This window comes from Bufo gargarizans, chromosome 9, assembly GCF_014858855.1.
Source record: "Bufo gargarizans isolate SCDJY-AF-19 chromosome 9, ASM1485885v1, whole genome shotgun sequence".
In the NCBI taxonomy this organism is placed as follows: Eukaryota; Metazoa; Chordata; class Amphibia; order Anura; family Bufonidae; genus Bufo; species Bufo gargarizans.
This window is the reverse complement of record NC_058088.1, coordinates 114551566-114839923: the sequence shown is the minus strand read 5'-3', so window position 1 is coordinate 114839923 and position 288358 is coordinate 114551566. Positions and strand designations below refer to the sequence as shown.

Genomic DNA, 288358 nt, shown 5'->3' with positions numbered 1-288358 from the left:
TGTTGTAGTGAAGCAATACTATGAGTCAGTATAACACGCCGATAACAGGTGTCGCTCTTAGAATCACTTCCCACTTCACTTACAGTATTTGGTCAGCTACGGGGCCAAAACAGACCAAATAACTCAAGTGTGAACTCAGGCTTACAGGTCAATGTTAGCGCCAGTTATGAAGAACTGTGCAGCAACCCAATATTCTACTATAGTGTGAAAGAGCGCACTCCATTTTCACCATCATCAACTGATTCCAGAGATTTCGACAGAACCTGTTCTGTTACATAGTGGACAGAGTGTTACAGAGTCGACAGACTGGAGAGGGTGTCAGCAGTAAGTTTGTGTTGACGTCACTAATCATTTTGCCCTTTTTCTGATCCGTCAGAAGAACAACCCCCAAAAACTGATACTCTCTGTTGAGCATCCATCTTCACTCGGTCAGCATTTGGTCAGTAACCCATCAGTATTGCTAAGGCCAAAAAAAATTAAAAAACATGAGTGGATTCAAAACAGAGATGATATGTGAATTGAATATTTGCATGTCTTCTGTGTTTTGTACCCACTCGTGCTTTTGGCTACCTAATCATGAACCAATCCTGATGCAAAATAGGGACCATGTCATATAGGCCTTACAGCTGTTCTGAAGACAGAATCCATTATGTGTCTCATTTTTCTGTCCTTCTGACAGATCAGAAGAAGGGTAAAATAAATGGTGATGTCAACAAGGCCAAAAAGAAAAAATAGTGGCCCTGTCATGGAGTGGGGAGGGGGGGGGGGCAGCATGAGAAGACCACAGAGTGGTAAGGTGGCAGCAGCATGATGAAACCACAGAGTGGTGACGTTGCAGCAGCATGAGGAGACCACAGAGTGGCCCAGTGACAGAGTGGTGAGGTGGCAGCATCATGAGGAGACCACAGAGTGGCCTAATGACAGAGTGGTGAGGAGGCAGTAGCATGAGAAGTCCATAGAGTGGCCCAGTGACAGAGTGGTGAGTTGGCAGCAGCATGAGGAGACCACAGAGTGGCCCAGTGACAGAGTGTGGTGGTGGTGGGGGGGGGGGGGGCAAAAGCCTAGCCAGTACCAGCACAAGATTGTGGGTGGCAGTAGGATCACCTGGCAGCAGGTGTGTGGCATCAGGCAGGTGGCAGAATCAGAATAGTAGCTGAAGCAGGTAGCCAGAAAAAACAGGTCTCTTTTGACAAAGTTTGGGTGTGGCACCATGGATGATCTAGTCCAGTGATAGGAAAATTGTGGCTCTCCAGCTGTTGCAGAACTACAACTCCCAGCATGCAAAGACTGCCTACAGCTTTCAGCAAACAGCAGGGCATGGTGGGAGTTGTAGTTTTGCAACAGCTGGAGAGCCGCAGTTTGCCCATCACTGATCTTGTCCAAAGCATCAAGCACTGGTGTGTGGAAATCCTGGCTGATCCACGCCTGATTCAGAAAGAACAGTCTCTCCACATTTTGGGTGGAAAGGCGAGTTCTCCTTGGGTTAACTGTGGCCGCTGCCTTACTAAAAACCCTGCTCTAATGCCACACCACTGGCTGGGCAGGAAAGCTTGTCCATGGAAAACTTGGCCAGTTGCAGCCACAAATCAAGTTTGGCTGCCCAGGAGTCCAGGGGATCTTCGATTTGGAGTGAAAGAGTGCAGTCCAAGTATGCCACCACCTGCTGGTTCAGGTTCTGCTCTATGTCTAGCTGCTGCTGCTGGTAAGTTGTTTCTTGACTAGGCGGGTGAAGAAAACTGCTCATTAGTGACTCTAGATTTAAGTTGCTGCTGATGGAGCTGGTACTGTTCCTGCCCCCCTTCCCCAGCAGCCATGGCAGTGGAACGTGAGCGCAGAGGGCCCCCCGGTCAGACCTTTGAGAGGATGGGCGATGGCGCACATAGGAAGCGTCCAACTGACTACATAGGATGTCTCGAAAGTAGTTCAGTTCATTTTAGACCTATAGTGAGGGTCTAACATGGTGAAGAGCCAGTAGTCATTCCTCTGCCGAATGAGGACAATTCGTCTGTCACTACGCAAGCAACTGAGCATGCATCGGGCCATACATCTCCACTGCATGCTGCCATTCTGTGTCTGGGTAATCTGCCTAGTCTTCCTCATCGCCCTGTAGCTCATCCGGCTGCTCCTGCTTCTTATCTCCAGTCACCTGTGCAGAAAAAACACCAATTTCTCTACACATTGCTTTTGCGTGAATGTCCTCCTCCTCCTTCAGTTCAGCCCCCACAAGACTTATGTGGCTATGAGATGTAGGCGCCACATCTCTGTCCCCTGGCCAGCCAGATTTAGCAGCATCTGTTCCAGGACATGAAGCAGTGGAATTACGTTGTTCATCCCGTAGCCCTGGCGACTGAAAAATAAAGTGGTCTCCTGAAAGGGCCCGAGCAAATGGCAGGTGTCACACATGAACTGCCACTGGGTAACATAGAAGTTACACAAGGGGGTACACCTGTCCACCTGTATCATCAATAAATCGTTTATGGCAGTTCTCTGTTCACCATATGGAGGGTGGAGTTCCAACGGGTAGAAATGTCACATATAAGCCAATGTTGGGGAATGCCATTTCTGCCTTTGCAGCTCAATGAGGGTGTGCAGTGTAGAGTGGCTGAAGTACATGCACAGTTTCCTGGCCATTTTCTGGATTTCGCAAATGTGTGTAAGACTTCAGGAATCTCTTTACAATCAGATTAAACATGTGCGCCATGCATGGTTCCAATTTGGTGTTGGTGGGGAGAAAGCCAGGATTAAATTTCTTGATAAAGGACGCAGAGAAGTTCCTCCCCTGTGTGACTCAGTTCTCCCAGGCAAACTAGCAGAACAGCCTGACACCGCCGTGCCCTGCACATGTGGTTATGCTGGAGGAGCCCTCTGAATTGTCCCTGCAGCGGAGGCTGAGCACACAGTGGAGGATGAGTAGGCAGAGGCGGACATTGACGCAGGACCCACAGCTTGAGAACGTGGAGGCGGTAGTGACGTCACCTGGCCAAGTTGCTGGTATGGCTGGGCAGAAACCACATTTACTCAGTGGGCCATAAAGGACATATAATGTCCTTGACCGTAGTTACAGCTCCACACGTCGGCGCTGCCGTGAACTTTAGCGGATTCAGACAGGCTCAAGTACTCGCCCACTTTCTGTTCAACATACTTGTGCTGTGCTGGTACTGCCTTTTGCACTAAGAAATAGCGGCTTGGGACTCTCCACCTTGGCTTAGCACAAGCCATCAGTTCTCTGAAAGGTGCAGAGTCCACCACTTGGAAAGGGAGGGACTGCAGTACCAGTAACTTGTCCAGGAGCACGTTCAGCTTCTGCGCTGTTGGATGAGTGCACTCGTACTGTTGTCTTTTTGCAATTGCTTCGGTGATCGATTGCTGATTAAATAAATGACAGGGAGTAGGAGGAACAGGAGCATCAGGAGTAGTAGATGATAGGAAAGAAATACAGGTGCCTTCTGCTGAGGAGGTGGAAACTTGACGGAAAAGGGGTGCAGGCCACTGGGTGATGCAGCGGTTGCTGGACCACTACATAGGAGCCACGGTATTCCCAGGCCACTTTACGGCGACGCTGCATGTGTTGACGCAGGGCCGTGGTGCCAACACTCAGGCCATGCTTCACCTTCTGCCCACAGATGCTGCAAATGGACATGTTAACCTCCTCCAGCGGGTTGATGAAAAACTGCCACACTGACGAGTATGGGATTTTACCCTCAACACTCTGTGCTGACTGCCTGCTACCGTTGCCTCCGTGAACCCCTGCACCGCTATTTTGCCAGCAGATAGGCTCCTGCGAAGCGGGCGGGAGGTCTACCCTGGGCACATTTGGCTCCTGACCACGCACTGCTGCCACCCTGCTTACTCATGATTACGCTACCATCTTGCTGGCTCAGCCGCTGCCTCACACGCAAGCTGCTACCCTCTTTTCCTGATGATGATGAAGCCCCCTCTTCACCCGGCTCCCAAGTGCAATCGGCTACATCATCATCTACTACTGTCTGCACGTCACTCATATCCCCCTCAATGGTCTCTGACTGCTAGCAACAGCTCCCATACAACTCTCATCATCACTACTTGCTTGCCTACAGGAGGAAGCAGCAGATCTCTCCTCCAGATCTTGGCTGGGCAGTAGCTGCTGACTGTCCTCTAGAAGCTCATCCTTGCTGAAAAGTGGAGCCGAGTCTACCGCACATAATACTTCTCGAGCTGAGGGAACAGAAAATGACAGACGCAGGTAGAGGACAGGTGGGGGCACATGGCCTGCTCCTGGGCCATGCCAACTAAGCGTTGTGTCAAAGGAACCCACCGACTCTTGGCTGGGGGTGTCTGAAGTCACTTGCGATGAAGTAGAAGACCAAGTCAACCATTCAAGTACCGCTGGGTTGCTGGTCAAGACACGACCGCTGGAAGCTCAGGCCTGTCACTATGACTCTTACTGTCACCCCCCTTCTTCTGCTGCTACCTCTGCCTGTGCCAGAAACATTTTGGCCACTGTTCCCTTTGAAGGGCCTGTCACATGTCTGTCATACTGTACTGTAAATTAATATATAAATTTAATTAAAAGTAAACTAACCACCTCCGGACCGCCTAACGCAGATCCGCTGTCCGGAGGCGGCAGCTGCAGGCAGCGTGACGCATATACGCGTCATCTCGCGAGATGACGCGCTTAGCCAGCCCGCGCATGCGCAATGCGGGCAGGCATTTCTTCAAGGGGGGTCGCGTCATCAGCTTGCCAGCCAATGATCATGGCTGGCAAGCTGATGATTTTAAAAAAATCCAATCAAAGGCCAGATAACAGATTATATTAGTAAATATGATCTGTTATATGGCTGCCTTGCTCCTCTGCTGGTCCTTTTGGTCGGTTGGATCCAGCAGAGGAGCAGGCTTCACAGTGAGTACACCAAACACCACACACTAGCCCCAGATCACCCCCTGCACCCCAATTAACCCTTTGATCGCCCCTGTCAATCACTAGTGAAAGGAAAAAAGTGATCAGTGTAAACTGTCACTTTTTTTTTTCACTGGTATTGACTGTTAGGTTTTAGGATAGTTTAGGCCCCTTGGTTAGGTAGTTTAGGGATCAGTTAGCGCCCAGCCCACCGCACCGCAGTCCCTTATTCGCTGATTAGCGTATCGCTAATCAGCATTTGTACTTTTATAGTATCTGAAAGTGATCAAAACTGATCACAGTCAGATTTATAATAGTATTAGTGTCACTTTAGTTCGCCCTCCACCCAAAACGCAGTGTTTACCCGATCAAGCCTGATCGGTCGCCCACACGTGCGTTCGCTCACACCCGCCCCACCGCAGTGACAAAAAAATTTTTTTTTGATCACTGCACATTCACTTTACACGCACTGCGGCGATAAAAAAATCAGTTTTTATATTTTTTATCAATCGCAGCGGCCTCCGGTACTTCGCTAGCCTCCCATTTGTAAGACAGGCTTGCTTTTTTTCTTGGGTAGTCCCAGTTGGATGAGGACTGTGAATCCTCATCTGACGAATCTAGCGGGTCAGAATATGAACCTGTAGAAAGCAGTGGCACTCTGACCCAAAGTTCGGACGAGGAGGCTGAGGTCACTGATAGCACCAGGCGTACCCGGCCCCGTGTCGCTAGACCACAGGTTGCGCAGGATCCGCTTCAAGGGCAGCAGAGTGGGGCTGGCGCTGTCGGATTACGTGTTGAGGCATACACCAGCAGCGCAGCCCTCCCTGGACCTAGTACCAGCACTGCCGTACAACATGGTGAAGTGGCAAGCACCAGAAGGGCAGTTGAAGCTGGTACGGTGGCACGTGCATTAGTTACCCCGTCGCAGCCACCGCAAAGACGGGCCCGTAGACCCCCTAGAATCCCTGAGGTGCTGGCAAACCCTGATTGGCAGTCCCCAACTTCAGCCGCACCTGTAGTTCCCCCTTTCACCACCCAGTCTGGAGTTCAGGTTGAGACAGCTCAGATCGGTTCGGCCCTGGGATTTTTTTGAGCTGTTCTTGACTGCGGAGCTCTTAGACATAGTCGTGGCCGAAACAAACCGGTATGCCACACAATTTATAACCGCCAACCCGGGAAGCTATTATGCCCAGCCTTTCCGGTGGAAACCAGTCCAAGTTTCCGAAATTAAACTTTTCTGGGCCTTCTCCTCAACATGGGTCTAACTAAAAAGCATGAATTGCGGTCATATTGGTCCATGAACCCAATTCATCACAGGCCCATGGTCTCTGCTGCTATGTCCAGGGCACGTTTTGAGGCCATCCTGCGTTTCCTGCACTTTAGCAACAACACCACCTCCCGTCCCAGAGGCCACCCAGCTTTTGACCGGCTCCACAAAATTCGGCCCCTCATAGACCATTTCAATCAGAAATTTGCAGATTTGCATACCCCAGAGCAAAACATCTGCGTAGACGAGTCCCTAATACATTTTACCAGGCGCCTTGGCTTCAAGCAATACATCCCAAGCAAGCGCGCCCGGTATGGGGTCAAATTGTATAAGCTCTGTGAAAGGGCCACAGGCTATACCCACAAATTTCATGTTTATGAGGGAAAAGATCAGACCCTGGAGCCGGTCGGTTGCCCTGACTACCTGGGGAGCAGTGGGAAGACAGTGTGGGACTTGGTGTCACCCTTATTCGGCAAGGGGTACCATCTTTATGTGGACAATTTCTACACAAGTGTGGCCCTCTTCAGGCATTTGTTCCTAGAACAGATTGGCTGCTGTGGCACTGCGCGAACTAGTCGTGCAGGCTTCCCCCAACGGCTCGTTACCACCCGTCTTGCAAGGGGGGAGAGGGCTGCCTTGTGTAACAAAGAACTGCTCGCGGTGAAATGGAGAGACAAGCGTTACCTTTACATGCTCTCCTCCATTCACGCAGACACGACAATACAAATTGAGCGAGCAACCCGTGTCATTGAAAAGCCCCTCTCAGTCCACGACTATAACCTTCACATGGAGAGGTGGACTTCAATGACCAGATGTTGTCTCCGTATTTAGTTTCCCGCAGAACCAGACGCTGGTATAAGAAGGTGTCTGTATATTTGATTCAATTGGCTCTGTATAATAGTTTTGTTCTCTACAGTAAGGCTGGGAGAACACGATCCTTCCTCATATTTCAGGAAGAGATCATCGAGAACCTCCTGTACCCAGGAGGTTCCGTGGCCCCATCCTCCAGTGTAGTTAGCCATCTACACAAGTGACATTTCCCCAATGTCGTTGCCGATACCTCAACCCAACCGTCACCCCGAAAAAGATGTTGTGTCTGTAGCAGGAGTGGAATAAGGCGTGACACCCGCTATTTCTGTCCTGACTGCCCTGACCACCCTACCCTATGCTTAGGGGAGTGTTTCTGGAAGTACCACACACAGGTACACCTAGCATAGGGATCACATCTCACCCGGACAGACACACAGGGCTATTAGGGCCCATTCACACAGAGCTGCTGCAAATGTCTCCTTTCACCTGGGACAAAGTGCATAACGCACTTCGCCACATCTTTGGGCGATTTGCGCTTTGCACATTGTCCCATGGGGAAGGAGAGGTTTGTTCTATAAAGGTAAAAAACAAAAACAAAAAAAATAATCACCAGTAAGCAAAAAGGTTAATGTTTAGTTCAAAAAGTTAAAGTTTATATGTTCTGTTCCAAAGTTAATAAAATTATTGCGTTGCGGCCTGGTTTTTTCTTTTTACCTTCCAGGTGGACCAACCGATCGACTAGCTGCAGCACTGATGTGCATTCTGACAGAAGCATTGCGCTGCTGTCAGATTACACACAAGTCGGTGTATGTGGCACTGCAAGACAAGATTTCTCCTCTGCAGTAAAAGATACGTTTGCTGAGGCATATGAGCTGAGGAGGAGGTGGTGTTCATATGCTTTGGCAAACACTTAGTATATAAAAAATAAATAAAAAATCCCGGCAATGATTTATTCATCCACATCGATTGATGTGAATGGAGAAATCTGGTTTGCCAGGGCATACGAACTAAGTGGGTATGGATGTTGGGCGGAGCTCCTATGTCCTGGCAGACGCCTTTCCCCTAATTTTTTTTTTGGGCAGAGATTTTTTCATCCACATTGATCGATGCGAATGAAGAAATCTGTGCCGTTCAGTTTTTTCTTTCAGCCCAGAGGCTGAACGAAAAAAAAAAATCTCATTACCTGTATGCTTAATATAAGGAGAATAGCAGAAACTCCTAATGCTGGCCATACATGTAATGATTGCGGAGACCCTCAAATGCCAGGGCAGTACAAACACCCCACAAATGACCCCATTTTGGAAAGAAGACACTCTAAGGTATTCGCTGAGGGGCATATTGAGTCCATGAAAGATTGAAATTTTTGTCCCAAGTTAGCGGAAAGTGAGACTTTGTGAGAAAAAAAGATCAAAATTTCCGATAACTTATGCCCAAAAAAAAAATTGGATGAACTCGCCAGGCCCCTCATTGAATACCTTGGGGTGTCTTCTTTCCAAAGTGGGATCACATGTGGGGTATTTATACTGCCCTGGCTTTTTAGGGGCCCTAAAGCGTGAGAAGAAGCCTGGGATCCAAATATCTAAAAATGCCCTCCTAAAAGGAATTTGGGCACCTTTGCTCATCTAGGCTGCAAAAAAGTGTCACACATGTGGTATTGCCGTACTCAGAAGTTGGGGAATGTGTTTTGGGGTGTCATTTTACATATACCCATGCTGGGTGAGATAAATATCTTGGTCAAATGCCAACTTTGTATAAAAAAAATTGGAAAAGTTGTCTTTTGCCAAGATATTTCTCTCACCCAGCATGGGTATATGTAAAATGACACCCCAAAACACATTCCCCAACTTCTCCTGAGTACAGAGATACCAGATGTGTGACACTTTTTTGCAGCCTAGGTGGGCAAAGTGACGCACATTCCAAAGTGCACCTTTCGGATTTCACCGGTCATTTTTTACAGATTTTGATTGCAAACTACTTTGCACGCATATGGGCCCCTAAAATGCCAACGCAGTATAACTACCCCACAAGTGACCCCATTTTGGAAAGAAGACACCCCAAGGTTTTTTGTGATGGGCATAGTGAGTTCATGGAAGTTTTTATTTTTTGTCACAAGTTAGTGGAATATGAGACTTTGTAAGAAAAAAAAATCATCATTTTCCGCTAACTTGTGACAAAAAATAAAAAGTTCTATGAACTCACTATGCCCATCAGCGAATACCTCAGGGTGTCTACTTTCCGAAATGGGGTCATTTGTGGGGGTTTTCTACTGTCTGGGCATTGTAGAACCTCAGGAAACATGACAGGTGCTCAGAAAGTCAGAGCTGCTTCAAAAAGTGGAAATTCACATTTTTGTACCATATACTTTTACCCAAACCATTTTTTTATGCCCAAACATTTTTTTTTATCAAAGACATGTAGAACAATAAATTTAGCGAAAAATGTATATATGGATGTCGTTTTTTTTGCAAAATTTTACAGCTGAAAGTGAAAAATTTCATTTTTTTTGCAAAAAAAATCATAAAATTTCGATTAATAACAAAAAAAGTAAAAATGTCAGCAGCAATGAAATACCACCAAATGAAAGCTCTATTAGTGAGAAGAAAAGGAGGTAAAATTAATTTGGGTGGTAAGTTGCATGACCGAGCAATAAACGGTGAATATAGTGTAGTGCAGAAGTGTAAAAAGTGGCCTGGTCATTAAGTGGGTTTCAGCTAGCGGGGTTGAAGTGGTTAATACACCCCAAAAATGGCTGTATCACAATTTAATTTAATCGCAGAACTGCGAGTGGATTTACTTATATTTCCTATTACTACACACAAAAGCTGGCTGTATAAAATTTTTATTTTAACGCAGAACGGTGAGTGGACGTACTTATATTTCCTATTAATACACCCCAAAATGGCTGCATCAATATGTAATTTTACTGCAGAACTGTGACTGGATATTTCCTACTAGCGGAAAGACCCGGCTTCGCACGGGTATATTTAATCTATTTCATATAATGTTTGTGTGTGTCGTTAAAAGATATCAACAGTATCCCCCATAACAGTGACCTCTACAGCACCCTGCCCCTTTAACAGTGGACTCCACAGTCCCCCACCCCTTAACACTGACCCCCCCACAGTGCCCTGCGAATTCAAAATGGGACCTCCACAGCAGCCCCACCCCTTTAATAGTGAGTTTCACAGCACCCCACTCTCTTGACAGTGACCTCCTCAGGGGCCCACCCCTTTATCAGTGACCTCCACAGTACCCGCTCCCTTAACAGTGACCTCACAGTATCCTGCTGCCTAACCAGTGATCTGAACAGCATTTGCCCCTTTAAAAGTGGCCAAAGCCCCTTTAACAGTGACCTCCACAGTGTCTGCCCTTTAACAGTGACCTCCACGGCGGCCTTCCCCCTTAACAGTGACCTCACAGTACCCTGCTGCCTTAACAGTGACCTCCACAGCAGTTGCCCCTTTAATAGTGGCCCCTGCCCCCTTAATAGTGACATCCACAGCGCCCTTCCCCTTTAATGCTAGGGCTACATGACGACATGTGTCGCGCAACATTTTGTATCAACAATTTTTATAATGATAAGCTATTGCGTCGCACTGCTACATGTGACATGCTGCAACTGCGACAGGACAGTCGGAAAAATTTCCACCCAAGATGGATTTTTCTGCGACTTTCGCGTTGCAGTCGCAGCTGTCACATGTCGCGCGACACATGTAGCAGTGTAGTTGTGCCCTATGTGTCATGTGACTTATTGTTGTCGTGTAGCCCAAGCCTAAAGCTGACCTACAGCAGTGAAGAAAAATGGCTTGGTTGTTATGGAAACCTGAAGTAAAACTGTGTGTATGTGGAGATTAGGGGCCTTCAAGCTTCTATTGGCTGATAAGGGACATGTGACTGAGGTATGGTGGTTGGGATATGAAGAGAAAGACTTGCAGGCTTGTATTGGCTAATGCAGGTAATTTTTTGGGGAATATCTCAGGAACGGTACGTCCTAGAAAGCTGAGACCTGAAAACCTTCCCGGACACCTAATGTACCTGTGTTCCAAATTTGGTGAAGATCGGTCCAGTCGTTTGGTCGCGCAGGACAGACAGACGTCGGAACATACAGAAACTCATTGTGTACCGGCATGTTACCACCTCAGTTTTCTTTCCCAGATAGTAAGTGATATGTGTACCAAGTTTAGTAGAAATTGATCAATGAGTTTTTGAGTTACAGAGCAATATGTGTGTAGCAAAAACAGTTGGAGCATACAAACTCCATGCAGCTGCTATGTAGGGGTGTATGACCCCCATTCTTTCCAGGTAGCAAGGGATTTGTTGAAATCGATTGTTGCGTTTTTGAGTGATCGCGGGACATACATACATACACACATATATATATATATGTCCTTCTTTATATGTATAGATTAACACACAAAAACTGGCTGTATTACAATGTAATTTTACTGCAGAACGGCGAGTGGATGTACTTATATTTCCTATTAATACACCCCAAAAATGGCTGTATCACAATGTAATTTCACCGCAAAAACGCAGAGTGGATGTACTTATATTTCCTATTAACACACACATAAACTGTCTGTATCACAATGTACTTTTACTGCAGAACGGCGAGTGGACGTACTATATTTTGTGTATATACACGTGCTGGCAGCGCTTTAATCACAGCCCTGATCAGCACTGGGATTAAAGCTCCTGCAATCTAGCAGGTGTCTAGAGCATGGGCAGAGCTGCAGGGTCTAAGGAGACCCTGATCAGCTCTGCCTGTCTGTCATTCCCTCTCAAGAGGCTGTTTTCCCCTGTAACTGGGGGTCCTTTGGATGCCCGAGTTACAGTGAAAACTGTGAAAAAAGCTATAATAAAATAAAATAAAGCCTGGGGGCAGCAATGAGGATGCCCGGGGGACAGTATCCCAGCATTCACTTTCATCACAAACCACTATAAGGAATCACCACTGTTTGTGTTAACCATAGAGGGACATCCTATCCCTTTTCTTGTGGATTCTGGTGCTACTAGTAGTACTATATGTGAGGATTATTATAGTGGTCCAAGAGAGAATGCTGAGCCCTCTGTGGGAATTAATGGGATACTGACCAGATCTTAAAAAACTCCTCCCCTCTCGATCCAACATCCATACCAGCACCAGTCAATGTTCACACACTGTTTTAGGATTATTCCAAATTGTCCTGTGAATTTATTAGGGAGAGATCTGTTTGTTCTGTTAAGGTTGCAGTTGGGGATTAGCAAGAAGGGACACCTACATGTAACATCCTCAGTTATGCACATTCATGTACCAGGATCTGCTACTTGATCCAGTTCCTCCTGAGGTTTCGGCAAATACTGACCAAGATGTTGGCCTTATCTCTTGTACACCATATAAGGCAATGCTTAAGCCCGGTGCTGCAACTGTTTATATTAAACAATACCCCCTTTCCCCAGAAAAAGAAAAGGGGATTGAGTCTATGTTGATGGAATTCCTAGATGCAGGGGTTATTGAGGAAATTATTTCCCCCTATAATACACCTATCAACCTAGGGAGAAAGGCTGATAATACCTTTAGGTTTGTCCAGGATCTTAGAGCGTTAAATGCACAGATTATACCCATAGCCCCTGTGGTTCAAGACTTACCATCTCTGCTATCGGCTATTCCTGCCCATGCAGTGTTTTTCTCTGTTATATATTTAAAGAATGCTTTTTTTTCTGTCCCAGTTGACAAGGAGACATGGCCACTCTTTGCCTTCACATTTAAATTTTGCCAGTATACTTGGTGTAGAATGCCTCAGCGTTATGTAGACTCCCCAGTAGTCTACTCCATTGTCCTCCAAGTTACAATGTGCCCTTGGACTGCCCCTCATGGTTCTCTCCTTCTACAATATGTGGATGATCTCCTCATGTGTAGTTCTACTCGGGAGGCCTGCCAGGCAGACTGTGTTAGTTTATTACTGTGGTTATGTGAATGTGGTCACAAAGTTTATAGGAAGAAATTACAATGGTGCATGGAAAGTGTTGCGTAGTTGGGCTTTGTTCTCAGTAAAGCCATGCCAGAATTACTGCCCCGCCCACAAACCAAGAAAGACATGTTGACCTTTCTTGACATGATTAGTTACTGCCGCCAATGGATTGCTGATTGTTCCTACTATGATAATATTCTGAGACAAGCCACTAATACTGATATGCCTGAATTAATTAAATGGTCTGATAAAATGTTAGAAGCTTTTAGTCATTTGAAATGTGCAATGGTTTCAAGTCCTGGTTTGGGCCTACCCGACTGTGGCATGATGTTTCACTTATTTGCCAGGGACAATTGCAAAACCATGGCGGGAGTCCTGGCGCAAGATCATGGAGGCAAATCCCGCCCTGTTGCTTTTTTTATCAAAAGTGGTTCCCGTACAGGTTCAAGGAATGCCTGCGTCTCAGGAGTTTGGCAGTCTGTGCTATGGTCGCTGAGATGGCCACGCCTATCACCCTAGGTCATCCCACCACTCTGCATAACTCACACAATGTTCAGGCCCTATTGAAGAACATACATACACAGCATATGTCAGCACAAAGACTCAGTGGTTATGAAGTTTTGTTGCTATCTAATCCTCAACTTCATATCAAATACTCAGCACCCACATTCGGTCCAATGGCTATACTGAATGCCCTACTTGGCTACAAGGGAGAGCAGGATGATTCGCCTCCTCCCCATGCATGTACTGAACTTATACATGAACATACCTCACCTAGGCCTGACTTACAGTCCACACCCATTGAAGGAGCACCTGATATTTTTGTGGATGGATTCTGTTCCCGCCCTAATGACAACACTTATCATGCAGGATATGCTGTGGTTAAACTCCCTGATGTTATTATAGAATCAAATTCTATACCTTTTCAGTAAGCCCAAGCAGCTGAACTGATTGCCCTCACTAGAGCTTGTTGTCTTTTTGAGGGGAGAGATGTAACTGTATACACCGATTCCAAATATGCCTTTGGGGTTATACATGATCATGGGGTAATCTGGCAGAGGAGAGGCTTCATAGCTGCAGATGGGAGGCAGTAGTGACAAAAAAGAATGGCAGTCGGTAGGTGCAGTGCAAGACCCTGATACGGGTCTTATCTGCAAAGAGGGGCAACCATGTATTTCAGTTGCAAGAGCCCCGATTTTAATTGCACAATATCATGGTCTTGGCCATAGGGGAGCACAGACAACCACTGACCTCATTTGGAGAGATTTTTTTATACCAAGTCTCAGATCAAAGGTACAATCTTATGTTTCACAGTGTATTATAGGTCTCAGAAACAACTCAAGTAATTCAAAGAAGGCCCAACACCAGCATCTGAATTACCTGACTTTGCCATTCACTCACTTACAAATTGACTTCACCCATATCCCAAAGACAGGAAGAAAGCAGGAGTATGCCCTTGTAATTGTGGATATGTTCTCTAGGTAACCAGAGGTTTTTCCTACTAATAATGAAACCACACAAATTGTGGTAAACATTTTGTTACAAGAGATCATCCCCAGATGGGGGTGTCCTGTTCAAATTAACTCAGATAATGGCCCAGCTTTTGCATCCAGGGTATGTAAGGAACATTCCAAAGCCCTTAGGATTGACTGGAAGTACCACCCTCCCTTATCACCCACAGAGGTCCGGGGTAGTAGAAAGGATGAATAGAACAATTAAAGAAAAAAATAAGGAAAATTACTGGAGGCACGTTCACTAATTTGAAAAAGTTCTTGCCTATAGCTCTAGCAGAAATTAGGATGCAGCCTAATAAGAATACTGGTTACTCACCATTTGAGGTCCTAATGGGAAGACCCTTCGCTACTCCTTGGGGTCAAAAGGCCCCCATGATAGAAAAAGGGGATCTAGAAGTAGTACAGGCAGAATATATGTGAGGAAACTTGTAGAAACTTTAGATTAAATTGAACTAGATGTTGCTCCGTGCCTCTCCTTTCTCTCCACAGGAACCTATGCATCCTTTCCAACCAGGAGACATGGTGATAGTCCAGCGCCTGGCAAAAGGACGAAAACAGACTGAGTTCCCGTTTGGACCACCAACCCGAGTGGTAGCAGTCACCAGAACAGCGATTCTCACAGAAGAGGCTCCAATCTGGATTTACGCTAGCAGAGTGAAAAGGGTCCCTGAGGCTTCTTCTCCGGTGACGGACAAAGACAAAGAGGGTGAAGCAGGTGTGAAATCCATGAACAAAGAGGGGAGCTCAGAAGAAGTTTCCCTGAAAAGTGCCTTGCCACAGGCTGAAGATGATAACCCCACAATATTCTGGGAGATTTGTTTGTCTGCTGATAATTATTAATCTTTGTGTTTTCTTGCCAGTCTGACTTATTACTACATGTATTTATCACCCAGAGGAGCTGAGTTTCTTCTGTGGTGCACCAAATAATCAGGATGGCAAATGCCCTAAATGTTAGTTCATTGTGCCTTAAAGCTTACAGAGCCCACAGGATCTCATACAAACATGTATTATTGCTGTGCCTACACCCGATGAATCCCTTCTTGAAGTCTAGTCGATGGCTAACAATACACAATCTTTTATTCCCTTGTATGACTTCTGTGGGGCGTGTCAGATATTAGGAAATAGCAGGGATAATATTAGAATAATTACTATTAATGTGACTACGACAGAGACTTGTTTTACCTTTTCCCAGGATATGACTTTATATTGTGATAGTAGAGACATAAAAAGTGGATTAACTAAGAATAGTATATATGATTATATTGACGACACCTGTAAAAAGAATAGTAGACCTGCTAGCTCCCTGAATAATTCTATTAGTTGTAATAAGACCATTGTGACTCCCAGTTTTATCTATAATATAATGCTCCCTAAGGGATGGTTTCTGTCTTGTAGTAACAGCACTTACAATTACATTCCTGCTAATGTTATTGGAGGTCCCTGTGCGTTATTCAGGCTGACTTTGGCCCTTCCCAGTCAACCCCCTATCAGGAGAGCTTACAGATCGGTTACCAAGACTTTATCAGAAAACTGTGAGTCTACTTTACCCCTTCTCAGCTGTGCAGAATATACAAGTTTGGGTGCCTCTATATTAGAAATGCCTGGACTGGTTAAATATAATACTAGTACTATAAATTCTATTGCATGTGACTTGGCTAAATCTCTGAATCATACCTCTATAGCCCTATCAGACATTCTTTTAGATCTACAAGGCATAAGAGGAGTAGTCCTAGAAACTAGATTTGCTGTGGATTATCTGTTACTTAAACATAATATAGGATGTCAAGATTTTAAAGGAATATGTTGCTTTAATTTATCTGACCATTCCAGATCAATCCAGTCCCATATTCAAGCGTTACATGAAATTGCCAATAATATCAAGAAGGGTGTTGATTCATCCTCTTAGTGGGACTGGTTATTGAGCTGGCTGCCGGATTTGAGTTGGTTAAGAACATTATTTATCAGTATTATAATTGCTTCCTTGATTGTCATATGTTGCTGTATCCAATGTATCCCTCATACAGAACGACAATAATATGCTACCTAGCTCTCTATGAGAGAAAGAAGATAGGTCATATTCACTTAAGAGGGGATTGAAGTGTTAACCACCTCTGGACCGCCTAACGCAGATGTGCGGTCCGGAGGTGGCGGCCCTGCGCAGAGTCAAGCATATATGCGTCATCTCGCGAGGGCCGGGATTTCCTGTGAATGCGCGCACACAGGCGCGCGCGCTCACAGGAACGGAAGGTAAGCGAGTGGATCTCCAGCCTGCCAGCGGCGATCGCTCGCTGGCAGGCTGGAGATCCGAATTTTTTAACCCCTAACAGGTATATTAGACACTGTTTTCATAACAGCGTCTAATATACCTCCTACCTGGTCCTCTGGTGGTCCCTTTTGTTAGGATCGACCACCAGAGGACTCAGGTAGGTCAGTACAGTCGCACAAAACACCACACTACACTACACCCCCTGTCATTGATCACCGCCCTGTCATTGATCACCCCCCCTGTCAGGCTCCGTTCAGACGTCCGTATGATTTTTACGGATCCACGGATACATGGATCGGATCCGCAAAACGCATACGGACGTCTAAATGGAGCCTTACAGGGGGGTGATCAATGACAGGCGGGTGATCACCCATATGCACTCCCTGATCACCCCCTGTCATTGATCACCCCCGTCACTGATCACCCCCCTGTAAGGCTCCATTCAGACGTCCGCATGATTTTTACGGATCCATGGATCGGATCCGCAAAACACATGCGGACGTCTGAATGGAGCCTTACAGGGGGTGATCAATGACAGGCGGGTGATCACCCATATACACTCCCTGATCACCCCCTGTCATTGATCACCCCCCTGTCATTGATCACCCCCCTGTAAGGCTCCATTCAGACGTCCGCATGATTTTTACGGATCCATGGATACATGGATCGGATCCGCAAAACACATGCGGACGTCTGAATGGAGCCTTACAGGGGGTGATCAATGACAGGCGGGTGATCACCCATATACACTCCCTGATCACCCCCCTGTCATTGATCACCCCCCTGTAAGGCTCCATTCAGACGTCCGCATGTGTTTTGTGGATCCGATCCATGTATCCATGGATCCGTAAAAATCATGCGGATGTCTGAATGGAGCCTTACAGGGGGGTGATCAGTGACAGGGGGGTGATCACCCTGATCACCCCCTGTCATTGATAACCCCCCTGTAAGGCTCCATTCAGACGTCCGCATGTGTTTTGTGGATCCGATCCATGTATCCATGGATCCGTAAAAAATCATGCTGATGTCTGAATGGAGCCTTACAGGGGGGGTGATCAGTGACAGGGGGGTGATCACCCTGATCACCCCCTGTCATTGATCACCCCCCTGTAAGGCTCCATTCAGACGTCCGCATGTGTTTTGTGGATCCGATCCATGTATCCATGGATCCGTAAAAATCATGCGGATGTCTGAATGGAGCCTTACAGGGGGGGTGATCAGTGACAGGGGGGTGATCACCCTGATCACCCCCTGTCATTGATAACCCCCCTGTAAGGCTCCATTCAGACGTCCGCATGTGTTTTGTGGATCCGATCCATGTATCCGTAAAAATTATGCGGATGTCTGAATTGAGCCTTACAGGGGGGGTGATCAGTGACAGGGGGGTGATCACCCTGATCACCCCCTGTCATTGATAACCCCCCTGTAAGGCTCCATTCAGACGTCCGCATGTGTTTTGTGGATCCGATCCATGTATCCATGGATCCATAAAAATCATGCGGATGTCTGAATGGAGCCTTACAGGGGGGGTGATCAGTGACAGGGGGGTGATCACCCTGATCACCCCCTGTCATTGATAACCCCCCTGTAAGGCTCCATTCAGACGTCCGCATGTGTTTTGTGGATCCGATCCATGTATCCATGGAACCGTAAAAAATCATGCGGATGTCTGAATGGAGCCTTACAGGGGGGGTGATCAGTGACAGGGGGGTGATCACCCTGATCACCCCCTGTCATTGATAACCCCCCTGTAAGGCTCCATTCAGACGTCCGCATGTGTTTTGCGGATCCGATCCATGGATCCGTAAAAATTATACGGACGTCTGAATGGAGCCTTACCAGGGGGGTGATCAATGACAGGGGGGTGATCAGGGAGTCTATATGGGTGATCACCCCCCTGTCATTGATCACCCCCCTGTCATTGATCACCCCCTGTCATTGATCACCCCCTTTCATTGATCACCCCCTTTCATTGATCACCCCCCCCTGGTAAGGCTCCATTCAGACATTTTTTTTGCCACAAGTTAGCGGAAATTTTTTGTTTGTTTTTGTTTTAGTTTTTTCTTACTAAGTCTCATATTCTACTAACTTGTGTCAAAAAATAAAATCTCCCATGAACTCACTATACCCCTCACGGAATCCAAATGCGTAAACATTTTTAGACATTTATATTCCAGACTTCTTCTCACGCTTTAGGGCCCCTAAAAAGCCAGGGCAGTATAAATACCCCACATGTGACCCCATTTCGGAAAGACACCCCAAGGTATTCGCTGAGGTGCATATTGAGTCCATGAAAGATTGAAATTTTTGTCCTAAGTTAGCGGAAAGTGAGACTTTGTGAGAAAAAAACAAAAAAAATCTATTTCCGCTAACTTATGCAAAAAATATAAAATTTCTAGGAACTCGCCAGGCCCCTCATTGAATACCTTGGGGTGTCTTCTTTCCAAAGTGGGGTCACATGTGGGGTATTTATACTGCCCTGGCTTTTTAGGGGCCCGAAAGTGTGAGAAGAAGTCTGGGATCCAAATGTCTAAAAATGCCCTCCTAAAAGGAATTTGGGCCCCTTTGCGCATCTAGGCTGCAAAAAAGTGTCACACATCTGGTATCGCCGTACTCAGGAAAGTTGGGGAATGTGTTTTGGGGTGTCATTTTACATATACCCATGTTGGGTGAGAGAAATATCTTGGTCAAATGCCAACTTTGTATAAAAAAAAATAGGAAAAGTTGTCTTTTGCCAAGATATTTCTCTCACCCAGCATGGTTATATGTAAAATGGCACCCCAAAACACATTCCCCAACTTCTCCTGAGTACGGCGATACCAGATGTGTGACACTTTTTTGCAGCCAAGGTGGGCAAAGGGGCACATATTCCAAAGTGCACCTTTCGGATTTCACAGGCCATTTTTTACAGATTTTGATTGCAAGGTACTTCTTACACATTTGGGCCCCTAAATTGCCAGGGCAGAATAACTACGCCACAAGTGACCCCATTTTGGAAAGAAGACATCCCAAGGTATTCCGTGAGGGGCATGGCGAGTTCCTAGAATTTTTTATTTTTTGTCACAAGTTAGCGGAAAATGATGATTTTTCTTATTTTTTTCTTTTTTCCTTACAAAGTCTCATATTCCACTAACTTGCGACAAAAAATAAAAAATTCTAGGAACTCGCCGTGCCCCTCACGGAATACCTTGGGGTGTCTTCTTTCCAAAATGGGGTCACTTGTGGCGTAGTTATACTGCCCTGGCAATTTAGGGGCCCAAATGTGTAAGAAGTACCTTGCAATCAAAATGTGTAAAAAATGGCCTGCGAAATCCGAAATGTGCACTTTGGAATTTGGGCCCCTTTGCCCACCTTGGCTGCAAAAAAGTGTCACACATCTGGTATCTCCGTACTCAGGAGAAGTTGGGGAATGTGTTTTGGGGTGTCATTTTACATATACCCATGCTGGGTGAGAAAAATATCTTGGTCAAATGCCAACTTTGTATAAAAAAAATAGGAAAAGTTGTCTTTTGCCAAGATATTTCTCTCACCCAGCATGGGTATATGTAAAATGGCACCCCAAAACACATTCCCCAACTTCTCCTGAGTGCGGCGATACCAGATGTGTGACACTTTTTTGCAGCCAAGGTGGGCAAAGGGGCACATATTCCAAAGTGCACCTTTCGGATTTCACCGGTCATTTTTTACACATTTCGATTGCAAGGTACTTCTCACACATTTGGGCCCCTAAATTGCCAGGGCAGTATAACTACCCCACAAGTGACCCCATTTTGGAAAGAAGACACCCCAAGGTATTCCGTGAGGGGCATGGCGAGTTCCTAGAATGTTTTATTTTTTGTCGCAAGTTAGTGGAATATGAGACTTTGTAAGAAAAAAATAAAAATAAAAAATCATCATCATTTTCCGCTAACTTGTGACACTATGCCCATCAGCGAATACCTTAGGGTGTCTACTTTCCGAAATGGGGTCATTTGTGGGGGTTTTCTACTGTCTGGGCATTGTAGAACCTCAGGAATCATGACAGGTGCTCAGAAAGTCAGAGCTGCTTCAAAAAGCGGAAATTCACATTTTTGTACCATAGTTTGTAAACGCTATAACTTTTACCCAAACCATTTTTTTTTTTTGCCCAAACATTTTTTTTAATCAAAGACATGTAGAACTATAAATTTAGCGAAAAATTTATATATGGATGTCGTTTTTTTTGCAAAATTTTACAGCTGAAAGTGAAAAATGTCATTTTTTTGCAAAAAAATCGTTACATTTCGATTAATAACAAAAAAAGTAAAAATGTCAGCAGCAATAAAATACCACCCAATGAAAGCTCCATTAGTGAGAAGAAAAGGAGGTAAAATTCATTTGGGTGGTAAGTTGCATGACCGAGCGATAAACGGTGAAAGGAGTGTAGTGCCGAAGTGTAAAAAGTGCTCTGGTCATGAAGGGGGTTTCAGCTAGCGGGGCTGAAGTTGTTAAATAGAATAAGCTATATGATCTGTATGAATGACAGGATGTTGGGTGACATCATACTAGAGGGTGAATGTATTTACATTAGCCTTATTTCCATATAAGGAATTGTTTCTACTCAGCACCATTGTATATGTGAACCACATCTGTTTCCTTTATGTATGTAGGTATAAAAGGCCATATTGTTAAGATAAAATCTGATCTGTTTCAGAGACCATACTGTGTGTGTGTGTGTGTGTGTATGTGTCTCATTGACAGCTCTCCAGGCGCCTGTCATTGGGGATGAAGGAGGAATCAGGGTGCATACAGAAGCAGAACCCTTTCACTAACCCCTCAGGTGAACACTGTAAAAAAAAAAAAAAAAGTGTCAAAAAAGCCATTTTTTGTCACCTTACATCAGAAAAAGTGTAATAGCAAGCGATCAAAAACTCATACGCAGCCCAAAATAGTGACAATTAAACCGTCATCTCATCCTGCAAAAATCATACCTTACCTAAGACAATCGCCCAAAAACTGAAGAAACTATGGCTCTCAGACTATGAAGACACTAAAACATGATTTTTTTTTTATTTCAAAAATGAAATTATTGTGTAAAACTTACATAAATAAAAGAAAGTTGACATTTTAGGTATCGCCACATCCGTAATAACCTGCTCTATAATAATATCACATGACCTATCCCCTCAGGTGAATACTGTACAAAAAAAATCTAAGAAAAACTGTGTAAAAAAAGCTTTTTTTGTCACCTTACCACAAAAAGTGTAATAGCAAGTGATCAAATAGTTATATGCACCCTATAATAGTACCAATCAAACAGTCATCTCATGCCGAAAAAACGACCACATATGGGGTGTTTCTGTAATCTACAGAATCAGGCCCATAAATATTGAGTTTTGTTTGGCTGTTAACCCTTGCTTTGTAACTGGGAAAAAAAGGATTAAAATGGAAAATCTGCCAAAAAAGTGAAATTCTGAATTTCCATCTCTATATTGCATTAATTCTTGTGGAACACCTAAAGGGTTAACAAAGTTTGTAAATCAGTTTTGTATACCTCAAGGGATGTAATTTCTAAAACGGGGTCACTTTTTTGAGTTCATACTCTAGGAGTGCATCAGGGGGTCTTCAAATGTGACATGGCAGCTTAAAATCTGCTTTCCAAAAACCATATGGCGTTCCTTTCCTTCTGTTCAATGCTGTGTGCCCGTACAGCAGTTTACAACCACATATGGGGGGTTTGTGTAAACTACAGAATCAGGGCAATAAATATTAAGGTTTGGAAATAAAATAGCATTCACAAAATCTCGTAAACATGTAGTAGACATATGGGAAATGTAAAGTAATAACTATTTTTGGAGGTATTACTATCTAATAAAAAAACGGAGAAATAGAAATTTGGAAATTTTTGCAATTTTTTTGCATTTTTTTATAAATAAAAATAATTTTTTACTCAATTTCACCACTGTCATGAAGTACAATATGTGACGAGAAAACAATCTCAGAATGGCCTGGATAAGTAAAAGTGTTTTAAAGATATCACCAATAAAGTGACTCAGATTTGCAAAAAATTGCCTGGTCCTTAAGGTGAAAAATGGCAGGGTCCTGAAGGGGTCAACTTCTGTAGAGATGGAAGAACAGGAACACCAGAGGGGATCTCACACCAGCTCAGCCAAACCCAAATTAAGCTATCAACCGCATAGTCAGAAGGGTGGGGTGAGACTATAAAGGGTAGAAGTGATGACCACTGAGCAACAGCTGAGAAAAGGGAAGTGGTCCTCAACACTGAATCAAGAGAAATCAAGGAGGCTGTTAGATTCCTCCACGCTTAGCCAATCTCCTTGATTTCCTGACCTCAGCCACCTGAGGGACCATGACAGGTGCATGGTCCGCAATCCAGATTGATTAATAGGACCTTTACCTATAGGTAGTCGTTGCGCATTGGTGGTCTTCTCTAAATGGGTAGAAGTCATCCCTCAATGATTTGGCCACCACTACTGCCCGTGTTCTATGAGAACAGGTTCAGTCATGATGGGGTTTCCCCAGGGTGATATAATAAGACAGAGGAACCCCTGGTAAGGTAATGAAAGCACTTTGTGGTCTCTTGGACATAAAGCAGAGGTTCCATGTGCGTTACCACCCTTGGTCTGCAGGCATAGTGGAGCGGATGAACTGAACAATCAAAACAGGGCTTTCTAAAGCACTGCTGGTTCATCGTGGGCAAGCTCTCTACCAGCCGTTCTAGTGGATATCAGAGCTACCGAGGGTACCAGTACTGGCATCACACCATTTCAGATTATGACTGGACACAAAATGCCCCTTTGCCTGCCCAATCTGCCTCTAGTATCAAAACCTGAAAAAAATGCCATTGCTAGAGACATGTTTCTCCAATAGGTTCAACAGAACCTGAAGGAGTTACTGCCTCATACTGCTATATGGTTGCATAAACCATACCTGTCTCTCTCTGAGACACCGATGCCCCCTATAGGAGACCTGGTAATAGTAAAAGTCTTCTATCGGGCTGGACTTTGGGATGCAAGCTTGGAGGGATTTTATCAGGTCCTTGAGGTAATGGGTGACACAATGCTGAAGGTGCAAAGGCCAATGACGACAAATAAAAAATCATGTAGAGGATGGGACATTTTTTTTTGATCTACATCAACCAGGCTAAGGCGACCCAAGCCAACTCAATGACGTGTACTCGCTTAGAGTTGGTCAAGGGGGGTGGTATGGTGGATCCCTCGTACAGACATACAGATACAAATAATACTTTAATACATTAACCCTTCTACCCCGGGCCAGTTTTCACCCTTCTGCCCAGGTCATTTTTTACAAATCTGACGTGTCACTTTATGTGGTAATAGTTTTGGAACACTTATTTATCCAAAGCATTCTGAGATTGTTTTCTCGTGAGACATTGTACTTCATGATATTCATAAATTTGAGTCAATATATTTCACCTTTATTTATGAAAAAATCCCAAATTTACCAAATATTTAGAAAAATTAGCAATTTTCAATTTCTCTGCTTTTAAAACAGAGAGTGATACCTCATAAAATAATTACTTAACATTCTCCATACGTCTACTTTATGTTGGCATCATTTTGTAAATGTAATTTTATTTTTTAGGCCGTTAGAAGGCTTAGAACTTTAGAAGCAATTCTTAAAATTTTTAAGAAAATTTCCAAAACCAACCTTTTAAGGACCATTTCAGGTCTGAAGTCACTTTATGAGGCTTACATAGTAGAAACCCCCCATAAATCACCCTATTGTGGAAACTACACCCCTAAAATTATTCAAAACTTTACAAACTTTGTTAACCCTTTAGGTGTTCCACAAGAATTAAAGGAAAACGGAGATGAAATTTCTAAATTTCACTTTTTTTAAAGATTTTCCATTTTAATCTTAATTTCCTTAACACATCAAGGGTTAACAGCCAAACAAAACTCAATATTTATTACTCTGATTCTGCGGTTTACAGAAACACTCCACATGTGGTTGTAAACTGATGTAAGGGCACACGGCAGGGAATGCCATATGGTTTTTGGAATGGGAGATGTCATGTCCCATTTGAAGCCCCCCTGTTGCACCCTTACAGTAGAAACTCCCAAAAACTGAGCCCATTTTGGAAACTAGGGGATAAGTTTCCAGTTTTATTGGTACCATTTTTGGGTACATATGATTTTTTTATCATTCATTATTACACTTTATGGCAAGGTGACCAAAAATGTTTACATTTTGGCACAGTTTTTATTTATTTTTACAGCGTTCACCTGAGGGGTTAGGTTATGTGATATTTTTATAGAGCAGATCGTTACAGACGTGGCAATACCTAATATGTATACTTTTTCTTATTTATTAATGTTTTACACAATAATAGCATTTTTTAAACCAAACAATGATGTTTTAGTGTCTACATAATCTGAAAGCCATAGCTTTTTAATTTTTTGACCGATTGTCTTAGGTAGGATCTCATTTCTTGCAGGATGAGGTGACTGTTTTATTGCTACCATTTTGGCGTTGCACTTTTTGTGATGTAAGGTGACAAAAATGGCTTATTTTTACACGGTTTTTCAATTTTTTTCTATGGTGTTTATCGGACGTGGTGGATCATGTGATATATTTATAGAGCTGGTCGTTATGGACACAGAAATATCTACTATGTGTGTTTTTCCTTTTTTTTAATGAAATCTGGGGATTTTTTTTTATCCCCTCTGCAATGCATTGCAATACATCTGTAGTGTAATGCATTTCCTGTTAGTGTATTACATAGAGTAATTCACTAACAGGCTGCCTAGGAGACACAGCCTGAGGCTAGATCTCCTCGGCACCCATAGAAGGCAGGTCCTGATGCCGTGCAAGGCATTGGGCAGCCTCTGCACGGCATCAGGCTGCCTTGTCACCCATCGGGTCCCGCCACAGCAGCACAGGGACTCGATAGGCTCCCTCATCCGCAACAAACCCCTTCTATCTCATGGTCAGCGCTGACCGCGGCATGGAAGGGGTTAATCCTCCTGGCATCGCTATAAACAGCGACTGACGGCGGATACAGCAGGGGCCCGGCTATCAGGTGCTGCTGGACCCCTGCAGTGATTACTATTACGTCAAAATGCTGAAAGTCACAGACTTACAGGACGTAATAGTACGTTGCATGTCGGGAAGGGGTTAATACTTAACAGATCACAGGATGCCAACTCACCATGGAGCCAAATAGCCAGAAAAGATACAGATATCACCTGAAAAGGGCACATCTCCAGTTTGTTAAACTAGTGGTAAGCATAATAATGGCAATCTCAGCCTCTTTGGGGGAGGGCCTGGGAACTAATTATGGTATGGTTAACATATCATTTAGTGAACCAGGTCTTTTAAAGGGGTTGTCTGGGTTCAGAGCTGAACCCGGACATACTCATAATTTCACCCAGGTAGCCCCCCTGATGTGAGCATTTCATGCTCCAATGCTCTTCTTTTATTTACAACAACACTGTCATGCCTTCAGCAGTTTGTTATTTGTTAATTAAGGCATGGCTAGTATGCTTTATATTTATAATGTATAATTATCTGTTCATGGTGTAGCTGCACCATCTGGTGTCCATTTGCATACACTGCAGCTCTTCACATTAGAAGTTTGACCCATTTCAGCTTCCATAACTTGTATCCTATGAACTCTGATTACATCGTCAGCCAGGCCCATAGCAGCCATTTCCTCATCACAGCCATCATTCCAGAGGTAACTACTCAGCTTAGTAGGATCCTGATCCATCCTCTTCATCTAGCTTACGGTAGCATCGCTGTTTCACCTCATATATCCTTGCAATAAAGACGGTTAGACGTTGCTCCTTTGTCAATTCATTGCCGGGAAAGGTTTGGCTGTCTGTCAAGCTATGTACCTTCACACATAGGCAGGACAGCGGCTTCTTACAAGCTGCATACGAGAAACTGTGACTCCTTAAATCCTGGCTGCAGTGAGTCAGCACCCTCTGACAGGCTGGACCGCATGATACTGAACCCTACAAAGTGCTACAGCACAGCATCACCACCCGCAAGGGCTGAAGCCACTAAAATCAGCGCAACATTTGCCGAACAAGAAAGACAATAAAAAATTGAGTAAGCATGGAAGCAGCTCTAGCTGAACAACAGGCAACACTGGAAAAGCTAACTGTGGAAAAGGAAGTGGCAGCTACTGTAGCAGAGGCTTTAGAGGAAGCAGCAAACTCAACACGCGATAGACTCAGCAAAATAATTGAGCCTGAACCTGGTCTTCACAATAACTCGCAACGCACTTCAGATTACATACTGTAGCATGCCAAGTCAGGTGACAGCCTAAATTTAGGTCCAAAAGCAGCGTCAACCCCTGCTAAAGAGCACCAGCAGACTCCTGTCACACAACAAGCGACCTCAGCTAACCAAAAACCCTGCATGGAACGAGTCACCAGTTTCATAGCCCTCAATGCAACCTGCATTCAAACATACAAATGATCGCAGTATAGTCAAATCCTTTAAGAAAGAACAAGTAGATGGTGGTTATTAAAGCAACAATCCAAACAGAGATCCAGGTATGTCATGATTTTGTAAAATTCTTTGCCCGACGTGAGTTAACAACCAAGGGGGTCTCCAAGTTGGATGACAGACCTTAAAGCTATAGGTCATGGCGATCATCATTCAGGAATACTATCAGAGACGTGGATATGTCTGCATGTGTAGAAGTTGATCTTCTTGTCAAGGTTGTATGCCATCCTTGATGACCAAAGCAATAGATCTCTTGCTAACTCGTCTTTCTTTGATATCTTCAGTGTTAAAGGACACTGCTCTTCATATTCACTTCAAAACTTACACAGGTGTGAGTGAAGAAAAAGGACAGAAGAGCTACTGGTTTTCAAATCGAATCCATAAATGGTGAAGCATCCCTGCCTCTACCTACCTTGATCGAATGCAACCAGATCCCAAACAATAGAGAAGAGATTCCTACACCAAATAGTACTTCTGCTTGGAAGAGATATCATAAGAGTCCACAAGGTGAGAAAACAAATAAACGGTCCTCACGGTTCTCCATATGCTCAGAAGCTTGACCTAGGGTGGGTCATTATAGGTGATGTCTGCCTAGGAAATGTTCACAAGCCAACCACAGTGAATTCTCTTTACACGAAAACCTTGGAGAACAGACGTCCATACCTCTTTCAGCCTTGTCCTAACAGATTCTTTATTAGAGAGAAGCCGTCAAGTGTGCTATATCCTGACTTTACAGAAATCGAGAAACATTCTTGTGGTAAAGACCAAGATCACTTGGGGTGCACGATGTTCCAAGGGGACAAAGGAAGACCACCAGATAACCCCCTCTATTCAAGATGAGGTCTTCTTAAACATAATGGAACAAGGATTCTTCAAGGATAAAACAAACACCTGGGTTGCACCACTGCCTTTCAAAACACAGAGACGCCATCTTCCCAACAACAGGGATCAGGCCTTAAAACGCTTCTGTTCACTCAAACGCAACTTTCAGAAAAGACAAGAGATGATGGAACATTTTTTCTTATTCATGAACAAGATATTTGAGAACAATCATGGAGAAGTAGATCCACCAATAAAAGAAAAGGAAGAATGCTGGTATCTGGCAATCTTTGGTGTTTACCACCAAGAAGCCGGGACGAATCCGAGTAGTATTTGACTCCAGTTCACAATATGAGGGAGTCTCTCTCAATGATATTCTTTTGACAGGACCAGACCTCAATAACACACTTCTCTGTGTCCTCATCATATTTCGTAAATAATGAATTGCTGTAGTTGCCGACATACAACAAATGTTCTATTGTTTCCTAGTTAAAGAAGAGCACAGGAACTTCTTGAGATTCCTTTGGTTCAGGGACAATGACCCTACTCAAGACTTCATAGAATATCGCATGAAGGTGCATGTTTTTGGCAACAGCCCAACTCCTGCAGTCGCTATTTATGGACTCAGACTCTCTCCTCAAGAAGGTGAAAAAGACTATGGGAAGGATGTTAGGAAGTTTGTTGAAAGAGACTTCTATGTAGACAATGGCTTAAAGTTGCTTCCCTCACCAGAGGCCGCAATCAATCTACTAAAAAGGACTCAAAGTATGCTTTCCTGTTCAAACCTCAGACTGCATAAGATAGCTTCAAACAGCAAAGTTGTTATGGAGGCCTTCCCTACTCAAGTTCATTCCAGTGATTTGAAAGATCTAGACTTGGTGACAGACCCCAATACCAATGCAGTGCAGCTGGGACCTCAAGTCTGACACCTTTACCTTTCAGGTCGACCAAGAGCAAAAATCTTTCACACGACGTGGAGTCTTATCCACCATTAACAGTCTATACGATCCACTTGGATTTGCAGAACCTGTGATCATCCAAGGTAAGACTCTGCTCAGAGAGTTAACCACAGATACATGTGATTGGGATTCACCACTTCCCTCAGAGAAAGAGGTACTATGAATAACATGGAGAGACTCTCTAAAGACATTATCTAACTTACATATATATAGGCCATATGCCCACTTCTCTCCGGCAGAGGTTCAGTCGAGGCAGCTGTGCATATTTTGTATGCTTCAGTAAACGCAATCTCGCTTAACTTAGAACTATAGACATTAAAGGTCAGGTCCAAATTGGCTTTGTAATGGGCAAGGCAAAACTGGCACCAAGTCCTGAGCTTACTATACCAAGACTGGAACTTTCTGGCAGTAGAGCTAGAAGATCTTATTGTTTCAGAAATAGATATAAAACTTGATAGTACAGTGTTTCATACAGACAGCAAAGTAGTGTTAGGCTACATTTACAATGAGACTAGGAGATTTTATGTCTATGTTCATAACAGAGTTCAAAGTATTAGGAGGTCAAAACAGCCTACCCAGTGGCGCTATGTACCAACTTATCTCAACTCAGCAGACCATGCTACAAGAGCTGTTCCAGCAGCCGACCTTAAAGATACTACGTCCCTCACAGGGCCACCATTCCTCTACAAACCTGTACTTGACACTCTTGAGAAATACACATTTGAGCTCCTAGAGCCAAATGCTGATGTAGAGATTCGTCCTTACGTTTCTGTACTCACCACAAGAGTTTCTAACAGAGAGCTTGGATCCAAACAATTCAACAAGTTTTCTACGTGGAAATCACTGAACAGAGCTATAGCTGGCTTGATCCACATAACCAGATCCTTTACAGCCACACCTACAGGATTGGAGCACTGCAAAGGTTGGCATTACTGTCACAAGGCCCATACAGTGGATGAGCTCACACAGGCCAGAGATGTTATCATCCGTTGTATCCAACAAGAGGTTTATGCTCAAGAATTTGAACTCATCCAAAATCAAGAGTATTCATAAAGACAGTTCCCTCAAGAGACTTGCTCCCTTTATAGATGGTAATGGACTGTTGAGAGTTGGGGGACGTATTTCGAATGCAAAATATTCCCATACAATCATATTGCATCTTTACTTATGGAACACTACCATGAGAAGACTAAACACCAGGGATGTTTGTTCACTGAAGGAGCTTTACATACAGCTGGATTCTGGATAGTGGGAGAGAAGGCTTGCGAGTTGTCTTATTTTCAAATGTGCCCCTTGCCAAAAACTACATGGTATGTTTCAGTCACAGAAGATGGCTAGCCTCCCTGCTGACCGACTCAGTACAGAACCTTCATTTACTTATGTTGGTCTTGACATGTTTGGCCCCTGGTCTGTCACCACACGACACCCTAGAGGAGGCCATGCAAACGCTGGGCAGTCAAATTTACGTGCATGAGTATCAGGGCTGTGCATATAGAAGTTTTGAGTCTTTAGACACATCCAGCTTTATAAATGCTCTCAGACGTTTAATTTCCATTAGAGACCCAGTTAAACTAATTTGCTCTGATAGAAATACCAACTTCGTTGGAGCCTGCAAAGAACTGCATATCCACTCAAACATTGACCATGTAGGGAGATATCTTGCGAGACTGTAAATGGACATTCAACCCCCCACATTCTTCTCACATGGGAGGATCTTGCGAGCGTATGATTGGCATAGCCCACTGGATCCTTGATTCTGTCTTTCTATAGCTGGGACCTTCGAGGCTCACCCATGAGACCCTCTCAACCTTAATGGCTGAAGTAGTGACAATCATGAATGCCAGACCTTTGATTTCAATATCCAATGATCCAGAGGATCCTTTCTTGTTCACCACTTCCATTCTTCTCACTCAAAAAGTTTGTACAGCATCAGCTCCTCCTGGTGCATTTAGTAGGAGCATGAACTGCTCCGATGCTCAAGTCAGGGGGGCTGCCTCAGTAAAAATAGGGATATGTCCGGGTTCAGCTCTGAACCGGGATAACCCCTTTAATGGTAGAATGCTGGGGAGGCAAAATCCTGGAACCTTACAACAACTTCACCTTTACACCTGGACAGTGGTATCTGGTATAATACAACATTATACCCCAGTGGAGAATGTGTCTGCCATACCACATGACTTACATGCTCTCTGCCTCAAGGACTTTTCAAGGCTCAGACCAAACACCTATCCAGTCTTTAAGATGGGTGTCTACGAACACCGACTTGCACCCTTAGAAGCAAGTGAAAGCCACTACTAGTGTTGATCATGAATATTCGAATAGCAAATTTTTATTGCGAATATCAGCACTTTGAGAATTCGCAAATATTTAGACAATATTGATATATATTCATAATTTCGAATATTCAAGATTTTTTTTTAAATTAGTACACATGATCCCTCCCTGCTTCTAGCTTGTGGGCTAATGAGAAGGCTGCAATATCTTTGACTAGTAGTGTTGATTGCGAATTTTCATAATGCGAATTTTCGTAATGATAATCTAAGAGATCGTGAAAACTCAGATCCGATGGTATATTCTAACCCCCAGGCGTTCCCATGGTGACGGGGACGCTTGTCGGGGAGGGATATGCCAAAGTGGAACAACTGTACAGATAAAAAAAAAAGAATAATCTAAAAGAAAAACTAATATATTAGTTTTTTAGAATATTTGTGATATTCTAAAACAAGTATATATATCAATATAGCGGATATTCTGAAAAAAAAAAAAAAATAGAGAGCAATTTAGCTAATATAGTTCTACAATCTCCTTTGTCTAATAGTTGTAATTTTTTTTCATCTGAAGTTCAGATTGGAAAAAAATTACAACTATAAAAAAAAAGATTATAGCACGATATTAGCTAAATTGTTCTACATTTGTTTTTTTTTTCAAATATTCGCTATATTGCTATATATTCTTGTTTTAGAATATTCCAAATATTCTAAAAAATGAATAAATAGCACTATATCAAATATATTCGTTTTTTAGAATATTCATATTTTTTTCGATCTGAAGTCATGATTCCTCCCTGCTTAGAATCATGACTTCAGATGGAAAAAAAAGACGAATATTATTTAAAAAAATATATATATTCGATATAGTGCTATATATTTGTTTTTTAGAATATTCGTAATATTCTAAAACTAGAATATATAGCAATATAGCGAATATTCAAGATTTTGTTTTAATCAGTACACATGATCCCTGCTTCTAGCTTGTGGGCCAATGAGAAGGCTGCAATATCTTTGGAGTAGTGTTGATTACGAATTTTCATAAGGCAAATTTTTGTAGTGCGAATTTTTGTAATATAATAATTTGCTATATTGTTATATATTCAGGCCTTATAGAATGATCAGAGTGGTCTGCTAAAACTGGAACGCTTGTATCGAACAACAGTTTTAAATATCTGAAACAATGCTAAAGATCTGTGGTATACCTGGGTAGAGGGATCTCCATCCATACGGTCTTTCATAATCACCATCATGAGGTAATCAATGGACCTGCAGCATTCACCAGGAGCTGTGAGAGGTTCGTCCATTACCTGATGGTGTCCTTATATCGTCCCTAAAACGGCAAGTGTTTGGGTATTTTTGATATCACTTGTGTGGTGCAGTTGGGCCATGTTTTCCTACAATACTTGGGGAACATACAGTACAGACCAAAAGGTTGGACACACCTTCTCATTCAAAGAGTTTTCATTATTTTAATGACTATGAAGGCATCAAAACTATGAATTAACACATGTGGAATAATATACATAACAAGCAAGTGTGAAACAACTGAAAATATGTCATATTCTAGGTTCTTCAAAGTAGCCACCTTTTGCTTTGATTACTGCTTTGCACACTCTTGGCATTCTCTTAATGAGCTTCAAGAGGTAGTCACCTGAAATAGTCTTCTAACAGTCTTGAAGGAGTTCCCAGAGATGCTTAGCACTTGTTGGCCCTTTTGCCTTCACTCTGCAGTCCAGCTCACCCCAAACCATCTCGATTGGGTTCAGGTCCGGTGACTGTGGAGGCCAGGTCATCTGGCGCAGCACCCCATCACTCTCCTTCATGGTCAAATAGCCCTTACTTTCAAAGTGTTCCCAATTTTTTTGGCTGACTGACTGACCTTTATTTCTTAAAGTAATGATGGCCACTCGTTTTTCTTTACTTAGCTGCTTTTTTCTTGCCATAATACAAATTCTAATAGTCTATTCAGTAGGACTATCAGCTGTGTATCCACCTGACTTCTCCTCAGCGCAACTGATGGTCCCAACCCCATTTATAAGGCAAGAAATCCCACTTATTAAACCTGACAGGGCACACCTGTGAAGTGAAAACCATTTCAGGGGACTACCTCTTGAAGCTCATCAAGAGAATGCCAAGAGTGTGGAAAGCAGTAATCAAAGCAAAAGGTGGCTACTTTGAAGAAACTAGAATATGACATATTTTCAGTTGTTTCACACATGTTTGTTATGTATATAATTCCACATGTGTTAATTCATAGTTTTGATGCCTTCAGTGTGAATCTACAATTTTCATAGTCATGAAAATAAAGAAAACTCTTTGAGAAGGTGTGTCCAAACTTTTGGTCTGTACTGTATATCTGAATTGCACCTTCTGAATAGACAGGGTTCCCTTTAATGGTGGTGACTACATGGTACTTTTTACCACTATTTCTTTATTATGGCTCTCTGCCAGGCGAATAGTCATAACTGTGATTGTGTCAATATCATGAGAGACAAATGTGTAACGGAAGTGATGGGGTACTATTGTGATTGGGTCACCTATGCCCACTGGGAACTGGATACCCAGATGGTGATGTTGGACACTAACCCCTGGAAGTGGGACTTAGTGTGCAATGGGGTGGATACCCTATGAAACAGAACATCTCCAGCCAGTAAAACCGCATTTGGTCTCTTGCAACGCCCCTACCCATCAATTGGCTGATCCTATAACTCCTCAATTGTAAATTTTTCCTATACACTTGGAGAATTCCCATGGATGACTTCAGGATAGACCATTGGGATCACAGATGTGAGGAATTTGTGGAAAAACTAAATTAACATGATAAGAGGCTGGGTAGAGGCGGGGAAAGAGGTAAGAAAAGATGATCTTTGACACAGGAAATACAGGGGGTGAAGAGACCTGATTGCCATGGGTCTATGCAGAGGTGTATCGGAAATGGGAGCCCTGAACACTATGGATATGGAAGTCCTGAGAAATAAACTTGGGGATATCGCGGAACATGCCGGGGAAGGACTCAAAACCCAGCTTAATCTAAACCATATATTAGAGGGTTTACAGCATTCGCACATAGATGCCACTACCTAGTTTAGAAGTTTAGTTATGGGTCTATTGGAGGAGTGAGACAGGGCTTGGCTTGCCCTGACATGTACAATCATATTGTGTCGTCCTTGTACAGTGGCCACTACCCATTTAACCTCCGCCAACGGGTAAGCCCCTGATCTCCCCTCTTGCGGTCAACCACACCAACTGGTGGGTGGATCAGTGGCACAGATGTCAAAATGTTACTTGTACTGCATTATCCTTGGCACCTGTATTGGGTAATCTTAGACAAGGATACAGTGCCATTAACTTGGGGATGGTTATGAATAACCGGACGGTACTTCATCCACAGCTCCCCTTGGACATCCTAACCTATGAGGGGGCCATCCTTATATGTTTGACAAAGAGAGATGTTGGAGGAAAGCGGATGCCATCTTTTGTCAAGGTAACCAGGGTTGGGTGCTTAGACTAGGTGGTTAGACCGAGGGGTCCTGTGAGATGAAGGCCAACCCAGTAACTTCCTCCCGCCTGAAACACATGGGACAAGGGCATTGGTGTTGGTACCAAGGGCAAAATATGTCATATACAATCTACAGAACTAATTGCACTGAAAGAGTAAAACTCCTCCCAGGAGCATATTGTAACATTAGTCCCGTGCTAGGTTTAGACGTCGCAGAACAACAGGGAAGAGACTAGACATCTGCCCTGACACTCCCGTGAGACTTCAGAAAATCCCCCTTGGCTTTTAGCAACAAATTCAAGCCCCTCTTGCTAGATTTCAATATAAAAAAGATGGAATACTTAGGAATCTTCAAGAGGCTGATAATAGGGCTATTATCCAATTGGAACATGACAAGACCAAGATCACAGGGATTGCTAACAGTTAAGACAAAGACTACGTTTATTTGGCTACGGCCCGAAGGCTACATATTTTTTTCAATCTCCTCATACATCCTGTGATAGTTCTTCTGGTTCTAGTTATCATCATGTACCTAGGACTGTGCTTGATTTACCGGAGGGCAAAGGGACTTGCCGACCAAATACATCAGAACCAGACAGAACTTTTAGTTCCATTCTGTTATATGCAATAGACTGTGGAAACACTAGATTCGCTTGTATCTCCCCAATTGTTTTATCCTACAACAGGCCAGATGCGTTTCAGAGTCACAGACTCTTCCTCAGTGGCTATATTATTTTAAATATGGTTTCCTCAACCAAAATTGTAGAGTGGAGTAGATCCATATTCGGTGATAAACTCTGGTATCGAATGTGCTGAAAATAAATTTCTGTCTTGCTGAGGCAACCCCCATATTCCCAATCGGCAGCATATACTTAATCTCAATGGTATCTTTCACATCTGTATCACACATATTTAATATAAGTCCAATTATGATCACCCTGCGCTTTGTATGCATATTTTGGCTATAAATGCTTTTTTTTGCATTTTTGGATGCTACTCCATACATATCTGCATTTAAGTAACATCTCTCATACGGTATACATCTAAAAATGAGGGGGGGGGGAAATAAAAAAAATTTGAAAACATATAAAATATACAAACAAAATATAAACAAACCATCCTATAAATACACAGTCAGGTCCATAAATATTGGGACATCAACACAATTCTAACATTTTCGGCTCTATACACCACCACAATAGATTTGAAATGAAACAAACAAGATGTGCTTTAACTGCAGACTGTCAGCTTTAATTTGAGGGTACATCCAAATCAGGTAAACAGTGTAGGAATTACAACAGTTTGCATATGTGCCTCCCACTTGTTAGGGGACTAAAAGTAATGGGACAATTGGCTTCTCAGCTGGTGTGTGTTATTCCCTCATTATCCAAATTACAATGAGCAGATAAAAGGTCCAGAGTTAATTTCAAGTGTGCTATTTGCATTTGAAACATGTTGCTGTCAACTCTCAAGATGAGATCCAAAGAGCTGTCACTATCAGTGAAGCAAGCCATCATTAGGCTGAAAAAACAAAACAAACCAGAGATATAGCAAAAACATTAGGGGTGGCCAAAACTGTTTGGAACATTCTTAAAAAGAAGGAATGCACCGGTGAGCTCAGCAACATCAAAAGACCGCGGAAAACAACTGTGGTGGATGACCGAAGAATTCTTTCCCTGGTGAAGAAAACAACCTTCACAACAGTTGGCCAGCTCAAGAACACTCTCCAGGAGGTAGGTGTATGTGTGTCAAAGTCAACAATCAAGAGAAGAGTGAATACAGAGGGTTCACTATAAAATGTAAACCATTGGTGAGCCTCAAAAACAGGAAGGTCAGATTAGAGTTTGCCAAACGACATCTAAAAAAGCCTTCACAGTTCTGGAACAACATCATATGGACAGATGAGACCAAGATCAACTTGTACCAGAGTGATGGGAAGAGTATGGAGAAGGAAAGGAACTGCTCATGATCCTAAGCATACCACCTCATTAGTGAAGCATGGTGGTGGTAGTGTCTTGGCGTGGGCATGTATGGCTGCCAATGGAACTGGTTCTCTTGTATTTATTCATGATGTGACTGCTGACAAAAGCAGCAGGATGAATTCTGAAGTGTTTCGGGCAATATTTGGGCTGAATTCATACCCATCCCCATAACCTCTGTTCCCACTGAATAATTATTTTATTTTTAATTTTTTTTTCATTTCCCTATATTTATTTTTTGTTTTATTCGCATTGCAGGACCTACAAACATGTTTAAATTATTTGTTGTTATTATTTTGTTTTGTTTTTATTTCTGTATTTTTATTTTTGCAGATACATAACCTATGGCTACAAGCAGGATGGGGGCCTCCTGTCGAGGGGAGATCAGAGTGCTGGTTATCAGCCCGACTACGATGTCCCATCAGCACAGGACACCCAACCCTATATCTACAAAAAAAAGTTCAAGATCAGAATTATGACTCCCAGATATCAATGTGTCAAACTCAAAGATCTTTCTAGATTCAGCAAGGGACATGCATGTTATATGGTCCCCCCTCCCTCCAATTATTTTCTATTCTCTACAATGCAACAAAGGTAAGTACAATGGTATCCTTATTATGACATTATTTGAAATGCTTAGACAAAGAGTGCTTTTCAAAACGACTCAATGTTATAAACATGTTCCGCTATTTTTTAGGGGGTACATTTGGTTCTCGCAATATATTGTTTGTTACACGGACACTAAATCATGTACAGTATATCACATTTGAATAGTTATAGGGAGTCCTTAATCTCCCATTGCAAGGTATTCTGTGTGGAGCAGACCTTCATAGTGTTTTTTTTTTTAATGTTAATTTACAATTATTGCATCTACCACACAGATAGAATCCCTTTAGTCCCAACCACTTTGAGGTAGTTTCCATACCCAATTTCTGATATTTGATGGATGGAGCAATTTTGTAACGTAAATTAGGTGCTTTGGTATATGTAATCTGTAGTACATTCGGTAATAAAGGACTGACTAATTTAGCCTTACATACAGCATGACAATTTTTTATATATTTTTTTTCTGTTTCTTTATAGTGGGAGCTACAGGTAAATGGTAAAATAATCCGTATAGTGTCTTCCTTAGTTTGTTCACTTATTTTATCAACTGTTGTATCTGAATTAAAAAATGCAGCTCTATGCATTACTCTCACCTTTGCTTATGATGAATCAATAACGTCTTGAGGGTATTGTTTGGTCAAAAACTGATCTACAAGTTGATTTGCCTCCTCCTCAAATCTCTTATTTGTGCTTCAGTTACACTTTAGGCAACAAAATTGACTTGTGGGTATGTTGATCAGCCATCTAGGCAGATGGAAGCTTGAATATAAAATATTTTTGCAGTATGTACTGAAAACTATTTGCTAATTCTCTACTGAGAATAGTAAATCTAGAAACTCTACCTGATTCTTACTAATATGGAGGGAAAATCTTTTTTATGGTCATTGAGTTCTTTTAGAAAGATGTCAAACTCTTCCTCAGATATTTACCAAATAAATAAAATATCATCTATGTAGCGGTGCAAGAGTACCAGGCTCTCTCCCAGTCTGGATGTGATGGTGTCACTTTCCCACATAAACAAACTGGTATGAAGTGAACCTGGTATCCATGGCAGTGCCTCTCTCCTCCACATAATAATCGGATTCATAATAAAAATAATGATGTATTAATATATAACACCCCCCCATCGTTATAAACTCAATTTGATCCCTATGTAATTACCCATTGGCAATCAACCTGTTTTCAAGTGCTTGGATACCTTGTGTGTGATCCATTATTGTGTACAGTAATTCAATATCAATATGGCCAAAATCCAATGTTGTTGATATTCCAATTTTTCAATGATATCTACAATCTTTTGTAGTGTCTTTGATATATGAAGGTGCATTTTTGACAAATGCTGTAGAATCGTATCAATGTATTGTTAGAGATTAGAAGTGAGTGACCCTATACCAGATACATTAGTTTGAGCGATTTTTTTCAGCAAATTTTTCTCACAAAATTTTCCAGTCCTATAATGGGAAGAATACAAACAATTGAATTTTTATGCAACTCTCTACAGTCTCAGGGGGAATGCTGCAGAACATTCAGTTTCATTTACAGATAAAGTGGATACTTTTTAAAAATGCCCCCCTTAACACAATATGATAAAAACTTATTAATCTCTCCCATAAACTTAAAGCAAATGGGCATGTTTCTGCCCCTGAAGAAGGGGAGCAAAACCCGGGTTGGTCTGATTCTATGTGCCTTTTTTTTGGTGTATGGAGAAAGACTACAACTAAATGTTAATAAAGTGGAATTTTACCGGTATGTGCGACTAAACTTACAATCATGTGAGTAAATAAATGTCTTTTTTGTGCACCTCTTGAATACAGATCTTCACTATTGCTGATAACTTTGTGTAATAGGACTGTAACTACGAGGAGTATCATTCCCGTTGCCATATTGTTCCAGAGAGAAAGATGTTTTTGAACCAAAGAAAAATCTGCAGCCAGGAAGAAGTTTTAGAACTCCTAACTCTTTGTGATTTTCAACCTGTTCGAGGGACTGAGTGCAGATCCGGTATTGTAATTATTTGGTATATATTGGGAAGGAGGACCTATTCCCTATTGCAGATACAGCAGCTATTTTACGGATTGCACAGACAAGGGCGAAAGTGTTTAGCTACACAATGTACGGCCCAGTGCTTAAACCAGAGGACAGGTCATTAGGAAATAAAAATGACTGAATATTTTTAATAAAGACCAATTGGAAAAATGATTTTTTTAGTCCAAAATGAGTAAAAATCAATCATCCAAAATTGCTCCCAAAGGTGTACATAGCCATTAATCTTTTATTTTCGAAATCCTCTTTTTCAGGACGATTGTGGCATTGTCCACCAACTGACAATTCGTTTCTGCTAGAGGAGAGCCTCAACTTCAGCCCCTTCTAACTACGAGGAAGATAGATTTTATTTTCTACATCATGACATATCTGACATGAACGTAAGAAATGTATTGCTCCAATTTCAGTACAACCATGCGCCTACCACTTTTGAGAGTCTTCTGTTTGCATCAAAGTTGCCTTTGCATACAGTATCCTTTTATAACATGCTTGTTTCCTCTCCTATGGGTAGCAAACCTTCATACCTCATTTCCTGTGAGGAAGGAGCTGAATATGACCTTCTATAACTCAGAAATTGAAATCTATACTAGCTTTCTCACATGTTTTTTCCAAATGTGTTTTGTTAAAAGAACATGCTTATAAATTACTTTCCCGCTGGTACAAAACTTCAGAACTCTTGTACAACTTATTCCTTGTTGACTCGGTGCTGCGGTACCCAAATAGGCTCTCTGACCCACATATGGTGGCATTGTACTGCCGAATCATCTCTGGCAAGGTGTAGAGCCTTCCTTGCGACAAATGGGTGTTCTTAAGGTTACTGTGTCAGCAGAAGAGGTCCTTCTCTCTAAGTCTTCTAGCGATTATCCAAAAGTAATTTAACCACCTTACTACTGGCGGCAGCAAAGCATTTATTTCCCGATTATAAAGTTGCATGTACTTCAAAATAGAAACAATGATAATGACAACTCGGCCTACAAAAAAATAAGCCCTCACATAGCAAAGTTAAGAGAAAAAGCGTATGGTTCTTATAAAATGGCTGTACTACTAAACTCTATAAAGATCTGCACTGCAAAAGCTAAAAGGTGGTCTTTCCACATTCATGGCATTTTCGTACTCAGTATAATCTACCTGTAAGGCCTCTTTCACATGAACGGTTTTTTTTTTCCGTTTTGCGGTCCGTCTTTAGCGTTCCGTATACGGAACCATTCATTTCAATGGTTCTGCCCAAAAAACGGAATGTACTCCGTATGCATTCAGTTTCCGTTTTTCCGTTCCGTTGAAAGATAGAACATGTCCTATATTTAGTCATAAATCACGTTCCGCGGCTCCATTAAAGTCAATGGGTCCGTATAATACGGAATGCATACGGAAGACCATCCATATGTGTTCCGTATTTCGTGGATCCGTATGCTATGCCCTGCCCACCTAGCCATGTGTTTTGTGTTTATCAACTGTATCAGAGCACATGTGCGGGTGCTGAAACCTGCTCAAACCAGTTCGGCTTGTCAGGAAAGGCTGCCAAACATGGATGTGGCCAAGCTGCTGAGTTTAATTAAGGAGAGGCCCCAGCTATGGGACACCCGGACAGACAGCTACCACGACAAATTCCTAAAGGATCGTGGCTGGGAGGAGGTAACCCAGGAAATGTTTGCCAGACATTGGGAGAGGGCCAATCCCGCCAAACGGAAAAAAAAGGTAAGCCTACCAATGTGTATGTGTATTTCCTTGTGTATTTAATAAAAGTGTGTTATTCTCTATAATAACTTATTATTAGATGCAGTGTATTTATCTGAATGTCTAGAAACGAAGTAGGAATTCTGTTGGTAATGAAAGTCCGCTATGATGACGTAGGAATATGCACGAGTTGCAATCTGTATTAAGAACGCCAACTCTTCAAATGCATTGTAAATATTTTTTAACCCCATAGTGACTGTGCATAATGTTATTAATAATGAAACATATACGTCTGTAGCACTACGTTTGGGCCCTGTGACGTTTCCCTAGTTTCGAACAACCCTGCTAGGCAGCAGTAGTGGCCATGTGTTGCGAGTATTTATAAAATAAACATGGCTGCCTATATTGTGTCTCGGAACACTTGAAGTATATTTTAATTGTGTGTGATTTTATTATCGAGTACAATGCTAAAGTGTGGTCACAGCCGATGGATGTAGTGTTTGTATTGAACAATATAGTTTGATATGTGTTTTTAAAAATTCCTTCTGAGTTTTTATATTCATTTTTTTGTATTTAATTTAGTTTTTATGCAGTACAACGTGTCAAAACCAGATGGCAGTCCTGCAGGGACCAGTTTCGCCGTGAAATGGTGCAGGCTACTTTACATAGTGGTGAGGGTGCGCTGCGGAAAAAGCCATATGTATACACCCGCCAACTGAGTTTTCTGAAGCCTGTGCTGGATCTTCGGCCGTGAGTAAAATATAAATTTTTATTTCCTGTATATGTTTTCATAAAATGTAATTATATGTCTGGTGTTTGAATACTCTAACAATCTTGATATTTGGTACTACAGGACCGTGGACAGCCTGGACCAACAGAGGGATCCTGGTTTCACCAGCAGTGATTCAGAGCCGCCAGTGGCTGGGCAGGACTCCCCTTGTCCAGAGGATCCCCAGTTTGGGATTGAGCAGCAGCAGCAAGAGATGGAGGAATCATCGCCTCAGGAGGAACCTTCTGCACCACAGGTCGCCAGACTGGCGAGGAGGAGAAAGCAGGCAAATACGAACCCCGATATGGCTGCAAATACCCAAACATTGGTTCAGACCCAGGTGTTGGAATATCTTACAAAAAAACATCAGGAAGGACACGAAGAAAGAATCTTGAGTGGCTTTGCTCATCTAATAAAACATTTGCCATTATATAAGCAAGCTCTATTTGCTGATATAATGACCTCTGTGGCCACCATTTTACAAACCAATGTGGATCCACATGAGTTGGTCTGCTGCATAGATAATTTTAAAAATCGAGTCTTTACTTTCCAGGCCCAAACCCAACCTGGCCCCAGCATGCCACAGCCTCATCCTCGCCTCAGCTCTGCTTCTCCGGAGCCACCAATCATGCCCTTCTGCAAAATGTTTATGGATGCCCAACAACTTACCCACACCAAAGTCAAGGGTCTGACCCTCATACACAGGGACTGGGTCCTTTTACACGTGACCTATTCAACATATAATCTGTATTTTATGCTATTTTTTTGTTTTGGTTATGTCGGCTGAATATTAAGCCATTGTTTGTGTTTAACATTTTGTGATGTTGCATAAAAGTTATTAGAAACAAGTTTAACGTCTCACATGTCTTAATATATTTCACATATTTTCAATTATTGCATACATGCTTTGGGTTTATTGGCAGGCAAACATATCAGATAGAAACTATGTGTTTTCTACATTCCTACACATACCGACAAATAGGCCAGGGTGCATACGTTTGTACAGGGATGGCCAAGCTGTGCCTCTACAGCTGTCGGAAAAATCTCAACTACCACCATGGCCTGTTGTACACTGATAGCTGGAGTTTGTGGGGCCATGGTGGTATTGCCATTTTGTCAACAGCTGGCGATCCACTGTAGCCCAATCCATGCTTTTATAGTCCAACTATGCTCAACATACTGGCCACAAGATGTATGTAATTAAAAAAAAAAAAATCCATGCTAAATTTAATGGCAAACATTTTTGACAAAACAAGGATAAACATTTAGAGAAAAAAGCTTTGGTGCCACCGGTTGGTCCTGAAAACTACGTTTATAGTCTCCAAAAGGAACAATCCCGCGGCCATTCATAGGCAAGTGTTGTAAGTGCTGGTATCCACAGAAAATGCAGGACCTTGGACAGCGTCAAATAAGTTATCTGCAAGCGCCAAGAAAGAAAAAGAACTTAACAATGGTAACACACAATTATAGGCTACATATACTACATATTATAATAGGTAAGAAAAAATGTATACACATGAGAGGTATTAGAGGGTTATTGTAGTGACCACAAAAAAACATAATCATGAACATGGTTAAACATGGAACATCCTTCAGTACATGATTTGTGATTGTTTGTTGAGCCAACAATTTCACCCCAGCCCACAAGCCCAAGTTGTACGTTCATCAACCACGGCAATGCACCCTCAGGACTTGAAAAATATTGCTCATAGAGGGCCCGGACTGCAAGGCCTGCAGATCCTGGTCGTTCTATGAAGGGTCTGGTCCAACCCTCCAGTTGAAGAAGTTGATCCAGGAGGCAAATCCTCAACTTCTGAGGGAGCATCATGAATCCTGACAAAGTTGTGCAGGATCACACATGCTTGAATAACCAGGGTGGCATTGTCCGGCGACATCTGTATGGATGACAGTAATACTCTCCATTTGTGTGAGAGTATTCCAAATGCACATTCTACATAACGACGGGCTCGACTCCGCCGATAGTTAAACATACGTCTGCTGTCATCCAGGTTGCGTCGGGGGAAGGGTCGCATTACATGGGGTGTCAAAGCAAACCCTTCATCAGCCACAAAAACAAATGGAGCCGGTGGTCCCGCAGAACCTGGCAGCATTCTGGGCTCTGGTAGGGCAAGCTGGTTGGCACAAAGTCGGTCACACATTCTAGAAGAACTGAAAATGCGCGCATCTGCAGTGCTCCCATAGGCCCCAATATCTACAATTATAAACTTGTAGGTACTGTCGGCCAAGGCCATTAGCACAACAGAAAAATACTGTTTATAATTGAAATACCGGGACCCAGAGTGAGGCGGCTTCTTAACACGTATGTGTTTGCCATCCAGTGCCCCAATACAGTTTGGAAACTGCGCATTGACATGAAAACCCTCAGCAATTCGGATCCAATCCTCAGCTTTGGGCTCTGGCATCACCGTGCTCCGGAGTCGCTGCCAAATCACATCACATGTTTGACGAACAATGCCAGAAATCGTTGAGACTCCCAGCAGAAACTCAAAATGCAGAGAAGAAAATGAATTTCCAGGTTGCCAGAAATCAGAAAAACAGAACCAACAATAGAACAACAGGTGAACACACATATCCAATAACAAGTAGCTTTTAAACAGAATATACCTATTTTATTCATAACACATTACACATAGACAACCACAAATTACAACTAAATCGCAATATTTCTATAACGTTATATTAGCCAGAATCTGGTATATGTTAAATGACACCAATATTACATACCTCAACGTAACGATGAGCCGTTCCTCAGGAGAAATACAGCGCCTCATATTTGTGTCCTGGTGGGTGAGGCCAGGGCGCAGAGTCGCTAACAACAAGTCAAAACTGTTCACAGACATACGACAAAACCCATGAAATTTCTCAGGATGCTGTCGCAGGTCCATGTACAGCGTGTGGAAATGATCCTTCGTGCGTCGCTGAGAGACAATTGGGTGAACCCAATGCCTCCATCTCGGTTCCACGTTCACCATAGTAGGCTGATGTCTATGTTCCTGAGAAATCAGGCAGCACAAGAGAACCATTTCCTTCTCAGCCATGATGCAACAGAAAATTGTTGTCACAACCAGACAGCTGAGAAGCTCTGACAGAAGCCTTTCAGAACCTCCTCCTTGAGTTTTCTTAGTTGTAGTCTTCTCGCTCCCGGATACGTTCTCCGGGGATAGTGAGAATTTTGTGCGTTTTAGAGAGGCTTGCAAACTCCATTTTTGCCTTCTTCCCCAGTCCTCTGGTGATGAGGAACGGAGGGTGGGGATCATTATATCGCTGCTCTGGGGTAACGCTCAGTCTTGGGCCTTTTCGCTGCCGGAGGGGGATGAATTCTTTTTAGCCCTGGGTCAGATATATGATGATCCGGATCGTATTGCTCTGGCTGAGTCTAGACTACGTCTATTATGCCAGGGTAAACAATCCGCAGAGATATACTGCTCAGAATTTCGGAGATGGGAAGCTGATACTGGTTGGAATGATGCTGCACTCCAAAGTAAATTTTGCCATGGTCTTTCAGAGGGATTGAAAGATGCATTTGCCTTTCATGAGAGGCCTATTTCCTTGGACTCTGCTATGTCTCAGGCCGTTCGTATTGACAGGCGTCTTACAGAGAGAGGAGAGATATCTCCTTCCTGTCATACTCAGTCCCAGGACAGTGCAGCGGTCTCATTCTGTGCGCAGGGGTCTCGGTCACTGTCAGCTCCTTCTGAGCAGGAGCCCATGCAGCTGGGGTTGATTGCTTCTGACAATAGAAGATTCAGCTCGCATGGGAGGCTTTGTTTTTGTTGTGGAGGTATAAATCATTTGGCAAATGTTTGTCCCTCTAGGAGATTCAGGCAGTTTTCTGGGAGTAATAAAGAAACAAACAGGAAAAAATCTTTTAAAAATGTTCCATCTGTTACTATTGGCAGGGTTGAGGCGGAAATTGAATGTTTTCCGTTTGCTTGTAGTTCCGACCATAACCCCACCATTGATTGGCAAGCGAGGCAAATAAATGGTTGGAGTGACTTTTGCAGAGAGAATTGCCTCACGACATCTGTTTCTGAGGTTGCTACTAAGACTATACCATCTTTTCTCTCTGAATTTTCGGATGTCTTCTCTGAGTGGAGTTCAGGATTTGCCCCCGCACAGGGAGTACGATTGCCCTATTAATCTCATCCCAGGCGCCAAGCTGCCTAAATCTCGTTTATACAATCTTTCCCAACCTGAGAGGATCGCTATGCGTGCTTATATCTCTGAGAGTCTGAGAAAAGGACACATACGACCCTCGAAGTCACCTGTTGCCGCTGGTTTTTTCTTTGTTAAAAAAAAAAGATGGTTCTTTAAGACCTTGTCTGGATTTCAGGGAGCTGAACAGTATCACTATTCGTGACCCTTATCCGCTTCCTCTGATCCCGGACCTGTTTAACCAGGGTGTTGGGGCTAAAGTCTTTTCCAAATTAGATCTAAGAGGGGCATACAACCTGGTCAGGGTCAGAGAAGGAGATGAATAGAAGATGGCCTTCAATACCCCTGAGGGCCATTTTGAGAATTTGGTTATGCCTTTTGGTTTGATGAATGCCCCAACCGTTTTTCAGCATTTCGTGAACAGCATTTTTTATCATTTAATGGGAAAATTTGTATTAGTGTATTTGGATGACATTTAGATTTTTTCTCCTGATTTCAAAACTCATAAGGAACATTTACGTCAGGTCTTGCTCATCCTGCGGGAGAATAAATTATATGCGAAACTGGACAAATGTGTGTTTGCGGTTCCAGAAATTCAATTTCTGGGGTTTCTTCTCTCCGCTTCTGGTTTTCGCATGGACCCCGAGAAGGTCCGCGCTGTGCTTGAGTGGGAGCTTCCTGAGAATCAGAAGGCGCTGATGCGTTTTTTGGGCTTTGCCAATTATTACAGGAAGTTTATTTTGAATTATTCCTCTATTGTTAAACCACTCACTGATATGACCAGAAAGGGGGTAGATTTTTCTTCTTGGTCAGTAGAGGCGCGTAAGGCTTTTTCTAATGTCAAGGAGAGTTTTGCTTCCAAATGGCGACTGTGTGCCTTTTTCTCAAAAAAACTCTCCTCCGCAGAGAGAAATTACGATGTGGGAGATAGGGAATTGTTAGCCATCAAGTTGGCTTTTGAGGAATGGCGCCATTGGCTAGAGGGAGCCAGACACCCTATTACCGTATTTACTGACCATAAATATCTGGCCTACTTGGAGTCAGCCAAGCGTCTGAACCCGAGACAGGCCAGATGGTCTTTGTTCTTTTCTAGGTTTAATTTTGTTGTCATGTTCCGCCCTGGAGTTAAGAATGTGAAGGCAGATGCCCTGTCGCATTGTTTTCCGGGAGGCGGGAATTTCGAAGACCCGGGTCCCATTTTGGCTGAAGGTGTGGTGGTCTCTGCTCTTTTTTCTGAATTGGAGGCAGAGGTGCAGGCAGCCCAGTCAGAGGTTTGTGCCTCTCAGCTTTAAGACACAAGATTTTTAAGGAACACCACTGATACGGTCCTTGCTGGGCACCCGGGGGCAAGAGCCACACTGGATCTCATCGCTCGGAGATTCTGGTGGCCTGCGCTTCGTAAGTCAGTTGAGGGGTTTGTGGCAGCCTGCGAGACTTGCGCTCGTGCCAAAGTCCCTCATTCACGGCCATCAGGTCCTCTCCTTCCCTTACCCATTCCTTCCCGTCCTTGGACACATCTGTCCATGGACTTCATAATGGACCTGCCTCGTTCCTCGGGGAAGACTGTGATTCTGGTGGTGGTGGACCGTTTTAGCAAGATGGTGCATTTCATCCCTTTTCCTGGTTTGCCCAATGCTAAGACGCTGGCGCAGGCATTTATTGATCACATTGTCAAATTGCACTGTATTCCTTCAGACATAGTCTCTGATAGGGGGACGCAGTTTGTTTCCAGATTCTGGAAGGCTTTCTGTTCTCGCTTGGGGGTTCGGTTGTCATTATCTTCTGCTTTCCACCCGCAGTCGAATGGCCAGACAGAGCGCGTCAATCAGAATCTGGAGACATATCTGCGCTGTTTTGTGGCGGAGAATCAAGAGGATTGGTGTTCTTTTTTTGTCCCTTGCTGAGTTTGCTTTAAATAACCGTCGTCAGGAGTCCTCTGATAAGTCACCATTTTTTGGTGCATATGGGTTTCATCCGCAGTTTGGGACTTTCTCGGGAGAGGGGTCTTCTGGTTTACCTGATGAGGACAGATTCTCCTCGTCTTTGTCATCTATTTGGCAAAAGATTCAGGATAATCTAAAGAGCATGAGTGAGAGATATAAGCGTGTGGCAGATAAGAGACGTGTGCTTGGTCTGGACCTGAATGTTGGTGATCTGGTGTGGTTGTCTACCAAGAATATCAAATTGAAGGTTCCCTCCTGGAAGTTGGGTCCTAGGTTTATTGGGCCTTACAAAATCCTGTCATCAATCCTGTTGCCTACCGTCTTGATCTTCCTCAGACTTGGAAGACAGACTTGGAAGATCCATAATGTTTTTCATAAGTCCTTATTGAAACCTTATGTTCAACCCATTGTACCCTTGCCTTTGCCTCCTCCTCCGATTATGGTTGATGGGAATCTTGAATTTCAGGTCTCTAGGATTGTGGATTCTCGTCTTGTCCGCGGTTCTCTTCAGTACCTTGTTCATTGGGAGGGTTATGGTCCTGAGGAGAGGATGTGGGTCCCAGTGACGGACATTAAGGCCTCTCGTCTCATCAGGGCTTTCCATAGGTCCCATCCTGAGAAGGTGGGCTCTGAGTGTCCGGAGTCCACTCGTAGAGGGAGGGGTACTGTCACAACCAGACAGCTGGGAAGCTCTGACAGAAGCCTTTCAGAACCTCCTCCTTGAGTTTTCTTTGCTGTAGTGTTCAGTTCCTCATCTCGTTAGCCTCTCTCAGCTGTCATGTAGTTGGACTGATTGCTTCCCTTTAAATTCCTCCCCATAATGCATTACTGGGCGGCTTATACTTCTTCCTGGAGTGTGTGTGCATGCTGATCCTATTTCCCAGTCTGCTACTAAGTTAAGTGCTGTACATTTATCGGTTATTTTCTGTTTGCTGGATTCCAGGTGACCCTGACTCCCTCCAGTGTCTGGTGTAGGGAGCCGGTGGTCGTGTCCCCTCACTATTGTACGGTGTTCAGGTGTTATATAGTCGAGGTACGTGGATATGCAACCATCCACCTCTGGGATTTTTGCATAGGCTGAGCAGCCAGGGAAAGTGCCAGGTTTTGTGCAGGGGTCTCCCTTTTGGTTCCTTAGCTTTGGATCCAGTGAGTCATATATGCATGTTGCATTGTCTTGTTTCCTGTACACCTTCCGTGACAATTGTACTCAAAAACCAATGTCGCCAAAACACAGGATTCAAAGTACGCTCTCAATGCTGCACAAAGCTGAAGCTAATGGAGTCACAACGATCACATGACCAAGTTAAATAGAGGGAGTGAAAGGGGATGTGACCAAAAATGATGATGTCAAGTTCCGCTGATGGAGGGTCATGTGAACAGGCAAGTCACCTCCATGTGGTGTTTTCTTTATTCAAACACACAGCATCTGCACTAAACTCCCACCATTTCAAGAGCAAAGAGCAGGTGCAATGTATTTGAACAGAGAAGACATCACATGGAGATGATTTGCCTGGTCTCATGACCCTTCAACAGCAGCCATTTTGTGGACAGGACCTCTGTATGGACAGGCACAAAGACTTGGCCATCAAGGGGTAATACCTTATGAAATACAGAAAATTACACAGAATTTCCACAATGGCATTAGTAAGTGCCATATAATCATCTTACAAACACATTGGTCAACAGTAACCAGAAAGTGGCCAACCCCTTTAACTATTTTATGAGGTTTTTACTATCCGTTTTAAAAGCAGAGGAATTCAAATTTAGAAAGAAGCAAATTTGTCCTAATTTTCTGCAAATTTTGGATTTTATTTATAAATAATGGTATAACATATGAACTCATTTTCAGCTCTAACATGAAGTAGAGTCTGTCATGAGAAAACAGTCTCAGAATCGGTTGGATAAATAAAAGCATACTAAAGTTATTACTACATAAAAAGACACATAAAAAAATGCAAACTCTGGCCGTCAGGAAGGTGAAAAAGGGCTGTGCCTGGAAGAGGTTAAGAGTAGAGTTGAGCAGACACCTGGATGTTCGGGTTCGACAAGTTCGGCTGAACTTCACAAAAAAGTTAGAGTTCGGGACTGGAACTTGACCCCAAACCCGAACGCCATTGAAGTCAATGGGGACCCGAATTTTTGAGCACTAAAAAGGCTGTAAAAATGTCAACGAAAGGGCTAGAGGGCTGTAAATGGCATAAAAATGTGCTTTAGAACATGGCAACTGCTCTGCAAACTAATGTGGATAGGGAAATAACTTTAAATAACATAAAATACGTAAAAATAATAATCTTGATCTAGGAGGACAAGGTCCATATAGAGTAGGGGGTTAAGGAGGCGGTGGATGTGGTGATGTAGGTGGAAGTAGCGGTGGAGAAGGAGGAGGTAGCCTACAGTGCTTTTTGGTTTTACATTTATTTATATTTTTTTAAATTAGGATACACCCCAAAACATTGGGAAATATAACCTGTGATAACCCCCTCCAGTCATGCTAAACACACTTTCAGACAATACACTGGCTGCAGGGCAGGCCAGCACCTCCAAGGCGTAAATGGCAAGCTCAGGCCATGTGCCCAATTTGGAGACCCAGAAGTTGAAGGGGGCAGACCCATCAATTAGTACGTGTAGGCGTGTGCACACATACTGCTCCACCATGTTGCATGTCCCTGTGATGTCCAGGATTCAATTGGATATCTCTATCAACTTTCGATGTTCTTTTCTGAGCCTACCATGTTGATTACGGTTATCGGCGAATCAGGGTTACACGCTGGAGAGGGAGCATGGGAAATGGAGACCTCATCCAAGGGAGGTCAATGGCTGCATTTGGATGAAGCGGAAATGTGGGACAAGTTATTAAAGCAAAATAATCAAATGAAAGGACCAATTAAAGACGAATTTTAGGAATTTAAGTCCCTGTCACCTATGCAGAGCAGGGGTTTTTCATCGCCAGAAATGGGTTGTCACCCACCAATGGAACAGATTATTTTAAAAAATTTCGGTCCATGTCACCTATGCAGAGCAGGGGTTTATTCACGGCAAAAATTGTAAAATGTCAACCTAAGAATGTAAGAGAAAAATTTGTGAAATTTATTAACCTGTCTACTAGGTAGAGCAGGGGTCTATCACAGCCAAAAATTGTCGAATGACGCCTGAAAATGTAACAGAAAAATTTGTGAAATTTAGTAAGCTGTCAACTAGGTAGAGCAGGGGTATATCACAGTCAAAAATTGGCGAATTTCACCCGAAAATGTAACGGACAAATTATAGATTTTTTTTATTTATTTTTTACCTGTCTACTAAGTATAGCAGTGGTATATCACACCCACAAATTTGTGAATTTCACCCAAAAAATGTAACAGACAAATTAGTGATTTTTTTTTACCTTTCTACTAGGTAGAGCAGTGGTATATCACACCCACAAATTGGTGAATTTCACCCGAAAATGTAACAGACAAAATAATGATTTTTTTTTTACCTGTCTACTAGGTATAGCAGTGGTATATCACACCCAAAATTTGCTGAATTTCACCCTAAAATGTAAGACAAATTAGTGTTTTTTTTTTAACCTGTCTACTAGGTATAGCAGTGGTATATCACACCCAAAAATTGCTGAATTTCACCCTAAAATGCAACAGACAAATTAGATGGTGTTATTGGCACTAGCCATGTTGGTGGAGTACTCGAAACAGCGCAACAAGGCACACAGGTCTCGCATGGAGGCCCAGTCATTGGTGGTGAAGTGGTGCTGTTCCGCAGAGCGACTCACTCGTGCGTGCTGCAGCTGAAACTCCACTATCGCCTGCTGCTGGAACAGTCTGGCTAGCATGTGCAAGGTGGAGTTCCACCTTGTGGGCACGTCACATATGAGGCGGAGAGTGGTAAGGTCGAAGTTACTCTGCAGCGCTGACAGGCGAGAAGCAGCAGGGTGAGAACGCCAAAAGCGTGCACAGACGGCCCGCACTTTATGCAGCAGCTCTGACGTATCGGGGTAATTTTTAAGGAATCTCTGCACCACCAAATTCAGCACATGCGCCAGGCAAAGGAAGTGTATAAAACCGGCTAGTCCCAGAGCCGCTACGAGATTGCGCCCAACATCACACACCACCAGGCCAGGCTTGAGGCTCAGTGGCACCAACCACTCATCGGTCTGTTGTTCAAGGCCCGTCCACAGCTCCTGCGCGGTGTGGGGTTCGTCCCCCAAACAGATACGTTTTAAAACTGCCTGCTGTCATTTACCCCTGGCTGTGCTGAAGTTGGTTGGTGTAGGTGTTATGCTGACGGGATGAGGAAGCGGAGTAGGAAGCAACAGGAGGCAAACTGAAGTGCCCTGCAATACTCGGTGGTGGAAGGACATGCGCCAAACTGCTATCCGCCTCAGGCACAGCCGCCACTGCATTTACCCAGTGTGCTGTTATGGAGATATATAACGTCCCTGACCATGCTTACTGGTCCACGTATCCATAGTGAGGTGCACATTGCCACAGATGGCGTTGCGCAGTGCACACCTGATTTTGTCCCCCACTTGGTTGTGCAGGGAAGGGATGACATGCCTGGAAAAGTAGTGGCAGCTGGCATGAGGTACTGTGGGACAGCGACCGCCATAAGCCTTTTAAAACTCTTCGTCTCCACCAGACGGAATGACAGCATTTCAAAGGCCAGTCTTTTCTAAATGTTGGCGTTCAGGCCAGGGATCGTAGGTGGGTAGGGGGGTACTTCCTCTTCCGTTCCAGTGTTTGGCAGATGGAGAGCTGAACACTCTCCATCTGCCAAACATTGTTGAGATGCTTGGTGACCCAGATGGTGGTGTGGCTGGCAGATCCTCTGTTTGCGGGGTGGCAGGTGGCACTGTCACTCCAGAGGTGGATGAAGAGGCTGAGACTGCAGCAGAAGAGGAAGCAGGAGGAGCCAGAGACCTTTCTTGGTTTTTGAGGTGTCTACTCCACTGCAGCTCGTGCTTTGCACTTAGATGCCTGGTCATGCAGGTTGTGCTCAGGTTGAGAACGTTTATGCCTCACTTCAGGCTCTGATTTCACAGTATGCAAACCACTTGTGTCTTGACGTCAGCACATTGTCTGAAAAACTGCCACACCAGGGAACTCCTTGGAGCTGGCTTTGGTGTGCTCGGTCCTTTGTTGCGGTGGGCAGTAGCAGGCGTACTGTCTAGGGGACGACAGCTCTGCTTTTGCACCCTGCTCCCTCTTCTGCTGCGCTGTTGGCTCTGTGTGACCACCGCCTCTTCCTCCGAACTACACAGGTCACTTGCATGACATTGATTCCATGTGGCATCGAGGACCTCATTGTCCTCCACATCATCTTCTACCTAGTCTTCATCCCTGCCCTCCTTGTCGGTGTGCACACTTTCGAAAGCCACAGAAGTTGGCATCTGTGTTTTGTCATCATCCGAGATGTGCTGCGATGGTCCTCCCATGTATTCATCTTGAAACATAAGTGGTTGGGCATCGGTGCACTCAATCTCTTCCACTTCTGGGGCAGAGCTAGGTGGATGGCCCTGGGAAACCCTGCTTACAGAGTCATCAAAAAGAAGAAGAGATTGCTGCATGACTTGGGGCTCAGACTGCTTGGCTAATTTGCAAGGGGTGAGGTGAAAGACTGATGGACATCGGCGGCAGGTGCCAACTCTGATATTTCAGCAGGAGACAGGGTGGGAGACAATGTGAAGGAACTGGAGGCACTGTCAGCAACCCAATCTACTATCGCCTGTACTTGTTCTGGCCTCACCATTCGTAGAGCCGCATTAGGCCTGACCATATACCGTTGAAGATTCTGTCGTCTACTCGCACCTAAGGAAGGTGTTTCACTTGTGCGTGTAGCTGAAACACATCGACCACGTCCTCTCCCTGCAACAGGAGCTCCACCAGCAGCATCACGACCGGGGCCACGTCGCTTATTTGACACTCTTTTCATATTTCTCAAATTTAGGATCTTGCCCAAAATGTTTTTTTTTTTTTAATAACAGAGTAGAACAGTATCTAACGCGTGCATCTCATAATGACAGATGCAGCAAAGGGTGCAAAATTACATTTTTTGCCCTAAATAGGTGTTTTTTTAATAGCAGAATAGAACAACAGTATCTAAAGGTTGTATCTCACAATGACATATGCAGCAAGGGCTGCAAAATTAAGATTTTTGCCCAAAATGGGTGTTTTTTTTAATACCAGAATAGCACAGCAGTATCTAAAGAGTGTATCTCACACGTACAGATGCAGACAAGGCCGCAAATTAAGAATTAAGTTTTTTTTTTTATAACAGAATAGAACAACAGTATCTAAAGGGTGTATCTCATAATGACATATGCAGCATTAAGATTTTTGCCCTAAATGTGTGTTTTTTTAATACCAGAATATGACAGCAGTATATAACACTTGAAATGGGTGTTTTTTTTAATACCAGAATAGCACAGCAGTATCTAATGCAGATACAGATGCAGCAAGGGCTGTAAAATTGTGTATTTTGCCCAAAAAGCGTGTTTTTTTAACTCAGAAAATTATAGCTGTATTTCTAGCTTAAATTGCACACTGACTAATGCAGCAGAGACCCAAGATTGCCAAAAATGGGTCTTTATCCAAAGCCAGAAAAATTTTGAAGTTTTTTAAAGGGAATCTGTCACCTATTTTGACCATATAAAACCGTTTATAGCAATGTGCAATAAAGTACCTTCTTACCTACATGTGTCTTCTTTCTTTTATTCAACTTTTCATTCTTATAAAAAGCGATTTGTCTGATATGCAAATGAGGTTCCAAGGTGCCCAGAGGGGCGTTATTACTCTGCTCTAGTGCCCAGTAACGCCCCCCTGCACTGGCCAGCTGGCCTTTCTTCCAAGCCCAGCACGCCTCCTAAGAAATAAATGTCCTCCCACATACTTGCCGAACGGCGCCACCCCCTCCCCACTACATCATTTAATTTATTCATTGCACCATCGTGCTTCCTCCTCTCTTGGCCTACGGCGCCGCCCCCTCCCCATTACGTCAGGAGGAAGGGAGGTCCGGTGCAATGAATAAAATAAATGACGTAATGGGGAGGGGGCGGCGCCGTAGGCCAAGAGAGGAGGAAGGAACACCCAATTAAGTGAATAAATTAAATGACGTAATCGGGAGGGGGCGGCGCCGTAGGCCAAGAGAGGAGGAAGCACGATGGTGCAATGAATAAATTAAATGATGTAGTGGGGAGGGGGCGGCGCCTTTCGGCAAGTATGTGAGAGGACATTTATTTCTTAGGAGGTGTGCTGGGCTTGGAAGAAAGGCCATCTGGGCACTGCAAGGGGGGCGTTACTGGGCACTAGAGCAGAGTAATAACGCCACTCTGGGCACCTTGGAACCTCATTTGCATATCAGACAAATCGCTTTTTTATAAGAATGAAAAGTTGAATAAAAGAAAGAAGACACATGTAGGTAAGAAGGTACTTTATTGCACATTGCTATGTAAACGGTTTTATATGGTCAAAATAGGTGACAGATTCCCTTTAAGCTTGTTTTAACAATAACAGATGCAGAAAAGGCTGCAATATTAAGTACTCTGCCAAAAATGGGTGTTTTTTTACTAACAGAATATGACAGCAGTATATAACACTTGAATTTCACACGTACAGATGCAGACAAGGCCGCAAATTAAGTATTTTGCCCAAAATGGGTATTTTTTGAATAACAGAATATGACAGCAGTACACAAAACGCTTGAATTTCACACGTACAGATGCAGCAAGGACTGTAAAATTGTGCATTTTGCCCAAAAAGGGTGTTTTTTAAAACACTGAAAATTAAAGCTGTATTTCTAGCTTAAATTGCACACTGACTAATGCAGCAGGGGCCCCAGATGGAGGGTATTGCAAAAAAATTGTGTTTTTTAAAACCCAGAAAATGATTGTAGTATTTAAAGCTGGTTTTAACAATAATAGATGCAGCAAAGGCTGTAATATTAAGTACTTTGCCCAAAAAGGGTGTTTTTTTAATGACAGAATATGACAGAAGTATATAACACTTGAATGTCATACTGACAGATGCAGACAAGACCGCAAATTAAGTATTTTGACCAAAATGGGTGTTTTGTTTACTAACAGAATATGATAGCAGTATATAATGCTTGAATTTCACACATACAGATGCAACAAGGGCTGTAAAATTAAGTATTTTGCCCAAAAAGGGTGTTTTTTAAAACCCAGAATCATAAAACTATATTTCTAGCTTAAATTGCACACTGACTAATGCAGCAGAGTCCCAAGATGGAGGGTAGTGCCAAAAATTGGTGTTTTTTCAAAGCCAGAAAATTATTGAAGTATTTCAAGCTTGTTTTAACAATAACAGATGCAGCAAAGACTGCAATATTAAGTACTTTGAACAAAATGGGTGGTTTTTTTTTACTAAGTACTTAATATTGCAGTCTTTGCTGCATCTGTTATTGTTAAAACAAGCTTGAAATACTTCAATAATTTTCTGGCTTTGAAAAAACACCAATTTTCGGCAATACCCTCCATCTTGGGCCTTTGCCGCATTAGTCAGTGTGCAATTTAAGCTAAAAATACAGTTTTATTATTCTGGGTTTTAAAAAACACTCTTTTTGGGCAAAATACTTAATTTTACAGCCCTTGCTGCATCTGTACGTGTGAAATTCAAGCGTTATATACTGCTGTCATATTCTGTTAGTAAAAAAAAACACCCATTTTGTGCAAACAGAATATGACAGCAGTATATAACGCTTGAGTTTTACAAGTACAGATGCAGCAAGGGCTGTAAAATTGAGTATTTTGCCCAAAAAGGTGTTTTTTTAAAAACCCAGAAAATCATAGCTGTATTTCTAGATAAAATTTCACACTAATGGTGCAAAGGCAACAGATGTAAGATATTGCCAAAAATTGGTGTTTTTTAAACCCAGATTATTATTGCAGTATTTCAAGCTTGGATTTCAATGTCACAAATGCACATATGCAGTGCTGGCGCACTGAGATTGCATAAAATGTCCGCCGCCGCCACCTAACTAACAGACGGATAAAAGTTATTTTTCTCTGTCACTGGGCTCAGGGCGGGGTAAAAAGATTGTGCACTGATCTCACACCACTAAATCTATGTAGATCGCTGAGTTCAATTGCTGTTCTGATTAAAGTTTCTTTCCTATTCTCTCCCTCACAGCAGCAGCATCCTCTCCCTACACTAGTAACAGCAGAGTGACGTGCAGTGCTACGTGACTCCAGCTTATATAGAGGCTGGGTCACATGCTGCACTGGCCAATCACAGCCATGCTATTAGTAGGTATGGCTGTGATGGCTTCTAAGGGCACAGAGTTAAATGCTTGTTGACAGCCTTTCAAAAAGCGACAAGAAATCGCCAAACACCGAACATTAACTTTTACTGAAATGTTCGGGTTAGGGGTCCAAAAATCCTAAAATTCGGTACGAACCCGAACTTTACAGTTCGGGTTCCCTCAACCCTAGTTAAGAGCACAAGCTCTTGTATGCACTTGTTGCATATATGAGGTCTGCACACCTCAATATACTATACCTACATTGCTTTTGTGTGTAAACCTCTGCTTGGATGTGAACGGATTCTTGTTTGTCATAAAGTTGCATGAAGGTTTACATAGCTGTCAGCAGCCCTTCAAGGCAACTTCAGTCACCAGACTTACTTTCTAGAAGTATGTTTTGGGTCTGTACTCCCGGCATTTTATAGGTTGATACTTTTTTCTTCTAATTTCCAGCATAAAAACAGATTTTGGTCTTTCTAGTTCCGGTAATTTTATGAAGATATGTGCATGTAAATTTAGTATGTAGTATTTAGTGGTATGTATAAACTCTACACAGGTTGAATATTTATTTTTAGCAGGTGTGGTGCATATAACTTTCTGCTTGGGTCACACTTTTAATCATTAACAAACTTTTTGTCAATTTTTATGAACAATTACACTTTGATGCAAAATTGCATGAAGGTGTCTGTGTCTATAAAGTGCTGAGTGGCATTTTTACAGTGTGTCTACTTTCAAAATATATAAGGGTATGGCGGGTTAGTATGATTTTTTTTTTATTCTGTAATTTAGATTTTATTTGTACTTGTCAAAACTGCAAAAATTGTCCTGGCTACCAGAGGTGCAACATTCCCACGCACCCTGGCAGTGAAATACAAGAGCAAACCAGAGATCATGAAATGCAGCTAAAGCAAGCTCAGCATGGAACAAAAAAATGAACTGAATTTTGGTGCCAAAATCATCAGATATTGTATCAGATAATACATTAACCTGAGGCAAAAGTGGAAGCAAGAAATATTATGTTAACCTGTGGGTCTGGATCTATAGTATTCTGCCTACGGCTTCACCTCTAGGGTAAAGTGGTGTGATGTTCTCCAATAAGGAAAAAGCACAACACAGAGGGTTACTGATACCATTTTGGTGTACTGTATATGACTTTTTGGTCACTTTTTATTACATTTTTTGGGGAGGTGAAGTTACCAAAAAATGACAAATCTGACATTTAAATTTTTTTGTTATACCGCTCATTAATACCACTTTTCTATTTTAATAGCTTGGTCATATTGGGGCGCAGCAATATTAATCTTTATTTTTTTGTTTATTTTTAAAATGGGAATGATTTGAATGTTAATTTAAAAAATATTAATTTTTTTAAACTTTTTTTTTTTTTTACACTTTTCTTATGGCTTCTGTCATAGACTGCAATAGTTTACCATTTGCCACAGACAGGGCTTGATAGAAACTTTGCTATGGCAAACATCGAAGCCTTCAGAAGCAGTTCAACAGATCCTGCGATCTCGCTCCAGGGGAGCCATTTGGGCACCAAGAGTGCAATGCTCCTGGTGATTGACTGCTCAGATGCTGTAGTCACAATAAAAAATAAAAAAACTAAGAAAAAAGGCATATTTGGTATTGCCACTGCTGTAACGACCTGCTCTATAAAAATATCATAAGATCTATCCCATCAGGTGAATGCTGTAAAAAAAAAAAATATAAAAATTAAAACAATGCCATAATTACCATTTTTTGGTCAGATCACCTCCCAAAAAGTATAATAGCAATATAAAAGTCATATGTACAATAGAACGGTACCAATGAAAATGTCAACTCCCGCAAAGACCGAAAAGATCATCAACAGAAAAAAACAAAATGAAATTGGGATTGCAATTGTACTGACCAGCACAATAAAGTCAGTCGGAATTGCTGCCTTTTCTTAATCCTGCTTCCAAAAAACTGAATAAATAGTGATGAAAAAGAAGTATGTACCCCAACAGTACCAATTATAATGGCAACTTAATCTGCAAAAAATAAGGCCTCACACAGCTCAGTCGAAAGAAAAATAGAAAGTGTATGGTTGTCAGAAATTGGTTGTACCGGTTCCCCCAATTTTTAGGTACAGTATGGCTGTTTTTATTGCCTCTGCCATAGGACTTTATTGGAATGAAAAAGTAAACCTAGATATTTTTTCTGTCTTTCTGAATTTTTTGACAACAGTGAAAAACGTGGTTTGCTTCAAGCTATATGTAAAGCATTTTTTATTAAAGGTTTGAGATATTCTCTCTTTATTAAACCATCCTCGAAATCCCTAGCCTGTGATTCAAATTGGGCACTATTATTTATTCTACGGTAGCGACAGCTTCACATGTATTGGATGGTAACTATCAAAGTGCAATAGAGAGTTTGTTGCTGTTGGTTTTCTGTATTCAGTAGTGTGAACTACGCCTTCCTAATTTCAATATTCACATCCAAAAATGTTATACCTTGCTTTCCAAAATGACTGGTAAATGACATTGCAACTGTATTCCCATTCAGGTAACTCACAAATCTATAAAAGTCTGCTGCTGATCCCGACCAAACAATAAATATATCGTCAATAAATCGTAAATATAATTGGATGTATTTTATATATGGGTTCTTGACTGTGTAAAAAACCATATTGTCCTCTAGTTATATGGTCCAGGTTAGAGAAATGATCACTTGTAAAACAAAATGGATTATTGCAGTTTTTACTACATACGCAAAACAAAAAAGGCTATGGAAATGTGTTTGGGGAAACACGTACGTTCTAGTTGTGTGATATTCTCAAAGATGATATAAAAAGTATATGATTTATGGGTCTAAAGAAAATCCAGAAACCTAGATACGGAGGAGATAGACATAGGGAATTGCTACGAAAAGAAACAGAAATAATATAAACAAAAGCATTAAGACCACTTGGTCTGAATGACAGAAATGATATGAGCACATTCCTGGAATAAAAATTCTTGCTCGATACTTATTGTAAATATGGAATTGTTAAACTGTTTGTATTTACTGTATGTCAATTTGTAACTTTTTGTATAGTTTGTATCAATTAATCGTTTTACCACGTTACATAGATACAAACAGGTGTGAATCATAGGCCAGAGGAAGTGATGAAAACAGCCGTCGTCTTTCAGCTTGTTCCATATCTTGTATCGCGAATGCACAAAGAAAGAAAGATTTTACAACTGGTGATTGCCATGCTTCAAGTATATTTTGATCGACAAACTACTGCATATAGGAGGACTACTGTAAATGCTCAACAAATTATCTGGTGCTTTTTCTCCCATTCGCCCTTGTGAAAATGCAGTGAAAATGCAAAAAAAAAAATTTTTATGCAATTTTGCATTATCATGGCCTAATTCTACAAAAAAATTATTAACCCCTTCCCGACATGTGAAGTACTAGTATGTCACATATGGGTCTTTAAAGATGGTGCCCGCTCTGGAGCACAGCTGGTGCCATAGCAACCAGGTGCCTACTGTTTCACACAGCAGACACCCGGGACTAATGTCCGCGACCAGCGGTAATGCAGATAGCGGACTTTTAACCCCTCGGAAGCTGTGGTCAAATAGGACCATGGCATCTGGAGGCACAAAAACCCACAAGCGCACATTTCCGGTTGTGCCCTGGCTTACCCCGACGAGGATCAGGGGAGCCGGAGGCAGTGTGCGTCAGCCTCTGCGTTTCTGAGTGACAAGAAGCTGAAGCACATTAGTTCCTAAGGAGCCTTTCCCTGTGGCAGGGCTCCATGGAAACAAGGTAAAAAAAAGTTCCCAGATCCCCACTAACTTGTATGCAATATTAATTGGTGGCATTATAAAGCGCAACTTGTCTTGCAAAAAAAAAAATCCTCATATGGCTAAGGCTACTTTCACACTAGCGTTCGGGGCTCCGCTTGCAAGTTCCGTTCAAAGGCTCTCACAAGCGGCCCCGAACGCTTCCGTACTGCCCTAATGCATTCTGAGTGGACGCGGATCCGCTCAGAATGCCTAAGTCTGGCAGTGTTCAGCCTCCGCTCCGTTCAGGTACTCATTGGAATTTGGGCCCCTTTGTGCACCTAGGCTGCAAAAAAAAGTGTCACACATGTGGTATCGCCGTACTCAGGAGAAGAGGCGCAATGTGGTTTGGGTGTATTTTTACATATACCCATGCTGGGTGAGAGAAATATCTCTGTAAATGACAACTTTTTAAATTTTTTATACAAAGTTGTCAATTTACTGAGATATTTCTCTCACCCAGTATGGGTATATGTAAAAATACATGCCAAAACACATTGCCCTACTTCTCCTTAGTACGACAATACCACATGAGTGACACTTTTTTGCAGCCAAGATGCGCAAACTTGCAGGATGACAGGCCGAACTGGATGGACAAATGTCTTTTCGGCCTTATGTTATGTACTATGTTAAAGGGGCCCAAATTCCAATGAGTACCTTTAGGATTTCACAGGGCATTCTTACGCATTTGGATTCCGTGAGGGGTATGGTGAGTTCATGTAAGATTTTATTTTTTGTCACAAGTTAGTGGAATATGAGACTTTGTAAGAAAAAACAAAACAAAAAATCAATTTCCGCTAAGGGTACTTTCACACTAGTGTTTTTCTTTTCCGGTGCTGAGTTCCGTCCTAGGGGCTCAAATCTGGAAAAGAACTGATCAGTTTTATCCTAATGCATTCTGAATGGAGAGTAAACCGTTCAGGATGCATCAGGTTGTCTTCATTCCAGTCTTTTTGACTAATCAGGCTTTTCAAAAAACCGTAGCATGCAGTATTTTTACCTCCGGCCAAATATCCTGAACACTTTGACCGAACGCCGGATCAGGCCATTTTCCCATTGACATGCATTAACGCCGGATTCCATTTAGGAAGGCATTTTTAGACATTTGGATCCCAGACTTCTTCTCACGCTTTAGGACCCCTAAAAAGCCAGGGCAGTATAAATACCCCACATGTGACCCCATATTGGAAAGAAGACACCCCAAGGTATTCAATGAGGGGCGTGGCGAGTTCATAGAAAAAAAATTTGGGGGCACAAGTTAGCGGAAATTTTTTTTTGTTTTTTTTCTCACCAAATTCTCCCTTTCCGCTAACTTGAGACAAAAAATTCAATCTTTCATGGACTCAATATGCCCCTCAGCGAATACCATGGGGTGTCTTCTTTCCAAAATGGGGTCATTTGTGGGGTGTTTGTACTGCCCTGGCATTTGAGGGTCTCCGCAATCATTACATGTATGGCCAGCATTAGGAGTTTCTGCTATTCTCCTTATATTGAGCATACGGGTAATGAGATTATTTTTTTCTGTTCAGCCTCTGGGCTGAAAAAAAATTAACGGCACAGATTTCTTCATTCGCATCGATCAATGTGGATGAAAACATCACTGCCAAAAAAAGAAAAAAGGAGGGGAAAGGCGTCTGCCAGGACATAGGAGCTCCGCCCAACATCCATACCCACTTAGCTCATATGCACTGGCAAACCCGATTTCTCCATTCACATCAATCGATGTGGATGAATAAATCATTGCCGGGATTTTTATTTTTTTTATATACAAAGTGTTTGCCAAAGCATATGAACACCGCCGCCTCCTCAGCTCATATGCCTCGACAAACGTATCTTTTACTGCAGAGGAGAAATCTCGTCTTGCAGCGCCGCATACACCGACTTTTGTGTAATCTGACAGCTGCGCACTGCTTCTGTCAGAATGCACATCAGTGCTGCAGCTAGTCGATCGGTTGGTCCACCTGGAAGGTAAAAAAAACAAAACAAAAAAGAAAAAAACAGGCCGCAACGCAATAAATTTATTAACTTTATAATAACATTTGAACGGAACATATAAACTTTATTAAACTTTTTGAACAGAACGTTAACTTTTTTGCTTACTGATTTATTTATTTTTTTTACCTTTATAGGACAAACCTCTCCTTCCCCATGGGACAATGTGCAAAGCGCAAATCGCCCAAAGATGTGGCGAAGTACATTATGCACTTTGTCTCAGGTGAAAGGAGAGGTTTGCAGCAGCTCTGTTTGAATGGGCCCTAATAGCCCTGTGTGCCTGTCCTCTGAGATGTGATCCCTATGCTAAGTGTACCTGTGTGTGGTACTTCTGGAAACACTCCCCTAAGCATAGGTCAGGGTGGTCAGGGCAGTCAGGAAATAGCGGGTGTCACGCCTAATTCCACTCCTGCTACAGACACAACATCTTTTTCGGGGTAATGATTGAGTTGAGGTACCAGCAACGACATTGGGGAAATGTCGCTCGTGTAGACGGCTCACTACACTGGTGGATGGGGCCATGGAACCTACTGGATACAGGAGGTTCTCGATGATCTCTTCCTGAAATTTGAGGAAGGATCCTGTTCTCCCAGCCTTACTGTAGAGAACAAAACTATTATATGCAGCCAATTGAATTAAATATACAGAAACCTTCTGATACCAGCGTCTGGTGCGTCGGGAAACTAAATACGGAGCCAACATCTGGTCATTGAAGTCCACCTCTCCCATGAGCGAATTATAGTCGTGGACACAGAGGGGCTTTTCAATGACACTGGTTGCTCGTTCAATTTGTATTGTCGTGTCTGCGTGAATGGAGGAGAGCATGTAAACGTCACGCTTGTCTCTCCATTTCACCACAAGCAGCTCTTCATTACACAAGGCAGCCCTCTCCCTCTTGCAAGACGGGTGGTAACGAGCCGTTGAGGGAAGCCCCTGCGACTAGGTCGCGCCGTGCAACAGCAGCCAATCTGTTCTAGGAACAAATGCCTGAAGAAGGGCACACTTGTGTAGAAATTGTCCACATAAAGATGGTACCCCTTGCCAAATAAGGGTGACACCAAGTCGCAGACTGTCTTCCCACTGCTCCCCAGGTAGTCAGGGCAACCGACCGGCTCCAGGGTCTGATCTTTACCCTCATAGATCCGAAATTTGTGGGTATAGCCTGTGGCCCTTTCACAGAGCTTTTACAATTTGACCCCATACCAGGCGCACTTGCTTGGGATGTATTGTTTGAAGCCAAGGTGCCCGGTAAAATGTATAAGGGACTCGTCTACGCAGATGTTTTGCTCAGGGGTATACAAATTTGTTGTTGAAGTGGTCTATGAGGGGCTGAATTTTGTGGAGCCGGTCAAAAGCTGGGTGGCCTCTGGGACGGGAGGTGGTGTTGTCGCTAAAGTGCAGGAAACGCAGGATGGCCTCAAATCGTGCCCTGGACATGGCAGCAGAGAACATGGGCATGTGATGAATTGGGTTCGTGGACCAATATGACCGCAATTCATGCTTTTTGGTTAGACCCATGTTGAGGAGAAGGCCCAGAAAAATGTTTAATTCGGAAACTTGGACGGGTTTCCACCGGAAAGGCTGGGCATAATAGCTTCCCGGGTTGGCGGCTATAAATTGAGTGGCATACCGATTTGTTTCTGCCACGATTATGTCCAAGAGCTCCGCAGTCAAGAACAGCTAAAAAAAAATCCCAGGGCCGAACCGATCTGAGCTGTCTTAACCCGAACTCCAGAATGGGCGGTGAAAGGGGGAACTAATGGTGCGGCTGAAGTTGGGGACTGCCAATCAGGGTTTGACAGCACCTCAGGGACTCTAGGGGGTCTACGGGCCTGTCTGTGCGGTGGCTGCGACGGGGTAACTATTGCACGTGCCACCGTACCAGCTTCAACTGCCCTTCTGGTGCTCGACACTTCACCATGTTGTACGGCAGTGCTGGTACTAGGTCAAGGGTGGGCTGCGCTGTTGGTGTATGCCTCACCACGTAATCCGACAGCGCCAGCTTTACTCTGCTGCCCTTGAAGCGGATCCTGCGCAACCTGTGGTGTAGCAACACGGGGCCGGGTAAGCCTGGTGCTATCAGGGACCTCAACCTCCTCGTCTGGACTTTGGGTCAGACTGCCACTGTTTTCTACAGGTTTATATTCTGACCCGCTAGATTCGTCAGATGAGGGTTCCCATTCCTCATCCGACTGGGTCAGAAGCCTGTCGGCCTCTTCAGAAGAATACCCCTTGTTTGACATTTGGACTACTAAATTTAGGGGGTATTCCCTAACTGAATTTTTTTTTTATCACCGCAGCGCTTGCGATTGTGCAGTGATCAAAAAAATAATAATTTTTTGTCACTGCGGCTGGGTGGGCGTGGGTGAACGCACGTGTGGGCGACCGATCAGGCCTGATCGGGTAAACACTGCGTTTTGGGTGGAGGGCGAGCTAAAGTGACACTAATACTATTATCGATCTGACTGTGATCAGTTTTGATCACTTACAGATACTATAAAAGTACAAATGCTGATTAGCGATACGCTAATCAGCGAATCAATGACTGCGGTGCGGTGGGCTGGGCGCTAAACGATCACTAACTACCTAACCAAGGGGCCTAAACTATCCCTAAAACCTAACAGTCAATACCAGTGGGAAAAAAAAGTGACAGTTTACACTGATCACTTTTTCCCTTTCACTAGGTGATTGACAGGGGCGATCAAGGGGTTAATTGGGGTGCTGAGGGGTGATCTGGGGCTAAGTGAAGTGTTTGGTGGCTACTCACTGTGATTCCTGCTCCTCTGCTGAGACCAACTGACGAAAAGGACCAGCAGAGGAGCAGAGAAGCCATTTAACACCTTATATTTATAAATATAAAGTGTTAACTGGCTTCTGATTCTTTTTTTTTTTTTAAATCATCAGCCTGCCAGTGATGATCATTGGCTGGCAGGCTCATGATGTAACCCCCTCAAACTTTTGCCGGCCTGCGATGTGCATGTGCGGGCCGGTTGTGAGCGTCATCTCGCGTCTCGCGAGATGACGCATCGGCGCGTCAAGGAGGAATGAATCGACCGCCGCCAGGACGCATCCCTGCGTTAGGCGGTCGGGAAGCAGTTAAGGACCAGACTGATTTTTTGCAAATCTGATATGTGTCATTCTATGTGGTGATAACTTTAAAATGCTTTTACTTATCCAAGCCATTCTGAGATTGTTTTCTCGTCACATATTGTACTTCATAACAGTGGTAAATTTGAATAAAAATATTTCATTTTTATTTATAAAAAATACCAAATTTATTAAAAATTGGGAAAAATTCTCAACTTTCCAAATTTCAATCTCTCTGCTTTTAAAACAGATAGTGATACCTGATATTACTTTACATTTACCATATGTCTACTTTATGCTTGGATCATTTTGTGAATGACATTTTTTGGGGACGTTAGAAGGCTTATAAGTTTAGAAGCAAATCTTCAAATTTTTCAGAAAATCTCGAAACCCACTTTTTAAGGACCAGTTCAGGTCCAAAGTCACTTTGTGAGGCTTATATAATTGAAACCAAGATAACTGTTAAGCGGCTCACCCAAGAACCCCGTATGGATTAGGTGCACTCCTCTGGGTACACCGACCTCCAAACAGTGATAAATTCGCAAAAGGAGGGGCACCCAATTATTTGAGAACTGTGGGCAGCAAAATCAATGATATAGTTTAATCATCAAAGAACACCACATATGCATAAAATCGCATCAAAATAAACCACACACATAAAATCGCATCAAGTGAATCACACAGAATAAAATCAAACAAAATAAAAATTGCATTAAAATCACTAGGGATAAAAATATGCAGTTGGATAATGTGGTAGTAGGAGAGCATAATGCTGTAATGCTCTGGTATGAGACACACAATAGCGTATCTCGTTGATATAAGCCTCAAATTGGACTCGCAATAGACTGACTGGTATCGGTGACTCTAGTTATTATCCTAAAAGGCTATGACGGCAATCAGTTATAACCAAGATAGTCCTATAAGCAGGCAGTCACTCTATGTTGAAATATGTCCATCTAATGTGGTTGGAAGGATTCCCAAATTGGCCGTAAACTGGCGGTGTAAAAATATAATTAGGTAAGTACGTTACCACTGCGCTGTGAACTTTCAGCTTCTTACTTCTCCTACCGCCCGGACCTACTACAACGTCCCGTGTGGTCTCGCGGTCATAGCACGGTGTCCCACGCGTCTTCATGTGACTGAGTAGTCTCCATTTGATCCACATAAGTTACGTCGGAGATAGTCGACTGTGCGTTCCAAATATGCGCGATGCGTTCCACCAGAGGGCTTTAGTCCGGATCTTAGTAGACGTCTTTAGAATCCAATGACACTGCTAATATGTGGGTGCTAGCTGAAACTTCAGGGCCAGATGCGTTTCAGGGTACCTCCCCTTCCTCAGTGGCAGTATCGGTAAATAGTGAATTCACGTTTTTTTTTATACCATAATTGGTCTGAGAAGGATGATGGGATACGGGTATTTCTCAAACTCTGGCCTGGAATACTGATTGCCATATATGGACTACCAGAATGTCTGTAGTGCATATTGTATATTTATAACACCCCATATATTTGACCATGTTGTAAATACCTATATAGATACATGTTAATTAAAACATCATATTAAATAAAATGGCAATATGAGAGTGATCCTAGAGCATAAAATATATATATATGTTATAATATAATCATAACTGGATAATTTTTTAAATAAAATCTGGGCTAATAGTGCAGAAAAGAGAATGGGGTGGGGGGGGGGGGGGGTAAGTCTGATAGGGAAGCGGGGTCCAAGTGCTGATAAACAGCCAGACCTGGACTCCTCATCACCACCAGACAGCCCTCCCTTAGAGAAATCCAAACAGCTCCATCTCTGCATTATGTCCCTTAGGTATGAGGGAATCAAATTTGAATATTATGCGTGATTCTTATCTTGACATATTCATAATATGATTACCTCCTCTCCAAGATCTCCTAACTCTCTCAATAGCTACATATGTCAGAGTGGATGGATCACATTTGTGGATATCTTTAAAATGTTTGGAATGGAGCTCATATCCTTTACGGACATATTGGAAATATGTTCCATAATTCTCTTTTTTAAATATTGTTTCTGACAGCTACACTGTAGAAGGTATATTACATCTTTGGACTCACAGGTAAGGGTTTCCTTAATATTTATTGTAAAGTTATTCTGTGTGGACTCTACTTTTACAGTTTTTTTCAGAAAGGATGTGACTTTACACATTTGAACACCTCCCACATCTAAAGAAGTCCTTCATCTTTAGCCAATTGGACGTCTCTTCCCTTTGAGTGTATCTTTTCACTGTTGGTGCTATTTTAGAGGATAAGTTGGCAGCAGCTCGAGTATAAGTGATGAGTGGGGTTGCTGTGAGTAAGGGTCCCACAAGTTTGTCATCAACCAGAAAGTGCCAATATTTATTTATTATTCTTTCTTCCTGTCTATGTTGGGAGTGAAAGGGCAATATTAATCGTAGTGTTTCATCTTGCTGGGCTGAATTGCGTGGCCGAAAGAAATCATCCCTATTTATGTGTCGGACCTTCCCCAATGCATCTCTAATAATTTTCGTTGGTTATTCTCGATCTGTAAATAATTGACTTAGCTTATAGGCCTCATCCTCAAACTGCTCGTTGACCGAGCAGTTTCGTTTAAGCCGTCTAAATTGGCTCACAGATACATTAGTGAGCCATCTGGGCAAGTGACAGCTAGAGAAACGGATATAACTGTTCCTAGCTACTGACTTGGTGTATGTGCTACAGATGATTTTGATTTTCGAAGCATCTATTTTAATGCTGATATCCAAAAAGATGGCCTCAGTACCCTCTACTGTAGGTATAAATTGTAGATTCCTGTCATTTGTATTAATCTCAGCCAGAAAACAATCCAAAGATTCTCTACCGTCTTGACATATAAAGAAAACATCATCGACATACCGGCGCCAGAGCACCAGACTGGTCCCCAGCCTTGGCAGGATGACATCCTCCAAGTGGGCCAAAAATAAATTGGCATAGCTGGGGGTGATTCTGGTGCCAATGGCGGTGCCGGTTAACTGTAAATAGAACTGGTCCTCAAATAAAAAATAATTGTGAGACAGTATGTAATTCACAGCTTTCAAGAGGAAATCTATCTGTTGGGCCTCCAATTGATCCCTCTTTCTAAAAGGTTCTTCTATGGCTTGTAATCCTTTTTTGTGTTCTATCACTGTATACAGTGAGCTAACGTACCAATAATGTAATGGTCCTCCCATTTTAATGTTTCCAAGACCTGTATTATCTCAGTTGTAGAAACAAATCCCACAATGGGATTTGTTTCTGAAAGACCAATCTGAGAACCTGATAAAGATGATTATTGATAGGAGAACACAGATATTGGATCAATTAATTGAACAGATAGCCATTTTTAAACTAGAAATAGAACAATTTCCCGATTCTGAGGAAACACAGAAGTGGCAACATCGAATTTGCCGCAATCTAGATATTTTAGAAAAGGAGATAATGCAAAAGAAAATGAAGAAATTTAAGAATGTAGATAGACAGAATGAGGATATTAGAGATAAACAAAGATGTAATAGAAGAGACCGAGAGGAATCATAATCCAAATAAGCGACACTATAAAAACGATATACCAACAGCAAACAGATATGAGGCCCTATCATCACACCTTTTTTTAGATGTTACTCCCCCCCACCACAAAGTAAGAATGAGAAGATCACCAACTCCAACCCCGATTCCCACAAGACACACTAGGAATCCACCACATGAGAAATCAACCCCAACAACGCGATTACAATCTGAGACATCGTCACATAGATCACGAGAACAAACATACAAGGTATGCAACAAACAGACACCCTCAAAATCAGATGAACCAGAGCGAATATTTCAACGAAACAACACACAACAGAACACATTCAAAACAAAATAGATATGAAGGGGAAGACATTCACATAAGAAGAGACAATCACAGCCATGTCAAATGTAATAAACATTAGTCAATCACAACTCACAGAGGCACAAATGTCCCTCTTAAATAAAGGCTTTAAATTTACTCCAACTAAAAAATTGGATAAATTCTCCACATTTATAGGAGTGGAAAAATTTATGAGGAGACTATGTCTCAAAAAATATTTCTTAAAAAACCCTATCTGTCCTAATAATGTGGAAGTAAAAGAAATAGAGAAATACCCACACACTACCCTTAAACTAAAATCTAGAAGGTACCCTAAACAAGAAACAGGGGAACAATTATCAACATTCAAAAAGAATGTAGAAAGAGAACTAAGATTTCTTAAAAATGGCAGAATTCGAGATAACCTCAGCCGTAAAGAAATTGAGGCTATCCAGGAATTACAGCAAACACATGATATCACAATACGCCCAGCCAATAAGGGTGGGGCTGTTGTAGTAATGGACACTGAATCATATAGAAATGAGTGTCTAAGACAGCTAAATGATACTGTAACCTATCAAAAATAAAAAAAACAGATCCCACAGAAAATTATTATAAGGAACTCACTAGCTTATGCAATATGGGGTTAAAGGAAGGATTCATGACAGACAGTGAGGTCAAATTCATCCTGGGGACACAAAGGAGAATACCAGCATTCTATTGTGTCCCAAAGATCCACAAAAACCTAACGTCCCCACCTGAAAGACCGATTATCTCAGGGATAGAATGTATCTCGTCCAACTTATCAAAGTGTATTGACCAATGGTTACAACCACTGATCCAAGAGACCCAATCTTATATTAAAGATACAACTGAGATAATACAGGTCTTGGAAACATTAAAATGGGAGGACCACTACATTATGGGTACCGTGGATGTTAGCTCACTGTATAGAGTGATAGAACACAAAAAAGGATTACAAGCCCTAGAAGAACATTTTAGAAAGAGGGATCAATTGGAGGCCCAACAGATAGATTTCCTCCTGAAAGCTGTGAATTACATACTGTCTCACAATTATTTTTCATTTGAGGACCAGTTCTAATTAGAGTTAACCGGCACCGCCATTGGCACCAGATTCACCCCCAGCTATGCCAATTTATTTTTGTCCCACTGGGAGGATGATGTCATCCTGCCAAGGCTGGGGACAAGTCTGGTTCTCTGGCGCCGGTATATCGATGACGTTTTCTTTATATGGCAAGATGGTAGAGAATCTTTGGATTGTTTTCTGGCTCAGATTAATACAAATGACAGGAATCTACAATTTATATCTACAGTAGAGGGTACTGAGGCCATCTTTTTGGATCTCAGCATTAAAACAGATGCTTCGAAAATCATCTGTAGCACATACACCAAGTCAGTAGCTAGGAACAGTTATATCCATTTCTCTAGCTGTCAATTGCCCAGATGACAAATTTAGACGGCTAAAACGAAACTGCTCGGTCCACGAGCAGTTTGAGGATGAGGCCTATAAGCCAAGTCAATTATTTACAGATTGAGAATACCCAACGAAAATTATTAGCGATGCATTGGGGAAGGTCCGACACATAAATAGGGATGATTTCTTTCGGCCACGCAATTCAGCCCAGCAAGATGAAACACTACGATTAATATTGCCCTTTCACTCCCAACATAGACAGGTAGAAAGAATAATAAAGAAATATTGACACTTTTTGCTTGATGACAAACTTGTGGGACCCTTACTCACAGCAACCCCACTCATTACTTATACTCGAGCTGCCAACTTAGCCTCTAAAATAGCACCAACAGTGAAAAGATACACTCAAGGGGAAGAGACGTCCAATTGGCTAAAGATGAAGGACTTCTTTAGATGTGGGAGGTGTTCGAACTGTAAAGTCACATCCTTTCTGAAAAAAACAGTAAAAGTAGAGTCCACACAGAATAACTTTACAATAAATATTAAGAAAACCCTTACCTGTGAGTCCAAAGATGTAATCCACCTTCTACAGTGCAGCTGTCAGAAACAATATATAGGTAGCACCAAAAGAACTTTAAAAAAAGAGAATTATGGAACATATTTCCATTATCCGTAAAGGATATGAGCTCCATTCTCTCTCCAAACATTTTAAAGATATCCACAAATCTAATCCATCCACTCTGACATATGTAGCTATTGAGAGAGTTAGGAGATCTTGGAGAGGAGGTAATCATATTATGAATATGTCAAGATAAGAATCACGCATAATATTCAAATTTGATTCCCTCATACCTAAGGGACATAATGCAGAGATGGAGCTGTTTGGATTTCTCCAAGGGAGGGCTGTCTGGTGGTGATGAGGAGTCCAGGTCCAGCTGGACCCTGCCTCCCTATCAGACCGCCCCCCCCCCCCCATTCTCTTCTCTGCACTTTTAGTCCAGATTATATAACAATTTTTTATCCAGTTTTGTTGTCCAGTATTTAATATGATGTTTTAATTAACATGCATCTATATAGGTATTTACAACATGGTCAAATATATGGGGTATTATAAATAAACAATATGCACTACAGACATTCTGGTAGTCCATATATGGCAATCAGTATTCCAGGCCAGAGTTTGAGAAATACCCGTATCCCATCATCCTTCTCAGACCAATTATGGTATAAAAAACGTGAATTCACCATTTGCTGATACTGCCACTAAGGAAGGGGAGGTACCCTGAAATGCGTCTGGCCCTGAAGTTTCAGCTAGCACCCACATATTAGCGGTGTTATTGGATTCTAAAGACGTCTACTAAGATCCGGACTAAAGCCCTCTGGTGGAACGCATCACGCATATTTGGAACGCACAGCCGACTATCTCAGACGTAACTTACATCGATCACGTGGAGACTACTCAGTCACGTGAAGACGCCCGCCAGGTCACGTGGGATGCCGAGCTACGACCGCGAGACCACATGGGACGTTGTAGTAGGTTTAGGCGGTAGGAGAAGTAAGAAGCTGAAAGTTCACAGCGCAGTGGTAACGTACTTACCTAATCATATTTTTACACCGCCAGTTTACGGCCAATTTGGGAATCCGTCCAACCACATTAGATGGACATATTTAAACAGAGTGACTGCCTGCTTATAGGACTATCTTGGTTATAACTGATTGCCGTCATAGCCTATTAGGATAATAACTAGAGTCACCGATACCAGTCAGTCTATTGCGAGTCCAATTTGAGGCTTTTATCAACGAGATACGCTATTGTGTGGCTCATACCAGAGCATTACAGCATTATCCCCTCCTACTACCACATTATCCAGCCGCATGTTTTTATCCCTAGTGATTTTATTCTGTGTGTTTCACTTGATGCGATTTTATGTGTATGGTTTATTTTGATGCGATTTTATGCATATGAGGTGTTCTTTGATGATTAATCTATATCATTGATTTTGCTGCCTACAGTTCTCAAATAATTGAGTGCCCCTCCTTTTGCGAATATATCATAGAAACCACCCAAAAATGACCAAGGTTTTCAAAACTGATTTTACAAACGTTGATAACCCTTTGTTAGAAGAAAATTAATGGAAAATGGAGATAAATTTCAGAAATTAACTTTTTTTGCCAGATTTCGCCATTTTAATATTTTTTTTTTCAGCCAACAAAGCAAGGATTAACAACCAAACTAAACTCAATATTTTTTGTCATGATTCTGTATTTACACAAAAAAAAACCTTATGTGGTCGTAAACTACTGTATGGCTACACAGCAGGGTGCGGAAGGAAAGGAATGCCATATGGTTTTTGGAAGGCAGATTTTGGTGGACTGTTTTTTTTGACACCATGTCCCATTTGAAGCTCCCCTAATGCACCCCTAGAGTAGAAACTCCCAAAGAAGTGACACCATTTTAGAAACTACACTCCTTAAGGTATTCAAAACTGATGTTACAAACTTTGTTAACCCTTTAGATGTTCCACAAAAATTTATTGAAAATGGATATGAAATTTCTGAATATTTGGGCAGATTTTCCATTTTAATCATTTTGTTCCGCTAATAAAGCCAAACTAAACTCAATATTTATTGCCCTGATTCTGTAGTTCTGTGGTTGTAAACTGCTGTAAGGGCACACGGCAGGGCGCAGAAGGAAAGGAAAACCATATGGTTTTTGAAGGCAGATTTCACTGGGATAATTTTACCTTGACATGTCACATTTTAAGACCCCCTTAGGCAACCCTAGAGTAGAAACTACAAAAAAGTGACCCCATTTTTGAAACTACAGGATAAGGTGGCAGTTTATTGGTAATATTTTAGGGTACAGATGATTTTTGGTTGCTCTATATTACACTTTTTGTGAGGCCAAAAAATTGCTGTTTTGTTATTTACAACGTCCATCTGACAGGTTTATTTATGAGCTATTTTTAGGGAGCAGGTCGCGGCAATACCACATTTTTTGGTTGTTTGTTTCAGTTTTACATAAAGCATTTTTTATTGATTTTTTGTGTCTCCATATTCTGAAAGCCATAGTTTATTTTTCTTTTTTGTGCGACTGTCTTATGTAGGGGCTTATTTTATTTTGGGGTGCATATGAATTTTTGATCGCTTGCTATTACACTTTTGTGATGTAAGGTGACAAAATGGCTTTTTGAAACTTTTTTTATGGTGTTCACCTAAGGGGTTAAATCACGTGATATTTTATAGAGAATGTTGTTACGGACGCGACGATACCTAATATGTATCCTTTTTCTTTTTACATTTAACACAATAAAAGCATTTTTGAAACAAAAAAAAAACATGTTTTAGTGTCTCCATAGCCTGAGCTATATTTTTTTTTTAATTTTTTGGGTGATTGTCCTATGTAGGGGCTCATTTTCTGCGGGATGAGGTGACAGATTGGTACTATTTTGGGGGGCATACGCCTTTTTGATCGCTTGGTGTTGCACTATTTATAGAGATGGTCGCTACGGACGCGGCGATAACTAATATGTGCATTCTTTTTATTTTTTATTATAAAATCAGGGGAAAGGAGCGTTTTTTTTCTTTTTAACTTGAAACTTTATTTATTTTATTTAAAACTTTTTTTTACTTAATTTTTTTTAAACTTTACTTCTATCTCACTTTGGGACTTCAACTTTTGGGGGTCTGATCCCCTATGCAATGCATTACAATACATCTGTATTGTAATGCATTGCCTGTTAGTGTATGACACTGAGTCATACACTAACAGGTTGCCTAGGAGACCCATTGGCATTGGGCAGCGTCTGCATGGCATCGGGCTGCCTTCTGACACATCGAGTCCCCGTCACAGCAGCGCGGGGATTCGATGCGCTCCCTCACTTGCCGGAAACAACTTTTATGTCGCGGTCAGCGAGGACCTGTGGCATAGGAGGGGTTAATCCGCTGGCATCGGTGTAAATGGCGATGTTGCCGGATACAGCAGGGGCCCGGATACCAGGGACTCTCGAACCCCTGCAGTGAATGGGCTCCAGTGCCCGCCCAATCAGCCCGCTGGTAATACATTCCCCGCCGTACATGCACAGCGTTTTGTGTTAAGGGGTTAAAGGCTTCCGTTTTGCATTCCGTCATAATACAAGTCTATGGACAGTATAACAGATCCGTCCTAGTTTCCGTTATGCAGGACTGGACTCCTGTATAATGGAAACCCAGGACAAATCCGTTCTGCTGCCCATAGACTTGTATTATGAAGGATCATAAAAAACGGAATGCCTCTTAAAGGCTTCCATTTTGACTTCCGTCTTATGGATTCCATTATAACCATGTTATAACGGAAGGCCATAACGGAATACATAACGCTGATGTAAACTCATCCTAACAAAGTTTGTAAAATCAGTTTTAAGTAACTTGAGGAGTGTAGTTTCCACAATGCGGTTATTTATGGGGAGTTTCTACTATGTAAGCCCCACAAAGTGACTTCCGAACTAAACTGGTCCTTAAAAAAGTTGACTTTAGAAATTTTCTTCAAAATTAAAAAAATTGCTTCAAAAATTCTAAACCTTCTAACGTCCTAAAAAAAAAAAAAAAAAAAAAAAATATTATTACATTACCAAAATGATGCCCACATAAAAGTAGATATATGGGGAATGTTAATTAATGAATATTTTATGAGGCATCACTATCTGTTTTAAAAGCAGAGAGATTCAAATTTGCTGCATTTTTTTTAATTTTCATAAACTTTTGGATTTTTTTTTTAATAAATAAAGGTAAAACATATTTACTCACATTTACCATTAACATGAAGCACAATGTGTCAGGAGAAAATAATCTCTGAATGGCTTGAATACGTAAAAGTGTTCCAAAGTTATTACCAAATAAACTGACACGTCAGATTTGTAAAATTCGGCCTGGTCAGGAAGGGGGTAAATGACCCGGTCTGGAAGTGGTTAAAAAAAAGTCTCAGTGATAAATCTGGAGTGAAGCTCATTAAAATAGCTAACCACTCTAACTTTCCCACCCATATTTAAAAACTGGAGTGAGCGGTGTAAAAATGCTAAAAGTTGTAAAATGTTTTCACAAGTGAGTTCAAAAAGTCACAAAAGCCCATTTTGAGACTTTTTGAAGGCAGAATTCTGCAGTGAAAGAATGAAAAATCAGGGCCATAGAGTATTTCAATATGTAAAACGTCAGTTTTATGTAGCGTAGAAATCCTTGAAAACAGCCTCCTATTGTTTTCATTAGGAAATAACCAGCATAGCTCACTCTGGCACATATTTTTAAGCCGTGGTTTTCTGAAACACTTGTGGCATTTCGCCTGTTTAAAGCATTTTAGGCCCCTTTCACATGATCAATACGGATTGTGTCAGACTCTGTTTGGGGAATAACTGCTGGTTTTGCATGCAAGTTGTTTTTTGTCATCAGTGTGTGCGTTTTTTGTTAGCGCGGATGCAATCAACTTTAATGCGTTTTTCACGTACATGAAGAAAAACTGAAGAATAAAAGTCTAGATCTCCTATTCACCATCAGTGAAAAATGCATTGCATCCGGATGCCTTTTGTTGTTCACACAAGCCCCATTCACTTCTATGGAGACAGAGATGTGTGAAAAACACACACATAAAGCACAATAAAGAACATGAAGTTTTCCGAAACGCAAAGATGATGTGTGAAAAACAATGCTAATATACGCAGACCCGTTGAAATGAATGGGTCGGGATGCATTTCAGAAAACTCACTTGTGTGAAAGAGTATTTAGAAGCTGATTTTTCCAAAACATTCCTGTTTGCATTTGGCCTCTTTCACACGAGCATATTGTAAGTAATCAGTATTCTGGCTCTGGATTATGCACAGATTCCTGATGTTATACAATCAGTATTGTCATCAGTATTGCTTCAGGATTTCATCAGGATTTTCATGCATATTCTTTCCTCATTGCATTTTTGATGCAGTCCCATAGATTGTAATGGGTGTATTTGGGAACAAATACACACAAAACTTGGACATGCTGCGGATTTTAAATACTGACAAAAATGATACGCCTATGTGAATAGTCCTATTTATTAACATTAGCAGCGGATTCTGGTACATAAAATCCGGGCCATACACGAATTGCAATTACTCTTGTGTGAAAGAGGCCATTTGGTATTTACTGTATCTTGCAGCCATTTACACAGCTAAAATGTTACTGTTAGGGATGAGCGAATCGACTTCGGATGAAACATCAAGTCGATTTGCATAAAATGTTGTTTCAATACTGTACGGAGCAAGCGCTCCTTACAGTATTAGAATGTATTGGCTCAGATGAGCCAAAGTTATTACTTCGCAAAGTCTCGCAAGACTTTGCATAATAACTTCAGAGATTGATTTACACTGTAAAAAAACATTTCCCAAACTCTGGTTCAGTTCCAAGGAAACCACTTGGAACCAAACCCCTGAGTTCGGGAAATGTTTTTTTTTACAGTATAAATACATTTCTGAAGTTATTATGCGAAGACTCGCAAGACTTCGTGAAGAAATAACTTCAGCCCATCGGAGTTCCTACATTCTAATACTGTAGGGTCGCTCCATACAGTATTGAAACAAAGTTTTATGCGAATCGACTTTGGATGTTTCACCCGAAGTCGATTCGCTCATCCATTACTGTAGAAAATGAATACATAAAAAATAGCTCCAAATACAGAGGTTAACGTATCTTGAAATCAGCTGCATATTTTTCAGTTTCAAAATTATGCCTTGCGAACACGGCCTTACAGTAGAACAGTTAGAATTTGCAGCATGGGCTTTACCCCCAGAGTCACAACTTTTTTAGTCTAGATGTGGATGGTGCTTCTTGTTGATGCTGTCCTCTGCGATTGTGTCTGTGGCTTGTTTCCAAATGTATTTTCTGCATCTTGTGATACCTACCTTTCAAGAGCCAGCATGTTGATCAATCAGTAATAAGTCAAGGATCTCAGTAGACCTCATTTTGCCAACTGAAGCTCTGAACAAACTTTCTATCTAAGTAGAATTTAAGCTTAGCTGATCCATGTGTCTAGTTTTTTCTTTTTAGATTTGACCATTAACAAAAAAAAAAGCTCCACTATTCATTACTAAGATGACAGTTCCCACCATGGCGAACTTCCCTCTGGATTATTTAATATATACCTATCATTTTTCCATAAACCATTACAATATGTGATGATAAACTTTATAATATATCTTGTTAAAGGGGTTGGCCACTTTCTAGTTATTGTTGACTAATGCGTCAATTCTGCACCATTTTCTACATTTCATAAGGTGTGCCACTTTGTTTACAAAGTCTTTTGTGCTGTCCACAAAGAGGTCATGTCCATAAGATGGCTTCTAATGGAGGGTCATGTGATCAGGCAAATCGCCTCCATGTGATGTTTCATCCATTCAAGCACACTGTATCTGAATTAAATTCCCAACAGATCAAGTATCACATGGAGGTGATTTGCCTGATCACATGACCCTCCATCAGAAGCCATCTTATGGAACAAGACCTCTGTGTGGACAGCACAAAAGACTTCGCAAACAAGGGAGAATACCTTTTGAAATATAGAAAATGGGAATCAGAATTTCAACAAAGGCTATATTAGTAAGTGCCATATAGTAATCTTACAAACATATTGATCAACAGTAACCAAAAAGTGGCCAACCCCTTTAAAGAAAATGACATTTTCTCCAGTGTGGGGTTTCGCTCTGGTATATAGGGTAAGCGGACGCAGTACAGAGGCAAAAGACAAGTTCTTAATGCAAAACTTCAGTCTTTATTCACGAGGCAAATGCACAAAACAATGCATTAATTTGCATTCTTTGTGTTTACTTCACACACAATGGAAAGTACATCTTGGTGTTACTTCACACAAATTGGAAAGTTCATATAAGACAAGTCACCTTGATGTCAGTTCTGCCTCCAGCAGTCCACAGAAGGCTTTAGGGGGCCTGTTTCCTCGGCCCATGGGTCTCAACCATCCAACCTGGCACCAAGGCTCAGATCCCAACACAGAGATCCTGTTGAGCCCAGATGGCTAATTAAGGACAGCCAGAATAGCAATTAAAATCCAGTCCGGTATTTGACCCCACCTGGCTGCAAATCAGCCCAGCAGCACATGGTCTCGGCTGGGGTGAGCTTACGGCTGAGGAAGAAAACAGGATGCTCCTCCCCGTTGACTTCCTGAGACAGTACAGCACCGAGGCCTACTTCGGCATCGGTCTGTAATATAAATTACTTTTGAAATTGGGCATCACCAAAACTGGGGACCCACACAGGGCAGACTTCAAAGCAGAGAAAGCCTCTTCCGCCTGATCATCCCAGCGAACCATCATTGACTTTCGTCCCTTTAACAGCTCTGTCAATGGCGCTGCCACTGTAGCAAAGTGGGGGACAAACCTCATGTAATAGCCCACCATTCCCAAGAACAACTTTACTTGCCTAGTAGTAACAGGTCGGGGCCAATTCCGAATCGCCTCTATTTTGTACACTTGGGGTTTGATGACTCAGCGCCCAATGACATACCCCAGGTATTTAGTCTCCTCTAACCCCATGGCACATTTTATTGGGTTAGCAGTTAGTCCAGCCTTCCGAAGAGAGTCCACTATGGCCTGCCCTTTGGGTAGGTGACTTTTCCAGTCGGTACCATGTATGACGATATCGTCCAGGTAAGCCGAAGTGTACTGACAATGTGGACAAAGCACAATGTCCATAAGTCGTTGAAAAATGGCAGGTGCGCAATGCAGACAAAAGGGCAACACTATATTATTGGTACAGCCCCTCTGGTGTCATAAAGGCAGTTTTCTCTTTGGCAGCCTCCGTCAAGGGTACCTGCCAATACCCTTTGGTGAGGTCTGAAATAGAAAACTACCAGGCTTGTCCTAATCGCTCGATAAGCTCATCCACCTGGGGCATGGGATACGCATAGAATTTGGAAATCTCACTTAGTTTACAAAAATCTTTACAGAACCATAACGTCTCGTCCGGTTGGGGCATTAAAACTATCGGACTGGCCCACTCACTTTTAGACTCCTCAATAACGTCTAGTTGCAGCATTAGCTGCACTTCCTCTGAGATGTCTTGTCGCCGAGCCTCGGGTACCCGGTATGGTTTTAACCGGACTTTTGCCTGAGGCTCAGTGACAATGTCATGTTGAATTGTGGAAGTGTGTCCGGGAAGGTCTGAGAACACATCCATGTTCCTGCTGATAAACTCCCTGGCCTCCTGTTTAGGAGAGGCTGTCAGCAATCTTCACTGTGGCAACCGCTACCCTTGCATCAGACCGAGGGGCCGGAACCTCTTCCCCTAGAAAACTCGGCCACGGGCTGTCATAAGTACCGGTCTCCCTATCTTTCCAAGGTTTGAGAAAATTCCCATGGTACACCTGCTCTGGCTTTCACGACCCTGGCTGGTGTACTTTGTAGTTTACCTCTCCAACTTTTATGATTACTTCGTAGAATCCCTGCCACCTAGCCAGGAACTTACTGTCCACAGTCGGTACCAGAACCAAAACCCAATCTCCTGGGTTAAAGATCCGGACCCGAGCCTGCAGATTATAGACCCGACTTTGAGCTCACTAAGCTGCCTCCATATGCTCTCTTACAAGAGGCAACACTGTTTCCATACGTTCCTGCATCTGGGTGACGTATTCAATAATACTTTTATATGGGGTGGGTTGCTGCTCCCACCTGGGGCACCTCTTGCACTGCGAACATAAGATAGGGCAGAAGGAGGTCCCAGTCCTTCCCATCCCTAGACACCACTCTTTTAAAAAGGTTTTTAACTTTTGGTTAAACCTTTTTACCAGGCAGTCAGTTTGCGGATGATAAACGGACGTCCATAGCTGTTTGATGTGCAGCAACTTAGAGTTCCCTCATGACCTTGGACATAAAAAGAGTCCCCTGGTCAGTAAGAACCTCTTTAGGTAGCCCCACTCGGGAAAACATCTCCATTGACTTTTATAAGTTTGGCTGATGTATTTCGCAGTGGCACCGCCTCCGGATACCGAGTGGCGCAATCTAGGACGACCAAGATGTGTTGGTGTCCTCTAGCGGACTTCGGTACTGGGCCTATGAGGTCATAGCGATTCGTTCAAACGGTACCTCGATGATCGGGAGAGGTACTAAGGGACTGCGGAAAAGGTGCTGGGGGCTAGTTGTTTGGCAGGTTGGGCAAGACTCGCAAAATTCGTCCACCTCTCTAAATACACTGGGCCATTAAAAACGTAATATCTGGTCCTGTTTTCGGCATTCCCAGATGACCCCCAAGAACATGTTGGTGGGCTAACTCTAACACGAGTTTGCGATAAGCCTGGGGTACCACCAACTGTTCAATATGTTCACCCCGCAGCTGGCTTACCCGATACAGCATATTCTGATGAACCACAAAACGGGGAAACATCGACTCGGTCCCAGGTTGTTGTGATTCACCAATTATTACCACATTCTCCCAGGCTCGGGATAGGGTTGGTTCTTGGTGTTGTGCTGTACCGAAATTTTCCCGAAGACGTGAGGTATGCCAACTCAGGACCTGGTGGCAAGTCCTCCACGTCTCCCACCATTACACTCAGCGGGGTTGTCTCCCCCTCTTCCACCAAAGTGGCGGTCACCCCTACTGCTGGCCCTTCGGGCTCAGGTTACAAGGGATCTGGCTTTCCTCCTGAACAAGGCCAATCTCCTGGGTTTACCCTTGACTCTCGGGTATCAGTAACTCTCACAACCAGCCATAGGGCTGGGAAGCCCGGAAAGCCTTTCCCTATTATGAGTTCGTAGTAAAGATTTGTGGCTACTGCCACCTCGTGAGTCCACCTGCTGGCTACCGTCGTTAAAGACACCAGCACAGTGGGGTAGTCTTTTAGGTCTCCATGGATGCACATCTCCCCGACTTGCCGGCCAGTATACTCAATGTATCGCACTAGGGTAGCCCTTACTAGGGTCACCAAGCTCCCTAAGACCAGCAGTGCCTCAGCTTAAGTGTCTTCCACCTGGCATAAGTGGTCTAGAGCCTCCGGGGTACCTGTGGCACACAGTTTCATAGCATACAGTGACTGAAGGTAACCACAATTAGTGTCCATGGGCTCAACCCGATAGGGACACTCAGTCCTTATATGGGCAGGTTCCTGACACTGCCAGATTCCCAGGGTCCGGCCCATAGTGGGAACCTCCCAGGTTGATTTCACCGGCTCATACCGTTGGGCCTGGGAGTTCTGGAGGTTTACCTGCCCCCCTCCTGAAAGAACGCCCCTTAAGATCCTTAGTGGCCTCAGAGTTCCACCATCTCCAGGGCATTGCCAGGAGACAATCCAGTGCTGGAGAGGGGAAGGCAAAGCCCTCCAGAACATATTAGCTAATAGTTGATCCAGCATAGCCGTGGGACTCAGCACATCAGACTGTAGTCATTTTTGCAAGAGGTGAAATAAGTCATAATACTGGGGTCTCGCAGGCTCAGCCAGGTTAAACCCCCACTGATGTACCTGCTGGGCCCGGACCAACACATTCACCCCCAGTCTTGCCAGAATCTCACTCTTTACTTTCTGGTAGTCGGCTGCTTGATCGTCCGGCATGTCGAAATACACCCGTTGCGAATTGGATGCCAGGAACAGAGCGACTACCTCAGCCCATTGGTCTCGGGGTAGTTTCTCTCTTGTGGCCACCTTCTCGCACATCGCCAGGTAGGTTTCAATGTCATTTAATGGTGTCATCTTGGGGATTGCTGCACGGACCGCTTTCCAGACATCATGGACGCTTTGCGATGTTCCTGCTGTCTGTATAGCTGGTTTGTTTCTTGCTGCTGCCTGTTAGCCTCCCATTGTTGCAGGTTGGTTTCTCGCTGCTGCTGGTTAGCCTCCACAAGAGCCTTCATTATAGTCTCCATTTTGTCGAGGGTGACGGGTTGAAATTTAACGGGTTTAATGCAAGACATACAACCGTGCCCAGAGCAAAAATTTAAATAAAAAAAATACTTAAGTGATAACGCCTGCCTCACTGCGCTTGCCCGCATCCTCCACCAATTGTGGGCTTTCGCTCTAGTATATAGGGTAAGCGGACGCAGTACAGAGGCAAAAGACAAGTTCTTAATGCAAAACTTCAGTGTTTATTCACACTTGAGGCAAATGCACAAAACAATGAGTTACTTTGCATTCTTGGTGTTTACTTCACACACAATGGAAAGTACATCTTGGTGTTACTTCACACAAATTGGAAAGTTCATATAAGAAAAGTCACCTTGATGTCAGTTCTACCTCCAGCAATCCTCGGAAGGCTTTAGGAGCCCTGTTTCCTCGGCCCATGGGTCTCAGCCCATCAACCTAGCACCAAGCCTCAGATCCCAACACAGAGATCCTGCTGCTGAGCCCAATTGGCTATTTAAGGACAGCCACGTGCTGCCAAAAACCCAGAATGGAAATTAAAAATCCAGTCCGGTATTTGACCCCACCTGGCTGCAAATTATCCCAGCAGCACACACTGGGAGGAAAATACCTGTTTTCCCAGACCATTCCCCTGTGTCAAAACAGACACAGATTTCACTTATACCTGGTTAATGCACGTTTCATAACTGCTCAGAATCTCTGCACTCATGGAAAACAATGTCAACTACTATGCATTAAAGGGGTATTCTCATCTGAGACAATGGGGGTATATCACTAGGATACGCTCCCACTGTCGGCTAGGTGCGGATCCCATCTTTGGGACCTGCACCTACACCGAGAACAAAGCAGGAAAGGTGGTAGCCGGAGGACCATGGGTCCGGCCACCACCAAGCGCCCTGCCCATAATAGTGAATAGGAGAGCACTATTCATTTCTATGGGGCCAGCAGAAATAGCCGAACCAGCACTTGGGGCTCCGTTATCGGTGTAGGTCCTAGTGAGATGCCCCTATTGTCTGAGATGGGAAATTTTCTTTAACATTGAGCTGCCATTCTCAATAAGGGATCATATAACAGAGAGCAGAGCTGCAAATAAGGTGGTTGAGAAAGAGGGAGCTGGAAGAGGGGGCATGTCTACACATGTGTATACATAGAGACTTGTAAATCGTATACTATCTTACATCCGTGATGGCACTAATCATATACTGCATTCTAAAAATTTTAATCAAAAGAATATTTTTGCACTTATGGCAGTTTACCTTAGATAAGTCACTCAGTATCCAGCACTCGGGTGAAAACGGAATTACTACCCTCAATTTTTGGGTGATGAAATTCTGAATTGAACCCCAGTAGGCTTTTAGATCTGGACACAACCAAAGCATGTACAAAAAATCCGTCAACTGTGAGTCACACTGTGGGCAATTCAAAGTTTCTCTTGAACCATATTTATTAAGTCAACTCGCCATAATGTACACTGTATGTAAAATATTAAACTGCACCAATATATGATTCGAGTTGTGCAATACTAATCTTAAACAAGCAAATATATTTCCCCATTCCTGTAATGTAACCATAGGACAATCAATTCCCCAAGCCCTCTCACCCAGGGAGACAACCTTATTAAATAGTGCCTTAACTAATAATTTATATAAATTAGGAGATCTTACCCTTCCGCCCTAGACTCCCCATCACAACATTTAAGGGTGAAGAAGTGTCTATATCCAACAATAGAGCTTTTTTTACACTGAAAAGAATCTGAAAATACCTAAACCAACTGAAATTACCTAAATTACCCATTTGTGCTAAATCAGAGAAGGATAGTACCTCTCGGTTCCTCGCCACTTGTGAAAAATACATGATATTACTTTTCTGCCAAAACTTCCTGGGTAGTTTGTCCACATAATGTAAGTAAAAATTACGCCAAAGAGGAGTGCACAAAAGAGATCCCTTTATCCGCATCCATCTTCTAATAGTGGTCGAAGATCTAGAGAATAACTTTCCAGCCACTCTGTATTCTTGTTCAACATTAATTAATCGCCCAGATTCCAGCAGGGCAAATATATTATCAAATGGGGATCGTTTCACCACAGTCTTACACAGAGCACTTTTCTCCCATTCACAAAATAAACATAACTGCCCAGCTATAAAATAACCCTTGAAGTAGGGAAGATTCCTCCCTCCCTGCTCCAACGGCTTATAGAAATAGTCCAGTTTTAACCTCACTCACTTTCTTCCCGAAAGAAGATCATTAATCCAGTATTTCCCAACCAGTGTGCCTCCAGGTGTTGCAAAACTACAACTCCCAGCATGCCTGCACAGCCAAAGCCAGTTTTGCAACAGCTGGAGGCATGCTGGTTGGGAAACACTGCATTAATCGACCTCTCAATGAGTTTGAAAAACTTATCCTCAATCCAAATTGGGGAATAACTGAGAATATAGAGAAGTTAGGACAGAATCACCATCTTAACTAGGGAAATCCTATCAGATCTGGTTAGGGGTAGTGGAAGCCATATAGTGAATTTTTTTTTAATTTAAATTTACTTAACGGAATCAAATTAAATTCGATAAAGTCTTAAATCCTAGGCGATATCGTCATACCAAAATGAATCAACCACCTTTAGCATTATCGAAGGAGCCTCACTCAGATACATAAGGGTAGTTTTTGACCGGTTAATATCTAAACCAGAGACTTCACCAAAGGAACTGACTATACGAATAATTCTTGGGAGGGTCATATTAGTACGATTTATAAAGAATAGGACATCATCAGCTTATAGAGAACTCCGATCCTCTAGTCCCCGTACTCCAAAACCCTCAATCCTTGTATCTTGCCTAACACTAAGTGCTAGATGCTCAGTATAGATGTCAAACAATAACTGAGAAAGTGGACAACCTTGACATATACCTCTAGTCAACGTAAAACTCGAGGTAAGACTGCCATTAAGATTCAGCTTTGCGATAGGGGAGTTGTACAGAAGCCTTACCATACTTATGAATTTGGTAACGAATCCCCACATAGGAATTCCCACTCCACCCTGTCGAACGCCTTAGAGGCGTTCAAAGACTGGATGGAGTGAGAATTCCCCGCAGATGACTGTATATTCACAAAAAGTCGATGAAGGTTGTGATGGGTACCTTTATTAGGGATAAACCCATTCTGGTCAGGGTGTATAATGGAGGAGATAACTCTAGAAAGCCTTGGCCAGCATCCTTGCTAAGAGCTTAACATCTGTATTCAGGAGCGATATCGGTCTATATGACCCCATATCTAAGGGATCCTTCCCCTTTTTCAATATTAATACAATTACAGCTTCTGTCATTGACTCAGGTAAAATACCATCCTCCAACGACTCACCAATTACCTTAAAGTCGTATTTTTTTTAATTTTTTTTGTATTGGATTGTGGTTATTAATATCACCTTTGTGGCCTTATTTCAACTTTTCACTGTGTATTCAATTACCCCTTAATGCCACAGTTTTGTTCCCTGTACTGCCTATTTTTACCTGTGCTTAAAATCAGGTTGCTAGGCATGGTCCATCTATGTTTTGAAGGACGGAGGATGCAGAAGCAGGCTGCGTGCAAGGTCACATTACTGACAGCCAGGGACTGTAAGTAAATGATTAAAGCTAGGTCCTCCCCAGCAGCTGATAACAATGCCTGGGCTGTGTGCACTTCTCCCTGTCCCTGCGCTTGGCAGACGCTCCCTCACTCAGCAGAGCTGGAGAACGCAGAGTTGAAGCAGCGCAGACCAGGGAAGGGAGATCTGCCATCTGGTCAGTGTATAAATGAAAGCAACATGTGGTAAGAGGACCCCTTTGTGCTGCAGGAGATTAACTCTTTAGGGGGAGGGCTCTGGTTACTGACACTTTTGGGGGGCTATTGTTACTGGCTAGTGAGGGCAGGCGGGATTAGCTTCAGGGTGAGGGCAGTGGCAGCCATCTTAACTGAATAGTGAAATTGCAGTTTTATGCAGACTGGTTGCTAAGGGCTGAATCTTATTAAATATGGGGTAAGTCAGTCTAATAGTAACTGATTCTGGAATATCATGTTATTAGTAACTACATATATGGAAATTGATGTTAGGGTATAAATGTGAGTTATCCTTTAAAAAAACGTGGAACAATAACCTCACCGTACTTACGATAAAGCTCATATGGAAAGCCATCTGATCCAAGGGAAGAATTTCCCAAAAAGGCTTTTATTGCGGCCTCTAACTCCTGAAGTGTAAATTCTACTTCAAGGGATTCCCTCTGTGCTTCAATACATAGTAACATAGTGCATAAGGCCGAAAAAAGACATTTGTCCATCCAGTCTGTCATCCTGCAAGTTGATCCAGAGGAAGGCAAAAAAAAAAAAACTGAGGTAGAAGCCAATTTTCCCCACTTTAGGGGAATAAAAAATTCCTTCCCGACTCCAATCAGAATAACTCCTTGGATCAACGACCCCTCTCTAGTAGCTATAGCCTGTAAAATTATTACACTCCAGAAATACATCCAGGCCCCTCTTGAATTCCTTTATTGTACTCACCATCACCACCTCCTCAGGCAGATATTTCCATAGGCTCACTGCTCTTACTGTAAGAGCAGTAACACGGACACCGCGGATCCGCAAAACACGGACACCGGCAATGTGCTTTCCGCATTTTGCGGATCCGCACATTGCCAGAACTATATAGAAAATGCCTTTTCTTGTCCGCGGACAAGAATAGGACATGTTCTATAGACTCTAAAAAATACGCAGTGTTCGCCCCATCTGGCCTGATCTTGTGCGCACACTTGCGTTCAATCCACGCCACCGCAGTGACAGAATTTTTTGATCACTGCAAAAACACTGTAAAATCGCTGCGGTGCTATAAAGATCACTTTTGAGGGGCATGGCGAGCTCATAGAAGAATTTTTTTTTTCTTGGCACAAGTTAGCGGATACTTTATTTATTTATTTTTTTCTTACAAAGTCTCATATTCCACTAACTTGTGACAAGAAATAAAATCTCACATGAACTCGCCATGCCGCTCATGGAATACCTTGGGGTGTCTTCTTTCCAAAATGGGGTCACATGTGGGGTATTTATACTGCCCTAGCATTTTAGGGGCCCTAAAACGTGAGAATCCAAATGCCTAAAAATGCCCTCCTAAAAGATACTCATTGGAATTTGGGCCCCTTTGCGCATCTAGGCTGCAAAAAAGTGTCACACATGTGGTATCGCCGTACTCAGTAGAAGTAGGGCAATGTGTTTTGGGGTGTATTTTTACATATACCCAAACTTTGTGTGAGAAATATCTCTGTCTAATAATGAGAAAAGTTGTCTTTTAGAGAGATATTTCTCTCACCCAGCATGGGTATATGTAAAAAACCAAAACACATTGCCCTCCTTCTGAGTACGGCGATACCACATGTGTGACACTTTTTTGCAGCCAAGATGCGCAAAGGGGCCCAAATTCCAATGAGTACTTTCAGGATTTCACAGGGCATTTTTACGAATTTGGATTCCAAACTACTTCTCACGCTTTAGGGCCCCTAAAATGCCAGGGCAGTATAAATAACCCAGATGTGATCCCATTTTGGAAAGAACACACCCCAAGGTATTCTGTGAGGGGTATGGTAATTTCATGTAAAATTTAATTTTTTATCACAAGTTAGTGGAATACTGTAAGAAAACTGTATACTAGCTCGTACACAATGTGATACCTCTTGGCGCAAAACCACAATTGCGAGTGACGTCTTTTTAAAAGTTATTTATTCATTCACCTGATGGATAAATAACTGATGGTCATGGTCACCTGAATGAATAAATAACTTTTAAAAAGCCGTCACTCGCAATTGTGGTTTTGCGCCAAGAGGTATCATATTGTGTACGAGCTAGTACACAGTTTTCTTACAGTATTCTACATCACTCCTTTGGAGTGCTGGCAGCTTCAAGGATTGAAAGATACCGGCAGCATACCCCCTCCTGATCGACCCCCTCCCCCCCGCCTTTGCAAGTGTTGTACTGACATAAGCACAACGCCAGAAGGTGAGTGTAACAACTGACACAGCACTCTCTCTAAATCTGATACCCAAAATTTACTACCCTACGAGCGCCTTGTTTCTCGTTTATTTTGCCAAGTTAGTGGAATATGAGACTTTGTAAAAAAAATATAAATAAATTATAATTTTCCGCTAACTTGTGACAAAAAATAAAAACTTTCATGAACTCACTATGCCCATCAGCAAATACCTTAGGGTGTCTACTTTCCGAAATGGGGTCATTTGTGGGGTGTTTCTACTGTCTGGGCATTGTAGAACCTCAGGAAACATGACAGGTGCTCAGAAACTCAGAGCTGCTTCAAAATGCGGAAATTCTAATTTTTGCACCATAGTTTGTAAACGCTATAACTTTTACCCAAACCAATAAATATACACTTATTGGATTTTTTTTTTATCAAAGACATGTAGAACAATATATTTAGAGAAAATTTATATAGAAATGTAGTTTTAATTGAAAAATTTTACAACCGAAAGTGAAAAATTTTGTTTTTTTGCAAACATTTCGGTCAATTTCGATTAATATAAAAAAAAGTTAAAATGTCAGCAGCAATGAAATACCACCAAATGAAAGCTCTATTAGTGAGAAGAAAAGGAGGTAAAATTTATTTGGGTGGTAAGTTGTATGACTGAGCAAAAAAACGTGAAAGTAGTGTAGTGCAGAATTGTAAAAAAAAAAGGTCGGGTCATTAAGGCGGTTTAAGTTAGGGGGGCTGAGGTGGTTAAAATTCCTAGATCCTTTTCCATGTCAGTGTTACCAAGTGTTTTACCATTTCGTATGTACGGGTGACTTGCATTATTCCTTCCCATGTGCATAACTTTAGATTTGTCAGTGTTAAACCTCATCTGCCACTTATCTGCTCAAGCCTCCAATCTATCCAGATCCCTCTGTAGTAGTATACTGTCCTCTTCAGTGTTAATTACTTTACACAGTTTAGTGTCATCTGCGAAAATGTATATTTTACTGTGCAAGCCTTCTACAAGATCATTAATAAATATATTAAAGAGAATAGGGCCCAATAGTGACCCCTGAGGTAACCCACTAGTGACAGTGACCTAATAAGAACCGGAAAAGTGATAGAGTCCAAATAGACATCCATCATTTCATCCGTTTGTATATTTCTGCAAAGTGTTTTAAAAAAGCTCCTTTTATTGTATCTTGGTTATCAATAATTATACCCTCAACTGAATGAATACTAAGTATTTCTTATTTTTTTGGTCCTGATTAGATATCACCTTAGCTAGAAATATTCCCGGACGACCGAATTTACTGAATTGTTTTTGTCCCTTGAAGAAGAGTCTCTGCTGGGCCTTATCAAGGAGGAATTCAGAGTACTCCTGACTTGTATTTTGCATCACCCTTCTAGTCTCCTCAGTTTTTTTTTCCCTGGAGAAGCGATTCATCCCACGTAGCGCAGCTGTTTTTAAAGCCCTCTCTTTCATCCCATACCCCTTCTTAAATTAGAGATATTACTAGCAAATAGCCCCCCTAAAAAAAGGCCATAAACGCACCCCAAACCAGTTGGGTTTACCTGATTTATAATTAACATCCCAAAAGTACACCATCTCTTGTTTCAACCAATCATGGATGTCTATTACCGACAGCCAATAGGGATTCAGTCTAAAGGGAAGTACTACCCCCTGTCTAGCACCAAGCATACAAAGCTCAAGGGTTACTGGCACGTGGTCCAAGAGGGACTTGGCTTCATATTTTATTTGTTTAATATATCACAAGTATTTTTCATTTGCTAAAGCCAGATCAATCCTGGACATGCAGTTCCCAGATTTAGACACGCAGGAATAAACCCTTCTCCCCCGTCCTAGAAAACTCCAAGCATCTACAAAGCCGGACTCTTGACAGAATCATGCCAAGGGAGACCACTGGTTAAATACAGAACAATTAGTGTCTCCACTCCTAGAAGTCCGGTCTGTTTTGGGATTGATCACACAGTTAAAATCCCCATTTTCTAGAGTAAGGCAATCTGGCCGTTGTTCTATAAACAATAATAAGCAATTAAGTACATGAAAAGAGAAAGGGGGACGAATATACATAAAATCTAGAATACATGATATTCCAACACGTTTCTCATAAAGAAAAACAAGTCTCTCCTGCTTATCAATAGAGGACATCTCACAGACAAAATCGATCTTCTTATGTATAAACACCGTCAATCCTCTAGAGTGGCTGGTGAAAGTTGAATGAAATGCCTGTGAGACCCATCCTCTATTAATCCGCATCACAGCCTCTTCAGTAAAATGGGTTTCTAATAAAAAGACAACCGCTGGTAGATATCTCAGAATTAAATCAAACACCGCCTGTCTTTTTAGCTTATTCCCAAGTCCCCGTACATTCCAGGTGAGAATTCTTACCGACATATAATCAGTTAAATAAATTCACACAAAAAAAAAAAATAATGGAACCTTGACCCCACACTTATCCATCCTAAGAGACGCATCACAACCCATCTGAAACACCCCAATCCCCATGATCCACCGCTAACAAGGAGCAGACCTCTCTACTCAGACTATCCCTCCCCAATGAACCCGCCTCCGTGAAAGGACAAAAAGAAGAAAACAAAAAGAATACACCACTACTTAAACATAATTCCAGTCTAGCCAGTCCGTGACAAGGGCCAGAGTATCAAAAAAGTGGGTTACTCCATTAAACTATTATCCAAAATTTAGCTGGATACAAAAAGGAATACGGTACTTAATGTCTTTGCCCTGTAGAAGTTTTGTAACAGCGGCGTCTCTTATCTTGAATCTCTTTAGAGAAATCCAGAAAAAAAGACAGTACTACCATTATATAGAATAGGGGAACACTCCCTGGCCCTCTTTAAAATCATGTCTCTATCCCGGGAAACAAGAATCTTTGCCCGGAGTGCCTATGGCTGTCTACCATGAAACGGTTTACCTCCGGGAATCTGATGGGCTCTCTCCACGAAGAATAAAGGCGAGAAGTGTTCCTTTCCAAAATTCTCAAGAATTAAAGACTGTATCATTCCAATAGGGTTTCTTTCCTCTGCACCCTCAGGTAGCCCCAAGATTCTCACATTGGATTGTCTCGACCTGTCATCAATGCTCCCAGCATTAATTACTCCTGAGGGCATCAGATCATTATGAACCCAGCTAGGAGCCGTGATGAGTGCTCAGGTGGCCCCCTGGGCATCAGCCCAGAAGGGAAATTTCCCTGTAGGGTCTATGGCCAGTTTGCTCATGGACTGCAGCAGTCAGCTTTCCTGACATGCTTGGTTTAGTAAATACAGGTATTTCACATAATCTAACAATTCTAAGGATCCTTTGTTAGAAGTCTGTTGTTTTATTCCTCATCATGACAACCGCATTTAGTGTTGATAAAGAATTCTTGTTTTCATTTCGACAAACTCCACCACTCTTGTCCTTAGGCTTTGTCTGCAATTGTAGTTCAGTCCCATTCAAATGAATGGGACTGAGCTGCAGTACTGGACATGGCCCATACCATGGCTCCACACACCAACCTTTAATAGACTCTGGCTAGAAAATACAAATAGTAGAGTACTGTTTTGCAGCACATGACATTATTGGGAGGCTCATAAAATTGGAATTTGAAGTCTAAGTTCAGTGACAAAATAACACGTGAATTATAAAACGTTACAACAGTATAATATACAGTATACTATACATACAATAGAATTGCAGTCATTATACTGTTCGATGCTCCCTTTTGCTCCAAATTATGTCCTCCTGTCTGTATCTGTCAATAAAATAGCAACACTTTCTGTCTTAAGGACCAGAGTCTACTTACCCGTCATGGTCACAGACAATAGCGCCTGGGAGAGAACAGGGTAGAAATACCAACGTGCTTCACAGGAACACCCACAAACAGCTGGATTTCTGAACCTGACTTACTAACTTGTCACAGACTATTGCTAAACTTGGCTTACAAGTTACACGACAGAAAAGATGCAATTTTCTACAAAATAAAGACAAAAACAGTTTGATAAATCATGGCCCTGATGTTATGGAGATCAATATGACCCCAGAGTTCACTTACCTGAAATGTACCACTCAAGAGATTTCCTCTTTAGGCAGTACTCCAACTGCTACAGCGGCTGAAGTATCCTACCCCAGCTGGCTCACGACAGTGCGGCTCTGTGGAACAGACTGTAAGGATATTTTTGGATATTCTTCATTTACCCTCAGAAATCTTGACTGAAGATAAACCTTCCCGCAGGTTACAAATTAATTGCCCAGCATATAAAAATATGAGTTTTCTTTATTTGGAATACGTTTTCTACTCTCCTGTGATACAGTATAAATACATTCTATAAATACTGACCCCAGGTGCCCCTCTGTGTCACAAAAACTGTCACTTGAACCCATGGCATCCCTCCAGGTCACAAAACCCATGTCCAAAAAATCATGGCAAATGATAGAAAAGCTGAAAAGGCGTTGGTTCCCAGTTGGAGGAAGAAGTGGGAGGGGGAGCAAACATCTATGTGAGTATTCATATGTACAACAGTTTGTTAGTGTTCCTGTGTATGCCTATATATATGTATATACGTACACACATACACAGGTATATACGCATACATATACCCACATACATGCACAAACAATTTGTTCTACACCCATTTACAGACATACCCAAGGAGGCAGAGGTGGGAAACTTTATGTATGAAATACATATTTTTATGTAAAAATAGTATAAGGTGTCTGCTGCCATGTCAGTCGATGTATACAGCCAACCTTTTAAAATCTGATACATATTAAGCTTGAAGCTCTAACTCGAAATCCAAACAGACAATATTCTGTACACATCTCTTCCAGTGGGATTTAAAACCCCTTATATATCGTCGTTCATAATACATAAAGTCAGGAGAAATCGCTTTACTTCTAGTCCCTGTTCACATCTATGAATAAAAGGTAATAAAGAGAATAACAAAATAAGTCTCATCTTAAAGTATATACCCAAACTCAGAAAGACAGGCTATGTGACCAAACTAATATGTCTCACTGAAGACAAGGTTGGAGAATTTGGCAACTAGATTGTTTCTCAAGTATCTGAAAATCAAAGTAAATATTACAATGCCAAAGGTTTCATTCAGTGGTAGGACATTGATGACCTACACAGCTAAGGACTGGATACATTTGCTCGTAGTTCAATGGTAACTAGAGGGGATGGCTAAGCTGGGGATACAGACCAATGACTTGCATTTTTCAACGATGGCTGGCTTTCTATGTTTGGCACTGGGAGGATTAAGGTAGTATAAAAACTGGGTAGATTTTAAACCCCATTCCACAGCTGGTATGTGAATTTGGCACAGATCTGGGGCAGGTGAGGGAGGGAAAAAAATTAGGCCAATGAACGTAGTTCCTTTAATTTGCAACTAACTGTATGTTCTTTCTACTTTTTTTAAACATATTTTTTTTATACATTTTATGTCGTACCTAGGCTAGTAAAGAAGACATTTCTTCTGCAGCAGCTTATCTATACCATTTTTCCAGTTTCAAAGGCAGTATAGCTTTATAGTACACTCAGATGACATTTACTTCTGGGAAGGGATAGGAAAATACATTAGGCTTGTCTCCCTCCTGCCTCTTCTTCACTCACAATCTCCTGCTTCTCTTTATACATAGTTGCAGACCATATTCTTTAAGGTCAAATCCTTTTCTTTGCTAAGCTTCCTTAACTCTCGATGTGCCTCCACAAGGGTAAAAGCACTTTAGAAAACAAGAGCACAGAAGAAGTGTGTTCTTGACAGGTCTTGGCTGAACAGACCCTTTTCATCATCATAGAAGCAGAGCCCCACACTGGTCCCCCTTCCTCTTTGGGGGTATGGAATGTGTCATTTCAACCACTTCTCCCTTGCCTCAGACACCTCATATAGATCTAATGTCCAAGCAAGGAGGAAGTGCAACATGGTGGGGTGCTATACTCTAGTGGTGGAGTGTGAGTGGGGGAGGCCAGTGCTGTTGAAGCCTGCAGAAAATGTGTTGTATGGATGAAGGCTTTGCAGTCCCACCAGAGAATTTGGAATCATGGTAATGGTGTTAGGGGTCATGAGTGGAATATCATCTGGAGAACGACGTAAAGTAAGTGTGTAGTCAGGGAGAGTGGCCATACGTAGATTATCATGGCTGGTGACCCCTCCTCCCTCACAATCAGGGTGTCCAGCATTTATCTGTAAAGAATTGATTTCCTCAGGAGGTAACGGGCTGTGTGTTGGATCCCGCGTGGCTGAGGCACGCTGTGGACTAGGCTGCCGCTGTGTGTCTTGACGACGTTTATCATTACGGTAGTACAGTGCAGCAAAAGCCAGCACGTTGAGAAACAAAAGAGAGGCTCCCACTGCAATAGTGACACTAAGTTCAGTAGAATAGTCCCTTGGGTCCTGTATCACAACCGGGTCCACTGGGTCCAGGTCTGGGTTCCATTTGGATGCTGGACCATTAAGTGTGGGAGAAATAGCTGGTCGTTTAGTATCCGGAAACTTGGGCCGGCGAGTGATATGTAAATTCTGGGTAGTGTCAGATGGTGGCACCTTGGTGGTAGTTGAAGTATAATGAAACATATCATGTAGATTGTATAGGTGTGGAACCAGGTGTTTCCAAAATGCCACTTTGGTAGCACGGTAGTGATCACGTACACGTGGTTTTAAGCCAATGTGTAGATAGAGTTGATCCCGTGGACTGTATTTAGACCATGCTACTTCCTCAAAGCGGTTTGCTTTTGTGTGGATGAACTTGGTGTCTTGTGGGACAGGCTTATTGGGGTCCCTAAAAAAGAAAATAGATCAGTTTTCTAAAAAGTTATCTAAAATGTAACAGAAAGAAAATGGGCACATTCTTAATTTTTTTGCCACTATTACGGTGTTACGCAGTTGCAAATTATGATGCATGCCATATTTGTTCTACAATTTGTGACTTTTTACCCTTCTCACCACATGTCAAAAGTGTTGAAAAAGTGGGTGGGGCATAGTGGAAGGGGGCGTGGCCTCACAGGCCGACAGATTCAGTATAAATTCCACAAGAAACCAGCATAAATTGCACTTCATATTTATGTTAGCTCATAGTTGGTGTAGATTTGATTTTGTTGCATGCAGACTACCAGAAGATGAGCCAAATTAATTAGGAGGCATGCCTCTTAATACATTTGGTACGTCTTGCTGCAATGGCCTTTTTACACTCGTATCAAATGCCAATCTTAGTGAATCGATTTAAAAGGCATCTGTCAGCAGATTTGCACCTGTGGAACTAGCTGACTTGTTGCGTGTGCACTTGAAGTCATCTGTGTTGGTCCCATGTTCATATGTGCCCACATTGCTTAGAAAAATTATGTTTTAATATATGTAAATGAGCCTCTACAAACAATGGGGGCATTGCTGTTACACCTAGAGGCGCTGCTCTCTCTGCAATTGCCATGCCCCCTGCACTTTAACTGACTGGGCCAGGCAGTGAAAATGTCATCACACCCTGCCCTCCATATTTTTGCATATACTAAGGCCTCATGCACACAGCCGTTGTTGTGGTCCGCATCCAAGCCGCATTTTTGCGGCTCGGCTGCGGACCCTTTCACTTCAATGTGCACACTCCATGTGCTGTCCGCATCCGTTGCTATGTTCCGTGGCCCCGCAAAAAAAATATAGCGGACTAGAATAGGAATTTCTACAATGGGCCGCCTGATCCTTTCCGCAAATTGCGGAAGGCACATGGGCGGCTTCTGTTTTTTTGCGGGTCCGCGGTTTGCGGACAGCAAAAGACAGAACGGTCGTGTGCATGAGGCCTAAAACACAATTTTTCTCAGCAATGTGGGCACATATAAACATGGGACCAACACAGATGCCTTCAGCTGCCAAGCGCATATTCAACAGGCCAGCCAGTTTCACTGGTACAAATATGCTGACAGTATGACACCCAAAATTATGTCAATTACACTGCCACTTAGACCGCCACCTGTTATAAAAACCTCCATCTGCTCTCTGGAACCAATGGTGCAGATTTTAATGCCATGTATATGACTAATTTTTATTTTATGACAACAACAAGAAAAGTACAGAACATTAGGGGAATTATTCAATGCTATAAGGCAGTTTTCTGGCATCAAATATTTTTTTATACAAGTGGCATTTTTTTATACAAGTAAATATGTGACAAATTCCTGACCCCCACAACTTTTTTAGTTACATGTACAGAATTATATGAGGGCTCATTTTTTGTGGGGCGATCTATAGTTTTTACTAATGGAAAGTGGGGGTGACAAAAAAATTAAGAATTGGTCATTTTGATTTCTTTTTCCATTACGGCGTTCATCATACAGGGTAAATACATTTATATTTTAATAGTACAGGCATTTTGGGACATGGTGGTGCAAATAATCTATTTTTTATTATGGGGAAAGGGGGTGATTTGATTTTTTTTATATTGATATTTTTCAGATTTTTTAAAAAGTCCCCTTATGGCACTTGGATACGTGATCTTCAGAGCACTTCTCCTATACACTACAATGGATTATCACTGCAGCATTTTGTAGGAGATTTGCTATGTTCCTATGGTCCCTGCCCCTTGAAGGCCTCCAAAAGAACCACAGCTGCAATAGTCTCAGACTCTTCATAGAGACTGAGTCAGTTACACTAAAGGAACAGCTGCCCCAATCTATTCGAGGGGAAACTGGGCACTGAGAATAGAGGAGAGTTTGGGCACAAGGAGCACAGCGCCTGGGAAAGCAGCCTCAGATGCCATGGTCACAACTGATCACAGCATCTGAGGGGATAAGTGTGTGTGATTGGCGTTATCGCCAATCACAGACATTGCCTCCAGTTGTCTGCTGTTTGAAACAGCATAAATATGGCAGCTATGATGCCCGATCCACTCTGGAGCGACACCATGTTTAAAGACCCTACCACCGACATATATTTGTAGTGGTTGAAGTAGTTATTAATGTAAAGGAAAAATGGAGCAGCTGGCCATAGCAACCACTCAGGTTTAGTGTCTAAATAAAAGCTAGAGGTAACAGTTCCCTTCCCTTAGTTTTGATAAATCACCTTCATTCTTTATTGTAGACCACAAATCTATTCTTTGTTAAAGATATAAGAACCGCTGCTCTATTTTCTTACCCGGTTTTGGCAAAGTTGGTCCAGTAAGTCATGACCACAGCACTTAACATCACATCATTCTTGGAAAAATTGCAGGGAAACAAATCTGTTGGACCCACCATAGGGACACCAAACACATAGGGCACCTCATCTCCATGGGCTGCATCAGACCATGCTGGCTTCATCAGGCTCTGGCAGTGATGATAGAAGGCATAAAAATAGGTTGGAGAGCCATAACGGGCATGTAAATCAGCAGTCACTACAGATGGCTCTACCCACTGGTGGTCAGTGAACAAAGCAACTAATGTCTTTCGACGAGTCTCGGGATTGTCTCGGTCAGCCCAATCAGTGTACATGAACTTGATGGTCTCACGCAGTGTATCTTTGCCTTCTGGGTATCCATATAGGTTATCCACAAAGTTTGAAACAGAGTAATCAAAATCACTCCCAGATACGCCATCTTCTGCATCCACCACATTCTCAACAAACTTGAGTCCTTCACCTTGGTTGACCCCTAGCATTATATCATAGTTGAGAAATTCTCCTTGTTCCATGAGAATCTCAGGGTCATCTGGAATTACATCTCCATCAATAACTGGACCAAAGGCTACATGATAGCGGGCTGGTTGGATATCTTGCTCCACCAACTCTTTGGCATTTTTCTGGCGGAGGCAGTCAACCATATCCACAGTGTCTAGCACATTACATCCCACTTTCTCGGCAAGCAATCGTGTATACTTTACGGGTTGGTAGTTAACTGCCCAGCTGGAAAGAGCTGAACCACTCTGTATGATAGCTCTCTGGAACAGACCTGTTAAGAGACCAGATAAACTTATGAAGCAATTTGTATTTAACACTGCACAACATCCATTCAAAGTATGTAGCTTTCCATTTTATTCTACTGTGCACCTCTATCTCCATCTACAATCACTGATATAACCTCAATACAGTATACAGTACAGCATACAGTACTGTCTTTGAAGTAGGTGTTTCTGGTTTTCATCTCAGCATCAGACACTGTAATGCAGAAAGACAGACACAGATATAAAGAGATCAGCAGCCCAACTTCCTGCCCAGCTGGTCTCAGTGTGTGCCAGGGAAGAAACACAGCACAAGAGGAGCTTTCTAAAAAGGGGAGATGGAGAAAAAAGGAATCAGTGGATCCAGTGAAGAGGAAAGGGAGAGAGAATTTGAAAATGGGGAGTACAAAAATAAAAAAATGGCAGATATGATATTGCTTATCGCAGGAAGATTGCATTTAACTAGAAGTCCAAATCACAGAGAATAGATAGTCCTGGGTTTCAAATATATATATAAATATCCTCGCTGAAAATACTAAACTTGTAAAACGTAACATTGATTAAAGGGAATTTCTGGTAATAATCATATTTTTATCAAGTGCCTGCAGCATGCCCCCTGAAACAGAAGATTCATACTAACCTTCTCTGTGCCTCTCTGGTGCACTGCCCCCACCTGCTAGTCCCTGCGCAGTTTACATCCGGCCTGCCATGGACATGGACACATGCACTGCTCCAGCCAATGTCTGGCGTCAGCGGTGAAGTGGCCACAGGCAGCACTTGACCGCTGAAGCCAGTCATTGGCTGGAGCAGTGCATGTGGCCATGGCTGATGTAAACAGAGACTGGGAAGCATGTATGGAGACAGCGGAGGCATTGTGGAGGACCAGAGTGGTGTGGAGCAGGTAAGTATGATTCTTATGTTTCAGGAGGCATGCTGCAGGTGCTTGATAAAAAAAAAATATTAACAGAAAACCCTTTTTTGGTGTTTAAAAATAAATCCCGATAAGGTTAAAAATATAAAAAAATTATAAGTTAGCAATTTCCATTCTTCTGCTCCGTTAGAGGAGAAGAACAACGTAAATAACGGAAATGCTAGATTAGGCACGTAACTGAAATGAATGAGCCTAAAGGACCCCAATGACAAAAATGTCCACTTCTTAGCGGAAAATAAGTCTTGTGTGTAGGACTTTTTTGTCCGCTCTTTTTGGCGGAATGTGCAACGGAAATGTACAGCCCTAACTGGTTAATTAATTTAAGGAACACTCTGAGCATAACTGATACACTGTATAATGCCTACTGCAGGCGCTAAGGGGTCGTAGATTAGTTTTTCCTTGAATCCTTGTCAATTTTGCCTAGAGTGTTCCTATCAAGGGGTTGTACAGTATTAGTTAAACATGGCTAATTTCTTCATAAAACAGCATTACACTTGGCCACAGGCTATGTGTGGCACTGCAGTTAAACCCATTTACTTCAATAATACTCGATACAGCCCATGAATATGAGTATAGCACTTTTACTGGAAGAAAACCACCCCGTTTTTCAACTCTGTACAGCCCCTTAAATTAATGGGGTACAGGAGAAAAGTAAAAATAGGATGGCACAAAAATTTAGAATGTAAGCAATGTAAAATGAAAGTAAGAGGTAAGGAAAACTTAAAGGGGTTGTCCCATAGGGGTCATTTATGGCTTATCGCTAGGATAGGCCATAAATGTCAAGCTAGGTGTGGGTCCCACATCTCAAGAACAGGGCCCTGACAACCCCTTTAAATATGGAATGGTATACAAAATAAAAGGCTGCTCTTTTTTCTCATTTCAGTACCTTAAAAGTTGGCCCAAACAGGGACATCTGCTGATGGAATCATGGAATAATGTCAGGTGATCCAAAGACCTTCAATGTTGTGGAACAGACATACAGACATGGAGTTACACTGTGTAATCATGAAACAATGATATAGTGTGATGGTTACTGGATGGTGGAGTAAACAGGAGACACAAATAATAACTGTACAACTATAAAATCATCACACTGCAATCCTGCTACGAACGGCACCACAAATTCAATATACCTTCAGAGTGATGAGAAAGGGTGAGGAGACTGACACAAGAGGCTCCAATGCCTGAGCCAAACACCTGTGATCCTGCGAGGGTCACCTCCAAAAAATGCCACATTTTCGCTCACCCAACGGAGTGCCTGAATTTGATCGAGAAGTCCATAATTTCCTTTAGCTGCTTGATCTCCAGTACTTAAGAATCCTATGAAGATAAATACATTGTGGCTAGTGAATGACGGAACTCTTGCTTACGTGCAGATGCTGAAAACCTAAGTTTGTAATCACACATGCTGTTTCTGCCTTACACAAATCAGCCTGGCCACCAGGCTCATAGCTACCACTGAAACTAATACAGTGCTCCCTCAAGTTACAATATTAATTGGTTCCAGGACGACCATTGTACGTTGAAATCATTGTAACGTGCGTCAATAATTCAAGAAAAACTGGTAATTGGTTCCAAAACATCATTGCATAATTGAATATGAATAATTAACAGGATCCTGTCACCATGAATATTCAGTTTAATCTACCTGCAGCATATTATATAGAGGAGGAGGAGCTGAGCAGATTGATATATTGTTTTATTGGAAAATATTCAGTAAAACTTGTAATTTCTACTGATTCTGAGCTCTGAAGTCACGGAGGAGGTCCTATCAGTGACTGACAGCTCTCTCTGTAGACACAGTCATAGAGGGAAGGCTGTCAATCACTGATAGGACCGCCTCCTGGAATTCAAAGCAGAATCAGTAGAAATTAAGAAAGCATAAATTACATGTTTTGCAGAATACACTGCATTTTCATGGTGACAGGTTCCCTTTAAGAAAAATAAGCAGATAACCAAGACAGATATCGCAAGTTCTTAGGGCTGTTTCACACAAGCACGCGTGCAATCCAGAAATCACGCTCCGTGTGAGAGCATGACCCTCCATTCTGGACACTGCTCGTCTTGCAGGAGCACAGCATTATACTGATTTATAATGCTGTGTGCCTCTGCATGACCTTACTTCTACAGAATTATACTGCCAGCTTTATGTCACTATGATTATGTAGCAATAAGGTCATGCAGAGGCACACAGCATTATAAATCAGTATAATGCTGCGCTCCTGCAAGACGAGCAGTGTCCAGAACAGAGGATCACGCTCACACAGTCAGGAATAGATGTTGGAAGCTGTATGTGCAAATCACTTTCTGGAATGAGGAAAGAAGCATCCTCAGTGTCCTGAACAGTACAAACATGTACCAGAAAATAAAAATGGAGCCGCCCTCACCTGGTGTCCAAAGGAGCAGCTCACCCTGGTACAGGCAGAGGGCAGTACAGGACTGTACTGCGCTGTATTGTAAAAAGGAAATAATCCACAGCCAATGCAGGGGTTTTACCAGTGAATGGCTATGTTTCTTAGCTGGATCTGAGTCATTGTATATTGAGTCTAGGTTTCAACATACAATGGGGCCCAGGAAAGACCACTGTAAGCTGCAAATATTGTATCATAAGTCCTTTATATAATAAGGACCACTGTACATTGTAACAGTCTGGTTGTAAACCATCATGTTTCCATTAAATTATTTACCTCTTAATAGTATTGAGCTAATTCTGCAGCATGTGCATGCCATTTTTATAAACCTCCTATATATGTAAGGGACTGATTTTTAAAGTTGCAAAACCTTCTGCAGCATATCTGTTGCATGTAAACATACCCTATTTCCACAGATCACAAGATTTATCACATGACTGCTGTGACTAACACAGGAATGTTGTGTATTGAGCAATCCTTGGCTGAGATAGTGACAACCATATCTCCCTTCTTTGTGGGGATTTCAGCTGTCTACGGTATGAGCCCTACAAGCAACTGCAAAATTAAATGGCAGTAGGCAGTTAACAAAAAGGAAACATATAGGGAGTCATTTATCAAGCTGAAATATGCCTATATTAGGCGTATTTCAGGCGCAGATTGCGGCGCAACATCTAGTTGCGCTGCGATCTGTGACTTCACCCTGCTCATGCCAGGTCTAAAAAAGTGGGCATGGTGTGGGCGGGGAAGGACCAGCAGGCCCATCTCATTTACCATTTTCTACACCTGTTTTAGGCATAGAAAAAGGTCTAAGGCCTCTTTCAGGCGAGCGTTGCGGGAAAATGTGCAGGTGCGTTGTGGGAACACCCGCGATTTTTCCGCGCGAGTGCAAAACATTGTAATGCGTTTTGCACTCGCATGAGAAAAATTCCGCATGTTTGGTACCCAAAGCCGAACTTCTTCACAGAAGTTCGGGCTTGAGATCGGTGTTCTGTAGATTGTATTATTGTCCCTTATAACATGGTTATAAGGGAAAATAATAGCATTCTGAATACAGAATGCATAGTAAAATAGCGCTGGAGGGGTTAAAAAAAATAATAATAATTTAACTCACCTTAGTCCACTTGATCGCGTAGCCCGGCATCTCTTCTGTCTCCTTTGCTGAACAGGACCTGTGGTGAGCATTAATTTCATTACCATGGTAAAAGATCATGTGATGGAACATGTGATGACCGGAGTGACGTCACCACAGGTCCTGTTCAGCAAAGGAGACAGACGAGATGCCGGGCAGCGCGATCAAGTGGACTAAGGTGAGTTACATTTTTTTTTAATTTTATTTTTTAACCCCTCCAGCGCTTTTTTACTATGCATTCTATATTCAGAATGCTATTATTTTCCCTTATAACCATGTTATAAGGGAAAATAATAATGATCGGGTCTCCATCCCGATCGTCTCCTAGCAACCATGCGTGAAAATCGCACCGCATCCTCACTTGCTTGCGATTTTCACGCAACCCTATTCATTTCTACGGGGCCTGCGTTACGTGAAAAACGCAAAAAATAGAGCATGCTGCGATTTTCACACAACGCATAAGTGATGCGTGAAAATCACTGCTCATGTGAACAGCCCCATAGAAATGAATGGGTCGGTATTCAGTGTGGGTTCAACTCACGCATCGCATCCGCGCGGAATACTCACCCGTGTGAAAGGGGCCTAAATGTATGACAGCTAGTAAGCTGTCTTACATTTAGAACTGGAGGAAGAACCGCCGAAATTATAAAGAGGCCAGTGCCGCTTTATAACTTCGGAAGTAACGGCGGTCTTAATAAATCTGCACTATACAATTTTGGATGAAATAAAAGAAATGCGTCAGGTAATATAGACAGGTAGTAACACTTTGCAAAACAGAGACATATAGGTAGCAGTCAATATCAGCTATCGTTTTTGCAGCAGGGTATGCTGTATAAAACACATAATTAGAATTTGAGCACTGTACAGAAAGCCTAAACTTGACACCATGACACCTTACAACTTTTTTATATACAAAATAGCATGTAAATTGGAAAAACCTGAGAGGGAAGTAATGAAGCTAGGAGGGGGTAGTAAATTAATGAAATAAGCTCCCCATTGCTAACTCATAATTTTAATATTAAATGCTTCAAGGAACCCATTATCTTTGATGGTGCCCTGAGGATGACAAATGGGCTTATTAATTATTGTATTTTACTCAACAATTACATATGCATAAAGCCAAAGGCATACTTGGAGAGTAGGCAGAGACACCAGTAAATAATAGAAGGTAAATAAAGGATACAGAGAGGGAATGAATATATATTAAAATAGTCACCAACCAAGAACTCCCACACGATAGTTTAATGTGATGACTATCACATTCCCATAGCTGGCCAGTACACTTCCATCAATCATATTTCCACTGCCCTCCATGTAGGATCCACCATGGATGTACACCATGACTGGTTTGGCCCCCGAGTCCCGGATATCTACAAAGGAAGAAATAAAAAATAATGGTGCTTAAAACAAGTCACTGTGTTAGTACAATAAATCTCCTATGTCAGGTTCACTGACGCATTCATTCAAAGATACGAGGAACACATAAAGGGGAATGTCGTAGAAACCACCAGTCCAGCACACACAAGGGAGTCACCTCCTGCAGCTCTACCATCACCTTCCACAGCATTGAATGCAGAAGCAAATAAAGCATGCATTTCATGCCAAAGACTAAACAAGCACTTTCTCAGGACTGTGACCATTGTGAGATTGACAGCAGTTTAGTAGGATAAGCACAGTCCTGTGAAAGAAGATCACAACAAGGCTGCGAAATGAATTCCCCAGTAAGAAACATGGCACTGCCCTATTTACAGGAGAAAGCCAAGACATCAAGCAAGGAATATGGATATAGTAACACGAACAGACAAGAGAAAAGCACGTTTTTACAGCAGAGAGCGTTTCACCGAAGCTCAATCTAAAGAGGATATATGTAATGTTAACGAGAAATAAAGGGTCAAATAACGTAATGAGGAATATTAAATAACCCAAAATGTAATACTCATGTTCCTCACTCACAAGGATCACAATCAAAAATAATGATTTGGTAATCAGAAATGAATACAAAAGAACAAGAGGGTGTGCAAATCATAGGTTCAATGTATTGTTTCTCCATAGACCTATTCATCACCAGCACAGATGCATAACTTGTATCCACATGAGACATAGTACTGCCCCTCACCCAGTGCATTGGCTATTGTAACCTATGCTTCAGTGCTCAAACATGTAATAACCGTGAAAGCTTACCAAGGCAAAGACATTTCTAAATGGAACTGAAAAAATGCTAGAAAGACCAGGTGCAAATCTGACTTGACAAATGGACTCGGTAAAAATAGAAACAGGGAATCATGGAGGAATTGGGGGAGATGTGAAGTTTAAGAGATGAGCAGTGCATAAAACATGGACATGAATACCCTGCTGACATATTTTTCTAATGGATGGAAGGAAGGGGTGATGGAAGGAAAGTATGATGATAACAAGTTCCATGCATCAGCCTCAGCCAGCAAATACCTCCTTCCTCGTCTTCGTCATTATCCGATACCTCTTCCCCCTGTTTCTTAGCGCTGGGTCCTGAGCAGAGCAGGAGACCGAGCCGAACAAACAGAAACAAACAAGAGAATTCAAGAGATAACAGGTCTAGAGCGTAAATAATATAAGCTCTTACCCTGGTATTGAAGGACAGCTCTCAAAATGAGGGGTTCATTTACACAGACAGGTCAGCTTTTACACTAAAGTGCCCTCAGGGGTGGGTTCTGCCCAAACTACAAAGGTGTTGATATCTAGTATGTTATGTAACAGTGTACAAGAAGTGGAATGTCCTGCACTGATATGGGAGACATCTAAACTGTACAGTATCTTATGTGCAACAGTTCCCAAAGACAAATATCTTATTTGATGGTTCCATCAGAGATGTCAAAGATAAAAAAAATTAGCATTCTTTATTTAATCGAAATACATCAAGATCAATTTTATAATGCAGGGGTAATATGTGCCATGGAGCTAAAGAAAATTATTATGCTTTGTTGTTAATGGAACAAAATTCTCTTTTTAAAGGTTGCATGGAGACACTAGTAGTAATTGCCATGCTGTTTTATCTTGAGTTAATGGACAAATAATAATCACTATTATTATTACTATATATAATATATTAAATGCAAATGCGCACTTGGTAATTCTAAAAATACCAACCATATATTTGCAGATTACCTGGATTGTAGTCTCTCTAGAAGGCCACTGCACCTCCATCATAACTCCTACTAAGCTACAGTAAATTTCATATGCAAGTTACTCAAAAAGCCGCTACTCCCGTGGAAGGTTAAGCAATGGAAGGTCGCTTGCTGGACACAATTATATGTTTATGCCTGGATGTTAGGTGCGTGGCAAAGACTAGGTGTTATGAATGGGGTCATATACTGCACATGCTGCCAGGTATATTGCTTAGTGTTCAGGTGTATATTTGTGTGGTACCTCCGACATACAATTTATGGTCAATGCTGGATCATTGGTAGGAAGTAATGGGGTCATTTATCAAATGGGTGTAAAGGAAAACTGACTTAGGCTACTTTCACACTAGCGTTGGGGGCTCCGCTTTTGAGTTCCGTTTGAAGGCTCTCACAAGCGGCCCCGAACGCTTCCGTCCAGCCCTAATGCATTCTGAGTGGATGTGGATCCGCTCAGAATGCATCAGTCTGGTAGCGTTCAGCCTCCGCTCAGCAGGCGGACACCTGAACGCTTCTTGCAGCGTTCGGGTGTCCGTCTGGCCGTGCGGAGGCAAACGGATCCGTCCAGACTTACAATGGAAGCCAATGGGGACGGATCCGTTTGAATTTTACACTATATGGCTCAATTTTCAAACAGATCCGTCCCCCATTGACTTTCAATGTAAAGTCTGGATGGATCCGTCTGAAGCTACTTTCACACTTAGAATTTTTTTTACAATTGAATGCAGACGGGTCCGTCTGAACGGATCCATCGTCTGCATTATAGGAGCGGATCCGTCTCAGACGGATCCGCTCTGAACGCAAGTGTGAAAGTAGCCTTATTTGGCCATAGCAACCAGATTCCACCTTTTACTTTCCAAAGGACCTGTCAAAAATGAAAGGTGGAATTTGACAGGTTGCTATGGGAAACTAAGCAAGTTATACTTTACACCAGTTTCATAAATGACCCCATAAATGTGTAGTCATTTCATAAATAGGAAGAATTTACAATGATAGGGGAGTAGGTTGAAGAAGGGATATCAAAGAAGAAATACTATATGCACCTCTGTTTTACTTCAAAGTGGTCCCCAACAATAATGTACAAGAACCATAATAATATAGTAAATACTAAAAAAAATGTAATGCAGCAAGAGGTACTGCAGTTAACGGTAACACCCCCACACTCAAAATTTAGGTTCTTAAATAGACCACTTTCTATTTTGGGAAGTGAAGCGCAACAAGAAAAGCTGAGAAACACAGCGCTACATGTTTTCCAGACCAATTGCAAATTTTATATAGGAGTGAGAATGTGTTTGCTATACAGACTTATAGCAGATGTAGCAACCTTACCGGTGCATACAAATATATGTACCTCCTTGTTGGTATGGTTTATATATGCTTGTCCAACCAAACACCTATGAATAGTAATCTTCAACATAAAGACAAGCAAACAAAAGGACACACAAGGACACACACTGACATGTCTAGAACTAAACGTTAGTCAATGAATGGTAAAAACACCTATGCTGGCCATAAATGGTCCGATTAGACAACATGGGCAAATCTCCATCCCATGAACACAAACCTTTCTTATGAGAAGGGAGGACTGGGCCACCAGCAATATCTATTGTTGATGTTTTTGGTGGCACAATGGGGCTGAAGAGACAGCTCTTGGTATATGGCCGCCCCTACATTAGATAACTTTACACATCTTTATATTTTGACTAATGTTTCAAAGTTTAACAAGTATTAGTATCACATACTATAAAACTATTCTCTGAGCTAGAAAACAACTGATGGTCCAGGAGTTGCATATTAAGGACAATTTATATGGCACTGCTATTTTCAAGAAATGATCAGGCATGACTGTTCTTCACCAACATACAGAAGAGTGGATTTAGACGAGCAGAAAATCGTTACGATTCCAACTCTAGCGATGGAAGATGGACAAATATAGTTTCATGTAAATTTGCTTGCTCAACGTCTGTGAAATTGTTAGTCCGAACAAGTACAATCATCAGTTGTTAACGAAATGCATGATAATAATCTCATTAAAATGCCAGTTGTCTGGTACAACGTTTGGTTGATTCCTAAAAGTTGTGTTGTGTGCATGCCTGTGATCTGTATTTCTTCCACATTTATTTTGCCAAAAACAAGAGTTATTTTTCCCTTTTTGCTTTGTCCAAAGGCGTTTTTAGTTAAAATCGACCCCCTGGATCAAGATCACATTAACTAGGGAATAAACACAGCACTTATATAGTGACCTCCCTTTCATCTTTTCAGATGCAGATCTACCAATTCCTGTCCTCCAAGATGGTTGAACCACTTCTCAGACTACCTGATACACAATGTGCAACAGTAGTCCAAGACACTTCCGACTTGTCCAGCCCTGCTCATGATTTGGCCAACACTGCTCACATCAGTAATGATGAGCAATCCAAGGGTAGCAGAAAGTGCCTTGTAATGCCAGAGTGCATCAGGTAGTCTGAAAAGTGGTGCGTCCATCTTGGATGACAGAAAACAAGTCTACGAATCAGGGGATTCACAGCTGATTTGCAAATGAAAAAGAGAGCACCATGTAAGTGTTCTGTTCGTTACACAATTGTAACACAATTCATGTGATTTTTTTTTTTTCTTGAACCAGAGGATTGCTTTAGATAAAATACATGTATATGAAGTAAATGTCACTTATAAATATCATTCTATAGAAGAGGCATAGTGTCTAGCTACTGACCCATCCTGGCTGAATTTCATGTACGCCCAGTTGATAAAGTTGACCAACATTCTCCAGATTCTATATTTTTATGAAAAGCCATGAAATCTAAAACACTGGAAAACTGAAAATGGAATATATTATGCTGCCAATCAACATCTGGCACAGTCAGAAGGGACTTTCACTAGCATGTGGAAATATCTGGGGATAGTGCTTAATCAGAGAAGCCCCTAATAGTTTAGCTGTTTGTCAACTGCAACCAGAGCAGCAGAGGTGGAATTCAACTAACCCCAACCAGCAACAAACCAACCTAAGTTTCTGCCTCTTTTCCTCAAAACTATTATCCAAGCTCAGGAGAGGGAAGAAGGAAAGAGGAATAAAATTGATGCCTCCAGAAAAAAGCAGAAAAATAAATATTTATACACATATGATTGCAATTTAGACAGAACAGTATCAAGCAAGAGGAAAATATCATTTTTAGGCTTTTATTTATTTACCGGTACTTTTCAGTAGAATCCACTCTTTACAATCCTTATTTATTTTGGTATGTTTCATTAGAATTTGCTAGTACTTAGCTCAACTTTTAATTCTCATCTTTAGTGTTCTCTTGTAAGGGCTCTCCGAGAGCGGGAACCCCCTTTTAAATAGGTAGGCGCAGAGGTTACAAAAACACAGCACAAAGCTCATTTCTACTCCTCTTACGGTCCCCATTGGACCAGTGTGAAGTGCCAACTACATGCACGTCACCACTCAATAGCCAATCAATAAACTAATTGATGTCGCATGTTGTGCCTGCACATGTCACTGCTGAGGTCATTGTCTGGCAGCACAGTGCGTAGACTAAGCATTACACTTCCGGTCCAGGGAGGACCCATAGCGCAGAAGAAGAGAGCGCCAGTGACAGGTGAGCTTTTCTAACCCTTGCACCCTGCCTTTGCCAATATAATATAAATAGGAGTTCCTGGTCTTTGAGGACCTCTTAAAGCAGGTCCTCTATCTCTATGAATACCCACATCCTACAGCTTGGAAGTCACACAAAAAACTCACACGGTGTCATGAAAGGTATATGTGTGGTGTTTGAATTTACCACTTTTCATATGGGCAGTCAGGGTGCAGGGGTTGAAAAAAACATCACCTGTTCCTGTGCTCCCGTTCCAGCACCGAGCTTCTTTCTACTCCTCTTCCAGTCCCCGCTGGACCAGAAGTGTGACATGCACATCACTTCTTTTGGCCAATCAATATCCTCAGCAGTGTCTTCCTTTCCAGTGAGGAGGGCCAGTAGTGGAGGAGAAGAGAGCTGGGCGCTGGAAAAGAGGTGCCAGTGACAGGTAAAGTTTTTTCTTTTAACCCTTGTACCCTGCCTCTGCCGATATGAATAGGGGTTCCGGAAATACCCCTTTAAGCAGGTCCCCTATGAATACCCATAGCCTAGAGTATGGAAGTCACATAAAGAAACTGATAGGGCAGTGGTGGCGAACCTATGGCATGTGTGCCAGAGGCGGCACTCAGAGCCCTCTCTGTGGGTATCCACGCCCTGGAATAAGTCTGTGGTGTACCAATATGCCTTAGACTTTTCCTGCCATTCATCAGTGCAGGGCACACTATGAACAATGTAGGCAGGCTATTATGGCTAAATGATAAAGTACATGGAAGATATACTATATTGGACTGTAGTATTCAGGTTAACTTGCTGTGTTGGCACTTAGCGATAAATAAGTGGGTTTTTGGGTTTAGTTTGGGCACTTGGCCTCTAAAAGGTTCGCCTTCACTTTCATGAGTTGTTGAGAGAGGTATAGGTGTGGTATTAAAATGCATTGCTACATTTAAGCACCTCTTCTTTCCAAATGAAGTAGTATTTATTCCTGCTAAATCTTTACAACTTTAATAAACGTATTACCGTATAATTGTAAGTTGAGTGTGCTCATACAATAGATACACCAGACAAACCTCTACGTATTAGGTAAAATGGATCGAAGTGTCCTTCATTACAGTACAGATAGTAAATTTGCATTACAATATTCGTGCATATTTCGAATAGAGCTAATGATTGTAGTTTCCATAGCTGCAGATGAGAAACATGATGAGTACTTAGGTTGACATAATTTATGCTTCTCATGTTTAACTGCGCATTTATGTCTTGTAGTATATTACACATAGGAAATCTGCATGGGAAGCAGCATACACATGCATAAATAGTTTTAAAGCACAAATTATGTAACATACACCCCATGTTTAACAAATGGATGACAGGTAATTTTACATGTACAGTGTACTTGCATATATCTACGCTATTTACTGTATTTTTCACCTGGATTTAAACTGCTCAAATTGCAATGTCAATGTGAATTTAAAAGGCTTCTACGTGACCATACAAAATATGCTTTATCCATTTTGTAGGTGAAAAAAAGTCCACTGAAATCCATGGAGTGTGATCGAGATACAGATGCATCCATAAGATATCAGTAGTGCATCCCTACTTCACGGATTATTTATTATGTGGTTCATGCTTCTCACTGGAAGAAGGCTCATTAGCATTGTCAATAGAAAACTGATGCTAATTACGGATATCCTGTATATTACAAAGCTGAATGGAGACATATGTAAATACTATAAGTGAATTCAATAAACACAATATAAGACGAGCACCATTAAAGGGGTTGTGCAAGAAAACCTCTCACTTTACTAGACCTGTAAAGGGAAGATTACTTACCTGCTTCCCGGTGCTGGCTCCTCGCTTCTTGTCCTCCCATGCTCCTCTGGGCTCCCTTGATGTAAACATCATGATCAATGGTTATATGACGCAAGGAGATCCGGTTGCAGTTGTGACCAGTGGTTGGCTGCTGTCAAACCAGGTATTTACATCGAGGGAGCCCAGTGGGGCATCAAAGGCTTGAAGGAAAAGGAGCGGGGAGGCAGCGCCGGGAAGCAGATAAGTACCATATATTTTGCCCCATAAGAAGCATTTTTCCCCCCAAATGTGTGTGGGGGGGAGGGGGGCGCTCATTAGTAGCGGAGTACCAGGAAGCGGTGTAGACTCTGTACTCACCACTTCCTGGTCCTCGGCTGTCGGCTGTGAAAGCTGTGCACAGCCTGAGGGCGCTCTGTGACCTCACGCTGTACGTGTCAGATTACAGCACAGCCAACAGAAGGAGGAAGAGGTGCACAATGTAGGTGAGGAGCGGCAGAGTCCAGGAGCAGGAGAGGTAAGTGTTTTTTTTATTTTATTTATTGAGGCTGATGGGGGCTAATATAACATGGCTGGGGGCTGAAGAGAGGCTGATGTGGGCTAATATAACATGGCTGGGGGCTGAAGAGAGGCTGCTGGGGGATGAAGGTCTGATTGGGGGTCTTATTAACATTGGGGGTCTTTTTGGGGCTGTCAGCTGAGGTCTGATTAATATTGGGGGTCTGATTAGTGGTCTGACCAGAGGTGTTATAAAATATATTTTTATTTTTTATTATCCTCCTCTAAAACCTAGGTGCGTCTTACGTGCTGATGCATCTTATAGGGCAAAAAATACGGTAATCTTCCCTTTATAGGTCCAATAAAGCGTGTGCTTGTAAAAAAAACATTTTTGCACAACCCCTTTAATATAAATAAATTAATAATGTTATAGCTATAAAATACATAACCATGATGCTATGCAAAGTTACATTAAAAATGTATATGTTAGTTCCCCGCAGTTTATGTGTACTCTACTTTCCTGGAGGGTGTACATTATAGTAAATTCTAATTTGTACAGGCTAATGTAAAAAACTAACGGGCAGCAAAGAGTTTTTGAAAATGGTCTATAATACAGTTTCTTAACCTGTGGTACGCATAACCCAAGGGTATATGCTGCAGGCTGAGAGGGTACGCGGGACTGCCCTAGCATCTGGCAATATTTCATTGCTGGTTGCTAGGGTACTAATGTGGGGCCCGTCCACATTTAAGTGCATTGTTGTCCTCAAGACTCACTATATCATGTACCTCTTGCATTAACCCCATGTTGTCCATTACGTGAGGAGGTACTTGGTGGGGTAACTATTAACCGCCTCTGTACCGACTAACGCAGGATTGCGGTCTGGAGGCGGCTGACTCAGGCACAATCACGCGCCGGTGAACGTGCGCACACAGGCACAGGAACTGCCGGTAAGCAAATGGATCTACAGCCTGCCAGCGGCGATCGTTCGCTGGCAGGCTGTAGATGCGATTATTTTTTAACCCCTAAAAAGGTATATTAGACGATGTTTTGATAACAGCGTCTAATATACCTGCTACCTGGTCCTCTGGTGGTCCCTTTTGCTTGGATCGACCACCAGAGGACACAGGCAGCTCTGTAACAAGTAGCACCAAACACCACTACACTACACCCCCCCCCCCCACTGTCACTTATTAACCCCTGATCACCCCTCTGTCATTGATCACCCCCCTGTAAGGCTCCATTCAGACGTCAGTATGTGTTTTTCGGATCCATGGATCGGATCCGCAAAACACATACGGATGTCTGAATGGAGCCTTACAGGGGGGTGATCACCCCATATAGACTCCCTGATCACCCCCCCTGTCATTGATCACCCCCCTGTAAGGCTCCATTCAGACGTCCGTATGTGTTTTGCGGATCCACAAAACACGGACACCATGGATCCGCAAAACACGGACACCAGCAATGTGCTTTCCGCGTTTGGCGGATCCGCACATTGCCAGAACTATATTAGAAAATGCCTTTTCTTGTCCGCAACAATTGCGGACAAAAATAGGACATGTTCTATAGGCTCTACAAAAAAGCACAATGTTCGCCCGATCAGGCCTGATCTTGTGCGCACACTTGCGTTCAGTCCGCCCCACCGCAGTGAAAGAATTTTTTTTTCTGATCACTGCAAAAATACCGTAAAATCGCCCCTAAAATGCCAGGGCAGTATAAATACCCCACATGTGACCCCATTTTGGAAAGAAGACACCCCAAGGTAATTGCTGAGGAGCATATTGAGTCCATGAAAGATTGACACTTTTGTCACAAGTTAGCGGAAAGGGAGACTTTGTGAGAAAAAACAAATAAAAATTCCTCTAACTTGTGCCAAAAAAAAAAAACTTCTATGAACTCGCCATGCCTCTCACTGAATACCTTGGGGTGTCTTCTTTCCAAAATGGGGTCACATGTGGGGTATTTATACTGCCCTGGCATTTTAGGGGCACTAAAGCGTGAGAAGAAGTCTGGAATCCAAATGCCTAAAAATGCCCTCCTAAAAGGTACTCATTGGAATTTGCGCCCCTTTGCCCACCTAGGCTGCAAAAAAGTGTCACATGTGGTATCGCCGTACTCAGAAGAAGTAGGGCAATGTGTTTTGGGGTGTCTTTTTACATATACCCATGCTGGGTGAGAGAAATATCTCTCTAAAATGACAACTTTGTATAAAAAAAATGGGAAAAGTTGACTTTTAGAGAGATATTTCTCTCACCCAGCATGGGTATATGTAAAAAGACACCCCAAAACACATTGCCCTACTTCTTTTGAGTACAGTGATACCACATGTGTGACACTTTTTTGCAGCCAAGATGCGCAAAGGAGCCCAAATTCCAAAGAGCACCTTTAGGATTTCACAGGGCATTTTTTACGCATTTGGATTCCAGACTCCTTCTCACGCTTTAGGTCCCCTAAAATGCCAGGGCAGTAAAAAAAAAAAACACAAGTGACCCCATTTTGGAAAGAAAACACCCCAAGGTAATTTGTGATGGGCATAGTGAGTTCATGGAAGTTTTTATTTTTTGTCACAAGTTAGTGGAATATGAGACTAAAAAAAATAATAAAAAAAAATAATCATTTTCCGCTAACTTGTGACAAAAAATAAAAAGTTCTATGAACTCACTATGCCCATCAGCAAATACCTTAGGGTGGCTACTTTCCGAAATGGGGTCATTTGTAGGGTGTTTCTACTGTCTGGGCATTGTAGAACCTCAGGAAACATGACAGGTGCTCAGAAAGTCAGAGCTGCTTCAAAAAGCGGAAATTCACATTTTTGCACCATAGTTTGTAAACGCTATAACTTTTGCGGAAACCAATAAATATACACTTATTCCATTTTTTTTTATCAAAGACACGTAGAACAATAAATTTAGAGAAAAATTTATATAGAAATGTAGTTTTTAAAAAAAAAAATCACAACTGGAAGTGAAAAATGTTATTTTTTTTTGCAAAAATTTTGGTAAATTTCGATTAATAACAAAAAAAGTTAAAATGTCAGCAGCAATGAAATACCACCAAATGAAAGCTCTATTAGTGAGAAGAAAAGGAGGTAAAATTCATTTGGGTGGTAAGTTGTATGACCGAGCAATAAACGGTGAAAGTAGTGTAGTGCAGAATTGTAAAAAGTGGTCTGGTCATTAAGGGGGTTTAAGCTAGGAGAGCTGAGCTGGTTAAGTCACCCCCCCTTCCCCTATCAATTACCTCCTCACATTATGAGCAATTGATAATTTTCAAAGAAAAACACACAGAAAATGCTCACATTAACCCCATGTTTCCTGGCAACATGTGGTTAATTTGTACTTTTTTGGCCTGGTATCAAGAAAACTTCTTTGTATCGAAATTGAACTCAGAATTCTGGTATTGTGGCAACTCTAGCAGACACTAAGTTTGTGGCATTATTACTTTTAAGAGCACAATCTGCTGTGCACATTTGAGGGCACTGTGTGGCAATAATTCTTGAAAGGGGCATCTGTGTGGTTCTAGTTTCTAAAGTATAGTATTTGGCAGCATTGGGGAGCACAGCTGACACATTACAGGGGAAGGCAGCAGCTTGAAACTGTGGGGCACCAGGATGGGAAGGATAAGGAAAAGTGAGGGACCTAAGATGTCTACATAGCTAACTTGAGACATGGCTGGAAGATGTTGTCATGTCTGTCTGTGTCAAATGGAGAAGATAGGGAATATCTGAATCAGAGAAAACATTACTGGATATAATAGGTATGTAGTAAGGTATTCCCCTGTATGTTCTGTAGTGTAGAATGTCATTTAAAAAGTAATAGCCCTCCATCATGGGTCCAAATGTAGTTTCTATCATTTTGACAGGAAGGTAAGCGCTGCATGCTGTGCAATTCTTTCTGTCAATCAAAAAATAATATTGCTGATGGAGGCTCATTAACATTTATCACTGTTTGCTTCCTTAGGGGTGCTCGGTTGGAACTTCTTGTCCCTAGGGGGTACTTGGCATGAAAAGGTTGAGAAATACTAGTCTATAATGTTTGTTATAAATGTTTGGAAATTTATTTTAAGCTTTATCACCAGTTATATCCCTGGGGAAGTGTACATAGAAGCCAGCCTCTAGCCAACTTTAAAAAGGAGAGGCATCTTATGACTTTTTTTTTTTTTTTCCGTTACAGCATTCATAGTATAGGATAAATGTGTTTAGATTTTAATTTCTATCTGTTTTAAAAAATGGTATCACTTTTTTGTAAGTCCCCCTAGGGGACTTTAAAATCTGATCGCCTCTTGCATATACTGCAATTAAAGGGGTTGGCCACCCTAAGTATCAAAAATCCAAAAAGCCCCAGACAATAGCCAAAACCATGAAGTATTTAGATCATGTGAAATGTGCTGGCTCTATGTCATCTTTCTAACCTGTTCACCATGGCGCACTTCCCTGGAGGAGCTCCTCAGACCGGCTGTGTGGGAGGAGCAGCTGTAAAGTGAAAGTAAAAATCCCAGCATGCACTGCAGCAAGTATCTTCAGAGGAGCAGTCACATGACATCCCCACCCACCTGCGTTCCCATGGAGACAAGAGCTCCTCCGACATTATAACTATCTCAGTCATCAGTGAATAACTGCAGACATAGTAATAGGACGTCCCAGCAATAAAGAGAGGTCACTACCATGTATCACACATATGTTGCTGGGGGAGTTACCCTGTTCATAAACTTGCTGTGGGGCCTAGTAATTTCTAGTTGTGCCACTGGACGTAAGCCATGAACAGAATGAATAGAAGAGGGGAGATTTATCATTTGCCTTGTTTCTAAAAGGTGGTGTTAAAAAGTTCTAAACTGTTTGACTTTTCAACTGTGCCTTTAAAAAAAAAAGGGTGGGGGGGGGGTGACAATGGCCAGGAGGGGCGTGACCAGTCTCCTCAACAAATGTATGTTCATTTTCATTGACTTAAATGAAGCCAGAAGTACAAATTGATCTTCTCACATAGCGAGGAGCCTCCTGTCTATCATCACACCACGTGCTCCCAGCTGACAGCCTAGAAATAATCTATGACTATATGACTACCCCTCACCTGGGGAAAAAGAGACATGAGTGTAGTCCGACAACTCTGTATACAGTGTACAGGGGGGTCACACATCTGTATATACAGTATAAAGGGGGTCACAAATTACCAGTGTACACTGGTACCTTATAAACAGGTTGTATGTGTCCTACCTGTACACTGTATATAGAGACACCCCCTTCCCTGTATACTGTGTATTATGATAATAATGAGATCCTCCGGTGCAGGGGGTCACACATCTCTATATACAGTGTACAATGATGGTGGTGGTGGGGGTCACATATCATTGCATACAGTATACAGAGGGTCACACATCTCTATATACACTATACAGTGGTGGTGGTCACATATCACTGCATACAGTATACAGAGGGTCACATCTCTATATACACTATACAATGGTGGTGGGGGTCACATATCACTGCATACAGTATACAGAGGGTCACATCTCTATATACACTATACAATGGTGGTGGGGGTCACATATCACTGCATACAGTACACAGAGGGTCACATCTCTATATACACTATACAATGGTGGTGGTGGTCACATATCACTGCATACAGTATACAGAGGGTCACACATCTCTATATACAGTATACAGTGGTGGGGTTGAGGGTCACATATCACTGCATACAGTACACAGAGGGCCACACATCTCTATATACAGTATACAGTGGTGGGGTTGAGGGTCACATATCACTGCATACAGTATACAGAGGGTCACACATCTCTATATACAGTATACAGTTGTGGTGGGGGGGGGTCACATATCACTGCATACAGTATACAGAGGGTCACACATCTCTATATACACTATACAATGGTGGTGGGGGTCACATATCACTGCATACAGTATACAGAGGGTCACATCTCTATATACAGTATACAGTGGTGGGGTTGAGGGTCACATATCACTGCATACAGTACACAGAGGGCCACACATCTCTATATACAGTATACAGTGGTGGGGGGGTCACATATCACTGTATGGGGGGGGGGGGTCACATATCACTATATACGGTGTGCAGGAAGGAGAGGGCACACTGACAGATGAGACCAGTGACTGCGGCTGATATCACTGACCTCAGCCATATTGGCAGCTCATAAGGGGTTAAACTGTTGGTCTGGCTGTAATAAAAACATGTCTGTGATAGGATCACAGAGCAGAGGGGCCATAAACAGGGCAGACACTGGGATTGGTCACAGTTTGTGTTCCACAGCACCTTCCTGGCTCTGCTACATCCTCTCTCAGTACAGGAGACAGAGTGGATAGAGTCTACAGACAGTCAGCTTCCATCAGCCATCACAGCTTCTCCTCACAGCCTCCCTTTCTCCTGCAAAAGTTTCTTTATTTCTGCTTGAATCTTCCTGCTAAGCCCCTCCAGCCCTGCACAGCCAGGAGTGCCAGTCACAGAAGGAAAGCACATCTGATACAAGCAGGGTGCTTTAGGACCCAGGGAGCAGCACACTCCTTCAGGCATGGACGAGTTTGCTCCTCCATGGACAAGACAGGCAGCTGTGGGAGCAGGACAGGAGGGGGCATGGCTGCCAATAGCAGGAAAACCAGGCAGATCTGCTTCAGAAGATATATTAGTAAGTGTAATATCTCCCTACTTTCTTTACAGTTGTAATAAGTGCTAACAAAGTGGTCAACCCCTTTAACATTGCAGTACATGGAAGATTTGGTATGTTCCTATGAAGCCCTGCCACAGGGCTAAAGAAAGTGGGTGTGGTGTAGGCGGGGCCGGGCCGCTAGTCCCGTCTCATTTACCAATTTTGACACCTGTTTCAGTCATAGAAAATGGTCTAAATGCAAGACAGCGAGGAAGCTGTCTTACATTTAGAAGCAAAGGTGGATCCGAAGAAGGCGCCTCTACATAACTTTGGTGATCCAGCGCAGGGCCTTATTAAGACCGGAGTCTAAGTAAACGTGCCCCTATGTTACTCTGATCCTGATTAATTTAATATTGAAATAAAAACGGAGAAATATAAACTGAAGTAATTTCCCGTCTCACAATTTCAGTTGGTTGCAGCAGGAGCCTCTCTCTCTGTTATGTCTGCAAAATCCTGGTAAATCCTGCCCCACAACCTCAACATTTGGCAGCCAAATGAAATTATTAGGAAATTAAGATTATTACAAAACTGAGACAATTTATATTCTCTTTACTTTGAGGGTATATACGACTACTCCTCTTTCCTTAATTCACATAGTCGTACCCTAATTTTTTTTCTCTAGGTTTAGTGTTCATTTAGGATGCATTCTTATTAAAGGGGTATTGCAGCCTAAATCATTTACCCAATACCTGGCTGTTTGCATCATATTTGACTAATGGAAAAGCAGCACCTGCTTGACTGCTGGCCAGTTTAAATTTCTAGCTGCTGTTGCATATTTGGGTGGCAAGGTTCTAGCGATTGTGGAGGTCTCAGTCGTCAACGATACATTTTCAGACTGGAATACTCCTTAACGTTGTCCAGGAATAAAGACTATTTATGTAATGCACGCAGCCTGTCCCCATAAACAGAAGAGTTATACTTTCCTGCTGCTCCAGTCTTCCACACTGGCTCCTCCATGTCCATGTTCCGGTGCCTGGACTGTTTAAATCCACTGACACGTTGGCATGGTCACATGCTCCGCTGTAGCCAATAACTGGTCACAAGTGGCACATCACTGCTGAAGCCAGTTCTTGGCTGCTGTGGAACATGTGACCATGCCAATGCGTCAACGGATATAAACAGTCCGGGCTCTGGAACATGGAAATGGAGAACCCGTTTAAAGCCAAGTTGTATAAATGTTGCATTTTTCCAATTAAAAATTCTTATTTTCTGATTATCTGATCTAAACAATTACATGCAGTGGTATGCAATTTTTGCAGATGTGACTACTGAGGCCGGTAAGTGGCAGTATGGTCACAGAACCTAACCACTTCTGGTCAGGTGGCGATCCAAAATCGCTAGGACAGCTGCTGAAGCACTGAAACAGTGGGACTGTCAACAAGCCACTTGTGTATTTTTTTTATTTGGGTACACTTTCTGGCCACTGCCAGAATTTTCTGCCATAAAATTAAAAGTATTTCATAAAATGTTTGTCACCAGTTATAACTTTGAAATCCAAATACCTCTGTTAATGTGTGCCCCTATGCTGAGTAAGCCAGGGCAATTTCTTTCACTGCTGCCCCCTCTTTCTCGAAGTATTGGTGCCCGATAAGCAATTGTGCCTATGGGTAGCCAAGGGAGAGGTCTCTGGCAATTCGCGCTCAATGGGGAATGATCTTCACTGCTCTGGCATTGTCTAACCAGTGCAGACATCACCAGAACAGTGAAGATTACTCCGACTTACTCAAGAACCAGTACTATACGGGCAGTGTGGCTTATACACACTGTAGCATAAATGAAATGTATGAATGGTGCTGTGTTAAAATTCACATTTCAGCACCTGTCAAGAGTAGCACCATACTGCCACTGAATCCATAAAAGAGAAATGAATGGCAAACTGAAAGCTCACCCATGAGGTTCATGTGCCTTAGTTGGTCATATGAACAAGAGAGGTTCTGATGGATGGCACAAGCTCTTAAATTATTTGCTATTTCTTAAAAACTGCTCTTATTCAGAACTGCTCATTTTACAAGTAGGCCCATCTTCCGAATAACGTTGGGCTGTAGAGAATCAGAATCAACCTTTTGTCAGGCTTTTATCGTGACAATGCAATACAACTAAATGTACTGCATGTCTCTGGTGTCTGGAAAGCATCAATATTTCCAGCTCAAGAATAAATTTACGGATTCTAATTTATTCTTAATTAGGTACAGATTTTCCAAATCCACTCTATTCTTTGTTCACCAGCATTAGATAAAAAGTGATCTTTAAACATACATTTTTATTTAGAAAGAAGGTACCATGGGTAGTGAAGCCAAATCTTTGGACACAGAACCTCCTGGAATTACCTTACCAATTAATATTCCTTTTGGCAAAACATAAATCAGTCCTCTCATTATTTTATGTATTTTACAAGGTATATAATTAAAATGTACAAATGAAACACACACTAATCTATATATTGAGACAGTTCTTGCTGATCATTTAGACCAAACAAACAAGACACGCACACATAAACTGATACACTGAACCAAACAAAAAAACAAGACAAGTCCAAAATGTGATCCACAAGTAGCCATACAGTATATATCTCAAACTGCTTCTCTACGTACTCTACCTGTGTTTGCTGATGAAGGGGGGCATCACAAACTTAAGTGCAACATTTTAAAAGGGCTTTAGATCTCCCTAGCATGAAGGTAAATCCTTGGATGCACATCACATTTTAATATTTGTACTTTAAAATACAGACTGAGCAAAATGAGCTTCAGGATTCTATTAGTAAAATGATAATGGTCTGTAACACTAGAATTATACTACACCCTATGCAGCAGTCTTTTCTTTATTGGGCCGAGTATTCACTGCTGCGATTATTGTTAGTCAATGGCACATCACTATTTACACAGGAGGATGTGCTCCTGACAAACAGCCAGCTATTGTCAAAGAATGTTCATATGAATGTTCATTCCTGATAACTGTCCCAATAACCTGCCTGTGAAAAGGGCCCTTGTAAGTTAATCACTAGATTGATAATAAAAGGGGGTTGTGAGAGTTGAGAACAGAGGAAAAAAAATAAGAGAAAGAGCATATCTTACTCAAAGTCAGTGTGACTGTACAAGTGGTCCCTCAAGATACCAAATTAATTGGTTCCAGGTCAACCATTGTATGTGCAAACCATTGTAAACTTGAGTAATCGGTTCCAAAGCCCCAAAATGTCATCTAAGATAAGAGAATATGAAGATTTAAGAAAAATAAGTGGATAACTAAGACAGATAAAGCAAGTCCTTACATATAACAGTCAGGAATAGCTGCTAACTAGCAACTAATCCAGGTATATTACCAGAGAAGTGGCCTTGACTGGTTGGATCTGAGTCTGAGGCATTGTATGTTGAGTCTGGTTTCAACTTACGATGGGTCAGAAAAGACCATTGTGTGTTGACAATATTGTATCCTGAGGCCATTGTATCTTGAGGGATCACTGTATAAGTAAACAGTTATTATTTCATCCATTATACTGCAAATCAATTAGCCACTCATAGGTTGTGTAAAGTGTTAACAAAATGATGCACCCCATCTTCACTTCTATTTTCCATGTTCCTTTGGCCAATGTTCACACTGATGGTTATCATTTATCAAATATCACACTGTGATATTTATGCAGACCTTTAATATTTCTTCAGAACAGTTATGTCAGTTTTTCATTAAGTTGAGTGTAAGCCCTGCCTGAATTCTGTTCATGATCATCAAAAGAACAATAGCTCTCTTAAATGAAGGGTTAATATTGCACCCCTCCTGTTTTAATATGGATTTCGTCTGGATTGTACTAACTTTTTGGTGGGTGTTTGTTCTTGCCACACACCTTGGGATTACATACCTCCTTTCCTACATATTTTCTTGTTGGGTTTTCGGACACACTCCTTGGAAATCCGTTTTACTGTAAAATGAATAAAAGACTCCAAAATAACAGGAGGTTCCACCCTTGGGGGGGTTCATGCAAGCCCAAGTGGCTGTGCTCCCCCTCAAAACCTCTTAGAGGAAGGAGTAGAAGTTTTTTTTTTAACCAGGTGACCCTAGTGAGTCCCTGCCCCATGCAGCCTCCTCCCATCTCATGAAGGGCTATAACTAATGAAACTGGGTAATAGGGGCTACAAGGTAGTAGATATAACACTTAGCAGCTCTCTGTCTGACATAATGTGAGAGATGCTGAGTGGTAATCTGAGGGACATAACTTAGGTCCTTCTTACATTCCCCATATTCATATAGTAATTCAATTACTTAATCCAGAAACCCCACAAACGCTAAATTAATCCCCACCAAGGGTTTTAAGAAATTAAAGTATCTGACATCAATGGGAGAATGTAAGTTACAGTTAAAACATATTTTACAGAACTAAGAACAGGGCACCATATTGTTTAGGGAACAAAGTGAGGCAAGACTCAGCATAGGTGAGGAGAGTGAAGCAGAGTCTAGGTGATCAGAAAATGGAAGTGAACAGAAAGAAAGCAAGACTTCAGTCAAGACCAAACGAATGAAGGAGCAAATATAATAGGCTTACAAAAGAGAAAAGAACCAGGTAGGAGGTAACTATGGGAAACAGGTCAGCCAAGCAAACAAAGCTCAAATAAATTTAAGAGGAAGTGATGTGATGAACCACAAACAAAATACTAAATGAATGTATAGAAAGAATTACTTAAAAATGTTTAAGTGGGAATTTTTTTAAAAAAAATAAAAGAATTTAAAATAGATCCTAACTTAAAGGGGTTGTCCAATTTTTTTAAAAATTCCCCAGAGCCAGCAATTCAGGTAATAAAAGAATGTATAATTACCATTTTATCCCTTACCGCTTCCAGCATCACCTTTCTGATCGTCCCCGCTTAAGCAGTCACGTGGAGTACACAGGAAGCAGCAGGGGATGAAATAAGTGTGTACACATTCTTTTATTACTTTATCACAACCCTATTTTTTTTTTTTATAAAAGTTGGACAACCCTTTTAAAGTAAAAAAAAAAAAAACACACAAAGTGAAGGCAAAATACAATAGCTAGAAATTAAAATGTTAGAATGAAATGATAGCTATATGGGAAACAAGAAGAGTTCATGGTAGGCGAAACAATAAAAACTACACAAAACAGGTCAAGGTGAAGGTTAACCAATGCAATAATAATCATATAAAACATCATTAAAATGTCAAAAGATAAATTATCTTTATTGTGAGAATGCAAATCAACATAAAAAGGAGGGAGTATAAAAAAGCAATATCTGAGCATGAAACAGATCTACATGAATATTAAACTATGTCTGATTAACAAAAAAGTGAAGGGGAAATAGAAGAATTAAAGGAGCACTAAACCTTAATTGAAAAACACAACACAAACATAAATTGGTCTGCAAGTCCTTTTCCAAGCTCACAGTACTAACAATTTTGTACAAAACAGGAGTCAGACTCCTTATGATCCCCTCCATATTTGGTTAACTTTAGTGGTTTCCACTGCAGACAGTGCAGGGGGAAGGTTTTATGTATGAAAAGCTGCCGCCCTAAAGCAATATAACTATTTAATTTTTCGCAGACTTCTTGCTTCACATGCACTAGCACTTTCAGATGAAGGGAGGGCAAATATAGCATCCTGAGACAATTTTTTTTTTCTATTTCGTTAACTTTAGTGCTCCTTTAAACAATGAACAAGAAGTAAAAGGTGCAACTGTAATGCATTTAAAAAACTACAATGAATAGTATGAAAAGTAAAGGAAAAGTGAATAAAAAAAATAGGACAAATGGACAAAAGTGAATACTTTTTTTTTTTTTAACAATGTGATACAGACAGATGGTAAATGTAGTAAAAGAAAACTAAAGTAAAAACAGAATAGGAAAGTCTTTGAATACAGAACTGAGAGCTTGAACAAAAGGAAAATTATCAACATAATATAGCATAAAATATCACTCAGTGTGTACATTAAAGCAATTAGTATTTTACAAAAATTTTGGCAGGCAGAAATACAAATAAAAATGTAAACTGTGGGTATATGATTTGGGAAAACAGTTAAATTATTAGATAAAATCCTACAGTTTGAAGTGGAAGTATCACATCTACTAAGAATGTAAAGAATTCCATCACTTTATAGGCTGAAATTAACTGTAACCCAGCTACTGCTTATGTCTTTCATCATTAAACTAGGTCTTGGTGTAATTGTGAATTGAGGTGATATGGCACCTTTCATTCTGCTTGGTAGAACAGAAAAATACACATTAAATTGACACTTCCTCTTGAAACTGATGTAAAAATACACACAAGCATGTATGATGAAAGCAAATAAAGCAGTAATAATAATGTTATTATATGCGTGATGAAACTAAGTTAGATGGAAAGTCAATAGGGAAGTAAATGGATAAGACCTAAGATTGAAGAAAGAAAAAAGATGTTATAAGAAGATATGATAGCGTTGTACTGAATCTATGATTAACATTTAATGATTAGATAATATATACATTGCATCAGTGACATCAAACAAGCTATCAACTAAATAACTGCAAGTCAAGACTAAAAACAGGAATGATGACAAATAGAAGATAGAAATGGAGAGCTGAATGACAGCTGAATGTCCATCCAATAAAAAACATGTAAAGAAATAATACTGTAAGTGACCACAGGATTTACCTAAAAATTCGAGTTAGCTTTAAAAATTACTTTTAACAAATAGCTGGTAAAACTAAAAAATAAAATAAAAATTGGCAATTAAACGTTCAGCTTTTACCTCTATTTGCTAACGTCTTCTTCTAAAAGTAGTGTGGCTCTGTAGTCCGTACCTCCACGTATAACAGCTGTATAGTTGGGTTTCCCCCTTGTAACAGTAATCTGCCCTGTGTAGTCTGGACAACTCCTATAATAGTGGCTGTATAGTTTGGCCCACCCATATAATACATATGTTATTATGCAGTCTGGACCATCCCGACAACAATATGGCAGTGTAGTCTGGGCCACCCCTTGTAACAGCAGTCTGGGCCACCCCTTGTAACAGCAGTCTGGGCCACCCCTTGTAACAGCAGTCTGGGCCACCCCTTGTAACAGCAGTCTGGGCCACCCCTTGTAACAGCAGTCTGGGCCACCCCTTGTAACAGCAGTCTGGGCCACCCCTTGTAACAGCAGTCTGGCCGTGTAGTCTGGCCACCCCTTGTAACAGCAGTCTGGCCGTGTAGTCTGGCCACCCCTTGTAACAGCAGTCTGGCCGTGTAGTCTGGCCACCCCTTGTAACAGCAGTCTGGCCGTGTAGTCTGGCCACCCCTTGTAACAGCAGTCTGGCCGTGTAGTCTGGCCACCCCTTGTAACAGCAGTCTGGCCGTGTAGTCTGGCCACCCCTTGTAACAGCAGTCTGGCCGTGTAGTCTGGCCACCCCTTGTAACAGCAATCTGGCCGTGTAGTCTGGCCACCCCTTGTAACAGCAGTCTGGCCGTGTAGTCAGGCCACCCCTTGTAACAGCAGTCTGGTTGTGTAGTGTGGTACACCTTCTAAAACATCAGTCTAGCTGAGTAGTTGGAGACTGGCTGGCTGTGTAGTCTGTATTGCCGCTATATCAGCAGTCTAGCCGTGTTGTTTGGTACATCACTTAGGACATCAGTCTAGCTGTGTTGTTTGGTACATCACTTAGGACATCTGGCTGTGTTGTCCTACTGAAACAGCATTCGACCTTTATATTTTGATCTGCTCTCCATTTAAGCAGTCTGGCTGTGTAGTCTGGACTGCCCCAAATTAAAACAGTCTGGCTGTGTAGTTTGAGGTATGGTTGTGTAGTCTGCACCTCTGCTTATAACAGCACTCTTGCTGTTAATCTGGACTTCCCTTATACAACAAATATAGTCAATTTACGCAGACTGCTTTCTACAAGAGCAGCCAAGATATGTAGCCTAGCCCTCTAGGTATACTATTTCCTTAGGTTTAACCTGGACCATACCCCACAACAGCAAAGGGAAGTTAGTCCTATAATAGCAATCTGGCTATGTAGTTTAGACAGCCCCTTATAAGAACAATATGGTTCTGCAGTCTGGACCTCCCCCTGGAACAGCCACCTTCAGCCAGTTACATTAGTCTGACTACGTAGGCTGGGTAAGCTTCTAAAAAGCAGGTTGGTTTACAAACCTATTTGTCCAACTAAGGTCATACTTCTCTAAAAAATAGGGAAAATATATTACAAATTTGCTCATTTTTAGGTTTACCAGCTATGCATTATAATAAATTCTAAAGCGGCCTTCAAAATGTGAAACATCGGGAATAAACAATATATACAGAGAGGACGCTGCAATAAATGAGGGCATGATGCTTCAAAGCTTTATCTACTGTATCTTGACTGGGATCCCATCTTTTATGTTTTCTAAAGTTTTAATGTTATTTACCATCTTGAGGCAGCATATTTTTATTAGAAGAGAATGTTTTTCTTTTTAAATAAGATGACTCTTTTTAATGATATATATTATTAAGTTGCTATAATGTAATGCAGAGACCCATCTATTCAATAGAAGAATGATAGCAGAGGGAGGTTTTTTTGTGCCAAGTAATTAAGATAAATGCTGAAAAACCCAAGCTTCGAGTGACAAAACACTTGATATTATCATCACTCCCATGTCCAATTCGAATGATAACGGGACCGTTAGTTTGCAGCATGTTTACAATGTTAGCATTTGGAGCCTAATAGTGGCTTTCAGTGGTCATTTAACGTTTCAAATTTCCAGGTAATTATAAAATATTGGCAGTGAAATCTGAGAATGTATTCACATATTTTTTCCAATACTCAAATGAAGGCAAGGGGTTTCTGGGATCAAAATATCGATAGGCCATCAATATCAGATTGGTGTGGGTCTGACCTTCTGCAACCCACCAATCAGCTGTTTCAATAAGTTGTGGTGCTTGTGAGCGCGATGGCCTCTTTGTTGTTGACGTCCGTTCACCTACCTCCATGCATCTACTTGAATAGGATGAAGCTACAATATCTTGCACCATGCTACTAAGTTGGCCAGTTGCAGGTTGTGGTAAACAAAGAGGTTGCAACACTCGCACAAGCGCTACGGTTTCTGAGTCGTACTTAGGCTACTTTCACACTAGCGCTTGATCGGATCCGTTCTGAACGGATCCGATCATATTAATGCAGACGGAGGCTCCGTTCAGTACAGATCCGTCTGCATTAATAACTTAGAAAAATTTCTAAGTGCGAAAGTAGCCTGAGCGGATCCGTTCAGACTTTCAATGTAAAGTCAATGGGGGACGGATCCGCTTGAAGATTGAGCCATATGGTGACATCTTCAAGCGGATCCGTTCCCATTGACTTACATTGTAAGTCTGGACGGATCCGCACACCTCCGCACGGCCAGGCGGACAGCTGAACGCTGCAAGCAGCGTTCAGGTGTCCGCCTGGCCGTGCGGAGGCTGAACGCCGCCAGACTGATGCAGTCTGAGCGGATCCGCATCCATTCAGACTGCATCAGGGCTGGACGGAAGCGTTCTGCTCCGCTCGTGAGCTCCTTCAAACGGAGCTCACGAGCGGACAGCAGAACGCTCGTGTGAAAGTAGCCTTATACAGATCTGTTAATGATTGCCTATCTTGAGGATAGGCCAGCAATATTCTGATCCCAGAAATCCCCTGTAATAATGTAAAAAACTGGTGCACAGTTGTGGTTGCCACATCCAGCAGGCTGTTGCAGCAGGGAATAGCCTACAGGAATTTACTAGATTCGGCATTGCCGGTTTCTACCATTCACTGCCAGATCCATACTGACTTTCAGACATAAATGCCGGGTTTTAGACGGACAAATACTGCATGTGGCAGTTTTTGTTGGGCCAATAGCTGGCATTTATGCAGCAAAAGGCTACAGGAAGAACCTGCTGAATCTGAACCACAACTGTGAACGTACCCTAAGACAAAAAAAGAAGCTTGGGAAACCAAGAAAAGAATGGCAGAAAGTAAAATCAGCACAAAATGAAGAAAAATGTAAAACAAAAATGGCTCTGGTAACTAATTGTGAGTGTTGCTGAGTGACATACCTTAGAAAAAAATCCAGCACCCAAAATACTGAAAATGAGCAACGGAAGGAAATTAAAACACTGTAGGTAATGGACACCAAAGTGTTTCCCAATTTTATGAAGAAAGCTTTCAGGAACTAGTCCTGAAACTTGTTATTCTAAAATTGTAATTTTTTTTTTTCACCAAGGAGCTGAAAAATGTATGGAAGTAAATCCTGACTGAAATCAGCTACCTCAGATGTATACATGGTACATGTTTGCTCATTGTTTTATCTTCCAGAAGAAAACCTTCATTCTATTGGGTATACCAGCCCTTTAAAAAACCAGTATACAAATGTGAATCTGAATGCATGTGGATGCTAAACATAGATTGCTAGCAATTTTATCCAGGTGCTTGAAGGGAGGATGACATGCTGATGACTGACAGGAACCATCGTGATGATGAGCTGTTAAGATTCCATGAAAATGAGAAGTCATTGAAATGCAAGAACAGAATGACTAAAAGTGGAGGTTGCCGATATACCTTGGGGCCACACTGGTTAGAGTAAGGGAGACTGCCTAATATTAAAACTTACTGGTGAGAAGCTAGAATCATCAAAAGGTAATTAAAATATAAGAACTGGGGGCAAACAAAAAAAGCTAAATGACAGGTTAAGGTTCTGTTCACACTAGTGTCCTGGCTTCTGTCATTTTTGATGGATACATTTCAAAAGATCAAAACAGACGCCATTGAATTTGACGGTAAAAAGGTTAGGCTTAAGTTATTCTGCTTTACTGGTTAGAACTAGAGTAGCAGAAAAAGGCCACGCGTGGCTGAAACATTGCCTTTTTATATGGCAAGATAAGTAAACATTGAATAAGCAGATCTCTGAAGCCCTGGGCTCTTTCTATTGAAGTGTTTTTGCCACAGAGTGAAAGGCGGCTGCCCATAGAAATTGCACACAAGGGCAACAAGACAGAGACTGGTTAGAATAGTGTAGCAGGCTATGCCACCATTGCTGCTCCGAAATTTCAAGAAAACGGCTAGTGAGAACAGAGCATTTTAATAATTAAAAAAAATACTGCAGCATGGAAATTGGGGACACCTAAGGTGACATCTTAGGAATGAAAGAAAGGAATTTTTACAGTATTGCAGTAAAAAAAAAAAAAATATTGAGTAATGGAAATATATAGTCATATGTTACAAAAACAGGCACGGAGGAAGCAGACAGGGAAAACGAATGATTCTCTATAAAAAAGGGCCCTGGTTAAAAATATGAGAAATCCAATCTGAAGAGGATAAAAAAAAATACTGACTGAATGATGGGTGAAGGACAGTGCTGAAAGCATGATTAGCAGACAGCACTGATTGCTGACACACAGCATGCAGCAGGCATACACCCCCCTCCATGCTGTGGACATAACACTGGAGGGTCAACACGCAAACCAGTTTGGATCCCAGGTTTGGTGAAAGTATCTTACCGTACCCCTCATTACTCACCATCCTCTGTAGGAACATAGATGTTTAGATATAGGCAATCCTCGCTTTGTTCTTGAAGGTATCCAGTAACAGTATCCAGATTTGAGGTGAACCAGATAGGCATCATGATGTCTGGTACTGCATTCTGTATATTCTGTGGGCACACAGGCGAAAAATGGGTGGCGTTTCGTATTCCAGACCAAGAAGGTGGAGGCTCAGGGGGGAGGAAACGTTTCTCTCCCACAGGTGGTGCTGCGTAAGGCACCCCTAAGTACTGATCCACAGGGCCCAAAATATCGTTTGGCAAAGACACTCGCATGCCACGAAGCTTGCCGTAGTGTGTGTTCACAGTCTGTGAGTACACCTGTGCATGAGAGGAGAGTATACGAGCAGTCACACTCAAAACCCACAGGGCCAGACTCAGCTTCCCAGGGGCCACACCAAGCCCAACCACACGCATGATATGAACAGTACAGTCCTAGCATCCAGAATGTAAGCACCACTGGGGTAAGGGGCTCATGAAAATTCAAGGTCCCCCAAACAGGACATGTCAGTCACATCCTGTATCCCAAAATCTAAGGCCACGACAGACAAGCAGCAAGACAGATGGCAAAACCAGCATCCGCAGGACCTGCAGAGAAAAGAAGAATTGTCATTAACATATAAGAAAACATCAAAAATGATAAAAGCAAACTCCACCAAACTCTTACTACTAAAGAGCTGTATAAACAGGGAAGGTTTCAAAAGCTCCGCTCTGGATAAGTTATGCATTTTATTCTTTGTCAAGGGAGCTGAAAACACCTTCAGCTATTCAAATCCATAAGAATGAATTGGAGAAATGTAAGGACACACAAACAATAACGACTTCTGAATTATATCAATTATGTTGTTTTTCTTTTTCCTTGCATCACATTTTTTGTCACATATTAATAACCTATACTTGACTATTCTATAGGGACTACTTGTTTGTTTAAATACAAAATAGGGGGATGGTTTTCTGCTTAGAAGTGTTTTAAGCTACTCCCTGTCCTGGCTCTTTAAAGTCCTCTTTGTTTGAACTTTAGGCAGGGCAAACAGTTTTGCCTAACTTTCTGTCAGTCCATCACTCCAACCAGAGTGAAACCCTCAGTACTGACTCAATTAGTGCATCACACATTACACTGGTAAGTGCAATGGTCTTCTGTTGGCATCTTTATCTAGGTCTATCAAGAGAATAATACAGCAGTCATAGTGTTATCCCAATTCTCCAGCTACTATTATCCTGAGGATTACCCTTTAGATGACATCATCTCATCACAGCAGCAGAAAACAAACAATGGTTTATCTAAGTATACAACAGGTTTTATTTTTCCATTTGTGTTAAAGGGAGTCTGTCACCAGAATTTCACTTTTTTAACCCTTCCCACAGCTCCCTAGCATGCTTACAGTTAATAAAAACGTTACCTCTGGCATCAATCCTGGACTTATAGAACCATCAAAAATTATCTTTATAAGATATGCAAATGAGGGCTCGCAAGTGCCCAGGGGCGGCGTTACTCTCTTATGCAAATGAGGGCTCGCAAGTGCCCAGGGGCGGCATTACTCTCTTAGGTGCCCTGCTTGCTCAGCCTTTTCATTGCGTCCCCCGCCCCTTCCTACCCTCCGCCCGCCCATTCTTTCCCTCTGACCGCCTTTCTACTAACTTGTAATTCTGCCGATATCCCGCGCCCGCGCACTCATTCCTTTGGCCGGCGCATGCGCACTGCGATGCCCATTCCTTGCACGGCATCACAGTAACTATTGCGCATGTGCTGGCTAACGACGTGAAAACACAACAAAGGAGGTGGTCCATCGGCGCATGCGCATAAATTACTGTGATGCCGTGCAAGGAATGGGCATCGCGGTGCGCATGCGCCGGCCAAAGGAATGAGTGCGCAGGCGCGGGATATCGGCAGAATTACAAGTTAGTAGAAAGGCGGTCAGAGGGAAAGGATGGGCGGGCAGAGGGCAGGAAGGGCGGGGGGACGCAATGAAAAGGCTGAGCAAGCAGGGCACCTAAGAGAGTAACGCCGCCCCTGGGCCCTCATTTGCATATCTTATAAAGATCGTTTTTGTTGGTTCTATAAGTCCAGGATTGATGCCAGAGGTAACGTTTTTATTAACTATAAGCATGCTAGGGAGCTGTGGGTAGGGTTAAAAAAGTGAAATGCTGGTGACAGACTCCCTTCAACTGCTACAGAAGAACTGTAAATGAAGAAACGTAGATGGCTAGTGGAGCTTCAATTAGCAAGAGTCCTGATAGTAAACAAGTGGGGCTCTAAAAGTAACCCCGAGATTATGGATTGGAGAACTCTGATGAATAGGTTAATGATTTATGAACGCATAGTCCAACTGGACTAGCAGTCTAGGTTGGGAGTTCCACCAACGATGACCCAGGGCTTGTTTTGGGGGGATATTGGGGGGTTCAGGGAAGGGGGGAATATAAATGAAAAATTGTTTTGATAATATGTAAAATAATTGATATCCATGCCATTTAATATTCTTAATTAGAATTGCTAAATTATGTATTTTTTATATCTGATTCGAATAAGTAATAATAATAATAAAAAAAAAAACTGCTACAGAAGAGAACAATAGTTTGTATTTAAAGGGGTTTCCAGGTGGATGCTAATTACCTATCCTTAGGATATGTCAACAATATCAGATTGGTGAGGGTCTGACAGCCGCACCCCACTGATCACCTGTTCCCTGCAGCATCCAGTGCTGGAACTAACACTTTGCACAGAGTGACAGTTCTGTGAAGGGCTAGTGCCGGGTAACTTCAGTTCTGCTCCCATTAAATTTTGTTTCAGTACAAGAAACCAGTATGCAAGAATATATATTTATCGTTCTGGTTTAGTTCTATTAGGATTTACATTTGCAGATCATTAGTCCTAAACTGCTGCCAACCCCAACAGAAAAAAAAATTTGGAATGATTGTGTTTGTTATGAGTTCGGCTACTTTTACACTAGCGTTTTTGCAGATCCGTCATGGATCTGCAAAAACACTTCCGTTACAATAATGCAACCGCATGGATCCGTCATGAACGGATACAATTGTATTAGGTCTTATATAGCCATGACGGATCCACCACTGAAAGTCAATGGGGGACGGATCATTTTACTATTGTGTTAGCGTTATTCTGTCCATAATGGAAGCGCAACCATACAGAACAGAATGCATTTTGGTGCATTCCGTTTCATTCTGTTTTGTCCTCATTGACAATAAATGGGGATAAAACTAAACCGTTTTCATCCGCTATTGAGATCCTATGACGGATCTCAATAGCGGAATTAAAAACGCTTTCGTGAAAGTAGCATTGGCAGGGTTTTCCAGGAAGTATTTAAAAAAATATATATATATTTGTAAAAAAATAAAATAAAAAATAATAGGGATTTCTCACCTCCATTGTTCCACCATGACTGCTGTTCTGATGCTACTCCAGTCCACGTTGCTCTTTACTTCCAGTCATGGCTCAACCCACTGGACATGCCAGTCACTGGCTATGATACATCACCACTAAGTCCAGGGACTGGCTGAATGGGCCTTTCCTGGCATTTGCAGGTGTTGAGCCTGGACACGAAGTGGAAAGCATCAGGGACCAGAGCAGCATTGTAACAGCAGCAGCGGTCATTCAGTGCTGATGAGTAATGCCTCTGAAACCATTTGGTAGATCCTGTAATGACCTCAAATACAGGCTAGGGTTGTTGGGGGTATTGAAATTTCGATACTTCAATTTTTTCGATACTGGGCTGCGCTGCTGCGCAGCCTAGTATCTCTGAACATGAGCGCGCTGCTGTCAGCGCACTCGTGTTCTCTCAGCAGCAAAGGGGAGAAGGAAGCAGTCTCTCCCTCCCCCCTGTGTCGCTGCTGCCGCCAATGGGGAGAGAGGGGCGGAGGAGGGGCGGGCGACTGCGCCATCAACAATAAGGACTTTTCCTGGGTCTGGACTTTAAGTATTAGGCTACACAGAGCGGCGCCCAGAGATGTCCCAGCACTTACTATTATTCCTGGGTGCCGCTCCGCTCGCCCGCTGTGCGCCTGTGCCCCATTACTGTCTCCTGCTGCATATGCTAATTACTATGGAGCAATGGGGAGGAGACATCAGCTTCTCTCCTGGGTGTTCTTTCTCCCTGCGCTGCACTGCGATTCGACAGCGCTACAGCGCATGGAAGCTGATGTCTCCTCCCCATTGCTCCATAGTAATTAGCATATGGAGCAGGAGACAGTAATGGGGCACAGCGGGCGAACGGAGCTGGGACATCTCTGAGCACCGCTCTGTGTAGCCTAATACTTAAAGTCCGGACCCATATAAGGTGGTCTTTAACCTTGAATACAGGAGGCAGGTGCCGGCAGCAGAATCGCATAGCCGACACCCTACCTCTGACAGGGAGCTGCGATCAGCGGCAGTTAACCCCTCAGGTGCCGCTGATCTGCTGCTGGAACCCACTTTCTGTATTTAGGGATAATTATCATTAAAATCACTGTCCCTCTTAAAATCATTGGTGGTGCAGTGCGCCCCCTCCCCCCTCAGTATTCAAATCATTGGTGGCAGTGGCCACAGGGTCCCCTCTCCCCTCCCCCTCATTGGTGGCATTGGCAGCTTCTGATCAGAGCCTTAGCAGTGTAATCCTGGGGCTCCGATCATTTACCATGGCAGCCAGGACGCTACTGAAGTCCTGGCTGCCATAGTCAGCTCCCTGCTGCCCTGTGCACAAAGCACAGGGACAGTGTGAAGTCCTATTCACCCTGATAGAGCTCTATTAGGGTGAATAGGACAAGGGATCAAAAGATCCCAGGTTCTGGCCCCTAAGGGGGGAAATAGTTATTAAATAAAAAGTATAAAAAAAATATTAAGTATAAATCACCCCGTTTCCCAATTTCACATATAAAATATATAAAGAATAAATAAACATATCACATATCGCCACGTCGTAAAAGTTCAAACTATTAAAATATTTTTTTTTAAATCAATGCGGCGAACGCCGGAACAGAAAAAAAAAATACAAACTGCGGGATTCGACATTTTTTAAAATGCGGAATGCACGTGGCATTTTTGGTTAATTTTTTAGTGTGGTATCGAAGGATATCGAGTATCGCAATACTTTTTTATGGTATCGAAATTTGGTATCGCAACAACTCTAATACAGACTCAACCAAATCTTTCCCAGGACTAACTGACACAGTGGCTCAAAGAGGTCATAATTCTTGACAACCCGGAGTGAGTGCTGTACGGATTGCTGCTCCTGCCTGTGCCACCTGATCTTGGACAAATCCTGGCACAGCACTTACCGACGCGCTATGCCTGGATTTAGCTGAGCAGAACGTGCCAGGATTTAGCCAAGATAAGGGGGCACAGGCAGGAGCAGCGATCTGTACACTGCTTGTTGTGGCTCCATTCCACAGTACTGTGGAATCCATACACCACTGACATGTCAGCGACGCACAATGTAGTGATTCTAAAGCACTTAAAGGATAACTGTCGTATTTTTTTTTTTTCGAGTATTGGATTGTGGTGATTAATATCACCTTGGTGGCCCTATTTCAACTTTTCACTGTGTATTCAATTACCCTTAATTCCACTGTTTTGTTCCCTGTACTGCCTACTTTTACCTGTGCTTAAAATAGGGTTGCTAGGCATGGTCCGTCTATCTGTTGAAGGACAGAGGATGCAGAAGCACGCAGCGTGCAAGGTCAGATTACTGACAGCCAGGGACTGTAAGTAAATGATTAAAGCCAGCAGCTGATAACAGTGCCTGGGCTGTGCGCACTTCTCCCTGTCCCTGAGCTTGGCAGATGCTCCCTCACTCAGCAGAGATGGAGAATGCAGAGTTGAAGCAGAGCAGACCAGGGAAGGGAGATCTGCCATCTGCTCAGTGTATAAATGAAAGCAACGTGTGGTAAGAGGACCCCTTTGTGCTGCAGGAGATTAACCCTTTAGGGGGAGGGCTCTATTTACTGACACCTTTGGGGGGCTATTGTTACTGGCTAGTGAGGGCAGGCGGGATTAGCCTCAGGGTGAGGGCAGTGGTGGCCATCTTAACTGAATAGTGAAATTGCAGTTTTATGCAGACTGGTTGCTAAGGGTTAAATCTTATTAAATATGGGGTAGATCAGTCTAATAGTAACTGATTCTGGAATATCATGTTATTAGTAAATACATATATGAAAATTGAAATTAGGGTCTAAATGTGACAGTTATCCTTTAAGGAGCCAAAGATCAGCTTCCTATTTCTTTAGTAAAAATCTAATTCTATTAATACTAATAAAGTATATAAAAAAAAAATCTTTTTAGGACATACAGTATACAACATTTTTTAAATAAAGCTGTTTAAAAGCTTAAAAACTCTTTAAATTCCAAGGGCCTAAAAGTCCAGTAGGCGGTCTCAACATTGATTGACATCTCTGCGTGCTTTACTGTGCACACAGAAACAGCTGCCAGTCACTGGGAAGGACCGCACAATGGATTCTTAATCCCCCATGGATCAAGAAATGAAGTCAATAAATTACAGGGTATCCTAAATCTTCACACTTTGTCTTCCTCTAAAACACGCTGCCCACAATTCAGAAAGCATGCTCTACATGATAGGTTTCACTTAAAGAGGACCTTACACGCATAAACGCATTACAACCATAAATTTATATCATCTGGGTCTTTATTCCATTTCCAGGAAAAACATTATTATTCCTATGAAAAACAGCTCCCACGCGGGTGGGACTTCCTTTTCAAAATGCTCCTCCTACAAGGCCTGCATCCCCGAGGTGGTGGGCTTGGGCATTTTGACAAGGAAATCCCACCCAGATGGGCACTTGGAAGCTGTTTTTTTTTTTTATAGGAATAAAAGTCCTTTTCCTGGACATGGAATAAATACCCAGATGACAAAGGTATTATGGGTATAATGCTTTTACAACGTCCTGATTGCCATTATTGGTAGTTAGGTTACTGAAATTTACATGACAGACTCATGTAACTTATCTCCTATCCACAGGAGAGAGGATTATCCTCTGATTTGAGGGGGGGGGAGACTGACTGCTGGGACTCCTACCGATCACGAAAAAGGAGGTCACACGCATCAGAAAGAATTTAGTGGCAAGTCGAACATGCATATTGTTCATACTGTTCAATTTTTATGGCAGTGCTCAGAACAGAGAGAGGAGCAACGCAGATGAGCAACCTGCTGCTCCATTCCTTCTCGTGATCAGAGGTGGTCCCAGTGGTCGTACCCCAACCAATCCGTAGATAAGGCAATAGTTTTACTCTGTTGTACCACATTTTTTCATCACCCCCCCAAGGGTGAATTCTATTCTTATTTTCTGCAATAAAACTCTATGATTTCTGTGTATGTCCTTGAGCAGATCCTTAGACATAACTCTTTAGTTATAGATCATAGCGCCAAGCCCTGCATAAAATGGCCATTCATGGGGAGACAAACCTTCTTGTTGTTTCTTCTTAAATTTATAGAAACAATCTTTCTTATATTCATATCTAAACTATTTCACTTATATTACTAGCTATAAATGTAACACAGAACATGCATTATTTAACAAAATGGCTTTAAAAAAAAGATCTTGTAAAGCAAAATAAATTCTTTACACTGTAACATTCCCCTAGATATAGTTTTCTAGCACTACAAACACAAACTGATAGTATAGTATAACGGGAGTTGTATTTTTCACAATATTGTTATATAAATACACTGAACAAAAATATAAACGCAACACTTTCGATTTTGCTCCCATTTTGCACGAGCTGAACTAAAAGATCTGAAACATTTTCTACATACACAAAAGACATATTACTCTCAAATATTGTTCACAAATCTGTCTAAATCTGTGTTAGTGACACTTCTCCTTTACCGAGATAATCCAGCATTTCTGGTGTGCCTTAGACTGCCCACAATAAAAGGCAACTCTGAAATGTGCACAGTTTTGCCTTACCAGTCAGTATCTGGTATGGCCAACATTTGCCTCACGCAGTCCAACTCATCTCCGTCGCATAGAGTTGATCAGGTTGTTGATTGTTGCCTGTGGAATGTTGGTCCACTCCTCTTCAAAAGCTGTGCGAAGTTGCAGAATATTGGCAGGAACTGGAACACGGATCCAGAGCATCCCAAACATGCTCAATGGGTGACATGTCCGGTGAGTATGCTGGCCATGAAAGAACTGGCATGTTTTCAGCTTCCAGGAATTGTGTACAGATCCTTGCAGTATGGGGCCGTGCATTATCATGCTGCAACATGAGGTGATGGTCGTGGATGAATGGCACAACAATGGGCCTCAGGATCTCATCACGTTATCTATGCATTCAAAATGCCATCAATAAAATGCACCTGTGTTCGTTGTCCATTACATATGCCTGCCCATAACATAACCCCACCGCCACCATGGGCCACTCAATCCACAATGTTGACCTCGGCAAACCGCTCACCCACACAACGCCACACACACTGTCTGCCATCTGCCCTGAACAGTGAAAACCGGGACTCATCCGTGAACAGAACGCCTCTTCAACGTGCCAGACACCATCGAATGTAAGCATTTGCCCACTCTAGTCGGTTGCGATGATGAACTGCAGTCAGGTTCAGACCCCGATGAGGACGACGAGCATGCAGATGAACTTCCCTGAGACGGTTTCTGACAGTTTGTGCAGAAATTCTTTGGTTATGCAAACAGATTGTTGCTGCAGCTGTCCGGGTGGCTGGTCTTAGACGATCATGGAGGTGAATATGCTGGATGTGGAGGTCCTGGGCTGGTGTGGTTACATGTGGTCTGCACTTGTGAGGCTGGTTGGATGTACTGTTAAATAGTGTTGAGCGCGAATATTCGAATATCAATCGCAAATATCGCAACTTCGCAAATATTACGAATATAGTGCTATATATTCACTATATCGAATATTCGTCATTTTTTTTACATCTGAAAACATGATTCCTCCCTGCTACTTTCTTGTGGGTCAATGAGTCATTGGCCCACAAGCAACTTAAGCAGGAAGGAATCATGTTTTCATATGGAAAATAAAATGACGAATATTCTAAAAAAACAAATATATAGCAATATAGGGAATATATTCGTTATTTACAATATTTGTCCCAATCTGTACGGTCGTTCGCATACTCCTCCCCGACAAGCGTCCCCGTCACCTTAGGGAACGCCTGTGGGTTAGAAAATACCATCGGATCTGAGTTTTCCCTGAGATCCTGAAAACTCAGATATGATGGTATATTCTAACCCACAGGCGTTCCCATGGTGACGGGGACACTTGTTAGGGAGGGGTATGCGAACGACCGTACAGATTTAAAAAAAAAAAAAAGACGAATATTCTAAATAACGAATATTCACTCTATTGCCATAACTTTGTTTTTTAGAATATTCATCATATTCTAAAACACAAAGTTATAGCAATATAGCGAATATTCGTGAAATACACATATAGACTGCAATTTAGCCAATATAGTGCTATAGTATTTTTTTTAATAGTGTAAATTTTTTCAAAATCTGAACTTCAGAAGAGACAAAAAGAATTTGACTATAAAAAGATTATAGCACTATATTAGCTAAATTGCAGTCTATATGTGTATTTTACGAATATTCGCTATATTGCTATAACTTCGTTTTTTGAAAGATTTTATATATAGTCTATTTTTTTTTCTGAAACGCCTTTGGAGATGGCTTATGGTAGAGAAATTAACATTCATTGCACGGGCAGCAGCTCTGGTAGACATTCCTGCAGTCAGCATGCCAACTGCACACTCCCTCAAACGTTGCGACATCTGTGGCATTGTACTGTGTGATCAAAATGCACATTTCAGAGTGGCCAAACCAGTGAGGTGGGATGGATTATCTCGGCAAAGGAGAAGAGCTCACTAACACAGATTTAGACAGATTTGTGAACAATATTTGAGAGTCTTTTGTGTATGTAGAAAATGTTTCATATCTTTTAGTTCAGCTCATGCGAAATGGGAGCAAAACCAAAAGTGTTGCGTTTATACTATATATTTTTGCTCAGTGTAGAATCATGTGGATCAATCTCCTTCAGTCTGCAAATCACATAAAACATATACAATGTATGATTTTGTAAGCGACATACGAAATAAATCATGCTACAGTATATGACACTTTTTATAACTGATTAACATTAAAGTGGTTGTCCAAGTTTTTTTTTTTTTTATGTTTCTAACAATGTTTTAATTCACTTCCTTCATCTAAAGTGGCCCCGTTCTCCTAGTTAACTGATGTCACATGACCTGTGATGTCAGCTTCTTTCCCTGCTCTGATGACGTTCCGTGCACAAGCCTGAGGGAGGAGGACGAGCAGGTCTGCCTCTGTGCACGGAACGTCACTGTGAAGGCTGTGCTGGGTACAGTTATAAGCCATGCCCCCTGCACTGCCTGAACTGCTGGCTGAGCCATTTGCCCTGTGTCTCCCTTACCGCTGAACTCTTCAGGAACGTTTAACCCCTTCTTCCATCAGCAGCTCAGACTCAGGGTTTGGGTATTTGGTTTACAAATACTGATGATACATAGTGACTAAATACCAACTGTGAGAAAGTATACTAAATACACATTTAAAGGGCATCAGCAGATTTGTACCTAAGAAACTGACTGACTTCTTGCATGTGCGCTTGGCAGCTGAAGGCAGCTGTGTCGGTCTCATGTTCATATGTGCCTGCATTGCTGAGAAAAATAAAGATATAATATAAATGAATGAGCCTCTAGGAGCAACGGGGCAGAGGTTCTGCTTTCTCTGCAAATGCCGTGTCCTATGCACATTGATTGACAGGACCAGGTATTTTAATGTTTGGCCCTGTCAATCTGTTGCAGTTGCAGAGAGAGAGAGAGGAGACTCTAAGGGTCCATTCACACGTCCGTAAGTGTTTGCGGATCCATAGAAATGAATGCAGAAGTGTGAATGGAGCTCCCCATTGCTCCTAGTGGCTCATTTGCATATATTTAGACATTCTTTTTCTCAACAATGCGGGCACATATGAACATGGGACCATCACATATGCCTTCAGCTGCCAAGTGCACATGTAACAGGTCAGCCGGTGTCATGGGTACAAATCTGCTGATAATTGCCCTTGAAAATGAAATTACACAAGCAGAGGTGAGAGCTGGTGCCCATATGACCTTATTATAGGAGAGCAGTGCATTCAGCAAAACTACAAAAGGACTTTATTGTAAAAGATACAATTAGTGCTGTGGTCCATGCTTGCAGCATGTACATCTGCCTTGTCAAAGTATGCCAAAAGAGTGCTCTTTTTAAATAATGTATACAGCAAATACTGCATGTAACATGCCTTTAGTTGACACAATCAAATCCATTTGCACCGTATTTGAAGCGTCTGAAATCTCCATAGGATAAACCTTTGTGGTTACCCAGTGTCTACCAACATCCTTCAAGCCAGCATCCACTGTAACGCAAGCCCCTTCTAAATAGCCGAATATCTCATTACTCCCAGGAACCACACTGACTGAGCCAGAGCATTCCTGCCCATATTCGCTGCTACACTAGGCTCCTGCTGGAAAGGAGAAAACATAAATCTGCAAGACGACAAATAGCAGTTCTGATAATACGACCACAGCAGAAATCATTGGCCTTATTTCCAAGAAACAAGTTTGGTGGAACGCCAACACAGCTCATCATCAAAGAGCACAGAAGCTACGGCCGAGCGTGCTGGTAGCTGCATGAGCCTATAGAGTGTGTTCACTTTGGTGATCACAGGGGCTCAGGTAAGGATAAAGGGTACATTCAATAGCTCCAAATATTAAGATACTTTGGCACAAAATATGCTGCCATCTGCCAGGAATCTGAAGTAAGAGACAAAATACAACAATCTAAGGGTACTTTCACACTAGCGTTATTCTTTTCCGTCCTAGGGGCTCAATACCGGAAAAAAAATGATCAGTTTTATCCTAATGCATTGTGAATGGAGAGCAATTCGTTTAGTATGCATCTGGATGCATCGGTTCAGTCCCTCTTACGTTTTTTGGCCCTATTTTTCTCTCCGGCCAAAAATCCTGAACACTTGCCGGATCCGGCATTAATTTCCATGCGCAAACCTTGAAATCTGTGGAAAAAAGAAATACCGGATCCGTTTTTCCAGATGACATCAAAGAGACGGATCCGGTATTTCAATGCATTTGTCTGACAGATCCGCATCCGGATCCGTCTAACAAATGCCATTCGTTTGTGATGGAACTGCCTGCCGGAATCCTCTGCCGCAAGTGTGAAAGTAGCCTCAGGCTGGTCTTCCACATTCAAGTTTCAAGATGCGGTATCTGCAGCCAAAGCCAGAAGTGGTCATGAATGGAAGACACATTTTTTTATCTACTCCTGGCTTTGGCTTCAAAAACTGCATTAAAACGCCTGAGGCTAGGTTTCCACATAGTGGACTAAGGCCACTTTCACACTGGCGTTTTGGTTTCCAGTTGCGAGATCTGTTCAGGGCTCTCACAAGCGGTCCAAAACGGATCAGTTTTGCCCTAATTCATTCTGAATGGAAAAGGATCTGCTCAGAATGCATCAGTTTGCCTCCGTTCCGAATCCATTCCGCTTTGGAGGCGGACACAAAAACGCTGCTTGCAGAGTTTTGGTGTCCGTCTGACGATGCAGAGGCAAACGGATTCGTCCTGACACACAATGTAAGTCAATGGGGACAGATCCGTTTTCACTGACACAATCTGGCACAATAGAAAACTGAACCATTCCCATTGACTTTCAATGGTGTTCAAGACGGATCCGTTTTGGCAATGTTACAGATAATACAGATAATACAAACTAGGGCTGCAGTAAACGAATATTTTTGTAATCGAGTATTCTATCGATTATATTTCTCGATTCATCAAGAAATCTAATAAGAAAAAGCTACTTAAAATAACGTACGTAATTAGGTATGTATAAAGTTATTGGTTTGGAGGGGTTAATGGAAGCACCTTGGCATTAGGCATGTATAAGGTTATTGGTTTGAAGGGGTTAATAACTTTATACATGCCTAATGCCAAGGTGCTTCCATTAACCCCTCCAAACCCAATGGGCATGTATAAAGTTATTGGTTTGAAGAGGTTAATGAAAGCACCTTGGAGGTGCCTTCATTAACCCCTCTCTAAACCAATAACTTTATACATGCAAAGGTGGTGCCTGCAGCCTCCATTAACCACTCTCTCTCCATCTGCCTTTCATTTCAATATCTGCCTCCCCCCCAGCCTCTGATCTGCCTCCCCCCCAGCCTCTGATCTGCCCCCTCTGGTAATGCACCCCCCCCCCCCAGTATTAATCATTGGTGGCAGTGGCCACAGGGTCCCCCTCCTCCCCCCCATCACTGGTGGCAGTTTGCAGTTCCGATCGGAGCCCCAGCAGTGTAATGCTGGGGCTCCGATCGGTTACCATGGCAGCCAGGAGTCACGCTACTGAAGTCCTGGCTGCCATGGTATGTTAGTGAGCAGAGAGCAGCGCATTATATTCACGTGCGCTGTGGCCGCCGGTCGCTCCTTCTCATAGGTCTGTGCGGCGCATTGCTAGCAATCCGCCGCACAGACAGAAGAAGGAGCGACCGGCGGCCACAGCCCACGTGAGTATAATGCGCTGCTCTCTGCTCACTAACATACCATGGCAGCCAGGACTTCAGTAGCGTGACTCCTGGCTGCCATGGTAACCGATCGGAGCCCCAGCATTACACTGCTGGGGCTCCGATCGGAACTGCAAACTGCCACCAATGATGGGGGGGAGGAGGGGAACCCTGTGGGATATGGCCGGCACATTCATTGGTGGCGCAGTAGCCACAGTCCCTCCCCTCCTCCTCCTACTCTGTCCTCATTGGTGTTCAGCGGCAGCCGCGCACAGTGGGGAGGGAGAGACTCCCTCCTCCTCCCTCCGCTGTGGCGGCCGACACGGAAGCGGTGAGTGAGACGCTTAATTTCACTCCCGCTCCGTGATCATGTGATGTAACGATTACTCGATGCAGGGAAACTGCATCGATGAATTTTTTGACTCGATTTAATCGAGTTATTCGAATAATTGTTTCAGCCCTAATACAAACGGATCCGTTCTGAACAGATGCATGCGGTTGTATTATTGATGTGGATCAGTCTGTGCAGATCCATGACGGATCTGCACCGAACGCGAGTGTGAAAGTAGCTTAAGCCCAGCCTACCCGCATCAGCCAGTGGGAGCACTAATATGCCACTCAAACAAAGGCATTACAATCAAATTTGTGCAGTTGCAGACAGATAGAGGAACATTTAAGCAATTTAGACACTGGTTTTAGTCCATGTCTGATGGTGTTTGATGTGCCTAAGTTATGTAGAGGTGTCAACCATGCGACTTTGCTGGCATAGATTTAAGTCATTATGTATGCCAAGAACAGGTGTAGAAAATGATAAATGAGATGGGACAAATGCCCCCTCCGCCACTTACTTTTTCCCCCTGGAGTGAGCAAGGAAAAGTCACAGATTCGGCCGCAAATCCCCTTTGTGGCCGAATCTGCAACAAAAGTAAGCGACATTGTGGCGTACTTCTCATCATAAATGACCCCCACAGTGTTTTAGCCACAACAAGCCCACCCTGCGGACACCCTGCCGAAAACATACAGCCAAACAAGCATTACATCATTTTAAACAAGGATCACATTAATGATCACATATGAACACATGCATTTATTATCCAACAAAGCTGTAACTCGTAGGGCAGATGCCGCAGCGCCTATATGCCATGCAGAATGCAGATTTTATGTGTGGAATTTGTCTTCATGTCATACTGTATGTGGGACTCCTAGGACCACCAGAATCCTACAGGCACCAATACAATCATTGGTCCAACATTCCTTCTGACTCCCCATACACATGCATGCTTGGTTCTGCAGAGTGTGCATGCATTGCCAATAAGGAGAGGAGAGTAAGCCCCTGCCAAACACCGTTGGAGGAGTCATATCTCCTGTAAGAACAAAGCCTGAGCCTTCTGTCTCCGCCATCACCTGGAAGGGGAGCCATGAGAACCCATATACATAAGATAGTTGGGTGTCCTTGCCAAAATCATTGGGTATGGTTGGCTTGTCTTATCTTGGCCTTTAGGCAGATTTGGTTGCAAAATTTTCTGCAACTGAAAATCGTTCTATTCACCTGAATGCGGCTGGTACAAATGCATGTGCTCGCCACCCCATTGAAGTGAAGGGGACGGCTTTTCAGTCTAGGAAATTTCTGGAACAAAATCTGCACCATGTGAAGGCAGATACTGTAAGTGCTATATCTCCTTCACTGCGTTTCACTGCAGTGCAGCGCTCCTGGCCACCCTCTATTCTGGTTGACCCCCAACCAATCAGCAAGCTATGGCACATCGTAAAGGGAATCAGTCACCAGTTTGATGCTGCCCTCATAAATCCCAGGACATCCTCATTGGTGCTAAAAACGGCCGTGTGATGGCTGTTACTTAGTGTGCATGAGGCCTTAGATGGACACACTTATTTCATTAACCCCTTAAGGACTGGGCCTATTTTCATTTTATTCTTTTTCCTCCCCACATTCCAACTGCCATAACTTTTTACATTTTCCGTTCATATAGCCAAATAAGGGCTTATTTTTTTATGCATGACAAGATGCATATTTTAAAAGGTACTACGTAATTTGTCATGACTTATATTGGAAAATGGGGAGTCAAATTGACAAAAAAAATATTTGATATTATGACGTTCACTGTGCAAGAAAAATGACTAGACATCCTTATTCTATGAGTCAATACAATTACAGCGTTAAAAAATTTATATCGATTTTATATTGGTTTTATTACTATTAAAAAAATCCTTTGAAAAAATACATTTCTTTTCAATGCCATTTTCTAATCACTGTTATTCAATTTTTGGGGGGAAACAACAGAACTAAAAAATGGCGAATAGCATGTTTTATTTTTTCGATTACTGTGTTCACTGCGCAGGAAAAATATTTTTATAATTTAGTAGTTCAGAACCTGGGATCTTTCTGCCACTCTACCTGCTTAGTTGTGTCTCGTGCACAGCTTAGCAGGCAGCTTACTATGACAGGTCTGGGAACCTCCAGCAGGGACCAGGCTGTCATAGTAATCGATCAGAGCCCGTCGATTTCACTGCAGGGGCTCTGATTAGAAGGCAGAGGGAGCAGCATTCCTATGTCTAACCTCGCAGATCACAGGAGCCCTTTAAATAAAAGTTTCACAAATGAAGGCTAGTCCTTGGGAAGGCCGTTTTTCTCACATAGACTGCTGTGCAGCTGACTTGAACTCACTGCATCATAGTGATCTATGATGCTGTGAGTTCCAGCCTGACTGTGGATCTATGAATCTCCTGTACTCAAATGATACTGTGTGCGTAGGACAGAGGAACTTAAATTCACAAATCATCACTATGGCGCAGTGAATTCTAGTCCGCCAAGCCACAGACTGTCCAGGAAATGCAGTCGTCACACAGTGTTTTACGGAGCACCCATGCTCAGGTGCTAACAATAACAAACTTTTCTTTATCTTTTCTTTCCAAAAATGATGACTTCTTTCTTTGAACACCATTGGTCTTAAGAAAAGATTATCAAACGTGAAAGTGCTCTGACTTCATTAGTGCTGACTTTAGCATCGACGAATGCTGTTGCCAAATATGCCCCTCTGGTTTCCCATTCTGTGGTGCCTCTTACATTTCATTTAAAGCTTTATCTTTTTTTTTCCAAACAGACAGGGCATTATTATCATATATGATGGGAAAATGCTGAAATGCTATACCAATGGATAATGTCAAGTGTCTACAATTTACCAAACACAGTACAGTGATAAATGTCCATGTAGCTTGACCACCAGGTGACATGAACCTGCTGGGTAATGAACCTCACTCACTGAAACCTATAGGGGTCATTTACTAATCTGAAATATTCCTAAATTAGGTGGTGCATCTGCGACTTTTCCCTGCTCACACCAGGTCTAAAATTGTGGACATGATGTGGTCAGGAAAGGGTGGCCTCATTCATCATTTCATGCACCGGTTTTAGGCATAGAAAATGATCTCAATGTAAGACAGCAAGGAAGCGGTCTTCCATTTAGAACTGGCACTAGATGAGCCGAAGTAATAGAGAGGCCTGCGCCTCTTCATGATATCAGCGGATCCACCGCCAGCACAGGCCTTTATTAAAGGGAACCTGTCATGTGGATATTTGATTATAATCTAACTAATTATATACAATCATTAACTACTAAAAAGTACCTTAGATGTATTCACTTACTGGTGTGACAGATGGTTACCTCATAATATACACACAAAGATGCCGCATGCTAATGAGCTGATTCGAGTCCGGCGTGATGTCAGTGAGTCCAGCGTATATTTAATTCAGAGCTATAGCCACTCCCCTGCCCACCTGCTGCTGATTCCTATAGAAAATAGCTGTCATTCAGCAGCAGGTGGGCGGGGAGAGTCAGGAGCTCATGAATATTCAGGACTCATCATTATCTGCTGGAGCTTTTCAATACAAGATGTTGGCAGATTGACTGGGTCAATTAAAGAAAGGGACCCATCATTTTGCCTAAGCGAATCAGTCACTTATTTATGTTGCCCTTAGTTAGGACACCATAAAACTGGTGACAGGTTCCCTTTAAGACCGGGGTCTAAAACACCAGTCTCAATAAATGTGCCCCTATGTGAACTCAGAGGTTCACACCATTAAGCCAAGGCTTTTTACATGGTTGCTACAGCCAAAGCCAGGAGTGGACTAAAAATGAACAGGACACCCAGCCTTTCCTATACATGTCCTCCATCTGTAATCCATCAAAACTGCAACAGAAAACGTGAATGTAGAAACCCAGGCTAAAAAAGACTTTTGTCTAGCACAAAATTACAGCATGTACACCTGTTTATATGTATATGTCTAGCTATAATACAGTTCCATTTTGCCACTTATCAAATATTCTGAATTTTGGCGCTGTCAGAAAAAGTACCTAAAATTACTCTGCAAGGAAGAGAGGCAAAACCGCAATCACTTTTTACATTTAGTCTCGTAGCCCTTCTATTCCACTCTTGTTTGGGGTGGCACTCTTTCTCATTTAAGAGGCACATTGATGTATGGAGACTGATTTTCTGGGCAATGCTCCATGGGAAAAAGTATGCAAAGGAGCTCACACCAGCCAATCCATCGTCTATGGGGACAAAACGGAACTGAACACAACGGAATGCTCCAAAATAAATTCTGTTCCGTTCTCATACCGGAGAGCAAACCACAGCATGCTGCGGTTTGCTTTCCGTCCTAGGGTGCGGAGCAAGACGGATCCGTCATGACCCACAATGCAAGTCAATGGGGACGGATCCTTTTTCTCTGACAATAAAAAACTGATCCGCCTCCCATTGACTTTCAATGGAGTTCATGATGGATCTATCTTGGCTAGGTTAAAGATAATACAACGGGATCCGTTCATAACGGATGCAGATGGTTGTATCATCAGTAACGGAAGCGTTTTTGCTGAACCCTGCCGGATCCAGTAAAAACGCTGGTGTGAAAGTAGCCTAAATTTGCTTGGTACTTATGATAAGACATAATGATCAGCGCACTACCAATCAACATACAAAAAGAACATATTATCTGTCTACCTAAGTTCCTAATTGTGGTGTATGAGCTGTAAATGTACTTTACTAAGCAGCGACTACCCTTGGGTGTACACAGGCCTGCGCATGCTCCACTGAACCTGACATGCACCAAGAAGAATACTGTAGAAGGCTCCCAAATGACTCCTCCACTTCTCTACTGCTCCCCATTGCATACAATCGTTATATAATATTTTTCGGACTGCCTGAGTGTAGCTGCTTTCCATTTTTACTCGCTCGGTGCTTTGCGTCTTCTCTCTTTTACCACATGCAAGTGACATTTAAAGGGTGACATCTGCTGGATGTCCTTTTTTTCATTCTTTAAAAAGGAGTGAAACCTGCATGTAGTAATACTTTATAAGCCAGGTCTTTACAAATGTAATATATATATATATATATATATATATATATATATATAGCAATTCACCACCCGTCCTCCAGGATTTGGAGCTCTGTTGCTTTAAGACGGTGACAGAAGAGACACAACAGCAGAATGTAAATGGATGCTGAGCGTGTCACCGAAAGGGAGGGCAAGGAGAGTGGGATGCTATCAGTAAGGCATAGGGGCAGCCCGCATGGAATACACAAAACAGCAAAGGTGTGAAGACGGGAAGAAACGGGACACAATGCGCAATAGTACAAACAGGAGGGAGGAGAACTGTACAGAAAATAAGAAGGAATGGTGTGACAAGGAGATGACTGAAGGAAGGTAGTAGGTGAAACAGAGCTGAAGAGGAGTGGGAGTGAGCCCCAAAGGATAAAACCAGGAGGGGGCGAGATATGGAGGCAAGGATGTGCTTCACCTGTAACAAGAATAGAGGGAGAGTAAGTAGACTGGGCGATGAGGGCTGAGGTAGAGGAGAGGTAAGGAAAGAATGGCCCAAGCCGAGAAGAGGACAGCGGACGGAAACAGAGGCACAAGAAAAGGTCATTCACCAACACAGCACATCCATACACTATGTTGTGTCAGTAATATCTACGCAAGCTGAAGATGGAGGTACAGGGCGAGGAAGAGGAGGGCGGTGTGTAGCCGAATCCGTGCACAGAGAATGGCAGGGAAGGAAGTGATAAGAGGGACAAGATGTTGATAGAGGAAAATGGGCAGAGGGATAGAAAGGTGCAGACAAAAAGAAAAATACAGAACATCTCTCCCACCAACACCTCTTCAGACAAGAGCCTCTATGATGCCCCCTCTCCCCACCTCTTCTCTCCTGCAGTGAGGGTCTGCGGCTCATTTTCATGTTCACTCATTCACGCCGTTGCCAAGGAAACTGCAGCCTGTCGCGCGCCTCCATTCAGCCCCGTTTCCCTCCCCCAACCTTTCAGTAACACTTTCATGGCCGCGCCATTCTGCAGCAACAGGCATTACAGCTGAATGCAGGTGCCACTCTCTGCAGCAACAGGCAGAGGAGCTGAATGCAGCAGGAGGCACAATCCTGCAGTCAGGCTGGTGGGTAGGACAGGTCCACCCTATGAGATGGAGCACCTCGGTCCCACTGGAGCTTACCTGCTTCAATCTCCCCACCCCCCATGAGACAAGCACTGAGGCCTGGAGAGCCAGGAGAGAACTGCCCTAATGAGCTCTGCCGCCTGCATGCGCAATATTTATGGAAATGAGCTTCCTGACCAAGTCTATTCTGCAATACATCTGTCCTACTAATCACCTGGGGAATAGCAGCCATTTACACTGCATATCTGCCCATGCCCTGCATGACTACTTACATGGCCTCCACACTAAAGAGACTATGGAACTTTCACACTGGCGTTTTGGTTTCCGTTTGTGAAATCTGTTCAGGGCTCTCACAAGCGGTCCAAAACGGATCAGTTTTGCCCTAATGCATTCTGAATGGAAAAGGATCCGCTCAAGACCTGCAGCGTTTTGCTGTCCGCTTGCCAAAACTGAGCCAAACTGATCCGTCCTGGCACACAATGTAAGTCAATGGGGACGGATCCGTTTTCTCTAACACAATCCAACAACAGAGAACGGATCCGTCCCCCATTGACTTTCAGTGGAGTTCATGACGTCTTGGCTATGTTACAGATAAGGCTACTTTCACACTCGCATTTGGTGCGGATCCGTCTTGTATCTGCACAGACGCATCCGCACCGATAATGCAAACACTTGTATCTGTTCATAACGGATCCGTTTGCATTATTCTTTCAAAAAAAAAGTCTAAGTCAAAACGGATCCATCTTGACTCACATTGAAATTTGCTCTGTACTTATGATAAGACAGTGACGGATCTGTTTTCAATTGCACCATATTGTGTCATAAAAAACTGATCCGTCCTCATTGACTTACATTGTAAGTCTAGACGGATACGTTTGGCTCCACATAGTCAGATGGTCACCAAAACGCTGCAAGCTGCGTTTTAGTGACTGTCTAAAAAATGCAAAGGAGACCAAAAGCAGCCAAACTGATGCATTGTGAACGGATCCTTATCTATTCAGAATGCATTGGGGCTGAACTGATCCGTTTTGGGCCGCTTGTGAGAGCCCTGAAACGGATCTCACAGGCGGACCCAGAAACGCCAGTGTGAAAGTAGCCTAATACAAACGGATTCACTCATGACTGATGCCTGCGGTTGTAATATTGTAACGATCCCTTTTTGCAGATCCATGATGGATCCGCCCAAAACGTGTGAAAGCAGCCTACGATGTAAACTGCCTATAAAAACACTGAGCAATCACGTAAAGCAGATTGGTTGTTTTCTTTAACACAAAAATGTACTGAACATCTGTTCAGACAGATCTCAGGAAAAGTACAGCGAATAATGAAGCACATGCCTACATGACAGATCCGTGCATCTAGAACACTAGAAATGTTAGGACACAATCCTGTGTAATGAATCTGGAAGGATAAACCTGTTGATGTGTACAGTAACGGGATAGATGGGACATGCTACACCTTGGAGCATGTCAGGTAAGGATATCCCCACAGTTTATGAGCTAAGATGTCCCCAAAAAGCCTGTGGTCAATGTGAGAACCTGTCAATTTAGTTTAGGTCATAATATCATTGTCTGCAGTGATGGTCAGTTTGCGGTGTTCGCCAGCGAACACATGCGGGCTGCCGTCTTGACTCACCCGCTGGCGAACACAGCAAACTGACATTCACCGATTGTCTGTAAGGTTGGGGTAAAAAAAGACAAAAGTCCATCAAGCTCACTCTATAAACTTGAGGGCCTTTCTTTCTGTCTGTGAAAAAAATGGATCAGTGTTGCCTTCACACACATCAGATTTCTGCGACTGAAGACCAGTGCCGTTCATTTGAATGGGGGATGCTTTGGGGGCAAGCACATAGATTTTTGCAAGCCCCATTCAGGCAAACTTAACAGATTTTTGGCCAGAGAACTTTCTGCAACAAAATCGGACACATGTGGAGGCACCCTAGGGGGTCCGTTATCAGACATTTTGGTCACATCTCCTACTGAGAGTAGGGGTGCACCGAAATGAAAATTCTGGTCCGAAACCAAAAATTCAGGATACCCCTTGACCGAAACCGAAACTGCCTTTTTGCCCAAATACTTTTAAAATACTTTTTTTTTTATGATTTTATTAATAATTCTTTTTCATGAATTTAATAAATCATATTACCCACCCACCCCATAACAGTGCCATCCACAGACCCCCACCCACCCCATAACAGTGCCATCCACAGACCCCCACCCACCCCATAACAGTGCCATCCACAGACCCCCACCGACCCCATAACAGTGCCATCCACAGACCCCCACCGACCCCATAACAGTGCCATCCAACAGACCCCCACCCACCCCATAACAGTGCCATCCACAGACCCCACCGACCCCATAACAGTGCCATCCACAGACCCCCACCACCCCATAACAGTGCCATCCACAGACCCCCACCCACCCCATAACAGTGCCATCCACAGACCCCCACCACACCCATATACAGTGCCATCCACAGACCCCCCCACCCTCATAACAGTGCCATCCACCAGACCCCCACCCACCCCATAACAGTGCCATCCACAGACCCCCCCACCTCATAACAGTGCCATCCACAGACCCCCACCCACCCCATAACAGTGCCATCCACAGAACCCCCCCCCCCCCCCCATTGCCGCTCCAGTACAGACTAGTTATTATAAAATGTGTACAATTAATAGAAAATAGCGGGGAGGGACTGGGAGGAGGAGCTGGGGGCCGGTGCGTTCACTGTTCTCCGGCCCCCAGCTCCAGTAGTTATAAAATGTGTGCAATTAATAAGCATTCTATTCATGAGGCCCCCTCTGCAGTATTACATTCAATACAGCCACATCCTACTCACAGGGCTGTCATCTTAATGCTGGCCGGCCGGGCAGAGGAGCGGCAGCGTCACAACTGACGTCATGTGCCCGGCCTACTTTCTGAATGAAGGAGGCGGCGCCGGCATGTGACGTCAGTCGTGACGCTGCCGCTCGTCTGCCCGGCCGGCCAGCACAGCCCTGTGAGTAGGATGTGGCTGTTCTACTGCAGAGGGGGCCTCATGAATAGAATGCTTATTAATTGCACACATTTTATAACTACTGGAGGTGGGGGCCGGAGCACAGTGAACGCACCGGCCCCCAGCTCCTCCTCCCAGTCCCTCCCCGCTATTTCCGGCCGATATGTACAACTATCGGCAGAAACAGATTAGGTGAATTTTCGGCCGATATTTTTGGCTGCCGAAATTTCGGTGCACCCCTAACTGAGAGCTTTAGATTCGGCAGGATAGTGCAACATCATGATTCTTGAAGCTTTTCTCCATGAATGAAGGCTAATTGAGCACAACATTTTAGTATATGCCATCATAGGCCATATGAAGCACTTCTGATCGAGGTATGAGATGGAGAATCCTTTGCCATTCCCTTTTCTTGCAGCACAGGGAAAGATAAGACCTCACCATGCGGAGACTGAGAACAGAGACCGTTTAACTATGCCATGGATAGAAGTATATTCACACCATATGGTCAAATTGCATAATGCCTTGATTTGGCCCCAATTTCACAAAAGCAGCTGCATTTTGTTGAGATTTCTGATGTACCATGTGACTGAGCCCTTACTAGTACAATCCTAAGGGTACATCCAGCAGGACATAAAATACAGAGGAACAGTCTGCTATGGATTTCCAAGTGGATCCTCAGCAACGTCCACTGCAAAAATCACAACAAAGCCGCATGAGTTACATGTGTTTTTGCCACTGGAAATGTCTGTGAATTTCACTTATTTTTGGAGTATCTGCTTGTTTTGAAGCCAGTCAGTTTGTACGCCACCAGGGAACTGGCGTACACTTACAATTTTCTGTAACTTTTTAGCAAAATGTCGCAATGATAATTCTGGCTACAAATGTAGTTTCACCCACAAAACATCTGGTATCCCCTTAGTAAATCCGAATTGATGGACATGGCAAACCACCCTATAAATGGCATAAATACATCATAAATATGGCACAAATGCCTACTCCACCAACATAGCAGACAAAGTCACTCCACTTTTCTGTGCACTTGAAACATTAACCCCTTAGAGTCTGGACCAACTGTCTAAAGAGGTGTCAGATTTATAACAGTGGCTGATGCTGGATGACAAATGTGGTACATCTTTAGACAGTGTTATAGATGGATGAGCTTTCAGGAAAAACTTGCACCAAAATGTAAGACCCACCATAACCTGTCAAAAACTCTTCCCGCTGGAACAGATGTTTCCACCTCCTTTTCAAATGTTCCTGATCACAGGGAATCCCAAATTCCCTGCAGGTTCCTCCACTGACCCAAACAAATCTTGGCAATGGCATCTAGCCAGGAAATTCCAGGCAACTCCCTTTAGTACATCAAGTCAATGGCTCTCCTACATGGAATATGCCTGCACGATATATCGCCAAAGCAATGGTATCGCGATAATCGCAGATTGCGATATGGCCAACCCAAAAATGCTGCAATTATTTTTCGCTTTATAAGACACGCTTTCTCCCCCCCCCCCCCCCCCCAAGAGTGGGAGGAAAATCGCAGTGCGTCCCATACAGCGATGGTTGACTTTTTACGTGGCTGACACTGATATGTGTCAGCCACGGCTGGCGATACATCAGCATACATTATATGCTGCACAGCGCTGGAGGCAAGTCGCGGCGGGTCCTGCGCACATAACTGTCTTTGTATGCAAAGTCTTTCTTTACTGCTGAAACAATGGCTCTCCTATGTATAAAATCACCAGCCTCAGTACTCACTATGAATGCACTGCAGCGAGCGGGCCGGCTTCATTAATGAAGTGGGAGGAGTGACGTCAGTCACGCGCCGGCCGGCCCGCTCTCTGCAGTGTATTCATGATGAGTACAGAGGCTGGTGATTTTATCAATAGGAGAGCCATTGTTTCAGCAGTAAAGAAAGACTTTGCATAAAAAGTGCGCGGTTTAGGACACATGAGGGGACATTAATAAAGTAATGCTATGACACATAGGGCCATAAGGGGGACCCGCATAATATGCTATATGTGTGTCATTCACACATATAGCATCTTATGCTGACCCCCCTCATGGCCATATGTGTCATAGCACACATCCCCCATAACAGTGCGTCATCCATAGGTCCCCCATAACAGTGCCATCCAAAGAATCCCTCATAACAGTGCCATCCAAAGAATCCCTCATAACAGTGCCATCCAAAGAATCCCTCATAACAGTGCCAACCAAAGAATCCCTCATAACAGTGCCAACCACAGATCCCCCATAACAGTGCCAACCACAGATCCCCCATAACAGTGCCAACCACAGATCCCCCATAACAGTGCCAACCACAGATCCCCCATAACAGTGCCAACCACAGATCCCCCATAACAGTGCCAACCACAGATCCCCCATAACAGTGCCAACCACAGATCCCCCATAACAGTGCCAACCACAGATCCCCCATAACAGTGCCAACCACAGATCCCCCATAACAGTGCCAACCACAGATCCCCCATAACAGTGCCAACCACAGATCCCCCATAACAGTGCCAACCACAGATCCCCCATAACACTGCCAACCACAGATCCCCCCATAACACTGCCAACCACAGATCCCCCATAACACTGCCAACCACAGATCCCCCATAACACTGCCAACCACAGATCCCCCATAACACTGCCAACCACAGATCCCCATAACACTGCCAACCACAGATCCCCATAACACTGCCAACCACAGATCCCCCATAACACTGCCAACCACAGATCCCCCATAACAGTGCCAACCACAGATCCCCCATAACAGTGCCATCTCCAGATCCCCCATAACAGTGCCATCTCCAGGTCCCCCATAACAGTGCCATCCACAGGTCCCCCATAACAGTGCCATCCACAGGTCCCCCATAACAGTGCCAACCACAGATTCCCCCCCCCCATAACAGTGCCATCCACAGATCCCCCATAACAATGTCATACCCAGACCACCATTAGTTCAAAATCCACCAAAAGCACACCTTCTGGTTCAAAATCATTTTTTTTTTTTCATTTTTTTCCTCCTCAAAAACCTAGGTGCATCTTATAATCAGGTTTGTCTTATAAAGCAAAAAATACGGTACCTGGGTGACGGGTCACAGCAGGGGCTCCTGTGGCAGCATCAGCGGCTCATACAGGAAAATCCAAGCAAATAGACCGCTAGCACAATTCCCTTAAAATATTGCAATTTTTAGGGCCCTAATAGCAATCAAACAAAATTCCCATATCGTGCAGCCCTAACATGGAACTACTTAGTTCATCTACCCCTTAGGCTCTTGGAGATCTAAACAGTTTCGTTTTTTTGTCCAAACTCCCCTTACAAATTGCCTATGATAGGTCCATAACTATGTTTGAAAAGGCTTGCTCTGGCTCCTGTGTCTTCTCCATTATGTTACTTCATTCCAAATATGTTTTGAAGCATTTAGTGAACACTGCTCAGTCTTGCATACCTGCAGTGTGGGAGGCCACTTGCCTGTCCTCCATAACCCATGGGTACGTAAAGCTGAAGACATTCAGAGGATGTAGGAGCTTGCTACAGCCCTCCAGAATATGCATGAGGTTTTTGTCCCAGCCTCAACCCACTGAATCCTTTTCCAGGGTTGACATTTTTATCAAACTCTGTTGGACTGACCAGTCCCCCCTTCTGGCTGTAGTAGAACCTGAAGGTAGAGAACTCCCCCAAAAGACTCCCCTTTTTTTTCTTCTTTTTCCATTTTCTTACTCCTTGCCTTCCCCCTTCTCTCCTCTACTAATTCTACCTGCCTCTTCCTGTTCTTCCTCTTTCATGTTTTTTGTGCCTGTCTGTTGTGGTACTTAAACTCCGAGCAGAACCTGGGGCTCCTTCCTTTGCTTTAATAGGGTCTTAAAGGACTGAAACAGCTATGACTGAGCATGGCTATCTGAAGCAGGGTTTATCTTGCCGTAGGTTGCGCCCATTATTGTTAACAGACAGTGCCCTGGCCACTGCTTTCTGCTTGTAATTCTTTAAAGGAGTATTCTGGAAAAAAAGCTCTCAAAATAAGATATTTAAAACCTTGCAAAACTGATTTTGGTTTTAGGCCCCTTTCACACGGGCGAGTATTCCGCGCTGATGCGATGCGCGAGTTGAACGCATTGCACCCGCACTGAATCCAGACCCAATTATTTCTATGGGGCTGTTCACATGAGCGGTGATTTTCACGCATCACTTATGCGTTGCGTGAAAATCGCAGCATGTTCTATATTCTGCGTTTTTCACGTAACGCAGGCCCCATAGAAATGAATGGGGTTGCGTGAAAATCGCAAGCATTCGCAAGCAAGTGTGGATGCGGTGCGATTTTCACGCATTGTTTCTAGGTGACAGTCTATTCATTGTATTATTTTCCCCTATAACATGGTTATAAGGGAAAATAATAGCATTCTGAATACAGAATGCATAGTATAATAGTGCTGGAGGGGTTAAAAAAAAAAAAAAAATTAACTCACCTTCTCCTCTTGATCGCGTAGTTCCCGGTCTCGTTACTTCTTTAATGATGAGCTGTGGGCTAAAGGACCTGTGGTGATGTCAGATCACATGCTCCATCACCACGGTGATGTACCATGTGATTGGAGCATGTGATCTGACGTCACAACAGGTCATTGTGTGCATTCTGCATCACGGATGCGGACCCATGGGGTTCCGTTCCGTGCCTCCGCACCGCAAAAAGATAGAACTTGCTCTATCTTTTTGTGGAATGGACAGATCACGGCCCTATTCACGTGAATGGGTCCACGATCCGCATGCGGCTGGCCCACGGTCGGTGCCTGTGCATTGCGGACCACAATTTGCGGCACGGAGGGGCAATGGTCATGTGAGCGAGCCCTTACTCTGCAATGACTTTTTTACGTTCTACTGAGGAGCTCTACTATATTCGTGTCAGTATGTGGATCATGCAGTGGTCTGCTGTGCGACAGGCAGAGAAATCCTGTCTGCTAGTTGCCAATGTACATATGAGTCATATACTGCTTGATCTTTCTCCTCATCAGACTGCTCCAATTTCTCCTTACCACTTTTGTTAATATAATAGCTACAAGTCAGGAGACTTTTTTTTACCCTTACATTGCCTTCCTAAAGAGATTACTGTTACATTAGCTGTAGGTAAGCAGTGTGAGGGTTAACTCTCCTTGTTGCTACAATAAACAAAGGTGAACAGCCTGTCGGATCCGTCCTGCCGCTAGTGAACATGTGCCCCCGGACTGCTGCTCCATCCCCATTAACTTTAATGGGGGCAGGGCAGAGTTCCGGCGGAGGCACGGCAGTGCACAGCGAGAGGCAGCCGGAATATATGTAGGACATGTTGTAGTTTTATTCCGGCAGCCTCTTGCCGTGCGCTGCCGAGCCTCCGCCGGAACTCCGCCCCCACCCCCATTATAGTCAATGGGGATGGAGTGGCAGTCCGGGGGCACGCGTTCACTAGCGGCAGGACGGATCCGACAGGCTGTTCACCCACCGGAACAGCCTGCCAGAGGTCCGTGCCGCTAGTGTGAAAGTAGCCTAAGGAGACATGAGAAGCAGGTGAAAGAGGCAACATAGATCATTCGTTTTATCTGTCCCGCCCCTACTTCCTGTCGCCCTAGGCACGTGCCCTCATATGCCTTGTTGTAAATACAGCCCTGGTGCGACGAAGATTCTTGGCATGCTGAAAAGAATGAACCTTATTTATTATAGGCAAAACAGATTATTTATAGCTCGTTATTTATGCACAACCAACATCTTCTGCCTCTCTCCACAGAGAATGCATTCACATTAGTGCCTGTCTCAAGAGAGACACAGAATATCATTTCAAGTACACACAAAATGAGAAGCCAACTGCTCATTCAGTATTTCTTTCTAAAATATGGAAAGGTACTAAAGTACCCACATGGACAGGATATCATGCAATGTTCGGTAATGCTAACCACTCAATGTGCCACCTTAGGCTATGATCATACACTGCACTGAAAATAAGGACCAAAGGACATCCAAGGCAAGAGACTGGAGATTGAGACAATGGAGCACAAAGGTTAAAGGATCCACATCACTGCACTTCATGAAAACCCACATGAAAGTTATTGCTTATGGTCCTCACTGCCATTGCGAATCAAACAGTGAGGAACATTTCTTACAAACCCATTCACACAATGGTCCATTTTTTGTCTGCAGTTTCCCTGAGCAAAAAAACAACAGCCACAAAAAAAACAACACAAAAAAGTGTGAATATGGCTTTACAGAAAGACAAAAAGACATAGAAAGTCAGAACCCCTCCTCCACATTAATAACAAATGTCATTAGGATCCCGAGGAAGGGAACAGGTCTGTTTACAAAGAAAAAGGGAAATTATGACAACATTTAATAATTCTGCTTGAAGAATTTATGGTCTCAGAAGTAGTACTGATTTTCCATGGTCCCTGTAGATTCGGCGAGCATGGTCACATAGGCAGATCTTCACAATTCACTTATAATTATATCTGCTTACCCAAGTGCAAACGGATTTAAATGTTGAAATCATTTGAGAATTGAATAAGGTGAGTCTTTGAACTTCGCTGACATACGCTTGATCTGTCTTCATATTATTCCTGTATGATCTGACGTACTCGAAGATAGTAGTCCTGTTACTAATTAATAAGTAATACGGCCTGGTAAAATTCCCCCTCTTCAGAAATGTAGTAAATAGTAGGGCTGGGCAATTATGACAAAATGAAAATAGTGATTAATGGAACACAACCTCGATCTTGATTACAGAACAATAATTTGGGGGGAGTGGCTTAGCACGGGGTGTTATAAGACACCAATGGTTTGATCATATTTTCAGTTCTGCGCTTTTCTTTAAACCCTTCAGGACCCTGCCATTTTCCACCTTAAAGGGGTTGTCTGGGTTCAGAGCTGAACCCGGACATCCCTCCATTTTCACCCCGGCAGCCCCCCGACATGAGCATCGGAGCAGTTCATGCTCCGATGCTCTCCTTTGCCCTGCGCTAAATTGTACAGGGAAAAGGCATTTTTAGGAGTTCCGGTGACGTACCGGGGCTCTCCATGGGGCTGACAGGAACCCCGGTGACGTCACTGGCACTGATGGGCGGGATTTAGCTCTGCCCTAGCCAGTAAAACGGCTAGGGCAGAGCTGAAGCCCGCCCCTCAGAGCCAGTGACATCACCGAACACACTGCTGGGCGTAAGTTACCGCCCGGCAGTGTGTTATTGAAAACAAAAGACTCCGTGCCCTGCGCGATTTTAGCGCAGGGCACGGGAGTGCATCGGAGCACGAGATGCTCCGATGCTATCCTCAGGGGGCTGTCTGGGTGAAAATGGAGGGCTCCGATGCTCATGTCAGGGGGGCTGCCGGGGTGAAAATGGAGGGCTGTCCAGGTTCAGCTCTGAACCTGGACAACCCCTTTAAGGACCAGGCCATTTTTTGCTAATCTGACACGTGTCACTTTATGTGGCTGATAACTTTAAAACGCTTTTACTTATCGAAGCCATTTTGAGATTGTTTACTCGTCACATATTGTACAGTGGTAAATTTGAGAAGTTTATTTATAAAAAAAAATAAAAAATTTACCAATAATTTGGAAAAATTTGCAATTTTCTAAATTTACATTTCTGTGCTTTTAAAACAGATAGTGATACCTCCTAAAATAGTTATTACTTTACAGTTCCCATATGGCTACTTCACTTTGATCATTTTGTAAATTATATTTTCTTTTTTTGGTCCATTAGAAGGCTTAGAAGGTTAGAAGCAAATCTTTAAATTTTAAGAAAATTACAAAACCCAGTTTGTAAGAACCAGTTCAGGTCTGAAGTCACTTTGTGGGGCTTACATAATAGAAACCACCCATAAATGGCCCCATTTTAGAAACTACACCCCTCAAAGTATTTAAAACTGATTTTACAAACTTTGCTAACCCTTTAGGTGTTCCACAAGAATTAAAGGAAAATGTAGATAAAATTTCAGAATTTCACTTTTTTGGGCAGATTTTCCATTTTAAACAATTTTTTTTTCCGCTAAGGCCTCTTTCACACGGGCGTCATGTTTTTTGCCCGGATAAGAGCCGGGTGCGTTGCGGGAAAATGCGCAATTTTTCCGCGCGAGTGCAAAACATTGTCATGCGTTTTGCACTCGCGTGAGAAAAATCGTGCACGTTTGGTACCCAAACCCGAACTTCTTCACAGAAGTTCGGGCTTGGGATTGATGTTCTGAAGATTGTATTATTTTCCCTTATAACATGGTTATAAGGGAAAATAATAGCATTCTGACTACAGAATGCATAGTATAATAGTGCTGGAAGGGTTAAAAAAATAAAAAAGTTAACTCACCTTATCCTCTTGTTCGCGTAGTTCGTTCCCGGTCTGTTCTTTGCTAGCTGTGGGCTTGGGCTGAATGACCTGTGGTGACGTCAGATCACATGCTCCAATCACATGGTCCATCACCATGGTGATGGAGCATGTGATCTGACGTCATCAAAGGTCCTTTAGCCCAAGCCCACAGCTAGCAAAGAACAGACCGGGAACGAACTACGCGAACAAGAGGATAAGGTGAGTTAACCCTTCCAGCACTATTATACTATGCATTGTGTAGTCATGTTATAAGGGAAAATAATACAGTGAATAGACTGTCACCTAGAACCCATGCGTGAAAATCGCACCGCATCCGCACTTGCTTGCGGATGCTTGCTATTTTCACGCAACCCCATTCACTTCTATGGGGCCTGCATTGCATGGATTATCGCACCGCAACGCACAAAGAGGAGCAAAATCACCGCTCATGTGAACAGCCCCATAGAAATGAATGGGTCAGGATTCAGTGCGGGTGCAATGCGTTCAACTCACGCATCGCACCCGCGCGGAATACTCGCTCGTGTGAAAGGGGCCTAACAAAGCAAGGGTTAAAGGGGTTGTCCGGGTTCAGAGCTGAACCCGGACATACCCTTATTTTCACCCCGGCAGCCCCCCTGAGCCTAGCATTGGAGCATCTCATGCTCCGATGCGCTCCAGTACCCTGCGCTAGATCGCGCAGGGCACGGGCTCTTTTGTTTTCAAATACACACTGCCGGGCGGTAACTTCTGCCCAGCGGTGTGTTCGGTGACGTCACCGGCTCTGAGGGGCGGGCTTTAGCTCTGCCCTAGCCGTTTTACTGGCTAGGGCAGAGCCAAATCCCGCCCATCAGTGCCGGTGACGTCACCGGGGTTCCTGTCAGCCCCATAGAGAACCCCGGTACGTCACCGGAACTCAGAAAAATGCCTTTGCCCTGTGCAATTTAGCTCAGGGCAAAGGAGAGCATCGGAGCATGAACTGCTCCGATGCTCATGTCAGGGGGGCTGCCTGGGTGAAAATGGAGGGATGTCCAGGTTCAGCTCTAAACCTGGACAACCCCTTTAACAGCCAAACAAAACTCAATATTTATTACCTTGATTCTGTAGTTTATGTAAACACCCCATATGTGGTCGCAAACTACTGTACGGACACACGGCAGGGCGCAGAAGGAAAGGAATGCCATATAGTTTTTGGAAGGCAGATTTCACTGGGATAATTTTAAGTTGCTATGTCACGTTTGAAGACCTCCTGATGCACCCCTAGAGTAGAAACTCCAAAAAATTGACCCCATTTTGGAAACTACGGGGTAAGATGGCAGTTTTGTTGTCACTATTTTAGGGTACATATGATTTTTTGTTGATCTATATTACACTTTTTGTGAGGCAAGGTAACCAAAAATTGCTGTTTTGGCATAGTTTATTTTTTTTGTTTTTTTACAATGTTCATCTGACAGGTTAGATCATGTGCTATTTTTATAGAGCAGGTTGTAACGGACGCGACAATACCAAATATGACAACTTTTTTGTTTTGTTGTTGTTTGTTTCAGTTTTACATAATAAAGTATTTTTGAAAAAAATGATTTTGTTTGTGTCTCCATATTCTGAAAGCCATAGTTTTTTTGGGGGGCGATTGTCTTATGTAAGGTCTCATTTTTTGCAAGATGAGATGACGGTTTGATTGGTACTATTTTAGGGTGCATATGACTTTTTGATCGCTTGGTATTACACTTTTTGTGATGTAAGGTGACAAAAAATAGCTTTTTTTTTTACTTTTTTTTTTTTACGGTGTTCACCTGAGGGGTTAGTTCATGTGATATTTTAATCCTGGTTGTTACAGACACGGCGATACCTAATATGTAAACGTTATTTTTTTTCACTTTTAAAGGGTTTCTACCATCAGAAATAACGTTATGTAGCTGACTGACATTAGCGATGTGCTAATTTCAGCAGTACATAAGAGTGTGCTTTATAACTCCCTGCCTGTCGTCGTTCTCTTAAAATAAAGACTTTTAAAATATGCTAATGAGCCTCTAGGTGCTTCTGGGGCGTTGCTTCAGCACCTAGAGGCTCGGTCTACTCCCCCTTTTGCACGCCCAGGTCCCGTTGATTGACTATCGAGCTCTCCTCATCGTCATGTAAATCCTGCTCCTGCGCCGTCCAGTTTAGAACTCGTTCCTGGTGCTGGCTTCCTTGCTTTGGCGCAGGCACAGTGAGTAAGCCAGCAGCAGGAGCGCGTCCTTCACTCACTGCCCGAATACTAAACAGGGCGGCGCAGGCGCAGAATTAACGTGACGATGAGGAGAACTCGACACAATAAAAGCATTACTGAAACAAAACAAAACAAAAAAAATCATGTTTTAGTGTCTCCATATTCTGAGAGCAATAGTTTTTCTTTTTTTTTTTTGCCCAATTGTTTGATGTAGGGGCTCATTTTTTGCAGGATTAGGTGACTGTTTGAATGGCACTATTTTGGGGAGAATACGCCTTTTTGATCGCTTGGAGTTGAGCATTTTGTCATGTAAGGTGACAAGAAAATGATTGTTTTAGCACAGTTTTTATTTTATTTTTTTCTACGGAGTTTAGGTGAGGGGGTTAATCATGTGATACTTTTGTAGATACGGTTGTTACGAACGCAGCAATACTCAATATGTCTTGTTTTCTTTTTTTTTTTACAATTTTATGTGTTTTATTTTGGGATTTACTTGTAACTTTATTTTTTTTACTATGATAAACTCTATTTTTGTCCCACTCTGGGTCTGTTCTCCTCTGGAATGCATTACAATACAACCTGTATTGTAATGCATTGGCTGTCAGCTTTTATGCTGACAGCCTAGGGTTGGGCGATATACCGGTATCACGATATACCGTGGTATAAAATAAAAAAAACGGCAATATGGCGATATCACAGTTTCCTAAATACCGCGGTATTTCGTGACGTCATAGCGTCTAAATCTGCGTCCGCTGCTGCCCGCCCCAGCATGAACAGATACTGGACATTTACAGAGTACTTGTACTCATGCAAATGTCCCCGATACCTGCTGGCCGCTTGCGGCGGCGCTCTTAGCAGTTCGGCCGGCGTGGGGGAAGGAATTCTGGGACTCGCATTCCCGGCACCCGACCTCAGAGGACGCTGTGACCTGCCCAATTAACCCCTCAGGAGTGGGGGCTCCGATCCGATAAGCATTAGCAATGCGCCGCACAGACAGAAGAAGGAGCACCCGGCGGCCACGGCGCACGTGAGTATAATGCTGCTCACTAACATACCATGGCAGCCAGGACTTCAGTAGCGCGAGTCCTGGCTGCCATGGTAACCGATCGGAGCCCCAGCATTACACTGCTGGGACTCCGATCGGAACTGCCCACTGCCACTAATGATGGGAGGGGGTGGGGGACCCTGTGGCCACTGCCACCAATGATTAATACTGGGGGGGTGGACTGCCCACTGCCACCAATGATGGGGGGGGGGACCCTGTCGCCACTGCCACCCATGATTAATACTGGGGGGGGGCATTGCCACCAATGATTGGGGGGAGGGGGACCCTGTGGCCAGTGCCACCAATGATTAATACTAGGGGGGGGTGAGTTACCAGAGGGGGCTGATAAGAGGGAGAGGCTGGGAGGTTGGTCAGTGGTCACAAAATAAATGTGTTATTTATTTGTTATAATTGGTATCGGTGAGTACTTAAATAAGAGTATCGGTACTCATACTCGGTCTAAAAAAATAATGGTATCGGGACATCCCTACTATAAACCACTCGTTCTGGTACAGAATTAACCCTGTAATGTTTTTGTTGTTACTAGAAGTCAATTGACTAATTACAGATACCCGAAATGGTGAAAAATGACATATAAAAGTATAACAATTAACGTGGCTGCCCCATACAGTGTAACGTCTCCTTGTGGCTGCCCCCATACAGTATAACGTCTCCTTGTGGCTGCCCCCATACAGTGTAACATCTCCTTGTGGCTGCCCCCATACAGTGTAACGTCTCCTTGTGGCTGCCCCCATACAGTGTAACATCTCCTTGTGGCTGCCCCCATACAGTGTAACGTCTCCTTGTGGCTGCCCCCATACAGTGTAACATCTCCTTGTGGCTGCCCCCATACAGTGTAACATCTCCTTGTGGCTGCCCCCATACAGTGTAACGTCTCCTTGTGGCTGCCCCCATACAGTGTAACATCTCCTTGTGGCTGCCCCCATACAGTGTAACGTCTCCTTGTGGCTGCCCCCATACAGTGTAACATCTCCTTGTGGCTGCCCCCATACAGTGTAACGTCTCCTTGTGGCTGCCCCCATACAGTGTAACGTCTCCTTGTGGCTGCCCCCATACAGTGTAACTTCTCCTTGTGGCCACAAGTGTTTTTTTCTTCTAAATGGGCATTTATCGCGAAATATATCGTTATCGCGATACATTTCTTAATATCGTGGGAATATTTTGGATATCGTCCAACCCTATGACAGCCTGCCTGTGAGACCGAGCCTAAGGGCTGGATCTCACAAGCTCCCGTAGAAGGAATGCACAGATGCCTTTGAAAGGCATTAGGCTTGCCTTCTCTGCCATTGAGTCTGCGCCACTGCAGCGCGGGGACCCGATGGGGAAGCGGAGGGCACCCGTACCCTCTGCAAACCCTCTGCATGCCGTGGGACCTGGATGTGGACACACCGGCAGGGGCTCAGCTGTCAGTGTCATGTACGGTGCGCGGGTCCTTAAGGGGTTAAGTTTTCTCTTTTGGGGATACTCCTCTGTACTTGATGTACGTATGCTTAAAGGGATTCTGTCACCTCCCCTAACCCAAAAAACGATTTTAAAGCAGCCATGAAGCACAGCTTACCTTGATTAGGCTGTGCTCTTTTATCTTGTAATCCGTCCAGCAGTTTCTGCAAAAAACGACTTTTATTGATATGCAAATGAGTCCTGAATGTGCCCAGAGGGGCGTTTTGTTCTTCTTAGAGAGCCCAGTACTGCCCCTCTTTCAGTGCCCAGCCCGCCTTCCTTTTACTTCCTAACCGCCGCCCCCAGCCTGCCACAGCCTCTCCTCCCTCTCCTCCCCCTCCCTCACGCCGAACGAACTCTCGCACAGGCGCAGTACCCACTGAGGGCTGCGCCTGTGCGATCAGCAGGAGACTGAGGGCAGCAGCTTCATCCTCGTCACTGGGCATGCACCGGGCCCAGTGACGTCCGATGCTCGCTCTTCCCTGCTGACTGAGGGAAGAGCGAGCATCGGACGTCACTCTGCTCAGCGCATGCCCAGTGACGAGGATGAAGCTGCTGCCCTCAGTCTCCTGCTGATCGCACAGGCGCAGCCCTAAGTGGGTACTGCGCCTGTGCGAGAGTTCGTTCGGCGTGAGGGAGGGGGAGGAGAGGCTGTGGCAGGCTGGGGGCGGCGGTTAGACAGTGCAAGGAAGGCGGGCTGGGCACTGTAAAGAGGGGCGGTACTGGGCTCTCTAAGAGGAACAAAACGCCCCTCTGGGCACATTCAGGACTCATTTGCATATCAATAAAAGTCGTTTTTTGCAGAAACTGCTGGACGGATTACAAGATAAAAGAGCACAGCCTAATCCAGGTAAGCTGTGCTTCATGGCTGCTTTAAAATCGTTTTTTGGGTTAGGGGAGGTGACAGAATCCCTTTAAGTATAAAATCTGGAATATTTTTTGTAATAGAATCGTACATATTTTAAGGATGTTCTCGCCTACGTTACCCATTATATGCCACCCATTTAGTGCCCCTTAGTACCTCTCAGGGTATTTACAGGAGTATACAGAGTGCACAGCAATATAAAGGCCCTCTATATTGCGGTGCACTCCTGTATACACTATACCCCTCTATATTGCTGTATACCTGTGTACCCTTGTATATACCCCTCTATTAGAGGGATATATATAGAAGTACATGGGTATACAGCAATATAGAGGTGTATATACAGGAGTACACAGCAATATAGAGGTGTATATACAGGACTCCTATACCCCTGTGCATTGGTGTATACTTTTGTACAGGTGAAACTCGAAAAATTTGAATATTGTGTAAAAGTTCATTTATTTCAGTAATGCAACTTGAATGGTGAAACTAACAGATGAGATAGACTCATTACATACAAAGCGAGATATTTCAAGCCTTTGTTTGTTATAATTTGGATGATTATGGCTTATAGCTTATGAAAACTCCAAATTCACCATCTCAGAAAATTAGAATATTACATTCTATGACAGAAGATAAATTATTAGTAAATCAGACTAATTAACCCCCCTATAAAGGAGTGCACACCCACTAGGTAGATGTGTTTTATTCTTCTGTCTAGGGCAATGAAGCTCACACATGCAGAACCTCCTGCTGCTGTGAAGGTCAGTATGTTTGTTAAGCCTGATATTATATAGCTGGAAGTGGTTTCCAGAATATCATAAGAGGCGCTGGAACAGAGTCCATTGTTATATGCATGTTATAAAGCTGGAGGTGTGCTCCAAAATTAACTGCAGGTCATTACTGAACTGGAAGTGGATTCCATAGTTAGGCCTCATGCACACGACCGTTGTTTGCTTCCGCGTCCGTTCCGACAATTTTAGCGTTTCAGGTGCGTACCCATTCATTTCTATGGCGGCGTTGAAAATGCGGATAGTGCACCGTTTGCCATCCGCGTCCGTGATCCGTGGTTCTAGCCCATCAAAAAAAATAACCTGTCCTATTTTTGCGGAAAACTGTTATTGGACCCATTGAAGTTAATGGGACCGCTAAAAAACGCGGAGGCACACAAGATTGTCGTCCACATCCGTTTTATTCCTATCATTTGCATGGCATACCTGTCTTAGACTTTTTTTTACCTTCCTTTATGTCTGGTGAATAAAGTAAGACAAAAATAAAGGAAGACACACGGAAACTGATCACGGAACCCCGTTTTGCAGAACGGAACACAACAACAGTTGTGTGAATGAGGCCTTATATGAATGTTATAGAGCTGGAGGGTTGCTCCAGAATTAACTGCATGACATTACTGATCTGGAAGTGGTTTCCAGAATGTATTTTTCCCATCGGGGGTTTCCATGGGAGGAATGAGCTGAGATTTATCTTGGAGGTTCCTGATGAGTTTCTTATATGCATCGCGTGTTCCCTGCAAACTATCTATGTATGTTTCAGGGTGTGTCCCTGTGAGAAGTGCTGGTTTGGCTGTTACAAGCACTGTTATTGCCTTCAGGTCTGCAGCAGTGTCTCCATCTCAGGAGCCATTTTGGAGTAGAAGTATACAGGTGCAGCTGAGCTACACTTGATGGGTAACATGTTAAGTAAAAAATGGCACAAGAAGTTAACTAACTCTTTCAATGTATTTCATTAGTTTGTCAAAATGGTATGAAATAACTCTGTGCCATGTGTCCTCAGAGGTTTTTAGCTCCGCTACATCTGTGGCTATGCACAGTGTGAGATATTACTGCAGCAGCTCTAAGGATCTTGGGTCTTGGAATGGCTCATCTGTAGCTTTTATGTATGTGTGAGCAAATTATTATGTTACAATTGCAGAACCATTGCCTCCCAGCTGAAGTCTCCAGTGCAGAGATTGCGGAATGGTTTACTTCTCAGTGGTCAGAAGCTTTCACTCTCTGGTCCTTTCTTCTCATATATCTATAAGACCTCGCTTATCTACAACTCCTTTACCTTTATCTCCTGCCTCATCTCACCTGGATGTGGACTCTGTCTCTATGATCAGCAGAATTTGCAAGATCTTTGTTTCATGATGGCCTACCTTCATTATTAAAAGCTGTGCTAGCTCACCTTGAAATGGTTGCACTCAGAGGAGATGAGACCAAAATGGAGGGGGGGGGGAGTAAAGTATGGCAGGAGTGTGGTTCCAGCCAGACAGGAAACATGTACAGCTGTGTCTTACAGATCCTACAGTCTCAGCATAGCGGGGTAACTCACCTAAGGTAAGACTTTTTTCTGCTTGTCAGGTTATCCCTATGGTCAGAAAGATTGTTTCCGTCTGAAACATGGTAATCAGCCTTATCGCATACATGTGCCGCAGGTGCCATGTTTAGTGACGCGTACATATACAGCGGAGGTCCTAAATAAATACCTTCTCGGAACAATTTCATGATGTAACTTTCATCAGCAGGAAGATTTTATAGCCAAGATCTCATTAATACTTATATCACGTTACTGCCAACCCATCGCAAGTTCTCAGGTTGGCCATCACTCACCAGGGTATCTCATCTTCAAATCATTGGCCTTTGGTTTCATCGCCTGGTATTTTTACTAAGTGGTGGCACCAACTAAGCCCTCCGCTTACAGTTACACTCCAGAAACTGGGTGCTTAAGCTCTCACAGGAGCAGATCCAGAAATCAAGGTGGATGTGAGTTCTAAGTTCCCATCACAAAGTGCCAGTGGAGTAACTAGAAATAACTGGGCCCCACTCCTCCCGTGCAACCGCCGCTCCAGTCGCTAGTTTAGATCGCCTATCAGGCCAGTCAGCCGCTCTGTCTACAAATATATACTTTCCTGACCTCTTAGATAGAAACTGTAACATGGGCATTAGTGTACATTGCAAACCAGCATTGTTTCAGGAAGAAATAAATGTTTATCAAGTCTGGTTCGTCTTGTTGTGATCAAGCCAGAAACTTGGACAGACCTGTATTGATGGCTTTGTCTTTTTTTCTGGCCATTCCGATAACTCTGGTCTGAAAATACACTTCCACATTCTTTGAGTTCAGGGGAGGCAGTCTCCTCAAGAGAGGTATCTGTGATCCAATATCAGAGATCTGGGAGCAATATATCTAGCTCTTCATTTAGGGGAGGCTCAGGAATCAGTCAGTGGGGGAGCAAACGGATAATCTCCACCATGTGCTACATCAACAATTGGCACAAGACTCGCTCTGATCCATGGTACAGTCAATGCAGTCAAATTTTGACTTGGGCAGTGGAATGTCAAACCGTAGACAGCCATCCACATTTAAAGGTATTCTGAATATTCAGACTGATCTGTTAAGTAGGTCAAGGTTGAAATCTCTGCGACTGTATTTTTAACAGATTGTGTGCAGATGGGGTACCCCCATTTAGATGCTAAGGGGAAAGCCTCCTATACAAAGTTCAAGAAGTTCTGTTCCCTGAATCCAGAGGATCCACCAGAAAGAATAGATGGTCTGTATTTGGGAAGGAATTTTTCATCCAAATTTTCCTCCATTTCCTCTCATATCCTGAGTGCTCAGGAAAATAAGACCAGAGTCTCAGCCATAGCCATAGTGCTCATCTGGCCAAGAGGGCATGATCCCTCACTGGCTACAACTTTCCAGAGGAAATTATTGGAGATACAGTCCAGCCGAACCTTCTGGTTCAAGCAGGCCTACACAATCCCGAAGCCTGGAATCTGACGGTTCAGGACTGGAGAAGGGCTGGTAAGATGTGGTGGAGGAAATTTGCAGAACCCTGATCGGTCTGAAGTCTTATTTTTTTTTATTTTACAGGAAGGTTTCCAATTTGGGTTGAAATCCAACACTGTAAGAGTGCATTTCATGACCCCCACTGCTTGCATAGATGGAGCTTTGGTGCATTCATGCATTTAATTTTTTTTTAACGTTCTTTATTTAGTTTAATTTAATCGGTTAAGCCTCCTATTCCAGCCTGGGATTGGGCTGTTCTCCTCAAGACCCTGGTTGAATCTCTATTTTAAGGCTCTTACAGAAGCACCAGTAAGGTTGGTATCTTGGAAGGTTTTATTTTTGGTGGCATGTGCATCAGCCAAGAAGGTGTCAGACTTTGCAAGGGCCATATCTGAAAGTACATCAAGAAGACTTGATTTTTAAGGTTGATGCCCTATATCCTACCAAAGCTATCATCTGACATAAATTTAAAGGGGTTGTCCAGGTTCAGAGCTGAACCTGGACATCCCTCCATTTTCACCCCGGCAGCCCCCCTGACATGAGCATCGGAGCAGTTCATGCTCCGATGCTCTCCTTTGCCCTGCGCTAAATCGCGCAGGGCAAAGGCATTTTTCCTGAGTTCCGGTGACGTACCGGGGCTCTCTATGGGGCTGACAGGAACCCCGGTGACGTCACCGGCACTGATGGGCGGGATTTGGCTCTGCCCTAGCCAGTAAAACGGCTAGGGCAGAGCTAAAGCCCGCCCCTCAGAGCCGATGACGTCACCGAACACACTGCTGGGCGGAAGTTACCGCCCGGCAGTGTGTTATTGTAAACACAAGAGCCTGTGCCCTGCGCGATCTAGCGCAGGGCACGGGAGCGCATCGGAGCATGAGATGCTCCGATGCTAGGCTCAGGAGGGCTGCCGGGGTGAAAATAAGGGTATGTCCGGGTTCAGCTCTGAACCCGGACAACCCCTTTAAGTTAAGAAATTCATCTGTTAGAATCCTCAATCAGCTGAAGACAAGACAAGCTTCATCTACTGGTCATTGGAGAACCAGGATCCTTCAGGTCGGCTGACCAGCTGTTTATACAGAGTAGTATAAAAGCCAGCAAAGTACACTGCTTGGATTAAGAATAATATTAAAGGTCTGCTCCTAAATTCCAAGTACTCCATTTACCAGGTGGATTTACTCAACTCAGTCCACTTAGTTACTTGGGCAGAGGAAAGAGAAAAACAAACATTGGATTAATTATGCAGAGCCTCTACATGGTCTTCTCCATGCATCTTTACAAAACAATATAAGTTGGATGTACCGTATTTATCGGCGTATAACACGCAATTTTTCCCCCTGAAAATAGGGGGCAAATTATGTATGCGTGTTATACGCCGATTAGGGCTGAAACTTGTCCTCCGGAGGCCAGAGAGGCAGGACTGAGCCGGCCGGCACAGCGGAGGGAGGAGGGAGGAGGGAGGAGGAGGGGGAGGGAGTCCCTCCTTCCCCACTGTGCGCGGCTGCCGCTGAAGACCAACCAGGACAGAGTAGGAGGAGGAGGGGAGGGACTGTGGCCACTGCGCCACCAATGAATGTGCCGGCCATATCCTACAGGGCCCCCCTCCTCCCCCCCATCATTGGTGGCAGTTTGCAGTTCCGATCGGAGCCCCAGCAGTGTAATGCTGGGGCTCCGATCGGTTACCATGGCAGCCAGGAGTCACGCTACTGAAGTCCTGGCTGCCATGGTATGTTAGTTAGCAGAGAGCAGCGCATTATACTCACGTGCGCTGTGGCCGCCGGTCGCTCCTTCTGTCTGTGCGGCGGATTGCTAATGCTTACAGCATTAGTAATGCGCCGCACAGACCTATGAGAAGGAGCGACCGGCGGCCACAGCGCACGTGAGTATAATGCGCTGCTCTCTGCTCACCAACATACCATGGCAGCCAGGACTTCAGTAGCGTGACTCCTGGCTGCCATGGTAACCGATCGGAGCCCCAGCATTACACTGCTGGGGCTCCGATCGGAACTGCAAACTGCCACCAATGATGGGGGGGGGGAGGGGGACCCTGTGGCCACTGCCACCAATGATTAATACTGGGGAGGGAGGGGGGGTTTGCGTTACCAGAGGGGGCAGATCAGAGGCTTTATTTGAAATTTAAATTTTTTTCCTGAAATTTCCCTCTTAAAATTAAGGTGCGTGTTATACGCCTGTGCGTGTTATACGCCGATAAATACGGTATCTGGTCCTTGCAATTCAGATTTTAGCAGATTAGTGATTATTAAGGCTGTGATTTTGCTCCCCCCCCCCCCCTTTGTTTAATACTGCTTTTCAGATCCCTTTGTGTTGTGCTGCCTGTAGGACGATAAGGAAAGTCTAAATTTGCTTACCGAAATTTGTTTCCTAGAGTCCAAAGGCAGCACAAATATCCCTCCCTAAAAAAGACATTTCTTGAAAAAAAAAAAAATCTACCTAGTGGGTGTGCACTCCTTGATAGGGGGGTTAATTAGTCTGATTTACTAATGATTTATCTTCTGTCCTAGACGGGAGGAGCAAGACATTAACCCCTTTGTGTTGTGCTGCTTTTGGACTCAAGGAAAGATACATTTCGGTAAGCAAGTTAAAACTTTATAATGCTGTATACTTCTGTACCCCTCTCTACTGCTGTGTAGTCCTGTATATACTTCCTATTTTGCTGATGACGTCATAAAAACAAATCAAATTAACTGACACAGGCAAAGTGACATTGGTTAATCAGGCTGAAGGTCGATTTCAGGTTATTTTTTCGCTTATCGGCCCAGCCAACAAATAGTATGTATGTTGTACTGTATGTCCGGTTCACTCAACATTATACCTTCCTTTTGGCTTGTTCTCGAGAGTACAAAAAGTGTTGTCATCCAGAAGATCATTTGAAAAGGCAAAAAAGATAGAAATTGATCGATCATAACTTATACTTTAGATACATATTGGAATAATTCATTGTCTGCTTTGCTGTGAACTTCGGCAACAGCGAACCAGAATTGCTGAGCCATGTTTATTTCACAAGTGACTGGTTGTGATTCCGTGGATTAGGGAATATGATAATTGAAGAGACTGTCCTATCGTGAGCTTATCAAATACTGCATGTAAGTCAGTGTCTACAGGTGCTACTTACTTTCCATTTATGTTCCACAGTTCAATTAGGACACAAATGTGACTACATTTTAGCTGCAGTGCCTAAAGAGTCCACCAATGATTTGAATACTGGGGGGGTTTGGGGTGGGTGCACTGCGCCACCAATGTTTTTAATACTGGGGGGGAGGTGCACTACACCAATGATAGTTAGCCTTTAATACAGATACAGGAGGCGGGTGCTGGCCTCTATAACAGGGCTCTGCGATCAGCGGCAGTTAGCCCCTCAGGTGTTCTGTCAGAAAACCTTAACTCGTCAGATCCCCTTACCCCACATGACTTCCGGGGGTGTGCGCCTCCACGCAAGCGCAGTACCATGGCACGGCGCCTCTGCACAAACACAGTACCAGGGCATGGATAAGGTAAAATTACAGTGAGCGTTGACACATGGACACAGGCACAGACACCGTGCGTGCGCTCTCAGGGGTATGGAGATCTGACGGTCTTTTGTCTTGTTAAATCTCCTTACCCTAACACTGCGCACGCGCGGATTGTAAAGTGAATCTGAAGCGCGCTGTGTAGTGAGGGTAAGGAGATTTTACAATCCGAGCGTGTGAGGGTAAGGAGATTTAACAAGACAAAAGACCATCAGATCTCCTTACCACTGAAAGCGCACGTGCGGTGTCCGTGTGCGCGTCCATGAGTCAACGCTCACTGTAATTTTAACTTACCCATGCCCTGGTACTGCACTTGCGCGGAGGCACCGTGCCGTGGTACTGCACTTGCGTGGAGGTGCACACCCCAGGAAGTCACGTGGGGTAAGGGAATCTGACGAGTTATGGTTTTCTGACAGAACACTGGCACCCGCCTCCTGTATCTGTATTAAAGGTTAATTATCATTGGTGGCACAGTGGCCAGGCTGGGTACCTGCTATATGCTGGCTGCTTGACTCGGGCTGATGCTGGGGATGACACAAAACACTCAGGAGGAGGAGGCTGCCGCTGTCGTTTGCCGAGCTCACTAGCTCAGACGGCACAGCAGTTTATTGCCTCCCCCGTCCCACCTCCTGCTTTAATAAGCCACACATTCATTAGTGGCAGTGGTGCGGGCAGCTTCAGAGCCCTCCCACGTTCTCCACTGTCTGGCCGGAGAGAACATAGCGAGCGCCGAGCGCCATGTTCTCTCATAAGACTACTGCGCAGTCTACTATTGAATAACTTAACACTCCGGTATCGAATCGATACTGGCATACAAGCATTGATTGGGTATCGACCTTTCGATACCTGAAACAACCCTAGTTTACACTACCGCTCTCTTCCTCTCCCTGCAGCTCTGCCCCCTCGGATTGGCGGCTGTGTGCAAACACAAGTCTATCACAAGATCACCAGGACGTCAGTGCACAGAGAACCTAATTTCAATTGCAGTTAAAGGGCAGAACGATCATAAAGTACACATTAATAGTTGGTAATTACTACACAAATATGCCTTACTAAGGGGGGAGTCTGGAGGGTCTCTAAAGCAAATATAAGTAAAAGCCATTTTACATGGGATGACTTTAGAAACCACCAACCATTTGAAAATGTGTGCAGCAAGGAGCCCATTGTGATTTTGTGGAGGATTTCTATCTGAAGGATAGTAAGAAACATTCCTGTAAGCATCTTCCCTTAATCTCTGAATATACAATCTGGGGTTCAGAATCTGGGGGCTTTTGAATCTTAAATTAAGCCATAAAAATATACAATCAGCTCTACCATTAAACCACCTCCCTAATACTGTGCAGTTCTCACTGTCAGAACAGGTCTGATTCTTCGAGAGACAGACTCCACAAGACTTTTGAAAGTGCGCTGAGGTATCCGACACCAAGACCTTAGTAGTAAATCATGAAGAAACTCACAAAAAGCATTCTTTAGTACCTGATGTACATTGTATTGAAGGTTATTATTATTTATCAATGAGGCAAGTCTGTCACGGGAACGAACATGGAAATTGACTTCCTGTGCATATGTTAGTCCTAGAGTCAATTCACGGCTATATTGATAGGTACTTGGGCGTCCCATAATAACAAATTCACTGCTAGTGTGGGGTAACGCTTAAAACAAAATAATAATTTATTGAAATATAATTAAAAGTAGGTACTAGGTAGGAACAAAACACAAAAGAAAAAGTACTGATGTAAACAGCAGGAGAGCTGCCACCACCGATATCCACTACATCACTCAACTGGGGAAGTAGGCGTAAAGACCACCCACACACGTAAGTGTGACCCTGGTGAGGAGGTATGAGGAACCAAAAATAGCCCCCATTAGTCCACCATGTGGGTCAATCACATGTGGAGCCTACCTGGCTAAATATGGCTCAGTCTAACTCCCTTGACCCCAATAGTGGTCAATTAATAGGTGGTTCCCCTAATTACTAAAAGCTAAAGCCGTGTGAGGATAGGCTGGGATCAGCCATTGTTTGCTGGAGCTGACCAAGGCTACTTTCACACTGGCGTTTTGGCTTTCCATTTGCGAGATCCGTTCAGGGCTCTCACAAGCGGTCCAAAACGGATCAGTTTGCCCTAATGCATTCTGAATCCGCTCAGAATGCATCAGTTTACCTCTGTTCCGCTTTGGAGGCGGACACCAAAATGCTGTTTGCAGCTTTTGGTGTCCGTCTGACTAAACTGAGCCAAACGTTTTCACCAAACCTGGCACAACAGAAACCGGATCAGTCTTGACTATGTTAAAGATAATACAAACGGATCCTTTCTGAACGGATGCAGACTGTTGTATTATCTGAACGGATCCGTCTGTGCAGATCCATGATGGATCCGCACCAAACGCAAGTGTGAAAGTAGCCTAATACTACACTGTAAGACAGGAACGGTGCCCATCACCCTGCCTGTTCACTAGCTCTACGCGTTTCTGCTTATATTAGCGTCATCAGCAGCCGAACAGAAGCGTACACAGAGGATGACACACGCTGTTGGTGTGGAGCCTCCGGCACTGGTATGGCCATTTACAGCAGTACTTTTTCTTTTGTTCCTACCTACTTTTAATTATATTTCAATAAAGAATTACTATTGTGTTTCAAGTGTTACCCCACACTAGCAGTGAATCAGTTCTAGAGTCAACATGACACATCGGAAGACCAGAATCAAGTGGAAAACGTACAACTATAGCCACCTGTAATGGTTGCCTTCACTACCATTTACATCATGTACCTTTCTAACAAGCAGAGAATAACAATTGTTGGAGCACCTCTAAGTCATGTAAGCTGCAAGCTTAGGGTCTTCATGGACCAGACTTGTTTTCCAGCACATCTCACAGATGCTTGATCAGAACGAGAGCAGGGGAAGTTGGAGGCCGATTCAACAACTAGAACTGTCATTTTCATCACACCATTCTTCAAGAAATTTTACAGTGTGTCAAGGCGTATTATCCTGCTGAAAGAGGGCGCTGCTTGGTCAGCACAATGTTTGGGTAGGTGGTATGTGTCAAATTAACATCCACATGAATGCCATCTTTGCCCAGAGCATCACACTCTGCCAGCTTGCATTTTTCCGATAGTGCATCCTGGTGCCACCTCTTTCCCAGATAAGCGATCTACATTCACCCGGCTGTCCACATGATGTAAAAGAAACCGATTTCTCAATCCAGGCCATTCTCTACCACTGCTTTATGGTCCAGTTCTGATGCTTGTATGCCCACTGAAGACGCTTTCAGCAGTGGACAGGACTCTGACCAGTCTGTGGTTATGCAGCAAGCATAGTTAGAACCTACTTTATACTGGGAAGAGCTTATAAGACCAGCTATTTCACAGATCATCTAGCTCTCACCATCTGGAGTTTGTCAAAGCCTCTCAGATCCTTACACTTGCCTTTTTCCTGCTTCCAACACCTTCAACTTCAAGGACTTGCTGTTCACTTGCTGGTTATGAATGTATCTCACTCCTTGACAAGGTACCATTGTCACGAGATAATCAATATTATTCTTTTCACCTGGTTTTAACGTTATGGCTGATGGGTGTATATTACTTATTGGCCGAAGGTCAGATTCAATTTGAGCTTCATATAAATGAATGTGTTTTTGAACTGACATTTTGGTAGCTTTTTTTTTTTTTTTTTTTTTTTTTTTTATTGAAACATGTCTAACCTCAACCCCTCCAATTTTGCCAGTTAAGGGACTGTTCACACAGCCTACTGTCAGCTGTTCCCTCACATTTGATGGCAAGAACAGCATAGCACACAGCGCTATTCTTGCTATCCAAACAACGCCCACCACAATGGTCCCCATTGTACGTCTTATGACAGATCCGGCTCTGTGCAGTGGCTTCCATTATGAATGAAAGCCATGACGTAGATGTGGACAGAGCCTTACAGATAAATTCCCCTGCTTTCTGCAATATTCATCTCTCCATGTCTGAGCCCAGGAGCCATGTACTTTTCCCACTGTCTCTGTGGCAGAGTGCTGACTGGATGAGAGGAGCTTTTAACAAGGTGACCACCACTTTACATTGAAATCTAGGCTTCCTACACTGCCCTGAATACTGTAGGCTTAACTTATGCCCAGGAGAGGCAAGTCCGTTAGTGTTAGGTACCTATCTACAGAAGCCACCTTGACCTTAGTAAATGGGCCCGACACACATTTGATTAAAAAAAAATGTGCGCAGAGAGCTTCTATTTTTCATGTATAGTAGGCATAGTAATATTATCCAGAATAATCTGTAATCCCTAGTTGCACTATTTGCATACATAACAGTGTTTATACATATACACACACACACACACACACACACATATATATATTATATACACACACAGTCTCTGTGGAGGACAGGAAAGTGCAAGCAGGACAGAATGGGCATGTCGATGGATGTAGAGTAAGGGAATGCAGGGGACACTAGGAAGTTCACTCTGTGGGCAGTGAGAAGTTACTGACGTGATCGTAATGAGTCTTACCACTAAGGTGGCAACTTACTTAACCAGAAAAACGAAGACACCGTATACCATGCTCCCAACTCCGCTAAGCCATGCCCCCTCTGCCCAAAAGAGGGGGAGACATTTAAGGAAATCTGTCACCAGGATAATTGCTATTAAGTAAAGCGATAGCATAATAACTTAGGGGGTCATTTATTAAGACTGGCATTAATAAACACTTGCGCAGGTGGTGGATTGCTGAAGTTATGAAAAGGCGCCAGCCTTTTCAGAACTTCGGCGGATCCACCTCCACTTCTAAATGTAAGACAGCTTACTACCTGTTTATATTACCTGACGCATTTATTTTATTTAATCCAAACCTGTATGGGGCCCATTTATTAAAACCGGCGTTTCTTCCGAAGTTATAAAGACGCACTGGCCTCTTTATAATTTCGGCGGATCTTCCGCCAGTTCTAAATTTAAGACAGCTTAGGCTACTTTCACACTTGCGGCAGTGTGATCCGGCGGGCAGTTCCGTCGTCTGAACTGGCCGCCGGATCCGCCGATCTGCTGCTGCCTGAAAGCTGCCGGATGCGGATCCGTCTCACAAATGCATTGCAAGGACGGATCCGTCTCTCCGCTTGTCATGCGGACCGACGGATCCGTCTTGTACATTTTTCTCATTTTTACCGATCTGCGCATGCGCATGCCGGAACGCCGGATCCGGCATTCCGGTATTCTGAATGCCGGAAACGGCGCTAATACATTCCTTTGGGGAAAAATGCCGGATCCGGCGTTCAGGCATGTCTTCAGTTTTTTGGGCCGGAGAGAAAACCGTAGCATGCTGCGGTTTTCTCTTTTGCCTGATCAGTCAAAACGACTGAACTGAAGACATCCTGATGCAAACTGAACAGATTGCTCTCCATTCAGAATGCATGGGGATATGCCTGATCAGTTCTTTTCCGGTATAGAGCCCCTGTGACGGAACTCTATGCCGGTAAAGAAAAACGCTAGTGTGAAAGTACCCTTACTAGCTTTTTTTATACCTGAAACAGGTGTAGGAAATGATAAATGAGATGTAATTTTATTCTGGCCGCCTCTCGGCATGTTTGCCGTGCTGCCACTGGAACTCCGGTCGCCCCCATTATAGTCAATGGGGCCAGAGTGGATCTCCGGCGGCACGCGTGCACTAGCGGCAGCACGGAGCAATTCACCCGCCAGAACAGCCTGCCAGAGAAGGCAGCCGCTAGTGCGAAACTAGCCTAAACCTGCGTCTTTGCTTGTTCATGTTCCAGAAAATGTCTACACCAGCTATTTATGCCAGGCAATGGAATAAATATAGTAAATCTGTTTAACTGCAGAAAGCCTTACCCCCTCCCACTAAGCTACATCAACTCTTTAAAAAAAAGAGCCATGAGCAGTATAAAATCCCAAAATGTTGGAAATGTTTTGTTAAAATTAATCCAATGTTATACTGAACATGGTAAGGCTACTTTCACACTTGCGCTTGATCGGATCCGTTCTGAACGGATCCGATCATATTAATGCAGACGGAGGCTCCGTTCAGTACGGATCCGTCTGCATTAATAACTTTAAAAAATTTCGCAAGTGCGCAAGTAGCCTGCGCGGATCCGTTCAGACTTTCAATGTAAAGTCAATGGGGGACGGATCCGCTTGAAGATTGAGCCATATGGTGACATCTTCCAGCGGATCCGTTCCCATTGACTTACATTGTAAGTCTGAACGGATCCGCACACCTCCGCACGGCCAGGCGGACACCCGAACGCTGCAAGCAGCGTTCAGCTGTCCGTGCGGAGGCGAGCGGAGCGGAGGCTGAACGCCGCCAGACTGATGCAGTCTGAGCGGATCCGCATCCATTCAGACTGCATCAGGGCTGGACGGAGGCGTTCGGGTCCGCTCGTGAGCCCCTTCAAACGGAGCTCACGAGCGGACCGACGAACGCTAGTGTGAAAGTAGCCTAAACCTGACCCCTCAAGGTCAGATTTCCTAATGCAGTTTTGGAAGCCAAAATCAGGAGTAGATCATAGTATAAAGGACCAGTACGGCTTCTCTTTTTTTATTTACTTCCGAAAGTGCATCAGAAAACATTACCGTGTGGCCATACTCTTAAATGTTAGGAGGTTGAGGGCTGTTAAACAATCAACTTTCAGTCAACAGTCCATTATCAAGAATATCAGTCTTGGGCTACAAGCAAATGATTGTTGTGTGTTTTGCAGTCCGCAATTTGCGGAACGGCACAGACAGACTTTAATATAACTGCTTATTCTTATCCGCAAAAGCCGAATCCAGCATTAATTTATATTGAAATGTATTAGTGACGGATCCGGCATTAAAAATACCGCAATGCTAGATCCGGTCTGCTCATGCGCAGACCGGTAAAAACATGAAAATATATATATATATAATATAGAAAAGGATCAGTTTGTCCGTAAGACAAACTGAGAGACGGATCCGTTCTTGCAATGCATTTATGAGACGGCTCTATATCCGGTCTACAAATGCTGTCCGTTTGCATGCAGATTGCCAGATCCGGCAGACAGTTTCGGCGACGGAACTGCTTGCCAGATCACTCTGCCGCAAGTGTGAAAGTAGCCCAAGCAAGCAGACAACCCAGATGAATAATCTTCAATTGACGCTGCATACTTCTCAGTGCCTTTTGTATTGTTGTGGAAAATTATTAACCAATATAATTTTGTTTCATATATATAATTTTTATGACTGCTTCCCAACCACCCTTTAAAGGGAACCTGTCACCTCCAACACATTTTAAACCAACATCATTACCTTACAGTAGGCCCCAGTGTGTTCCTAATTATGTTTTTCATTCTTCCACTGGTTGTTCCACATGGCCGATCGTTTTTTTGTGGCCCGCAAATTGCGGATCCGCAAGACACTGAAGCCGCCCCCGTGCCTTCCGCAAAAAACTTTGTCACCTTACATCACAAAGTGCAACACCAAGCGATCCAAAAGGTGTATGCCCCCCAGAAAAATACCAATCAAACCGTCAACTCATCCCGTGAAAAAATGAGCCCCTACCTAAGACGGTCACCCAAAAAATAAACAAACTATGGCTTTCAGAATATGGAGACACCAAAAAAAATAATAATATATGCTTTATTATGCAAAACTGAAACAACCAAAAAAAAGTATTACTATTTAGTATTGTCACGTCCGTAACAACCTGCTCTATACTACATGAGCTAACCTGTCAGATGAACATTCTAAATAATAAAAAATAAAAACTGTGCCAAAACAGCTATTTTTTTGCTACCTTGCCCCACAAAAAGTGCAATATAGAGCAACTAAAAATCATATGTACCTTAAAATAGTACCAACAAAACTGCCACCTTATAAACTGGATGGAACCGGCACTCAAAACAATCGGATTTCACGTGGAAGTTGAATAAAAATTTATTAAACAGTCAACACTATATACTAGATGCACCAAGGTAAAATTCATATAAAATATATAAAAAATATAATAAAAAGCATATATCTCAGTGTTAGCCAAGCGAATGGAGTTTTCTTAAGGCACAGAGGTCTGAAGTGCTACGCACAGAGGGCTGCATCCGTGTCCCCCCAATTAGGTAGGCTATTGGATCACAGTCGTCCGTGACGGAGCTACACAGAGCTTATTGAATATTGTGCTTGGAATAGTCGCAGGTATTATTCACATATAAATTTCACATAAGCTTAGATGCATGTAAATAAAATCTTGTGCCACCGTATGGGGTAGAGAAAAGGTATTTAAAGGTGAGCCGAGTTCAATTATCCATCACCTATAGTGATCTCAATTTCTGAGTGAACTGGAGGTGAGAAAGTCACTAGTCCAGCACGTCTGATGTCGCCGTGCATATACCGCCTTGCGTACAGCGGTTCAGTATGGTTCCACTTGAGTTAGTGTTACTCACTGTTTCCCGTGTGAATTCACTCGGTTAGGTCTGCGGGAGGTTTTCTGTCGTGGCGTCCCACGCTTCAGTCTTTCCCCGCTGTATTAGTGTCGGGTCCAGTTGTCTGTGTGGATCCCTATATCAGCTGTTTCACTTACGTGAATTTCACAGCGCTTCTTGGTCTTACGTGAGTAGGTGGATGAACTTTTAGTACATGGCCATGTACCACTGCGATGGTTCTTTCACAGGTAATACGCCCAGACGCGTTTCGAGATATCTTATCTCTTCTTCAGTGGCTTGAAATAGCCAAATATAAACAGCTGCTCGAAAAATTCCCCAAAGACAGTGAATTCGAGGAATGGGAAGAAAAATTATGCAAAGGCCTAGACAGGACAGAATTAGAAATAATGAATAAAAAAACAAAGAAATATAAGAACTATTCTAAACCTCGAGGTAACCTACCACAGACGCAAGAGGTGGTACTAAACATAGAGAGAGAACCATATCCACAAGTGAGAGGATTGGAGGGGGGACAAAATAATAACTATAGTCAGGGAGGCTATAACATATCAACACACAATAGATATGAAACTTTACAAGACAACTATTTTTTAGACAGGACCCCACCACACCACAAACCACGGATAAGACACAGATCACCTTCACTAAGACCAAACCAACACTTACAGACACCAGTAAGGAAGCAGACACGACAAACCCCACCAGGTCACCCGTACAATTTGAGACAGCGACATCTGTCTCCAGTATATCACCAACAACCATACAAACGACCTTACAGGAGGCAACACCACCAACACCAATATACACAACCAGAGATAGAAAAACAAGAAGAGGACAGAGAAAGAAGGGGGAGAGACAGAAGGAGAAATTAATAACTGTACCAGATTCAATAGTCAATATAAGTTCCACAACACTTACGAACACACAGATAAAACTCCTAGACAAAGGACTGAAATTCGCACCCACATCCAAACTTAATAAATTTGACACATACATAGGACTGCAAAAATTTATGAGGAAATTATGTCTAAAAAAGTACTTTCAAAAGAACCCCATAACAGTAGAACCTCAAATATGTGATGATAATGAGAATAAGGGAGGAGTTCAACACACCAATCTGAAGAACAAATCAAGAAAATTCCCAAAAAATGAGATCGGCCATGACATGGCAACATTTCAAAGATCAGTGGAGAGTGATCTGAGAAGGATTAAGGATAGACAGAGCCAAAGGAACAATCTAACAGGGGGGGAAATCCGGGCTATTAAAGAACTGCAGAAACAAGAAAATATTACAATACGCCCCGCAGATAAGGGGGGGGGCCATAGTGGTCATGAACACCACACAATATATTGATGAGTGTCTCAGACAACTGGGAGACACTACTACATACAAAAAATTAAAGACAGACCCAGGACAGGAATTTAATAAAAGTCTCACAAACTATTGTGACAGAGGTGTAAGAGACAATATACTGTCCGACCAGGAACGGAACTTTATTTTGGGCACGCAGGGAAGACTTCCAGTCTTCTACTGCCTGCCCAAAATTCACAAATGCTTGGAACAACCACCAGGACGTCCGATAATATCTGGGATAGGGTCAATGACCTCGAATCTCTCCCAGTACATTGATGTACTATTACAGCCTGTAGTGAGGAGGACCAAATCATATATTCGAGATACCACAGTTATTATCGGGACGTTAGAGGGTCTTGTCGTAGAACCAGGCTGGATTATTGGGACACTAGATGTCCAATCCCTTTATACCAGCATAAAACATGACCAAGGGATGGCAGCCGTAAAATTACAACTAGAAATGGATGGTACCCTATGCACCAAACAGATCGAATTTTTGATGGAGGGGATCCAATTTATACTCCATCATAATTATTTCTATTTTGAGGGCGATCATTACTTGCAGCTGTGTGGGACGGCCATGGGGACCAGGTTCGCCCCCAGTTATGCAAATCTATTTTTGGCACAGTGGGAGCATGAAAACATCACCCCCAAACTGGGGACGGACCTGGCCCTATGGCGTCGCTACATTGACGACGTCCTGTTTGTATGGAGAAAAGATGAACATCTATTGCAAGAATTCTTAGAGACCCTGAATCACAATGATAAAAACTTGATCTTTTTGTCCAAAATTAAGGAGACATCTATAGAGTTCTTGGACATCCAGATCACACAATGTGATAACAAATACAGGTGCAACACTTACTACAAACCTACAGCGAAAAATAGCTTTATACCATTCATGAGCTGCCACCTACCCCAGTGGCTGCTAAATATTCCCTCAGGACAGTTCCGCCGTATTAAGCGAAACTGTACAGAGGAAGCGGATTTCGAAATGGAGGCCCTAAAAATGAAACAAGAATTTGAATGTAAGGGCTACCCCGAAAAAGTTCTGATAGATGCTCTGGAAACAGAGAGAGAAACCTTTTTTCAGCCAAATATGCACAAAAACACAAATAAGGAAGGCGAACTGAGACTAATCCTACCTTATAGTTCACAATCCAAACAAATACGACACATTATAAACCAACACTGGCACTTCCTATTAAGAGACAAGGTCATTGGACCTATGTTACACACTTCCCCATTAATCACCTTCACTAAAGCACCAAACTTAGGTTTAAAAATAGCACCTTCAATAACCAATCACAAGAAAAAAGATGCACCTACACTTCAAAAATGGCTGAAGATGAATGGGTTCTACAGATGTGGGAGGTGTTCGGGGTGTAAACACTCAACATTCCCAAAAAAGATAAATAGGGTACAATCCACTCAGAACCAATTCACGTTAGACATTAAGGGCTGTTTGACTTGTGACTCCTCCAGTGTTGTCTACCTTTTCCAGTGCCCCTGCCAAAAACAATATATTGGCAGAACTAAGAGACCCCTGCGAGTGAGGATCACAGAACATCTAAATAATATCAGAAAAGGATATGAAAACCATTCTCTATCTAAGCACTTTAAAATGGTGCATAACAGTGACCCCAAGGGTTTCTCTTTTGTGGCCCTGGAAAAGGTGGACATACACTGGAGAGGAGGTAACCACATCATGAGAATGTCACGGGCTGAGTCCAGAAGGATTTATGATTTCGGCAGCCTTCTCCCTGCAGGGTTAAATTCTGATTTGTTTTGAGTGCCGATTGTTTTGAGTGCCGGTTCCATCCAGTTTATATTACATTGATCAGAATCAGGGGGTTCTTCTTTGAACCTGTGCACCTGTCGTGTCGAATCACAGTGAGCCACCTGCACAGCATCCTTTGAAAACTGCCACCTTATCCCGTAGTTGTCATTTTATTGGAGTTTCTACTCTAGGGGTGCATCTTCAAATGTGACATGGCGTTCCTTTCCTTCTGCGCCCTGCCGTGTGCCCATACAGCAGTTTACGACCACATATGGCAGGGGTGGCCAACCTTACAGACACAAAAAGCCCAAAAAATAATAATTATGACTACCAGGAGCCACAAGCTATACTGTACATTTACACGCGAGTCACCGTATTTTTCACCCTACAAGATGCAACTAGGTTTTAACAAAAAAAAAATAAGAGAAAAAAAGATTTTTCATCTGATAAAATATTTTTTCTTTCTTATTTTTCATTAGCAGAGGAAATTTTTTTTTTTCATCAGACCTCAGACCAGACTCCTAAATCAGATCCCCAATCCTCATCTGGCCTAAAATAAGATCCCCAAAACTCATCAGACCTCTAAATCAGACCCCCCCAATGCTCTGATCAGACATCACAAATCAGACTCCCAGTGTCAGACCCTCAGTGCTCACATCCTGTCATATATCACAATCCCCCCCCCATGCTCAGATCTTTCCCCCATGCTCAGATCTCACCCTCCATGCTGACCAACCCATGCTTAAATAAGACTCCCATGCTCAGATCTGACCCTCATGCTCAGTGCTCAGATTGGCCCCCATGCTCAAATCTGAACCCCCATGCTCAGATCAGACCCCCATTGCTCAGATCAGGACCCCTACCACGCTTAGATCAGACCCCCATGCGCAGTTCTATAATTTAAAAAAATCTCTTCCCTCCTGATCAGGCACTGGGCTCCTGCTCGGGCACCTACTACTCTGCAGGTCTGACACGCTCTCCACTGTGACCTGATGAGCACAACGTCAGGTCATAGTCCATGTCTCCACGTACTACGTTCTCACACTGTGCATCAGGACATAGTGGAGAGTGAGCTGGAGCTGCAAAGTAGCAACAGTGCCCGATCAGGAAAAGAGATCTGAGCATGGGGTAGAGAGTGAGCCGCCTGACTGCTTCCCGGCTTCACAGCTAGAGCCGCATTTGAAGAAGCAAAGAGCCGCATGTGGCTCAAGAGCCACAGGTTGGCCACCCCTGACATATGGGGTGTTTCTGTAAACTACAGGATCAGGGCTATAAATATTGAGTTTAGTTTGGCTGTTAATCCTTGCTTTGTTAGCGTAAAAAAAAATATTAAAATGGAAAATCTGCAAAAAAATGTGAAATTCTGAAATTTCATATCCATTTTCAATTAATTCTTGTGGAACACAAAGGGTTAACAAAGTTTGTAAAATATGTTTTGAATACCTTGAGGGGTGTAGTTTCTAAAATGGGGCCTTACAAAGGGAGTTCAGACCTGAACTGGTCCTTAAAAAGTGGGTTTTGGAAATTTTCTGAAATTTCAAGAAAATGAGATATTTTGACTCAAATTTACCACTGTCCTAAAGTAAAATATGTGATGAGATAATCTCAAAATGGCTTGGATAAGTAAAAGCGTTTTAAAGTTATCACCACATAGTGACATGTCAGATTTGCAAAAAATGGCCTGGTTCTTAAGGTGAAAAATGGCAGGGTCCTGAAGGGTTTAAAGAAAGTGGATGCACTTGTTGTCATATTAGTCCATGCCTTCTGGCAACTAACCTTTTGCGTTGCTCTAAACATTAAGTCATTGCAGACTATACAGCATATAGTAAATATTTTATTTACCCATATGTACTGCTTATGACTTGCAGACCATTAAATAAAACATTTACAACAGAGTTTACAAAACACCAAGAATAGAATATGTGACATTACTGGCTCTTTAAGGCTACTTTCACACTTGCGTTCGGGGCTCCGCTTGTGAGTTCCGTTTAAAGGCTCTCACAAGCGGCCCCGAACGCTTCCGTCCAGCCCCAATGCATTCTGAGTGGACGCGGATCCGCTCAGAATGCATCAGTCTGGCAGCGTTCAGCTTCCGCTCAGCAGGCGGACACTTGAACACTGCTGGCCGTGCGGAGGCAAACGGATCCGTCCAGACTTACAATGTAAGTCAATGGGGACGGATCCGTTTGAAGTTGACACAATATGGCTCAATTTTTAAACTGATCCGTCCCCCATTGACTTTCAATGTAAAGTCTGGATGGATCCGTCTGAGCTACTTTCACACTTAGACATTTTTTCTAAAATATAATGCAGACTGATCCGTTCTGAACGGATCCCATCGTCTGCATTATAGGAGCGGATCAGTCTGTGCAGACCCCATACGGATCTTCTCTGAACGCAAGTGTGAAAGTAGCCTAAAACGTTATCTGTGTGTACTGCCATATGTCTTGAAGGCACATGGGAACCTGTTCTTATTGAAATGCAAGTAGCTGCATCCCATTTGAATAGTCATAAATGAGTCAGAAGCTGGGTCTAGGCTACACATTCGTTAAACTCGTAATTTAACAGTTTTCAACACCGCATACTAGTACATGCCATTTTGATTTAAAGGACCCCACATGAATCAATGATATGAAACCTTGTAATGGAATTGCTAGTAGTCCTTGTAAAATGACGAAATTCATACAACCGTGGGGTGGCAGTGTCCATGTTGCGAACTGCAAGCCAGGGATCTGCAAAACACAGGCACCAGCTACGTGCACCCTGCATCATGGTGGGCGTCCATTGTCTTCAATGGGTCTGCGATTCACAAGATGTAGCAAAAGATAGGACATGTCCTATCTTTTGCGGTATGTAGGTATAGAACATGTCCTATCTTATGCCGCATCTCGCGGACCTGTTGAAGACCATGGCTCCACACAGTGATTTAGGGTGCACACGGCCGATTAATGTATTTTGTAGATCTGCGGTTTACGGACCGCAACACTGGCATGGCGTCCCACAGCATGTGAATGTGGCCCAATGCATTGAGTACTAGAGGAAAATGCCATTAAATAAAGAAAACCTGCACCATTGACTCCATCCTCTAGGATTTATAGGATGAATTACAAAATCTTGACCAATATCCTCTTCCTAGCCAAAGACACCTCAGCACGTGTGCATATTCACTCAGCCTTTCCATTCAATGGGAGTGAGATTCGAACTCTACAACATGCTACAGGGTTGTCACCACCAACCAGAGGCATATATACACTTCTGCCCTGTGATAGGAAATGTATCGCCAGACACCATCTTCCCTAGCAATGTCATTTGGTCATCTGGGTTTTCACAACAGGGTGATCAGCTTATAGTAGCGGACTGAAGAGTCTTTCTGGGTCCCCTATGGGATATACAAATTATTTGTGGCGTTAAGAAAATAAAATACTTCTCCATTGCTCGCCCATTGCCCCTCTTCATTGGTTTGAACAATGCTGACATCTATTTGCAAGCAACATCACACGTTAGGGAGCGTCTCCGACTAGTTTCCCTATATTGGTCATCCGGACTAATGTGAGGTTTGTCGTTTGTGATCCTAAATATAATTAGATCTGCCGTGATAAATCGCCCATCAGGAATGCTGTTGTTTAAATGGAATGTGTCATTAGAAAATGACATATTATTAACATTTTAAGCTAAACATATTATATTTTTTTTTTATTTGTTTATATTTTAATTTGTTTATATATTTTTTTTGCTATGTCACTATAATTTAAGAAAAATACAAAATTTCTTCAGTTTTCACACTGGCCACTAAGCCTAATAATATCAAGACTTCCTGTCCTGTAGAGATCACTTTTCAGCAGTCATCTCATTATACTCACAGGAAGGATTACAATGACAGCTAACACCTCTGTCTAGTTAACACAGGATCCATCATTCACAATATGTGATATTCAGAGCTTATCTGCCCCCTCCCTGCACAATGTCGCCTGCACAAACTCTCCAAGAGGTGAAAGAGTCCTTTCCAGGCTATTGTGTCTATGGTGCCTGTGGCTGCTGTTAAGCAAATCTCTGACGCTGAGTTCAGACCTGAGCGTACTTGAACGTACGCTCTGTATGCGCGTTTGCAATCGCGCATACAGAGACAAGCGAACGCCCATTGTCGCGCGTTCCCGCTGAAGTCTATGTATGGGAACACGCGACAAGACGCCCCAAAGAAGCTCCTGTACTTCTTGGGGCGTCGGGTGTTTTACAGCGCGATCGTACGCGCTGTAAAACGCTCAGGTGAGAACCATTCCCATAGGGAATCATTTGGTTCTTGCCTGTTGAGCGTTTTACAGCGCGTAGGAACGCGCTGTAAAACGCTCAGGTCTGAACCCAGCCTAAATGATGTTAACAGCAGCTTAAGCAAGATGGCTGTCCAACTGGCAATATATGTCATAATCTGGTTTTAATAGACATAAAAGACTATGGATGACACATTCCCTTTCATGAGTATTTCCAGTTTGACATTTACCTGAAATGTTTAATGATATATTGCATTTAAAATAAAAATGAAAGCAGTTTTTCTGTCACTTCCAGTGTTTTGTGGTCTTATTGCTGTTGAAAGTTTGCCCCTGCTATCTCACTGTAGCCAGGCTCTGACGTAATCAGCTTCGCCCCTTGTTCCTGTGCCTGGCAGCCATCTGAGATTTAGGCCTTTCACACGGGCGTTTGTGCCCCGTGGTCGTTCTGCGGCACGCAAAATGCGGGCCGCAATGCAAGAGCACAGTCCGTGTGGGCAGCCGTAGCGGATCGCGGACCCATTCATAGGACATGTTCTATCTTTTTGCGGAACAGAAGTACGGGGCAAAACCCCAGGTTCCATTCCGTGCTTCTGAAAGGCACCCGTGAACTGCGGATCCGCAATACGGCAATGGGCGTCCCTGTGGGAAAGAGGCCTTAAGGGGTTCTCACTTCAGAAAATGGAATTTATCATGATAGTAAATACGAGGCACTTACTAATTGTGATTGTCCATGTTACCTCCTTTGCTGGTTTCATTTATTTTTCCATTACATTATACACCGGTCATGCTTGCACACTATAGAAAAAAGTGAGGCTGGCATTTTTTCCTATAGTGTGCAAGCACGACCACTCCTGCTGGATTGTAGTGTGGTGGTAACCATGGAAACGAGCAGTGTATAATGTGATGAAAAAATGTATCCAGACAGCGAAGGAAGCAATATGTGCAATAACACTACATTAGTAAGTGCATTGTATTAACTTTATCTACATGATAAATGCCATTTGCTGAAGTGAGACAATCCCTTTAAGCTTTAGTGCTGCATCTCATGATGAACTCTAGTGAAAAAAATCATCTTTTCACCTACTGTTTGTGAATAATTACAAGGATTCAGCCTGGAAATAAACCTCATTAGGATTCTTCATACATGCCTCACCAGTGCAACAGCATACTTGTAAGCCCCGTCCCTGGGAACGCCCCAACTCTGCCTGGAAACACCCACTTAGGTAGGAAGCCGCAGGTCAGTCTGTACATTGCAAAGAAGCATATCCCATTGAAGAGCCTATAGGGAGGCCAGTAACATCATCACATGACAGCATCTTCCAATAAATCTGACTGCTGAGGACGCGAGACGTCTGTAAGAGGCTCTACAGAGCTTCCATACACTGGAGGAGCACTGCTCACATGGCCTCTCCTCCATGCAGCATAGGCTCGTACAACATCACAGGGTCGGAGCATTATTTTCACCACTTGACCAAGAATAAAAGTGGTAGTAAATGTTAATGAATATGTTGCTTTTGGCATGACCCTGAAGCCATTCTAATGTACAGACCCCTCTATAAAAAGCTTTCTGCAGAATGTAAAGGCTATGCTGTTTGCAGATTCGGCCATACAGGAGGCGAAGCCCTGTGGCTAATGGAACAGAACACTGAATAATCGTATAAGAGGCTTAAAGGACCTCCACCATTCACTAGAAGTAAGCTACTAAACCGCTCTCCGGACTGCACAGCAGCTACGGCTTTACACAGGAGCGCTGAAGGCAGCCGGAAGCTTTGCATTATATACTAATATTGTCCATATTCATTTTCAGCTCTCCGCAGTAAAGCCAGGAAAAGGCCAACTCTCTAGCGAGCATTTTCTTACAGTACCACGGTATTTATATTGCAGTAAACACTAAACCTATATTTAAAAACACGCTGGTTGAAAAAGGTGAGAGAACAGTTATGGTTATTTTCTATCTGTTTACCCTCCGTGTGACAAACGTTGGGTCAACCAGTGTGACCCACTATTCCAGTAATGTGCTAATACTGTACGAATGTGACGGCCTGTCTGCAGACCACACTGCCAGTGAGAGTGAGGACACCTAATGCTCCTCACATCGCTTTCATCACAGCAGAAGGATTGATAAGAGGGACAGGGCCACAGTGCTATCCAGAGGACGAAAGTGGTGCCATACGCCTTATCAGCGAAGGGTCAGGGTGTCACACGTCACAGCACTGCTCTCATGAATGCAGCTTTATATGAGCGGTATGATGTTAGTTATGGTCAAAACTGTTGGGATGCATAAAAGCATTTACATGTCCAGTCATTGAATGGATCGGGGATTTGGTATCTGATATTACTGTAGGGGAAAGCTTGGGATCTAGTGATCACCAGTCAGTGTGGTTTACTATAAGTACAGTGACTGAGTCACACCACACAAAAACAAAAGTTTTAGATTTTAGAAAAACTGACTTTTCTAAAATTAGATTAGTGGTATACGAGTCCCTATCAGACTGGAACAGTTTCATTGGAGTCCAGGAGAAATGGGACTACTTAAAAGTGGCACTATTGAAGGCAACAGAAAATTGCATTAGGCTTGTCAGTAAAAGCAAAAAAAAGGAAGAGACCACTGTGGTACTAAGCAGAAGTGGCCAAAATCATTAAAAACAAAAAGATAGCATTTAGGAATGATTAAAAAAAAAAAAAAAAAAATGAGGATGACAGACAAATTTATAAGATTAGGCAGATAGAGGCCAAACAAGTTATAAGAGCTTCTAAAGCACAGGCAGAAGAGAAATTGGCTCAGTCAGGGACAAAAAGGCGATAAGGCATTCTTCAGAGACATGAAAAAAGGAAACAAACGAGGAATTACCAAATTAAAAACAAAAGAAGGAAGGTATATGGAAGAAGATAAAGAACTAGCTGACTGCCTCAATGAATACTTCTGATTAGTTTTTACAAAGGAAAATGAAGGAGAAGGACCTCAGTTAGGAAAGAAGACAAATGAATCTTTTGATGCATGTGTCTTTACAGAGGAAGAGGTTCTAAGTCAACTGTCTAAAATTAATACAAATTAGTCACGGGCCTGATGGTATACACCCAAAGCTATTAAAAGAGCTCAGCGGTGAACTAGCAAAACCATTAACAGATTTATTTAACCAATCACTGGCAACAGGAGTCGCCCCAGAAGATTGGAAATGAGCAAATGTTGTGCCCATTCACATGAAAGGTAGTAGGGAGGAATCTGGCAACTATAGGCCAGTAAGCCTGACATTAATAGTGGGGAAATTAATGGAAACCATACTTAAGGAGAGGATTGTGGACCATCTAAAATCCCATGGATTGAAAGATGAAAAACAGCACGGGTTTAATTCAGGGAGATCATGTCAAACTAATCTTATTGATTTTTTTTGATTGGGTGACTAAAATAACAGATGGAGGAGGTGCAGTAGACATCGCTTATCTAGACTTTAGTAAGGCTTTTGATACTGTCCCACATAGAAGGCTTATCAATAAAGTGCAGTCTTTGGGCTTGGACTCCCATATTGTTGAATGGATTAGGCAGTGGCTGAGGGACAGGCAACAGAGGGTTGTAGTCAATGGAGTATATTCAGACCAAGGTCTTGTTACCAGTGGGGTACCTCAGGGATCTGTTCTGGGACCCATATTGTTTAATATCTTTATCAGCGAAATTGCAGAAGGCCTCAATGGTAAGGCTCCTTTCACACTAGCGTTCGCTGGTCCGCTCGTGAGCTCCGTTTGAAGGAGCTCACGAGCGGACCCGAACGCAGCCGTCCAGCCCTGATGCAGTCTGAATGGAGGCGGATCCGCTCAGACTGCATCAGTCTGGCGGCGTTCAGCCTCCGCTCCGCTCGCCTCCGCACGGACAGGCGGACAGCTGAACGCTGCTTGCAGCGTTCGGGTGTCCGCCTGGCCGTGCGGAGGCGTGCGGATCCGTCCAGACTTACAATGTAAGTCAATGGGGACGGATCCGTTTGAAGATGCCACAATGTGGCTCAATCTTCAAGCGGATCCGTCCCCCATTGACTTTACATTGAAAGTCTGGACGGATCCGTCCCAGGCTATTTTCACACTTAGCTTTTTTTAGCTAATATAATGCAGACGGATCCGTTCTGAACGGAGCCTCCGTCTGCATTATTATGGGCGGATCCGTTCAGAACGGATCCGCCCGAACGCTAGTGTGAAAGTAGCCTTAGGTGTGTCTTTTTGCTGATGACACAAAGATTTGTAACAGGGTTGATGTTCCTGGAGGGATACACCAAATGGAAAAGGATTTAGGAAAACTAGAGGAATGGTCAAAAATCTGGCAACTAAAATTTAATGTTGATAAGTGCAAGATAATGCACCTGGGACGTAAAAACCCAAGAGCAGAATATAAAATCAGTGATACAGTCCTAACCTCAGTATCTGAGGAAAGGGATTTAGGGGTCATTATTTCAGAAGACTTAAAGGTAGGCAGACAATGTCACAGAGCAGCAGGAAATGCTAGCAGAATGCTTGGGTGTATAGGGAGAGGAATTACCAGTAGAAAGCGGGAGGTGCTCATGCCGCTCTACAGAGCACTAGTGAGACCTCATTTGGAGTATTGTGCTCAGTACTGGAGACCATATCTCCAGAAGGATATTGATACTTTGGAGAGAGTTCAGAGAAGAGCTACTAAACTGGTACACGGATTGCAGGATAAAACTTACCAGGAAAGATTAAAGGACCTTAACATGTATAGCTTGGAAGAAAGACGAGACAGAGGGGATAAGATAGAAACTTTTAAATACATAAAGGGAATCAACAAGGTAAAAGAGGAGAGAATATTTAAAAGAAGAAAAACTGCTACAAGAGGACATAGTTTTAAATTAGAGGGGCAAAGGTTTAAAAGTAATATAAGGAAGTATTACTTTACTGAGAGAGTAGTGGATGCATGGAATAGCCTTGATGCAGAAGTGGCAGCTGCAAATACAGTGAAGGAGTTTAAGCAGGCATGAGATAGGCATAAGGCCATCCTTCATATAAGATAGGGCCAGGGGCTATTCAGTATATTGGGCAGACTAGATGGGCCAAATGGTTCTTATCTGCCGACACATTCTATGTTTCTATGTCATTGAATGGATCGTTGCGTTTTTTTTCTGTCCCTCTCAGGGTCTGTTCACATGGCGGATTTTGACAATCAAAATCAGCACAGATTCTGTTTTTTGTAGGTGCATTTTGGGCATTTTTTTTAACCAATGGGTGTTCATTTCAAAACTGCATTTTCCACTTGCTGTTTTGTAAAGGAAGCCTCAGGAATCTTTTGCGGGTGTTTAGAGTTAGGCTACTTTCACACTAGCGTTCGGCTAGCGTTCGATCGGATCCGTTCTGAACGGATCCGATCATAATAATGCAGACGGAGGCTCCGTTCAGTACGGATCCGTCTGCATTATTTTAGCAAAAAAAAGCTAAGTGTGAAAATAGCCTAGTACGGATCCGTCCAGACTTTCAATGTAAAGTCAATGGGGGACGGATCCGCTTGAAGATTGAGCCACATTGTGGCATCTTCAAACGGATCCGTCCCCATTGACTTACATTGAAAGTCTGGACGGATCCGCACGCCTCCGAACGGCCAGGCGGACACCCGAACGCTGCAAGCAGCGTTCAGCTGTCCGCCTGTCCGTGCGGAGGCGAGCGGAGCGGAGGCTGAACGCCACCAGACTGATGCAGTCTGAGCGGATCCGCCTCCATTCAGACTGCATCAGGGCTGGACGGCTGCGTTCGGGTCCGCTCGTGAGCTCCTTCAAACGGAGCTCACGAACGGAAACCCGAACGCTAGTGTGAAAGTAGCCTTAATTAGTTGATTCAGATGATTAGGTTAATAGCTCGTTTAGAGAACATTTTCATGATATGCTAATTTTTTTAAATAGGAATTTGGGGTTTTCATGAGCTGTATGCCAAAATCATCAATATTAAAACAATAAAAGGCTTGAACTACTTCAGTTGGTGTGTAATGAATCTAAAATATATGAAAGTCTAATGTTTATCAGTACATTACAGAAAATAATGAACTTTATCACAATATGCTAATTTTTTGAGAAGGACCTGTATATACAGTTGTGTTCAAAATAATAGCAGTGAATAAAGCTCAAAATTCTAATAGCTTTTATTTCCATACACACAAATGCATTGGGAACACTACACATTCTATTCCAAATCACAACATGAAAAAAAAAATTATCAAATTTTGTGTTGTTTCTCAAAAAATTTTATGAAGAAAAGTGCATATTAGCAGTGTTTGTATTCTTCTTTACAAACTCAAACATTCACTATGTAAACTGAAAAATGTTTAAAGATTTTGCTTTCCTTTGAATCCCTTAACAACTATTTAGTTGTATAACCAGCTGTTTCTGAGAACTGCTGTACACCTGTGTTGCATGGAGTCAACCAGCTTCTGGCCCCTGTGACCAGGTATTCCAGCCCAGGATGATTGGACTACATTCCACAGTTCTTCTCTATTTATTGGTTTTGCCTCAAACTGCATTTTTGATGTCACCCCACAAGTTTTCTATTGGATTGAGATCCGGGGATTGGGCTGACCACTCCATAACGTCAATCTTGTTGGTCTGGAACCAAGATGTTGCACGTTTACTGGTGTGTTTGGGGTCGTTGTCTTGTTGGAACACCCATTTCAAGGGCATGTCCTCTTCAGCATAAGGCAGCATGACCTCTTCAAGTATTCTGATGCATACACTGACAGTATGAGAAACATCCCCATATCATGATGCTTGCGCCACCATGCTTCACTGTCTTCACAGCGCACTGTGGCTTGAATTCAGTGTTTGGGGGTCATCTGACAAACCGTCTCCGGCCACTAGACTGAAAAAGAACAATCTTACTTTCATCAGTCCACAAAATGTTGCGCCATTTCTCTTTAGGCCAGTCAATGTGCTCTTTGGCAAATTGTAACCTCTTCAGCCCATGTCTTTTTTTCAACAGTGGGACTTTGTGGTAGAACATTTGCTTCCTTCCTTAAATATGGGCAATAATTGCCACCTGTTTTTCAAAGAATGAATGATGTCAATCATTGAACTCCACACTGCTATTATTTTGAACATGCCCCTTTCAATAGGAGATTGAATTACAGAGAATCAGAAGCATGACTGTTGGGTTTCTATTACTCTACTACACCTGCTAGTAAATTATTTGCCATGTAGAAATATCATTTCTACCAAAAACAGTGATTGATCAGGTTAGTGATGTCTGACTGCTATTTTTTTTAACACAACTGTACATGAGTGACAGCACAATACCTGGCCATTATATGATTTGTAGTAGGGCTGCAACGAGTACGCGACTAAATCGAGTAATTCGACACAAAAAAAAAATTGTTTGTGTCACGTGACCACAGAGTCTGAGCAAAGAGCTTGCTATTAGTCCTGCTCCGTGGTCTCCCGCAATACTCACCTTTCCAGCAGGGGGCCTCCGGACACTTCACGGCACGTCCATGGTCCCGCACTGCACTGACCTCCTGACGTACACACGCCGTGACCTGATGCGCTGTCAGGCCCAGAGCAGCGCGGAACGATGGAGTGTCTGCGGCACCCCTGCTGGAAAGGTAAGTTGGTGACAGCAAGGGGTGGGGGCGTGACTAAGGCCAGGAGTCCGGAGTGCACAGCGTCATAGTAACCAATGACGCTGTGCACTCCGGGTGTCAGGAAAAAAACAGCAATTGCACCATTGCGCAGAGAGAGTTTAGCGGCCGGCTGAGTGCGGGAGTCGGAGCTGGGATCGCGCAGTAACAAGGAGGCCACCGCGTATGCACGAGACCTGCACGATCCCAGCCTCACAGCAGGATGTCATTCACAGTGAAGGGAGGGCGTGTAAGGGACGGGCCTAGGCTACTTTCACACCTGCGTTCGGTGCGGATCCGTCTTGTATCTGCACAGACGGATCCGCACCGATAATGCAAACGTTTGCATTATTCTTTCAAAAAATAAGTCTAAGGCCTCTTTCACACTACAGTGGTTTTTTTCCGTTTTGCGGGCCGTTTTTTGCGTTCCGTATAAACCATTCATTTCAATGGGTCCGCAAAAATAAACGGAATGTACTCCGTATGCATTCCGTTTCCTTGTTTCCGTATCTCCGTTCCATGCAAAGATAGGACATGTCCTATCTTTGGCCGCAAATCACGTTCCGTGGCTCCATTAAAGTCAATAGGTCTGCCAGAAAAACGGAATGCATACGAAACGGAAACACAATGAAAACAAAAAACACAACAACAGATCAGTGAAAAACGGACCGCAAAACACTGAAATAGCCATACGGTAGTGTGAAAGAGGCCTAAGGCCTAAGGACTCTTTCACACGACCATTTTTATTTCTCCGTTTACGGGCCGTTTTTTTTGCGTTCCGTATAAGGAATCATTCATTTCAATGGGTCTGCAAAAAAACCTGAATGTACTCCGTATGCATTTCGTTTCTGTATTTCCTTTTTACCGTTCTGTTGAAAGATAGAACATCTCCTATTATTGCCTGCAAATCACATTCCGTGGCTCCATTCAAGTCAATGGGTCCACAAAAAAAAACAGAACACATATGGAAATGCATCCGTATATCTTCCGTATTCGTTTTTGCGGAACCATCTATTGAAAATTTTATGCCCAGCCCAATTTTTTCTACGTAATTACTGTATATGCCATACAGAAAAACGGAACAGAAATGGAAACACAACGGAAACAAAAAAACGGAACGGATCTGTGAAAAATGCACCGCAAAACACTGACAAAGCCATACGGTCGTGTGCAGGAGGCCTAAGTCAAAACTGATCTGTCCTGACTTACATTGAAAGTCAATGGGGAACGGATCCGTTTTCAATTGCACCATATTGTGTCAGTGAAAACGGATCCGTCCCTATTGACTTAGAGTGTAAGTCAGGACGGATCCGTTTGGCTCCACATAGTCAGACGGACACCAAAACACTGCAAGCAGTGTTTTGGTGTCTACCTCAAAAGCGGAACTGAGACCAAACGCAGCCAAACTGATGCATTGTGAACGGATCCTTATCCTTTCAGAATGCATTGGGACTGATCTGTTTTGGGCCGCTTGTGAAAGCCCTGAAACGGATCTCACAGGCGGACCCAAAAAAGCCAATGTGAAAGTAGCCTTAGCTTGCCTTGAAGCAAGGAGGCTGCTGCCCCCTTAACTTCAAGCTGACTCTGAGGATAGCGAAAACACAGATTAAGGCCTCATGCACACGGCCGTTGTTTTGGTCCGCATCTGAGCCGCAGTTTTTGCGGCTCGGGTGCGGACCCATTCACTTAAAAAAATATATAACATATCCTATTCTTGTCCATTTTGCGGACAAGAACAGGCATTTCTACAATGGGCCGCCTGTTCCGTTCCGCAAATTGCGGAAGGCACACAGGTGGCTTCTGTGTTTTGCGGATCCACAATTTGCGGACCAAAAAAAAACGGAACGGACATGTGCATGAGGCCTAAAATAGCGTTTTTATAAAGTATACAACAACCAGTGGAGGAATGAAAAACATGATTAGGAATACACTGGGGCCTACTAATCCGGAAGGACGGATCCAGCATTGCCGTATTTTTAATGCCGGATCCGTCACTAAAACATTTCAATGTAAATTAATGCTGGATTTGGCATTTCTTTTGTTACAGGAGCTTTAGGTTATTTTCACATTTGCGTTTATTCTGAATGGAAAGATATCCGTTCAGGGTGTCTGCATTCTGTTTTGTGACTGGACACAAAACCGCTCCAAGCTGCGGTTTTGCGTTCGGTCAGAAAAACTGAAAAAAACGAATCCGTCACCCATTCACTTTCAATGCATTTAGTGACAGATCAGTTTTGATTTCACACAAGCGCATCCTAACGGAACAGATGCATCCTGATGTGCAAAATCCTCTGCCGGATCTCAATACCGGAATTAACAACGCAAGTGTGAAAGTAGCCTTAGTAGGAAAAGAGATGGGGTTTGGGAAGGGAAGGGGGAGTGAAAGAAACATACTTGGTTCACCTAGAGGCTCTGCTCTCTCTGCAACTGCCGTCCCTCTCCAATTCAATTGACAGGGCCAGGTCTTATGATGTTTTCCCTACCTGGCCCTCTATATCAGAGTGCAGAGGAAGTGGCAGTTGCAGAGAGAGCAGAGCCTCTAGGTGTAATGGCAACACCCCTGTTGATCCTAGAGCCTCATTTTCATATATTAAAACATGTGGGCAGATACTAAAATATGACCAAAACAGATGCTGTCAGCTGCCAAGCGCACATGCAACAGGTCAGCCAGTTCTGTCTACTGAGCCACCAGCGTAATAACTATGTCACTCAATACATTTCTACCAGTGGAAGTGCCTTGTATCTCGCTGCCTAAGGTCGGATCTAACCCTAAGTTCACACCTGAGCGTTTTACAGCGCGTACGATCGCGCTGTAAAACGCCCGACGCTCAAACAAGTTCTTGAGCTTTTTGGGGGCGTTTTGTCGCGCGTTCCCGTACATAGATATTCGGGAACGCGCGACAATGTGTGTTCGCTTGTCTCTGTATGCGCGATTGTAAACGCCCGTACAATCGCGCATACAGAGCGCTCCATCGCGAACGCTCAGGTGTGAACCCAGGGTTAGGGTGGAACTGACCTTGGCCTGAACTTGTAAAGCTCAAGCCTCATTATTGTTTCCATCCACCAGGGGAGGCCTGGGAACTGAAAGGGCTTGTCTGGGCTTTTAATATTTATGACCTATTCTCAGGATAGGTTATCAACATCCGGTCAGGGGGGGGGGGGGGGGGGAAGGGGTGGCACTCCTGTCGCTGAGCTGTATGAGGAGACGTCGGGCGCAGGAGACGTCTCCCTTCTCTCTTCCTGCTCCCCACCATCATCAATATAGGAGAGCCCGGACAACCCATTTAAAGTGTCCCTGGAAAAAACGAAAAATGAGCCCATGTTGTACATGGGTGCAATTGACAGAGGGTGCAACAAACACAAGCAGGCATAGCCAACACAAGTGGGCAGGGATAGATACTACTGTCCCGGCAGAACAAAATGCCACAGTGCAGTACAAAATACTGCCACAGAAGAATCAAACACTACAGTGACGCACAAAATACTGACCCAGGAGAACCAAACTGCACAGCGCAGGACAAAGTATTGCTCCAGAAAAACCAAATACAATAGTGCAGAACAAAACACCTGTGGCGGCCAGCACCAGCCGTCACGTTCGGTCCTCCACTTGTCTCTAATGAAGAATGGGGGAGAGGGCTAGGGGGGGGGGGGGGGGTGAAATGTGAATCACACCAACAAGTCGGCCCTACCTTCAGCATGCTTCCTGATTATACTGTTATCCAGTGATATCTCCTCTAATGTAGACATTCTCTTTCCTCATCTTCTCAATTCAGACCAGACCGTCATGATGACTTCTTTCAGCCACATCTGGTCTCTGCATAGTTTGTTACTCAGACAGTTTAGATTCTACACTTTCCCATTCAACCTCCCAACCCTCTCAACACAAACTGCCCATCCAAGTGCCCAAACAGTCATCTGGTACCAACTCAACACTGTGCCTGCTGTGCTCCCCAATGTCCCCAAATACTATACTGAAGACAAATAGTGCCTACAGTAGTAACAGTGCTCCCTAAAGTGTCCCCATTGATAATAATGCCTCCTATAGAGCTCCCAGTGATAATAATGCCCCTATAGTGTCCCCAGTAATAATAATAATAATAATTGATTATTTATATAGCGCCACAATATTCTGCAGCGCTTTAAAATTTCATAGGGTTAATGTACAAAACAAAAGTAACTGGGTAATATACAACTGAAACACTAGGAGTCAGGGCTCTGCACGCAAGAGCTTACAATCTGTGATGAATTGGGGGTGACACATGAGAGAGTTGATTGTGATAAGTAGTATTCAAGCCATTATTGAACTGAAAGGAGTGATGCGGCCTATCTGCTTCGTGTATGGGACTGTTAGAAGATCGAGTTCAGGCCAGAGAAGTTGGTGGGGGAGAGGTTTAGTCGGGAATAGTCATTTTAGGTAGTTAATATTAATGCTCCTAAAGTCCCTCTGTCAATAATACTGTCCCTATAGTGCCCCCAGCAATAATAATTCCCCTATAGTACTTCCACCAATAATAATGACCCAGTTATAATAGTGCTCCCAGTAATGCCAAAGTATTAAACATGTTCCCATAGTGCCCCCAGTATTAGATGTATCCCTATAGTGCCCACAGTAATGCTCCCTATAGTCCCCAAGTGGCCATGTAGAAAAAAGAATCTAATACTCGCCTGGGTCCTCTTTCCCAACAACGTCTGTGGCGCAGTGGCAGGCAGCTTGTGACCCAGGATGCCTGCATCCTGGCACAGGAGGTCATGATGATGTTATCACAGCACCTCTGTCCCGGTGGAGTCGTTCACAATGATGTAATCGCTTCGTAACCAACTGCCTAGCAGCCTGAAGCCTACGAGGATGAACACCAGTATTCTACTGTGTCCTGAAGACCTCCATACAGTTCAATTCCGAGGAGAACTTGTGGCCACTGGCTGGGTACATAAGCATCTGGCACTCCCAGCATTAACACAGGGAGCATCAAAATGTTATGTAGACAGCCGGTGGCTGTAAGGACTATGACTACCCTATATACTATATAGGGGTGTTATATACTGGCACTATGGGGAAGGGGGGAGAGGAGCACAACGGGGACACCTACTGGGGGCACTATATAGGCCTATTTTAAACTAGCACACATTATGGGGGAACTATTGGGGGCACTAACAGGGGGTATTTATTTTTACTGGCACACAGTAGGGAGCATTGGTACAAATTATGGATCCCCTATAGGGACATTGGCTCTACTGGGGGCACATCAAAATGTAGGTATTTTTGTACTGGCTCAGATTATAATAGGAGCATTTTTTTGCACTGGCTCACATTATAAGGGGGTGTTTTTTGTACCAACGCACATTATAAGGGTGCATTTTTCTACTGTCAAACATTATAAGGAGAATTTTTACTACAGGGAAGCATTATGGTGAGCTTTATTAATACTTGGGGACTATGGGGAACATGATTACAAGTATGGTCACTATGGGAGCATTATTACTTATAGGCCACTGTGTGCCAATAAATATTCAAGGGGGCACTATCTGCGTTGTAAGATGATTTTCAGGGGGACTATCTGTTTCTGCAGTATAGTACTAGGGAGGACAGTATTTGAGGTGGCAGGAAGGGGTTTTTCAATTTTCACCTCGGGCAGCAAAATAGCACCTCTGTACTCTTCTTATACACACAAGTAGTTTGGAGCAATGGTACGTGTGGGATACCTCCAAAGAATACTTATGGAGAGCAATGCCTCTATCAGACATAAATCTGCATGTGCAGATATCTACCCGAGGACAAAATGTGTTTTTTGGTAGTAGTGTTGATAGACTCTAAAAATAACTAGGGAATTGTCAGAGGGGGAGTTTTTAGATACCAATTAATGTGGTGATCAACAATGCAAGATAATTGGTGCACCAGTGTACAGTATGTGTCCCTACTACCAGGTGCTAACAACACCACCAGGTTTTACATATTAAATCCACTTTGGTTTTTGAGACAAACCGATATGAATACAAAAGACCTTCTTCGAGGTACAAAATTATAGTAATTTTTGGCACATTACCAGAGTGTTAACAGTACGTCGTCTAGTACTGTTAACACTCTGGTAATGTGCCAAAAATTACTATCATTTTTATAGTTCAAATATTTCGGGAACATTACTAAAACATGTGAATACACCCTCACCAGTTATCCAAAATGTGGGCTATGATCACCCTTCAAATCAAACCACACCTCACTTTCATAATCCATGAAGTACTGTATTTTTCGCTCTATAAGATGCACCTGATAAAACGCACCTAGATTTTTGAGGAGGAAAATGAGAAAAAAAATATTTTGAACCAAAAGACGTGCTTTTGGTGGGTTTTGAACTAATGGTGGTCTGTGGCTGACACTGTTATGGGGTGGATCTGTGGATGAAGCACTGTTATGGGGTGGATCTGTGGATGAAGCACTGTTATGGGGTGGATCTGTGGATGAAGCACTGTTATGGGGTGGATCTGTGGATGAAGCACTGTTATGGGGTGGATCTGTGGATGACACACATATAGCATCTTATGTAATGGGGGGGTCACTATTCACACAGGGACAATATACTGTGACACATATGATACTGTGACCAGCATAAGATGAATAGTGACCCCCATTACACCCCCGGGCCCCGCTCACAGCAGTCTTTATATGTAAAATCTTTTTATGTAATGCTCCAGCAATGGCTCTGCTTTCTTCTGTAACAATACTCACTATCAAAGCAGCGGTCCGGCCGGCGCGCAACATACCTCACTCAGTCAGTCATGCTCCTGCCAGCTTTATTAATGAAGTGGGAGGAGCATGACCGAGTGCGTGACGTCACGCGCCGGACGGGTATCTGTAACTAGTCAATTGACTTCTAGTAACAACAAAAACATTACAGGGTTAATTCTGTACCAGAACGAGCTTGACCGCTCTATGACCGCTTCTATGACGTCACAAGATACAGCGGTATTTAGGAAACAGCAATATCGCCTTTTTTATACCTGTTTTATACCGCGGTATATCGTGATACCGGCATATCGCCCAACCCTAGGCTGCGCTGTGCAGCATAGCGGCCGGCGATGTATCAGTGTCAGACATTTAAAAAGCGCACCATTCGCTTTATAAGCTTTATAAGACACACTGCCATTTTCCCCCCACTTTTTTTTGTGGGGGGGGGGGGGGGGGGGAGAGTGAGACTTATAAAGCGAAAAATACGGTACTTCCTGTACATAATAAGTATTACACCTGTAAACTTCAATTATAGCCAGGATTTGGTTCCATCACGCTCTTTTGTAGAAAAATGACAATTATGTCCAGTATTTCATTCATCTGTTTCACGGACATCCCCGTCGCTCAAGGTGTTTAGGAACTGGGGTAAAAATGCCACTTGCTAATCAAATTGTGCACCCATCAACATCGTTCTTAGTATATAAATTTAACTCCATTTCGATTATTTCCTGACAGATTTAGAACAGAAAACTGAAACTGAGGTCAGTCTAAAGTCTGTCCATCACAGGCTCATTATTCACAATTGTGGTATAAAAGACACTGAAGGCTGCCAATTTCAGAGACAAAAAAGCTAGGAAACCAGTTATTTTGAGCTGACAAACTTTGGGATGTACAGGCAAGCTTCATAGGGAACTGACTTTGAGATGTATAATCATGGTTTGTCAGTCAAGTTTTTTCACTCGTGTATATACACATTATAAAAGATCAGCATTTAACAAGATAATTGAAGGTTTAGAGAAAACGTCCACACTTCAAAACAATTTTATACGCCATCTAATAACCCACTCCTGAGCAGATACATGAAGGTAGTATAATTGTACTTTATCTGAAGCTACATCACAAGTGCTGTCTACAAAGAGATTCCTTCCACAACTGAGCCAGTTTCTATGGGCAATCATAAATATAGACTTAACACGAACGTCCACCTTTGAGAACCATTTTGTTGTTTTAATTCTGTGCCGATTCATTTATCTGTATAGGGCTTGGAGCTCAGTTTTTTTTCCTGATATAGAGCTCCAAATTCCCATCATCCCTTTACTCAACCATGGAGCTAAATCAGGGTTTAAAGAGGTCGTCTCACTTCAGTAAGTTGCATTTATCATGTAGAGAAAGTCAATACAAGCCACTTACTAATGTACTGTTATTATCCATATTGCTTCCTTTGCTGGTTGGATTCATTTTTCTGTCACATTACACGCTGCTCGTTTCCATAGTTACAGACCACCCTGCAATCCATCAGTTGTGCTCGTGCTTGCACACTACAGGAAAAAGCATCAGCCTCTCTGGTGGCCGGGACCATGGGAGCACACACAGGCTAGTGCTTTTTCCTATACTGTGCAAGAATGACCACCACTGATGGATTTCAGGGTGGTCTGTAATAGTGTTGAGCGAACCCGAACTGTAAAGTGGATGACGTGTAGCACCGCCCATCAGCTTTCAGTAATGAAGGGACAGAAAGCAGGCAGCTGAAGTGAGGGACAGTGTTAGTGCGATTTTTTTTATATATTATTTTTTTTTTGTGGGTGCAATACACCATCTTTGCACCCCTGACACAGAAAGCTAATCATCAATCTGGCTGTTAATTCTGTGGGTGACCTACAGCGAACTTACATAGTACTTTGTACCCCTGACACACAAATATTATTGCGCGATGTACACCTGCACTGCATACGTGACAGGGAAATTGATATAGTAAATCCGTCTGTTAGTTAGGTGCATGCAGTACTTTTAGTCCGGGCCGTGTCTCGGCGTGCGCTGCTGTGCTGCCGCTGGATTCCCCCCCCCGCCCTCATTATAGTCAATGGGGATGGAGCGGCAGTCCGGGGGCACACGTGAACTAGCGGCAGGACGGATCCAACAGGCTTTTCACCCGTCGGAACAGCCTGCCGGAGTCCTCTGCCGCTAGTGTGAAACTAGCCTTAGGTGCACGTCATATATCCGTTTTTTGCGTGAAGTACTCCTGCACTGCAAACGTGACGGGGAAATTGATATAGTTAATCTGTCTGTTAGTTCAGTGAGTGACCTCAAAGATCATGGAAAGCATCAAATAAGGGACGTGGCCCTGGTCGCGGGGCTGCTGGGGTTGGTGGAGCTCATTTTGCAGGGAGAGGACGTGGTCGATCTGTGCCAGCTACACGCCCAAATAAAACACCCTCCTTAGGTGCACGTAGGCGACAGAACGTTCAGTGTTATTTTGTAGGCCCGAATACCAGTGTACGAATAGTGAGGCCAGAACAAGTAGAGGTGGTAGTAGATTGGGTGGCTGACAGTGCCTCCAGTTCCTTCACATTGTCTCCCATCCGGTCCCCTGCTGAAAGCGCAGAATTGGCACCTGCATCCCATGGGTATCTTTCAACTCACCCACTTGCAAATCAGCCAAGCAGTCTGAGAGCCCCAAGTCATGCAGCAGTCTCTTATATTTTTTGATGACTCTGCTGGCAGGGTTTCCAAGGGCCGTCCACATAGCCCTGCTCCAGAAAAGGAAGAGATTGAGTGCACTGATGCCCAACCACTTATGTTTCAGGATGTGGACATGGGAGGACCACCACAGCACGTCTCTGATAATGATGAAACACAGGTGCCAACTGCTGCGGCTCAGTTCAGTTCGGAGGAAGAGATGGTAGTCACACAGCACCAGCCGCACAGCAAAAGAGGGAGCAGGGTGCAAAGCATCACAGTCACCAAGCATCTCCACAATGTCCCATGGAAGCGTTCATCTGACCATCTCCTAAACACTGGAGAGAGGAAGTCTGGCACACATGAGCAACTACATGCTGCAGTGCCTGCACAATGCCCGCCGAGTTGCCCACATTCTAACCAGTTCTGGATCCCCGCTACAAAATTGCCGTCCTTAATTCCATCACTGGAGCGTGATCGAAAGGTGCGGAGTACAAGCGCACGCTGCTGCTGGTGGCATTCACACCTGACAGCGGGGGCACAGTGGAAGCACAAGGCGAAGGCAGAGGAGGAGGAAGAGGTCTCCAACGCAGTTGGGGCACCGCCGGCACCTCAGAAGGGAGGGGTAGCATGGCCGAAATGTGGAAAAGGTTTGTCAGCATGCCACAACAACGAGCACCACCAGCTGATATGGAACGTCTTAGCAGGAGGCAGCATTTCAGCAACATTGCGGAACAGTACATGTGCACATGTCTACACGTACTGACTGATGGGTCTGCCCCATTCAGCTTCTGGGTCTCCAAATTGGGCACATGGCCAGAGCTTGCCCTTTACGCCTTGGAGGTGCTGGCCTGCCCTGCGGCCACTGTATTGTCCGAACGTGTGTTCAGCACGGCAGGGGGGGTGATCACAGACAAGCGCAGCCGCCTGTCCACAGCCAACATGGACAAGCTCATATTCATTAAAGTGAACTAGGCATGGATCCCACAGGAATTGTCTGTACCTTGTGCAGAATAGACAAGTATACCGGCCGCACCTATCCATTGTTATACTCCAGCGCACATTCTTTTTTATATTTCTCAATGTTTTGGTGTCTTTCCAAATTTAAAATAAATAAATAAATAAATCAACTACTAAAACAGTGTTGGCTACCTCCTCCTCCTCCTCCTCCTCCTCCTCCTCCTCCACCACGTCCACGCCTCTTCAACCTCCTACTCCACTTTGACCTCCGCCTCCTAGTTCGAGATCATTATTTTTTACTTTTTTTTAATTCTGTTATTTTTATTCATTTCCCTATCCACATTTGTTTGCAGGGCAATTGTCCTGCTCTTACCTCTATTTCCCTTCTTTTTGCAGCCCTCTAGCCCTTTCAATTACATTTTTTTAAGAGCCATTTTAGTGCCCCAAAGTTCGGGTCCCCATTGACTTCAATGGGGTTCAGGTTCGAGTCAAGTTCATGTCCCGAACCCGAACTTCCCAGCGAACCTGAACTTCCAGGTGTTCGCTCAACCCTAGTCTGTAAACGTGGAAACAAGCAGTGTGTAATGTGACAGAAAAATGAATCCAGCCAGCAAAGGAAGCAATATGAATAACAATAGATTAGTAAGTGCCTTGTATTACCTTTCTCTACATGATAAATGTAACTTACTGAAGTGAGACAACCCATTTAACACAGGGCTACATCTGGCTTTTTATAGGCCAGCCTAAAAGTAAAAAGATGGCATAAAAGGCATCACATTTAGGGTACTTTCACACTAGCGTTTTTCTTTTCCGGCGCTGAGTTCCGTCCTAGAGGCTCAAATCCGGAAAAGAACTGATCAGTTTTATCCTAATGCATTCTGAATGGAGAGTCCGTCCCTCAGGAAGCATCAGGATGTCTTCTGTTCAGTCTTTTTGACTGATCAGGCTTTTCAGAAAAACGTAGCATGCAGTATTTTTACCTCCGGCCAAAAAGCCTGAACACTTTGACTGAACGCCTGATCAGGCTTTTTTCCCATTGACTTGCATTAACGCCGGATCCGGCCCCGTGTGTTCAGTCAAAACGGATCCGGCTTTTGCATGTTAAACCCGAAAAATGTGAAAAAAAAGTTAAAGTCCATAAATGGCGGATCCGTTTTTTCCAATGCATTTTTCCATTGTGATCGAAAGCCTGATCAGGATTCAAATGTAATCCGTTTTCACACGTTTTTCCGGATCCGGCGGGCAGTTCCGGTGTCGGAATTGAACGCCGGATTAAAACAACGCTAGTGTGAAAGTAGCCTTATTAATAATTTTGACTCATCTCGGAAGGTGCCAGAAACAGAAATTAACTCCTGGTAGAAGTTGGCGTGGATTTCGTATGCACAGCGTAAAGGGCAAAAAGTCAAAAAAAAATAATTTTTTATTGGGCTTTTTCAAAAATTTGTAACTGCTTGGCACCACTATTCTGGGTCTCCGTCTATTGTGCAGTTGACGGAACTCGTTACTGTTCTGCTGCTCCCTCTGAGGGTCCATTCACACGTCCTGTTTTTTTTCATCCTGAAAAACGGTCCGTTTTTTGCGGATCCGTTGTTCCTGAAAATGTTTCAGTATGTCATCCGTTTTTTTGCGGATTCGCAAAAAACGGAAACATGTATACATTTCAATAATCAAATAAAGTTGTTTGGATTTCTTTGAAAAAAAATTGAAAAATAAAAAAATTTGTTATGTGTTTCCAGGAACGGAATCCGCAAAAAACGGATGACATACGTAATGACATCCGAATGTCATCCGTTTTTTGCGGATCCATTGACTTTGTATTGTACCAGGATCCGATTTTTCAGGACAAGAATAGGACATGTTTTATATTTAAACGGACATGCGGAACGGAACAACGGAAACGGACAGCACACATTGTGCTGTCCGATTTTTTCCAGGACCCATTGAAAATGAATGGGTCCAGATCTGGTCCTGATCTGTTCCTGAAAAAACGGAACAGATCAGGAAAGAAAAAACGGACGTGTGAATGGACCCTGAAGTGAATAGGAGCAGTGCTGCAGTTACAAGCACTGTCCACTGCACAATGGAGGGGGAGGGGTTGTCGGATGAATGCACTTGGCTAATAAATCCCCATCACCTCAATATCATACATTATATATGTATGCACTCCTCTTCTTTTTTAAATTATTGTGCAACCATTAGCACCACAATCACTATGTTTTGTAGGCAAGCAGCGGCCATGAAACACCAGACCTCTAGATTGCTAGCGCAGCCTGCATTTCCCATGAGGCATCCACATATACTGGCCACTTTAGAACAGTCTGCCCTGTCTGTAATCCTGCCTTGTTACTATTCAGTTTGTAGAGAACCAGAGTCGCATATCTCCATGTTAAAGACTGTCCCTATATTAACCTATTCAACTACGTGACGTACTGGTAGATCATGATGTTTGAGGGAATATATGGCGTAGGCTGCTGCAGTGAGCTCGCTCCATACGCAGCGGGTGCTGGGTGTATCATACAGCAGGCACATGGCTGCAATGACAGGGAATGGCGAGTGTGCCGAACCCCATCATTTCACTCTTCAGATGCCGCCATCAACACCGATCTGTGGAATTAGACAGAGGCCTGTGGCTCCCTCTGCCTTCCAATCAGGATTTTGAAGGTTTCCAGGCCTACCCTGGTAAACTCCCTGCTTAACTTTGCACAAGGCAAAAAGAAAAAAATTAAAAACAAAAATGGGCACGGTACTTAAGGGGTTAAAAATAAAGGACTCAATAGAGGGATTGCATGGCGTCTCTGATGTGGCTCATGCTAAGCGTCTCTGACAAGCAGCACAGAAGTGATACTGAAAAAGTAATTTGTGCATGTATAGGCTCTGCTCTGCCACTACCGCTAGAAATGAACAATAGGAAATTGTGCATGGATGACCACCCAGGCAAGACACAGCAGGTGGACACACCAAATGGGGATACGGGCATGTAAGTTTAATAATAACTCAGAGAACAAGCGTTTTTGAAGAGTAATTAAAAGTGCAAAAACTATCATCATAGCATGTGATTGTACTGGAGGGACAAACCCTTTCAAGGGGATCTGTCAGGCAGTGTGCGCTAGAGCAGATTGGTATATAGTTCAGTGGGTGAGTTTATAGATGTATAGCTCTGATTTCTCTGAAGTTAAGATGACATTTGTGCACAACCTTCAGAGACTTAGGCCTCATGCACACGACCGTTTGTATTTTGCGGTCCGCAATAAACGGATCTGCAAAAAAATATGGATTACATCCGTGTGGATTCCGTATTTTGCTAAGCCGTCTTCACTGAACACAGATTTTGGCAGTGAATTGAGAGTGAGATCAGGGACGGGGGAGCAGAAGAGGAGATTGATTTTTATTTTTTTATTTTTTGCAATAAGTTCTAAAAATGTTTCTTATCATCTGCTGTTCTATTTATATACGGAAAAATTGAAATAACAGCTACTCTATAAATACTATTATGTATCTCTGAGGCCTAAGATTCTCTGGAGAGAGTGCACAGCGCTTCTTGGGAGCAGTATAGTAAGGAGCTGTCAATCACTTAACATGGGCAGGAGACAGGGGACTAGCAACTTTGCCCTTGTCGTCAAATGTCTATTCGTACCGTAAGCTGGGGCATTATAAAATGAATATGGCTTCTTCTACCACTACTCTTTGCGGAATATAAATATCATATTACACAGGATATCAGCCTACTCTTTTTATTCTTGCCCTTGAGCTAAATTTTGAACGCACACTCATTTTCCAATTGTATTAGGGGCATTCACATGGCCATGAGTGTTTTGTGGTTCGTAAACTGCAGATCAGGAAAACATTGATACCGTGCATGATGCATCATTAACTTCAATGGGCCCAGGGTCCACATGTTGCGGCAAAGTATAGGACATGCTCTATGTTTTACGGCGCAGCCACATGGATGTAGTAGCCCACGGAAGGCCTCCTGTGTGCTTCTGCATCCATGTGGCCGAGCTGCATGGCCAGTATCTGTGTTTTGCGGACCAGAAAACTATCACGGCCATGTGAATGCACCCATCAATTTACATGTTCTTGACGTGCCGAGTTACCTGTATTACGTTGTATTGCACAATGCTATGCACGCTGTTGATTTCAGCAGCTACTGTGTCTTTCCCAACAATGTCATAGTAGTCATCAGTCCCTCCATTTTCTTGGCACACTTAGTATACTGTAAGAGATGAACAAGGCTCTTTCACTTTATAAGGGAAAAAATCTTCCCGAGCGTCTATTATTTACAACACTTACAGACCAGATAAGGAGCACATGACCGAAATATTAGATGATGAACTGCCACTTTGTTTTGTCATCTACGGGCTCTAATCTAATGCTGTGACATGGAAGGGTTGTAACTAGTATTTACAGCCAACGGAGGGTGATGAAGAACTGCGGACCTCCCTCCACCGCTGCAAACTCACCTAGCCCGACATTCCAAAAAGGGTTTGTGTAAAACCATGCAGAGGCTAAATCCCTGACACACATGCTTCATTTTAATACATCCAATTTTACATGGGGCTTTTTGATCATCAGTGAATTATTTTGCCACCTAGTTTTTTGGGACGCTTTACCTTACTTCTGAATAGGCTAAATGCAATTTAACCTTTTCTTACCTTCCCATCCTAGTAATTTCCAATCCCAGTGCTGCCTAAGCCAGTGTTTCCCAACCAGCCAAAGGCTGTCAAGGCATGCTGGGAGTTGTAGTTTTGCAACAGCTGGAGGCACACTGGTTGGGAAACACTGGCTAAGCAACATTCCTTATTCCAAGTTCATGGGTGAGGCTATTTAATTCTCATCCAATCTATGACTTAAAGGGGTTATATTACGACTAATGTAAAAAATGAAAATCTGACAACATATAGTACATGACAACCTCTTTCTAACAAAGCTAGAACCCGCCCCGTACCCCACATGGATCCAGAGATCTCCCCATTCATGCTCTGCAAGATTTATATCAAGCTGACAGCTCAGGGGAGTGTCTTTCTTGCTGCGGCTTAGGCTGGGTTCACACCTGAGCGTTTTACACTGCGTTCCTACGCACTGTAAAACGCTCAACAAGCAAAAACCAATGCTTCCCTATCGGCATGGTTCTCATCTGAGCGTTTTACAGCGCGTACGATCGCGCTGTAAAACGCCCGACGCCCCAAGAAGTACAGGAGCTTCTTAGGGGCGTATTGTCGCGCGTTCCCTCCCATAGACTTCCGGGAACGCGCGACAATGGGCGTTTGCTTGTTTCCAGAGCCACGAATGTAAACGCCCGATAAAATCGCGCATACCCAGCATAAGGGAGCGTGTCTTAGCTCTTCCTATCACAGCTCAGGAGGCGTGTCCATGCTCTCCCAATCACAGCTCAGGAGGCGTGTCCATGCTCTCTCAATCACAGCTCAGGAGGCAGTTGAAGGATAAAACCCTAGCATGTGCGGCCTTCTCAGTGAGCAGGACAAATAAATAAGAAAAAAACAGCAGGTGGCGCTATACATATTGATTTTATAGAATAACTCAGTGGCTATGCTAAATTTTTAATTACCTGCAATTACAAAAGTATTCAGATCCAGGTGCTGGTTTGAAAACTGTAGACTGTTTTCTGTAGGACAACCCCTTTTTTGCAAAAAAAATAAAATATATAATCAAATAAGTCATCGTTACCTCACCAATTCACTGTCCGTCATGTTCTTATGCATCCCGGTCCTCCGCTGGTCTCTATTTACTTGCCCTCCTGCACACGCAGGAAATGACTGCTCAGCCTATTACTGGCTGATATGGGTGAGTGTTGTGGTCAGTGATTGGCTATACTGTGTATTCCTTATGTATCAAGAGGGACCAGGAAGTAGACACCAGGAGGGACCCAGGAAGCACTGGAATGAGAGCATGGGTCATCATTAAAGGGGTTCTGCAGTTCTTTTAAACTGATTATTTATCCTCTGGATAGATCAGCATCAAGTCGGCTGGGGTCCAATACCCTGGACTCCCACCGATCAGCTGTTTGAGAAGGTGCGCTGCGGCCTCTCGGTTTCTCTCAGGCCCAGTGACATCACGATACTAGTCGTGACGTCACTGGGCCTGCTGTAAACAGCGAGAAGGCCACGGCCCTACTGCCAGCGCCGCTGCCTTCTCAAGCAGGGGTCCCAGGTGTCGGACCCCCGCCGATCAGATGCTGATCTATTCAGAGGATAAATCATCAGTTTAAAAGAACTGCAGAACCCCTTTAAGGTGAGTATGAGTTTCATTTTACACCACTAGGTGTCTTTTTCCCAAAATTGCAAAAAAGCATAAACACTGATTTTAAAAAAAATAATTTAACTGTCACATTCTTAAAGGGGAACTGTACCCTAAAGTGGTTCCCTGAGAAGTCACAGAAACATGTTTGACAATCACATCTATACAGTATCTGACATCAGACTTCCACCAATTTCCTAAAGGACTAAATGCCCATATCCTCACTCCTCTGAGTTTATCATCACTGAATAGTCTAGGAACCCTGGAGCTTTAGATGCTTGTGTTGGAGATTTTCATAAAATGCTCTGTGGAGAGTGATAATGGACTCCACCAATGTGATCTTCTGACATGTATCTTTGATATGTCAGTGGATGACTTCTGACATGGTATTAAACCCACATGAGACATTTTATCAGACATTGTCCCCATAATGACTTTTGCTTCTAAAACAACAATATTAAATAGTTAATATTTTTTAATTGGTCTTCTACTTTCCCCATAAAAAAGTTGCCACCTGGATTTAACTAATCAAATAGTTTAATAATTACTGCATTGGCAATTATCTTTCAGCTGGCAATACGTTATTTACCCCAACTGGTGCAATGAGTTGCTTCTCATTTCTTAAACAACCATGTCGAAAGACACATCTCGTGGTCGTGGAAAAGATGTTAGTCTGTTTGAGAAGGGTCAAATCATTGGCTGCATCAAGCAGAGAAAACATCTAAGGAGATTGCAGAAACTACTAAAAGTGGGTTAAGAACTGTCCAACGCATTATTAATAAAATTAATGCAACACTGGATGGAAATAAATCTTGTGACATTGCAGAAGCTTATGGCAACAATGCCACAGCGAATGCGTGCTGTAATCAAAGCTAAAGGCTTATTTTTGGTGGCGACAGGCAGTGTATAAATATAATACAGACTATATTGGTCTAAGCCCAAGAATTTGAGTTTTATAAGCTGTCCATGGAGATAAAAATCATTCTGATCTATCCTCAAAGTAAAATAAATAAAAAATTAGAAGCCATATTCACCCTCGCCAATCAGCGACCACTCCCATTTTACTAGGTCCCTGCTGCTGTCTGCTTACTGGTCCTTAACATGCAGACAAGGCCTGGAGATGCCTGCTCAGCCACACGTCAGAACAGGAGGGCACCTCACTCTTAGATAACCCAAAAATGCTTGGAAAAAAATGAGAAAAAATACAAAAATAGAAAGCTCTACACCCCCACCCCTGTGTACATTAAACTGACAGTCAAACCGACCAGTTTCAGTGTGGCTGGGAGATGATAAAAGTATATGCTCAATCCTTTTGTACTGGCAGGAGATAAGAAGTTGTCATCAAAGGTGTCTAGCAGTGACTTTCTCCTCTGTTGCCATTGAAAATACATGTATGCTCTTTCAAACCTGGGAGACTAGAGGAAAAAGAATGTATGGGTATGAGGGAATCAAGAGGAGGTGTAAGGGCACCTTAGGCCCCAGTCAAATTATTTAGCCAAACACCTGCAATAAGATCTTCTGGAAAAAGAGCCAAAACTGGAATGAAGGTAAGCATCTACATACCACGTAAACAAGGACATTTCCACGAAATTCTTCCACCCTGTAAATTTACATGCTTTCAAAAATTCTGTTGGAATATTGGTAAGGCCACACAAAGTGCATTGGAGCAGCCCAGATGTGTCCGACTACTGCATTATACGTTCAGCACAGTTTTCAGTTTTTAGGAGGCAAATCAGCAGTTTCATTAGCAAAACACTTGGCCATTAGCAATCCTATTGTAATAGCCACACAGTGTTAAAACTGTTGATTTCCGGCAAAATCGTTTGGCCCAACAATCGATTGGAAAACCACGACAACCTTACTTCAGCAGTTTTCGCCTGTGCTTCTCCATGTGGCCTTAAAGTAATTCTTAAGAAACAATCTATGCGGGGATCTGTCAAATGTGCAACAGTATATGATAATCATGGCTATCAATAGCGAAGAAGAACTGACCACATCTAGGTCCTTGCTACTCTCACGAGCCAAGAGAGGTCACAGTTTTCAATAACATTTCCTGCGTCATTTCATTTGCAGAGCTGTCTATATAATTGGATTGCTATTTTCTTCAAATCTGTGCTACCATGCAAAATCAATCCATTACAGCATTTCCTGTTTATTGATTGATCTGAGGTTTCATAAACTCTGTGTCGACAAAGGACATGTTCTTCTCCTTATTAAAGGGATTCTCCAGGATTTACATACTGGCGACCTATCCTCAGGATAGGTCATCAATATGAGGTTGGTGGGGGTCCGACTCCCAGCACACCCGACAATCAGCTGTTTGAGGAGGCCTGTGCCCCCTCACAGCTCACCAAGCATAGCACTGTACATTATATAACGGTTATGCTTGGTACTGCAGCTCAGCCGCTTCCACTTGGAAGGAGCTGCGCCTAGGCTAGTGGTGGCAAACCTTTTACAGACAGAGTGCCCAAACTGCCACCCAAAACCCACTTTTTTATCGCTAAGTGCCAACACTGCAATTTACCCTGAATACTACAGTCCAGTATAGTATATCTCCTACGTACTTTATCATTTAGCTATAATATCCTGGCTACATTCAATGTGCTGCCTGTGCTGCTCATAGTGCGTCCTGCACAGATGAATGGCAGGAAAAGTCTAAGGCATATTGGTACACCACAGACTTATTCCAGGGCGTGGATGACCAAAGAGAGGGCTCCGAATGCCGCCTCTGGCACCCGTGCCATAGGTTCGCCACCACTGGCCAATGCCATGTGGCCAATGAACGTGACGTCACATGGCATAGGAAGAGCCTCAAGCGCTCACAGCGAGCTGCGGCCCCTTCACACAGCTGATCAGCAGTTACAGCAGGATTCGGACCTCCGCCGATCCTGAGAATAGTTCATCAATATGTAACTCCAGGTGAACCCCTTTAATGAAGATTGTGTGGAAGGAGAATACTTCTTAAGGAGGTTTCTGAGAATGAATTTGTAGAATCAGCCGTCAATTTTTGCTTTGTAGGAGTCTGATCCCCAGGGACCCCGCCCCCTCCCCCACCCCCTCCCCCACCCCCCAATCAGCCAATCAGCAGAAGGCACTAGCCTAAATGGGACTAAGCTGAAATACTAGGCACAGCCATGCCTGTATAAATGATGAAGGGGGCCATGGTACATTTTGGGCAACTTGCTAACTGCACAACTAGAGAAGAGCTTTCAGAGAGGACTAATTGCGGTATGTGTACTATCATTTAAAGATGCTGCCATCTGTCTCATCCAGGCAGGGACAGGACATGAACATAGAAAGTCTGTACACGTATCATGGCCCGCTCCTCTGCCTGGACAAGCAATCATACACACGCTACAAGTAGTGGTTTCAGAGATCTCCTCTTGAAGGCCACTTAGAAATACATAGCAATTACAAAACCAGAGGACTGTACGTGCTCCGCTCATTTACCATTAGATCACACTATACAACCCCCGCAAAGCATGACAGTTATGGTATTCTGTTCTGTACCAGACAGAAATATTTGTCTTTGTTTTACTGTACCTATATTTTTATTAATTAATGTTATAATTTGTAATAAAAAAACATTCTGTGGAAAACAAATTTACATGTGGTCTTCAATGAACAAATCATAAAGATGACTCCTAAGGAATAGACCTATCTTTACTTTGGAATTATTTCTTTAGCTTTTCTCTTTTTAGTTCACATACGCTCAAAACCAGTGATAAAACCACATGTAAATACATGCAGTTCATGCGGCGGTAGCACTGCAGTTGCAGCCAGGTTATCAGAAATGCAAACAGCAGAAATGCAGACACTACTTGACACAGCATGAGAGCGTCCTGAATACCTCTCTACATTTAATTAAAAAAAATGTATAAATAAGTCAGTATGCTATAACATCCAATGTTCCCCACAGCGTTGGCTGGGGGTGTATGCAGTAATCTCCAGTGCTCCCAACAGTGTTGGCTAGAGGCATATGCAGTAATCTCTAGTGCTCCCAGCAGGGTTGGCTGGAGGCGTATGCAGTAATTTCCAGTGCTCCCAACAGTGTTGGCTGGAGGCGTATGCAGTAATCTCCAGTGCTCCCAACAGTGTTGGCTGGAGGCGTATGCAGTAATCTCCAGTGCTCCCAACAGTGTTGGCTGGAGGCGTATGCAGTAATCTCCAGTGCTCCCAACAGTGTTGGCTGGAGGCGTATGCAGTAATCTCCAGTGCTCCCAACAGTGTTGGCTAGAGGCATATGCAGTAATTTCCAGTGCTCCCAACAGTGTTGGCTGGAGGCGTATGCAGTAATCTCCAGTGCTCCCAACAGTGTTGGCTGAAGGCGTATGTAGTAATCTCCAGTGCTCCCAACAGTGTTGGCTGAAGGCGTATGTAGTAATCTCCAGTGCTCCCAACAGTGTTGGCTGGAGGCGTATGCAATAATTTCCAGTGCTCCCAACAGTGTTGGCTAGAGGCATATGCAGTAATCTCTAGTGCTCCCAGCAGTGTTGGCTGGAGGCGTATGCAATAATTTCCAGTGCTCCCAACAGTGTTGGCTGGAGAATAATGCAGTAATCTCCAGTAGGGCTGCAGCTAACGATTATTTGAATAATCGATTAGTTGCCGATTAATTTCTACGATTAATCGGCAAAAACGACAAAATTACAAAACAGAGGTTTATATGATCTTACTTGAAAAAATATGTTCAAAGGCCATATTAAAACAAATTGTGGACGACACTATTATGGGGGATCTGTGGACGACACTTATGGGGGATCTGTGGACGACACTATTATGAGGGATCTGTGGATGGCGTAGTTATGGAGAGGGGGATCTGTGGGCGGCACAGTTATGGAGAGGGGGATCTGTGGGCGGCGCAGTTATGGAGAGGGGGATCTGTGGGCGGCGCAGTTATGGAGAGGGGGATCTGTGGGCGGCGCAGTTATGGAGAGGGGGATCTGTGGGCGGCGCAGTTATGGAGAGGGGGATCTGTGGGCGGCGCAGTTATGGAGAGGGGGATCTGTGGGCGGCGCAGTTATGGAGAGGGGGATCTGTGGGCGGCGCAGTTATGGAGAGGGGGATCTGTGGGCGGCGCAGTTATGGAGAGGGGGATCTGTGGGCGGCGCAGTTATGGAGAGGGGGATCTGTGGGCGGCGCAGTTATGGAGAGGGGGATCTGTGGGCGGCGCAGTTATGGAGAGGGGGATCTGTGGGCGGCGCAGTTATGGAGAGGGGGATCTGTGGGCGGCGCAGTTATGGAGAGGGGGATCTGTGGGCGGCGCAGTTATGGAGAGGGGGATCTGTGGGCGGCGCAGTTATGGAGAGGGGGATCTGTGGGCGGCGCAGTTATGGAGAGGGGGATCTGTGGGCGGCGCAGTTATGGAGAGGGGGATCTGTGGGCGGCGCAGTTATGGAGAGGGGGATCTGTGGGCGGCGCAGTTATGGAGAGGGGGATCTGTGGGCGGCGCAGTTATGGAGAGGGGGATCTGTGGGCGGCGCAGTTATGGAGAGGGGATCTGTGGGCGGCGCAGTTATGGAGAGGGGGATCTGTGGGCGGCGCAGTTATGGAGAGGGGGATCTGTGGGCGGCGCAGTTATGGAGAGGGGGATCTGTGGGCGGCGCAGTTATGGAGAGGGGGATCTGTGGGCGGCGCAGTTATGGAGAGGGGGATCTGTGGGCGGCGCAGTTATGGAGAGGGGGATCTGTGGGCGGCGCAGTTATGGAGAGGGGGATCTGTGGGCGGCGCAGTTATGGAGAGGGGGATCTGTGGCGGCGCAGTTATGGAGAGGGGGATCTGTGGGCGGCGCAGTTATGGAGAGGGGGATCTGTGGGCGGCGCAGTTATGGAGAGGGGGATCTGTGGGCGGCGCAGTTATGGAGAGGGGGATCTGTGGGCGGCGCAGTTATGGAGAGGGGGATCTGTGGGCGGCGCAGTTATGGAGAGGGGGATCTGTGGGCGGCGCAGTTATGGAGAGGGGGATCTGTGGGCGGCGCAGTTATGGAGAGGGGGATCTGTGGGCGGCGCAGTTATGGAGAGGGGGATCTGTGGGCGGCGCAGTTATGGAGAGGGGGATCTGTGGGCGGCGCAGTTATGGAGAGGGGGATCTGTGGGCGGCGCAGTTATGGAGAGGGGGATCTGTGGGCGGCGCAGTTATGGAGAGGGGGATCTGTGGGCGGCGCAGTTATGGAGAGGGGGATCTGTGGGCGGCGCAGTTATGGAGAGGGGGATCTGTGGGCGGCGCAGTTATGGAGAGGGGGATCTGTGGGTGGCGCTGTTATGGAGAGGGGGATCTGTGGGTGGTGCTGTTATGGAGAGGGATCTGTGGGTGGCGCTGTTATGGAGAGGGGGATCTGTGGGTGGCGCTGTTATGGAGAGGGGGATATGTGGGTGGCGCTGTTATGGAGAGGGGGATATGTGCACTGTTATGGGCATAACAGTGCACAGATCCCTTTCCTCATAACAGTGCACAGATCCCCCTTCCCATAGCAGTGCCATACACAGACCCCCCCTCCTCCCCATAGCAGTGCTATACACAGACCCCCCCTCCCCATAGCAGTGCCATAGACAGATCCTCCCCATAGCAGTGCTATACACAGACCCCCCTCCCCATAGCAGTGCCATAGACAGATCCTCCCCCCTCCCCATAACAGCCCCGGCCCCGATGCTTATAAGTTGGACTAATCACGTCTGCATCTTTATTTTATCTTTTTACAATGATGCTCCTGTAACAGCCAGGCAGAGCGGACGGCGGCGTAACGTCACTCACTCACGTGACGCACCTGCTCCGCCCACCTCATGAATGAAGGAGGCGGAGCAGGCGTGTCACGTGAGTGAGTGACGTTACGCCGCCGTCCGCTCTGCCTGGCTGTTACAGGAGCGTCATTGTAAAAAGGTAAAATAAAGATGCAGGGACCACCCGCCCGCATAGCAACGAATCGGCGATTATTCGATAACTGGATTCGTCGACAACGAATCCAGTTATAGAATATAATCGATTACATCGATTAATCGTTGCAGCCCTAATCTCCAGTGCTCCCAACAGTGTTGGCTGGAGGTGTATGCAGTAATCTCCAGTAGGGGTGGGCGATATAAACAATATACTATAATATCGTCATCAATTTGGCTGACAATATAGATTTTAGTTATATCACCATATTGCGATAGATGACCACGGAGCAGTAGTGAATTGAAGAAGCTTCACCGTGCTGCAGGGCTTGTGTTCACAGGTCAGCGCGCTGGCGGACGCTGTGTGTGACGTCAGGTCCCTCCCAGGGCATGCTGGGAAGAAGATGGGGCCCGTCTCCTGCGGACTACCTCAGCCAGCCGTGCAAGAAAGGTAAGTAGCAGGGGCACCAATCTACCAAGGGTCGGGGAGTAGATGGCTATGGCATGGGGCTGATGGAGCTGGCTGTGGGATATGATGATGGTTGCAATGGCATGGGGCTGATGGTGCTGGCTGTGGGACATGGATGATGGCAGTAATCTCCAGTGCTCCCAACAGTGTTGGCTGAAGGTCTATGCAGTAATCTCCAAGTTCCCAACAGTGTTGACCGGCGGTATATGCAGTAACCTTCAAAGCTCCCTCTAGTGTTGGCTGAAGTAGTATGCAGTAATCTCAAATGCTCCCAACTATGTCGGCTGGAGGCATATGCAGTTATCTCCAGTGCTCCCAACAGTGTGGGTTGGAGGCATATGCAGTGATCTCCAGTGTGCTCTGAACGGTATTGGCTAGAGGTGTATGCAGTAATCTCCAATGCTCCCTTTAGCGTTGGATTGCGGTGTATGGCTATGCAGTAACCTCTAATGTTTCTCTGGTGTGGCTGGTGGAGTATGCAGCAACCTCCAAGGCTCTCTCTAGTACTGGCTGCAGGTTGTCATATTGCTATTTTTTAAAGGCAGCCTGTCACTTTAAAAATGCAGTGCAATCTATGGGCAGCATTTTATAGGGCAGGAGAAGCAACACAGATTGACATATAGTGTCAGTATAACCTGTTTTATGAATTTCGGCATTCTCCACAATCTGCATAGACTCTACAGGGAGAAATCCTGGTGGGCCAGTCAGGGTATGGTCATGAGGCTGGGCACTCCTAAAAACTATTCAGTGGCTCAGCAGTCCAGGGTTGCATGCCACTGAAGTCCCATAAGCCAGTAGACTATGCCATCATCTGTTCAGACCTTACATTCTGAGAGTGAGGATGGCCCTCTTGTTTGCATACCCCAGGTCTAGATGGAGGTTTAGGTCTGTGTTGTTGACGTACACCTCCATGGTGATCACAAAGCAGCTCTCGATCTAGATCATTTACCACACAATGAGGACTTTGGTTGTCGGGCAGCCTGAGACCCCAACTATAGGGGGAAATATGTACTACGCTGCAGGTGAAGCATGAATGATTTCATCTTTTGTTTCATAAGGTTGCATTCATATCTCCAGTAGCATATCCGGCAGGCTGTTCCATTAGCCTGCTGGATTGGCCATTGCCGGATTCTGTAGTTCACCGCCTGATCCCCGTTGACTGTAATGAGGTCTGGCAGTGATCCATACAACATTTTTTGGTGCGGCCAATAGCCAGCATTTATGCCGGATTGGGCAGTGGTATCTGCTTGCTGGAGATGTGAGAGTGGCATAAAACACAAGAAAAAAAATCTACTTAAGTGCATGCCATTTGTTGCTATGCAGTAATGAGGGGACAGTGTGCATAGGAAGAGGGGCCATGCGTGTTGGTTGTATCTCTTTATGTACAGCCTTATAGTGACATGGGTAGCTCACACATTACTTATACAGTGATCCCTCAAGGCACAATGGCCTCAGGATACAATATTTTCAACGCACAATGGTCTTTTCTGACCCATCGTAAGTTGAACCCAGACTCAACATACAATGCCTCAGACTCAGATCCAACCAGTCAAGGCCACCTCTCTGGTAATATACCTGGATTAGTTGCTGGTTAGCAGCTATTCCTGGCTGTTTTATGTAAGGACTTGATTTATCTGTTATCTGATTATTTTTCTTAAATATATTCTCTTATCTTAGATAACATTTTTCGGCTTTGGAACCAATTACTCAACTTACAATGGTTTCCACATACAATGGTCGTCCTGGAACCAATTAATATTGTATCTTGAGGAACTGCTGTATAGTCTAAAGAGAAAATCATGTTTGTTTGGGGCTGGTTGTTATCTTTTCATGTGTAAATCAATATGGAACAGTGTACCTGAGGAAGTGCCTGATACAGGCATGAAATGATTAGTATATAACAATTTTTTTAGCATTGCTATATAAATCTAATATATAAAGCTGAGTGTGTGTGTGTGTGTGTGTGTGTATGTCCGCTAAAGTAATTAGCAATCACGAAATTTGGCACACAGGTGTCCGGGAAGGTTTTAGATCAGGTCTCAGCTCTCTAGGACATACCGTTCCTAAGATATATCCCAAAAAATGCATTAGCCAATAGAAGCTTGGTCACATGACCCTTATCAGCCAATAGAAGCTTGCAGGTCCTCCAGTCTCCACATACACAGCTTTACTCCAGGTACTTCCTCTATACATGGATGTCAAACTCATGGCCCTCCAGATGTTGCAAAACTACAACTCCCATCATTCCCTGATAGCTGTAGTATGCCCAGGCATGATGGGAGTTGTAGTTTTGCAACAGCTGGAGGGCCACGAGTTTGACATCCCTGAAAGAAAGGAGCCCAGACACACCCCCTGCTACAATGTGTCCACCCTCAAAAGACGAACTTAAAACCCCGCCCCAGGCCCCACTAAGCCACACCCCTGATCAAGTTAGGCCACACCCACTCCCACTCCTGAGCCGACAGAGATTGAAAAAAATGAAGTTAAAAATCAACCTCTGTCAGCTGCGGAGGTGGGAGGGAGGGTGACTTTCTCCCTGCAGCTCACACTCAGACAATACAGTGCTGCTGTCTAAGAGTGAGCTGTTCAAAAGGACATCCTTGTACCCGTCCAGACCCTGCGCCAGACAGAGGACAGGGAGTCTGAAAGCCGGACTGTGCGGCCTAAAACTGGACCTCTGGCCACCCTAGGGACAGGCTGCTGTGGAGGTCACAGTTAAGGGGATGGTCCGCTTTGGAGGTCAGTGTTAAGGGGCAGATAGCTGTAAAGGCCACAGTTAAGGGGGTGGGCCTCTATGGAGGTCACTGTCAAGGGGGTGGTGTGCTGTGAAACTCACTGTTAAAGGGGAAGGCTGCTGTAAAGGTCAAAGTTAAGGGGCAGGCTGCTGTGGAGGTCCAAATTTAAGGGACGGGGCTCTGTGGGGGGGGGGGCAGTGTTAATGGGTGGGGGGCGGTGGAGGTCACCGTTATAGTGGATAGTGTTGATATCTTTTAACGACACACACAAACATTAAATGAAATAGATTAAATATACCCGAGCGAAGCTCGTACCAAATAAAGCACAAGCATTAATAGTATGTATATCCATTGGTGGTATATGCAGCCAGAAGTTGCACAGCAGGGCCACTAAAAAGTCCAAAGTCCATTTTTTGTTTTGTTTTTGTTTAACTTCATAGGAACTATTGGCATGAAGAATGCTGACATATTGGACCTGGCTGGTAGCATCCAGAGTGATTATTTCCTGAAAAAGCTGAGATCCCGAGTTATGGCTTGACGTACAAGATCCACATACAGGTCTATTACACATCAGGCACGATTGCGACTTTTCCCTAACCGATAGAGAAAACTGTCAATCACTGGAGTCCTAAACCGAGACTGAGCAGGAACCTGTATGACTAAAATACAAGTGATACTGAACAGCTCCTGCTGATCTCCAGCATAGTACCCACAAATAGGGCTGAGGGTACAAGATGACAGCTCCCCTATTACTCTATATCTATGCAGGAGATCCGGATCGCTGTATCGGTAACAAAGCTCCCATCATTAAGTTGTATAAAGAAATTAATCATCACATCATTCTAGAGCCTGGCCACATAAACACTTCGGATTTCCTGCAGGGGAAATGTGTGCAGTAAATCTCCACCATTTACAGTAGCAGCAAAGTGGGTGAGATTTTCACAAATCTTATCCACACGCTGCAGGCCTTTTCTGCAAGAAATGTGTACATAATGTTACATCCAGTGCGGGCAAACCCACAGCATTTCCACAACCAAATCCACACCAAATCCAGATGTTGCTGCTGTGGAATACCATACCGGCAGATCCATTGCAGATTTTTCCACTCTGGTTGTTCCCTAAAATGACATTGTGTTAAAAGATGGAGATTCCCTCATACAACTAATAGTTCTGTACACACAGCAGACTTCCTATCTCCATCCACAATCACAAGTCTGTGTTTCCTTATACATCCCAATCAATTGAAAATCAATACCAACACACTAACTATAACTAGACCCATTGCGTGCTTGTCTGTCTGTGGTCTAAGCATCATGCAGACCACCGTGTCCATATTGCAGTCCGCAGATCTGCACAATACAAATGCAGTCCATGTGCCACCTACATTTTTTGGGGGGGCTGATCTATTGATCTCAATGTGTCTGTGGTCTGCATTTTGTGAACATATTCTACTTTTTTGTAGAACGGACATACAGATGCAAATTTCACAAGAACAGAGAACATGTCCTATATTTGACCACAAAATGTGGACCACACATCCACTGAAGTCAACGGATCCGGAAAAAAAGTGGAAGCAATATGAACGGTGTCCGTATTTTGCAGATCCACAATTTGCCGACAGCAAAACAGACCCAGGCAAGTGGAAGTTGGGGCAGCGATTATATATACACACACACTATAGGAAGGTGCAAGAGACAATCGTTGATGAAAGGTATGTGTCACCGAGGTTCCTGACCTCAGTGGAGTAAGAGCCAGTTATCATGTGTCAGCAGCAGTGGCTGTTTGACACCTTGCTATTTAGTATAGCTGTAATAGCTGATCCGGGACGGCTCTTACTGGGAGTAGTCAAAGTGCTGGGTGGGTGACTACTCCCCATGTTCCAGGCCAGGTCTTGACTGGCCTATATAAAAAACCCAGCCAGCAGTGTCAGTTAGTGGTAATTACCTCTCTTTCTGACAGAGGAGCTCTGGCAATCGCTGGATTGGGATCTGAGCCGTGTGCTAGGCTGGAGGCCTGAGTTTGGGAGGTATGCTCTGTCCTGAGCAATGCCGATCGGGTGTGAACTAACACCTAGGATAACAGGTGACTTTTTTGCTGTATGAACTGTCTAGGTGTGAACGAACACCAAAACTGCAAATGGACTGTCATACTGTTTTGTTGCCTTAAGTGTGAATAAAACACTGAAGTTTTGGAGTTACAAACTGGTCTTTGCCTCTATAGTGCGTCCGCTTGTCCTGTCTACCAGAGCAAATCCCCACAACACACACGGTATATACTTTATAAACAACACATAATATCTATATTACAGTTTCATCTGTGTTGGCAGATATGAGCTCAGTACAAACACTCATTTCATGCATACTATTAGCTCAGTAATAGACAGGCTTTGATATATACTAATGTCAAAAAGTGCCTTTAATTGCTCTTAAAATGCTTTTCAATTATGACAAATGTAAGTCAGGGGATGAAAAAGACAGCATGGTGTATGGATTCAGTTAAGTAGAAACACTCATTTCAGTCATATTATTTAGCTCAGTAATGCCGGCCATACATGACAACACTCAATAGCCCCATATTCCAGTCCCAAAACAACACTTGGCTGATAATTAATCCCAAGTCTTTTAACATTTTAAATACCCAGAGAGGGGCAATTGTGGATTGATGAACCAAAGCCTCATTTTCCAGACATTCTTTTCCCAAGTCTATATCTATCTATCTGTCTATCTATCTAATCATATCTAATCACCAACAGCTGTAGATACGTGAACCATCAGTTGCCAAGGCTGGCCACGGAGCCAATACTGATCTGCCCATGGCTATCCTAGGTGTATGCCCAGTTTTTGTACATTACTATAAATGACTGAGGGGATAAATGGCTGCCAGATAAATCTGGTACAATTTAACTCTAAGGGACACAAAAGTATTAGACAGCAGAAATCCATACAGCAAGATTCATGCTGATGCGGGGAGAGCATCTGGCAGCTTCCATAGAGATTAGGTTGTCAATAGGATCCCATTATATAATGCAAAATTCTGTTGTAAGAAACAGATAAATATGTCATAAAACAACAAGCCCCTGGCATTCTCCTGCAATACCCATTAGGAAGACCAACTTCAAAAGGGTCTCCGAGAATATTTTTCTTGCTGCTGTTTCTCCGCGTGGACGTTATGGTGAAAAATACAAGGCACAAAGACAGAGCCAGACATAGGGCATGTTACAGATTTAACAAAAAGGGCAGCATAATGTTCAAGAAAGTGTATGGCTCTGCACCGCTGGGCATATCCGGCCACTGCTGGAAACAGCCATAGTGCCCACTGAGCAGATAAACCTAGGAGTGCATTTTGTCTTGTAAGGAAAATAAAATGCATACTGAAAAAAATAGACCGCAACTGTATATTGGTATATATTGGTATACAGGTCCAGTTTAGGGTACTTTCACACTTGCGTTGTTTGATTCAGGCAAACTATATGCAACCGAATGTCATTTTTTTCTGACTGATCAGGCATTTTTCAGACTAAGGCCTCTTGCACTCAAACGTTTTTTTTTGTTTACGTTCCCTATTTTGCGTTCCGTATACGGAACCATTCATTTCAATGGATCTGCAAAAAAAAAAACGGAAGGTACTCCGTATGCCTTCTGTTTCCATATTTCCATTCCGTTCAAAGATAGAACATGTTCTATTATTGTCCGCATAACGGACAAGTATAGTACTGTTCTATCAGGGGCCAAACAAAATGAAATGGAAACTGATGTCATCTGTATTTTTTGAGGATACATTTTTTGCGGACCGTAAAATACTGAAAAAGTGATACAGTCGTGTGCAAGAGGCCTAAGGCTACTTTCACACTTGCGGCAGAGTGATCCAGGGACAGTTCCTGCAAATTCACAAATGCGGGCTACTATAAAATAACATTCGTCCATTTTCTGAACTCTCCACATCATTTCCCACACCAAAGAAACAGTACTAGTACTATGTGTGCAGATGGTGGTCACTGTCCGCTAATGTCCGTGCATATCCCTATATAAGGCACATAAACAGACAAATGTGTGAAAGTAATGGGTTACAATATAAAGTTTTTTCTTAGTTTTTTATAAAGATGTAAGATTCTGGATGACTAGCTAAGGCTACTTTCACACTTGCGGTAGAGTGATCCTGATCAGTCTTAAAAATGCCTGATCAGTCAGAAAAATGCATTGGTATGCCGGATCCGTTTTTCCGGTGTCATTCGGCAAAACTGATCCGGCATTTATTTTTTTCACCTTTTTTGTTGGTCTGCGCATGAAGGCATTCAGGCAAGTGTTCAGTTTTTTTGGGCCGCAGATAAAACCGCAGCATGCTGCAGTATTATCTCCGTCCTGAAAAGTCAAAAAGACTGAACTGAAGACATCCTGATGTATCCTGAACTGAATTCTCTCCTTTTACCGTAGAATGCATTAGGATAAAAATGATCAGTTATTTTCCAGTATAGAGCCCTTAGGACGGAACTCAAGTGTGAAAGTACACTAATATCCTCTTTTCTTCAACTGTATCTAAATACAGTGCAAACATGTAACCACACATTTGGATCCATCTGCGCTGACTTTCTTGACAGAAATATGTATACTTGAGCATATATATCCCAGAAATTGTGATATACTCAACTGAAACGCGTTGAGGTGAGACTAATAAATGCAGTTCTACCAATGTTCTGTGTCCTGGATTTGAGTAGCACCGCTGGCATACCACCTCCGCATTCACTTCTTTGGATACCAGATCCACTGTGATCCCGGGACTGAAGCTGCCTGCAGCTCTTGGGACACATTTTACCAACAAGCCAGTGAAGGGGTATTCCCATCTTGGACATCGCTAGGATATGCCCCTGATGGGACCTGCATCTATCAGACATTCAGGGTATATCCTAGCGATATGCCCCCAATTTCCAAGATGGGACAAACCCTTTAAGGGTGTTGTGCCTCCTGCACATTAGTGGGCTCCATACCGATCTGTGCAGGACATGGAGAGGAGCGGGCAACAATGCATCATCCGAACACTATCGTGCGGAATAAAAAAGGTGAATACAGATTCATTTTTATTTTTAACATTTCTGGCCATTTTTTTTCTTTACCTCTCCCTGGAAAATCCCTGTAATATGATTTTTGCTATACAATAACTGCTATTAAATGTAAATTTTCTTTGCCTTTATTAAAATAGCAGTGCTGGCACTATTTTTAAATTATAGGGTGTTTTCCACTGAGACTGAAATTGTATATTACATGTTACAAAAAGGCAAGTACAGCTCACGTATAAGCGTTCAGCCCATATTGCATGACTAAATATAAGGATTTATTCCACTGTTTCCAGTGATAGCAAGAATAGTGAAGTCTGCAGTGCTATTCTGCCCATCAGAAATGTCCAAACCACTATGGAAACCTGAAGGACACATTATTAGTCATCATTTGAATATGGACCAGTCACGGTTCTGTTACCCTGGGTTCAGACCTGAGCGTTCTGAAAGGAGCGCTCTTTATGCGCGATTGTACCGGCGTTTACAATCGCGCATACAGAGACAAGAGAACACACATTGTCGCGCGTTCCCGAATATCTATGTACGGGAACGCGCGACAAAATGCCCCAAAAAAGCTCAAGAACTTGTTTGAGCGTCAGGCGTTTTACAGCGCGATCGTACACGCTGTAAAACGCCCAGGTGAGAACCATTCCCACAGGGAATCATTGGTTTCTCCTTGTTAAGCGTTTTACAGCGCGTAGGAACGCGCTGTAAAACGCTCAGGTCTGAACTTAGGTCATCAGTATATATATCTCGAACAACCCCTTTAACCCTATCTCCCACCGATCAGCTGTTGGAGAGAGCAGCAGGGCTCACAGTAGCGCGGCAACCCTCTCAATGCTTTCCCTTGCCCAGTGACGACGTGTTCATCGGTCATGTGGCCTAGGCACAGCTCAGCCCATTGAGGTGAACGACCCTGAGCGCGGATACAAAGCACAACCGCTATACAATGTACGGCACTGTGCTTGGGGAGCACCTATGGTATGGTATTCCCTAAATAGGTATCTAATGGGTGGGGTTCGACACCTGGGACCCCAGCTGATCAGCTTTAGTCATCAGTATTTAAATAAGTCTGGAAATCATGGAGGTAGTATAAACAGACCTTTACACTGTATAAGGACATTTATCTAAAGTTGAGAAAAATGGACAATTTCAAGTTCAACTAAATCGAATGTTCGTCTGTTGAAGTTTAACAACTATGGTAACAATTACAAGCGGTCCACATGAGGCACAGGGTGGTTGTAGTTTATTTCGAAAGCAATCGTAACTTACTATACAATGTTTTTTTTTACATTAAGCATGGGGTAACCCCACAAGGACTGATTCTCGATTTTAATATTGACCTGCCGCTCAACTTGTTAATTTTATTCTGAGTTGGTACAATTACAATGATACCAAATATGTAGAGTTTTGCATACTTATGGTCCACTGGGAACCAGAAGCAGTGCTGGAACAGTGCACCGATAAGGTGCCTTTTTTTCTTTAGGCAGGGGTGCTTTTTAGGGTACTTTCACACTAGCGTTATTCTTTTCCGTCCTAGGGGCTCAATACCGGAAAAGAACTGATCAGTTTTATCCTAATGCATTCTGAATAGAGAGCAATCCGTTCAGGATGCATCAGGATGTCTTCAGTTCAGTATTTGGCCGGCTGCAGTATTTTCTCCGTCCAAAATTCCGGAACACTTGCCTAAATGCCAGATCCGGCATTATTTTGCATTGAAATGCATTAATGTCCAAGTGTTCCGGAAAAACAGATCTGTGAAAAAAAAAAATATATACCAGATCCGTTCTTCCAGATGACACCAGAGAGACAGATCCGGTATTGCAATGCATTTGTAAGACAGATCCCTGTACAAATGCTATCCGTTTGCATATGGATTTCTGGATCCGGCAGGCAGTTCTGGCGACGGAACTGCCTGCTGGAATCCAACGACGCAAGTGTGAAAGTACCCTTAGTCCAGCACCACAGCTTTAGGCTACATGCACACGACCGTTGTGTGTTTTGCGGTCCACAAATTGCAGTTATATTAAAGGCTGTCCGTGTAATTCCGCAAATTGCAGAACGCACACGGACGCCATCCATGTTTTGCGGACTGCAAAACACACCAGTGGTGTGCATGTAGCCTTAGTAGAAGTTATACAGGAATGCCACAACATAGAGCCATAAGAGTAGATGCTCCAGAATTGTTATTACATGGGAAATGCAGGAAACTATTAAAACAGGCATGTCAGCATGGGCGACAGGTCCTCTTTAAATTAAAAAATCCCCAAAAAGTACCTTTAAATCTTCAGGTAATGCCTGAATTTCTATCTTGTCGAATGATGCACCTCTAATGGACATGACAATAAGGAGAGACTAGGCAGCAAACATTACTCCTCTTTACCGAATGTAACTATATCTGAATTAATCAGAGTGCGGCTGTTCGAATCAGCAAGATTACCTCTCACAGATTTCACTCAGAAATGAATATTTTATTTTCCTTGAAATTACCTTCACTCATTAACGGTCTCCTGGGAATACAGTTGGCCATCGGAGAACCTCACTGAGAGCACCGTTGGATCGAAGACAACATGTCAGGGTAGTGAAAAAGTAGGTTTTACTTTATTCCTTTTGCAATATGTTTCCGAAAACACAATGCCTTCTGCCTGGGAGAGAACAGGGCGTCATGTATTACAAGCTTTCCACCCATCTTATAGGCCCTTCTTATAAAGAGTCGTACACATAGAGGTCCAGTCTGTGGCCCATGATGTCATTCTTCGTGCCTCCTGGCAGGGACAATAGATACAATGCACCCTGTTTATCCCATATTATTTTTTAAAGGGGTTTTCCAGCTGAATAAAAATAGCCTGCAGCAGGGTCAGAGTGTCTTCCAAACATAAAAGAAGAGATGCTCACCTACATCAATGCCCTGGCGACGCCTGGGTCTCTACTGCGCTCTACTACTGCCTCCTCACTCAACATGCAGGAAATACCTCGACTTGCCCTCTCAGACAATTTTTGGGCTGAACCAGGTCACACAACAGAAATCCTGTGCCAACATGTACTTTAGTTAAAATCTGAAAGGAGCAGTGTATGCGATAAATGGTTTATAGAGTGCGCTGTGATAATACGCGGCCTGCCCTTTAACGACCGAACTAATGATGACCTATCCATAGTAAAGTATTTACATAGCATCCAGGCAGGCGCACAGGATAGCGCATACACTTTGTCCATGTGGGGATGGTATAGATCAGGGATGCTGTTGTAAAACGACAACTCCCATCATGACCTGCTGTAGGCTGGTAGCTGTAGTTTGTCCGGGCATGCTGGGAGTTGTAGTTTTGCAACAACTGGAGGGCGGCAGGTTGGGCATCCCTGGTATAGATGCCCACCTGTTACACCATGCCAGCAGCCATCTTGACTTTTCTTAGCAATATGAGATTTCATTAAAATAAAAAGTACAGATAACAAACCAAAAAGGTTAAGCGACAACATTTCAGACTGGTGTCCAGCCATAGGCATATACCACAAAGCCGAGGCACCGTGTACTCATTTACATAAGCAATCTTTATATACAGCCGCACAATCCCTTCAGATTCCTCTGGAAATCCAGAGTAGCTTCCTATCCATTGATGTACAAGTGTAAGGACATTTCTAGCAAAGTAAGGTAGTCTCCTGGGGAGGAACACTTTCTAGCCCAAAATATTAGGTGCAGAAAGTGAAAGTTTAATGCATAGTTAATATAATCCCACTGGGAATGGCAGCTAATACTCTACTGTAGGGGTCTCCAACACGTTGCCCGAGAGCCAAGTATCTGCGGGAGTGGGGACTCTATTATTGAAGCATTCATTAGTACAGGACCAGGGAGCGGTGAGTATGGCACTGGTAGTGCTGCGCTGGCATTAATACTACTGCATACAGTTTTAGGACGTTGTGAGCATAGGCACGCACTATGACGGTGTTGGACGTCAGGACACAGTGCAGCGCTGAAGAGACCGTAAAAATAAATGACCTTTTTCCTGCGTCTGTGAAAGAAAATAGACCTATCCATGATTTTTGGAGGCTGGTGGTGCTTGACTAGATTATTGTGGTGGTAATTATCCTCATTTTACAGCTCACAGGAAATACTGGTAATGAGGTTTATATTTATATTGGACTATAGACACGTGTTATCATGTGACGGACCATGTGATGAACGCAGTGACATCAAAGGTCCTATTCCTCACAGATGAAGACAGAAGAGATGCCGGCTGCGCGAACAAGTGGATTAAGGGGAGTTAAATTATTTTCTATTTTTTTAACCCCTCCAGCGCTATTTTACTTAGCATTCTGTATTCAGAATGCTATTATTTTCCTTTATAACCATGTTATAAGGGGAAATAATACAATCTACACAACCTTGAACCCAAACCTGAACTTCAGTGAAGAATTTCGGGTCTGGGTACCACATTCAGTTTTTTATCACTTGCGTGCAAAACACATTGCAGCCGCACAATAAAAACTGAACGGAACACAATCGCAGTCAAAACTGACTGCAATTGCGTACCTACTTGCGTGGGCTTGCCGCAACATATCCGGACCTTATCCAGACACGCTCGTGTGAAAGAGGCCTAAGTGTAACAGTCACGCCCCCATTGCTCCTAGTGGCTCATTTGCATATATTAAAACATCAGTTTTCTCAGCAATGCAGGCACATCTGAACATGGCACCATCACAGATGTCTTCAGCTGCCAAGTGCACATGTAACAGGTCAGCCAGTGTCATAGGTACAAACCTGCTGACAGACGTCCTTTAATCTGGGGTCTGATCTGGGATCTGTAGGAATTTGGGGGCTAATCTGGGGTCTGTATTAATTTCTGGGTCTGTTCGGGGGTCTGTATGAATTTTGAGATCTGTATTACTTTTGTGTGGTTTGAGGGTCTGTATTAATTCCGGGGTCTGGTAATCTGTATACATTTTGGGGTCTCATCTGGGGTCTGTATTAAGAAGGGGTTGTCCAGTCATCTGAAATTCATTTTTGAAAACTGATTACAAAGGCACAAAAAGTAGCGATACCTCTGTCACCCACTGTTCTCACCACTAGGGGAGCTCTTGGCGTCATTCCCAGGTGTAGTGCAGGTGAGCTGAGGCTGGGGCGGTGAGTGTGACACAAGTATGTGCTGTGCATGTGGTAAATGTGGATTATTACAGAATCATATCTGAAATGAAGGCCGACGATCAACTGGAAACGTTTTCTACGTGCAGCCCATATAGCCGGACGAATTTGAGACCCCTGCTCTACTCTTATGCTTTGAAGTGTGGGAAGAGACGGTCAGAGATGGACGTAAAGCACCAGGGCACCCCTGGGACCTGTTCTAGAACAGGGACGCCTCCATTACCTTTACCGGTACCGTGGCTGTGTCACTGAGATCTGGGATGGGGTGCAGGAAAGTGAGGCATGGAAATCAGAGGAACCTGTCATAAAGCATACATCCAATACATACTTCTATCAGGCAAAGGAAACATTGTAACCACAGATTGAGGAGCGAAACCCACATTTAAAGGGGAGCTGCAAGACAAAAAACTAGTAAAATTCTATGAATGTTTGGCCGTCACAGGCAGTAAAGCGATGTGTACTTTACAGGGATTATCCAGGAATGAATCTGGATGAGCTCTAGCTCTGCAAATGGTGGCTGCCAGCCCTGGGAGCTGAGGACACCGCCACCTGACAGGGTGCACACATCTACACTCCTCCAGCAGTAGTTGGGGCACCCTTCATTTTGGAAACACGAAAAGGCTGGTTATGGACATGAGTCAAATATGGTCAGAATCTGGGGCCAGGATCTGATCCAGTTCCTAGAAGCTCCAAGCAGGTGAGGAGGACATGCTGCCAGTTACCATCCGCACATACATGGATGCTATATAAATGCGGTGCCAGTGTGGTTGTGCTGCAGCCTCCCTGGTGCCCCTACACAAAGACGGTATACTAAGGTGGGCACCGGCCTCCATAGCAGTGATGTCAGGAGAGGAGAGCCTCCATGTCCTCGGTGTGTCCGTCTGCATGTATGTGTATGCATGGGTGGGGGGAGCCACGGGAGAATATTGATGCTCATAGCCCTCATGCATCCAATACACACAGCGGCTATGCCATAAAGTGCAAACTACAGGAATGTGTTCTCACCCGGCGGTCTCTCTGCTCCGGGTGTGTCCGGCCAGGGCCTGTCCGATTTCCCTCGTCTCCCGTCTCCCGCCGCCCGCAGCAGCAGCAGCAGCAGCGACTCCGGGAGCGCGCACGGAAGGATGAGGAGGAGGACGAGGGACCGGAGGGTGCGGGGGCGCGCGGCGGGGGGAGGGGCCTCTGCTGCTGCTGCCTGGGCTCTGGGCTGTAGGTAGAGCTGCAGTTGGGGTCTTCCTGGCTGACCTTGCCGCGGTGGGCGTAAGGTTACTGACCCTCCGTGTGAGGAGGAGACGATGCCGCTATGCATTGGCTATTAGTCCACTTTAGGTAATGGCAGCCGTCAGCTCTATGCCCATGAGGCCTCGTTCACACTCCCCTGTCAGTATGACATACGTGAATCAAAACGTCCGTATATAATCCGTGGTTGGTCTCTCGTGTCAGCTTTTACTCTCCGTGTGTCATCCATAATCCCCCAACGTTGCACGTTTTTAAATTTCATGAGAATTTTCTAAATGGACGCACCAAGGATGCTATCCGTGTTGTCGCCGTGATTTTCATGGAACCATAGACATCAATGGACGCGTGCTGTCCGGGGCACGGATTAATGTAGTGCATGAATCCGTAGATTTTTTGCGGACACATGGACCGCAGAAAATCACGGAAATGTGGACAAACATTAAAATAAATGGATCAAAGAGGACAGCATGAGTCCATGAAAAAACGGAACTGTGGAGATACGGCAGACGATCTCAATACCGGAATTAAATGGATCCGTTTTGATTTTACACATCAGGATGCCTCCGTTCCGTTAGGGTACTTTCACACTAGCGGCAGGACGGATCCAACAGGCTGTTCACCCTGTCGGATCCGTCCTGACGCTATTTCTCTGTGCCGCCAGACTGCAGCTCCGTCCCAATTGACTATAATGGGGACAGGGGCGGAGCTCCGGCGCAGCACGGTGAAAGGCCGCCGGACTAAAAGTACTGCATGTCCGACTTTTTAGTCCGGCGGCCTCTCGCCGTGCTGCGCCAGCGAAATAGCAAGAGGACGGATCCAACAGGGTGAACAGCCTGTCAGCTCCATCTTGCCGCTAGTGTGAAAGTACCCTTAGGATGCGGATGTGTCAAAAAAAAACGGACCGTCACTAAATATGTTGAAAGTCAATCGGTGACGGATCAGTTTTTTTAAGGGTCCTAAAAAATGGATCCGTTACCATTAACATTGTTTTCAGTGCCGCATCCTCTTTTTATGACTGTACACAAAACCGCAGCTTGCAGTGGTCCTGTGTCCGGTCACAGATCGCAGTGCTGCTGGGACGGAAGACATCCTGATCATCTCTTTCCATTCAGAATGCATGAGGACTAAACAGAACAGTTTTTTCTCCCGTATTGAGTAGTGTTGAGCGCAAATATTCAAAAAGCAAATTTTTATTGTGAATGTCGTCGATTTCGTGAATATTTTGAATATTAGTGATATATATTCGTAAAAACGAATATTCAGGTTTTTATTTTATACATAAATTCCCAGTACACATTTATTGCATATTCTTGATTGTGTCCCCAAAGTCCTAAGGCTCCAATCTTACATTGACAAGTAAGTGATTGAATCGTGAATCTTTGTAGCACGTATATTTTTGCGATGCGAATATCGGCACTCATACTGGAAGAGAGAGGCAAAGAGCCTAGCATTTATAGCACAATTTTCGTTAATATGGGTTTTACGAATATTTTTATTATTATTTTTTTTTCCCACAGTACACAGACATTACAATGATCTGTACTGTGTAAAGTAATGTCATCATGAGATCCGGTAGAGGTAAACAACAGCACAAGTGTGAATGGACCCTAAGGCTTCGTTCACATCACCGTTCAGCCTTTCCGTTAAACGGGACAGGAAAATGGAAAGGACGGATTCGGCACATAACGGAGCCCACGGGCCCTATAGACTATAATGGGGTCCGTTATGTTTCCGCTCAGAAGATTTTGGAGCGGAGACAAAAGTTGTGCATGCCGGACTTTGGTCTCTGCTTCAAAAATCTTCTTCTGAGCGGAAACATAACGGACCCCATTATAGTCTATAGGGCCCGTGGGCTCCGTTATGTGCCGAATCCGTCCTTTCTGTTTTCCTGGCCGAGAACGGAAAGGGTGAACGAAGCCTTAGACTGGTTTTACACACAATGGGCCAGATATATCATTACACTTACGTCTCACTCCACTTTTACATATGTCCAAAGTCAGATTTATTAATGGCCCTTTAAGGCCTCCTGCACACGAACGTTGTGTGCATCCGTGGCCGTTGTGCCGTTTTCCGTTTTTTTTCACGGACCCATTGACTTTCAATGGGTCCGTGGAAAAATCGGAAAATGCACCGTTTGGCAGCCGCATCCGTGAGCCGTGTTTCCTGGCCGTGAAAAAAATATGACCTGTCCTATTTTTTTCACGGCCAACGGTTCACGGGCCCATTCAAGTCAATGGGTCCGTGAAAGAACACGGATGCACACAAGATTGGCATCCGTGTCCGTGATCCGTGGCCGTAGGTTAGTTTCATACAGACGGATCCGAAGATCCGTCCGCATAAAAGCTTTTTCAGAGCTGAGTTTTCACTTCGTGAAAACTCAGATCCGACAGTATATTCTAACACAGAAGCGTTCCCATGGTGATGGGACGCTTCTAGTTAGAATACACTACAAACTGTGTACAAGACTGCCCCCTGCTGCCTGGCAGCACCCGATCTCTTACAGGGGGATATGATAGTGCGGCACCTGAAGGGGTTAATTGTACTATCATATCCCCCTGTAAGAGATCAGGGCTGCCAGGCAGCAGGGGGCAGACCCCCCCCCCCTCCCCAGTTTGAATATCATTGTGCGCCCCCCCCCCCCTCCCCTGTTGTTAACTCGTTGGTGGCCAGTGTGCGCACCCCCCTCCCTCCCTCCCTCTATTGTTTTAATACATTGGGGCCAGTGTGCGCGCGCCCCCAACCCCCCCCTCCCTCCCTCTATTGTTTTAATTCATTGGGGCCAGTGTGCGCACCCCCCCCCGATCATCGGTGGCAGCGGAGTAGAAGATTTTCATACTTACCTGGCTGCTGGCTGCTGCGATGTCTGCGTCCGGCCGGGAGCTCCTCCTACTGGTAAGTGACAGCAATGCGCCGCACAGACCTGTCACTTACCAGTAGGAGGAGCTCCCGGCCGGACACAGAGATCGCAGCAGCCAGCAGCCAGGTAAGTATGAATCTTCTACTCCGCTGCCACCGATGATCGGGGGGGGGGGGGGGGGGGCACACTGGCCCCAATGCTATTATTACAATAGAGGGAGGGAGGGGGGTGGGGGGTTGCGCACACTGGCCCCAATGCTATTATTACAATAGAGGGAGGGAGGGGGGGGGGGGGCGCGCACACTGGCCCCAATGCTATTATTACAATAGAGGGAGGGAGGGGGGGCCACCAACGAGTTAACTGGCCACCAACGAGTTAACAATAGGGGAGGGGGGGCCCACTGGCCACCAATGAGTTAAAAACAGGGGGGGGGGTCTGCCCCCTGCTGCCTGGCAGCACCTGCCAGGCAGCAGGGGGCAGTCATGTACACAGTTTTTTTGTATATTCTAACCTGAAGCGTCTCCATCACCATGGGAACGCCTCTGTGTTAGAATATACTGTCGGAAATGAGTTTCACGATGTAGCTCATATCCGACAGTATATTCTAACATAGAGGCGTTCCCATGGTGATGGGGACGCTACAAGTTAAAATATACCATCGGATTGGAGAAAACTCCAATCCGATGGTATAACAGAACTCCAGACTTTACATTGAAAGTCAATGGGGACGGATCCGTTTGAAATGGCACCATATTGTGTCAACATCAAACGGATCCGTCCCCATTGACTTGCATTGTAATTCAGGACGGATCCGTTTGGCTCCGCACGGCCAGGCGGACACCAAAATGACTTTTTTTTCATGTCCGTGGATCCTCCAAAAATCAAGGAAGACCCACGGACGGAAAAACGGTCACGGATCACGGACCTACGGACCCCGTTTTTGCGGACCGTGTAAAAAAACGTTCGTGTGCAGGAGGCCTAATACTGTGATAAATGTGGTTTCACGGTAGCAGTTTATTCTTCAGTAAGCGGCTTTACAGAAGTCGCACGTCTTTACAAAAAAGTTGCATGTTCTATTAAAAGTCGCATAAGATAAGCATGGTCCTCACTGGAGTGAAATTGCGCAATTTTTAAATTGTCGCAATAGTAAATCTGTCTAGAGATTCAGTTACATAATGAAGCACGCCCACTTTCAGAAAACTGGCGAGCATAGCGCAGAGCCAATAAAAGTTGCAAATGTTTGCACAGTTTTAGCGATTGTGCACAAATTTGCGACTTTTTCACTCTATTATTTTGACTTGAGCTAATGATAAATCTGTGGGTGTTTTTATTTATTTATTTTTAAAAGCCACAGTTTTCATGGTGCTTGTCAGGACATGTTTTACTTTTTTTATTTTTTTGTTCAAATGTTGCTTTGAAGCTTATAGTGTGATCAGGGTTGGCAAACATCCAGATATTTCTGGACAATCCGTGTCCAGGAAAAACAAATCGATGTGTCCGTCAATATTTTGAGGCTGGTGGTACTAAGGCTGGGTTCACACCTGAGCGTTTTACAGCGCGTTCCTACGCGCTGTAAAACGCTCAACAAGGAGAAACCAATGATTCCCTATGGGAATGGTTCACACCTGGGCGTTTTACAGCGCGTACGATCGCGCTGTAAAACGCCCGACGCTCAAAAAAGTACATGAGCGACTTTGGGGCGTTTGACGCGCGTTTGTGGCCATAGGACACTGTAGTCAATCACACAAACGCGCGTCAAACGCGCGTTTACTATTACAAAAAATGCGCATAAAAATGCGCGATAAAAACGCGCCTTAAATGCGCGTTTGCGCAACGCTCAGGTGTGAACCCAGCCTTAAGGCTACTTTCACACTTGCGGCAGAGTGATCCAGCAAGCAGTTCCGTCAGGCAATCTGCATGCAACTGGACAGCATTTGTAGATGCGGATGCGGAGCCGTTTCACAAATGCAATGCAAGAACGGATCCGTTTCTATCTCTTTAACAATTTTACCGGTCTGCGCATGCGCAGACTGGAAGGACGGATCTGGCATTGTGGTATTTAGATTTTTTGGCCAGAGATAAAACTGTAGCATGCTGCGGTATTATCTCCGTCTTGATCAGTCAAAAAGACTGAACTGAAGACATCCTGATGCATCCTGAACGAATTGCTCTCCATTCAGAATGCATGGGGATAAAACTGATCTAGAATATTTTGGTGACAATGATCATCATTTTACAGCTCACAGTAAATATTGGTAATAAGGTTTAGGCCTCTTTTACACTACCGTTTGTTTTTTTCCGTTTGGCAGGCCGTTTTTTGCGTTATACGGAACCATTCATTTCAATGGGTCCGCAAAAATAAACTGAATGTACTCCGCATGCATTCCATCTCTGTTCCGTGCAAAGATAGAACATGTCCTATATTTGGCCGCAAATCACGTTCCCTGGCTCCATTAAAATCAATGGGTCTGCAAATGCATCTGTATGTCTTCCGTATCCGTTCCGGTTTTTTTTGGAACCATCTATTGAAAATGTTATGCCCAGCCCAATTTGTTCTCAGTAATTAGTAATTACTGTATACTGTATATGCCATACGGAAAAAAAACGGAACCGAAACAAAAAGAAAACCAGAACAACGGATCCATAAGAAACAGACTGCAAAAAACACTGAAATAGCCATACGGTAGTGTGAAAGAGGCTGTGTGTGTATATATATATATATATATATATATACAGTACAGACCAAAAGTTTGTACACACCTTCTCATTCAAAGAGTTTTCTTTATTTTCATGACTATGAAAATTGTAGATTCACACTGAAGGCATCAAAACTATGAATTAACACATGTGGAATTATATACATAACAAAAAAGTGTGAAACAACTGAAAATATGTCATATTCTAGGCTTTTCAAAGTAGCCACCTTTTGCTTTGATTTCTGCTTTTCACACTCTTGGCATTCTCTTGATGAGCTTCAAGAGGTAGTCACCTGAAATGGTTTTCACTTCACAGGTGTGCCCTGTCAGGTTTAATAAGTGGGATTTCTTGCCTTATAAATGGGGTTGGGACCATCAGTTGCGTTGTGGAGAAGTCAGGTGGATACACAGCTGATAGTCCTACTGAAAAGACTGTTAGAATTTGTATTATGGCAAGAAAAAAGCAGCTAAGTAAAGAAAAACGAGTGGCCATCATTACTTTAAGAAATGAAGGTCAGTCAGTCCGAAAAATTGGGAAAACTTTGAAAGTGTCCCCAAGTGCAGTCACAAAAACCATCAAGCGCTACAAAGAAACTGGCTCACATGCAGACAGCCCCAGGAAAGGAAGACCAAGAGTCACCTCTGCTGCGGAGGATAAGTTCACCCGAGTCACCAGCCTCAGAAATCGCGGTTAACAGCAGCTCAGATTAGAGACCAGGTCAATGCCACACAGTTCTAGCAGCAGACACATCTCTAGAACAACTGTTAAGAGGAGACTGTGTGAATCAGGCCTTCATGGTAGAATATCTGCTAGGAAACTACTGCTAAGGACAGGCAACAAGCAGAAGAGACTTGTTTGAGCTAAAGAACACAAGGAATGGACATTAGACCAGTGGAAATCTGTGCTTTGGTCTGATGAGTCCAAATTTGAGATCTTTGGTTCCAACCACCGTGTCTTTGTGCGACGCAGAAAAGGTGAACGGATGGACTCTACATGCCTGGTTCCCACCGTGAAGCATTGAGGAGGAGGTGTGATGGTGTGGGGGTGCTTTGCTGGTGACACTGTTGGGGATTTAGTCAAAATTGAAAGCATACTGAACCAGCATGGCTACCACAGCATCTTGCAGAGGCATGCTATTCCATCCGGTTTGCGTTTAGTTGGACCATCATTTATTTTTTAACAGGACAATGACCCCAAACACACCTCCAGGCTGTGTAAGGGCTATTTGACCATGAAGGAGAGTGATGGGGTGCTGCGCCAGATGACCTGGCCTCCACAGTCACCGGACCTGAACCCAATCGAGATGGCTTGGGGTAAGCTGGACCGCAGAGTAAAGGCAAAAGGGCCAACAAGTGCTAAGCATCTCTGGGAGCTCCTTCAAGACTGTTGGAAGACCATTTCAGGTGACTACCTCTTGAAGCTCATCAAGAGAATGACAAGAGTGTGCAAAGCAGTAATCAAAGCAAAAGGTGGCTACTTTGAAGAACCTAGAATATGACATATTTTCAGTTGTTTCACACTTTTTTGTAATGTATATAATTCCAAATGTGTTTATTCATAGTTTTGATGCCTTCAGTGCAGTGGCGTAGCGTGGGTTGCCAGCAACCCAGTGACGTCTCCTGTGATGTAGACTCTCCTCGACATCTTCATTCAGAGATAAGACCGCCATGATAACTTCTTTCAGCCGCTTCTCGTCTCTGCAGAGTTTCACAGAAAAAAATTTAGGTTCCTCACTTTACTATCATTCTCTCCTTCCTGGTGTCTAAACACTGTCATCCTGCTGCCCCCCAATACTGAGCTAGAGCCAGACAGATAGCTTTCATTCCCCATAATATTATTCCCCCTGTATATTATAATGGCCCCTCTTTATTATTAATGTACTGGCCCCCTCTTTAATAACAAAGAGGGGGCCATTATATTAGCAAAGAGGGGGCCATTACATTAATAATAAAGAGGGGGTCATTATAATAACAAAGAGGGGGCCATTACATTAATAATAAAGAGGGGGTCATTATAATAACAAAGAGGGGGCCATTACATTAATAATAAAGAGGGGGTCATTATAATAACAAAGAGGGGGCCATTACATTAATAATAAAGAGGGGGTCATTATAATAACAAAGAGGGGGCCATTACATTAATAATAAAGAGGGGGCCATTATATTAATAATAAAGAAGGGGTCATTATATTAATAATAAAGAGGGGGCCATTATATTAATAACAAAGAGGGGCCATTATATTAATAATAAAGAGGGGGCCATTATATTAATAACAAAGAGGGGCCATTATATTAATAATAAAGAGGGGGCCAGTACATTAATAATAAAGAGGGGGTCATTACATTAATAATAAAGAGGGGGTCATTACATTAATAATAAAGAGGGGGTCATTACATTAATAATAATGTACTGGCCCCCTCTTTATTATTAATATAATGGCCCCCTTTTTATTAATAATGTACTGGCCCCCTCTTTGCTAATGTAATGTCCCCCTCTTTGTTATTAATGTACTGGCCCCCTCTTTGCTAATATAATGTCCCCCTCTTTGTTATTAATGTACTGGCCCCCTCTTTGCTAATATAATCGCCCCTCTTATTACTGTGCCAATGCAATTGAATAGGATAGCCTTTCTGCTTCAGTCCTCTCCTCTACCACCCCCCATACTGCCCCCAGTGCCTCTGCAATTAGGTAAGGTAACATAAAAAAAAAAAACTTACCTATCTCCATCCCCGCTTGTTCCCGCCGCAGGCGGTCACGAACGCCTCACTGTGCCTTCCTGCGCCGCGTCATCTCGCGAGACCCGACGCAGGAGGTCACAGTGAGGTTATCGTGACCGAGTCCTGCATCGCTCTACTGCCTTATAGGCTTCAGGCCACTAGGCCTGAAGCCTATGGGGCATAACGGAGGGGACGGGAGCCATAGGCTCCTGTAGCCCTCATTGAAATTTCGGCTGCCTGGCGCCCCCTGCAATTTGGCGCCCGGGGCAACGGCCCCTCCGCCCCCCCCCCCCACGCTACGCCCCTGCTTCAGTGTGAATCTACAATTTTCATAGTCATGAAAATAAAGAAAACTCTTTGAATGAGAAGGTGTGTCCAAACTTTTGGTCTGTAGTGTGTGTGTGTATATATATATATATATACAAACATATATACACACACATATAATAGCAGGCTTCTCCAATGGGTCAGAAAATGTCAGGAAAAACTGCCTCTCCTTCACACACACAAGCATTTTTTTTTTTACAAGTCTTTTTTTCAGCCGTATTATTCCTAGATAGAATTCTGTGGGAAAATGCTTGCAAAAAAAAAAAAAAGACCATAAGTAGAGCATGATGCATTCATTTTCTTTTTTTTAGGCTGAATTCCATTTTTAAGAACAATGGAAGTCTATGGGCATATTCACACGGCCATTTTTGAGAACAATGGAAGTCTGTGGGCAATTGGCAATTTTTTAACTGCCTGTGAATGAAAACTGTAAAAAAAAAATAAAAAATGGCATTTCCTATTCATGGTCAGGCAGACACGATACAATTGGAGAAGGTCCTTTTTAACAGCCGTTTCTTAGAAAGCATTTGTTAAAAACCAGCCGTTTTGCCATTTTTAATGGCCATTTTTTTACGAGCCGTGTGAATGTAGAAAAGATTATGGAAACTATACCATAAAAAGCACCATACACAGAGCATGCTGCATTTTGAAAAAGAAACACGACAGAGCCTTAGAGCTCATGCACACGAACATATTTTTGCTGACCGCAATAACGGCGACGGCCGTGTGCATGAGCCCTAAAAACATCACCAAAACACAACCGACAACGCTATAGGGGGAATTTATGAGTGGAGGTCAGTACCTCATGCCACATTCATCAGATGTCCCATTTTGTATGATAAATTTGTCTCATCCTTAGGGCTCATGCACATGAACGTAAGGGCTCCGTGCCCGTATTGCGGACCTCAAACCCATTGACATGAATAGCACCAAAGATAGGACTTCTCCTATCTTTTGCGGAGTGGAGGTGCTGATCGGAAGCCAATGGAAGCACTACAAAGCTCTTCCATGGGCTTTTGGGTCCATGCCTCCGCACAGCAAAAGATAAGATATATCCTGTCTTTTGCCATATTTTGCAGATTGTGGACCCAGTCAAGTCAATGGGTCTGCAGCAAGGTGTGCACACAGCCGGTGCTCGTGCATTATGGACCGCTATTTGCAGTCTGCAGCACGGGCACAGAGTCCTTACGTTCGTGGTAGGGTGGCCGGACAGTCCGGTTTTTAGACTCCTGGTCCTCTGTCCGGCACAAGGCCAGGACGGACTGCCAGAAGTCCTCCTTTTTTGTGGTTATCGGTGGTCTGTCAGATTTGGTGCAGGCGCGGTGGGAAGTAAAGGAACAGTCTGAGGAGCTCTGAGCGCAGCTCAGTCTGAGGAGGTAGTCATAGCTCGTACACTGGTCTGAAAGACTGTGCTATTGCTGTGGCCGGGGATTGCTGAAACTGAAAAGGGGGGGGGGGGGGTCTGTGAATGAGAGGGACTGTAATAACTGCTGAAAGGGGGGAAAATAAGTTATAAGAAAGTCTGTGAATGGCTACTGGTGCTGCTGATTTTGAAAGGGGTTAATAACTACTTTGGGAGCTTAAAGGGGGGAATAAATAACTACTGTGATGTGAATGTAGGGCTGTCGAATATAATCGATGCAGCGATGCATCGCGATTCGACCCCCGGCGATTCTGCATCGATGCGGTTGCTTTAAATAATCGATGCATGTTGATGACGTCAGCGTCGCGTCCGCCGTGCAGAGCCGAGTCGGAAAAAAAAGTTTTTGGGCGCCTTCTTTCCCGCCTCCCGCTGACGTGACGACAGTGACACCCCCCTCCCCCTGTGTCGCACACTCCGAGTCCCTTCATCCATCACAGGCAGCAGGAGAGGAGACCCGCAGGTGCCACGTGCCAGCCAGACTCTGCCACCTTGTTATGACAGGTAGGTGACCATCACACAGATACACCACTCACAGAGACTGCAGCTGGTCACTGCCTGTTATTACCGTACCTAAAAAAAAAAATTGTGTCACCTCACCTGTCCGTTTTTCCTCACTCCTCAGGCTCAGTCCAGTCCACCACAGGCAGGAGGAGAATCGCTCCACCACCAGCAGCCAGCAGTGTTACTTTTTCTGTTGATCTCGTGGCAGGCTTTAGGCTTAGTCACTCAAATTTTTTTTTATTTTTTTTCAAACTGACAGAGTTTGACAACATCATCGTCACGTCAAGACTTGTGTCATCCCTACTCACAAATTCACATAGATGCCTGGCATGCATTGCATTTGCTAGTAAATAAAAATGGCAGAAGTAGAACAAAAGGAACGAGAGATAAAAAATGCACCTAGCTTTTTAAAAGCAAACATCTGGGAACATTTTGGCTTTTATGAAAAAAGTAGGAAGCACGAATTGGACAAGTCATACGCTGTGTGTAAAATCTGTCACACAAAAATTAAATATCTAGGGAATACTACTAATCTGAGAAACCACGTCAGCCGTTTTCACCCAGAAATGCTAAAACCTACCACCACCACCACCAAGGAAATGAACCCAGATCAGCCAAGAATTGATGCAATGTTACAGTCAACTTTGCCGCCCAACTCTGAAAAGGTAAAGAGAATAACAAAAGCTGTGGCAGCTTTCATAGCGAAGGACCTGCGCCCTTACTCTGTTGTGGAAAACAGTGGGTTTCGCTACCTTTTGAAGACGATAGAGCCGCGTTACAAGTTCCCGTCACGAAGTCACTTTACAGAAAACGTCATACCTGCACTCTACCACGAAACCAAAGCTAAGATAATTGCATCAATGAGCCAAGCAAGTCGAGTCGCAATAACGTGTGATTCCTGTACTTCAGTCACGACAGAGTCTTATGTTACAATAACAGCACATTACGTTAGTAAGGACTGGCAGATTTTGTCGCATGTACTGCAAACGAGAGCCATTTATGAGTCTCACACGGGTGCTCATCTGGCAGAGCTACTTTCTCATGTTGTGGAAGAATGGCAGCTGTCCGATAAATCTGTAGTGCTTGTGACCGACAACGCGTCAAACATGATAGTTGCAGCTCAAGTTGGAAAATTCCCCCATGTGAAATGCTTCGCCCATACACTGAATCTTGCATCCCAGCGAGCGTTGAAAGTGGCCACTCTCTCTAGGCTTCTTGGCAGAGTACGTCGGATATCCACATTCTTTCACCGCAGCACTAGAGCAAGCCACTGTCTAAAAGAGAAACAGAAATGTCTTGGCCTGAAGAATCATAAGCTGATAACTGATGTGGCAACAAGATGGAACAGTGCATACAACATGGTCGAGAGGTTCTTGGAACAACAACCTGCAGTCTGTGCCACCTTGCTGTCTCCAGAAGTCAGAAGAGGAGAGGCCGATCTCTGCACTCTAAACGAAACAGATGTGTCAAATGCAGAGGACGCCGTGAGTGCATTAAAGCCAATGAAGGATGCAACCATGCTGATGTCAGAAGAGCGCAATCCAACAGTTTCTCTCATTGCCCCTATAAATGCACAACTTCTCCAGAGCATGACAGACACGATGGGAGACACACCCATGATCCATGAGATCAAGAATTCTATTAGAACAGATCTCCAGAAGAGGTACAGCAGTGAGGCCGAGAAGAAGATCCTTCATACAGCCTCTGCACTGGATCCTCGCTTTAAGGGACTGCCTTTCATCCTCACAGATGAAGAAAGATTGGAGATATTTAAAGGAGTCACTGAGGAAGCTGCATCCTTGGAGGTAATTAAATTAATTTGAAGAATTCCATCATGTTTCTTCTTGAAACGACAGTAGCACTACCACGCTTCTGAATCTGATGCGGTGCGGGAACTGTACTGTCCGTTTCCTGTGCTTTTTCATCACCCCATCAGAATCAAAGGCATTGACATTTGTGTTTTTACTTATTGTTTTTTTTCCGTTTCTTTTTTGTTCAACCACAGATTACATCAGAGAGTGAGAGGACACAAGAGGATCATCAAGTGCCTAGAAGAAAACAAACTCTGGAAGAAGAGGACAGTTCACCCATCGAAGACAACCATTCTGAATCTCCACCATCTCCTCCCAAAAAGGCCAGATCGCTGCTCGTGAGTTTGCTGGGACAGTCTTTCACTGACACTGAAGGTACAATAGAACCCAAAAAGACCCCCTATGCCAAGGCTGAAGAGGAAACGGAAAACTATTGTAAAGCCCCACCTCTGCCTCTCACTGAGGACCCTTTGAACTGGTGGCGTGAGCATGAGGTCATATTTCCCCTCCTTTCTCGGCTGTCAAAGCAATACTTGTGTATCCCAGGTACAAGCGTGTCTGCAGAGCGGGTTTTCTCCACTGCAGGAGATGTGGTAACTGCAAAAAGAAGCACCCTCAAACCAGACCATGTAGATCAATTGGTGTTCTTACAGAAAAATCTACATGTTCCCAAATGCTGAGCAGTGTTTTTAATTTTATAGATTTTGTTTATAGCATTGTCTCTGCCACTGAAATTTTTTATTTCTCTGTCTCCCCTGCCAGACTCCCCTTTTCCCTTCCCCTCCCCATTTCCCCCTTCCCTTTTCCCTTCCCCTCCCCTTTTCCCTTTCCCTCCCCTTTTCCCTTTCCCTCCCCTTTTCCCTTTCCCCTTTCCCTCCGCTTTTCCCTTTCCCTCCCCTTTCCCTTCCTCTCCCTCCCCTTTTTCCCTCTCTCTCCTCCTTTCCTTTTTTTTCCCCTCTCTCCTCCTTCTTTCCTCCCTCTCTCCTCATTCTTTCCTTCCTCCCTCTCTCCTCATTCTTTCTTTCTTTCTTTCCTTCCTCCCTCTCTCCTCATTCTTTCTTTCTTTCCTTCCTCCCTCTCTCCTCATTCTTTCTTTCTTTCCTTCCTCCCTCTCTCCTCATTCTTTCCTTCCTCCCTCTCCCTCATTCTTTCCTTCCTCCCTCTCCCTCTTTCCTTCTCCAAGAGAAGGAAAGAAGGGGAGAGAGAGAAGGAAAGGGGAGAGACTAGAGGAGGAAAGGAGGAGAACTTTTCCTCTCCTCCGGCTCCTAGTCCTACTAGTCCTTTCCTCAATTTTACCTCATTCTTTCTCTCCTTTCTCTTTCTTTTCTTTCTTTCTTTCTCTCCTTTTTTCTGTCTTTCTCTATCTCTCTTTCCGTCTCCCTATCTCTCGTTCTGTCTCCCTCTCAGTCTCTCTATCTCTTTTTCCGTTTACCGCTCTCTGTGTCTGTGTGTATGTCTGTGTCTCTCTGTGTCTGTCTGTCTGTGTCTCTGTGTCTGTCTGTCTGTGTCTGTCTGTGTCTCTGTGTCTGTCTGTCTGTCTGTGTCTCTGTGTCTGTCTGTCTGTGTCTCTGTGTCTGTCTGTCTGTGTCTCTGTGTCTGTCTGACTGTCTCTGTGTCTGTCTCTGTGAGTGTCTGTCTCTGTGTCTGTCTGTCTCTGTGTCTTTCTTTCTTTCTCCCCCCCCTTTCCCTCCCCCTTCCCCTTTCCCTTCCCCTTTCCCTCCCCCCTCCCCCTTTCCCTCTTTCCTCCCCCCCTTCCCCTTTCCCTCCCCCCCTTTCCCCTTTCCCTCCCCCCCTTTCCCCTTCCCCCCCCCCTTTCCCTTTTTCCTCCCCTTTCCCTTTTTCCTCCCCACCCCTCCCTCACGACGAGTTACTCCAACTCCATCCCTGTCATTGTCAACAAGACCAGTTACTTAACGGTTAACGCCAGTTATGCCACTCTCGTCCTCAACGGAACGCACTCAGTCACTGTGACTGACTGACTGGTGGGGTGCCGTCGTGGCACTGGCAGTCAGACTGGCAGTGACCGCCTGCAGGTGACTGGCAGTGGTCGGCAGGTCGTGGCAATTGCAAACGATCAATGAATGTAACATTTTGTTATAATATGTATATTTGTAATTGTATAATATCATATATTCTAAGTTCACTGTGATGATTAATCAGAATATATGATATTATTCTAGCTTTTAGCAGCACTGGAGTGGAGAGGAGATGGAGAATGGTTTTCTATTATGCGACTGTCCGTCCGATCCATTTTGTATTTTTACACTGACGTGTTTTTTGGTGTTTTCCCAATGTGTCTGTCATGCTCTGTGAATTTCTGACTCTGTTTAGGGGTTTAACCTTCAACCAAAAGAATTCTGTATTTAATTCCAGACAACTGACGCCCGCCAAGCCACCAGAGGAAGGCAAATCCTTGAAAGAATAAATTGAAACTTAAAACCTGGAGTAAATCTTTATTGGATCACACAAATACACATTCACACAAACCAAAAAAACACACACCGACCTTCTGACATCATGTCTGACTATGGTGGCTGTGCCACATTGCCCGTCCTGTGGCCTGCCCTTTACCATTATGATTCAGTGAGGAGGATGTGTGTTTATTTTTTTTCTGGTATTCTGTGGTGTGTGTTTGTGATCCCATAAAGATTTGTCCAAGGTTTTCAGATTCAGTTGAAAATGTATTCTGTCAAGGATTTTCCAGCTTCCTCTAATGGTGGCATGGCTTGGCTTCAGTTGATGTATCGTGGTAGAGTGCTTGCTGAGTGCTCAGTGCAGGTAACGTTTTCTGTAAAGTGACAACTCTGAGAGCTTATAGCACTGATCTAGACGTACTACCCATCTGGTGCTGGTGGTGGTGCTGGTGGTGGTGCTGGTGGTGGTGCTGGTGCTGGTGGTGGTGCTGGTGGTGGTGCTGCTCCTGCTGCCAAAACAATCACGGTGAACCAGGAAGTTCTGCAACACAGACAACTTGAACACACTGTGTGACAGACAGTTCCTGACTGGCAAACATCACAGTGAGTGAACCTATAACACAGTCACTGACTGTGTTATAGGTTCACTGACTCACTGTGATGTTTTACAGTCAGGAACTGAAGTGCTCCTTTTTTTGTAGGTACTGTTTAATATTATATAATATATATTATATGGTAAAACTATTGTAAAACTTATAAACTAACTGCACCAGCCAGGCCAGCACAACAGTTTAATGTTACAGAGACACTGACAGTACTGTTTTAAATAAATACTGTTGTCTGCTGCACTTTTTTGTTCATTCAGACTTTGCTATATGATATGCAGGGAACTTGGTATGATTTGTTTAAATAGCAGATACAAATAAATATTTTTGTGCAATTTCTGACTGATTGAATTAATTTTTTGATGTAAAATTGAAAAACAAGGGGACTTGGGTAATAATCTTGATGCATCGTGATGCATCGCCGAATCGAATCGAATCGTGGACTTGATAATCGTAATCGCATCGAATCGTGAGACGAGTGAAGATGCGCAGCCCTAATGTGAAGAGGGGACTGAAAGGGGTTAATAAATGCTGTGAATGGGGGACTACTGAAAGGGGTTAATAACTTATGTGAAGGGCCTTCCCTGAGTTTTTCCCCCCGGCGACTATGGCGCGGCTTCACGGATGCGAGGGGCATGTTTATCGGTTTGGGCACGTGGCCGGTGAGGTCCAGATTTCTTGGGTGAAGCCAGTGGCCACCCTAGTTCATGGGTATGAGCCCTTAAATCTAACACTGTTGTCTAGAAAAGCTAAGGCCTGTTTCACACTCGGGTTGTGGCTTTTTTGTTTTGAGATCCGGCAGAGGATCTCATAACCGGGCCAAAACTGTCAATGGGGACGAAACTGATCAGGGTGCATTCTGTTCCATTCCATTGCATTTTTTGACCGGACACAAAATCGTGGCAATCAAAACGGAGAAAAAAGGATCTGCCATGAAAATCAACAGACAATGGTGCTGGATCCATTTTTTTTGTTCTCTAAAAAAAACTGATCTGGCACCGATTGACTTACAATGATTTTCATACCGTGTCCGTTTTTTGTTTGTTTTTTCAGTTTAGATTTAATACAACCAGATCTGTCCAAAACACATGTATTAAATAACACCGATCTGTTTTGAGATTCTATGCCGGGTTTAACCTCTTGGGGACACAGGGCGTATAGGTACGCCCTGATGTCCCAGTACTTAAGGACACAGGGCGTACCTGTACGTCCTGTGTCTTTCCGATCACCGCTGCGCAGCGGGCGGTGATCGGAACAGAGTGCCTGCTGAAATCATTCAGGTGCTGGGGGGCGGGCGCGCCATCATCTGTCCGCCCCCTCTCTCGGGATGGCCGAGCAGTTAGCAGAGTGTCAGCACATTGCTGACATCTGTGTGCTCACAGATGTCAGCCGTTTAACACCTTCCATGCCGCGGTCCGTAGGAAGGGGGTATGGAAGGGGTTAACAGGGAGGGAGGGAGCTCCCTCACCATTGGGGCCTGCTGTGCCGTTTCAGCCCCCGATTCTTGATGGGGTGACAGAGGGACGGGGCCCCCTCCCCATCACCCACTGCTCTGTTGTGACAGCGGGTGATAGTTACCATGGCAACATGACGCCTTTACAGGCTTCCGGCTTGCTATGGTAAGGCTAAGTCTGATTAGACTAAATGTAAAGTGAAAATACAGTACAGTACCCTATATAGTGTATTGAATTGTATTATACAGACATCAGACCCACTGGATCTTGAAGAACCAAGTGGGTCTGGGTCAAAAGAATGTAAAAAAAAAGTAAAAATAAAAACATTTATCGCTGATTAAAAAAATAAAATGCATTACACATGTTTGATATCACCGCATCCGTAATGACCTGAGCTATAAAACGGTCATGATACTTTCCCCGCACGGTGAACGCCATAAAAAAAAAAAAACTATGATGAAATTTAAATTTTGCCGACCTTACTTCCCAAAAAAGGTAATAAAAGTGATTAAAAAAGTCATATGTACGCCAAAATGGTACCAATCCAATCGGCACCTCATCCCGCAAAAAATGAGCCCCTACATGAGACAATCGCCCAGAAAGTAAAAAAAATATGGCTTTTAGACTATGGAGACACTAAAATGCTGTTATTGTGTTAAAGTTATGTTTTTTGCAGTTTCTACTCTAGGGGTGCCTCAGGGGGGCTTCAAATGGGACATGGTGTCAAAAAAACAGTTTAGCAAAATTTGCCTTCCAAAAACCATATGGCATTCTTTTCCTTCTGTACTCTGCCGTGTGCCCATACAGCAGTTTACGACCACATATGGGGTGTTGCTGTAAACTACAGAATCAGGGCCATAAATATAGAGTTTTGTTTGGCTGTTAACCCTTGCTTTGTAACTGGAAAAAATTGATTCAAATGGAAAATCTTCCAAAAAAGGGAAATTCAGAAATCTTATCTCTATTTTCCATTAATTCTTGTGGAACACCTAAAGGGTAAACAAAGTTTGTAAAGTCAGTTTTGCGTACCTTGAGGGGTGTAGTTTCTAAAATTGGGTGAATTTTGTGGAGTTTCTACTTTAGGGGTGCATCTGGGGGGCTTCAAATGGGACATGGTGTCAAAAAACCAGTCCAGCAAAATCTGCCTTCAACAAACCGTATGGCATTCCTTTCCTTCTGCGTCCTGCCGTCTGCCTGTATAGCAATATACGACCACATATGGGGTGTTTATGTAAACTACAGAATCAGGGCCATAAATATTAAGTTTTGTTTGGCTGTTAACCCTTGCTTTGTAACTGGAAAATATGGATTCAAATGGAAAAATCTGCCAAAAAAGTAAAATGTTGAAATTGTATCTCTATTTTCCATTAATTCTTGTGAAACACCTAAAGGGTTAACAAAGTTTGTAAAATCAGTTTTGAATACCTTGAGGGGTGTAGTTTGTAAAATGGGGTCATTTTTGGGTGGTTTCTATTGTGTAAGCTTCACAAAGTGACTTCAGACCTGAACTGTTCCTGAAAAAGAGGGTTTTAGAAATTTTCTTCTAAACTTCTAAGCCTTCTAACTTCCCCCAAAAATAAAATGCCATTCACAAAATGATCCAAACATGAAGTAGACATATGAGGAATGGAAAATAATAACATTTTTTTTACTATCTATTATAAAAGTAGAGAAATTTCTAATTTGGAAATTAGCAAATTTTTCTAAATATTTGGTAAATTTGGTATTTTTTTTATAAATGCATTTTTTTTCTTTTACTCCATTTTACCAGTGTCATGAAGTACAATATCTGATGAAAAAAACAATCTCAGAATGGCCTGGATAAGTAAAAGCGTTTTAAAGTTATTCACACATAAAGCGACACTGGTCAGATTTGCTAAAAAATTGCCTGGTCCTTAAGGTGAAAATGAGCCCGGTCCATAAGGAGTTAAAAAACTAAATTAACAACGCAAGTGTGAAACAGGCCTGGAATAAAGGAACGATAAATCAGGGCCATTGTATATAGTGAATTTCATAGTGCTCTGGACGATAATTTAATATCTGGCCGCACGTAAAGTTCTAAACAAGACACTCTTGAAACAGCCATGAAAAATGTGTGTGTGAAAGCAGCCTGAAAAACACTTGGAATTTGTGACATTTTTTTACAAGGGCTTATGTAGGATTTTAAGAAGATTGCCCGCTAGCAGAAATTGTTATAAACTAAAACATAACCAGTACTTACCCAATAACACCCCCACTCACACACACTCTGGTGGTCCCCACTGATCCTGCAGTGATAATCACATCATTCATGTGACTGCTGCAGCCAATCACTGGTCTCAGTGGTAATGCTACATAGCCAGAGCTACAGTGATACCTATTTACACAGTACACGTTAAGAAAACTATTTTCACAGCTTGTTTCATGGCCAGCATGGAGCGTCACAATTGTCAAACACTAATGGGACTAAAGGCCGTTTTACAAGGACCGATGATCTGGCAGATTATTATGAACGAAGCAGAGCTCCGATCACTGTCAGATCATCAGTGGGGATGAAGGCTGCATTCACATTCTGCAATCACCTCCGCTGTATGGAGACGGGCGATCCATTGTCCCCATAGAAGATCATTATTCCAGCGCAGCAGATCATTATTTAGACTGCGCGATCTCCTGCACAGGAACAATGATTATTTGTGCCAGCAGATCGATACAATCACCCAATGAATGAGAGTCTGCTCGTTCATCTGGTGGTTACAAAGACAGGTTATCGGGAACGAGCATTTATAGAAACACTCATCCCCCTATAATCTGACAGCTCATCAATCTGTGTAATAGGACCTTAACCTGGGGACCTTTAAAGAGAATTGGTAAAAATAACAGCACGCAAAAACACCATTAAAACACAACTCACATTGCAGAGGCATTTTTTGAAGAACCAAATAAAAAAAAACAATGAAGGTCTATGAAAGAAATATGCCAGACTGACTGCATACTAAGATTAGAAAAATATGCCAATGACCCCAAAAAATTAATAATCACTTCACGGGTGAAAAAAATGCCACTAGTAAAAATAACCTGGATGTCCTGCTTTTAATATTTCCAATAGACCAGAAAAAGGCACCAAAAAGTGCAGATCACCACAAAAACACCCAGAGAGAACCCATATGTGACACCAGCCTTTGCCTGCAGAATACGTTGGCGCTGTATAAGTAGCGGAGTGCACACAGTTGTAGTTTTACATGCATTGAAACAAAGAAAGAAATTCAAGTTACACAAATCCTGCTGTTGCAGATCAGAACTGTCTGATTGAAAAAGCAGCAAAACAGGATTTTGCAACTTTTCAAATGCCTAAAACTGGCGTGGCGCACTTTGTAAATGACCTCCAATATGTATGACACATCATGTTTATTCTGGTATGTTGGGATGTCCAGTATAGTGTGACAGAAATTGATTTTCAATGCCTATTGATTTTAGTCAAGCTCACCTGTATTCCCCCGCAATTTACTTGAAAAAGTTCTAATTGTACTTGTCGATCAGAAGTAACCATGCCTTCTACTTCACCGCACTCTGCCCTACCTCCTGAATGTTCGTAATCGGCAGCTGCCGGGATGGAGAGGGCCTCCGTGCTGCCTGTTTGCATAATAGGACTGCTAGGGTATATGCACATGGTACTACGCACAGATTTTTTATGTGGAAAATACAGTGTCAGCTAAACAAATTAGATTTTCACAATTTCATGTATAAAGTGCAGAAACTTCCCGCGTCTATATTGACCCGCTGTGCGGTGAATAAAACAAAACACTGCAGAAATTTGGTCCTGTACCACTATGAGAGACCTTGACGAGGTGCGCGGGCTCCGGTATGTTCTTGCTATAAGAATATATTGGCGAAAGTCTCATTTTTAATATCAGAGTGAGGGTTTAGCCAGATATTGTCAATTGCATTTACCATTGTAGTGCACCACATTTTTTCACTGTTTTGTTTTACATAATCACATCCACACATTTGGCTATCCTGTGTAGGATGTGTGGCACGTGGTCTGTTGCAGGCATCCTCCATTGTATGCATTTTTGCTGGGGATTGCTTTTAGCAACGGATCACATGGGCAGGATCTGCTCCCCCAGTTATAAATGTGCAACAGCATTTGGGGTTTTGAGCATTTCTTTGCCTCTTGAGACCACTTTTCTTTGTCAGTTTGTTTGCTTATTTTCCGTGCAGATTTCACCCTTTGCAATGTAAAGAGTGAGATCTTGGGCAAATCCTCATCAAAATCCTAATAAAATCTGGAAATAACACATGCAGATTATGGTGTGGATTTGATGTGGTGAAAACTGCATGTAAATATGAGCAAAATGTCGCCATAAACTGCACTGCCGTGTGCATATACCCTAAGGAGGAACCATAAGGATTTGGTGGTGGGGGCCCCTGTCAGAAAGGTATCTACCAGGCTTTCAGATTAATTTGGTGCACGGAATAGCACAATACACAGACATACAGTGCAGAAAAATGTGCACTATACATTTTTTTTTATCATTGCCACGTATAGGTGAAGAATGTCACTCAGTGATATCTGTTAAACATATTTCCCAAGGGTGGTCCACTTCAAATAATGTGTGAAAAGAGCTTAAATGGGTTATACATGGCTAATAAAGACCTCCCAGTCTCTGACCTTCCATCTTGCTCTTACTTACCTGGTCCCCCCGTTGGGTTCAGTCTCTATAGCTCTTCGGGCAGCTTTTCCTCTATCTGCAGCACTAAAATCAACAGTTGTTGATGGGTGGGCACGTGACCGCTGCTGTGAATCACAGGCCGCACAGTGATCTGCTCCCCTTGCATCAGTTCATATTAAACCAATAGTACCAATAGTTTGCTGCATGCATGCGCTGTTACCAGATCATGCGCAGCTAGTAATATAGAGTGGCCAACATCTTATTCAGACTATCAGTGTCCGTGGAATACGGATGACACACGGACAGTAAAAAACGGACTAAACATAGATTCGTCGCAGACATCTTCACTAATGAACCACTGACCATTTTGGCACAGAAGTGTGAATAAGGTCTAACGTCGGTGTATTTAAAAGGGTTTGAGGATATTTGTACTGATGACCTATCCTCTAGATAGGTGCTCAGTATCTGATCGGTGGGGGTCCGACACCTAGAACAGCCACTGATCAGCTGTTTTGAGAAGGCAGCAGCGTTCCTGTGAGCGCCGTGGCCTTCTCTCAGCTCACCAAGCACAGCGCCTTACATTATATAGTGTCTATTCTTGGTAGCACACTCTGCCCCATTTACTTAAAGGGAACTGAGCTGCTCCTAGGCCACGTGACACATGAGCATGACGTCTCTTGGCCTAGGAAAAGCAGAGAAGGCCACAGCACTCACAGCTAATAAACGGGTTCTATCGGGCTCAAACCGGTCAGATACTAATGACCTATGCAGAGGATAGGTCATCAGTAGGGATGAGCGAACTCGAACTGTATAGTTCGGGTTCGTACCGAATTTTGGGGTGTCCGTGACACGGACCCGAACCCGGACATTTTCGTAAAAGTCCGGGTTCGGGTTCGGTGTTCGTCGCTTTCTTCGCGCTTTTGTGACGCTTTCTTGGCGCTTTTTGAAAGGCTGCAAAGCAGCCAATCAACAAGCGTCATACTACTTGCCCCAAGAGGCCATCACAGCCATGCCTACTATTGGCATGGCTGTGATTGGCCAGAGCACCATGTGACCCAGCCTCTATTTAAGCTGGAGTCACATAGCGCCGCCCGTCACTCTGCTCTGATTAGCGTAGGGAGAGGTTGCGGCTGCGACAGTAGGGCGAGATTAGGCAGATTAACTCCTCCAAAGGACTTGATTAACTGATCGATCTGCAGCTGTGGATCATTGAGCTGCTGATCCTCAATTGCTCACTGTTTTTAGGCTGCACAGACCGTTTGTCAGTCTCATTTTTCTGGGGTGATCGGCGGCCATTTTGTGTCTTGTGGTGCGCCAGCACAAGCTGCGACCAAGTGCATTTAACCCTCAATGGTGTGGTTGCTTTTTGGCTAAAGCCTACATCAGGGTGAAGCTGTCACACCAAGTGCATTTAACCAGCAATAGTCTGTTCATTTTTTGGCCATATACAAAATCAGGGGCAAGCTGCGCCTGTCACCAAGTGCATTTAACCCTCAATGGTGTGGTTGTTTTTTGGCTAAAGCCTACATCAGGGTGAAGCTGTCACACCAAGTGCATTTAACCAGCAATAGTCTGTTCATTTTTTGGCCATATACAAAATCAGGGGCAAGCTGCGCCTGTCACCAAGTGCATTTAACCCTCAATGGTGTGGTTGTTTTTTGGCTAAAGCCTACATCAGGGTGAAGCTGTCACACCAAGTGCATTTAACCAGCAATAGTCTGTTCATTTTTTGGCCATATACAAAATCAGGGGCAAGCTGCGCCTGTCACCAAGTGCATTTAACCCTCAATGGTGTGGTTGTTTTTTGGCTAAAGCCTACATCAGGGTGAAGCTGTCACACCAAGTGCATTTAACCAGCAATAGTCTGTTCATTTTTTGGCCATATCCCAGTCTAATTCTGTCACTAAATCCATACCGGTCACCCAGCGCCTAAATACTAGGCCTCAAATTTATATCCAGCTAAATCTGTCCCTAGTGCTGTAGCTGGGCGAGTTATTTAGTGTCCGTTCAAGCACATTTCTTGTTCTGGGTTGAAATACAATTCCCAATTTAGCAATTTCATAATTTAGTGGTTCCTGCTATATCAGAGCTATTTGAAATCTATCCCAAAAAGGGTATATAATATTGAAGGTGCACATTGGGTCATTCAGAATAACTTCACACACACCCGCTACTGTGTATTTCCAAGTCTAATTCTGTCACTAAACCCATACCTGTCACCCAGCGCCTAAATACTAGGCCTCAAATTTAAATCCCTCTAAATCTCTCGTTACCCACCGCTGTACTGTTGTTGCTGGGCAAGATATTTAGTGTCCGTCAAAGCACATTTTTTGTTCTGGGTTGAAGTACAATTCCCAATTTAGCAATTTCATAATTTAGTGGTTTCTGCTATATCAGAGCTATTTGAAATCTATCCCTAAAAGGGTATATAATATTGAAGGTGCACATAGGGTCATTCAGAATAACTTCACACACACGCTTCTGTGCATTTCCAAGTCTAATTCTGTCACTAAATCCATACCGGTGACCCAGCGCCTAAATACTAGGCCTCAAATTTAAATCCCTCTAAATCTCTCGTTACCCACCACTGTACTGTTGTTGCTGGGCAAGATATTTAGTGTCCGTCAAAGCACATTTTTTGTTCTGGGTTGAAGTACAATTCCCAATTTAGCAATTTCATAATTTAGTGGTTTCTGCTATATCAGAGCTATTTGAAATCTATCCCTAAAAGGGTATATAATATTGAAGGTGCACATAGGGTCATTCAGAATAACTTCACACACACGCTTCTGTGCATTTCCAAGTCTAATTCTGTCACTAAATCCATACCGGTGACCCAGCGCCTAAATACTAGGCCTCAAATTTAAATCCCTCTAAATCTCTCGTTACCCACCGCTGTACTGTTGTTGCTGGGCAAGATATTTAGTGTCCGTCAAAGCACATTTTTTGTTCTGGGTTGAAGTACAATTCCCAATTTAGCAATTTCATAATTTAGTGGTTTCTGCTATATCAGAGCTATTTGAAATCTATCCCTAAAAGGGTATATAATATTGAAGGTGCACATAGGGTCATTCAGAATAACTTCACACACACGCTTCTGTGCATTTCCAAGTCTAATTCTGTCACTAAATCCATACCGGTGACCCAGCGCCTAAATACTAGGCCTCAAATTTAAATCCCTCTAAATCTCTCGTTACCCACCGCTGTACTGTTGTTGCTGGGCAAGATATTTAGTGTCCGTCAAAGCACATTTTTTGTTCTGGGTTGAAGTACAATTCCCAATTTAGCAATTTCATAATTTAGTGGTTCCTGCTATATCAGAGCTATTTGAAATCTATCCCAAAAAGGGTATATAATATTGAAGGTGCACATTGGGTCATTCAGAATAACTTCACACACACCCGCTACTGTGTATTTCCAAGTCTAATTCTGTCACTAAACCCATACCTGTCACCCAGCGCCTAAATACTAGGCCTCAAATTTAAATCCCTCTAAATCTCTCGTTACCCACCGCTGTACTGTTGTTGCTGGGCAAGATATTTAGTGTCCGTCAAAGCACATTTTTTGTTCTGGGTTGAAGTACAATTCCCAATTTAGCAATTTCATAATTTAGTGGTTTCTGCTATATCAGAGCTATTTGAAATCTATCCCTAAAAGGGTATATAATATTGAAGGTGCACATAGGGTCATTCAGAATAACTTCACACACACGCTTCTGTGCATTTCCAAGTCTAATTCTGTCACTAAATCCATACCGGTGACCCAGCGCCTAAATACTAGGCCTCAAATTTAAATCCCTCTAAATCTCTCGTTACCCACCGCTGTACTGTTGTTGCTGGGCAAGATATTTAGTGTCCGTCAAAGCACATTTTTTGTTCTGGGTTGAAGTACAATTCCCAATTTAGCAATTTCATAATTTAGTGGTTCCTGCTATATCAGAGCTATTTGAAATCTATCCCAAAAAGGGTATATAATATTGAAGGTGCACATTGGGTCATTCAGAATAACTTCACACACACCCGCTACTGTGTATTTCCAAGTCTAATTCTGTCACTAAACCCATACCTGTCACCCAGCGCCTAAATACTAGGCCTCAAATTTAAATCCCTCTAAATCTCTCGTTACCGCTGTACTGTTGTAGCTGGGAAAGTTATTTAGTGCCCGTCAAAGCACATTTTTTGTTCTGGGTTGAAGTACAATTCCCAATTTAGCAATTTCATAATTTAGTGGTTCCTGCTATATCAGAGCTATTTGAAATCTATCCCAAAAAGGGTATATAATATTCAAGGTGCACATTGGGTCATTCAGAATAACTTCACACACACGCTTCTGTGCATTTCCAAGTCTAATTCTGTCACTAAATCCATACCGGTCACCCAGCGCCTAAATACTAGGCCTCAAATTTATATCCCGCTGAATTTGAATACAATACATTGGGCCAAATAATATATTTGTTGTTGTGGTGAACCATAACAATGAGAAAAACATCTAGTAAGGGACGCGGACGTGGACATGGTCGTGGTGGTGTTAGTGGACCCTCTGGTGCTGGGAGAGGACGTGGCCGTTCTGCCACATCCACACGTCCTAGTGTACCAACTACCTCAGGTCCCAGTAGCCGCCAGAATTTACAGCGATATATGGTGGGGCCCAATGCCGTTCTAAGGATGGTAAGGCCTGAGCAGGTACAGGCATTAGTCAATTGGGTGGCCGACAGTGGATCCAGCACGTTCACATTATCTCCCACCCAGTCTTCTGCAGAAAGCGCACAGATGGCGCCTGAAAACCAACCCCATCAGTCTGTCACATCACCCCCATGCATACCAGGGAAACTGTCTCAGCCTCAAGTTATGCAGCAGTCTCTTATGCTGTTTGAAGACTCCGCTGGCAGGGTTTCCCAAGGGCATCCACCTAGCCCTTCCCCAGCGGTGAAAGACATAGAATGCACTGACGCACAACCACTTATGTTTCCTGATGATGAGGACATGGGAATACCACCTCAGCATGTCTCTGATGATGACGAAACACAGGTGCCAACTGCTGCGTCTTTCTGCAGTGTGCAGACTGAACAGGAGGTCAGGGATCAAGACTGGGTGGAAGACGATGCAGGGGACGATGAGGTCCTAGACCCCACATGGAATGAAGGTCGTGCCACTGACTTTCACAGTTCGGAGGAAGAGGCAGTGGTGAGACCGAGCCAACAGCGTAGCAAAAGAGGGAGCAGTGGGCAAAAGCAGAACACCCGCCGCCAAGAGACTCCGCCTGCTACTGACCGCCGCCATCTGGGACCGAGCACCCCAAAGGCAGCTTCAAGGAGTTCCCTGGCATGGCACTTCTTCAAACAATGTGCTGACGACAAGACCCGAGTGGTTTGCACGCTGTGCCATCAGAGCCTGAAGCGAGGCATTAACGTTCTGAACCTGAGCACAACCTGCATGACCAGGCACCTGCATGCAAAGCATGAACTGCAGTGGAGTAAACACCTTAAAACCAAGGAAGTCACTCAGGCTCCCCCTGCTACCTCTTCTGCTGCTGCCGCCTCGGCCTATTCTGCTGCTGCCGCCTCGGCCTCTTCCTCCGCCTCTGGAGGAACGTTGGCACCTGCCGCCCAGCAAACAGGGGATGTACCACCAACACCACCACCACCACCTCCGTCACCAAGCGTCTCAACCATGTCACACGCCAGCGTTCAGCTCTCCATCTCACAAACATTTGATAGAAAGCGTAAATTCCCACCTAGCCACCCTCGATCCCTGGCCCTGAATGCCAGCATTTCTAAACTACTGGCCTATGAAATGCTGTCATTTAGGCTGGTGGACACAGACAGCTTCAAACAGCTCATGTCGCTTGCTGTCCCACAGTATGTTGTTCCCAGCCGGCACTACTTCTCCAAGAGAGCCGTGCCTTCCCTGCACAACCAAGTATCCGATAAAATCAAGTGTGCACTGCGCAACGCCATCTGTAGCAAGGTCCACCTAACCACAGATACGTGGACCAGTAAGCACGGCCAGGGACGCTATATCTCCCTAACTGCACACTGGGTAAATGTAGTGGCAGCTGGGCCCCAGGCGGAGAGCTGTTTGGCGCACGTCCTGCCGCCGCCAAGGATCGCAGGGCAACATTCTTTGCCTCCTGTTGCCACCTCCTCCTTCTCGGCTTCCTCCTCCTCTTCTTCCACCTGCTCATCCAGTCAGCCACACACCTTCACCACCAACTTCAGCACAGCCCGGGGTAAACGTCAGCAGGCCATTCTGAAACTCATATGTTTGGGGGACAGGCCCCACACCGCACAGGAGTTGTGGCGGGGTATTGAACAACAGACCGACGAGTGGTTGCTGCCGGTGAGCCTCAAGCCCGGCCTGGTGGTGTGTGATAATGGGCGAAATCTCGTTGCAGCTCTGGGACTAGCCAATTTGACGCACATCCCTTGCTTGGCGCATGTGCTGAATTTGGTGGTGCAGAAGTTCATTCACAACTACCCCGACATGTCAGAGCTGCTGCATAAAGTGCGGGCCGTCTGTTCGCGCTTCCGGCGTTCACATCCTGCCGCTGCTCGCCTGTCTGCGCTACAGCGTAACTTCGGCCTTCCCGCTCACCGCCTCATATGCGACGTGCCCACCAGGTGGAACTCCACCTTGCACATGCTGGACAGACTGTGCGAGCAGCAGCAGGCCATAGTGGAGTTTCAGCTGCAGCACGCACGGGTCAGTCGCACTACAGAACAGCACCACTTCACCACCAATGACTGGGCCTCCATGCGAGACCTGTGTGCCCTGTTGCGCTGTTTCGAGTACTCCACCAACATGGCCAGTGGCGATGACACCGTTATCAGCGTTACAATACCACTTCTATGTCTCCTTGAGAAAACACTTAGGGCGATGATGGAACAGGAGGTGGCCCAGGAGGAGGAGGAGGAGGATGAGGAAGAGGGGTCATTTTTAGCACTTTCAGGCCAGTCTCTTCGAAGTGACTCAGAGGGAGGTTTTTTGCAACAGCAGAGGCCAGGTACAAATGTGGCCAGCCAGGGCCCACTACTGGAGGACGAGGAGGACGAGGATGAGGAGGAGGTGGAGGAGGATGAGGATGAAGCATGGTCACAGCGGGGTGGCACCCAACGCAGCTCGGGTCCATCACTGGTGCGTGGCTGGGGGGAAAGGCAGGACGATGACGATACGCCTCCCACAGAGGACAGCTTGTCCTTACCCCTGGGCAGCCTGGCACACATGAGCGACTACATGCTGCAGTGCCTGCGCAACGACAGCAGAGTTGCCCACATTTTAACCTGTGCGGACTACTGGGTTGCCACCCTGCTGGATCCACGCTACAAAGACAATGTGCCCACCTTACTTCCTGCACTGGAGCGTGATAGGAAGATGCGCGAGTACAAGCGCACGTTGGTAGACGCGCTACTGAGAGCATTCCCAAATGTCACAGGGGAACAAGTGGAAGCCCAAGGCCAAGGCAGAGGAGGAGCAAGAGGTCGCCAAGGCAGCTGTGTCACGGCCAGCTCCTCTGAGGGCAGGGTTAGCATGGCAGAGATGTGGAAAACTTTTGTCAACACGCCACAGCTAACTGCACCACCACCTGATACGCAACGTGTTAGCAGGAGGCAACATTTCACTAACATGGTGGAACAGTACGTGTGCACACCCCTCCACGTACTGACTGATGGTTCGGCCCCATTCAACTTCTGGGTCTCTAAATTGTCCACGTGGCCAGAGCTAGCCTTTTATGCCTTGGAGGTGCTGGCCTGCCCGGCAGCCAGCGTTTTGTCTGAACGTGTATTCAGCACGGCAGGGGGCGTCATTACAGACAAACGCAGCCGCCTGTCTACAGCCAATGTGGACAAGCTGACGTTCATAAAAATGAACCAGGCATGGATCCCACAGGACCTGTCCGTCCCTTGTCCAGATTAGACATTAACTACCTCCCCATAACCATATATTATTGGACTCCAGGGCACTTCCTCATTCAATCCTATTTTTATTTTCATTTTACCATTATATTGCGATGCTACCCAAAGTTGAATGAACCTCTCCTCTGCCTGTGTGCTAGGCCTAAATATATGCCAATGGACTGTTGCAGTGGTGGCTGACATGAAGCCTGATTCTCTGCTATGACATGCAGACTAATTCTCTGCTGACATGAAGCCAGATTGTCTGTTACGGGACCTCTCTCCTCTGCCTGGGTGCTGGGCCTAAATTTATGACAATGGACTGTTGCAGTGGTGGCTGACGTGAAGCCTGATTCTCTGCTATGACATGCAGACTGATTCTCTGCTGACATGAAGCCAGATCGTCTGTTACGGGACCTCTCTGCTCTGCCTGTGTGCTAGGCCTAAATATATGCCAATGGACTGTTGCAGTGGTGGGTGACGTGAAGCCTCATTCTCTGCTATGACATGCAGACTGATTCTCTGCTGACATGAAGCCAGATTGTCTGTTACGGGACCTCTCTGCTCTGCCTGTGTGCTAGGCCTAAATATATGCCAATGGACTGTTGCAGTGGTGGGTGACGTGAAGCCTCATTCTCTGCTATGACATGCAGACTGATTCTCTGCTGTCATGAAGCCAGATTGTCTGTTACGGGACCTCTCTGCTCTGCCTGTGTGCTAGGCCTAAATATATGCCAATGGACTGTTGCAGTGGTGGGTGACGTGAAGCCTCATTCTCTGCTATGACATGCAGACTGATTCTCTGCTGACATGAAGCCAGATTGTCTGTTACGGGACCTCTCTGCTCTGCCTGTGTGCTAGGCCTAAATATATGCCAATGGACTGTTGCAGTGGTGGGTGACGTGAAGCCTCATTCTCTGCTATGACATGCAGACTGATTCTCTGCTGTCATGAAGCCAGATTGTCTGTTACGGGACCTCTCTGCTCTGCCTGTGTGCTAGGCCTAAATATATGCCAATGGACTGTTGCAGTGGTGGGTGACGTGAAGCCTCATTCTCTGCTATGACATGCAGACTAATTCTCTGCTGACATGAAGCCAGATTGTCTGTTACGGGACCTCCCTCCTCTGCCTGGGTGCTGGGCCTAAATATATGCCAATGGACTGTTGCAGTGGTGGCTGACGTGAAGCCTGATTCTCTGCTATGACATGAAGCCAGATTGTCTGTTACGGGACCTCTCTGCTCTGCCTGTGTGCTAGGCCTAAATATATGCCAATGGACTGTTGCAGTGGTGGGTGACGTGAAGCCTCATTCTCTGCTATGACATGCAGACTGATTCTCTGCTGTCATGAAGCCAGATTGTCTGTTACGGGACCTCTCTCCTCTGCCTGTGTGTGTGCCGGGGCCTAAATTTATGACAATGGACTGTTGCAGTGGTGGCTGACGTGAAGCCTCATTCTCTGCTATGACATGCAGACTAATTCTCTGCTGACATGAAGACAGATTCTCTGTTACGGGACCTCTCTCCTCTGCCTGTGTGTGTGCTGGGCCTAAATATATGCCAATGGACTGTTGCAGTGGTGGCTGACGTGAAGCCTCATTCTCTGCTATGACATGCAGACTGATTCTCTGCTGACATGAAGCCAGATTCTCTGTTACGGGACCTCTCTCCTCTGCCTGTGTGTGTGCTGGGCCTAAATATATGCCAATGGACTGTTGCAGTGGTGGCTGACGTGAAGCCTCATTCTCTGCTATGACATGCAGACTGATTCTCTGCTGACATGAAGCCAGATTCTCTGTTACGGGACCTCTCTCCTCTGCCTGTGTGCTAGGCCTAAATATATGCCAATGGACTGTTGCAGTGGTGGCTGACGTGAAGCCTCATTCTCTGCTATGACATGCAGACTAATTCTCTGCTGACATGAAGACAGATTCTCTGTTACGGGACCTCTCTCCTCTGCCTGGGTGCCGGGGCCTAAATATCTGAGAATGGACTGTTCCAGTGGTGGGTGACGGGAAGCCAGATTCTCTGCTATGGAACCTCTCTCCAATTGATTTTGGTTAATTTTTATTTATTTAATTTTTATTTTAATTAATTTCCCTATCCACATTTGTTTGCAGGGGATTTACCTACATGTTGCTGCCTTTTGCAGCCCTCTAGCCCTTTCCTGGGCTGTTTTACAGCCGTTTTAGTGCCGAAAAGTTCGGGTCCCCATTGACTTCAATGGGGTTCGGGTTCGGGACGAAGTTCGGATCGGGTTCGGATCCCGAACCCGAACATTTCCGGGATGTTCGGCCGAACTTCTCGAACCCGAACATCCAGGTGTTCGCTCAACTCTAGTCATCAGTAAGAAAATCTTGGAAAGCCCCTCTAAAGTCAATCTTAATAAATTACCCCTATAATCTTGAACAACCCAGAAAACAAACAGATAGATAATAGAGCTACACATAAAAACTGACCAATTCATAAGTATGGGATAAAAAAAAAGTACATACATAGGACATTCAGCGTATGCACGTTTCGGATGAGTAGATATAGATCCTTACTCATGATGGAATGCTGTGATTTACAAGACACATAAATAAGTCAACAACCAATGGAAATACACTGACAGATCATATGATTCATTAAAAAACACCTGTTACAGGCAAAAATAAAAAATATATTTAAAAAGATATATGAATAGTGTAAAATGAAGTCACATTTCAGGTTTATGCCATTTGGGATGCAGCTTTTTAATTAAAACATCCAAAATAATTCCCGAGTAGCTTTTTCTTGAGATTGTTGGGTGACATGCCTTGAACCACAAATGATGACATGTCACCCTTGTGAACAATAGCAAAATAAAGAGAAACTGCTGATACGTTCCCTTTCTGATAATGCGGTATATCTGATAAGTGCTTGCGGATACAAGATTTTATTTCATTGGTGGAACAACCCACATATTGCAACGAACAAGACAGACGTGATCAAAATAAGGCCTCATGCACACTGCTGTATGTATTCTGTGGTTCTCAATCCGCAAAAAATACGAATGACGTCCGTGTGTATTCCGTATTTTGTGGGACAGAACAGCTGGCCACTAATAGAACAGTACTATGCTTGTCCGTTATGCGGAACAGAAATATGGAAACAGAATGCACACGGAGTACCTTCCGTTTTTTTTTGCAGACCCATTGAAATGAATGGTTTCACATACGTCCGCAAAAAAAAAAAAAAAAAAACGGTCACAGAAAGAAAATACGTTTGTGTGCATGAGCCCTAAACAGCATGGTCAGTATTACAATTAACCCCTTGAGTACCGGGCCCATTTTTGGTTTAGCCTTTTCATTTTTTCCTCCCCACATTCCAATAGCCATAACTTTTTAGATTTTCCATTCATATAGCTATTTGAGGGCTTATTTTTTGCGGGATAAGTTGTATATTTTTTTTAAAGGCACCATTTAATTTACCATGTCTATTACTTGGAAAATGGCCAAATAATTGTTTGTGGGGTTAAATAGAAAAAATTCCACCAAGGTTTTTGGGATTTTTCCAGCATTCACTGTGCACAAAAAATGACCTGATGTCTTTATTTTGTGGCTAAATACGATTACTGTGATACCAATTTTCTGACAGTCATAACCATTTTCTGACAGTCATAACTTTTTTAACGTTCCGTCCACAGAGCTGTACAAGGGCATGTTTTTTGCAGGAGAAACTGTAGTTTTTATTGGTACCATTTTGATCACTGTTATTCAATTTTTTTTGGGGGGGGGGGAAGGTGACCAAAAAATGGCAAATCATGGGTTTTTAATTTCGCTGCACAATTTTTTTAATTTTATATTTTAATAGTTCAGACAGTTTCGGATGTGGCAATACCTGGTATGTTTATTTTTTTATTGCTGATATATTTTTATATGTAAAATTGGGAAGGGAGGTGATTTAAACTTTTAATATCTTAAGGATTTTTTATAATAACAACAACCTTTAACCCCCTTAGGGGACTAGAACAACTATTGATCCCTTGTCCCAGTCACCCTAAGGCCTCTTTTACACGGGCGTCACGTGTGAGGGCCGGACAAGATGCAGGTGCGTTGCGTGAAAATGCGCAATTTTATCTGCGTGAGTGCAAAGCGTCTTAATGCGCTTTGCACGAGCTTGAGAAAAATCGGCATGTTTGGTACCCAGGTGTTGTGTAGATTTTATTATTTTCCCTTATAACATGGTTACAAGGGAAAATAATAGCATTCTTAATACAGAATGCTTAGTAAAATGTCCGTTTAGGGGTTAAAAATAAACAAAATTAACTCACCCCATCCACTTGATCACATAGCGGATCTCCTCTTCTTTTTACTTTCTTCAAGACCTGGCTAAAGGACCTTTTATGACGTCACTGCGCTCATCACATGGTCCATCACCATGGTGATGGACCACGTGATGAGTGCAGTGATGTCACCACGGGTCCCTTTCATCAAAAAAGAAAGAAGACATGCTAGGCTGAGTGTTCAAGTGGATTAAGGTGAGTTTATAATTTTATTTTATTTTTTAACCCCTCCATCACTATTTTACTAAGCATTCTGTATTAAGAATGCTATTATTTTATAAGGGAAAATAATAAAGATCGGGTCCCCATTCCGATCGTCTCCTAGCAACCGCGCATGAAAATCGCACCGCATCCGCACTTGCTTGCGGATGCTTGCGATTTTCACGCAGCCCCATACACTTCTATGGGGCCTGTGTTGCGTGAAAATCGCACAATATAGAGCTTGCTGTGATTTTCAGGCAACGCACCAGTGATGCGTGAAAATCACTGCTCATGTACACAGCCCCATTGGAGTGAATGGGTCCGGATTCAGTGCAGGTGCAATTGTGTTCACCTCACGCATTGCACCCTCACGGAACTCTCGCCCGTGTGAAAGGGGCCTAATAGTGAATGGCATTATACCATGCTCCGTGCCAAGCTGTGCCTTGTGCACATCTTAGCAGGGAGCATACAATGGCAGGCCTGGGAAGCTTCAAAAGTTTCCAGGATGCCATGGTAACCAATCATAGCCCCGTGATTTCAATGCGAGAGATCCATTTGGAAGGAATGAGCCGCATCTGTCTGCCTTACCTCACAGATGCTGCAATCAGTGTTGAATGCAGCATTTGAGGGGTTAAATGATGGCATTTGCGATCGCCATTCCCTGTCATTGCGGCCGGGTGCCTGCTGTATTATCGTCTTACAACAGCAGTACGTCACGATGGCTGAAGGGGTTAAAGGGGTTGTCCGCTTTATTCACATTGATCACCTATCCTCAGAATTATTACAATTCCGCCTTCCTTATTCACTTCAATGGGACGGCTGCTTCCTATTCAAGCGCTACATTCTCTTCAAACACCTGCTCAGCACTACAGTATCCCGAGGATAGGTCATCAATATTACAAAGGCAGACAACCCCTTTGAGATATTGAGAGCTTTTAAATGAACAACTATTGGCAGTAGAACATATCTCTTGAGTTACTTGCATATATTTGCAGAAAATACATTTGGGATGTACGCATTTATAACTGCCCTTATGTCACCACCAGCGAGTTTCAGTTTTGAGTGATCAGAAAAAGGCTAGGACTTAATTTCTGAGAGCTAGTAGGTTTCGCTGCTTGCTTCACATCTCACCCCAGAAGCCACCACCTCTCTCCATGTTTCATTATAATTCAAAACCAGAAGATGTTTTTGAAGTATGGTGGATTATAGAAGATTTTCAGTACTGGTGCAAATAAAAACCTGACTTCGTTGCCCATACAAGTCAATCAGATTCCACCTTTCATTTTCCAAAAGTAGCTCTGAAAAATGAAAGGATCTTATCTATGGGTAACTAAGTCAGTTTTCCTTTGCATCGGTTTTGATAAATCTCCCCAATTGGAGAATATTCCAAACTGTAGGATGTAACAAATGTAGTAGAACTAATGCTTTCCTTGTGGAAGAACAAATCTGATGTATTCTAGAGGCAAGTCTCCTAGCCCGTTCCGATGTCCACTCAGGGTATTTACGTACCGCCAACCTATTGCTTTTTATATCTGCCTCAAAGGCTGAATCGTTAGAGCAATTACACCTTGGACTGATCATCTTGCCAAGTGGTATATTGTTACCTACATGAGCCGGGGATAGGAGGTTGCCAGTAAAGTTGAATTCCCTGCTGTTTCCATCCGATATGTAGCAGTACAGACTTGTGCACTTTCAACATTGCCCTACAGACACAAATCAAAAAAGTGTACAGATAAACAATCATGATACAAAATAAAGGAAAGATTGGGATTTCATTAATCACAAAAAGATGGTATGGCCGCCATATCGCCTGACCAGATAAACAATTTTTGCCATCTGTTTGACACATACGCTGTAGCAAAAAAAAATAAGATACAAAAGCATAGCACAACACAAGCAGAGTTCAATAAAAAAAACATGTACTTTTTTTTTTACTCTGGAACACTGTGGTGAACAGACCTCTGTATGACATCAGTCTGAGGCATCCTTTAACATATACAAAATTACATATAACATATATAAAAATTATACTTCAAAAATAACAAAACCACCTGGCAAAGAACCTCCTGTAGTTCCATAGTATAGGAATGGTGGTGTATAAAGACACAACATCTAGAGTGACCCAGCAAAAGATTTTCAGACCATCTGAACTGTACAGTGTTATATAATAACATAGATTACATCACAAGTTAGCAGGGGGTCCAGATACATTTTTGTAACAGATGTCAAGAGCTTATTCCTACTCTGAGTGTTTTAAACCGCTCAGATTGCATTATAGAATGTTTGCACCCCCTCACCCCCATTAAAATAGTACCTCTGAAAAAAGTACTTTTAAAAGTTATGCAAATTAGCTGTTGCTAGTGTCCAGGGGCAATGTATGGACGCAAGTGCGAAGGCCTCTCATCCATGTGCCCAGATAACTGCTCCCCTTGCAATCCTCTGGCCCATCCTCCTATCCTACTTCATCCTCCTCCTCCTCTAGCTTTGAGATCTTCCCTGAGCACGGGCCACCATTGGGTCTTCGCATGTGCACTGTTAAGATCAGTGCCTCTGCCCATAGTGGGCAGAGCAGTGCACATGAGGGGGCCCAGCGGTGGACGGCTCTCGCGCAAGATCTCCAAGCCAGAGGAGGAGGAGGGCGGGCCAGAGGACTACAAGGGGAGCAGTTATCTGGGCACATAGCTGAGGGGCCTGGGCACTTGCGACAGCTAATTTGCATAACTTTAAGTACTTTTTTCAGGATCTCTACGGGGACAGACACAAGAGAGGTACTATTTTAATGGGCGGGCAAACGATCTATGATGAGATCTGAGCGGTCTAAAACGCTCAGAGTAGGTGACAGACTCCCTTTAAGCTACATCTCTGCATGCTGCATTTTAATAAATATGTCTGAGACATTGTTCAAATGAATGACCACAACAGTATTGATAAATCTAGCACACATCATAGTGTGAGGTTCTGATTTTGCTTGCTAGCAGTCAATTTAGAACAGGCATGCTCAACCTGCGGCCCTCCAGCTCGCAGGCATGCTCAACCTGCGGCCCTCCAGCTGTTACAAAACTACAACTCCCATCATTCCCTGACAGCCTACAGCTATCATCCTACAGAAGGGCATTGTGGGAGTTGTAGTTTTACAACAGCTGGAGGGCCGCAGGTTGAGCATCCCTGATTTAGAACAAACAAAAAATATAATTAAAAGACATCTACTTTTTTAAATGGATATGGGTGTACCAAGTTCGAGGTTATTGACAGGATAAGTGGGCAGATAAATATTACACCGTACCATTCATCGACAACTGTCTATCACAGACAGTGTCACAGTTTATGTATATTCAATAAGCCTTATATAGAAGGCAGATATACTACTAATTGAAGTTTAGCATACTACAATATCTGTTCTGGCATATGTAGCAAAGTGTGAAGCAATAAGGTAAAATTGGATTACAGGGCTTCTAGCCAAACAAGAGTTCAGAATAAAAAAGAACAGCTAGATTATAAAAGGGAATCAGTCAAGCTAAGAATCGGTTCACTGAGTGACAGATGGTACTGCAGTCTGTCAACCTGAGAGGTGCTTCATTGTAATAGCCCAGGAAACATGGCATGGATTTTGGTGGGAAATTCAGTCAAAAAGCAAGAATGTTCATAATGGATTAGATATTATATGGGGCATTATTATTACTGGGGCCCTATAGGGAGCATTATTACTACTGAGGGGCACTATTTTTCAGCAGTAGAGTATTTGGGAGCAATGGCAGGCACAGTATTGGGAGTGGCAGCAGGATCCCACAGTTTAGGAGCAGGACGGGAAGTTTCTGTTTTATGTGATAGACCAGGGATCAGCAACCTCTGGCACTCCAGGTGTTGTGAAACTACATCTCCCATCATGCACACTCACTTGGCTGATCTCGGAATTCCCACAAAAGGGAAAGGAGCATGCTGGGAGTTGTAGTTTCACAACAGCTGGAGGTTGCTGATCTCTGTGATAGACCAACAAAGTAGCAAGTATTTATGAAGTCAAAATAAAATGATACATGGTTTTCAAAATGTTAAATAAAAATCTGAAAAGTGTGTCATGCATTTGTATTCAGCCCTCTGTACTCTGATCCCCCTAAATAAAATCCAGTGTCACCAATTGCCTTCAGTAGTCACCTAATTAGTAAATAGAGTCCACCTGTGTGTAATTTATTCTCAGTATAACTATATCACAACCGTAGTCAGGGGAACACACACTCACACGGTGAACCCTCACTGGAACCCAACCTGCTGTCCCTGCCTACTTGCAGAGCAAGCCCTAAGCGGCGAGTCCACAACTGGTTGACTGTCTCCATTCTAGTAAGTGTAGAGAAACAAATCAAGTACCCCTGGTAAAAACTGCAGGGACCTGTTCACAGAACAGAAAAACAAAACTGACAAACACACAAAGAAGGGTCATACAGAAGTAAGTCAAAGCAGGGAGGTCAATACAGTACCAAATCACAGAGGAGGGTGGTACAAGCCAAGGGTCAAAACCAGACGGGAAACAGGGTCTAAATCACAGAGCAAAGAGAGATCCAAGTCAAGTTGAAGTCAAATCCAGATAGCAACAATTCAAAAAAGCACACTAGCAACAGGAGCACAGCAAGGGAAAACCTATAACTGGCAAGAGTGTATGGCCAGCAGGTGGTTTAAATAGAGCACCGAGTCCCTGGTTCAGAACAAAATAGGTCCAGGGACTCAGCACCCCATTAAACTCACAAACATACATGGGTGATACAAATAACTACTAATCTATCCCAGCCAGCATGTGCGCTCGCATCACCAGGGGGCGTAGCTAACTGCCAAATCACTGTGTATGTGGCATAGATGGCGCATCACAGGGGCACGGCCTGGCAGTGCATCTGACAGCGTTGCAGTGCTCGAGCCCCAGATCGCTGCGTTGGAGCTCGGACAGGTAAATCGATGATAAACTATAGCTGTTCTGTGAAGGCCTAAGTGGTTTGTAAGAGAACAACAGTGTTTAAACAGCATCATAAAAACCAAGGAACACACCAGACAGGTCAGGGAAAAAGTTGTAGAGAAGTGTAAAGCAGGGTTAGGTTATAAAACAAAATATCCCAAGCTCTGAATATCTCACAGAGTATTGTTCAATCCACCATCCGAAAATGGAAGGAGTATAGAAAAAAAACTGCAGTCCTACCAAGACATGGCCGTTCACCTAAACTGACAGCCCAGCCAAGGAGAGCACTAATTAGAGAAGCAGTCAAGAGACCTATGCTCATTTTGGAGGAGCTGCAGTGATCCACACCTCAGATGGGAGAATCTCTCCACTGGACAACCATTAGTCATGTACTCCACAAATTTGGGCTTAGTGGAAGAGTGACAAGAAGAATTTTTGCAAGCAAAAGTCCTGTTTGCAGTTTGCCACAAGCCATGTAGGGAACATAGCAAAAAATTGGAAGAGGGTGCTCTGGTCAGATGAGACCAAAGTTGAACTTTTTAGCCTAAATGCAAAACGCTATGTTTGGCAGAAAACTAACACTGCACATCACACTAAACACATTATCCCCACCATGAATCACGGTGGTGGCAGCATCATGTTGTGGGGATGCTTTTCTTTAGCAGCGACAGGGAAACTGGTCAGAGTTGATGGGAAGATGGATGGAGCTTAAAACAGAGCAACCCTGGAGGAAAACCTGGTAGAGGCTGCAAAAGACTTGAGACAACCGGGGTGATGGGTCACCTTCCAGCAGGACAACAATTCTAAACATACAGCCAGAGCTACAATGGAATAGTTCAGATCAAAGCATATTCATGTGTTAGAATGGCCAGTCAAAGTCCAGACCTAAATCCCATTAAGAATCTGTGGCAAGACTTGAAAATTACTGTTCACAGACGCTATCCATCCAATCTGACTGAGCTTGAGTTATTTAGCAAATAAGAATGGGCAAAAATTTCAGCCTCTAGATATACAAAAAAAATTTGCAGCTGCAATTGCATCGAAAGGTGGTCCTACAAAGTATTGACTACGGGAGGTGAATACAAATGCACGCCACACTTTCTAGATTTAGATTTATCAACATTTTTGAAAACCATGTAAAATTTTCTTTTTACTTCACACATACTTGCTACTTTGTGTTAGTTTATCACATAAAATCCCAATAAAATACATTTAAGTTTGTGGCTGTAATGTGAAAAAATGTGGAAAAATTCAAGGGATATTAATTCTTTTTCATGGCACAGTATGAAGACCAGTGCAGTCACCTCCTCAGCCCCTTTTCCATATCGTAATTAGAGACAACTGGAGGAGGATGACAAATGTGGCAGCTGGTGCTGACCAACACAGAAGGGCAGCTTCTGGGGAGGTATTTTGTGCTGCTGGGGCAGTGTTTTGTGCTGTACTGCGGTATTTGGTTCTTCTGGTGTGGTATTTTGTGCTGTACTATCTATTGATGGCCTCACCTTCTGTCAATTTAGACCCAGCTACAACATGAGACCACTTTTAGTATTTCTCATGGATATTTTAAGTTCCCAGTGTACCCCAGATCACAAACCTGATAATGGCATTTTCAGAGCATCCCCTACCAATAGTCTGTGAAAAACATTGATGGAACATGGATACCGTCTGTCTGTCGTTTTCAAGGACCAATGGATTTCTTTGGCCATGTTTGAGCCACAAAATGGACTAAAGTTGTACATGTCTCAGTTTTTCCAGTGAAAATCACAGATGTTTGAATAAACAATTTAATATCAATGGATATATGTGTTCTCCATGGAGTGTCTTTAGTATATGTAGTTAAGGCTGATGAGTCAGCCTGCATTTGTGGGAGGGGCGGAGGCACTTCATAAACAAGGTACGACCTCTCCCATGGGCGTGCATTCTCAGGTGCATTGAGCTGTCGTCTTCGTAGTGGGAGTTCGCATCTTCATGGGTTAGGAGTCTTTCTTTGCAGTACGGAGCTACTTTCTTCTCGCCCGCGCCACCGTAGGAACTCACGCGCCGTCATAGGTAAGTAAAGTTGGGCTGCAGCTGTCTTCTCGGCCGGTCGGAACCTGACTTCACTAGCAGACAGGAGGCATTGCCTCAGAGTCTGCTACCTAGGCTTATCAGGTACGTTCGTTGGGCTAAATATCTTTATCTCTTCACAAGCTTTGCGAAACAGCTCACTCCATAGCCCCAGCAGCATCTGTTGTGGCTTACGCTTTAATTACCATGTCTGTTGCTTTAACAAAGCATGATCTAGTTTTGCAACACAGATACATTTTATTACATTTTGCATTACGGTCTTGTATTCATGCCTCAGTTCATATTCACTCACATTGGTCTACTTGTCTCTGATTTGTGTTTATTCAGATTGGTCTCCTTGCCTCTGCTGGCCAACAATCTGCTTGATTTACTTCATCTGGGGCCAATAAGACAATAGGAGTGAGTTCCTACCATGCATACGAAAATTATTTAGTATGTCTTGATGAAGGGTTAAGATTAACAAAAAAAATAAAAAATTGTCTTCTATCTGCATCTGGATTTTAGTTAGCACAGTTATAAAAAAAAAAAAAAAAAAAAGGCATTGAGGGCTTACTTCGTTTTTTCAGGTTTCGACTGTCAGGAGCCTCAGGTTCCTCTTATTCTCTAATGTTAGTTTCCTGTAAGATGTCGGGCACAGCGCATGCTCACGGTTGCAGTAAGATGGGAATTCTTTCTCCCGGACTTCCCGGTCTCTCACAGGAGCAGTTCGCACTCCCCACCCCGGTACCGCTCTCCCGGCAGACGTGGCTGTTCTCCGGGCACATGCAGCCGCTTCCCCCGAGACGAGGCCAATCCCACTCCCGCTCCAGACCCGGCGGCCGCTCCCGCTCCAGTCCCAGCTGCTCCTGCTCCAAACCCGGCACTCCCGCTCTAGAAACTGCCGTTCCAGATCCCCTGCTACCCATTTCCGCATTACTGGTAGTCAGGCCGGCGCCACTTCCCTGGGGACCCTCACTGGTATGAGGGCCGCAGGAGCACTCAGCTTCGGTGCTGCCCCAGTTACCGCTCCAGTCCAGCCTGGACCATCATCCTCTGGCCAGCAGAAGACAGGTGTCTTAGTCTGTCTCAAGTTGAAGCAGGCGGTAGGGCTCAATAACATTGTATTACCACTGCGGGGGGTAACAGTCTGGCAGTCAGTGAATGTGAGTGCAGTCTCCAGATTGGGGGGGGGGGGCACATTTTGATCAGTTCTCATCGCTTGGTAGATTCATTCGGCTCATGTTTTCAAATTATCAATGTTGCCGTCTGTCACGTTTTTAGGCTTCCGCTTATTACATCATCAATGTCTGTTGCCCGGTAATATATTCAGGTTTACGTTTATCGATCATTAATGTCTGTCGCCTGTTTATGTCTTTCAGGCTTGCATTCATTGATCATTGATATCTGTCGCCTGTTTTCATTATTCAGGCCACTTTTACTAATCTTTAATGTCTGTCGTCTGTCATGGTATTCACGTTTATGTTCATTGTTCATCGATATCTGTCGCCTGTTTACACTGTTCAGGCATGCGTTTATTATTTAATGTCTGTCGCCTGTTTACCTTATTCAGGACTACGTTTATTAATCATTATATCTGTCGTCTGTTGTGTTTCAGGGTTGCGTTCATTAATCGTTATTGTCTGTCGCCTGTTTACGTTATTCAGGCCTACGTTTATTGTTTAATGTCTGTCGCCTGTTTAGAATTTATAGAAAATCACAGCAGATGATCTTCAATTGGAATGCTTTTATTTACTTGAATGCATTAGATAGACATGTGGCAGTTGTTTAACCCCTTTAGGACACAGCCTTATTTCACCTTAAGGACCAGGCTATTTTTTGCAAATCTGACCAGTGTCACTTTATGTGGTGATAACTTTAAAACGCTTTGACTTATCCAGGCCATTCTGAGATTGTTTTTTCATCACATATTGTAATTCATGACACTGGTAAAATGAAGTAAAAAAAAGATATTTTTATTTATAAAAAAAATACCAAATTGACCAAATATTTGTAAAAAAAAAAAATTGCAAATTTCCAAGTTTCAATTTCTCTATTTCTATAATGCATAGTAATACCTACAAAAATAGTTATTACTTTACATTCCCCATATGTCTACTTCATGTTTGGATCATTTTGGGAATGACATTTAATTTTTTGGGGATGTTACAAGCAAATCTTGAAATTTTTCAGAAATTTTCAAAAATCCACTTTTCAAGGACCAGTTCAGGTCTGAAGTCACTTTGTGAGGCTTACATAATAGAAACCACCAAAAAATGACCCCATTCTAGAAACTACACCCCTCAACGTATTCAAAACAGATTTTACAAACTTTGTAAACCTTTAGGTGTTCCACAAGAATTAATGGAAACTAGAGATACAATTTCAAAATTTCACTTTTTTGGCAGATTTTCCATTTTAATATTTTTTTCCAGTTACAAAGCAAGGTTTAACAGCCAAACAAAACTCAATATTTATGGTTCTGATTCTGTAGTTTACAGAAACACCCCATATGTGGTCTTAAACCGTTGTACGGGCACACTGCAGGGCGCAGAAGGAAAGGAATGCCGTACGGTTTTTGGAAGGCAGATTTTGCTGGACTGTTTTTTTGACACCATGTCCCATTTGAAGCCCCCCTGATGCACCCCTAGAGTAGAAACTCCCCCCAAATTTTTTTTAGAAACTACAGGATAGGGTGGCAGTTTTGTTGGTACTATTTTAGGATACATATGATTTTTGGTTGCTCTATATTACACTTTTTGTGAGGCAAGGTAACGAGAAATAGCTGTTTTGGCACCGTTTATATTTTTTGTTATTTACAACATTCATCTGATAGGTTAGATCATGTGGTATTTTTATAGACCAGGTTCTCACGGACGCGGCGATACCTAATATGTATATTTTTTTTTATTTATGTAAGTTTTACACAATGATTTCATTTTTTTAAACAAACAAATTATGTTTTAGTGTTTCCATAGTCTGAGAGCCATAGTTTTTTCAGTTTTTGGGCGATTATCTTGGGTAGGGTATGATTTTTGTGGCATGAGATGACGGTCTGATTGGCACTATTTTGGGGTGTGTGTGACTTTTTGATTGTTTGCTTTTATATTTTTTGTGATGTAAGGTGACAAAAAATGTCATTTTTTTTTACATCGTTTTTATTTTTTTACGGTATTCACCTGAGGGGTTAGGTCATGTGATATTTTTATAGAGCAGGTTATTAGCGACGTGGAAATACCAAATATGTATACTTTTTTTTATTTATGCAAGTTTTACACAATAATATAATTTTTTTAACAAAAAAAATCATGTTTTAGTGTCTCCATTTTCTCAGAGCCATATTTTTTTTAGTTTTTGGGTGAATATCTTAGCTAGGGTCTCATTTTTTGCTATATGAGATGATGGTTTGATTGGCACTATTTTGGGGTGCATATTACTTTTTGATCGCTTGCTATTACACTTTTTGTGATGTAAGGTGACAAAAAATGGTTTATTTAGCACAGTTTTTATTTTTTACGGTGTTCATCTGAGGGGTTAGGTCATGTGATATTTTTATAGAGGCGGTTGATACGGAGGCGGCGATACCTAATATGTATACTTTTTTTATTTATGTAAGTTTTACACAATAACAACTTTTTTAAGACAAACAAAATTATGTTTTAGTGTCTCCATATTCTGAGCCATAGTTTTTTTTTTTTTGGGCAATTGTCTCAGGTAGGGGCTCATTTTTTGCAGGATGAGGTGATGGTTAGATTGGTACTATTTTGGTGGGCATACGCCTTTTTGATCGCTTGCTGTTTTACTTTTTGTGATGTAAGGTGACAATTTTTTTTTTATTTAGCACAGTTTTTATTTTTTATGGTGTTCATCTGAGGGGTTAGGTCATGTGATATGTTTATTACGGACGCGGCGATGCCTAATATGTCTCCCCACCCCCCTTCCCTTTGGGGAAAATTACATTTTTGTTTATTTTTACTTGAAACTTTTAATTTTTGGGGGGGGAAACTTTATTTTTTCAACTTTTTTTCACTTTTTTTTGTCCCACTTTGGGACTTCAACTTTTGGGGGTCTAATCCTTTACAATGCATTCCAATACTTCTGTATTGGAATGCATAGGCTGTATGAGTAATACTGTGTGGCGGCGGGGATCGGAAATACACATGACGTACCGGTACGTCATGTGTCCTTAAGTACCGGGACACCATGCCGTACCAGTACGTCATGTGTTCTAAAGAGGTTAATGTCTGTCTCCTGTTTACGTTATTCAGGCCACGTTATTAATCATCATGTCTGTCGCCTGTCACGTTTCAGGCTTGCTTTCATTAATCGTTATTGTCTGTTGCATGTTTACATTATTCAGCCCTACGTTTATTATTTAATGTCTGTCGCCTGTTTTAGGCCATGTTATTAATCATCATGTCTGTCGCCTGTTACATTTCAGGTTCACATTTATTAATCATTATTGTCTCTCGCTTGTTTACGTTATTCAGGCCTACGTTATTGGTCATTAATGTCCGTCGCCTATTACGTTATTGAGGCTTACGTTTATTGACCATTGATGTCTGTTGCCTGTTTACGTTATTCAGGCCTACGTTTTTAATCATCATGTCTGTTGCCGTTACGTTATTCAGGCCTACGTTTATTATTTAATGTCTGTCACCTGTAACATTATTCAGGCTTACGTTATTAATCATCAAGTCTGTCGCCTGTTATGTTTTAGATGCACGTTTATTGATTATTATTGTCTGTCGCTTGTTTACATTATTCAGGCTTGCGTTCATTGATATCTGTCGCCTGTTTACGTCATTCAGGCGTACGTCTATTGTTTAATGTCTGTCGCCTGTTTACGTCATTCAGGCCACGTTTTTAATCATTAATGTCCGTCGCCTTTTACGTTATTCAGGTTCACGTTCATTGATCATTAATCGCCTGTTCATGTTATTCAGGCCTACATTTAGTATTTAATGTCTGTCGCCTGTTTACATTATTCAGGCCTACGTTATTAATCATCATGTCTGTCGGCTGTTACGTTTCAGGCTTGCGTTTATTAATCATTGTCTGTTGCCTGTTTACGTTATTCAGGCTTTCGTTGTTAATCATTAGTGTCCGTTGCCTGTTGCATCATTCAGGCTTAAATTCTTTGATGTCTGTCGTCTGTTTACGTTATTCAGGCCTACATTATTAATCATGTTTGTTGCATATTACGTTTCAGGCTTGCGTTTTAGTAATAATTATTGTCTGTCGCCTGTTTACATTATTCAGGCTTTCGTTGTTTAATCATTGGGGTCCGTCGCCTGTTACGTTATTTAGGCTTACATTCATTGATCTTTAATGTCTGTCGCCTGTTTACGTTATTCAGGCATACGTTTATTATTTAATGTCTGTAGCCTGTTACATTATTCAGGCCTACGTCATTGATCTTCATGTTTGTCGCCTGTTTGTTCTCAGGCTTATTTTCATTAATCATTGTTTTCTGTCGCCTGTTTACATTATTCAGGCCTACGTTTAGTATTTAATGCCTGTCGTCTGTTACGTCCTTCAGGCTCACGTTTTAAATCTAACGTTTGTCGCCAACAGCATGATTTTCATGTTTCATGCAGGCACATTCAGGGTTATATAATAAAAAAATTAAATAAATAAATAAATATATATATATATATATATATATATATATATATACAATATCTTGCCGCAGACACGTTGTCTCGTTTTAATTTTTTATGCTTCTTTCAGGTCACGGCAGAGGCGGATCAAGTAGGGCTATCCTCTCCAGCGTTTCAATCTCCGATCATGATCGAAAGGCGTACATCTATCAGCCAAGTGTCACATACAAAAGTCTTGTTCTGTTAACATAGCTAGAAATTGCTAAACTGCCTGGTCCTCATATATTATGGCTTTTTTTTTTGCTTATTGCCATACTATACTCTTTACAACACAATAATTTAATATTTGGCTGGGGTCCAGCTTTCTTCACGGTAGAAGATTCAGATAGGGGGTCTTCACGTCTCAAGCGGTAAAAGTAACCCTCGCGGGCCGACATCAGGGGAACTATTCAGGGTACTTCCTTCCTCCCTAGTTGGTAATCCTTGGGCTCCATTCCAGCATAGTCATAAAGGTGGTCATGTATCTCGGTTCTACGGATTCCTGAGGCAGGGGGAATTCACCAAAGGGCACACCTCAGCCTTTCAGTCAGGTCAGCTAAGACATATTCAGTTGTTTTAGGCTAGTCTCTGTGTTTATCTCCTCAGGTTTTCCCTGCATCTCTTTGTCCATAGCCCTGACCACAAGTAGTTAAGGCTGATGAGTTTATGAGGGGCGGAGGCACTTCATAAACAAGGCACGGCCTCTCCCATGGGCGTGCGTTCTCAGGTGCCCAACCCTCCCTCCCCCTTTTTCTTTCTTTATATTTCCACAGGGTATGCTCCCTTATAGGCCTACCCTTGGCAATGGCAAAGGGCACACCTCAGCCTTTCAGTCAGGTCAGCTAAGACACGTTCAGTTGGTTTAGGCTAGTCTCTGTGTTTATCTCCTCAGGTTTTCCCGGCATCTCTTTGTCCGTAGCCCTGACCACAAATATAAAATTAATTTTTCTTCAGGTGTTTTTCCATTACTATAGGGATAAACAGCCTAAAAAAATGCAATCCATGAATTTATGGAAAAAAAAAAAAACTGCGCTAGAAAACGACAGTGGAAAACACATGGAAAAAATGCAGACCATTTTTATTGTTAAAAAAATGCTACACCAAATTTCTATATGTGCAGGAAGCTGGCTTTCTCTACAAAGCTGTATAGGGGAGACTGCAGCCCTCCAGCTGTTGAAAAACTACAACTCCCAGCATGCCCAAACAGCCTACAGGTATCAGCCTACAGCAAGGCATGGGGGGAGTTGTAGTTTTACAACAGTTGGAGGGCCGCAGTTTGAGGATGCCTGCTTTAGAGGGTAGAGTCCTGACCAAGTTTTCACTTCCAGTAGAAGAGATAATCCCAACTATAACCGGGTCCCCTCTTGCCCTGGGCCCCATAGCAGTTACATGGTCTGCCGCTATGGTAGTTACACCACTGGTAGGAACAGTGGTGTTAAACATTTTTGTAAGATACTTCATTAGGTAAATATGTTTTTTTTGTGGTAGAAAACAGGGTAGAAAGAGTCTTCTTAACAAAGCTCTACCAACATTGCTAAGGAGAGTCAGTCTTTAGCATTTTACTGAGCGCTGAAGATGCCTTGTAGTAACATAGAGGCTTCTAGTCTGATTCCTGTCACTACCCCAGTCCCTGTGTACATGTGCCCTAACTATTACTGTCCATCACCCTGCTTATCTTACTTATTAGACTGAAGACAGACTCTCCTTAGAATCGTCAGTTAGAGATTTACTAAGAAGACTATTTAAAGAGTTGTGAAACTTTTCCCCCCTCAGTTAGACAGTGTCAGTGCATAGTTACTAATATACTTTATTTACCGGTTCTGCTCTTTTCCCTGTATAAATTCTGTCCAAAGATCATCTGTTGTATTCCCTAAACTTGTCATCTGCTGCATGTTGCCAACTGAATTTGGTTTCCGTCTCCACAGACTCTGTAGACAATTTTTAAACTAGTGTGGTCGGCTGTAGCTTGGAGCGCTCATCACCGCTGCAATCACATGGCATACCTATGCTGTTTAAACTGCATCTGTAAAAGATTTTCCATATTGTGTGCCAATCAAAACAGTGCAGGTATACCATGTGACCACAGCGGGGACGAGCGCGCTTCCCTATGCAGGGAAAAGAACAGAACCGGTAAATGAAATATATTAGTAACTATGCTCTGACCGTGTCTAACTGAGGAAACTGAAACAGTTACAATTTAAAGGACATCTGTCAGCAGATTTGCACCTATGAAACTGGCTGACCTGTTACATGTTCCCGTGGCAGCTGAAGGCATCTGTGTTGGTCCCATGTTCATATGTGCCCACATTGCTTAGAAAAATAAAGTTTTAGTATATGAAATTAATTATTATAGATAGGTACTCTTCATTAGGAACCATCCAGAAGCATACATGTCTATTAAGAGATATTTAATATTATACGTTCCTAAACTAACTATACTTCTAAAGTAAAATCATAAAGATAAAATACAATTGAAACATCATATGAAAAACCAATGAAGTCAATAGGTTTCTTGCTATATCAACATCCTGTATGGCTGTATATATATCTTCTAATATGTAATTGTCACTTATGGTGTGACTGTTGGTAATATATAACTGTCACTTATATGATATAGTGCAGTATATATTGCAGCCCAAAAAACCTTATAGTTTTGTGCTCAAGCGTATTGTTTTTTCAATTCATATAGTCCACATTCGTAATGTGCTGGTGCACATATATATGTATTTGTTCAACGATAACTAATATTTGTTCATTATTCAGAGATGATTGATATTTATAACACTTGTGTCCACAGTTCCCCTTATATTGTTTTCACAAATCCTTGAGTTATTATTGTTTCCTCTTTAATAATCTATCCTCAGTGGTGATGGGGTTCATGTACTCACTCTTGGTGGATAGTTGTATACCGACCGTGGCGTCCCACGTGGTGATGGTGCCGCTTACCCTTTATCTCAGTCTCCCGTGGCTGTGTATGGGCACTGTCTGTACTGTAGTAGTAGCTCGGCGTCCCATGTTCTGCTGCTGATTGCGCTTAGATTACTGGAGTATTCACCAGGTTCATAGGGTTGTAACAGTATTGTCCATGGAGCGCTCCACATATATCCTTTTTTTTTCCAGCATGAGCACAATCTTTTTAAGTGGGTCCTGAATTTTAAAAGATATCCTGATTAAAACCAAACGCGTTTCGGAGTACATTCAACTCCTTCTTCAGTGGCCATATTAGCCCAGGACATCCAACCCACTTATACACCCATAGTTCAGGTCTCATTTGAAACCCAAAATTGACTTTTCGGACTTTCCATTTCCACCATTACTCCATATAGTTCTCTTTTCATCTTCTGGCCATATATATATCCTGTTTATCATATAGCTTCAAATCCTCACAATCAGCTTTTCTTCTTATCTATTGTTCACATATTGCCTTATATCTTCCAAAAAAACGCATTGCGGTTTCAATGCGTTTCCAATGCGTTTTTTCATCTATTAGTGTTTTTTTGGGGGCATAATTGATGGGGGTATATAGTTATTTCTCTGATACAAGTTGTTTAACATATAATAATCATATAAAACTGATTAAAAATGTGTAAAAATAAATAAAAATACAAATTTAAATAAAAAATAAATAATAGAATAAAGTGAAGTCACAAATATCAATTTTTTTTATCATCATCTACTAACTTCTATACACAGCCCCACAATTCATCCTGAGTCATTTTCTTGTGCACCATTTTCTTCATTTCCCTCACATTGAAGTTTGAAAATAGCTCCATCCATTAAGACAAATAAAAGAGTGGAATAATCTATACAAAATCGAGTCAATCGAAAAGGCTTTTATAAATGCGGAAAATATAGCAATTGTAAAAATACTACATTCCCAAAGAAGACAAGCAAGGTCAGTTCTACACGAAATTCTCTTTCTTATGAAATAAATAAATTTTTAACATGCAGTACAACTGATGTCATATACATTATCGAATGCTCCTGTAAGATGCAGTATATAGGGAGGACAAAAATTGCTTTTAAAAAAAGAATATCTGAACATATAACAAATATAAAAAATGGTTATGAAAAGCACTCCCTATCAAAACGTTTTCATAATCAAGATCCAACATACCTAAAATCTGCAGCCTTCGAGAAGGTCACAAGACATTAGAGAGGGGAAAATCACATTGCCAGGATGTCATGGCAGGAATCAAGAATATTTGATTTTGACACACTCCTACCTGGGGGACTCAATGCAGAATTAGAACTCTTCGGTTTTCTGTAGAATTGGGATGGGTGCCCTTCGCTGACAGGAAATTGGAGTCATAGTAACATACAGTCCTGATCAAAAGTTTAAGACCACTTGAAAAATGTCAAAAAATCATATTTAGCATGGCTGGATCTTAACAAGGTTCCAAGTAGATCTTCAACATGCAACAATAAGAAATGGGAGTGAGACAAAACATTTTTTGAGCATTCAATTTAATGAAAACAACGAATAAACTGAAACAGGCTGTTTTTCAGCTGATCAAAAGTTTAGGACCACATGCCTTTAAAAGGCCAAATCTGTGCAATGATGTGGATTCATTGTCATTTTCTGTCAGGTAGTCACACGTTGTGATGGCAAAAAAACTCCCTTTTTGAACATGGTCGGGTTGTTGAACTGCATAAGCAGGGTCTCTCACAGCGCGCCATCGCTGCTGAGGTGGGACGCAGTATTTCTGGGATTTCTTAAATGATCCTGAGGGTTATGGAACAAAAAAGTCAAGTGGAAGACCCCAAAAAATTTCACCAGCATTGACCGGAGGATCCAATTGGCTGTCCGTCAAGACACTGGACGATCCTCGACCCAAATTAAGGCCCTTACTGGTGCTGACTGCAGCCCCATAACCATCAGACAGCATCTGAGAGTGAAGGGCTTCAAAAACAAAAAACGTCTTCATAGACCTCGTCTCCTTGAACATCACAGAACTGCTCATTTGGATTGCAAGAGAGCACCAAACATGGGACATTCAAAGGTGGAAGAAAGTTTTATTCTCTGATGAGAAAAAATGTAACCTTGATGGTCCTGATGGTTTCCAACGTTACTGGCATGACAAGCAGATCCCACCTGAGATGTTTTCTACGCGCCACAGTGGAGGGGGTGCCATAATGGTCTGGGGTGCTTTTTCCTTCAGTGGAACAATGGAGCTTCAGGAAGTGCAGGGGCGTCAAATGGCCGCTGGCTATGTCCAGATGTTGCAGAGAGCATTCCTCATGACTGAGGGCCCTCGTCTGTGTGGTAACGGCTGGGTTTATCAACAAGACAATGCCCACAGGACAAGGGACTTCTTCCAGGAGAATAACATCACTCTTTTGGCCCATCCTGCGTGTTCCCCTGATCTAAATCCAATTGTGAAACTTTGGGGATGGATGGCAAGGGAAGTTTATAAAAAATGGACAACAGTTCCAGACAGTAGATGGCCTTCATACGGCCATCTTCACCACTTGGAGAAATGTTCCCACT

The 288358-nt window shown here is 43.4% G+C and overlaps 1 protein-coding gene across 1 annotated transcript; it reads right to left on the bottom strand.

The window, feature by feature from the left end:
• Positions 1–93408: 93408 nt before the first annotated feature.
• NLGN3 (neuroligin 3) lies at positions 93409–236262 on the bottom strand. The gene is given in 7 exon segments (XM_044305732.1): positions 93409–95929; positions 98266–99055; positions 101109–101172; positions 101174–101295; positions 104736–104885; positions 130682–131291; positions 236160–236262. Coding segments are annotated over 6 exon segments (2412 nt in total). The 5' UTR covers positions 131121–131291; positions 236160–236262; the 3' UTR covers positions 93409–95082.
• Positions 236263–288358: the final 52096 nt, after the last annotated feature.